The sequence below is a fragment of the Centruroides vittatus genome, unplaced genomic scaffold (assembly GCF_030686945.1).
Source record: "Centruroides vittatus isolate TY-2023 unplaced genomic scaffold, ASM3068694v2 scaffold_944, whole genome shotgun sequence".
Taxonomy (NCBI): Eukaryota; Metazoa; Arthropoda; class Arachnida; order Scorpiones; family Buthidae; genus Centruroides; species Centruroides vittatus.
Genome location: NW_027122722.1, coordinates 1,338,044 through 1,626,401, shown reverse-complemented (window position 1 = coordinate 1,626,401; position 288,358 = coordinate 1,338,044). Strand labels below are relative to the sequence as shown.

The window sequence follows — 288,358 nt, the reverse complement described above, 5'->3', positions numbered from 1 at the left end:
ATTTAAAATTGTATTTCCTCCACTCTTTTAGCATCGTTAATGAGTATTTTGTTATTTTCTACAGCATCGTGTTCTGATATGTTTATACCTCTGTTAGGGAAGTATGACTTTACGCATCTTATCCATTGTGTTTTGTATTGTATTACAAAAGGAAGACGACAGAAACACCTGTTACGTATCGTCTTCAAACTTATGTCAAAATTTAGCGTATAATATTTTCCTTTTATCAATTCAAATTCAATTGTTATACGACTGACTCCGTATCTCTGTTCTCTACATCTATATTGATCTATTGATAATTATTCTCTTGTATTATATGTATTACGCATATTACGGTACATCTAATTTTCAAAAATTTTCACGTCACATCATAAATTTTATAAATCTATTCATGAAATTATATTCGAATAATTATGTAGACTATTTATGAATAAATTATATCATTTTGTTAATAAAATGCCCATTTTAAAATCTGATTTCCTTTAAAATAATTGTTTTAAAGATGTTATCAACTTCTCTTCTACAATATCCACTTAAATTACCCAATCTGAAAAGGAAGACGGTAAAAATGCACTCGATGATAATTATATCCAATTAAATTTTTTGTATTATCCGCGCTTTAAGACGTAGATAATTATCCTCCTACGAGTTATTAACCTTATATTTAATACAGGTTTCAGTCGATAATTTAAGCAAACGGTTAGCAACACTTAGCACCTAAGAGTACCAGAAAGATTCTTTCTGCTAACATTACGTTACACGTTAATCGTTCGCCTAATGGAATATTTCTACAATTTTCCTCACTTTCATTCTACATTTTCTTTAAGTTTATAACCAAAATGGATTAAAAAATGTCACGAGAATTATTTATCGCCGCTTTAATTAGCAATTTCTATGCGAATTTTAGGCCAATGACTCAGTAAATGATGCGAAACGATTATTGTTAGTCAAATTATATTAAGTCTTGCCACATAAAACAGAATTAAGAATAGAAATACGTGTTTTATATCTGTCTAAATTTCTTACAGTTAGTCAGTCCGAATATATAATAGCATTTTTATTGTATTTACTTGCTATTTTCGTTCCAAACACTTCAAAAATACTAATTAACGTCAACGTTCCATAGGCAATTCTCCCAGCAAAGATATCTTTTAAAATTACAAAATTTACAACTATTTTAGTAAGTCGATCCCATAAAACGTTAATTTAGAATAATTATGAATCTAATTAACTTTGATATAAATGAAATCGATATAAGCTATAAATTATAGTGGAATCAAATAATAATTCTCTCTCGTTTAATGTTTTACAAGACACAAATTTATTCGAGTAATTATATTTTACAGATTTTAACAGATTTCCTTTTTGTTTCTTTTGTAAAAAAAATTAATATTAATTCAGAAAAGAATTATTTTCATCTTTTATAGACACGAGAAAACTACGAAGATGCTAATTCTTCTAATAATTCATCGCTTTATAATAGGGATGCAATTCGTATATCGATGTAACTTACCTCTCGAGTGTATAGCTGAATGTATGAATGTATTCTATCCGTGTAATTATCCTTAAAAAGTAATATTTAGACAGTTTAATTACAAGATTACGTTTCAGAAATCAAGAAATTTACTGTGTTAATAAGTGCCCGAAAGGAAAAAAAAAGACTTTTTTATTTAAATTAAGGCATTTAATACGACGCACGAAGATTAAAGGAATAAAGCGCGGAAAATGCGTGTAGTTAATTTTCTTGCCATTATATCTCGGATAAGAATTTCATTTAAATACGTTTAATGGCCGCGATGATACTAATTAAATCGTTTATCTTGTAGATAAATAAATAAATAACTTTCGAGATTGTTAAAGTTAGAATAAATCGAGAATTTTAAACCAATTCCGCGGCAGACAATAAAAATACTTTGCGTGTTTCTCATCGACTTTATTTTACTACCAGCACCGGAATCAAAATTTTCATAACCCAAGAAAATACTTTTACGTAAGCATTTAATAAAATATTCCTGTGCCACCACGGAAGTGAAAATTCCGGTACCAGTTCACATATTTTGGTGTTTGGAGGGTTCATATTTTATCTGACTCGACACTCCGAATTCCATTCGGATGTAAAAACTTTTACATTTAAAACTGCTCTATAACCCGCAAAGACGACTCGAATTTTAAATAATATCGCTTTCAGAAATTCGGGAATTTTTGAGAATTTATCATTTGTGACTCCTCTCAGAGGTGAAGATACGTATTGTTTTTTTTAACGCTTAAAATTTCGATTCGTTGGAAAAATCAGAATGACATGTTTACATATTGCGAATGCTAGCGGCAATTTGAGTCATTACTACGCTTTTATATCGCTAGACTTTAACAGATAAAAAATTTAATGTTTATACGGCAGCAACACTACATCACAATATACAAAACAATGAAAATTTCTGACGGCTACCAACAGGCAGAAGCGAATTTAGAAAACACACACTACGAGTAGAGTATTGAATACGCTGTTATTAAGTTAAATATTTCATATTCAAAACGGTTAATTAAGTAGTTAGAGCCTTTTTTTTATATTAATTTTAACATTGCGTATTCTCCATAAAATAACATAAATATCGTATTATTCGTCTCGACGTATCGAATAGCCACTGACCGCAATAAATCTAAATTAGGGTAGCCGGGTTTGAAATGTTTATGTCGCCTTCGATTATTTACTAGATTCTTAAGTGCGAGCAATAATCTAGAATCTAGATTTATTCCAATTTCCGTAAGAACCTCTGACTTTTTCAGCCGCCCGGTGTTTATTCCAACTCGGATAACACACGAGAAAAGACTTGAACTTTCTCTCAATTAGTTACCATCGCCTTCTTATTAGGCAAAAAGTAAATACTTTCATAGTCGCCGGCGTGTTGGATTGACACCAACTTCGTCATAAAAGTGTAAAAAATTGCGTATTATAATTTATTTACTTTTATGTTGAAATCTTAAATTACTTTTGTATAAATCAGAGAAAGTAGGAGCCGGTGTCAAAAATTATTTCCTCAAAATCTGTTTATAATTTATGCGCCTGTTTTATAATATTTCGGGAAGTAATCGTAGTAATATTTTATAATTTTAATAAAGAAGAGTAATTTGGCCGCTTCTTACTCGTTTGTTTTCTATAGACTTTTCGCTTCGGTCGAATAAAGTCAATAATAAACCATCTGTTAACTCTCGATTATTAATTCTCTGGAAGCTTTTGGAGAATTTTGCCATCCTTTAAGAATTGCTATATCGATAAGGATCAATATTATGTTTAAACCCTTTATTAATTGCTTTACATTTATTTGTTCAATACTCAAAGTTAATTTTCTTTTATGAATTTACTACGTTGGCCAATACACAAAGAGTAAATATTTGATAATATATTAATTACGCTCGATTTTCATTTCATTTGTTTGATCGACTAATCTTATGACGAAAGCATTGCGTCAAGAAAAAGAAACTGCGCTGGTGTTTATAATATGTCGTTTTATCAATGCCAATTCCTCTTCTATAGAAACTAATACATCGAACCTTCGACGAATACTCACTTTACGTCGGTCGTAACCGGAACTACGTATCGTGTGACGTGTAAAAATTTATTCGCGTGATTAATTTTAGTTCGTTCTTCCCGTTTTGTTTCAAAATTTCGCCACCAAACAATCGAATTTTCTATCTGCCAATAAGTTTTAATTAACTGTTACGACGTAATATAATTACAAAACAAATCGGCGACGAATTGATTATCGTTAATATTACAGAAGGTGATAAATTTTATCCAAATAAATCTTATCGGTAATAATTAATTAACCTTCTACTCGTCAGATTGCAGCAGCTTAGACCGGAATATTATGGGTACAATCGAGCGTACAGGAGAAAGAGCGTATTTATAAGTAATAAAAATAAAAGAAGTTTTTATTTACTTACTTATTAGATGTAAACAGAAAATATGTATAATTTATTTATTTTGATTTATTTCTCCTTTTAAAATATAAGTCGGGAGTGGATTATTTACAGAGCAAACAATATTTCCTATTTTTCCTTGTACACAATGGGATATTTGTATTTTAGGAAGGTGATCTGTACACGAAATAATTCAATTACGTTTATTATTGTCTTGTTCGCTTAATTTAGCCTTAATTATAAAATTACAAAACAGGTCCTTATCAAAAACTTTAAGAAGTACACAGAATTTATCTTTCGGTTTTCGGATAGGGGAAGATGACGAATATATTATCTCGAAAATATAAAAAAAAAGAGTTGTCGTTTCGATTTGCTGCGCTTATTTCTTACGTAGTTTATTTATAAGTTATATTTATTTCTGTTACGAATAAACATCAAATATATATAATTAAGTATAAACTATAAGCGGGGATTTCTCGGTAGTAAATTAATCGGTTAATGTTACCCTAGGTATACAAAACGGCGGCTCGTCTCCGATTCCAGCAGTCAGAAGACAGGAAACAATGGGGACGCACGTTCTAACCTAACCTATTCTAATAATTTGGTTGCTAATAATTATAGTAATTTATTAGCAACCAAATTATGATCGGATAACCAATTTGTAATCGGAGACGAGCCGCCATTTTGTATACCTAGGGTAACATTAACCAATCTAATGGCAGTTGTAGTCATTTTGTTTGATTCAAAAGGAAAAACAAATGAATTGTTATGTTAAATAGCTAATTTATCAAATATATGTGGCAATATTTACCGTTTCTTAAACAGAATTTTTATGTCGAATTCTCCGTGTATAAGTTGGACGTTCTTTCTAATTATTTTATATCCTAATCAAATTTTATTTTCCGATATTTAATTTAGACAGCCGATACTTCCATTCGATTTTGCTTAAATAATTTCGAATTTAAATAAGAAAAAAAGTGCTTTGTTTGTTGTAGGAACCGTTCGTTCTTCATTCTAAACCTTGTCTTTATACATTTTCATCTCTCCGTTTTCTTTTTATCTCGGAATTAGTCTGGCATCTTCGTTAATTTGTTGCTTTTCTGTTGTATTCTGTTCTCAAAATAGTTTCATTTGATTATTTCGTAACGAGCAGAATGCATGGTAGATAATGTACTGTACACGGCAATGAATAGATCCCGAGTTTTCTTGTTTCTCTCGAATGAGCTCCATTTATCCAAAGAAAGTACCCACTCTGAATGAAAACACCATTGTTTTTGTGGACTGTACTGGCCAGCGTATCAGATTATCATAGTAAATTTTGATTTTTTTCGATATTTTATGCTTTATTTAAAGTTCGGTGTAACTCGATAGCATTACGAACTTTCATTTTTAATTTTTCAGTCGACTCGCGCCGAATATTTTTAAGAAAAATTCATAATTGCGTCTTTCTCGAGACCTATAAATGTTTGAAAAGCATTTACTGGCGTAAAGCGACACCCACTCGCTTAGTATGAAAGCCTGGAAGAACATATTTTGCTTCCAGATCAGATAAGTGTATTTTGTTGAAGATCTGAATAAAAAATACTTTTTTACCAGGTCAAAGCCCTTGTTAAGCGATAAATATACGTTTTGAATAAAGTGTATAATGTATCGCCATTCTATTTTCATGTCGTCGTTTATTATAATTTTTCACTCCGATGTCCAAGTAGTTTCTAAAAATAACGTTGTAAGGCGGGAAAAAAAACGAATTCCGACAGGAATTCGACAAAGTAGATTTCATTACGTAAGTTAATTTTATTTTTAAGATGTCTGTTCACGTTATATTAGTGTCGACATCTCGAACAGTACGGAGAATAAACAGGAAAGTTCAGAAAGTTGGAAGTATTAGGAGAAATAATACATCCTCCTCGTCAGTAGTTTCGTTAACTACTGACGAGGAGGATCTGTTAAATCTGTTAGTATTATTGTTTCTATTGTTATTCTACTATTGTTTTTAACGTAATCAGAAAATTCTGTGGCAATTTTCTTCACTTTGATAGAAATTAGGCTTCTTTAACCGATTTTTTTTAACGGAACAGTGTGACGTTAGCGCTTTCTCCATCTGTTCCTTTTCTTACGTATACAATTTTTAGACCCGTTGCTATCGTTTATTTTATTATCGATTCTCCATCTACGGCAGATAGATCTACACTTCACTTATCTGTTCTCAACAAGTTAAATCCGATAGGTCGAAGGGCAGATATTTTGGCTTTGCCTGACTTTTTGAAAGGAAGCTTTTCCCTACCGATGCGCCCCGTCTGTGAGGGGGTAGAGGTTTGATATCGCGTATAACGCGCGGGGGAAGCGAAAAAGAGGAACGTGGCTTCGATCTAATTTTTATTCTCGTTTTACTTCAATTTATTAGAAAAATAACGAGTTCTTTTATTATAAATCTACTTCTTTTTATTCTCGAACGTTCTTTTATCCCGCTATTATTTCTCGATTGAGATAGGAACGAGATCGGATGACCCTCGGTTTCCATGGTTACGTCAGTAACAGGTGGTGTCGGAGAAAGACCGAGCCTCTTAATGTACAAAGTCTTATTTTTTCTGATTTTATCATCGTCCCCCTCCCCCCGACAACGGATGCGCTCTTGTAAATTATATTGCCTTCGCGGGTTTTATATTTCTGATCAAATCATACAAATTAATTCTGTCTCTTACGTTTCCTTCCGATTTCTGTAGATAAATAAACAAGTAAATAAAAATCTTTCAAAAATATTTTTTCCTTTCTAAGAATATCGCTTCGTTTAATTCAATTAGACATTGAATTTCCTTTGAGAAACTTTGAAAGCCGAGTGTTTTCGGTGTATTTCCGAACGTTTTCGTCAAAAGCTTCTACAAAAATTGATCTTAAAGGTAGAAAAAAATCATTCGGCATCAATTTTTATCAAAAAGAATGTATATCGACAGAACAATTTCTACTTTCCGGAAGAATAAAGACTTTTTATCTCACCTTTAAAATTTTTACTTGAGACTTTTATTCAAATCTTATTTCTGTTTACATATTACGCCACGTTTCTTTCTGACTTTTTAATATCTAATGCCGCCGACTCGGTTTTAGTGTACCTACAAATTGGAAAACCCACGTGTACCTTATGATTAAGAGATTTTTCCCCATCAAATTTCTAAAGTAGCTTATTATAGTTTCTCTTCAACAAGATCGTATTTTGGAATTTCATAAGAAAAGAACTTTTTACAGAAAATCGAACTCTTCTGGAACTGAAATGGTAGCTGTTCTGGAAATTCGATACGTTTCGCCAGTTTATTCCTGGTTCGAATTTGTGCTCGATAGTATAGAAATTAGTAAAAGTTGCGATTATTATCGAAGGATCGATAGTTTTGAGGAAAAAACCGAAAGAGTATTGGAAAAATCTCATCTTTATCTACTGACAAAATCACTTTTTCTAAGCAGCATAAGGAAAACTCCGGAGCTTAAGTCGAATAATCTGTTCGAGATATATAGCGCTATCGATCTAGGAGTAGGGTTGATTGATATTGTGCCAGATATTCTTTTAGTGATACGTCCGATATTCGTGCCAACTTTACCTGTTAAATTATTCCTCATTCTCGAAATAACACTACTCACCTCTTCGTAATTACTCCGCGATATATGCACACTTGAAAAATTCGGAAAATCTTGTGTAAATCAAGTTAATTTTAGATGAATTTTCAAATAGTTTCGTTTCGAAAATCTTACAATTTCCCTTCGTTCCAGTTAATTTAGAAACAGGAACGAAGGGAGGTGTAGGATTTTCCTCAATTAAAATCATTAAAATGCCTACATTTTACAATCGATAACACAAGGCGCATAAGCCGATTTTAATGGCTTTTAAAATTATAAAATTCTTATTTTTCTTTAATAGTTTCTTGGCATTTTGAATTTAAATTTATGTAAAATGTTGCTTTGTCGGTTATTTGCCTAATATTCTAGAAAATAATTCGGTAAGTTAAACACGTTAATGTTAATTCGTGTTTAAATTTCTGTTAATTCCACAAGCTGATTACATTAATTCTAATTTTAATTGTTAACAATTTTAATATCTACATTAACGAGAACTTTCATTTTTTTTTTTGTTCCATTTCAAGGAAAAAAATAAATCGCCATTTTTCTTTCCGAGAAATGTAATTGTCTTCTACATTTGTTTTTACTTTGCAATGTTAAAGCACTGTCATATAAAATAATTTAAAACTTTCCGAATAATTGTGTGAATTTTTGAATATAATCTTATTTTCTCAAATTTAATTATTTTAAGAAGAAGATTACAAAATATCAAGTTTCTCTTCTACAAAAATCTTACTCGCATTCTGCAATGATTAATTCATTGAAAGAGTTAAAGAACAATGCTTCTTGAATGATTTAAGTCACGATTTTTTTTTTCCAGATAATTTAATGTTTCAATAATCGTCATTCCGAAAAGAAAAATGCATGGGTTACTCGATACGTTTTGCTTCCTATTAAGAATTTAAACTTGGAAATCTTTAAAAAATGTCATGCGAAAGAAAACTTTATAGATTTATTTGTAATAAAAAATAAACTCGACTGGTCTTTAGAAATATAAACTCGAGAAAATTCGGCATTTATACGACATAAAAAAGAAAAAGGATAAGAACGACTTAATTTCCGAATGCCGACTAATATTTGTATTATGAATGATTTAAAGATAGAGAACGAATGAATTACTAAAATATTTTCTTAAAAGAAATGTTTTATTTTTGAAAAATTCCTCGATCATAAATAAATAATTGGACTTTATTTAGCATTTTACATCCTTCGAATGTGCCAAATTTTTATTTTTATTTTTAAAGCCACTTTGAAGTATCTGTTGCGTTTTGAAGCGTTGTAAAATTTTAACTCCTTTTTATTGATGTTTTCTTTTTTCCTTTCTCGTTAAAGTCGAAGTTATTTTTACTTTCGTTCGATAAAATCTGTAGTTTGGCAGGTTTACGTAAATGAAAATAGCTGGAATTGTTTCGTTAAGTTTAGAATGATCGTTTGGAATTCCGAATAACTCGAATATTTCATCTTAAACAGCTTAGCCACTCAAATCTTTGACATTTCTCTAGAGAAATTTGAAAAATCTATCATCATTTTCACCTGTTTTTAATAGCGACATTGAAAAATATCTTGTTTTTAATTCGAGAAATTTATAAAATGGAAAAGATGATAATTCTGGATTTTTTTCTTCAATACGGTGTGATACGTCTCCGGAAACTAATCCAAGGCTCTATTCTATATCTATATGTAATTAATAAGCTAATAAATGAATTTTTTATTAATTAAAATTTTTATTCGTCTATGAACTGATAAGATTAATTTCACAGTTTTTATAAGTTCTAGAGAATCGTAATAGGATGCTGGTCGGTACCAGTTTGTAGAGTTTACATCTATATTAGAATATTTAAATTATAGAACTTGTGTGAAAAAGAAGTGCCAAAATGTTACGATTGATTATTTTATCGGATCATTTATTTTTCCAGAAAATCCAATTTTCTCGCAGTTTTAATTCACAAGACTCGCCATTTTTCTTCGTATTTTACTTCGATAATTTCAGAAAAATAAATAAATTTTAACGAAAAATTTGTTTTCATCCAATCATTTTTTATTATAAGTAATCTGAGATTTTTTTTAAATAATCAAAAGTATTTTATATACAAATTTTAAGAAGTAGAACAATTATTATAGTTTCTTTTATAGTCAACTCTCTCTTTTCTACTTTGTATTGATATATATCTTAAATAAATATTTAAAACAGTAATTTTTTTTATTAGAAGAGTGATAAATAGATATAATACTAACAAAGTGAGTGGAATTATCTAATAAATATTACTTATTGGGCTGCAATTTGAAAAAATTGTAGGTCTATAAATTGGCGACTGTCGTGTCTGTTTGTCTGTCCTTAATCTCGAAAATGGAGTTACATTGATGAAAGTCGGGACCGTATATGGTAAACTTAACTACATACGAACTTCAGATGGAAACCGGAAGTCACGTGATTCAATTCTAAATTTTTCCGCGAAATGAGTTAGATTGATGACTCTATCGTTAAAGGAAAAGTATGATGTACTGTACTGTAGTGTACGGGGACAAGCCAGTACTAATTTGAAGTGGAGAGCATATATTTTAAGTTAAATAAATTTAAAACATGATTAAAAATTGCAGACATTGCGACGATATCACAATAAATAATTATTCGTTTGTGTATTAAATATCTTTACTAATAAATCTTTGGTTGCCGGGTCCTTGCACAATTTCTGTCGTATTTAAAGTTCATTGTCAGGATTATTTTTATAATTATCAAAACTAAGCGAGAGAAATTCCTTCTGTTACCTTGTTTAATGAGCAGTTTTCTTGGCCAAAGATTTAGATTTTATTTTTATCTGCTTTTCTCGACGTGTTTTAGTTTTTACAACATTTTAAATGTATTTTTATCACTTTTTTTTCGATTCTCGCTCAAAAATTTTCTTCAATGTCGTCTGTAAAACGAATAATTTTATTTCCATTTAATTTCATTTTCGAAAAATAGGCACCGAATAAAGATCGATGTTGTTAAATTTTGGTAGTTAGAGGTCGAGGGGTGAGGAGTTAACAAACTAGAAAATTAAAATTAAAACTTTAAATTTCATCGAAAGTTCCAGGATTTTTGTTTAAATATTTGTTATGTTTAATGATTTTATTTTTGATATGTTTGGAAATAATTAAGAAACGGGTTCATTAACCTTAGCAGAATGATTTATGAAAACAAATTCTGCACAAAGAGGAAACGTATTTTATTTTCGAAATTATTTTCTACACGAATACAAATGCGATAGGCGAAGAAACTATTTCCTTACAAGAACAAATAGAATATTTATTAATGCTAAATTACGGGATTTAAATGGCGTTTAAACCACGAAAGCTATTAGGCGAGGGCGTGTTTCCTCTATAAATTACTAATTTTTTTCTTCATTTATTAGTTTGTACATCCGCTATATTTTGCAGACTCCACTTATTACCTCTTAAATATTTTAATTTGATAATATACAGGTTCACTACATCGTTGAAATCAATACAATTCTTAGTGTGACGTGTTGTTTGGTTACCGCATCACCATCTGTTGCATCCGTTTGTTTGTAATTACGGGTGTTATCTTTGAATATATCGACTCTTCACTTCGTAACTTAAATAATATGCATCCGTTTAGAAATTCGTTGTTTTAAAATATGGTAGTGTTAATTTTTCAGGTTTATTTAATCACATTTTACGTTTTAAGTCTGTATATTCGTGTTAAATAAACTTAAATTGAATTCAGATTAGAGTGTGTGGTTTTTAGCCGTAATTAAACGAATGTGGCAGTTGTTTGTAGTTCTGCAACTTCCACCTACGAAATTAATTAAAATTAAATAAAAATCGCTTTGAAATTGTTTCTTATAATTATCTTTACGCAGACAATTCAAAATAAGTTTTTTACTTATTCATTCTGTTGACAGATTTGTTTAATTTAATTGAAATATTACACATAAAAACAACAAAATTAGTCAAGCGAAAGTGAAGTAAAGATGATTTTTTTCCATAAATTTATTTACATTTTTCATTAAAGAAAAAGTTATTTTTAATTTACAATAATTGTTTTATTTAGAAAACAATTTTCTAAATAAATTTTCTTTTGATACATTTTACAACTTTATTTAATTACTGAGTAGAATAAATATTTTATATTAATTAAATTCATTTTTTAAATACTGTAAAAACATTTTTATAGTTGTTTAATACTTGGTTGAATTGAAATTGTGCAATAAATAATACTCAATCTTCTAAAATACCACGTCCTAAAGTAAGAAAATTTCACCGGTTAGTGTTTCGCTACTGTAGTGTATAATATACAAGACGAGACAAAGTATTAATCCCCAATGGAACGAGAAAAAACAAGGCACTAGAAATATAGATGTAACAGGGCCAAACACTTTATTAACTATTCTTTGAGTGTTCTGGTAGTCTATAAACACTTCTTTCTCAAACTTGTAAGAAAAAAGCTGATTGCTCGTTACACCAGCAGTAACTTATGTCAAGTGTTTTTCTATTTGTTCGTTACGCGTAAATTTCAACCAATGGAAATGACTTTAAGTCCATTTTAATTAAACGTTGTGAATTTTTAAGCTTATCGACAAGAAAAGTAATCAGTTTTTAAGCTTCGCTACCAAGAAGTAATGAATTTTTTTTTTTTTAATGTATATATTTGATTTCCTTAGAAATAATAAGATAAAACTAAAACAGGTAATTATATTCTGAGAACAAAATTTCTTTTGTTACAATTAGAAATTTAATTTTTGTTTTGATATTTTTTATTACGCGGGTGATGTATGTTAGTGGCTGTTTCTTATCATCTTTTCACTTTTTTTTTTTTTTTTTAGATTGAAAAGGGACGATTCCATCTTAAAAACTCGTTCGATAATTACAGGAAGTGTTCGAATATTCTCAAGATATCAGGAAAACGAAGATAAGTCTGCAAAATTTCATTCGAGAAGTTTTCCATTTTAAATTTTTAGTATTTAATTTATTTTTTTCATTCGGGAAGAACGATGAAGTGAATAACCGTACGAAGTAAAATACAATTTTGTATACTTTTACAATGTATTTCATTTAATTATAATTTAATTTATTGGAAAAATAATCTGTACTGAATAATTTATTAAATGTAGTGAAATTCAAGGCGGTAATTATAATTGAAAATAAAAAAAATAAAAAAATTTCGAACATAAATCACAAATTTATTTTTATGATAACGTTTTAGACGTTGTAATAAAAGGAGTATTTTAAACATTTTTTTTCTTTTTTTTAATTTTATAATCGCAAGATTTATCAGTTATCCCACGTTATCACATTTAGAATTAATCTTTTCTCGACTTTATTAAAAAATATGAAGTAAAAATTAAACAAAACAGAAATTAAATTATAATAATACTTTTAGTAGAAAATAAATTAAACTTTTACTAAAACATTTCTCTATTGGAATTTATATTTATAACTGAAAAATAAAATTTTACAACACAAAATGTAATAAATAAAATTTGTGTTCTGCAATAAATTAATGAATTCTTGAAGTAAACTTCGAAGCTATTAAACTGTAAACAAAAAGTATTAAAAATTTCTGTTAAATTTACCTATTGTAGTCAAAATGGCGGCTCGTCTCTAATTCCAGCAAACAGAAGAAGGAAACAGAGGGGACGCACGTTCTAACCTAACCTAACCTATTCTAATAATTTGGTTGGTACATAATTATGGTACCAACCAAATTATTAGAATAGGTTAGGTTAGGTTAGAACGTGCGTCCCCTCTGTTTCCTTCTTCTGTTTGCTGGAATTAGAGACGAGCCGCCATTTTGACTACCATAGGTAAATTTAAACCAAAATTTCAATGTATTGAGTAAACTTTTTGAAATATTCTTCATAAATTTTCCTTTAATACGTCATATTTCTGTAAATATGCAACTTTGTAACATTCATCCTTATTATAATTTTTTATTTTGCGGTTCAGTTCAGAGTTTATTAAGAGAATTTAAAAAATGATTTAATTCGAGTTTTGAATTAATCTAAAATACGTATACAAAGTAAAAGTTTTATTAAAGATCCGTTATTTATTCTGTAATGTATTTTTCACCGAGACATGTAAGACAAATTTAATTCTTTTTAACATTAAATCACTGATGTAACGTGTTAGAAATAGTCTTTGAAAAGATGTAAATTTTACAACATACTTGGAGTAAAATTTATAGATTTATTGGTATGTATACACGGATCAGTCTTGTACATCTTCTATAGAATCTCTGTAAAATTGCTCTCATTTGAGTAAGTTTTCCATCTCAAATATTACAGAAGAAACATTTCTTTCTCGAGTTTAATTGCTGCATTTATGCAAATAATCCGAAACTAAATAAGGTAAGAGTTGCAAATGCTCTTTTTTCATACTTTGCTTCCATTTTCTTTTTCATTCCTCCAATTCCTGTTCAAGTAAATGTTATATTCTTTAACTTCAACGTATTTTTAAAATCTTTCATTTATTATTTCTGTTAATCATTATCACTTCAGTATCTGGCGAAGGTTAATTTACTGCATCTTAGCTTAATTGATACGGTTCTAATTTTATCGTTGGCGAAATTTATATAGAAAATGATGATATATACTTTTTACTTATACAAAAGACTTCGTATAGGGAATATTTATTACGCGAGTAAAGAAATGATCATAATTACGATAAAGTTTTGTTAGTGAGGTGCACCAAAAATTAATGAGGTTTTATTTTCTATATTAAGTCTCGCAAAAAATAATAAAAGGAGCTAGTGGACATTGAGAGGATTATATTAAGAGCATGCGGATACGAAGAGGATTTCATTAAGATATCTTAATTGACCTGCACTTTATCATACTAACAAGAGGATACTCCTTTCCAATAAGGGAGAGTTAAGAAGATTTTTGTTTAGTGTGTTGCTCCTTAAAAAAGAGCAAACTATAAATCTAAAGAAGTAAACAAATATATTTACTACGTGGTTGTAAAATAAAGAAAAACCAAAAAAGAAAATATTAATCAATTGAATTACTTGGGTGTAAAAATCACAAAAGAAATGAATTTACGTTTCGGTAATTGTTTTTCATTTGACGAAAGGATTATATAAAGCCACCGAGTCATTCACTCCATAAAATACTTCTTTTCTTTAATGGAAATTCTCGTTTCACTTTATTTGATTTCTTTCACTTCGAACTTCTTTCTATAATGAAATTTTTCTTCCTTTGTGTATTAAAACTTCCGTTAACAGACTTTGCAAAATTTTCTTTTTGATCAAGCAAATTTTTATGATTTTTTTATTTTCTTCCGTGCGATTGCTGCAGGTGATAGAAATTATCTTCTCGATTGTACGTCTCGGCGGTTGTTTTCAAAAATTTATTTATTTACAAATGTTAAAATAATATTTAAAAGTTATAATTCGTGATTATTTTCGACATTTTTACTTCCGAATAAATTTGTGTGCGGAAAGAATATTCTTAATTGAATTTCGTCAATTCCGTTAGGAATAATTTCATCTTAAAGAAGGATTAGTTTCGTTGGCGAGTTATCTGTATAAGTAGAAATTCCTATAAAACTTTCTACACACATATTTGGTGAGAGAGGTAAAAATCGATACGAGTAAACGTGAAATTAAAGCAAGTTTTTAATTTGTGAATGGGTCACTCTTAGAAATTTAATGCCTTAGTTGTGTGGAAATTTCATTTATAGAATTACAGTTACACACTTTTCAAATTGACGTACAGAAATGAAAAGAACACTAATTCACTTTCGGAATAATCGCCGAAAATATGGCCGAAAAGTTGTCATCTATCGAGTATTTAAGTGCATATCTTCGGACGGGAACTTCAATTTATATCTATCGAGAAAATACTCACTTTTATTAATTAAAATGGGAACGTAATACGACTTTAAATTAATTATATTTTTAATGTATTTGGCTTTTATAATTAATTTTATTCGCGATGAAGTATTGATATTTCTAACTCTCTATTTTCTGAAGTCGTTCCATTCGAAATCTCTAAATTTTGAATAAATCTTTAATAGAAGCGGGAATGAAGTTGATGAAGAAACGGGAAGACTCGGATCATTGACATTTATCTAGGAGAAAAGATATCCGAAACGTTTGTTGGAGAAACTGAATTTACAATATAAGTGTCCTCATTTGAATTACAAAGAACAAAACAAATGTGTTTTCCACTTTAAAATCGCTGATTTGAAAGCTTAACGAGATACGAAACTTCTTAAAAGTTATGCAAAGATTCGTAATTATACACGTAATACAACTTTATGTAATGTTTAGATGTACAGTACAAGTTTTTTGTTGTAGCTGACTTTATTTTTCTTTTAATTTTTGTGCTCGTAGGTCTAATTACACTCGGATAACATTAACTTAATGGGCAATAGTTGATTCTTTTTTTAACTGGAAATTGCTATCTAAATAAGTCTAGCATTAATGAAATAGCTATTTTTAGTGTAGTGAATCTCAATTAATTATACACAGATCGGTTGCAGTTCCTTATTCTTAAACTATTGTACTTTAGCTATAATGTGAATTGCCGTTTAAGCAATAATATTATAATCATACGCTCGCGATTAAAATTGTAAATAACTGTACGAAAATCTCGAATGCAATTTACCGAAATAACAGCCGAGAGAAGTTTTCTGTAAGAGATTTAATGATATGTCTTAATAGATACCGCGAGAACCATGGTTACAGATTTCTATCACTACTCCGGGATGCGAAGCGATGCGTAAACGGGTAGCAAAATATATTAAATTTAATCTATTTTGATAAATTACACAAAATTTTAATAATTTTTCTAATTAAGAAACATTTAAATAAATTTATTGCGATTTTCTTTGGGAAAAATCCTGAAAACTCGACATTTTAACCATTTTAAGTAAAGACAATCTGCAATTTTTATCTTGCAAATTCCAATTTAAATATTTTAAAATTATTTTTATGCATTTATTTCTTGTATTATTAAAGTGGAAATTTATTATCAGCTATTTCTTTTTTTACTGTTATATTATTTAAAATTTATAGAAAAAATTTATATACCAGCGGTTCTATAAATTATTTCCTGCGATGTTATTCATTTCATAAATTAGAATTCACTTCGTGATTCGTGGATATTTAAGAATTACGTTTTATTTTATTTTATTATTACTAGAGAATTAAAGCGTTTGTAACGAGAGCTTTTTTGCTTATTGAGTACTTTTAATTATTCATCTATTGTTAAAATTCTCTTATTTAACGAATACCTAACGAATGCTAATAAAGACCCGTTCACTCGTGTGTAGACGAGCAAACTTTACATTTTGATAAAATATTATTTTTCTCATCTCCATCCTCTTTCCACCGGGTAAATGACCCGGCTGATTTTTCCAAGAAAAAACTTCGTACGTCCGTTTTGGCTCGATAAATAGTCGTCGGACAGTCGGTCTCTCTACTCGGACCAGACGTGACGAACGTAACGATCCATCCTACGTGCATATACCGACAAAACTTTCATTTTTCTTGTATCTGTATTGAAATCCTCAGTTGAAACTGTGAAAAACTCGAGCTACCACCGATTTTATGTAATCGTTTATAGATTATTATGATGAGTAACGTTACAAAGAAGACCACGAGTCTCCAAAAATAATAAAACATAAAAGAGATGGCGCAAATGATGAACGTATCCGAGATACATTTCTTTATTTCTCAATCGTGCTCTTTGTCAATTAGGAGACTTACGTGTCTTTGTATTATATATTCATCTGTAAATGTTCTCAAAATACTGGAGGTGTTTTCTAATGTAAATATATACCGAAGACGACAAAACTTCCGACTAAAAACAATTTTTTTTTCCTGCAAGCCATTAAATGTAACGATCATAATTAATAATATTATGATATTGTTACTTTATACTACATTTTACTAAAAATAATGTTTGTTTATACAGTTTATATAATCAAACAATTATAATAATTTTAAAAAATTTACCGGAAGATATATAAACAGTAATAATCTGCCAACAGTTAAAGAAATAAATATTCATCGTTAATATTCCAGCAACGGTAGAGCAATGGGATTTTTATAAATATATAAAGTACTGGCAGAGGATTTCTAGATTTTGGGAAACGTCAAGAAAGATGTTCACATTTTGGAAAATACAGTCCGAATGAGTCCGAAATTATAGAGTCAGGTCAGAACATAAAGAAAGATAACAAACCCAAATAATGGTTGTTGCCATAGAGACATTCTCACAATGAAAAATGATCAACATCGTCCTATCAATAAATAATCCCAGCTATTCACATCGTCCAGAGTTCAAAGCCTTTTATTCTAATGCTAAATCGGTACGTGGAAAATACGCTGGCAAAAATAGAATCTGAGGATTACACACGAACAAGAACAATTGGGAACACACACATTTTTAAACTCCCCGTAATTCTTGTGACAATTATGCAAGTACCTTTTGATCCTTAATTTTTTAGTGTCGTAAGCAATTTCGAGTAAGAAATATTATTATAATTAAAACATTTTTTTTTCGTTATCCGCATTTCTTGAATTTTTAAAATGCATTCCCATAAAAATTCCTCTCATTTTCTCACGTGTGTTTTAGCCGTATTGTAAGCACGGTATAGCTTAAGTGCTTAAGAAAAGAAATTCGTCTGTTCACCTCGTCCACGTAAAAACATTCAGACGTAGTTTAGGGATTTACAACGATAAATACCGTAACTATACATTTAAATTTGATATTGGTATATTTTCATTAAGATGGTAAAACATGGTTTAAAAGCTTCTATTGTAAGGAAGATAAAACGTTTTTCCGCAGGACAACTGTCTGGTAAAGTCAGGCATCCCAGAACAGGTTAAGAAATTGTGTTTTCTGGAAGCCATTTTTAAATCGCCCACAGAAAAGATAAGAACGGTTAAATCAGTGATTCTTAATTTGGATGCAGGCGTGAATCCCGCATTAAGAATCGCTAATTTAACAGAAGTTTTCTCTGTAGATTCGCGAAGAGACGTTTTGTAACATTTCAAATTTTAATCGATATTCATATAAAATTTAAATATTTGACGCCTGACAGGATTTCAAAATCTTCTCCTTTATTTTATTGACAGGAAAACTTAAAATCTCATTTATAAATCCAGAATTTACCATAGTCATCAATTAGCAATATGGATCGATATGACAGAATTTACCAGATTACGCTTTGCGTAAAGAGATTAGCAATCTTCGACTGATAAACGAAGATGTTTCATAAAAATTGCAAAGCTGTTAAAAAAAAAGTAAAGTTTTAATATTTCTTCGCTTCGCGACACGCCAAATAAAGTTATGTACTAAAACAATTTGCTCGATGGTAGAGTTGTGTAGAATTAAGCTACGAGACAGTTCCATCCGTGACTAAGTAACTTAGTAGACTTGGATAGATAAAGCCATTATCGTCGCTGTCAAAATGCGGAAGCTTCAAATTCCGATCGTTGCTCATAAATTTAAACTTGTTTTGATTGGTAGAAATAACATTTGCTTATTTAAGCGGAAGTGCGAAAGTGGATTATCTTACTTTGCAATTGGATTTGAAGAATTTCGCCAAAAGTCACTTTTCCTTACTTTTAATCTGTTCCAGTCGATTTTGATCATTTTGTTACTTTAATTAAAAGCCTAAATGCAATCGTCTGACCATTTTCATACGTAGAACTACACAATTCAAATGTAAATATTTCTGATTCTAATCATTAATGAAGAATATTTCGAAAGATACAGCAGCATTCTCTAGTGCAGATGATGATAATTAATTTTCCATATTTTTCCTGCTTATTTCTGTCAATTATTCTATTTTCTATATAGCAACCAGATGTTACCGAGTGCCTCTCTAAGGAATAATGCACCGTGCGCGACGGAGAGCTTCAAATTTTCTGCCCCAGTAAACGCGCCGATAAAGGCCTTCCTGTGAACTTTTGACCTCTTCGGAACTTATCTGAATACTGACAATATCCATTTCCATATTTTGTACTTTAATACGTGATCGTATACTTTGTTTTCCAGCCTATTGTCCCTTTATTGACAAAATGGGCTCTTTCGCAGTTGTATAGTCTGCATCTATGCTAACAATAATTTCGCTATTGACCGTATAGTAACTCTCAAAAGTTTTTACTTTGTGGTTCTATTTTCTGGGAGGTTAGACAATTGTTTTACCATGGAATAAAACTCTCTTTACGTATTGTTATGTATAAAGAGTAACTATTAATTTTATAAATATTCCTACAAGTAAATGTTCAAAGTAGGAATTAACTTTATCGACGAAAATTAATATAAAGTCGATAATAGCGAATGCGTAAGAAGATAGAGTATTGTAAGATAGAAGGATTATTGTGTTGGAAAGTAACTGGCATGGGTAAAGCATAAACATAAAGAAAGATGTGGAAAAAGGCAAGAGAAAATGGGTGTATCAGAAATGAAACTGCTTCGATGATTTGGGTATAAGGATGGCGGAGACTGGATTTGAGAGAAGCGGTGAAGATAGACGAAGGAGAAGTCGTAAGGACTGCGTACATCTGCACAGGCTGATCCGAAGGAAAAGGGAATGATTAGAGAGAAGACGAACGAAAAAGTAGCGGTGATGATCAACAGGAAATAGCTATCTCGTGTAAGACACGAGTAAAAGCTAAGACAGTCTTTTATATTTCTTATAAGCATAATAACTTATATTCGACGTTTTGTTCGAAAATTTTGTTTAAGTTACTCGAGAAGTGAGTTTTATACTTAATCTTAATATTTTAAAACATATTTTAGATATAGTCTCCATTCAGTCAAATATTTGAAGGTTACTGTAGGGCAAAAATATCAAACACTTTACATAAACTAACGTATCCCGACAAAATTCTTTGAAGGAAAACGTATATGTATGAAGTTTAACTTGTTAAACTCAAAAGCAATTTATTTAAGAAATATAGAATATATTTAATGAATTTTACACTGATATATATAATTTATTTAAAAGAGCAATGCAAAGGAAACATTAAATTGTAACAAAAGAAGTGAGAAACTCATACGTTGTTCAAAATTCAAAGTCACTGGACCAGAATGATTCTAAACTTACGAGAACTCTACCATGATTTTAACATCCACTTCCAATTGATACATCTTCCAATACTTAGTATACAAATTTCCAGAGATGTAGCTTCGAAATCGCTTTCGAATACTCTACTTTGCATAATTGTATTTTTTTAAGAATTGGATTTATTTTGTGAAAACAAACTAAAGAATATCAATGTGTTTCTCCTGTTTTCAAATGATTTTTTCAGTGTGATCAATACATACACTTTAACAGTTGTGCATATCTATACGTGTTGGATACTTGTTAATAACGTTATTTATTAGTCTATGCATACAAATATTCGAAACAGTCGGTAATAAATTAGTAATTTCTCGTAAAATAAATAAGTTTTAATACACACGTACAGTTCGTTTCAATAACGTTTACGAATATTTCAAACAAGTGTAAATAAATTAGCTTTTATTTCACTTTAAAAGCAAAGGAAATAATTTGTTTTGTAGGCAATTAATTAAGGATATCGTGTTGATGTAATTAATTAAAAGATTGTCGACAAAGACGTTTTAACAGATGAGCCACACTAAAAAATTCTCTGTTACATCCATTAGTTAAGTGAAAATAAGTAAAATTCTTGAATTATCGAAAGAATGATTATCGATTCTACAAACATTTTCCAATAAATTATTATTTTTTTAAAGATTGTTATTAAATTAGTTTATCTTTTTAATATAATATTAAATTCGCGTGTTTCTTTTCGACTCAGATTGATAAAGATAGAAAATTTATAGTTTTAATGACACACAAGCTCTGAAAAAGTCACGATATAGAATAAGATAAAATAAGATTTATATATAAAGAAGAATCTCCCTACTGCGGACAGTCCGGAAACTAAAAAATTCCCGTTGTGGAAGATGTACGCTATTAGAAAATGACTGAATATCGTGTTATTAGATGGAAGGCGTAAATAAAATAATCCTTAATTGATCTTTGAATTGCACGGTGCGACTTTAAAAAAACCGACCTGCAATCCGTGCTGAGAGTTCTAACCAATTGTATCATTTTTCTCTTAAAAATTATTTTAATTCTTGAATGTGAACAAATGCTGTACGGAATAAAATTGGTGCAGTTGGTGCGTAATTTACGTTTATGTTGTCGTCATTTCATCTCCATTGCTGTCATTGGTTGTTGGTACAACTGGTGTAATTTCTTTCGTTGACAGAGACATGTCTTCAATCAGGGCGATGTCATCCATAGCTACAAAGTAAGCTGCACTAATGCCTGAAGCGATTTCCTACAATGCTGATTCACTCTCAACTTCCAGACTGCTTTGAATTATAGCTTTTTTTTACTGAAAAAGCCACATTTTGCAAAGCAAGTCTTTACTTATTTTGTTGCACTTTTCTGATCGCTCGAACGGTTCAAATAACTACATCCTGTACTCCAGCTTCATATCTTCTTTTCTGTAAAAACCGTCCACGGCTTCTATAAAATGTTGAACCTGACGTTGTCGGAAAACACTTTAAAGTTTCGAAGAATTCATTGGTCGAGAGGTTGGCACAAAACAGTTCTGTTGGGTAACAAAAAACAAAGAAAAACTTTAGTTTAGAATTCAGTTTTATATTTTCATGTTATATATTTTTTTTTTTATATTTCATCAGTTATATATTTTATGTTGGGATGTGTGGCTGCATTGTCCAAAAAAGGAAGCATTTTTCGTTTTTGACGACCCATACGACGATCGAAGGCCTACAGCCATTGTGACATGATCTCTCATGTCATCCATACACGCCGAGTTGTATCATTCAACCTTTAATTCATTGACATTGATATTTTTAAAACATCAAACTGCCTTGTTTCTCAAATTTCCAACAGTATTTATACAGGAAAAAATAGTCAAACGTTCTTCTGAATATTTATCATCTTTATACACCATACATTCTTGAAACACAAAATTTTTGTAGAAAGGGCTTTAAAAAAGTGCTGTTTCATCACACTTAAAAATGTTCCTCCCCTGATATCCGTTTGGTAACCGTTTAAGTTGTTCATCATCAGTTTCCTGAAGCACATTTGCTGATTCTTCACATATACTTTTAAATGCAATGTTGCGTCGTTTATGAAATTTATCAACAAACCCGCCATGAAATTTTCATACTTAAGATCTTTTGCTAATTCTACTGCGTTTTACCTAAACAATGCCCCGGACACTGGCACATTGTTAGATCTCGCACGACGATCTCGCAGTCTTCAAGCATTTCCTCTTAGTCATTACTAAACACTTGGCAGCTGCTGGCAAAGACGGGACACAAAAAATAAAATGAACAAAGACGATGTGTTGTATTGCACACGTGTATTGTACAAGCGTATTGTACACACGACAGCATTTCCACTTTTATCATTGGTTCAACCGTAGTCTGAATCGTTGGTTCAACTTGATAATCTCTGACTGGTTCAATCAATCAGAAATTATTAAGTTTTTTTCATTTTAGCTTAAGATTATTCGAATTTCGTTATGAAAGTAACATTTTAAAAGAGGTTTTTGTCGTTAAATCACATTTCCGGATGTCCTTACTTATAGTTGGACGTGTTCTCTTTTGGGGGAGAAAAAATGCATTAGAATTGACGGGCTTAATCCTTTACGAAGAGGTTCCGTTAATGGAAGGTGTCCGTTACAGAGATTCTACTGTATTTATATTCCGATAACAATGAAAACATTTTGTTATTTTTGAAATTAAAGAAGAAAATTGTAAGAAATATCATCTTTATAAGGAAAAACTAAACGACTATCCACACAATTGCTATCTTCAGGTATTTCTTTCGTAACGTCAGAATCGAATTTCTTCTTGTTTATTATTATTATTTCCTTCGAAAAACTATTCAATTGTTTTTTCCATTTTTATTTTTGAAATGTTTTTAAAAATTCAAACATTCTACAATTTTTATTTATTTTTATTTTTAGTTTCAACTGTTGTTTATGTAACGGGATTTAAAGAAAAATTTTGCTCCCTACCAATATTTTTGAATGTGTGGTTGTCTGTCCGCCATAGAAAGTAAGAGAAAACTTTAGGAGACTCCAAATGGTCCGTACGTGGAATCTAACGGAGTGGTTGAAAGTCGCGAAAGTGGCGCACTTTCGCGACTAGTGACCGAAATTGCAACTCGTGCTTGTAGATGGCTTTAAAAGATAGCTAGCAAATACCCGCCGTGATATTCCTAGGTGAAAAAGTTATATAAAACCACATTAAAAGTACATCTATTTTTATCCTGGCTAACGGCTATGTTATATAAAAGTAAGCTTAATTCCTTCACTAAAGCAATATACACAACGAGTTTTGTATTATTGATTAGATTTTTACTTAATTTCCAAACCAGAAACGACATAAGAACGATTCGCATTTCCTCATTAATCTTTAATTTGATTCTCATACATCGAACGTATATTAATAAAAATATCTTCTGTCTCTATCTTCTTCATCTATTTTTGCTGTAAAAAATCGATTTTTGAAAATATTTCGTGGATAAAAGGAATGGAGTCTCTTCTTCTTATTATTATTTTTTTCGAAGAAAGGAGAAAAGAAATTATTACTTTCTGATGAGAAGATTTCATTATTGATGTTCGTGTTGAGTTGAAATTTTGCTTAATGAATGAATTATATTATTAATTAAGCAATACGTTCAGTAGCCGGGTCGCATTTTACGGATGATTTATCGTTTTCGACAATCTCATTTAAATAATAACGGGCTTAACGATGAAAGGCATCAATTTTAAATAAGAGCGAATTCCTTATTATGGTGTTTGCGTGTTTCCTATAAAATTTCGATTCAAAATAATTATTTCGTTAAGATGTTGTAAATATTATATTCTTACAAGTATTTATAGCTTAAACCTCGATTTAGCGCTTCTGAAATTGGCGTTAAACCGAAGAAACTCAAACGACGAGGATTGTATTTAGTAACGTGGTGAGTTTGATAGTTTGCGAGTCACTCGATTTCATGATATCAATTCCGTTTGCGATGCAAAATTGTTCATCTAGCAATCCAAAGATATTGAAAATTCGTGTATATAATATTTATGGGAAGATGTGAGCGCTATGAATATTTATCAGCGCTTTACGAGAGTAGCGCTAACTAGAAGAGCGTTATATCGAGATTTAAATTATAATTTAATTAAATTGGTGATTATTTGAAATTAACAATACAATAATTGAAAAAATATTTTGTAAAAGTAATAAATTTTGACTTTTAATATTGGAATTTTATCAATTTTGAATTTTCTAATATCGTCTTTCCTATTATATTTTATCTCTTTCGAGGCTGCTTAAATTCTCTCGTATGTCGGCGATTTTTATTGTTAGTGGTGACTATTGTTCAGATATATACTCGAAACCCCCCTCTTTTCTTTGCGATCAAAATGTATTATCTCAACCTTCTTTATGTAAGGAATTTGGAATCGGATCTACAACAGATTTTTCGATTTTTCATTTAGTACTGGACTTTTTCTTGTAATTCGGGCTTCTGTTAATGGCCATCTTCTGAATCAAAATTTTGTAATATCTTTCAAGGACTTGGAAATTGATTTAGCAGATTTCGACAGAAAAGAAGTAATTGATTTGAAAGACAATGCAAAATAATAAATATTAAGAGAAATTTAAACTCGTTTCATTAGAGTAACGATCTTGGTTAACAGGATTATGAGCCATCCTTTATTATTATTGCGTCTATACCGAAGAATAACGTCTTCGATCCAAGTGACATAATATTTATTCTGTACTTTTTCTTTATTATTGCCTCGTTTTTCTTCCCTGTTGTTGTCTACTTATTGCAAATTGTACATTTTCTGTTGTTAAATTTTTATCTTAGTCGATACAAAGAAGACACGGAGGCGCATCACCCATCGTACTAGATAATTCATTACGCCGTCGATTATTTTAATTTTTTATTTCTCCTTCGATCCTTTCTCTGCTATCTTCTTAATTTTCTTTTCAAATGTTTCTTATGCACACATTTTCTCAATCGAACTTTCTTTAATCTTGCTCCTTCTTGTTCATTTCAAACTTTTTTGATTGATTCTTTTCTTTCGAATTTTTCATCTTTACCTTTCATTTTTACCATTTCCAACTATTTTATTTTACAATTTTTCTCTCGACTGTATAAATTCTGCTTCTCTTTCGTTGATTTCGTTTCTATACCATAGTATTTTAGTGGCATTATCAGAAGACTTCTGCCTGTACTTTGATGTAGATTATAACCCGTAGTGAATGTATCTAAGCAATCTCAATAATGATGAGGAAAGGATAATGGAAGGTTACGTTTATTAGATATATAATCACGAGAAAGAAATGTAACGAATAATTGATATTTCTGTTATTGTTACATGTCTACGGTAACTTCACGTAGACGTTTCGAAATTCGATTGTAATTATTTTTCTTATATTTTATCTGAACAGAACGTTTAAAAATGAATACATTTGATACACATTTTATTTTATTTCTGCTGAAGTTTATATAATAATCATTTTTTATTAATGTATAGTAAAATAACTTAGAAAACTTTCTTAATTTTTTAAAAATACTTCCACGTAAAAGTTCTTGGACTATTTTTAAAATGTTCTTTTACCTTTTCTAAATGTTTAATTTGTAAATGGATGGTTAGATTTCTTCAGAAATGGAAGGTTATCCTTCTTTTCTTTCCTTCTGGTTGATAACTCGGCATTACTGTTTTATAATTTAATATGGGATCGTCTAATGTACATAGTTAAATTCTTCAAGTATTCACTTTATAATGTAAATACTTCTTATCGGTATTAATAAATTTAATGTGTTGCTCTCGACAACTCTACTCTATAAACTTTTCTTTAACATAAATTAGCAGTAACTATCGAATTTTGGAGATTTTCATCTAACGAACTTCTAACATTTGATAAGTTCTGGTGAAGTTTCATAAAAGAAAAAGTAAATTCTGAATGTTTGTGATGTGTAATATAATAAATGTTGTATTTATTTTTGACGATACTTTTATTTTCTTAGTTTTTCAGTTTGTATTGTGTTTCCGTACCATAAACATTCCGAATTTTATTCTTACGAATATACAAATAAATAGTTGTCAAAATCAATATCTGGTCTTTGAGATAAACCTTCAGCTATATGTTTTGCTCGACATTTTATCTTCCTATTTGTCTCCAGTTGTTTCTTGGATTACATTCGTTTTGATTTTAAGACTCCATCCAGCTTGCTCTTCTCTCTTGGATATAAAACTCATATAGAAAGTTCCATTAGTAATTGATTTTCTTTTTTTCTTTCTTTTAAATTCTGTAAGGAGTGGAAGTCGCCTACTGCCAAATTTTTTATTTTACATCATAATGTTTGGGTAATATTTATCATTCTATTACCCGATAACTGCACTTTTTCACTTATTGTTGTTTTTAGATACTTTTATTGTTGTAACCTTTGTTTCTGACTCGAGCCGTTCGATTCTTTTTCTAGAACTTAAATTAATCTAGGAAATCCTTCAATTACCTTTATTTTTCTTGCGTATCTTCTAAAAAAATCTATAAAAAATTACATTTGAGTCAACACGTGACAAAAAAGGCTCGATTTTTTAATTAGAAAAAAGTCGAAAATCCTTGCTGTAAATAGGCAAGGTGTGTAATTTTGGTATATCTGGATGTTACTTCATGGATATTTTTTAATAAAATAAAGATTTAAAAAATCCTTTATTGATTTTTATAATATTAATGAAGTTAATAAATGTAAATAGATTTCCTCTTCTGTAGTAAACGAAGAGAAAATTTTATTAAGAAATCCTCCCGAACTTAATTTTAATTTACGAAGCGTCATTGGCGAAAGGAGAGTTCTTGGACGAAAATATTTTGATAAAAACAAGAAAAAAGAGGAGGAAAACTACTTTATTTAAGTTTGAAGAAGAAAAGAAAGGGACGTACTCGATCGTCCCATTTTAATGGAACTTCATTAATGAAGTAGAAAACTCTTTACTCGAGATTGACGCCTACATTATGCATTTACTTTATAATTTAATATTTTCTAATTGTTTTGAAGTTATTAAATAAATTGAAACTTCGGACGTAAATTAATTACATTTTCCGTTAGTAAATTGCAAATAAGAGATGAAGATGCGTTTCTTCTTTGTGTTTGCTACAGGTAATATAAAATATATTGTTTCCTTCGAACGTAAAAAGGTCCTTTTCGAATTGGTCCTGTATGATACTTAATACAATTTTTATTCGTAATTAACGACTAATAATTCTTTAATTCATCTTCTTTCGCAGGGAAATTTTAAATTACTGATGTTTATAAAATATACATGTAGTTTACAACAGTTCTTAATGAATATTTCTTCAAAATCCATTAGTTACTTTTACTACATCTCTGAAATACACTATCAATTTTATGTCTATTTGGGTTCTACAACAGTACAGTTTTGCGGGTTCTTTTTTAATTACTTAAACTATTGTTGATTTTTGTGAAACCGTGTTGTATTATTCTTCGAAGTATCAAACACAAATTCGTGTTAATAACAACCACTTGGCTTTTTTTCACCTTTATTTAGTTGATACGGTACACGTTTTTCACCTTTATTTAGTTGATACGGTACACGTTTCGGGCATAAGGCCCGAAACGTGTACCGTATCAACTAAATAAAGGTGAACGAAACGTGTACCGTATCAACTAAATAAAGGTGAAAAACGTGTACCGTATCAACTAAATAAAGGTGAAAAAAAGCCAAGTGGTTGTTATTAACACGAATTTGTGTTTGATACTTCGAAGAATAATACAACACGGTTTCACAAAAATCAGCTAAATAAAGGCTGAAGAAAATGGGACGACCCTACCCCTTTAAATAAAAACACTCGAATTTTTCATGGGGGAACAACAGTATTTTAAAAATTTAACAGTAGCAGAAAAGGTTTAAGAAACACTGCTCTAGAACATCCCAACTTACGTTCCTGAGTTAATATTTTCTAATAAGCACTTTTATGAAATAATTTTGGTGCAATTTACTATACCGACATTGCCAAATTAGATTGCATCTTACACAAACAATAGACCCAACAATGAGATTTACAAGAAATTCCTGTAACAAATTTAACTTTTTTTGAATGAAAACTATTGTCTTATTCTTGTTTCCGTTCCTAATCGTGTTCATATCGTTAATTATCATTATTAATGATGCAGACTTTTTAATATATTTTTCGAGTGATAAAACACGAAGAATGTAAACAATTAATTTTTTGTTTTATTTCAACTATTAGCAATGCTTCATTACTGTTATTACGTTTTATATGACTCAAGATTAGTGTCTACCTACTTTATTGATACACAAATCTATTGAAAACAAAGTATTTAATTTAATAAAACATTCTTCGCATTTCTTCACAATTATTTTCTCTATATTAATTCTATTTTTAAATGACAAGAAGTGATAGCGTTTTCCTCCACGTGTAAATCCTAAAAATCGCTGATATAAACAGGATCCTTTGGCCTTTTTTTAAAAAACAAATTAAATAAGTAGAATATTTCTTTAACGATAAAAAGAAGTCTTAAGGATTTTACTTTCTGTTAGTAAAAATAACATTAATTTTATAGGGGTCGGAATCACTAAAAACCCCTAAATTTTCTCCGGGTTTGGGGAAAAATCCCTAGTTCCCCATCTCGACGATGGGTTAAACAGAAGAAACGTGCATTCAAAATCACGAATGTTGTCTATCGAGATTCTAAAAATATTACAAATAAATTTCTATTCTATTATTTTACAAGGAAAATTATTTTATATTCGAATAACAAAATAAAAGACAAGATAAAGAATCGATCTTATAAAATATACATAATTAAAGTGTATTGTTTCAATTATATAATTACATAATGTTTCAAATACATAATTAAAGTGTATTGTATCAATAGTATTAAGTTATATAACTTAATACTATTGATGAAATTCATTCTTTTCTATTGTTATCCTTCAGTAGTTATACTGAAAATTATAGATTTGATACGACACGTACGATTTTCTGTATGAAATCTCCAACAGAAAATGAAAGAAATTACAATTTATAAACAGGTAATCATCAAAGAGTTTTCATTTTAGATAACTGTTAACCAGACTTGAGAACGAATCGGAAAAAATACCATTATTCAAGAACTACCACCTCTCACTATATATACAAATAGAATGCCCTGTGTGTAAGCCGATATACTCCCGAGTAAAATCTGCTGATATCATTCTTCCACTCCAGAATCGATAAATTTTCAAAAATATTACAAAATTTCGAATAATTTACTCATTTAGTCCTGTGAATAATTTAATATGTCAACAGAATCGATATAAAATCTCTGTGTCTTTGTTAAAGTGTCTTCATAAATTCGTCATACTCGAAAATAATGCAGTTTTTTTTTTTTTTTTTTTACTTTTTTCCTTTGAATAACGTCGTGAATGCAGCCATTTATAAAGCAGTTCTCTAAAGAAAACGAATTAAATAAATCATGTATCAACTCTATCGCAAACTCATTTTTAAAAAAGGCAAAGCCATACAATAAGCATCTTCTTTTAATTTTAAAAACTGCGTATTTAATAAATTCGGTTAATTTTTTTTTCTTTTTTAAAATCGATATTTAAAGTATTTTTCAACGGTTCGATGCAGTTAGAGGGGGGGAGATGAAGCATAAATCATAACGGAATTGTACTGTACATGACTTTTTTCTTTGCAGTTGAATGCTGAAAATAAAATCACTTCTGTGACGTCATTTGTAACCGTATTCCATCCAAACCCCCCCTTATTTTTCCTTTCTTTAAACTGGAAATTTCCTGTCGGAAGTGAGGAGGAATGGCAGAGGTTAATAAACAATTGCTGCACGTGTTGAAGGGGGGGGGGTTATTGTCCGGGTTTACCGTTTCGAACACATAGTAATCCGAAGAGATTGCGTTAGAGGAAAAAAAAACACACAGATTGAATGTTGCTCCGGAACGTCGTCTTATCGGATTTAAGCCGCTTCTCATTAATTAAATTCTAAAATTGAAACAAATATTTCCGTTTAATTATTTAAACAATGGAATAATCTTTAGCTAATTTAAGCCAAATTCAATTATTTACTTTTTACTAAATACTTTAATATCAGATGTAGATCTTTTAAAATATATGTTGACTCTTCGATTTTTACATTCGTTGCGCTTCGCTTCGTAACGTCGCGGAGGTCGCGTTATAGCGCGTCGTTCCGTTAAAATAGCGTAACACATTTTTCTAAATGTATAGGCTTAATACAGGCGTTGAACATAACGTACCGTAAAGTATTTCTTCACTATAAAAGTTATAAAACTGCTCCTTACATCCACGTACTACGGGCATTTAAAAGTAGCGACGTCAAAAGCAACAGGTTAATTTATTTGCCTGTTGATTGGTAACATTTTATAACATATTTCTTTTAAAAAACGAAGGTTTATCTGTTATGAAATGTACCGTAATGTAAGAATTTACTGTAATTTTAGTTAAAATCTTTATTAAAGTCATTAATAAGGGGCTCCGTATTTCAAAATAACGTGACTCCTATCGCTCGAAATGAAATTTTGTGACAGGAAGAGCGCAACAAGTAAGAAAAACGGTGTTATCAAACTCCCGCTAATCGAAGCTATTAATAATATTATTAAGAAAATATAAAATTTTTGAGATTTTTGCCTTACAATTTAATCTACTTAACGAGAATAAGCCCTTATTATAAAAAGATAATTAGATTTTCTATCGTTTAATCCTCTCCCCGGCGAGACATCATTTATTCTTTAACACTAGCAATTATTAATCAGTTTTGTAACATTTGCTCGAGGGTTAGAACACGTCTCGATTGCCTTCTACGTTTAATCATTTACATATACCCGGATGATGCGCTTCTCTACGGCAGACAATCTTCAATTATCATAATTTCCAATTATTTTCTCAAATTTGTGATGTTAAAAGTACGACCAAGTCGAAATTTCGTGCAAAATAATCAGCTCAACTTCCTCAAATTGCTACAAAATAATTTCTACGTAACTCCAGTACGTCACGATTTTCCGATTAAGGTTTATTGCCGTTTATAACGATAAAAAAGCGCGTTTTTAAATTACGTAAGTAAAAGACTCACGTAGGTTTTTAGATTTTTTATTATAAGCGATCGCATCAAAAATTAATTCGACGAAATTTAAAGAAACTTCATAAATTGCGTAACTTTCTGGAAGAAAAAATTGCTGTAAAAATATACATTTTCTTGGCAGTTTAAGTAAAAAGGTTATCGACCTCGACAAAATAACTATTAATGTCTTTTCGAATATTTTTCACGTGTATTTTACATAATCTTTATTCTTTTCTTATTCAGAAGGGGTGAAACTAATGACGCAATTTCCAGACAAGTTTCTCCCGATCGTCAATTCGCAATTAATTCTTTGTAACGCTTCGTTAAGGCATGTTGTTTTCTTTTATGATATCTCTTATCTCTATATTTGAACTTCTGACGTGTCTTCATCCTCCCTTACATAATTTGCTTTCGAAGAGTTCCCACTCCCGAAAGAACCGATTGATAATTTGGTATTTTTGTATCAGCGAATTTCCCAATAGACGGGTCGAGAACTTCTATTGTTGTTACAGTAGAGGGGAAGGCGATAACCTTTTACCACTCTCCAGGTGAGTAGTATACTCACAGATATACACGAAACTAATGTCAACACCCTAGAATCTAGATTTCACTCTCGAAAGTTTTTTATTGCTTATCCCAAAACCGGAAACATTGTTCTTGTTCTGGTTATGAAATAGGCAATAAAAATGTCGAGAACTCCACGAGATAGAAAGAAAATTTTTAAAAAATCCTGTAATTTCTCGGGAGCGCTAAATCTTTTTTTCGTATTTTTTCATTAGTTCGAATGTTTTCCTTTCATCTAGAATTATTTATTGTCGTTTCTTACATTTACTCGTTCCACGAAAGAGAGATTGCTTCTACGAAACAGAAAGGAAGTCGTTCGGAAAAATATCGTGAAAAATGAAGCAAATGTACCGTTTAAGAACGATAAATTAATCAATATAGACGTAAAAAGTAAAAGTTTACCGTGTTATAATTTCTATTTTGCTACGCGACACGCTTCGCGTCGCGCACTGCGCGTTATACATGACACGACGAGTGTTCTGTTATAATTGAACTAGATTCAATTTAAATTTATTATGTATAGAAAGGCGCCGGCTTGTTTACGGGAAGTAGAGGTTTTTGCCTGTCCTTTGTAAATCTCTGGAGGTAGTAAACAAAAAGGGGGTGTCGAACGACGCATTTGTTTGTCTATAATGGAGGAGCGGCATTTCCATCTTCTCTAATTATAAAATTTCATTTCTGACGAGACGAATAATTAACTCGATTAATTAACGGTCGTCTTCAAATAAAATATATTAAATATCTAATTTGCATAGACGTCTCTTTACTTTCACTCCTTTTTTTCCTACTTCCCGCTTTGGCTAATTAAAATTTAATATTATTTAAGAATAATTGAGTTATAAACTTTTATAGAATATGTATTGTTGTAATCGTATCGATGCTGTCAATTGTAAACTTGGAAGATACGATAAATAAAGTTGACTGTGGATAATTAAAAAAACAAAATTAATTCTCTCGAAACGGGGGATAATCTACTAAATTGAAGTAAAAACCTCTCATTTAGTAGCTAATCTTCTGTTGATTTTCGACAAACCGCAGAGAGATGTTATATTTGAAGTATGTTAAGTGCTATACTGTACATATAAGTGGAAGATAACAGGGAAGATTCTCTAGAGACAATGTGTGTAATCTATGAATCTATCGAAGACGTCCTCCCTCTAACATTAGTTTCGAAGATTTATTGTCATTTTAAAGTCTGTAGACTTTTTTTTCCGCGCATTCCAAACAATAATTAATAATTTTAGAATACGAAGAAGGAGGATGTTGGAAGCGTAAATTTAATATAGGAAGGTATGAGGGATGTTTGAATGAATCGCGCAGTACCTGTTCCTATTGGAATTTACACAATGAAGTAAGAAATCAATCAAGCGAAAAGGATATTTGAACAAGAAACTAAGTTATATTGCCTCATATTTCGTGTATTTGATGTGGAATGAAATTTATTCCTCGTTTCTTTCGATCGATTCTTGCGGTCTTCGGATTGAATGTCACCCACATGTAGACATTCAACTCCATATTTTCCTTTTATTTACTTAATTTTATTTTCTTTCTTCGGATTTACGTTCATAAATAAGTGAAACCGAATTCGGAAAATTTGTAATACTTTTATTTGCTTTACGATTTTGCCACACAAACGTCGAACAATGGCTTCTCTTTCTGTGTGTGTCGCATCACACGAAGAGTGAAAGAAAGAATATTTTCATTTCGTTTCATCCACTCTATGCATTGTTTAGAGCTTCTGTCGATGGAGAAAGACTCGAATTTTTTTGTTAAATTTGATACCGGAATACTTTATTAACCCCCACTGGCGATAGAAAACACGACTCGTGTATCCTTCTGCCATCTGTCGTTCTAACAAACTACTAATTTTTAAAAGATTTCTCTTGTTGCGGGGTTCAAACGGAAAAAGTTGCCTTTAAACGTTACAATTATTAATTTTTAAATTGTTAAATAAAGTTAGAAAGATGTCGATCGATAGAAGAGAAAAGGGGTTAATGTAGTCTGTCGGAAGAACGTAAGATGGTAGGGAAAATGGCACGCCCTAACTCAGGGGAGATCACCTAAATAACCGGGTAATATATTCCGGTAAATCGTTACGAATATTTTTCTATTTTAATATTAAACAGTCGAGACATATCGACTATGGAGATTAACAGATTTCATACTTTGCTATTTTCTAGCGTTGTTCTCGTGTGCATTCATTCATCTTTTGCTTGGAAAAACCGCATTATTCCATATCGTCGTGCGTAAACACCGTGATATTTTAGACGAAAACAGCAGGATATAATTATTATATATATAAATATAGATCAGAACCTTATGAACTTCACACCCAGATATCGATCTTTTTCTAACTAGTAAGGTCATTTGCCCTATCTACCCAATTGCGAATCTCTATGAAGAGAGGAACTAAAAAACTTCAGATGTGTTTTTTTTCTGACATTTAATTTTAACGCTCCTAACCGAAGAATATTCACCTTTAGTTTTTTAAGCCAGAGACTCGTGTCAGAAACCTTTATTTATCTCCTTAAATTTTGTATGTACGGGACTTATTATTATTATTTTTTTTTAAGAAAACGAAAATTAAGCAATTTTTGCAAAGAGAAAACTCTTTGTTGGCTATTTTCCTGCCTGTCAAAATGGGTGACGGGGTTTTGCTATTGAGGAAAAGTGACGGGTGTCAACCGGAGATGTTTTTTTGTTCCTCCCCTCCAAATAAGATATTTTCTCCGCAGCTTAGAAGGGCAAAAACAACAAAATAAGAAGACACTCGCCCATTTTGCAGCCTCTCTATTTCATCCATCGCAAAATAGATGCGTAATTTATCATCATTAAAGTATAGGTATTTTATTTATTATATATGCCGTGTTATATAATAATTCTTGCTTTATAATTTAATGAGATTGCTAATTTTATTGTATTTTTATTTTAACAATGAATTTTAAAAAAAAATTCATAAAAATATTTTAAATAATTCATTAGCTGTTTTGTTTCTTTTAGAATATTATCATTTAAAATTTAATTATGTTTTGTGCTTGTTAATTATTTTTAAATTTTTTTTAATTAATTAATTAAGCAAACCTCGCTATAACGCTACTCCCTTAAAGTGTCAATAAATACCAACGAATGTATCTCTCTGTTAAATACTAAATTATTGTGAATTACTGTTACGACGTGACTTTTATACTCAAAAGTTGCGTGTAGACTGCATTATTTATAATTCTTATTGTACGAAGTTCTTCAGTTTAGTGTCAAAATCGATTTAATGCCAGTTTGAAGCAAACAAACGGTGGCATTGAATCGGAGATTAACTATACAATATTTATTGTAAAATTATTGGTTAATGTTACCTATGGTTCCAAAATGGCGGCTCTTCTCTGATTCCAGCAAATAGAAGAAAGGAAACAGTAGGGACACACGTTCTAACCTAACCTAACCTATTCTAATAATTTTTTGGTAATAATTATGATAATTTATTAGATTAGGTTAGGTTAGAACGTGCATCCCCACTGTTTCCTTTATTCTATTTGCTGGAATCAGAGACGAACCGCCATTTTGGAACCATAGGTAACATTAACCAAATTATTTGTTCAGTATAAATTTCTGAAACAACAATAGGCCTAAATAATTCGTGTTATCTAAATATTTGAAGAAAAAAACAAAAATTATTTAAATTATAACGAGTTTAATTGCCAGTTTTAGAGATAATACCTACTTTTAGGTAATTTTGTATGCACTTTCCCGATTGCAGACAATTATTCTTAAGATCAATAAAGTTAATAATAACAATTAAACTTCGGTTTTTATTGTCATTAGAAGAAAATATTTATGCAAATTTTGCAAAGGATCATAGAAAAATGAGTCGTTATCTATGTAAAATTGCCATTTATCGCTTCATTTACCGTCTTTAATTATATCTTTTTACAGTATTAATATACATCTTTACGTAAGTGAATATTTTTTTTTCTTTATTAAATCTCGAGTTCAGCGATTTCTTTCTTGAAAAACTTTGAAGATTGTTAAGTAATTGCTCAATTATTATTTTTATTAATTTCCATAAGGATCGTCCACTTTGTAAAATAGGTTATTCGCTTTACTTAATCTTACAAAGTAAACAAATTAAGCTTCGATTGTTCAGAAAACAAACCTCTTCATAACGAATACTTAATATAACTTACTAGTTACGTAATCTAATTGTATCGGTAATTCTCGGTGAATATTCTTTAATTTTATATAACTGTTCCGCCATCTTTCTGATGATACAATTTTCTTAATAGAAGTGTTTAATTAACTCAGATTTGTTGTCGTTTCTTCGTTTATCCGGCGATAAAATGTAAGTTTTCTTTCAAAAACGAAGGGAATATTGAAGTCAAGATTGTGTCTTTCTTCTCTATAGTTGAATTAGGAGACAAACTTCTTACTTTTTCAACTTTTACAGTTCCATTTAATTGTTTTTCCAGTCTAATCGACGTTTGATACTTCTAGTATTAATCTTATTACTAACGTTAATTATTAGAGCAGAAGGGTAATTATAGAGATATATCAGTACTGGATGCACCAAAAATGTTGAAACTTGGCAGGGTTATTTCTATATATGTGTCACGGATGCTATTAAATTTTAGTAGTTAAAGATCAAAGAGGTGAAGAGATAGAGAGGATGACGTGTCATATTTGGAGTGGGGGTCAAACTTGAAAGTTTTACTCCTTATTGATATTTACAATTTCTTTACAAACTCACTCGTAGATTTTAAAATATCTTGTAAGCCATTGTTTAAACTTAAGAATTTTAATTAAAATAACGAATTTTACATACAACTGTAGACTATATTAAGATCCTTATTTTAGCGAGTTTAATGTAATCTAGAAGAGGATTAACATCAAACGACGTAGAAATGACAGTTTGACATTAGAGTTGCAATCTTTCGCCCGGTCTCTTATATAAACTTTCGAAGCATTAACGAGACGAAACATTAATTTGATGGAATATACCCGTGTAAATGTAATCTTCAGGACGGCCGGATGGCCGAGCGGTCAAGGTCACAGAGCCGGGTCCCCCAGAGCCTACCGCTCTGGGGACCCGGGATCGAATCCGAACGGGTCGAATAATCCCCAGGAATTTTTTCGGGGGGTGGTCCGTTCGGATATGTCGGGCCCCGTCCCTCACACCCGGTCGCCCCATTGTGGGCCTGGCCGAACCCATAATGTGCTTTCTAAAAGAGGCCCTCTTAGTGCCCACAGGGCGGAAAGAGTTTAAAAAAAAAAAAAAAAAAAGTAATCTTCAGAATGACCATTATTTTTTTTCCCGTATTTTATTGAATAATTTTCTGGCTTATTTCCTCGAAACTAATCCAACAAGTTACTGAATCCATTTTAAATTTGGGTTAATGTTGCCTATGGTTCCAAAATGGCGGCTCCTCTCTGATTCCAGCAAATAGAAGAAAGGAAACAGTGAGGACGCACGTTCTAACCTAACCTAACCTAATATAATTGCCATAATTATTACCAACAAAATTATTACAATAAGTTAGGTTAGGTTAGAACGTGTGTCCCTACTGTTTCCTTTCTTCTATTTGCTGGAATCGGAGACGAGCCGCCATTTTGGAACCATAGGTAACATTAACCTAAATTTGTATTCCATTAAATTCTCTATCGTAATTTTAGTATCGTTAGCTTATTGTAACGATTGATTCCTCAGTGGAAATTCGTTTTTTATACCGTAAAAGTTCACTCTTTACAGTTTCTTCACTAAATTCTTCACAGCCCATCTAATTATAAATTGTTTGATCAATCGTTATGATGTAATACGAGAATTTCATATTCAGCTTTTTTTATCCTCCCTTCACTTTAAACTTCAAAGAAGTAATTGCTAGTATCCTAATTAACAAGTAAACTTGAAAACTAATTCTGTTTTGTTTAAAGTATCATTGATTGCGTTAATGATACTCCGCGTGGCATTCGGTCGTTTGTTATTGACACCACATAACAAACGATTTAACATCTTTAGCTCCTCCTTCGTTGTCTAAAGATATTTTCGGAAAATATTAGGTAAGGTTTAATATTTATAACTTTTAATCTCATTTAAATTAGAACTCTTGCACATTGTTCTGTAGTAAAGCAATAGATTTCTTAATTTCTAACAGATCAAACAAATGGATCCAACATTACGTTTGATCTTTGTAGGCACTTTTTTGCACCGAATTCGGGACTTTCATACATTCTATCACAAAGTTTTTAAATACAATTTCAGCATATAAACGTTTTACATTTAATGTTTGAAAAAATTTGCGTTCGTTTTCGGTTTTAATTAGGTTTGCAAGTCTCTTATGAAGTCGAGCGTAAATTTCTGGTGCAACAATTAAGAAGAGAATTATCAATAAAAATTTAATGCCAGTGAAACTAATTTTTGGAATACATTTCTTATTCAAACTACAGAAAATTGTCGATCGTGTTTAGTAATGAGTTCCGTGGAAAAAAATCTATTTTTTGCTCGTTGAATTCGTATGAAAAATTCTTCGATTTTATAAAAAGGAAGTGTTTATATTTACTAAATAAAGAATGAACCTTGTCAATCACACAGTCATATTTATATTGAAAATAAATAAATCCTTCGTTTTCAATAAAATAGAATTTAATATTTTCCATTCAGAATATATTTACCTTTTATTTTATCATAAACTAGAATGATTAATGTGGACATTGAAGGTCGGTCTATATTCATTTTTTAAAACAAAGATTTATTATTTAAAGACAAAAGTGGCAATTATTGAAAAGTCGCTAAAGACACTTTATTAATTTTACAAATATTAACAAAATGTAATGAAATCAAATGACTTTTATTAAATTTCTAACGAGATCATTTTCATAAATATACATATTCAGAGCGATCCAAAAGTCGGTTACCTGACGTACAGTACATTTTAAGATCACAATAAAAATATATTTCGATTTACTGTCTTTTGAACCATTATTTTTAAAAGATTAGTCGAAGCAAAAAGAAGAAAATAATTACGTATGTAATTAGAATAGTATCTTGTCTAATATTTTTCTTACGGATTTCTGAAACCCGAGGAAATTTCAAGATGGCAATTTTAATTTTATAGTTGCGTGTTGCGCGAATGATAATCCGTCTTTATTTTCTCCCAATCTTTAACATTTAGTCACAATTTCTTTCTTTCTCGACGACGTTACGAGCCACGAAGGTTCTTAGTCGCCTTGACAACCGATCCTCATCCAGTCTTCTTCTAACGTAAACCATTTCCTCCAATTATCTCCATTGTGCTCCTTCGCGTGTCCTTACCCCATCTTTCCACCGTAATGGCTGTATTCCGTTTGATATTCCTCTTAATACATGATTTATTGTCGGTTCTCTGCTCGTGCTCCATCCTCGACTCGCCTTAATCTTCGCAAGATTTAATCGTCTGTATGGTGTCCTCTTGGCCATATTTGTCTTGATTATGCAGTTTTCTCAATTGACCAGATTTCTTATCTTTCCCTGCTCTACATATTTAGTCACAATATATTAAAACCTTTTCAAAATTAATAATTTGTAAATAAGTTTCAGTATGTACACATAAACTTATGATCTTTGTCGAACCGGTACGAGTGTTCTTTATGCAACTCCTCAGGTGGAATTTCGTCACGCTTCTGTGGGAAATTTCTCATATTCCTCTGTCAACAACAATGAAACGACACGAATTGATACGAAATAGAAAAATGAGTCGTCGTCTCTGTTCTATCGTTTTCCAAATTTCTGTAAAATATATATTTTGCAAAAGTCAATATTTATATAAATACATTTATCAATACAAATATACAGCTTTAGATCTTTATAAATATTGAATTTCCAAAGGAATTTGAGAATATATTTTAAAACAAATTTTAAAGATAAAGTTTTATCTTAGGAAAACTATATAATTTCTAAAATTTCGATTTATTTTCATAGTAAATAATATCCCCGTCTTTTCAAGGGTATAATCTTACGAGGAATTGACTTACAAAAAAAGAATTACTTTTGAAAATAAAAATAAAAGTCTCAAACACTTGAGAAGGATTTAAGATTTTAATTAATCACGTTTTTTTTTTAAAAAAAGTCACAAGTACTTAACGTAGAGAATCGTTCCCAAGTGTTCAGGTTTTCTTTTCGACAGGTTTTACCGTACTAAGGTAGGGAAATTCCATCGGCTCTTACTCTCTCTCCGTGACGATTTACACGATCAAATCAATTGTGCTCGAAATCCCTACCTCTAGATACGCCAATTACAATTAGAGATTTACCACGTAACTTGGAATCGCCATATATAGTAGCTTCGAATACCATTTGGAACGTAAATACGAAAATCTTTTACGTTGTGGTAACTTTTGTATGACGTAAAACACATTAAAAGCAACTTTATTTTTATTTTAAAAATGATTAAGGTTGTATTAAAATATGAAAAAAATACAAGTTTACAATAATTTGAATTACATCCGTTGCAGCATTGCCGAAAAGAAATACAGCGTTTGAAAAACAAGATGTTTACAATTATTCTCAAAAAGATACACAAATTTCGCGATCGACGGTTAACAGTTCGCGAATTTGTCAACGACGCGAAATTACGAAATAAAGCTTTTCGCGATTCAATCAAAACCTTTCGCCAAACACCTGACATTCTGCGACGGATTTCACGAATTAAAAAAAAATTGTTAATAAAATAATACAAAGTATTGTCGCCGTTTCAATGTCGTTATTTCTACTTTTAATTCGACTGTTTCGTTTTTGTTTCATAGTTTTTTTTTCTTATTTTGCGTATTTTTCGGGCGTTATTGTGCCACACTCGATACTACAAATAAAAAAAGAAACGATCGCATGGTCTAATATAGGCTGAAAAGTACTGTTGTTTACGTTTACGGCTATAGTCTCGAGATTCTGAGGAAACCATTACGTACAGATGAAAAGTAATCACCTTTAACGAAGTTAAAATTATTTTCCTGATGTGTAAACCCGCAACGATGGAGCAACTTCTAACTCGCGTTGATCTTATAATCGACAATACGAACAGAAAAGTTGATTTGCACGGGTTTTACGTGCGCCCGAGGGAAATGCTACAAAAAGTATTTAATGGTCTTTATTTGTTGAAACTCGTTACCGTTGAGATTATTCATTTACCTCAGTTCTGTGAAATAATTTGCAGTGCATTTGCTATATTGTACTGTATATACAACGTTAAATATTACGGCATATTACTTTATTAAGAATTCGTATTGTATGTTTTTGTACATCGTAGTATTAAAGTAGGAGTAACAAAAATTCTAAGACCGCTGATTTACACAACGATTGAAAGGAACAGGGCTCTTATTTTCATTTTCGTTTCTTTCCGCTTTGTGAGCTTTTTTCGTGCCCATCGTATAAAAAATGCTCTTAAACTTTTCTATTTTAAATTATTTTAGTGAAGTGAGTTTGTTTTGATGTATTTAATTAGTCAGATTGTCATAATTAAAAAGCATGCAATTTGTTTCTTCCCAATGGACGCTGCGATCAATTCCACCCTTACTTTGGGGTGAAATGAATCGTTTGACAATATATTTTGAAATGTCAATATCGTCACTCCCAATAAACAAACGTATCACTAGTAGTATATGTTTTTACACTGCAGTTTCTGTTATCGGTTTTTACAATAAGTGATTGCTGAGACTGATTCATTTCACCCCACTTACTATATCAATTTAAGGTCTTTTCAAGGATATTTCCAACCTCTAGATCAGTTCTGTATAAATATTTTACATTAATAATTTAACGCTCTCAGCATCGAGCTATTGATGAGACGAGATATAAAAGAAAATATATGATATATTTTACCAAATAGTAGAGCGATAGACTGACGTTTTAACCCACCTCGTCCATCCTAAACGTATTATCTGACATTATAGCTCACTCGGGGAAAGAATAGGAATTGACACATGGATCACAGTAATAAAATTTGAAATAAAAAGTAAAACAATAAAATAATTTATGACGAAGACAGTATAAAATGTTTTTAAAATGTTTCAATACGAAGGCTTTCTCTTTGAAACATTAAGCTACGGGATATGTTGATCGTCTTTAATTGAGTGTGGCGAGGATTATAATGATTTAAATGACGATATAAAAATTTAAAATATTTTATACGAGGACATATTTTTAACACTTGCATTCGCAAAAAAATTGGAACGACAAAGTTCAAGAACCGAACGAGAAAGAGGAAAACGAATTACGTCTCGCACGGATGCTCTTTTAGAAATGAAATTTAATCACTTTTATTGTAACTTCGTTATGCAAAATACGGAGAGAATAATATAATGTAAACCGTAACTCACAAAATAACCTTATTCCAATTAAGAATTCAAAAAAACTTCTTCTTCCTATACAGCCTATGGGGGAAAGTACCGTAGCGTAGATAGACAACACCTTGCTACTAACATATAGCATACATTTATTAATAAGGAGTATTTTCAATCTAATGTAGACTGTTTTCAGGTTTTCTACCATTAGAATAGAATACAATGTCTGTTATACTTATAAAAATCAAAGGGGAAGCCACTGGATACCGTCAAAATAGTAAGTTTTGGAATCCGGTGAGGCTCCTCTGTACGGCCTGGAGCTTTCGGAACCACGCAGAGATAGAATACGAGATAAAATTTGTCCTCATGCAAAGGAGATATGGTGCGCAAAACATTTAAACTAACAAATAATTCACTATCGAATATTCCATTGCCATTGCATTTAATTATTACGTAGCAGAAGTGGAATACATTCATGTGCTGTATACTACATAATTGTCTCTGAAACATCGTAATAAAAATGGTGCAAATATCACGCCATCCATTTCGCACATTACAGTAAAAACCTCAAATCTAGCATAGAGGGCCGTTTCGATCCCAAAATGTTTGATATGGATCCTTTCATAACAACAAATTTATGTTATTATATTAAAAACTAATGAAATATTATTATAAATCCAATAAACGTGTCTTTTCTACGTCTTTATTATGTTGTTATTAACGTCAATAATTATAATTGCAAATTCCTTTTTTCTAAGCAAATCATATTCCATAAAAACAACAATTTGTTTTCGTAGTTTATCATTACATTTTTAAAGAGATAAGTTTTTTATTCTCTAAGATAATTATTAATCTCATCCAAACTCGTCTTCAACTTATTTAAAGGTCGTTATCAACTCCATAATCAAATCATTGATAAAGTTGGCCCCACACACTTATTCTTTCTAAGATAGAAATCTATAAGAACAATGTAACCGCCTCAAGATAAACTTATTTTGTAGATAGGATTGATCCGATCTCTCAGGAATCTCATCCTTTTTTATTTCTTACATTTCTTTAGAATTTATCATACATTTTATTTCTGCTTTCTACAATTATATTGCTTTTACTTCCCTTATAATTATGTCGAATATGATACGATTATAGACCCTGTTTGTTATTATTTATTCCGTTCTATTTATTAGGCCTATGTTCTTTTTTAACCTTTATTTTTTACGAATACTCCGAGGGCCTCAAAAAGGCAAATGACATTTATTTTCCTTGACACTGGAAGGTTATACGTATTCGGATATTACTAAATTTCCTTTTAGCTCCGGGTATTGGACGGCAAATAACAGAAACAAAAATAAGAAAAGGCAAAATGTTGTGTTACTTCTGATTGTTGGCTACGTATCAAATCCAAAACGTAAACAAAACCACGTGTTATTCTAAACAAGGAATTTGTTAGTCGAAAACACGTGGTCGAGATTTGCCCCCTAAGCACAAACTGAAAATTAAATAATTAATGATATCGTTAACACATTTAGCAAGCCTGCTTATACAGTATTATGACTTTATGTATATATTTTATGCATTAAAATGAATATAATTCTTTTATTACCTAATAAATATTAATATATAACATGTTTAAAAATTATAAGCAATCTCTGGAAATACTTCTGTTCAGTATTTTTATTTTGATCCCTGTGGCTACAAAATTATTATATTCGTATAATTTAATATACTAATAATATACAGTAAACAAGTACATAAATTTATGTAAATTTGTTACACAAATAACTTTATTAGTATCAGAGAAATGTTAACAAATTGTAAAGATTATGAAATTGGGTCACGCATTATAAATTATCTTGTCTTATCTTAACGAAAGAAAATGGCGGTTGCTTAACAGTTTTTTTTCCTTTTTTGTTCTAGAATTACTAAACTGTAAGATTTATTTTTATTCTGTTTTGATATCATTTTATGATAGGTTTAACATGATTTATTTCATTTGTTCAGTTTTTGCTGTATTATTTTTAGTCTTATTGCTTTTCCTATTGTGGCGTATAATGATCAACATAGTTCAAATAATTAACTCTGTTAACTTTGATTAAACTCAATTAATATAGTCTTATAAAATTGATAATGAATAGCATTGAAACCCTTGGTCCAGGTTTGTTAATCCAATTAGTATCTTGTAGACCTTTTGGGTCTACATGAAGACCAAGATGTCTGGGTCTTGTGAAACTTCATTTAGAACCGAAAGGAATTTTTGAATTTTGCTAAGTCAATCTTAGAAACCTTTGCAGCTAGAACCCTTTTAGATGAGGCTTTCGGTGGCTGCAGCCTATTGAAAATTAACTCGTGTTATTTAGTAACATCAAGTAAAATTTGACGAGTCAGCCTGGTCGAGTAATGGCATAATTTTGTATTTTCTTAATAAATTCTTCATTTTTGTCGTCAAATTTTGCTGTTATACTTTTTAACTAGTTTGAAAAAAAACAAAAAAATGATTAACTTAAGTTTCCTTTACTACATTATTTATAAACAAATTCCATTTCTTTAATACAAAAAAGATAATATTCTGATAAAATATTCTTTATAATGATATGTTCGTTCATAAAATATTAAATAAATTTATTCTGTGTTAGTTTGAATTTTGGCAATTGTCCACGCAACCTGTTGGACGTTTGCATTAATTTACGAAATGTAAGAAAAATAAAGATGGCCATAAGCTTCCTGAAGAATTGAAAAATGTACAAAAAATATCGATCTGACCTTATAAAAGTATATAATTTATATTCAACTCACGTAAAACTAGTTTTTTTAATACACTTCTGACAAAGTTGATATTGTTTTTAATTAATATCAACCTAAGCTGGCAAGTATCCAGTGCACAAAACATTTTTGAAAGGTCATTACTCTATTTTTTTTATATTTTTTCCTGTTACCTATTCTAGCCGTAATTACCATTTTTTCTGAAAGACTTGTTGCTTCATTCTCTAGCATAAAATTCGAAATTAAGTAATTCAATAATCCAAAGGTCCTGCGCCACTCACTGATAACTCGTGGACAGAATATTAACGTTTGAACATTTATATTCTATTCATGGAATGGGATTGTTTTTGTATATTTATATTCTATCAAAGTGTTAACAACGTCTGGATTAACAGGGTCAAAAAATACAACAGGTCGCTTTTTTGTTTTGATGCTGATGAGATATAAAATTATCAATTTATCTCAGTTCACACCTGTATTACAGGTGTGAACTCAGATAAATGTGAACTCGACAAACCATTAAATCTTGAGTAATATTGTGAAAAATTAGTCAAGATTTAAATAGTCAAGCTCTATTTGCTGTACAAATAAGTGTTTGCATTGTTTTACATTTATGCAAGATAACGTTTATATTTCATTCATAAAAACACGAGACGAGAAATGAAAATATACTTGTAAGCTTTAATACAAAGAAGAAGAAAAGAGTTGGGAATCTCGCGTGACGATGATAAAGTATACACAATAAACAGACAATGGATCATAAATCTATTATGTATATTTTTTTTTACCTATTACGAACTTCTAACGAGAGTCACGACCGGATGTCCCGCTGTGACATTACTATTGTTTTCGTACATCATACTTCAACTTGTAGTAAGTTACAACTTTATAATTCGTATATTAAGTTTAATTAAAAGATCGTCTTTTATTTCGAGAAATTGAGAGAATTTAAATTTCTGAGATGTAACAAGTTGTTAAATATTTGAATGGTAATATCACGAGTATAACTTTATTTAGCCCATCGATAGTTGTTTAGTTGGCAACATTTTCTCAAAATGAATCATCATCATATTGTCTAGATCAAGTCAACTGTGTAATATATACCAGTAATATTCCACAGTTGGCTGCCTGGATCACTTTACTATTGGAATGTGTTATACTTTAACACTACATTTTTCCATATAGCGTGAATTCTGAATTAAAAAGCAACACATTTAAAAAATGTAAACAAATTAATGCAGGAGGAGTAAACATGCGAAACTAAAACCTTCAAGTTAACTTCCAAATATCCAGTACAATGAAAATTAAAATATCCAGTAGGGAATTGCTTAACTTTCCCGGCAACATTTAAAACTGCATATGTGGCGCTATCTGTTAGGATATTTTATTTTTAAAAATCTTTTTATATTTTTAATTGTTATAAAGTGGCAAGAAGCTTAATTTTGAGGGTAGGGACGAGTTTTATAAAAAAATTGTAAATGCCAGTAAAATCATTGTTAAGTCCAACCCTACTGGAGATACGACAAATGAATTACAAATTGCCGAGAAGGTTAAAAGTTATCGTAATAGGCATAAACATCGTGCACTTTCATGTTTTGTAAGCGATGTAAGCGAAACAAAGATAATGTATTCTGATATAATACATTTGTAATATAAAAGGTTCTGCGATGAATTGTGTAAAAATGTAATGCACATTTTAAAATTAATTACTTAATCTCAATTAACTTATAATGAATATATTATCTGTGGAATAAAGTATCAACTTATTTACATTTGTGTAAACTTAAAACCTGTTTTAAAAGATAAATTTGTTGTGAAATTCAAATCGAAATTTATTGTCGTAAATTGTGCCAATGACAGCTTTTCTGTTATTAAATAAAAACACAATTAGAGATTTATCACATAATTTTTTAGTACTATTTTTAATGGAATTTAGGTCTTCGGTTTATTTTCGAAATGTTAAAAAGTGGTTTGGTTTCAAAGTAATTTTTATTATAGCTTATCCGAATACGATGCGATCGCAGATAAAGAATAGCGCTACCATTATGGGTATTTCATGGTTTCAAATATAAGCAGATGCTTCACGGCGAAAATAGATTTTTTAATGATTTCCTAACGTTACATAGCCTTACAATTCAACATAACAAAGTGATTTGTTACGCATATAAAGATATCATCTCGAGCTCTAGTTTGTGTAGCCTACTCAGAAACGTGAGTGTCATTTGAAATATCATGTGGAGTTTTTAGCGCAACGTAATTTTTCCTGTACGTATAAAGTACGAAACAGTAAAGAACACAATAAGATTAATCGTGTATGAAATATGGGCAAAATGAAAATCGGCATTTGCAGTAGTGTGTTATGATGCGGAGTCAAAAATTCAATTTAATTTTGCATAAAAACAGAAGCTATGTGTGTTTTCTTCTACAACGCTTTTAATTCAGAGAGAATAGAAGAAAACCAAGAACGAGAAAGAAGAGAGAAGCCACCCCGCTTGAGAATCACACTTGTTACCATTACAGTGGAAGCCCGACGCGCTTCATTCCATCACTCGCTACACTTCTATTAAACTAATATTTTAAATCTAGAATAATTAATTTTTTTGTATATATTCGCAATACAAAACGATGCTATTTGACATTATTAATTTATAGAGAAAAGATTTTAAAAAAGTTTGTTTCCGAAACTAAATTTGCCATAATGACGCCATACTGATTTGAATAAAATAATAGGCACGACAAATCGATTAATCGGAAATAAATTGTATTTTTATCCTTTAAAATAATACGGATAATGTTAGAAATAATCGAATCAAATTTCGCGTAATTTTTGTAATATAACAACAACGCATAATTACGCCATCTGTCGTATAAAAATGAAACAAAAATTTTTAAAGTAGAAAAAATTGAACATAGACGATAATTTAATCGCTTGTTAGATATTTAATTACAATTGTTGTTACATGTTAGTTATTTTAATTACAATTTGGGGAGACTATCCGATTTTCTTTTGAACAATTGGTTTGAATTGCTGTTTTTTTTCTTTCTAGAAGGGACATTTGCATATGTGGTGTGGCGGACTTACCATTGGATGCATTTCATATTATTGCTGTTTGTTCTCTTTTGTCAAAATTACGTGAGGAGACTTTTGGGGTTCCCAATTTTTCATTTAATCAGTTTAAAAAAGTTATTTCTGATTTTGATTTATTCTTTAAGGCTTAAAGCGAAAGCTGTGCTTATTTATGTAAATTACGTTTTGGGGCGTGGTCTGCCTACTATTTAATCTGTGGCTGCTTGGACTGCTTGGGAGACTATCCGATTTTCTTTTGAACAATTGGTTTGAATTGCTGTTTTTTTTTCTTTCTAGGTAAGTCTAGTTTATAATTATGTCCCAAGCTCGGAAGAGGAAGACCTTTTCTCCAACCGTTTCTGAAAGATCAACAGCTAGGTTTAGGGGTGAGACTTCTTCTGGTGAAGAGGATATTGCGAATTTATTACAGGACTCAAATTTTGATGTGGCAGAGGGAGTTAGGCTTTTATTGCGATTGCATGTTTCGCTGAACGGTAAGGTTGATGAATTTATCAGAAGACTGGATCATCTGACAGAGTGGCTTCAGAATGTAGATGAGGCGTTGATTGACTTCGAGATGAGGTTGGGGGAGGTTGAGTCAAAGGTTGGAGGGGAGGTAACTGGTGTTGAGCATTCGTTGGATATGGATAAAATTTTCACGAAATTTTCTTTTTTTGAGAGAGAACTGGATGTTATGGATAATCAGAGAAGGATGAACAATGTTGTTATCCACGGATTGGAAGAGAGGAAAGAAGAGACTTCTTTGGAAATATTTGACACTGTTAATTCTTTTGCGGTTAATACATTAAATTTATCCTCGCTGCATATTGTAAATGCGTATCGGGTTGGGAAGAGAGTTGGAGATAAACCCAGACCAGTGATTTGCCAATTTGGGTCTTTTAGTGATAAATTGAGGTTTAAAAAGACTGTATTTGAGAATCGGAATCTTAATGTTTCTGTGTATGATGATTTTTCTAAACGTTTGCGAGATATCAGATACAACCTAAGGGTATTTGGGAAGAAAAAAAGGGAAGAAGGAGCAAGAAGTGTTCGGTTAAGTTATGATAAGTTACTGGTAGATGGAGTTCGGTATAAAGTCGATGAAGTATCAGCTAAGGTGGTGCCGATCTCATAGCAACCAGTAATGTCTTCTGTGTTTTCTATTATGGCGTGGAATTGTGCTGGGATTGGTAATAAACCGCGGTCTTTTTGGAGTTATTTATTGAAGTATGATGTGGTCTTTTTATCGGAAACTTGGTTTATTAAGGGTGGGAGCAGATGCTATTGGGAGGAATTAAGAGAATATCATTGTATTGTTGGTGATGCTTTGAGGGCTCACAGTAGGGGTAGACCTATGGCTGGTTGGTTGCTTTGCATTAAATCATCTTTGAAATTTAATATTATTTATAGGGATAGTTACATTGTATTGATTAATATTCTGCTACCATTAGGAGAGTTTAATATTGGTTTTGTTTATATGCAGGAACAAAGGTGGCAAGAAATTTTTGATGTACTGTCCAGGTTTGAGGTCGACGAATCGAATTGGATTTGGTTGGGTGATTTTAATGCACGGACTGGGAACGATAATGTGATTTCGACAAATATATGTGATAGTAGTGGTATTGCTGTTAATAAGAGAAGTAGAGCCTCCAAAGATGTAAATATGAATGTGAGAGGACTGAAAGTTCTTGAGTATTGTGCAGATAATGATCTAATAATCTTAAATGGTCGTGCTTCTGGTGATGAAGCGGGAGAGTTTACTTTTGTTTCCAACCGAGGGTCCTCAGTAATTGATTTGGGAATGGTTACTCCTTCTGTGTGGAACTGTATTAAATGTTTTAGAGTAGAGAGTTGTTTTTGGTCCGATCACTGCCCGATAGTACTTTATTTGGAAGATCGTGCCATAGATTCTTTGGGCGGTTCTGGTACTTGTTACCAGAGGATTTTCTGGGACAGTGGTCAGCTGGAGTCGTTGTCCGCTGATTTGTGGCGTTGCTTGGAGCAGACTCCCAATTTATCTTTGTTGGAGCTAAGTAAGGTGATATTGGATTTTGCCAAAGTGAAAGGATTGACTCAAAGGAAAAAGACTATGGTTGGAATTAATGATTGGTTTGACTTGGATTGTCGATTAATGGTTAGAGCCAGAAATAGAGCTTGGTTAGAGTTCAAGAAAAATGGTTTGCCGGCTCAGAGGAGAGTTTTTGTGTTATACCGAAGTTTGGTAAAAAAATTATGTTTAGCAAAGAAGAAAGAATTTTGTAAAAGGTTACAAAATGTTAAAAATTTTTATAAAAATAATAGATTATTTTGGAATTTATGTAAAGCAAGGGGAAATTATGCTAAGGTTAATATTAGTTTATTTGATTGGTTCAGTTATTTTTTCTCCCTTTATGGCTCTGAAAGTCCATATGATGTTGATTTAGTGGTTTTTAATGATTGTGTGACTTGGTCAAACGAAATATTGGATTCTTACATCTCGGAGGAGGAATTTAGAGTCGTTTTAAGTAAGTCGACTGTTGGCGGTGCTCCGGGAATAGATGGTATTCCTACTGAATTTTGGAAAATTGATAGTGTTTTTCTCTGTTTATTAGATAATTTTAATAAGGTTCTGAGAACTGGTGTTATTCCAGATGAATGGAAGAGTTCTTTATTGGTTCCGGTGCCTAAGGGTGGCTCAAGGTCGGTGCTTACTAATTACAGAGGTATTTCGTTGTTGTGCTGTGTCTCTAAGATTTTTTGTAGAGTTTTGTATTACAGGTTAATAAGTTGGTTGAATTTGAGAGATATTCTGTCAGAGAGTCAGGCTGGTTTCCGTGCAGGTTACTCTACTGTTGATAATATTTTTATTCTGTATACTGTTATCTCTAAGACACTAAGTAGGAAACGGCGTAAGGTTTATGCTTTTTTTATAGATTTAGCATCAGCATTTGATTCTGTTGATAGGGATTTATTATGGAGGAAATTATTAAAGTTTGGATTAAGCTTTAAGTTTGTATCTTTATTGGCAGAGTTATATAGTGGTTCGAATGTTAGGATTAAATGGAGGAATTTTTGTTCTCAGCCTTTCTTTTCTGATAAGGGTGTTAAACAGGGTTGTATCTTAAGCCCTATTCTTTTTAGTTTATTTTTAAATGATTTATTAAATTGTATTGATGATTCCGGCGGAGATGGTATAGTTGTCGGTGGTGTGTCTGTTAAAGTATTAGCGTATGCGGATGATGTGGTAATTGTGGCGGATTCTCCGAGGTCATTACAGAGGTCGATTGACCTTCTGGATAATTATTTAAGCGATAATAGTTTACAATTGAATCTTGCTAAATCAAAAATTGTGGTCTTTCGAAATGGTGGTAAGGCTTCTAAGGCTGACAAATGGTGGTTTCGAGGTGTTCCAATTTCGGTTGTATCTCAATATAAGTATTTAGGTGTAATTTTTAAAAGTAATGGTTATTTTAATACTCATGTGAGGTCTTGTCAAGTTAATGCTGAGATAAAAATGGACAAAGTTATTCATATGTGTCAGTCTGCTAAGTTGTGTAATTTGAAGGATCGGTTAAGGTTATTTAATGCCGTGGTGGGCTCATCTCTCCTTTATGCTTCGGAGGTATGGGGGTTTCAGGCGGAGAGTTTGGATACGGTATTAACTACTTTTGTTAAGAGAATGTACGGGCTTCCAAGGTGTACTCCTAGTTATCTAGTGTCTATGGAATGTTCATTGATTCCTTTGTCTTGTTTGATCCTGAACAAATCTGTTAATTGGATTTTTAGAACGTTGAGTTTAAATGAAGAACGCCTTAGTAAGATTTGTTTGCGTTATGTTGTGAAACATGTTCAGTTGCCTTTGTCGAAGTATTGGTGGGCTAGTTGTTCAAGGAACGGAATCGATTTTGATAATCTGTTACAAGATTTTAATAGTGTTTATTTACTAAAGTTAAATAATTTTGATAATTATATTTTGAAGTTGAATCATGGCATATTATTAAGTTCTTATTGTGAATGGTATAAGAGTTTGAATAAACCTTTTTTTGATTGTTCTATTTATAATAGTAATTTTTCTTCTAATGTTATGGCCGTATTAATGCAAATAAGATGTAATTCATTAAGTTTTTTATGTAATTACAGAAGGGACATTTGCATATGTGGTGTGGCGGACTTACCATTGGATGCATTTCATATTATTGCTGTTTGTTCTCTTTTGTCAAAATTACGTGAGGAGACTTTTGGGGTTCCCAATTTTTCATTTAATCAGTTTAAAAAAGTTATTTCTGATTTTGATTTATTCTTTAAGGTATTTATTTTCATAAAGAGGGTTAAATTGATTATTTCATAATGTTTATTGTATATTTGATTTTCGATTTCTTTTTCATTGTTTTTTTTAGGCTTAAAGCGAAAGCTGTGCTTATTTATGTAAATTACGTTTTGGGGCGTGGTCTGCCTACTATTTAATCTGTGGCTGCTTGGACTGCTTGGGAGACTATCCGATTTTCTTTTGAACAATTGGTTTGAATTGCTGTTTTTTTTTCTTTCTAGGTAAGTTTTAGCTCTGTTGGTTGTTAATTTCTTTCGGATAGTTCTCCCAAGTAGTTCTTTAAGTTTTATTTTCTGATTTGGATTTAGTTTATAAATTTTGCAATTATAATTTTAAATTATTAATGTTATTACAATTGATGAATATATCTGTGAAATATGTTTTGTTATTTTATAAGATTATGTATACTTTGTTTTGTTTTATCCCCGCATCAGGGTCTTTGTACCAGAATGCTTAAAATAAATAAATAAATAAATAAATAAAATAAATAAATTACAATTTATGTTATTTTGTATTAAATATTTGGATATTATTAACATATGAAAGAAAACAATTCGATTAGATTTCTCTACTTTTTCTTCATATTTCTCTCTCACTTTTTACTATTCTTTATATTAGAAAAGATAAAATCATATTTTTAATGAAATACAAACAATTTTAATTATTTTTATTTTAATAAAATTCAGGGGGAAAATAATTGATTAATAACATTTACTTCGATTTAGGTTAGAGGTCGCTGTTTACAAGATGGCAGAAGATCGGGTTCGATCTACTACATTTTAGGTGAGTTTTCGTTATTTGTAAAAATCATATTACTTTGATTTAGGTATACTCACTTTCGTATTAATTAATACGCAATTCCTCTTTCATAAAACAAGGATATTTCTATTGCATATTCTTCGTTTTATTAAATTATTGATTATTCGACTCCATACGTTTGCAAGTAAAGGTAAATATTTGATTGTTACGTATGCACCGGTTCTGTGTGACGTAGTTATGTTTAATGAATGATGTTTTATGTTCTGATGACGTTTCTGCTTGACATATTTCGGTAAAATTACTAAATTTGAAGTAACGCGACTTCTCACTGTCTATCGCGAAGAGTAATAAGTAAATTTAAACATTTTCTGCCGAAATTTCAATGAATCCTTCAGTTTAAGGAGAAAATGGTTGTTTATCAAATATTTGGTGAAAGGTGAATTATATTTTAATATTATGATCTGTGGCATTCAAAAATGATAATTTATCTCAAAATTTATGTTAATAATTGAAATATTTTTACAGTTTACGCGAAAGTAATAAAATAGTGGGCACATTTCTGTTGTTTCTGCAGAAATTTAGAAATTATGACGCTGTTGAATTTTCTAAATTGAGTTTTGGCCAATGAACTTTTCAGCTAACTTTTTATGGAAGATGTTTATAGTTTGCCAAATTGTTCCAAAATAGTTAATTTAGCTAGATAAAAATACGATACGACTGATATTATTATTAATATATAAGAATATTCTTTATTTGTTTCAAAAGATTGCAGTTTTTAATTGTAGAGTAAATTGTGTTAAATTTTAGAAAATAAATACTTACGAAACTTTATTCTACTGGTATTGGTGATGGTGCTATATTTTTTCTTTATCCTATATAATTGAAATATGTTACGTTGTATTAGTAAAACTGAAACAATAATAGCTATGGCAGATTTATCCTTATTATGTTCTTAAATGTGTAGTTTTTAATTTTAATTATAAATATACATACAAAAATGAAAGGCTATTCACTTATATATGTAACTATGTCATTCTTCCAACATTTTTATTTAATAGATACATTTTGATTAAATAAATTATTACTTATCTGGAAATATAAAATATTTATGTTGATAAACATAACTTTGTAACATGATTCTCTTCCAGAAAATTAAATATTCACATTCAGATTGAGTATTGGACTACCGTTCGTTTAATAATTACAGAAGTAATCAATGCGTCTTTTAAAAGTGGACGAAGTTGAAGCGGGCTGTTGAGAGCTTGTATGGGGCCTGGGTAGAACAGACCATTTAAGCCGCTTCAAGGGCACCTTTAACTAGTTTTTTTTTTTTTTAAACAAGTGAAATACATAATGTTTTTTTTTATTAATAAAAATAAATTTTAAAGACGTTATTTTCTGTTAATAGAAATAATGTTAATTTTATAGGAGTAGGAATCACTATCGGCCCCTTAGGTTTTCTTTGGGCCTGGGAAAAAATCCCCAGCTTCTCCTGAGTTGAAGGAGCACTAACATTTTTGACTTGGTTAATAGATCCTTTCCAGTGGATAGACGATAGTGAAATCTTCACTATCAACCATTCATGCCAGATGATGATCTGTTAACTGAGTTAAAAACATTAACATTTCCTCAACTTTACTCACTGTTAAACATGCATTGATTAATTCAACAGAATAACTGTAATGGCTGGTTCATCCTTTTTGATAATTACTATAATTTTTTTCAAATTATACTTTAACTAAAAAATATATAGATAGTGCAAAGTCATTTTTTACTGTAAATAAATATTGTTTTAATTTCTCATAATCAAAATGATAAAATGTAAATCAGTAAATCAGGTATGAAATAAATGGAAGGAAAAGTTTTAATGAAATTTATATCTAAGATTATAAAGATTAGGCAAACGTTAGTTGTCATATTTAATTGCTAATCTTTGAGGAACAGTTTCAATATTCTGCATTCTTAATCAATTCGAAATACAATTGCTGAATATTTATTATAGAATTGAATTTAATGATATTGATTTGATAATATCAATATATAATGTATTATAATAATATATATTATATGTAATATGTTTTAGTAATGATATTGAATTTGTAATGGCTTGTGTCATTTCTTAGATATATCTAATACAATTTTAATACAATGATAAATTTGAAGATGTCTAATATAGATACTATAAAAAATTAAAGTACAAAAATTAAAAAGACATTTTTGATAATTTCCATTTTCTGCTTTGAAAATACAAGAATTATCATATTATTTATTTAAGAACTTTAATTTGTTTATGCATTGATTGAGGATTTGAATAAATATTTAAAAAAAAAAAAACCATCATCTATCAAAATAGTCTAGAAGAAATTTTAAACAATTTTTATTTTTTTTTTTTTTTATTTTATTTCATTAATTTTTTGCAATGAAGCAATAGAATAGTTGTAGTTTTGATTTTAAAATATTGTATAAAGAAAAACATGAAATATCAAATTTACCATAATGTTTCTGTTAATTAAAATTTTTTAAATGGAAAACTTTCTCTAAAAACTAATTTCTGAAAAGAAACATGCAAATTTTTCTCATTTGTTTTTCTATTTCTAAAAATAATGATTATGATGATTCTTTATATTTCTTAGTTGATTGAAAATCCAAGTTGTTTGATGATTAAATTTTTAGCAAATGGATTGGTTAATTGTGTAAAATATCTGAAGGAAGATTAATTAATGAACTTTAAATTTTTCAATTGTTCTGATTACAGAAGTAGATGTAGATATCTATATCATAATTATATTTATAACCTATTTTAATTAATTAAATGATATAGATTATAATAATACACTAAACTGGAGAAAAAGGTTTTTTAAAAAATTTTGAGAAACTAAATCAATCAATTGAAAATTGTTGCAGAAAGAATTCATTTCATTTATAAAATAAATTTTGTTTTTCTGATATTCTTTATTATACAGTATATTCTCAATTATGTGTGGATTATCTCTGCATGCTTACATCTTGATAAAAATCTGTCAGGAATACAAATATTAGCATTAAGATAAAATAATAAAAGTTAACTGTTAATAATTAAAATTGTATGTTGAGTGTCGTTCTGATGCTCAACATACTTCTTCCAGAATGTCAAGGTATAGGTAATTTGGCCTAATAAGTACAATTGATTCGTGAACAAAACAGCTTTGTTTATGTGTATACTGTATTTTTTCATTAAATAAGTTATAAAACTTTTGAAGAAAATATTTTGAATTATTTCTTTATCAATAAATCATTAATATTGCAAAATTAATGACATTTTAGGACAATAGCTAGCTGGCAATCTGTTATTTTTGGTTAATAATGTAAGAAATCGATAGTGATGTTACAAAACACTAGTTCAATAAATTTTTTTGAATTTTCTGTTGAAAGTTTTATTCAATTCTGATCACATATTTTAGTAGAGCTTATTAATTGATTTTCACTCATAAAATGTATTTTATTCTTAATATATATAAACTATGTTAAATTTAATATTAAAATTGACAACTAAATAAAAAAAAATCAATTAGCTTTCATTAAAACAGACTTAGAGTTTGTGTTATACATGCCTCTATTGCTGGCAATTAGCCTGGATAATCTGGAGTATATTGTATATTTATTAATAAAATGTTGAAACTACAGCTTTTTTCTGTTTTTTCTGTATTATTATTTAGTATATCTGCAAAAATTAATATTGTAATTAAATTCAATTTTTTAGGATCAGCTTTAATCAGAAACAAAATTATTCCTTAACAATTCTTTATAATATAATTTTTATATAGTTTATATCTGTGAATTGTATTATTAAATAAATTTTGAGAAATAATTCTGGTTTTTTATTAAATTGAGAAAAATTATTCTTCATGGCTTCATAGTAAGGTGCAATTTATAATTATAGAGGTCTGATTCAAATTCAATCAAATTTCCTTAATCTGTCATAAATAGTGAAAGTCAGGATATCATTTTCTAGTCCTTCATCTCATCTTTTATCAATGTCATTGTGGATAGAATAGAATAGGTGAAATTATGACTGATTATATAAATTTAATGTGCTAAAATCTAGTATTAATCAGTCAATCAATAAATAAATTATTATATCTTGGAAAAATTTTTTAAGGAAAGTTTTTTTTATCTTTTATTATATTTTTTATAAAATTACAAAAATATTGATCATTTGAATGAAGTGTTATTGATAATTTAACTTACTTTATAAATTTATTCTAGATGTGTTCAGTGATAATCTGAATGAAAAAATTAAAGTTTCATCCAAGTTTCCTATAATATTTGATATGATGATTTGAATAGTTTGAAACATTTTGTTTTCTTTATAAAAAAAATTGAAAAAAGTCCTTTTGTCTCAAGATGTTATGGACACCACATTTTTCATTTTCATAAAATATGTTTAATTAAAGAAATATTTAATCTTAGAATAAAGATTAATTTTCAATGTGTATGAATCATTAAATTCTGCTTTGTTAGAATAGGGTTAATGTAAGAGAAGACTTGATCACATGAGAAAATAATGTTTTCGATTGCTTTTAGCAGTCATCAGATTACAGATCATTTGAAAAAAGAGCATATTGTATTTTGAAATATTCTAAATGAATTTTCTAATTGGAAAACACTCAAATTCATGCTTGCTTCACCATCCAATCAGATACCTGTTCCACACTTACATATTTGTACTCAATCTTATATTTTTTCAGACAGCTTATAACTTGATAATTACTAAAAGCAATTGAAAACATTAGTTTCTCATTAAATCATTTTTTTTTTTTGTTTTTAATTGCTTATGTTATACTAAGCTTTAATTAAAATAAGTGTAAAGAAGCTGGTTCAGAAAAGGATGATGATATACTGAACTAAATATAAAACTATAATAAAAAACTGAAAATCAGATAAATTATCATAAAATTTTTTAAAATTTTTACTTTCCTGGCTGTTATATATAATGGAAAAAGTATGGCAATTGGTCATAAAATTTTTACATTTTTGGACTCAGGACCTTGAAACATTGAAAAATGCAAAAAAAACTTTGGGGGGTTTTTTTGTATGTATGGTTGTTAGTGTGTGTGTGGGGGCACGATTTTGTTCATCCTCTTTGAAGCTTAATAACTCCTGTACTTTTTGTTGAAAATTTTGCAGGTATTTATTTGTTAGGAAAATTGATCCTATTAAGTTTTGATGATTAAAGGTCAAGGGGTGGGGAGATGAAGGGGGTCGTGTGTATCTCCAGTAGGGTCAGACTTAATGATGATTTTACTCATTATTAGCATTTACAAGTTTTTATTAAACCTATCGAATCTCAATTAAGCTTTCTGCCATTTTATAATAGTTAATAAAATAAAACATTTTTAAAAAAAAAAGAATATCATAACAGTGGCACCACCACATATTGCCAGGAAAGTTAAGCAATTTGTTGTTGGAATTTTTATGTTTTGTGCCAGACAATTCTTTCCGATGTGCCACTTTTGGCATATGTGCTGTAGGTTCATTATCCCTGTGGTAGTTTTTGACCTATGTTTACTAAGGGTTTTTATTCAGTATGATGTATACCAGGGATGGTGAACTTATGGCATGCATCCCAAAGTGACATGTAGGAAAAATTATCTGGCACATAGTGTATCATATGATTTCTATTTCTCACTTGATCATTTTTTTTCAATCAGCTTTTTTATATTTATTCTAATTAGAGCAAATTTGTTTCATTTTTTCAAATATTGTTACTCCAAATCTAAAACTTTGGCATGCGTAAAGATCTTTAAAGCTAAGTATGCTTACTATATGCATGCAGATTCAAAAAGGTTCACTATCCCTCAACCCAATCCATCATATAAATGCTAAATGTTTTTTTTTTAACATTCTGTATGATAATTACAAATATTTGAAAGTGAAAATTAGATCTAAGGTCTGTATGACAAAGCTGATAGATACCTATCTGGTTCACAAAAGTTACAGGTTTGAAGCCTCCTCTTAATTTTTTTCCAGATGATAGTAAATTAGGTAGTTAAAATTTAAAATTTTTAATGATTAATATTTATATAAGATGATGATGATAGCATCATCTACCTTTTAGATAAAATTATCTTAATAATTTAATTACAAATAACAAATTTACAACCTAGTACACACTAAATTCACTAATAAATATTTTATTTCCGAAAAATCATCATAATTTTTTACTATATTTCAGAATTTATTAATTTGAATTACAAAGAAATTTGATTCATGAACAGTTGTAAAATCAATGAATCAATATTCATTCTTCAAAATTAAATGTGTAAATTTAAATTATTTAAAATAATAGTTATTTTTCTATTATTAAAATAGTAGAGATTTTTCACAAAATCTGTGCATGTATTAAAAGCACCACTGCACATAAATTTAAAAATTAATTTACTTAATTTACAATTTGAAAATTTCAAAACAACTTTAAACAGTTTTTAAAAACGTTGTTTTAATTTCATTGTTTTAATTTTTAATTGATTTTAATTTTAATTAAGTTTAGTTTTGGTGTAAAGGCAAGAGTTTTAATTATTATTTTATTTTTAGGTTTAATTTAATTTAATTTAGTATTAATGTGGTTTTAGTTTTTATAAGTATTTTCAATAATTTTTATTTATTTAATTATGCATTAATTTTGCCTGCATTTTTTTTCAACCCTTAATACAACTTTTTAAAATTAATTACAACTCTTCTTTTCCTATAGAAAAAAAATAGCACGTATCACTCTGTTGGTGTTACAAAAAAATGATTTATTTTGCAAGCACTTTTGACAGTCTAAAACTGTCCTCTTCAGGCAGAATTGTTGTTAGAGATTCCAGAGAACAAAACATTTGAATTCAATAAAAAGAATTTGAACATCAATCAAAGTATTTTCAAAATTGTTTGTCCCGCGCACACACACAAATTTAAATTATACATGTACAGTTTACAAAAATTACACATTAATACAAAATATGATGAAATGGAAAATAAATTAATGGAAAATTTGATTTTCTTTATAAGATTTTAAAATAAAGTATTGATGTCTTGGTCAGATAGTCAAAGCAACAGGCTGATGACTTCTTCATGGCATCTTTGTCCTTATCTAATATTAATAATTGTTATTAGATATAAAAATATTGTTTGAATATTTACTTGTGTGTGCGTGCATTACGATGAATAAAATAAAAATAAACTGTTAAACTACTGTTTCTATTGATTTAAACTTTGAATAAAGAAAATTGTAAAACACAATAATTTTTGTTTTTTTAATTATTGTTGGTTGTTAAATATTTTCAGCTATGTTAAGCAGTTATCAGGTTCAAAAAAATAGTTTGAAAAATGAGTCTTTGAACTGTTTGCTAATAAAAATTAGGATGATGAACCTACAGAAGGAAATATTAGGCTGGCAATGATATCTGTTTTCCTTAACATTTCATTTTTGTTTGTCATTCTCAAAATGTCTTATTATTGACTCATGGCATATCATATTCTATACACAGTCAAATCTCTGTTTTCAAACTTAATTTATTCCTAAAATTGTTTAAAAGTGATTTGTTCTCAGATTGAAACAAATTTTCTCATTAGAAACAATATAAGATGGATTAATTCATTCCCAACCCCTAAAACAAAACAAAGCTTTTTTTTTTTTTTTTTTTGCATAAAAATGCATAAAAATATCTACAAATGCAATATAATATTATATATAATATAATAGTACAGTGGAACCTCGCTTAACGAGCATAATTCGTTCCAGAGTCTTACTCGTAATGCGAAACACTCATTAAGCAAAACAATTTTTCCCATAGAAATTAATGTAAAATACGATAATGTGTTCCATGCCATATTGATTCATTGATTCAAAAAAATGCTCAAATGTTTTATGTATAACGTTTATCCAAAAAAAATTGTATAATATACACTGTTAAGGAGTGTGAATCATCATCATCATCTTTTCTTCTAGCATGAAATGAACCATCCTGGAATGAGAATTCAATTTGCAGAAAAAAAAAATCACAGCTAATGTTTGATAAACACTCCAAATGATATGTCAAATTCTTGGGTTATGTAAAGACTATAATTAAATATTAGAAATTAATTAATTTGACTAGAGGTAGGCAGTTATGTTTCCATCTCGTATTAAATTTAATAGGTATAAATAGTTAATTTTTAATTCAGACATTTCTAAAATTTAATTTGGAATCAGACTTTAAATTTAATGACCCAAGAATTTGGTATATCGTTTGGCATGCTTATTATATAATGGGCTATGGTTGTTGATGTTTTATAAGTAATACGTGTGAACACAAGTTTGGAAAATGTATGTGATCACAAGCGACACTAAGATGCTAGCAGAATGAGTGATAAACACAGACTGATGGAGCATGCCGCATGTGCACAATTCGGGACTTCCCCTCTCCTCATCACTCATTATGCGAAATATCACTCGTTAAGCAGGGAAAAGTTTTACAATTTGTTTTGCTCGTTATGTGATATATTCGTGCGAGGTGCTTGTTAAGTGAGGTTTCACTGTATCTATATCTATATCCATTTTATATATATATATTAAAAGAAAAATGTTCTGTTATTGCAACCAAAACCAATACTTTACAAGAAAGTGCTATAAATAGAATGGATTCTCCCTGGATGAAATCAAAATATATAATTATATAATATATATAATTAATAATAATAATATAACCAAATCAATCAAGATGGACAAAAAGTATTTTATCCACACTTTCCAAAATATTATGTTTCAATTGCTTTGATTTAAATTTAAATTAATTATCAATTAATTTTGATTTTATTTTCAATTTTAGTTTCAGTTTTAGTATAAAATCTAGTGTTTTAATTATTATATTATTTTTAGTTTTAATTAACTGACAACATTAAATATTAATTTTATAATGTATAATATTATATTAATAAATTTTTGTTATTTAATTAAGCACCTTTATACATGGATTTGTGGATGATGTTTATATTAGGCAAATGTCAATTAATGTGGTTTTTATTAATTAATTTGATTTTGATTCAACTGCCACACATACCGAAAAAGAAATAGTATTTTATCTGCATGCACATTGAAATCTAATTTGAATGATAACATTATTGATGGTTTGTCATGATGTCTAATGACATGAGACAATCTTGACACTTCTAACTTCTGAATCGGTAGTTCTGTCAGTGATTGGTCAGACCTTCAACTTTCTTTTACACAGGAAGTATATGTAGTTGACCATCTGTCTGTCTGTAATCTGAAACTGGCTCTTGCCAAGTGGCTTGTTTGGCAACTGAGTTATCATACGGCAATTATATTCAAAATTTTGGCAAATACGGCATTCAAAATTTTGTTTGTAAACCGAATTGTTCGAAAAGCGAGGCATTGAATACCTGAGGTTTGACTCTATTTAATTTTCTCTAGACTGAAAAAGTTTTGTTTATAAAGATATTTTATTAATGTGATATAATTTCATTTTCTCTGTATAAATTCCATAAAAATTGGAGATGATGCATTCACAGGTCTTACTTTTTTCAAATAATCTTAATAATATTTATTCTACTGTTCTATTTGTTGTTCTATTTGTTCTTAACCATGCAGATGTTTTGTAGTTAGCAAGGATCTTTCAGTTAGTCTGACTTTAGATTTGTTACTTTCAACTTGTTTCGCCAGTATCAATTTTTTTTATTTCTCAAGTAATGCAACTTTGGAATATGGTCATTTTTCTAAACAGAAATACTAAAATGAGGATGATTTGTTTTTCACATTTAAATTTTATCTTTTACTTCTTGTTAACAAATTTCTTTATCTCATAATAAATAGTATATTTGTTGATGTCCAAAATTTTGGCAGTCCAAAAAGTAGCATTTATATTCTCCAAATTCAGTTTTAATTTTCCTAGATGTTGCTTTTTTCTGCAGTCTTATTTTTCACTAGTAATAATATGTTATCAAACTTTTAATTAAAATGTCAGAAACAATTTCCAATTACTTGTGTCTTAATTGTTGGCAAGTCATGGATTTTTCTCTGTGACTCATTGTTAATGTCTAGTAGAAAAAAGCAGCATAATAAGAATGTTAAACCTGTCATTGTTTTCAAGTATAAGCTATAATTATGATAAAATGGAAACTATATATTATATATTGTATTTTTATATAATATATCTGTTAACATTTTTGTATAAACATATATTTTTAGGAAAAACATTACATCAGTGCTAAAAATTTGAATAATTTTTTCCCCTCTGTTTGTTTATTAATACTCAAAATTGTATATCATTTCATTTTTCATGCTTTAATCATTTTATGATCATTGTAGAAGACATTTTTTGGTAAAACTGTCTTCTGTGATATGGAAAATATTTTGTAAAAAGTTTTAATTTTATTTTTACATAAATATTTTAATTTTTACATTTACATTTTATTATAATTTTTACAAAAATAAAAAAATTTATATTTATTATTTAGATATTGAGATCTAAATAATGTATCTCTGTGTTCATTTCCTCTGCCTGTAGTAGCAGTCCATATGGGACATTTTTCATGTTTTAAAAAGACTCCGATTTGATATTACCGATTTGATTTGATTTGATATCTGGTTTGATATTACCGGCCGGATTTCTGCTTGCTGTATATCTGTGCATGCTCTAATGACCCATACCATTAGAAAACTGCTGCATTCAGAGCCCTCATTAGGGGGACATACACACATTGTGCTAAATTGGAGGATACAAATGCAGAGCTTAATTGCATTGCAATGGTAACTCAGGAGTATAGTTTTCACAGAAAAGTGATTGAGGAGATAGCTAATAAATACCATTCCCAACATAATAAGCCGCTATCCTAAATAATCACAATGCAAACAACAATGAACGAGGGAGAGCAGACTGTGTAACAGTAAATTACGAATGCCATGTGAATGCAATATTTAAACAGATAGCAAAGCTCAAGGGCACCCATATTACACACAAATGGAAACTCAACCATCTACACAATATATAGGGATGGAAGGACTTCTTAACACCTAGAGAGCCTCAGGAATGTGGGATATCTCAAATGGACAATAAGATCGGGAGAGAGTTAGTATACATAGGCTCCAAAATGAGGTCCCTGAGACAGCAAGAATGGGAACACATACAATATTAATAATTAGAAAACTTTCCACTGCCCTGTCCTCGCCCTTCTGATAATGACATGGAAGCAAAGATACATCAAACAAGTTTGATATGCATAGCCCTATACATTGATTGAAGATGGGATTTGGATGCCCTGGAAAAGCTGACAAAAGGGGAAACTGCATCAACTACATAGGAGAAAGACAAATATTGCACACATGGCAAGTAATGTATGACTACATTACCATTCACTTAACATAATGTACCTGATTGTTACATGGAGATTTATATTTGAATCCAGCCAATGTTATGTAATATTGTAATTTAATTTTAAATTTTGCCAATGTTGTTCTTTAAGTGTTCTTTTCATGAAATGTCTAACCTGAAATAGGATTCAAAGGGAGTCTGAAAACATTCATTAATATTTTAATTCTGTTGCTAGATATGAGGTTTTGTGGTGTGTTCTGTAAAACTAATGTTTTTAATAAAAAATCTCCCAATTCTATAAACATCTGGTTTCCTTGCAAAGATGGTTAAGGCCATCAGTCAATCACCCTGGGGACCTGGGATTGAATCAAAACAGGTTAATATTTAATAATAACTATTTTTATTATAAATTAAATTAAAATTTTACTATTTTTTATAATTATAAAATTCTCGAAAACATCATTTATAATTTTATTTTGAAATGACATTGCTTACCAATGAAATATATTAAATAACCAATTCTACATTGCTTTCTTCAGGAGTAGAGGAAAATTCAAAAATTCCTTAGTACTTTCAAGCTAAACAACTTGTCTTTAGTGGCAGCACAAAAAAAACAACTAATTTTAATGTTTGTGGATGTGTTCAAATCCACAAACATTAAAACACATCCACAAACATTTTTTGTGTTGCTTCTGAAGATGAGTTGTTTAGCTTTAAAGGCTAAGACATTTTTGAATTATTCTACACTCTTCTTGAAGCAGTGTAGAATTGTTTATTTACAAATTCATAGGAATTTTATGAGTCAAATGTATTAATTTTAATATCATATTAGGATAATTTTTAAATTAGGTGTGTTAGATTGGGCTTAATTTTTTAATCTTGCCAAATTTATTAATTGAAACATTCACATAGAGATGGAGTGATGCCATTAAAGAAAATTATAGATACATGGTGGATGGATTGCATACATGTTCCATAACCTTGCAACATTTCTCACTTCAGGACTTTTCACAATCCCATAAAATCACATGGATCAGTTTTTACAACCAGTTTGCAGGCAGATTTTCTACTTTAAGCCACGCTTGAAATCTGGTGGATTTTCAAAAAATTTAGCCAATTAGAGGACAGTAAAATCATAAAGCATTTTGGTAAGCTCTCTTCCAATGACAAATGCCAACTTTAGCTGATCAGTCATTTTATATTTTAACCAATAGGAACACTTTTAAAGCATTTCACAATTGTTGAGAAAGCAGAATCCATGCAATTCAAAAAGCAATATTTTGGTGGAACCATCTACATGATACATGCACAGTTTTTGCTTTCCATTTTTTGTTTCAGAATCAACTAGTGGATTTCTTAGAAATGTATTTATTGGTTAAAATACAATGACCAGTTGGTTAAAATTGATAGTAAAACCGTGTTTTTTATCAGAATTCATTTTACTAGAATGCTTTATGATTTTACTGTCTTCTGATTAGGAGGAATGATTGGCCAGACCTGTTAGATTTTGAGCATGGCTTGAAGTAGAAAATCCACCTGCAAACTGGTTGCAGAAATGATCTATGTCATTTTACACAATTGTGAAACAGATTGCTAGCTGAAGGTTACAAGAAAAACAGAGAATCTTGGAAGTGATATCCATAAGGAGGTAGGATAACATGCAAAAAAAGATAGACCAAAAGAAAAGGGGTTGGTAGGTATAACTAGGATCACTAGGATCACTAACTTCATGTTTCAATGGGAACCCACAAATGGATTAAGAATAGCCTGTTGCTGAGTGTAGAACAACAACCTCAGAATGCAACCTCCTAGGAAATAAAGCCCTTAAAAAGGAATAGATACTACCTGAAAAAAAAAATTGCTGGAATGTGTCACCAGAGTGGAGACTCACTAACAATGTAGTGGTAAGTAAAACAATAAGGATAAATATAAAGAAATTTATATTGGATCAAGTTAGGCAGATGTTCTATGAAAACTACAACTTTTATTTTTAAACCCTACTAGGTAGCCTAATAGTTCAATCAATGTTAACTCGCTTATAATTAAAATTTAAAATTAAAAAAAAACTTTTTTTAAAAGGATGCAACTTTATAAAACAAAAATTAATGAAATTATTAAAAAGATAGTCAAATTTAAATTTATTTTAATCTTTTATGTAAAACAACACTAAAATAATTTCAAATACACCACACTAACCTTATAATGCTTTGCAGTTATTTTGGAACATTTGTGTTACATTCTAAAATTAACTGCAAAGCATTGTAAGGTTTGTGCAGTGTATTTATAAATTAATGCTTTGTTTAGTAGATGGATTTTATTAAAATAATTTTTATAGTTATGTGGCAAAAGAAAAATGGAGTTATATTTGGAAGTGTCATATCCTGCCGCACACACTGCTGAGTGGATAGCTGGAATAGAAACAATAATGTAAATACAACCATGCGCTGTGGAGAAAGTGGCAATGTAGGCACAAAGTCTCAGTCCATAGATGATGATTCTATAGATTCGGTTCCTTTAAAGCCTCTGTGTTGGTAGAGGCTTGTGTGGAAGGCAAGCCTCTACCAACACAGCATCTCAAGTCTAAATCTGATCTCAACACAGAGCATCTCCAAATCCCAAGGAGGTTTGATGTTCTCTGTGGAGGAATTCCCTCTACGGCATTCCAACCAAAAAAGCAGTTAATTAAAAAAGTTGTAATTAAGGATTCAAAAGATTTAGGCAAAATTAAATAAATAAAAATTATTAAAATAATTATAAAAACTAAATTAAAACTTTAAAAAATAACTAAAAACTTTGACCTTGAAACCGAAAATAAAATAAAAATTAATTAGTTAAAATTAAAATCAAATCAATTGAAAATTAAAACAATGTTTTTAAAAACCATTTAAAAATTGTTTTGAAATTTTCAAATTATAAATCAAATTAATTTTTGAATTTACATTATTTGTGTGTGGCGGTGATAGAACATTTTTCTTTTAATATATGTACAGATAATAAAGACCATTCTAATGTATATTATACATATATATATGTATACATTAGGGTATTGTTGCTATAGGGGTTAAAAACAAAAGTTTTAGTTTGCATAGGGGCATCTGTCTAATTTGTTAAAATGTAAATTTTCTTTATTTTAAGCAATATACGAGGTAATACAGTACTAGGCGTTTGAAATTTGTCATTGGTAATTTCCATTTCCATGCTACAATATAACAAGATGACATTGTGCTTCTACTGCTATACTTAGGTAGGATTTCTATTTTAACAATGAGCGGTACTATGCTTAACATTGAGACATATTGCAAGTTTTTAGATTTTGGTAGCTACCACTAAATATTATTCAAACTAACCAAATTTTGCCAAAATTTTTTTTCATAATGGAACAGACTCAAAACATGCACTGTCCAATTTTTCAAAACTTAAAAATAAGGACCATCCTAATGTGTTTATATTTAGGAAGTAATGAACTTATATTTTTAAATAATTAATAATCTATATTTAAACATTTTTTAAAAAATAAAATTTTAAATAATAATTATAATGTTTTGTCTTTGTAAACTTAAATTCTTTTAATAAAAAAACTTAATTTTTTTGTTTTTTTAGCATTTGCAATGTTTCAAAGTAATTCAAACTGGAATAGAAACAATAATGCAAATACAACCATGCGCTGTGGAGAAAGTGGCAATGTAGGCACAAAGTCTCAGTCCATAGATGATGATTCTATAGATTCGGTTCCTTTAACGGAAGGTCATAAGTTATGTGATAATGAACACGAACAACAAATAGATAATTCATCTACAGTTTTAGAAAAAATTGCTGGTCTTTATGCTGAAAGACTCTTGAGTGATATTACTTTAGAAGTTGGTGGAAAGCAGTTTGCAGCACATCGTTTAATACTTTGTGCTTCTAGTGATGTATTTCAGGTATGAAAAATAATTTAATAGTATTCTACAATTCTTATCATACGACTTTATGGTAATGCTGGATTCATTATTGTACTATAACCTAGCTAATTAAATATATAAATAAATTTATATATAAGTATTATGTAATTTGGACTAAAGGTAGGTGATTAAGTTACCATCTCGAATTAAATTTAATGATTAAAATTACATTAACTAATTTAGAATATTGTGGAAGAACAGATTGATTAAGAGTGGGAGTTGAATCAACAACTTTTGTTTACTGTGCAGAGGCATTGATAATTTTGCTGTCCGACCTCTATTTGATCTTTATTTCCAAACCAATTAATTTAGAAGATATAACCATACACGTCACTACCCAAGAATGGCCTGTATGAGTATATCTTTTAAATTATATTTGACTCTTACAACAGCAGCATTCTGTTGTTTTGAAATTTAAAACAGCATTCTGTTCTCTTTCATGAAGATATCTCTACCTCTCGTTGTTCAACAATCTATCAAAAGAACTGTTTTATTGAAGACATGGTGTTTTTATTTGGCTTCTCATGCCTGCTAAACTGGAATCTTTGTTCTAATGTTCTATGCAGGATTCTTCCCCTGCAAAGACCTAGTTTGCTAAAGGGATCAAAAGCAGTAAGAAATCTTAAAATTACACTCATAACATCCTCCAAAATATTAAGAAGATACATAAAAAATCATGAACTAAAAGTCATCAAAGTGCTCAGCTACTCCACAATTTGGTTCAAAATGAAAAAGACATTTCACATTTCAAAATGACAAAAGAATAGTGGGGTATAAAAATTCCAGTCAGAATGAACAAGGAGAAAGCTTGATTGGTACATTTGCAGCATTTATTGCACAGTGAACAGACAGAGGATCTAAGAAAAGGCAGAATGTTCATGGTCCTTGCCAAAAAATTAATCTCCAATAGCAAAGATAAACCTGTTTGTTAAGATACTTTGGTTACATTCAGATATATGCCATGATCAGATGTTTGGATATCTGAAGAACTTATCATTGCAACTTCTGATAATCCGATTTTAAACAAAAGAAAAATCCCAGATCTTGACTCATGGATATGATTAATAAAACTCCATGAAAACTAAGCTTGAACATTTGACAGACCATTTTGATGAAACTACAATCATTTTAGCAAGATATATTCTATTTAAAATGACATGTTTCAGAGACATGGGTTATGTTAATGAAATAAGTGAATTAACATATTCACTTATTTCATTTGTATGTTTTATATTTTGTTACTGTGTTTATATATATTATTTACTTATTGTTTGCTTTTCCTATTTGTCCAAATTTTTAAGTTTAGTTATTCTGGTATTCTACACATTTGTAAGGTTTTCAAATAGTTTCTTGATATTCTACTTTTGAACATGTAGATCTGAAGTTGGGGTGGTTTGATCTGTAAAAACATTTAACACTAGAACGGCAAGACTTTCTGTATACCCGTACTTCAAATAATAATAAAATTAAGGGAAATTTATACCAACAGAATATCTATAACACTTTCCTAAATATGCTTTTTTATGAAATATAATTAAATTCAAAACTGCTTTCAATATAGTTTTATTGTAACATTGATCAGAGGTTATCTATTCTTTTTTCTTCCTTAATTATTTGTTTCTAAACAAGCAATAAAAGTGATTTGTTTTTCTTACATGTGCTATTTGACACTAGCGATGCTTCAAAGATTGACACAAGTCAATCAGTTGTATTGGATAGTAAATCAGTCTCTAAACTAGGTGTCATAATGCAATGTGTTCAGCATATAGTTCCTCACAGATTTTCTGCAGAATCACATGACATTTCATATTATTTTTGGTTACTTGTCTGAAATTAATCCAAGCATTGATTGTGACCAGGCCTATAATATTATAAAAGATGTGGACAGGCCAGCAGTGTGTATCAGCTTGAACGGAATAGTTTCTTGCTATCTGGTCAAGGTCATCAACACTAAATTTCATCACATTGTAACTCAATGGTTCAATGTTACAATAAAACTATATTGAAAGCAGTTTTGAATTTAATTATATTTCATAGAAAATCATGTTTAGGAAAGTGTTATAGATATTCTTTTGGTATAAATTTCCCTTAATTTTATTATTATATGAAGTACGGGTATACAGAAAGTCTTGCCGTTCTAGTGTTAAATGTTTTTACAGATCAAACCACTTGAACTTCAGATCTACATGTTCAAAAGTAGAATATCAAGAAACTATTTGAAAACCTTACAAATGTGTAGAATACCAGAATAACTAAACTTAAAAATTTGGACAAATAGGAAAAGCAAACAATAAGTAAATAAAATATATAAACTCCAAGATAAGAAGACTAGCATAATTGGAACTATGATTCAAGTGAGAAGGGGATTCCATAATCAGTCAGGACATTGAATGCTGAGATCTATTCGATGTTGCTTAGTACAATGCATCCAAGTATCAAAAATTAGAAATGGAATGATTTCTGATTTTTGATACTTGGAAGCCTTGTACTAAGCAACATCGAATAGATCTCAGCATTCAATGTCCTGACTGATTATGGAATCTCCTTCTCACTTGAATCATAGTTCCAGTCATGCTAGTCTTCTTATCTTGAAGTTTCTTGGCAAGTTTCAGCATTGTAAAATAATTGTCAATAGTGATGTTTCTTCCTTTGTTCAGGTAGTGATCAGCTTCATACCAATGTATTCTGGAAGGGACTCATTTGTAGGCCAGAGTCCATCTTGTCCAATGTAAGGGAAAGCATTGCACAGATATTTGGTGTCATCTATCAAAACCAAAAACTTGATCCTAAATTTATCTGATTTGTTGGGCATGTACTAGTTAAATCTATATCTTGTATGTCTAGTAAAGAGCTGCTCATCTCCGATTAGATTTTTCTCAGGTTTGTAGGAAAGGACAATTTTTATGAAAATTGTTCTGTGTAGCAAATGAAGAGAAAATTTATCAGTCCTCAAGCATACATATCTGGTTGATTTTTGATCAAATCTCATGATCTTGCAGAACCTATCTCTTGGCATAGTTTAAAACACTTCTATACACACTATGTGAATAAGTTCAATGAAACTGAAGCAAAAAGTTGTTCTAACAAAAGACACACAAAATGCAAACAAGACTAGTGGAATCATTCACATAGAAGTGTTCATTTTTACAAGTCATAGACACATGAAACAAAAGTAAAAAATAAACAAAAGGTAATAAAATAACAGAATAAATCAGCCCTCAAAATGACTACTATCTGTGGTTGTAAGTGGAGATCTTTATATCTCAGGATCCCTTGATTTTATCAAAATAAAATTCAGTTGTAATGCAAAACATTCAAATTCAGAAAAAGTCAAATTTCAGATTTCTGTGACAAACTTTATTAACCTTTTGCCTGCCGTTTGCCACACTCCCTTATTTTGTAAAACAGCCAAGAGCAAAATAGGTAAATCAGGCAATATTATTTTAAAAATTCACCAAAAATTAAATTATTATTTTATTCATATGAAAAAAATCACGTATATTTATCAATATAGTTAGTTTTAAATACCACATTTTTCAATAAAGTTTGTTTGAAAAATTTATGAGAAAAAAAATAATAATATATGATAACTGACATTAAAACTTGAAAATTTGTTACTTTTTGTCAAAATTAACATTGTCTGGTTACTTCATTCTTATTGTCACTAAGCCAGAACAACGTAGAATATTGTTCTGTACAATTTGATATAACATTTATGCATGTACGTTTATTCGCTGTGAAATTATCGCACATTATATCAAACATTTGTTTGAAATCTGAACTTTATTCTGCTTTCAACTAATATAATGAACTAATATACTTTATTCATTTCATATCAAACAAGATTATATATTTTTGTAATAAACATATGATTACCAGTAGCAATAGATGTAACATTTGCTGATATTTTAGATTTAAAAAAAAATTAAAAATTAAAAAAATATATAAAATATCAGAACTGAAGGTCATAACTTGAATATTTATAATGCATTAACATATTATAGCTGAATAAACTTATTATAGCATTAATGAACTTATTATAGTAATATTATTGCATGAATATGCTAAAAATGAAATAAAAAATTATCAGAAAATAAAAAATTAAGAAAAAAAAACTGATAATTAAAATTTTTTAAGTCAACAAAACACCACCTGGACAAAAATATGTGAGACAGATGATAAACAAGACGATGCCTTCAAGTGCTGACATCTGTTGTCTATAAATTTTATAAAAATTGATTGTTAACAGGGTAACGATCAATCGGTACCCTCACCGTTTTGCTAAACAATTAGGGTAACGATAGATCGGTACCCTGGCTGGGAAAGGGTTAAGTGAGTAAGTAAGTAAAATTCAGTAGCAGTCAAAATGACCACTGTTGCAGTTCTAGTGTTAATGTTAAATAAACCGAACACACTCAAGTATTATGACATTAATGATGATAATCAAGTAACACATAGAATTATTAGATATACTGTATATGTGATTATGTAAAATTTCACTGAAGTATATTATTTATTGGCAATGAAAGTTATTTGCAGTACTTTATTTTATGAGATTTTCAACATTATAGTAAACAATCAGATTACAAGATACAGTAAGACCCCGTTTAATGTGGGGGATACGTTCCTTGAGAACAAAGTGCTAAATGAAACGTTACCCGTGGTCATTTTAACACAGAGTAAACAGGGAAAGCGGGAACACACAACCAAAAATAAACAGATTTTACTTTAAGTTATTTTTATGTTAATTTGCATAATAATATATGTTAAATAACACAAACGTATGCACACAGAAATGTAAAGTTCATTTTTTGTGATGAAAGTTCTGGCTCTTCTGAAATTCTTGATTTTTTTGCAATGAAGTCATCTAATGTTATTTGTTGCTTTTTTCTTTAAGAAAATGTCAGTAGCAAGAGATTGCATCCAAAATGCTTCGTCTTGCTTTTGCACTCCTTTCAAAATTTGGATCATTCGCTACAGTTTGATCAATGATTTTGGTTATCATTACCAAACTTTTACTAAGGAAATCTTTAGAGAAATTCTTTGGGTTCTTTGTTTTCAGAATCACTGTTTTCCAGTTCTACATGAATTTCTTGTTCTGCCAGTTCTTGAAGGCCATTGCTAGTAAGGTTCTCACCAGAAACCTGCAGTAACTCTTCAATATCCTGCTCATCTACTAGTCCTTATTTTGAAACTTGTTGAGTTGTCATATTTATGTTCATGTACATGAATATTTTGCTACGTAATACATTCTTCATTTATAATATAAGCATTTTAAGTCGTGTATAAAGAAAACAGAAAATAAAGCAGTTCTATAGATAACAAGTGATTGTATTATGAAAACAACGCTCATGCTTTCAATAAAGAATCTAGAAAATTTTATTCAAGAGATAACTTTACCTAATGAACAAATGGTAGATGATGAGTTAAAAAGTAAATCTTTAAGCTTGTCAGATTTTTCAGACTCTGAATATAATATGGAACATTTTGTGTCTTTCTTAGAATTGAATTCTTCTGTAATGAATGGTGATTATGTAAACCATAATAGTGATAATGGTGAAGTTTTAAAAATATCTGTAATGAAATCATCAGATAATTTGAATTTTTCAAACGATCATAATGAGAATAAAATATTAAAAATCCCAAATAAAAGAATAAGTGATACACCAGTCTTCAAAAATGGAATTAATTATATTACCAGTACAGCTGATCTAAAAATAAAAGGAGATTCACAAATAAATACAATAGATGATGAAAATGTTTCATTAATTTATGATCATTTTAATGCTGTAAGCATAGTCATAAAAAAGACAAATAATTCAGAAAAATCTGAAAAAATAACAAACTGTAAAAAATCAGTTTTGAAGAAATCCGATTTTATTTCTAGTGCCAATAATTCTGAATTTAAACATTTACACACAAAATCTTATCAAAAGAAATCAGCAGTGAAACCATATAAACATATCAAAGAAAATCATAAAGCAGAAGAAACAAAGCAAATATTTAAAATCAGATCTTTTTGTAAGAAGAATAATTTTCACCAGTCTAAAATAAATGATGAGAAAGAAAACATGAAAAGATTTTCAGTTGGACTGTGTCGTGCTGAATCGAATGTTTTTGATACTAAATTTACTTCTAAAGTATAATTTTCATGTTTTTCTATATTCTTCAATATATTTATTTTGTTTGTACAAAATAAAGAAATAATTTTTAACGATACGATAGCCTCGATTATTATTATAAAAATTTTCGTTAGGCTTAAAATCGACGAAAATTCAACACGAAGCGACACGCAACGGAGAAAAATTTGAACATCGGACAGGTTAATATATTTTTTCGTACATAATCGGAAATTGGAAAAAATCACTACTTGGAACGACCCCAGTCCCCAATTGGTTCCAGTTATCGACGCTCTACTGTATTTAAAATCAGATCTTTTTGTAAGAAGAATAATTTTCATCAGTCTAAAATAATGATGAGAAACAAAACATGAAAAATAATTATGAAGAAATTAAATTATCAAATATTATTGTTGAATCTGTTTTAGAAAATAAGTCATTGATTCAGAAAACAGAAAATAATACATCAACAATAAGTACAGTTAGTGGTGGTAATTATGAAGATCCAATTGTAATTGATTCAGACTGTAGTAATGATGATTATTAGCATTACCCACTGATTTAATTGAAACTTCAGTTGATGATAAAAGTAATAAAGTGATACCTGAAGTGGACATTACAAATCACACAATTTCAGGAAATCTTTCCAAGTGCACACTAAATTTAGATACAATTATTGATGCTAAAAATAAAACCATGAAAGAAGAAGAGTGAATTTATAATTTGTCAAAAGAAGAAATCAATGATAACAAATTTGAAGATACTAATTTGAAACAGTTAATAAAAAATATTAATATAAAAGAAATTCAAAAAGATAGAATAACAGATTTTCCACCAGGATTGGAGATTTTTGATTATAAAAAGTGTTACAGGTATTTTTGTGCCTTTCATGGACTAAATTTAGAAAGCTGTGGCTTTCAAGCAAACAAAGGAAGTGCTGAAGTTTTCAGACAGTTTTTCAATTATAGTAAAATATTTGAATTATCTATTATAATTTAATTATTGCTAATTATTCTTTAGATTGAATTTTAAAATGAAAGTTTAAATTTTTACTATTTGTTTTTATTTCCAGGTTATGTTAATGAACAGAAATTGGAGTGAATCTCATGAAAGCAGAATTACTTTGCATGAGGATCCAGCATGTGTTCTTGTTTTTCCCGACTTTCTAAAATATTTATACACTGGAAAATTACACATCAATCATTTTTTGGTTCTTCCACTTGTCACATTAGCTGATAAATATAATGTTAAAGATTTAATACATTTGTGTGTGGATTATATGTGCCGACATGTTGTATCTGCTACTAAACATAACCAGCTGGTAAGTTTTTCAATTAAATAAAAAAATCTTTTGATTATGAAGGATGTACTGTACAGTACTTTACATCCTGTATAAATTTCAAATTTTTTACATTATATATATGAATAAATAGATTATTTATTATTTCATGCATAACATTTTCTTATTATTCATTTCATATATATATTCTTTAGAAATGTAAGATTTTTGTAAAAAGTGGCACAGTTAAACTTGAATAACTGTGCAAAGACATATAGTATAAAAAAATATTAGAAGAAATAATACAAGTCCAAAAATCAACAAAAAATTTGAAATTTTTTGTTGATTTTTCTATTATGTTGTTGATATTGTAATTGTTGTAATTGTACAATAACAATATAAATTAACTGACAAGGAAAGTAAACCAAATGACTATACGACTTAAATATTTTGTGTTTAAAGTAAAAGTTTAAGTGAAATTAAACTGATACATAATAATAAAAAATTTTCAATCCTAAGCATTTTCAGGTAAAAAGGAACAATTTTAAGCTATATAATTTATACATTCTAGTGCAAACACAGTTATAAGAATGGTTGGTGTAGTGGTTATTTTCTGGTCTATGAGTGCATATTCCCTGGCTGTTCTGGGTTTGAGTCTTGACTTGTTTTTTTTTTTTTTTTTTTTTTTTACGGAAGGTGGGTTGCATTTTACCACTTCTGAATTATTAATGTTTGCTTTTCTACTAGTTTACTTATTAAATAAAAATTAGTAAATTCTGTGCTTACAAGTAAATTTTTTAATGGTTATACACAAACTTTTCAGACACTTGAATTTGTCCAAAGACAAATTGAAACTTGAAATAAGGTATTTATGATTAACCCATACTCAAAACTTAAAAACTGTAAGGTCTATATCTGATTTTCATTTATAAGTTGGTGTAAGTTTTAATACAGCTATGACATCTTTAACTCCCAGCTTAATAGAATATTTTCAGTTTCTTTAATTTATGATTAATGTTTACTTATGCTATTAGAAACTTTGCCGAAATACAATGAAAGTATACTGCAAGTCAAATGAGAGAGCCATAAAGCATCTAAAGCAGGGGTGTCCAACCTTTTTGTTTCTGTAGGCCACATTGGAAGAAGTCATGGAGTTTTGGGCCACAATATACTTGTGGCCCAATCCTTAAATATACAAGTATATTTAAGGATTAACATGTCTAGATTATAGTAAGAAGTATTAAAACTTTATTAAAACTTTATCACAAAAAAAGATATTTAAATTATTCTATAGACACTTTCAATTTTTACTTAGAAATAGATAAATTCATTTATTATAAAGAAGACAAATAAAAATTTATTTGAAAAACACAAATATTTGTTTTATTTGGGTCCCTAATCATTAAAAATGACAAAACACCATTTTAAAGTGCATTTTTATTCAACTAACCTATTTATAAGTAATATGTAGCCCAAAAAGTACCCAATGCGCCAAATGATATTTTTTACGCCAAATTAAAAAATGGGTAGCCAAATTTGGCACATAGTTGCCAAATCTTGCAATGCTGGAAGGAATACTAAATAAAGCTGGAGTTGGGACTCAAAGGATTATAGACCAAATGTGGGGAAAGGAGAGAGAGGTCAAAAGATAAAGAAGTGAGGAAAGTTGAAAAATTGAGAGTCAATATTTGTATAACAGGTCTATTTAACCGTTCTTACTACTTTTTATCTTTGAGCCTTTCTCTCCTTTTTCCAAATTTGGGTCTATAATCCTTTGAGTCCCAACTCCAACTTTATTTAGTATTCCTTTCTCATTCACACATTTCCAAGTAATTTTAAATATTTCCTTTCCGCTCAAAAATAAAGTATGTGTAAAGATTTATGGCTTTGTGAAACTTCTTTTTTGAGTTTATGCTGTTGAAATGAATAAACAAAAATTAAATTAAAAAATCTGTCAGTTTTGTTTACACGTTTTATAGGGCCACGGGTTGGACACCCCTGATCTAAAGCATCTAGAGTAGTGTTCTGTGGAACACCTGTGTTCCACAAACCTACCTTGAGTGTTCCATGAAAGAAAAGAGTTTAAAGTTTTTATTCAAATTTATTCCCATTGCTATATTTATAGACAATTCCATGTTTTTATTTTATTCAATATGTTAAAGTTTATTAGTTTATTGCTTTATTGTTTCCTGAGAATAGTAAACATGGAATTGTTTATAAATTTTTGAATACATTGATGCTAATGCGTGTAATAAAAAGTATACAAATTGTGTTTCATGGCTTCAGAAAGGTTGAGAACCACTGATCTAGAGAATAGAAATGTATGAGTAAATTACTAAAAATAATGCAAAAATAAAGAATTTAGTAGTGGAAAAATGTAACCCACCTTTTCCTCAAAAATAAAAATAAAGGAAATTTTAAAAAATTCTTGAAAAAATTGGATTCAAACCCAGAATAGCAAAAGGATATGCAATTGTAGGCCTGAATGTAACTGCTATGATGTTCCACTCTTATGAATATGTTTGTACTATAGCTTATAAATACAATAGCTTAAAATTAATTTTTTTTTTCTTGACAATGCTTAGGATGAAGGATTTTTGACTATTACATATAGATTTAATTTCACATAAACTTTTATTTTAAAAATGAAATAATTAAGTCATGTAGTCATTTGATTTACTTTTCTTGTCAATTACAAGATTTTCATTATTTTTATTACATTTTCAGGTTTCATGGCTTCAATATACATTAAATTGTGGCCATATTCCTATTTATACTGCTTGTAGCAATTTTATTACTTGGAATTTTGAATTAGTTGCTGACATGGATGATTTTGGGAGTTTAGAGACAAATGTATTAATTAGCTTTCTGAAAAAATCTGATCTTGTAGTTAATGATGAACTTACAGTATTTCAGTGAGTAATTTTATTAAAATTATTATTTTTAATAATGTGTTTTTAAAATATTATTTAATATAAAATAACTTGAATAATTTTCTAAAGATTGGAATACAGTTGTTCTACAGCTTATAATCAATTGATTCAGACTGTTAAATTTTGTTTTCTTGTTGTTATTACTTCATACAAAATTCTAGTATTGATAACAAGCAATTGAAAGCCCTCGCTATTTTTTTTATTTGTTATTGAATTGACTTACAAGATATCTAGAATAGAATTTGATTTTAAATTTATAGAATGACTGAATTGTTGATCTAAAGATCTGTCTCATATTTGAAGTACAGTACATAGATTATGAGACAAGGATATTTGCAATTTTTTTAATTAAAAAACTACTACTATTTTATGTAAGAAAACTAATAAATATTCTATTAACAACATGAATGTTGATATGAAAATTTTAAAATTATTTCACTAAATTTTAGTTATGAGAAGTGGAAAATAAATTTAAAATAATTAGTTACATTGTAACCATAATATTAAAATTGTTTTTCTTAATTTTGTTAAAGTATTCAGATATTGTGCAAAAAATGCAGATGTCTTGCAAATACAAAATCAAAACATTCATATAAAAGATTTGTAAGATCTTGCATCATTATTAAATCTACAATCTTGTTTATCAAAATATATATAATGGATATAAATCATTAAAATTTCAGTGCATAATATATTAGAACTATTTGATTTCACAGACATACTAGAAAGTGTTCATTTTTTAAAAATATATATACAGTAGAGCAGTGGTCCCCAACCCTATGCCCGCGGGCACCATGGCGCCCGCCAATCGTTTTACGTGTGCCCGCCACTGTGCGATCACGATAAAAATAAAAATATTTCGGTTTTCGATAAAATGCTATGTAAAAGTTTTTTCACTCTGAATGATTAACCATTCAAAAGTAGAAATGGCATCCAACACAGATGAAAGCACAAAGCGAAATGCGACCAATCTCTTTTTCCCCTCCGCCAAACCAAATCTGCACTAATTCAATTTCCCATACCTGAAATGAAGTAAAATGGTTCGTTTTGAATACTGTAAAATCAAAGTAGGGAAACGTGTATGGCCTGTAGCTTGGAGTGAACTAGAAATTTCAGCAGTCGTTAACTAAAAAAAAAAAAAAAAAAAAAAAAAGTCAACAGCCATCCGTGTGTCAGAAGTAATCTCCGCCACGATATCTCTCGCACCATCTAGAAATATTCCTGCGTGACACCACGATATCCGCACCGGGTGTTACCCATGCTAATGTCACATTATATAAGATTTGTTTAGAAGCAACTTATTTAAATGGGGCCCCAATATAAATTTTGTCTAGGGCCGCTAGAGGCTTAATCTGGCGCTGTTAACTATGTCCAAATATAAATTCACCTTGAAAAAATAAATGGTGTCCGTCGTCCAGCCGGTATTCTGGAATGTGCTCTTAGGTACAAAAAGGTTGGGGACCCCTGCAGTAGAGCATGGATTATCCGACTCAATTGGGGACTGGGGTTGGTCGGATAACTGAAAAAATGAATAACCGAAAAGTATGATAAAATACATTATTAGTATATTAGTATATCCCATGTAATTTATATATTAGTATATCGCTATTAACCTACTTTGTGTTGAATTTTCATCGATGTTAAGCCTAACAAAATTTTTTTTAAAATAATAATCGTCGCTATTGTATCATTAAAAATGATTTCTTTATTTTCCACAAAATAAAGACAAAATAAAAAATTAAGCATGGTTTAAATACTGGCCTCCCTTTCATGGTTGAGCCAGTGTTTCCAGCTAAAACACGCAAAAATTTAACAAAAATAATATTAAAGTAGCCAAGACATAGCCAAATATTGTAGCGCCACATTACTGGCGGGCATTTGAATTTGCCGACTAGAACGTGGTCGGTTAACTGATGTGACGGTTAATCGGGGGTCGGATAATCGATGCTCTACTGTATATATATTATGGATTGAAATAAAATCAAATGAACAAATATTGATTTTTATCCTTCTAAGTATGACTATTAATTAAACTGCATAATGATGATATTTTATAAAATAGTTTTATTTAATGTACCTAAATTTTATTGTTATTTACCAATTCAAATAACAATTTTGTTTTTTTTTTTTTTTTTTTGTAATTGTAATTTCAAATTATTTATTTCATTTTTAAAAGTAAAATTAATCATTTGATTTATTAGAAAGATATCACATTTATGAATAAACATTCAATTTTTATTAGAAAAATATAATGAAGGCATTTTGAATTAATATAGATCTGATTCTCCAGAGAAATCAATATTTCTTTTATCCAACTTTATTTTCTTGATAATTGCTAAGAAAAGATGTGAAAAAAAAATTGAGGTTGAAATTTCACATTTCTGAATATAAACTAAGAAAATGAATGATATTTCTGAATATCATTTTTCTAGCCTTAAATTTCATAAAGATAACACTTCCAGAGACTATAGAAAAAACTTGATTTCTTCATAAAATTAAATGAGAATGGCATGGATATGACAATTCCCTGGATAATCAAAACTTTTGTTTTGTGAGTGTAATTTATAAAAAGCATCATAATTTTTATGATTCATATTTGAATATACTAATGATATATTCAGTTAGCAGCTAAATTTGTTTAAGATTTTGCAAAATGGATCTTTTTGGAGAATAGCAGAGAGAGAGACTACTTTGAGATTCTTGTATAAATCCAAGAAAGTAGAGATATGAATTACTCCTGTGGACATCTGTGTCCAGGTAATGATCAATAAAATATATTTATAATTAATGTAAATTTACAATCTTTAAATATTCAAGCATTTTCAATTTGTAACATTTTTATTTATAGCTTAAATCACTACTAAAAAGGGACAAAAAATATATATCATGATTTAAAATGCATTTTAAATGTTAAACTGTTCATCCAATGAATCTTTCAGATTATAAGCTCATCATATTTGATTAGAATATAAATTTGAAGTTTTAATTTTTATAACTTTTTTAATGCTTAAATAACTACATTACATTAGCAATTGAAACAATTTTAAAATCAGTAATAAAGCAACTCTCCAGTACTGATTGTAAGGAAGCATGCTTTGTTTATCAGCAGTTAACATTAAAATATTACATAAAATTTATTAAAATATGGAAGTTTTTAATGATAGAAAAAATGTTATATGTATTTACGAAAAAGTCAGTAAAAGAACAGAAAAATATATGAATGTGCTAGAGTAATATATTATTTACTGTAAATAAGAATGTGTATGTTGTAAAGAGAAAATATGAAATTCATTGAAAAACAAAATAATGTAAGATGTGCAATGCAAAAGGAAAACATGTACGTGTGATAACCAATTAAAACAAGTTTAATTTCATGATAGAAATAAATAATTACAAGTTCTTTGCAGATTTCCGCTCTTTTTACAATTCCAATTACTTTGTGTTCACAACGTAACAGTGATCCGGGTAGTTGGATCCCGTCACAACTACCAACCCAACAATAGTACTTATCTAAAGGTCACATGTATCCTTAATCTAACTTAAATCTAAGTGTAAGGTGGATAGATTGAAAGGGGAAGTAAGAAGAGTTTTAGGACAGTGGGGTACCCAATTTCTCAGCAAATAATTCTATGTAGTTCCTCGTTTCGACTTCCAAGTCTTGTAGGTTCTCTTTTTTCATGAATTGGCCTTTTCTGAGGGTTCACCTCCAGGTCTATCTCTCGGATTCGGTTTCTCGTCCATCTCCTCTTGTGTCCGGCCCAAGAATGTCCACCTGAATTCAGATTTTTCCCTCCAGCCTTATCGTAGTCTATTGTTTTAGAATCAATGAGGCAGGTTTCCATCTTAAACCATTTAATAAAATATAAATTTCTTACAACTATTTTATAAGAAGGCATAATGCCTATCCAAAGATGGGAAACACATCTGTACAAAAAGTCCAAATGTTCTGATGATCGTTTCTCTTCTTCCGGCAAAGGTGATATGGAGAGCGATGCCCCCAGAGTGCAGAGCACAACTTGATGAGAATTCTTCCGGTGATTAGATGTATCTAGGCAAATCTTGCCAGGACGGGATGGCGAAGACAAATCCTGGGATGTCAAACTAGCTTTCGGTGTTGAATGACAGCAGAAAAAATCCAGCAGAGGAGCACTCTGAACCAAGAACATCACGTCCTTAATTTGTACGGTTTTATAAGTTTTTCCCCTAAAGCCACCTTTTCATTGGTCTTGATTCGTCACCTGGTAACAATTTGAAACCGATCAGAGGGAGCGAAAGAGGTCAGTTTCACGACTAAATACAACTCCTCTTCAGCAATGCTTCCCTCGACTTTAGTCTTTTCTATTGTTTAAATAATTTACAAAATAAACTTTCATTGTTCAGTCAAGATCTTTATTGTCTCCCCTTCGAGTTATAAAAAGAGATTTATAAGATCTTGTTAATACCTCCATTCGGACCTCCAAGTCCTCACAATAGCATTTTATTAAAAAGTGTGCATACAACCTGTGACCTTCACTTGTAAAAAAAAACTTAATGTTTGTGCACTTTTATAAAAAGGATCTATGATTCTTTCTTAGATCTGTAATGTATTAAGATACCCAGACAGTCGACTGATGAACATTTGTTCAACAGAAATTTTGCTGAGTGGACATCAGATCGAATGGAAATTTGGTCAACAGACATATTACAAAGATAAGGATAATATCATTGCTTGGTTTTAAACAGTTTATTACTCATATACTAAAACTAATGTACAATGTTTGCTTTGTAGAAAATACAATAAAAATTTTTTTAAATATTCAATTTAAAGATTTTGGGCAATTGCTTTCAAAAATGAATTTTGGGATACACCTCACATTTTTTAATGATAGACATCAGCCTTTTGTTTAATATCTGGTACTTTGAATTTCTCAATTCAACTCCTGACATTACCATCTTGATTGTCAACTCCCAATTTGACTGTTCTTTTTATAGTTTTGAAACTAGATGGTAAACAGAAGGATGAGTGATTCTCATTCTATGTTCAAACCCTTTGTGTCATCCTTCTAAAGAGTTAGTAGTTCGTGGAAGACCTTGTGTAATTCTTTCTAATGTGTTCCAAATTCTTGGCTCAAATGCTGGCCTTCATCATCTTCCACGCTGTATAACGCCAATCCACGTTGCTTCAAAGTAGCCTAGAAACTCTGATAGAAATTCATCAGTTTCCTCATCTGATGATGAAACTAATTTAGTGAAGATTTCAGCAACATCACCTATCAGCACAAATGCTAATGCTTGAAAAGGCTTGATGATTGTATTACTTGAATCATTATACCAAATCTGTAGACCTAAGCACTGTATTTCTCTCAACAAGCACTGCCCAAAATGGAAAAAAAGCCAAAAATTTCGCATTTTGGAAACAAGATGTAATGCTGTTAAGAGTCACTCTTTCATAGTCAATGGTGACTGAGACAGGATTGAGATCTAATCTAATCTGCTTGATGGTGCTGAAAATCAAGTCATAAGTCATTTTTATTTGTTTTACATTTGTTGCTGTAATTAATTTTAATTTTTTTACATGTGACATTACTTTTTAAAATTTAAATTGGTACAAAAATAGTTATGACCAGTCAATGAAATGTCCATTTGATTAAATGTGTGTCATTCAAATGCCTGTTCAGAAAATTGTTTGTTGGCCAAATGTCTGTTTGGTGAATTGTCTGTCAGTCAACTGTCTGGACATGTGTATTAAATGTCTGTAAATTAGGGTTTGAATGATATCACTTTAGTAGGATAGTAACAATGAAATCACTATCACTACCATTCAAGATACAAGCCTGTCTTTAATACAGATTTCTTTGGATAAATAAATTGTAAATAACCAGTCAGTCAGAGTTGAAATAACCTGCTCCTAAACAATTTGCTTAATATAGAATGTCTGGGTATGGTACAGTAAAACTTTCATTATCCATCAGTCTCTGTTAGTGTAGCCAGACATCTTTTATTTTAAAGGCCAATTCTTTATTTTAGCCAAATTGCCCCTGATTTTTATTGAACTTAGAAAGGATGCAATTTGTTCTTTAATTTTGTAATGTCTGTGTTTCATAATGGTAGCATGGATTTTCACACAAGCCTATTCTTTATTTATCAATCTGTATCTTCTCCATAGAAAACTATGGTTTAACATTAAATATTTTAAATTCTAAATTAAACAAACATTTGTAAATGTGTATAGTCAATATAAAACTATAACTTTTAAATCAAAATCTAAATAACTAAACATTGTTATATTTTTAACTAAAAAGTCCTTCAAGTTTATTTTTTTGTAGTGGAGTGAAAGTTGAATAGTGGTAGCATTAATCATTTTGAAGTGGTGTTTAATCCATTTGTAGAAATTTTTCAACCCTAGTCTGTTAATCATGTCACTGGAGTGTGCCAACCAGTTGTCTGAAGTTGTGAAATATTAATAGCAGTACATATTCCTCATTATTTTACCTTTAGTTTATAACTAGTTTTCCATTAATTTTAATCAATGGAAAACAGGCTTATAGTTTCAAAAATAGCTAAGGCCATTTTTAAAAAAGTTAATTAACTAAGTACTTGATGATGTGTATTTTTCTGCTTCATTCAATGATGATTGTTATAAATTTCTGAACTAGCCACAAAATAAAGGAATAAAAAGGGTGGTGAAAATTGGAGGCTAGTTTCAAAATTAGCCATTTCACAGCCCTTACATTTCAGATCTAGACAAAGCAGAGCTAGCTATTTTTGAAATTACTGTGAAAGTGAAGAAAAGGAAGTAGGCAGTGGATGCAAAACCATAATTATCTTCAGTGAAGCTGAAATTATTGCTGTCATAGACAATTAAATGATTCAAAATGCAGGAAGTAACAGAGGCAACACAAGTAAAGTTTGTAATGTTGCTTCTATAAAGGTTAATTCACTGAAATAAAAAAATATTACTGATTATTTTAAAAATTAAACTTAAATATACAGTGTGTTTGATCTTGTTTTGTTTTACATATGGTCTTTCCAATATAGATATATAATGATATGCATATATTTAATCTTGTATAAATAAATAATTTTTAGAAAACATTCATGTGAGGGGCTAGCCGGTGATATAGGGTGCGGTTGTGACTCTTATACCATTTAATTGGCTGTCCAGTCGGGAAAACTGGCCCGCAGAGTTAAAGGATGACTTACTAAGACTTTAATGAGAAACAGGAGTCCGTGAGAATCCCCTGTAAGTTGTTTTTCCTGACACCAGCCTAGTTATAGCATTAAGCACGCTAATATTCATTCGCGAGGAATTTTGAGTGGGAGAGTTGCAAGTAAGTGGAAAGGCTGTTTTCTCGGATTTGAGTCAAGAATGAGATCATGTTAGAACAATAACAAGGATTTAATAAAAACAAAACTTAAATGAATTACAAATTAATCTATTCAAGACTTATCTCGCGGAGAGAGAGAGTTTACAATAATCCCGTAGTTATATACTACCTCATCAAAATCTGATGATTATGAAGTATGTTCTTATGGATCTGGAATGACGGAATTTCAGTCGGAGTCTTTAGAGAAATGGTGGATATCTTCAACGGCGGACTGGAGTGACGACTTCTAGTTTCTGAATGGATCTTCTCTTCTTGACGATTAGCGGCAAACTCCCTGATTCAAGTGAGGGATTTGGTATATTTTAGGGATTTTGTCCAATCAAAATGAGGGTTTTTGTATACATCAACAGCATGTGTAGAGGTAATCATAAGGAGTGAATCTTCGGATGACGCTAAAGTTTTATGATAAAGATGGTGATGAGGGATCGGCAGAAAGGAAATTCTACTTCCTTTGCATCGGAAGTGTGACAAAACATCTTCCTTTTTCTCTCAACCGAAAAATGGAAGGTTTTTGGTTCTTTTGTCAATTAATTTACTACAAAATTTATAAACAATATTTTAATACACAGAGGTGTCATATTTTTGCCTTCCTTTACTTTAGAATAAGGAATTTGACTTTAAAAGATGGAAAACAAAAGTTCTATATACTTTTATCGTCAGGACGTTCCACTTGAAACTTTCTTTGAAATAAACGCAAAGTTTTTGAGTGAAAATTTTAAATAATAAAAATGAAATTTATAGGGTGAATCTCACATTCACTTATCTGACAATTTTCAGATTAATGAAGTTTTTAATGTTTTGAATTGGTAGATATTTTGTTAAATGACTGAAATAATATATAAATAACTAATTTCTTTACAGTAAACTTTATATTATTTTTATGTGCATTTTATTTGATTTTTTATTAAAATTACTTACTGTATTTATCTAACAATTTCAAGGATATAATTTAAAATGAAATATCATTGGAAATAGTTTTATTTTAACTTAAAAGGTTATAAATAAATTATAATGTGCTTTATATAAATTAAATTTACTTACCGTATTTTACGGACTATAAGACGCACCTGAATTTTGGAGGCAATTTTTCAAAGAAAAAAGTGCGTCTTATAGTCCGTAAAATACGGTATTTGCAATAAAAAAAATTCAGATTGAGAGCATAATTATTTTATTTATTGTCAGTTATGTAGGTGTTATGTAAATGAAATAAAATATAATCCTGTAAATTGTTTTACTTCATTTATGGTAATTATCTACTTATATGTACAGAACCTATAAATATATAGATGAACATGCTTAATGCCATGTCCACGCTTTCTAGCAAAACGATATTATCATCATCTGGACTGTGGCATTAAACAAGTTTTACTTAATATTACAATTGGTGATATAAACCAAACTTTTTTTATAATTATATAATTACCATAATAGAGAATCTATATTTATGTCTTTATGCAATAAATAATTTTTTAAGATTTCTGCAGCCTTTTGTTGACTGTTGTGCTCCTAAAATGCTCCTAAAGTATGTCGTTTGGCATGCTTTGGGTGCATTTTTTAAAATGTTGTATTGCACTTGTCACTCTAACTGGATGAAATATAATCATTCTTGCTCTTTATTCAATAAAAGATATTTGCAGAATATTTTAACTTTCTAATGCCAGTGCTTGTAAAATTATCATCGTCTTCATTACTATTGCAGTGTGGTGTAGGATAATGGTATCAGATCTGTTTGTTACTGTAGTCAAAATGTTCTCATCTTCATTTAATGATTCAACACATTCAGCATTTTTATTAGTATCCGTGAATTTATCATAATTAGTCAAGTTCATAGTCATTTAAAACAATTATATGTTGCCTTTCCCATTAATTTAACCAACTATTAATTCCAAGGTTCTGAGCATACTTTTCTGCTATTGCATTTAAAATCTCACAATTAATTGCAATATTAGTAGCCATAGCTCCAGAAAACAACCAGCAATGTAATGTTATATCAATATCTGCTTTACTATGACATTGTCTTCTTATTTATCATTGCTTGAAATAGCTATTTCTTGCAGTTTGTTCATTAGATTTGTAAATTTTGCTTACAGTTGATAGATCATCAGAAAATGTTAGTATACTTTTGTTAACTTTTGGAACCTAACCCTATGTTTTGCACTAGTTCTTTGTTACGTATAGTGTGGATTTGCACTGAACTTTTTCAGAACATAACTACCGTGTTATACAAGGAATCCCTGTACTTTTATGATATAAAGATGTTAAGACTGGAAATTAAATGAAATATTATGCTTAAATTTATATTATTTGTATATCTTTCTGTGAAAGACCGATATCTGGCGAATGTTGACATTCTTCAGTGAATGTCAGCATTCACACAGCCATTTTGTGTATGTATGAAATATTTGCTAAATATCATTATTTCTCACTTATGCCAGCAAATGTCGACATTCAGCATGCACTGATGGTGAATTTTGAATAAAAATATTTTTATTACATTAAGACAAAATGCAACTTTTTAATATGTCAAAATAGGAGAAAGCTTAAGTAACAGCACATGTAAATAAACTGCTGAACCTAAAACGAACAGTACATTCTAAATCATTAAAGAAAATAATACAATAATAAACTTACACATAAATTATGTGATTAATGTTATACAATCTTATTTATTGCAACAATTTAAACTGTTATGGCACTTTGAATTGCACAAGAGTCCCTTGCTTTTACAACTGCATTTATTCTTGGAACACTTCTTTTTGCAATGACAGTGTGTATAGCCTTGCCCTCCACTTTTCGAATTAGCTGCAGCTGCTTATCTCAGTGATATTTCTTGAGAAGAAATCTCATCTATGGAAAGTAACTTTTCTTTACAAATTATGAACTGATTATGGGTATAAAACTGCTTGAGGGTACCATTTTTTTTGCTAATTTATAAAAGTCGGAGTCTTCTATTCCAACAACAACTGCCAACACATTTCAGGCATCTGTATGGCCACAGTTGACATCAGAGACTTGTATTCGTACGGTATCACCAATTTGAGCAGAAGGAAATTTTCTTTTTGAGGTTTGTAACATTTTCGTTGGTTCATTTCTTTCTCGTGGCCACTCTTTTTATAGAAATAACTTTGTGTTGTTCAGTCAGGACTTGATATGAAGATGTGGTGGGTTGCAGCTCTTCTTCAATATTTTCCTTTGGAATATGGTATTTGTTATGGTCACTGCTCAAATTTTCTTCAAAAGTATTAACAATTTCTTCGAGCTGTTCTTCGGTTTCAATATTTGCGATTTGTTCGCCAGGCAAAGATGATGATGCTATGCCTCTGTTTGGTTTAACGCCAAACATGGCTTCATAAAGACTTTGGCATATTCCTTTGTGATATGTAGTGTTCTTGGCAAATTGTACAAAGGGCAAACCAACTGACCATTTATTTGTATCGTTATCGTTCATCCATACAGTTAACATATTCTGTATATCTCGATTGGCCCTTTCAACTGAGCCTTGTATTTGACTATGATGAGGCTTTCCATGAACTATCTTAACATCTTTCCACATAGCACATAATTTGGATATGACTTGATTACAGAATTCCCTACCATTATCTGAATGCAATATAGCTGGGGCGTCAAATGTTAAAAATATTTGAAGGTGATATGCTACTTCTTCAGCTGTCTTAGTTTTCAAAGGTCATAGCTGGACAAATTTTGTTAAATGATCTTGATACACCATTATGAACTTATATTTGCCATCCCTGTATGACAGCAGGTCTATCAGATTGACTTGACATCTTGAGTTTAACTCTGAACTGACCATTGGTTTTACAGCAATACTTTTTTTAGGTGTACTATGTACAGGGCTTAAAGTGACTCTCTTTTCTAGCTTTTTTTCATAGCTCCTCTCTTTTTTAGCTTTTTCTGAGAAAAACACTTTTTTAGCTTTTTTCACTTCCCATGTGAAATTTTTTTTTCGTAAATGCGCTCAGGAGTGAAATAGCGACCAGCACGTTCCCATATGCCTTATGGACTGTGCACGACATGATAAGGCACTGTCGTATACACATGTAGTGTACTACATTTATATAAACTAACAAAACGAGGAACTTCCCAAAGCTTGATACTCTGCACATGCTGTAGGAATTTGCACGCGGGTTCTCCTTGCTTGTATCCTTGTGAAATACTGATCTCCGCGGCACTTCGATATAATCACGCTGCATTAAGACATAAGTACACTTCTAGTTCAGCGTTAAGAGTGATTTTTATACAGCATTATTTTTAGCATTTGTATTTATTTAAGTGCAGTGGACAAAAGAAAGAAATAGATTTTATTTAATACTAACAGTAGAAACTCATGTTTTAGCAACGGAAAATCGTATAGAACCCAATACTTTCTGAAGTAAGTTGCTAAGCAAACTTCTTCCCAACCGCCTGCTATTCTTTAGCTTAAATGATGACATTACTCGTTTTTGACTACCGTAGAAAAACCAAAAATAATAATTGTTGAGCAATAATAAATTTGATTTCTACTGTTATTATTAAATAAAACGTTGTAGGACACTCGTTTCAAAGCTTGTATCTTTCTAGCACTCTGTAAAATTAAAGATCGAGCGAATCTCGTGCCAGGAAATACAAGATTTTAAACTAATATCCTAAATATTAATAACTTCTGTAGAGACAATCTTTAGACAAAGACAAAAGTTTGGTTTTAAGTGGGTGCTTATATATTTGGCATGCACCATGGTTTTCTGTATTCTAACGGTGTCCTTCATTTTCCATTTCGACAGAAACTATAAAACTCGTCACGCACGTGCGCATTCGAACAGCTGCGGTCAATCCGGCACCAAATTAAAAAATTAATTTGTAAATATTTAGCGTCGAAAAACCGCTATTTTCACTTTAATCTAGCTTTTCGATATGCTTCTAGTCGAACTCAGTCAAAAAATTAATTTAATTATAATTTATTGAAGATTTTAATTTTTTAATATTAGAAAGTAATTAGCATAAATTACATGGTGTCATGTCTCATCTTCGCTCCCGTTCAAGTTTATTGTCCTATACATGCGCCGATGTTCGTTTTTACTTCTGCTGGGGTTTTATTTCAACTTCGACCGTTTGGTTACGCAAAGTGGGGAGATGGGCGTCACGTGATCGCATACCTGACTTTTTACAAGTTTCCTTACCTCGAAAGAAACTTATATTTTTTCTCGATTTTAATTATTATTAACTAACTTTTTTGATGGATTCTTATATCCTTGTATTATCTAAAGTTGCAGATATCAATGCGTAAAACTTTATTTAAAAAATTGTTTTTCTTATATTTTAAAATTCAAAAATAAATTAAATATCGGAAATGCTAAACTATAAGTACAGTGTGTTTTACATTATCATTGCGAACAGATACAGCCAATTATTTTATAAACGTATTTATTATTTTAATTTTTATAAATTATTTAATTTGATGCAACGTGATCAATTAATTACTGTGGCGCGTTAACATGGGCGTAACCAGGAAGGGGCATGGGTGGGCACGCCCCCCCAGTTAACCTGGTGCCCCTCCCCAGAAAATTCTTCTTCTTCTTATTCAATTTAATATGGAGATTATAGCCTTTGCGGCTCTTTCTCCGACCGACGTTGCCAGTTGCTAAGCGAAACGGCTAGTGAGGCTAATGTAGCGCTCCAGCGCCGCCACGTGTTGACTAGGAGTGATGGAGGCCGGCGGCCAGTAGATAGGTGTCAGCGTGCGCACCAGAGACATGTTTAGGGTCATCGTGTTGCCTAGGTCCTTGTGGGCTATAGTGTATTTGGGGCAATGTAGCCAGTAATGAAGTGTAGTTTCCGCTGCGCCACAATGGGGGCACCCCGGGGAGTCGTGTAGATGCCGTGAGTAAAGGAAAGCATGTAACGGGGCCGTCTCGGTCCGGAGCCGGGCCAAAAGCGTCTCCGCGTGGCGAGATGACGCGCAACTGTACCTCCAGGGGGCGAAAGGGCGTAGGTGGTCCTGGCCTTTGTTGCGGAGCACCGCTGACCAGGAATCCGTCAGGGTGCCGATGGTGGTGTCCTGCAAAGCCCGGGTGAGGTCGCGTGGCGTGAGGGGTTTCCAGATGGAGCCACAGAGCGGGTCCCCAGAAAATTACAGCCTCTAGGCCCCCCATAACAAACTCTGGCTACACCAATGCGCGTTAATTAATATGGAGGCGAGACTCGATTCAATTACTTTTTCATTTCAGACGTTAATTACAGTGTTATTTTAATGTAATTTTATACATAATGTATGTTTATTATAATTAATAAATCTATATAAGAATAATATCTGTGTCTAATAAAACAAAGCGATTATAAAAATAAAAAGCGTGCGTTCCATCTCGATCTTTTGTAAGCGAAATTTTATGATTTTAATTTTTAAAAAATGAGATTTTTATTTATAATTTCTGTAATTTGTTCTATAAGAGCAAAAAACTAAACTTATCAAATATCAACTCTCTGTAAATAATTTCATCATTTACTTATTAACATCAGATTTGTTAAATTTCATGGGATTGTATTATTTTTCAACTTCAGGGTAGTAGAAAGCTTTGTATATTTTCTCCCATAAAAGTAATAGACTCTGCCGGTTCCCCACTGTGAAGGACAACAAACTGCTAAATGTTTAATTACATTGTTTTCATAAACTCTCTTCTCTGTCAGTTGTGGGTCGAATGACTAACAAATTGTTTTATTGTATTCAGGGGAATAGATTTGTGAGACTAGTATTACCAGTAATGAATTCTGTAATTTTATTTTTAATCATTTAAAAAATATTGATAAAATTACCAAATAAATGATTGGGTCACAATTACTAGTGGTATTGCTATATAACAGACATGGGCAAATGCGACTCTGAGAGCCGCATGCGGTCTCGGAGTCACATTTTTGAGTTTTATGTGGCTCTTGCTGAAAGTGTTAATTTCTGCCTTTTATTATTATTTTTACAGTTTTATTTCCACAATTTTGTGAAAATATGTTTATTAAAAAAATTCAATACTTGTTTTATATTATATAATAAAATCAAGGTACAGAACTGCAGTACAGAGTAAAAAAGTACAGAACTGCGGCTCCCATGCATTTTGCAAAACCTACATTTCGGCTCCCACTGAACTTTTGCTTGCCCACCCCTGCTATATAATGAACATGCAACCCACTGATTCTGCCAGAAGTTGTTTTTTTTCTTCTTTAATTACATTTTTTTTATGAAGAAATCAAAAAATGTACCTTGAAATAAATGGCATTTGAAATTTGGCATGTTATATGGAAACACATTCTGGTAGTTATGTTACTATTCCATTTGCTTTGCTGTGTAATGGTGGGAATTCTGTATGGGGCACATGAAAACTTAATGCGGGCCTGTTCTGGCTTAATGCAGTCTTACTGGTCACTTTTCTGGAGTATAAACTCAGCCTAACTATTTTCATATTTAATTTTATCAGTCCACTTAATAATCAATCTAATATCATATGCAATGTTATTGATACAAAATATGTGTGCGTTTGTGTGATTTTTAATAATGCCTGTTTTCGTTCATTTTAAGACTATTAGCTTTTTTAGCTTTTTTCAGTGTGAACTCTCTTTTCTCACTTTTTTTTATTGCCATGACTGCTTTAAGCCCTGTATGTATCATTTGACATTGTTTACATAAATTTAAATAGAACATTACAACTAGGGATTGCAATCCAGCAGTGTTTTGAATCCAGCTGGATTTTTGCTGGATTGAAATCATTCCAGCTGGATCCAGCGCGGATCCAACGTGGATGTATTTTTGGTGCAATAAAATGTTATCTCTATCTATCTATCCTGCAATTTATGTTTTTTTTAATGAAATAAAACATTTAAAAAAATACTTTAAAAGCTTTTATTATTTAGACTGGTCACTATAAATCAGTAAAACTTCTTACACACTTAGGTAGTAAAATTAACTTTGGTTTGGTTTAACATTTGAGATAGATTATAATTATAATGTAAATGTTTAACTAAACATTTAAAGTTAATTATTTCTAAGTTAAATAATAGCAAAGGTAATTCTACTGATTAATTTATATTAATATATTATAATAATGTAAGGACGGATAATCAGTGGCTAAGTGGCTATCAGTCTTACCAGTTTTCATATATAGGCTCTACATATTAGTCTGTAGTTATTTACAGGTATATAAAACTATGTACTGAAGTAGAATAAGTTAAATAAACTACACCTTTATCAATCCAGCAAAATTTAATAAAATAATAACGTTTTCAATCGTTTTTAACGATCTTCCTCGGTTACAAAAAAAATACAACATTAAATATAGAACATAAAATGTGTTCGGAATAAATATGAAAATTAACGGAAAACGCCCAAACGGACAAAATATAGATAAATAAACAAAATAAATAGCGGAAAAAATATATACAGGGTGTTTTTTTTTAACTGACGGTACTCAGAAACATCTGTAGAGCAATCTAGCAGCCGGACTGTCGCCAAATTTGGGAGAGTGACTAAGGACGACATGGAAAAGAGATTCCGCGAAGAAAAAAGTAGTACCTAAATTCGCCGGTAGAGGAGGATTTGGCGCTGTTGTAGCGAAAAAGCTACCAGCACTTCACTGAAGAAAGGGTCATCAGTCGCTTTTTTCCACTTGCATGGCCGCCTCGCTCCCCGGATCTAACCCCATGTTACTTTTTCCTGTGGGGTTACTTAAAGTCCAAGGTCTATCTTAGTAGTGTCCCAAACTTGATGACTTTGAAGGACAACATTTCTCGAACTGTGATGAACATTCCTGCGGACATGTTACGTTCGGCCATAGAGAACACGGTGTTCAGGATGCAATGAGTTGTCCAGCAGGACGGTGATCACATTGAAGAAGGGAGAAGGTTATTTGCTGATTAATTAAACTTTCGTTATTACACTGAAGCCTCTGTCTGATTATTCATTCGTGTGTTTGTTAATTGCAGCTGGATTTTATGCAGATTCTTAGCTGTTTTGCTACAACAGCGCCAAATCCACCCCTACCGAAAAATTTGGGTACTACTTTTTTCTTCGTGGAATCTCTTTCCCATGTCGTCCTTAGTCACTCTCCCAAATTTGGCGACAGTTCGGCTGTTAGATTGCTCTACAGATGTCTCTGAGTACCGTCAGTTTAAAAAAAAACACTCTGTAGCCTATATAAGATCCAATGAAACCAGCATTGTCCGTTAATAACATTAATTAATGTAAAAGGATCTCCACATGGTAGACAATGAGTCCGCATCTCTATGGTTTATACAACCAGTTGTCATGTGCGCCTTGCAGATTTCCAATCTCTCAAGATGTTTGACCATTTGCCTATTCGTCGTCGTTTTTATAATTGTCGCTTGATCCCATTAGACGTTAACATCCTTCTGTCTTGTGTATGATGCCAGCGCAGTGTTGTCAAGGTTCTTACTGATTGTATATTTGTGCTCTTGGGCCTTTGTTTTAAACTGCGCATCGTTGCACCCACATAAACAAGCTTGGAATTGAAACGTTGGTTGTGTAAAGGCACCGAATATATACCCGTTGTTGAATTCCGATCCTCTTTCTTTTTATCGTTTCTTAAAAGTTTGAAAACAGTGGGATTACGTCGGCATACAATACGAAAATTATCAGACCTGGCAGTACATCTATGTATCTCGTTTAAAAAAAATGGGATGTAATTAAGCACTATTCTTTTTATATTTATTCGAAACACATTTTATGTTCTATAGTTAATGTATTTTTTTGTAACTGAGGAAGATCGTTAAAAGCGATTGAGTACGTTATTATTTTATTAAATTTTGCTGGATTGATTAAGGTATAGTTTATTTATAAGTAATTTAATTATTAGTGTTAGTAAAGTAGTGAGTAAGTAATTAGTAGCAGTCTAGTAGTTAGCAAAGCGGCAACGCGACGACGTAGACTTTTTCGCAATTATTTAACAAGTTAATTGAGTATTTGCGGATCCGCAGCGCTGGATCCAGCACCAAGTGCTGGATCCAGCAGGCCGAAGAATGCGCTGGATCCAGCTGGATTGCTGGATGAGGGATCCAGCAATTGCAATCCCTAATTACAACTTCATATGTAATATTTTTGTATTTAACTTTCAATTCTTTAAGCATGTGTGTTCTTCCTCCTTGGCTTGTTCTGCTGTGAGTTTCAGATAATATACTAAACAATTCATCATTGGTAACATAATACTGTTCATTCATTTTTCCTGGTTTTAATGGTACAATTAATTTCTCTTCTTCATTAATTTTTAAAACGTCAAAATGTTTTAATCGTCTGTAATCCAAAGATGTGCTACACTTAGTTTCAGCAGAAATCACTTCAGAAAATATTTGAATACTTTTTTTGAAAAAAATAAAAACAGTTGTCTTCACGTTTACTTGCAATTAATGCATGTAACTTTTCAAAAAAAGTTCTTGGTTCACTGCAGTATCCATTCAATATAAATTAATGTATTGGATGAAAAAATAAAATTTAAGAAAACATTGCACGCATCAGCAAACTTTGCATAAGACTGACAAACAGCAGTGTTTGAGAGTATAACAAATAGATATCACGTGATTTCAATCACAGCAGAACAAAGGTGTAAGATCCGAATCGAGTGTACAACAAATTTTTCCCTTCCCTCATAAACTTTCGATATATCTTAACTAAATTCATCAGCCAATCGTTAAAAATAACATCGCAGGAAAGGAAGATCAAATATCTCATCAATAGCTACAGAAATTTATAATGTTACACGACATAAATTTACAATTGCCTCCGATTTCTTCACTTTATTATGGTTCCGAGAACATCTTTTAACCTTACACTTGCTAAAATAACCTTTACTTCTGACAACAGTCCATCACCTGCCTAACTTTCCCAGGCTGAACCTATATAAGACCGATTCCTCCCCCCTCTGGGGAGTCTCTCACCAACCTGTTGACCAGAGATAAGCCAGACTTTACTGAGGATTTGTAACATCAAACTTTGTTTTGTTAAGTGTGATTCGGACATTTTAGTCATGAACTTATAAATTTGCGACCTTAACCTTGACAAAAAGGAAAGGACATTTGATCCTCCGTGGGAATAATCAAGAGGTATGATATCAAGCATGTAGACTCTCTCTTGGCCCCTTTACTTTGTAATCAAGAAGTAGTTAAATCTCGAACGATATTCGATTGTCGTCATTGTAAACATTTTTTTGTTTCGTTATCCAATAAATATTTGCCTTTTTATCTGTTAATGGTGTCTTTTATTCAGACATCGCCGACGCTTTACCAACGACCCCTCTCATCCTCCACCACTTGACCTGACAAACCGATCCCCACCTCATGGGATGAAAAGAACAAAAATGCCATCCAGTGACAAAGTGGGCAGTTTCCACCAAACCATTGTGAGGAAAAGAGGTATGACCTTGTTCTACCTCTGGCTACCCACAGAGGATTTGGAGACAGACTGTCTGCCTCTCTGTCAACATCAGCTTCTCGGGTGTTGTTTTGTAAGGAACTGAGTCTGAACGTTATTTTTATTTTATTATTATTTCCGTTTTATTATCTTTTGTTTGGGATTTATGTTTATTTAGGACGAAGGTTCCTCACCACACTCTCTTGTTAGTAATGAAAAATGAAGATAAAACAACTCACGGAGAAATAAGCACTGTAGGAAAAATCTTGCGCACTTGCGCTGCCCGGCAGAAGTAACAGTCCGCAGAAAAAAAAAATGGAGGGGGGAGTCCCCACAATCACTAGTAGAGAAATACTTGATGAACCGTCTTAAACATCCCAGAAAATTATGATAAATATTTTGTAAACGGTTTATAAGCTTTGTCGGAAACTTAAAGCTGCCAGAAAAGAAAATTAATGTTAGCAACTAAGTATGTAAATAAGGGGAGTAACCCAGCTCAAGTGTGACGTCACCTCACAGTATAAAACCCGTACGTTAACCGAAGAAGGCGAGGTGATTTCCAAACCGAGGTGAATTCCAAATCGAGGCGACTTTGAGAGCGAGGTTAATTCGAAAGCGAAGTATTTTCTGATAGAAGTCCAGATTGATAATTGGACAATTCAAGGTGTTAAAGAGGAGTTCGATTGACTATTTGATGATATCGAAAGGATTGAGGAAATAGTTTCTTCGTATAGTGAGGTGACGGATAGATGTTTAATTAGTAAGAGATTTTGTTCATAGTTTCTAAGTATTTGATTGTCGAATATTCAAAGGGGAATTAATATTAAGTTAAGCTAAGTAGCTGAGTTTATTGTCAGGTTGACTTGTTGATTTTCGTTAATAAATTTTGTTTGGATTATTGACATTTGTACGTAGTACATTCTAGTTACTAATTAAATATATTTGAACTTTTGATCTGACTTGATATTTATTGTTATTATTACTAATTTTTCGGTGCACGCTTAAAAGCCCAGGCCTGGCAAACTAATCTCGAATCCGCGTAAAGTACCCGTTAGGTTAACGGAAGTTTTACCGACCGCAATTATAGTCGGTTTCCTAAGATACTAAAAATAGTACTTTACAGTTTCGACCTCCACCAAAGCTTATTTGTGCTTGTTGACATATACCAGCAATTGTGTGAATGTGTAATGATATAACCAAATATTCAGTCTTTCACTGACGTATTCGTCGACCAGAGAATATCGACATTCTCTAATTTTGGTCTTTCACAGTAACATATATATTATAAAATGACAATTGGCTTTTTAGTAGTCATGACATTAGACAAGGTAATAATATGTGATTTCAACTGTATTATTCAAATATTAATAGGTACTGTAAAAAAATTAAAATTGTGATAATTGATTTGACTAATGTGAATTTCAAATGTCCTGGTTCTAAATAAAAATTTTTCCCTATGAAAGATTCAATATTGTTCAAATTACTTTTATTAATACCAGATTTATATTAATATTAGATCTTCATTATCACTTATGCCATATTTTCAAATGATATGAATGCTTTTTTTTCTCTGAGAGAATTATTCTAATAACTTAATTTCTAAAATCAGTCTTTATAGTTAACATACAGAATGTGAGATCTGGAATTCCATTAGATTCAAAATTGTAATAATTTTCCCTATTATAAACATCTTCGATAGAAAAAAATTCCTAGCCGAGAAAATATGCATCCCTGGCTGTATAACTGTCAACTATCCATTGTTCTCACTCTGTATACAGATCATCTTGCAACTTAAGTTTATAGTTAACATCCGAATTTGTCATATATTTTTGGTCCAGGAACACCTATGACCCAAATCGCCATCAACCATCGATCACGTGACCGATTTTTCCAGCCTAAAACTATAAAAGCTGCTTCTTTCCCCCCTCCGGGGAGTGTCTTATCATCTGCCGGACCAATGCCATCGCAGGTCGTCACTGCTCTGGACCTTAAGTTTCAGCGTCACCGTGCTCAGTTGTGACTTTATAAAAGTGTGCCATTCCCGGATACCTATATACACTTCTTGGATATCTAAGTGCTAAATCGATAAGGAAATTAACTGTGAGGTATGAACTGAACCTGTAAACTCTCTCTCAAACCCCGACGCGAATTAGGGATATTAGTCTACGTTGTATTTTGTTCTTTGTTTAACTCAAATAAATCTTGTTTTAATTGTTAAATGGTGTCCTCTTTGACTCGAATATCGCTTTTGCCTTATCGTTGTCCCCATCGCAATTGTAAACTTAGCCATCTTGACAAGTGAAAGGTAAACGACCTGTAACCGGAAAGGGAGGTATGACTTCCTCCTACCTTTCTCGGATCTCACACAGTGTAGGAATTTTTGGTTGCAATATCTCATCTATCTCGATCATTTCTTTCAGATTTATATATTGAAGTTAGAAGTATAATATACAGTAAAACTTCTCTAACTCAAAGAAAATGAAGCACTTGATAGGTCTCAATGTAATAGCATAGGAATTTAACATCTCAAACTTGAATTTCTTAACTCAAATTTTCTCCAATTCAAAGTTTTTCATGGTTTCCTGACACCAATTTATTTTACTTTCAACTTTCCCAACATGAATTTTAATATTTATTCTATCTGAAGTGACCCTAATTATTGGATTTCCATGAAATTTTCAGACAGTGTTTCAGTCCAAAGTGAGAGGTTCTCAACAAGATGTACCTGCAAAACTGTTTAATTCGATTAGCTGCATTGAACATTTTGCTGAAAGGTGTTACATGGGCTGTTTAAAACAAAAAAGAAAAAAAACTATCAAAGATTTTTTATATAATGCAAGAGAGGTAAAAGTACAAATAAGTACAAATCTATTCAGAATTGGAATTTTTACTCTATTGTTCTGTAACTCAAAGTTTTTTCCTGCCCTCTGGAGCTTCAAGTTATAGAAGTTTTATTGTATTGTCTAAATGTTGAAACATTCTTATTTCAAAAACAAATCCACAATCAATACAACGCTTGATTTATATTTATTTTTTACAATTTTTATTTCCTTTTAAAATGTTACATATATATATAGTAATACCCCGAACTTACACAATAGGTGGGACCGAGTGATAACCGCATAAGTCAGGGTATAATTTCGCATATAAATACATACAAATTATTTTTAATTGGGGCCGGAGACTAAAGAAAACAATAATTTAGAAAAAAATGTTTAATAAAATCTTAGATAATACATATGTATAACAAATTATATTATTAAAATCGTAAACCAAAGTTATTTTGATGTAGAAGGCTTCATAAAATCTAACAAATTCGTCTGACGGCTCAAAGATTCTTTTTCTCCCACAAAATTTCCTCGTAGCATGCTAATAAATTTTTTATTTCTCATTTTGTAGAAGAAATGCGCTCTTCATTGGAGTCTATATTTTCTAAAATTTGTAACCCCTTTTCAATTGAACTGAGGCGTTCTGTTAAGTTTTCACAGCTTCGAGAAGTTTTTTTAACCTTTTACAATTGTTCTGACTGTCGATTCCAGTAGATCAAACTTCTTTCCAATTCACAAATTTACATTTCAAAGATAAAGTTTTTCTTTTCTTGTTTGATGCAGAAGAATCAGTTCTACTTCGTTTAGATGACATAGTAGTCTCTCTCAAGTCTCTGTAGATATAACAAACACAGAAATAAATAACACACAATAAATTGTAGCTATGCTTCGATTCCACGTGACATGTTTGAACATGTAAGCTGAATAATGGTGTGGGGGGAGCGAGTAATCAAGAGTTGCGTGGCGCTCAAACAAAAGACAAATCGACAAGATTTGAAAATCACGTAACTCCGGGTTCGCGTAAGTCGAGGTATTACTGTATATATAACTCTTTCTGCTCAGTGGGGCACTAAGAGGGTGTTTTTAGCAAGCCCATTATGAGTTTGGCCAGGCCCACAAATGAGGGACAGATGCCCTACTTATCTGAACAGACCAACCCCAAAAAATTCATGGGGTTTTTTGATTCATCTGTATTTGATCCTGTGGTAGACTGCCACCTTAATTGCTTGACCATCTGGCCAACTTTATCATAGATATTATCAGCAGTCATTTAATGTTGTTTATAATTAGCAAACTCCAAAACATAAGTTAAAATATCCTTATTGTGATCAGATTTTGGTTGTAGTCGTCATTTATATTCAGGCAAATAGACAAAAAAAGCTGTCTTTTTTGCACTATTTGACTCAAATCATATATTAATTGTCATTAGTCTTTAATTTTAAACATTATACATTAATTACTTTAATTGTTACTTTTATTAAGTAAGTTTAAATCACTGGCATTTCTCATTTCAGTTATACACTAGCTGTTGTTTAAGATAGTACTACAAAACCCAATGGACAACTGACACAAGATGAATGACTAATAGTAATTCTCTTACAGAAAGAAGGAGAAATTTTTCAAGAGAGATAATTGTCATCATTTTATGTGGAAATAATTAGAAATTTTGTTTATGGGCATTGTTCTTATTTTCATTAGAAAAAAAATTACTTTAGAAAATACTGTAATGTAATCTAATGATTTGATGCCAAAATATTATAATTCAGATCTCTGTTATAAAGTTGTAGTAATTAGATGTTGCTCAAAAAATGTTAAAATAACTAACTTTTCTGGGATTGTTTACATGATTCTGTTACAGCCAGATGGTAAGTGAATGGCTACACGGGTAATTCAAAAGTGCTGAAATCCTAGACATCAGACTTTATTTGTTTCAGTATTTCAACATGCTCAGTATTGGAGTAATTTTGGCCTACTTGCGCATTACATGACAGCTTGCCTTATACCCCCCTTCACAGTAATTTTTAACCTGGCTTGACTAAGTTGGCTTAAGGTATTTAATATGAATGAAAGTATCTTAATGTTAAATGGGTTTAACTACCAACAACTAGCTCAACTTAAATTGCTTTCTCAAACAAGCTTAAATCACTTCAAGCTTCCTCGAGATCCACTACATGTTTAAAAACATGGCACAAGCAGATATCTAAATGTGCGATCAAACGTGAGATATTTTTCTTTATTGATAACTATATAATACATTGCTTTAATTTAAATATTTTGAATAACAGAAACATGCACGTAAGAACAGCCATTATTTTTATAGTTGAAATAACAAAATTAACGTTATGTTACCAACAACAACAATAATAAATAAATGTTGGATAAAATATCTATCTGAAATAATTATTTAAAATTGATATTTTAATCTGAAGTTATGCAAAATAAATTAGTTTGTAATGGTTTATTGAAAATATACAAAATTTTAATTTTATTTAAAATTTAATGCAATTTTTAGTTGCTACGGGGAAAAATGAAAAAGTAGTTTAACATTTCTCAATGTGAAGAAGTAGTTAACCCTGTTAGCAGTAGTTTGACTGAATTTAATGCCGCTTAATTATTAAGCTGGATTAAAAATTACCATGTGAAAGGGGATTAGAGACTGAATTTCACTTGAAAATTGAACATCATCAAAATGTGGACTTTGGCACTTTTTGAATTGATGGATTCAATTGTTTTAACATAAATAAAACTAATTTCCATAAATTGTATTGTTAATGTAAAACTATTTCATCACACCTAGCTCTATGGTTTTTATATTTGACAAATTTTTTATCAGTAATAGATTACTGTATTTCTACATGGTCAGCCACAGATCAATTGTATATTAATAGATTAATAACTGAAATATCCAAAACTCCCACACTTCCAATAAATTATATCATTTGCCATATATATATATATATGCCCTAATCATATATCTTGATCAACTTCTATTTTACAAATATTATAATGTAATTTTTAGTGTGAGTACCAATATTTTTAACCAAAGTAGGTCATGTATCTATCAATCATATAATTGATTGAATCTTTCTCATTATTCCTTCTGTAGGATTCTACCTGTGTTTATCCTATTTAAAATACCTATGCTTAGAACATAAATGACTTCAAAACCATAATAACAAAAAATGCTGTTTATTTATATAGTGGATGATCGGTTAATGAACATAATCTGTTCCAAGACTTTGTTTGCTATCCAAATTGTTTGTTAACCAAGTATCGATTTACCATAAGTTTTTATGGGAATTTGATTAATTCGTTCTGCAGACCCCAAAAAATAATAAAATATATACTTTCTTACTATGTTTATTTATATGTAATAGTAAAAATACATATATACACAGTCTTGCATTTTTATTAGTCATGTTTTTTTCATTTGTGGGGGTTAAAGAATCTGTCTAATGCCGATTGCTTTTCTGTCTTCTTCAGGATTTTTCAGAAGTAATTAATAGCATTGTAATTGTAGAGATCCCTAAGCCTATTAACCTCAACCTGGTTTGGATGCCATTCTAAGACCACTGTTCTGACATCCTCCCACTTCTTTAAAAGATCTTTAATAGCAGATATCGGCATTAATCCTCTTTTGCAGAAGAAAACATATCTCACTGAGTTTCTTGGTGTTCTTCTGTCAACAGATCTGTTTCAGGTTCCATTATAAGCTCTTCAATGTTCTTTATTTCTCAGATGTGATTTTTTTTTTTTTTTTACTCCTTAGGCTGCTTGAGTTTTCTTGATTATACTATATTTTTCTTAGCTAAGATTGAACTGCAGCCTACTGTAGACCTGTTCAAGCCATACTGCCCAGCAACATCAGACATCTTCTGCCCACTCTCTACCATTGCTATTATACTCTCACCTTTCAAAAACAAAAACTGACACAAAACTTAATGAGTGCCTGCCTGACAGTCTTGTGAATACTATAAAAGAATTATTTTTGTCAGAAAAGAATAGGTTGGAATTACAAGGGAGAGTTTCAAAGTTTGGAGGAATACTATATACTGGGTTGAGCATTGATGTCAATGTCTTCCGCACTCCAAAAAGTTTCGAATTGTTGCCTGAAGTCAAGGGAAGACCAATTGGTATTCATTATTTTACATCACTTCTTGTTGTGTTTGTTCTGTGAGTTGTTCGTTGTCTGAACATAAGAATCTTTCCTGAAAGTGTTCGTTATCCGATTTGTTCGTTAACTGATCACCCACCCACTGTATGTATATTATTAATTACAATATAACAAGTATGGAATGTGTAATGCACTGAAAATATTTTCTGGAGGTTTACATTCTCTAATGTAGCCTTAGAAATTTCAAATTTTGTAAAACTGTTCTTGAAATTGATATAACAATGTAGAATTTTATGTAGTATATCAGGAAGTATTGCATATTGTATTGTTTCTGTTAAAAAATAACACTTTTAGCTAGTTCAATAATATGGTTAGTGTTATAATTGATTTTAGTTTTTCTTACATACTTACATATAATCCTTTTAAACCTAGTCTTTAGATTTTTATTATTTAAATAAACAACACACTTCAGAATTTGTTGCTTTAAGTTTTCAATAAATTTTGAAATTACTGTGTTTCTGTGCATGTAACCTGCAGAAAATTGCTAGAAATTTTGTTGTAGCAATTTTGTGTAAGCTGCCTACTGTATTTATCTCCTGCTTATGGGAGTAGTCATTGTTTCATATGTGCAAGTTTGTGATTACATTTTAAAATTAACACACAACCTGATCCCTTCAAATTGACTTTTTAATAGAGATAACTTGTAGGCTGCATCCACAAAATACAGTAAATAACTTTTTTGTTCTGCTTGAAATTTATAAAATTTATTTGATCATAACATGATTGTGTTCTTTACATGTTTTTAGTGTGTTGTCATTTAAGATTAAAAGGAAATAATTACACTCAAACCTGTTTTTGTGCGGTCTATTTTTGTGCGATTTGTTTTGTGTGATTTTTTTTGTGCGGTATATGAATTTCAATGAAATTAGTATACTGCACAAAAATAATTGCTCAAAACACATTGCACGTATAAAAAATCGCACAAAAATAGACCGCACAAAAACAGGTTTGAGTGTATTTATAAATGGAAATTTCTAATGAACTAATTTTCAATATATTTTTTTATTTACATTTCAAAAGTGGATAATTGATTCATTAATAAGTTCTTACTTTTAAATTAATTATAATTCATAATTGCATGTCTATATTTTCTGTTCTTTTATAGAATGATGTACTCTATGTAAAATTATTTTCTTTTAACAATGTGATGATATTTGTCAATAAATTTGTCTTTGTGTTCATTAAATATTGGTTATGCAGGGAATCAAGCCATGCCTTATTTTTATTTTGTTGGGTTTATGGGGGTTGGATTCAGTCAGTGCTTCTGGAAAATTGCTTTATTTTCAACAGAATGAATATTTTGTTTATAAATATCTGAATATAATATCTATAAATTATTATTTGTATTTTTAATTTAGTAGTAACAGTTTATAAAAATATATATGTATATGTATTTTTTTCTAGTTGTGTGGCAAAATGGTTATTCATACAAGAAGTCAGATTGAAAAGCCAGTGTGAGCCAGATGAAGAATTACAGTTTGGTAAACTTGTTACCGACGTCATGTCGTACGTTCGTTTTCCCATGATGTCACCACGTCAGTTAGCTAGTCTTCTCATTCATCCTCTTACAAGTCGTTTTAAGGATTTTTTTGTTGAGCAAATGGTTTTTGCTATGGCTTTCCACTCTAATAAGTGTAATGAAAAAATTCAACAGGCTTTACAGTCGCCTGGTGGTCAGTTGCATTTTACCCCAAGATTATATACGACAGAATTGTGGAGTGCTTCTCTGAGCATAGAAAATTATCCTTCGTTACCCACGTATGGGTTAAGAACACTGGTCTTTACTACACCAGCCAGTTTTGCAGAGTGCATATCAGATCACTCTTACGAATGGACGGTGGACATATATCCAAAAGGAGTTTGGTTTAGAAAATTTTATCTCATCGTATGGCAGGGTACTTTAGAAATGCCAGAATCGGTATCAAAAACGGTTAGACTCTCATTAACTTCTAAAGAAAGCAATGATATGGCAAGAGTTTCTATTGGAATCTTGATCTGCGGAAAACAGGACGGCATGGAGCATATTAGGACAGTCGTGAAACAAAACTTTGTTTTTTCTGACGAGGAACGAATGCTCAATATAAACGACCTAATTCCGTACGACGAATTGAATGATCTCCGAGCGGGAAGATCTCCGTATCTCGTCGGTTCCAACTCTGACGTATTAAAACTTCACATTGTCATCACACCTCTGTTTTGTGGATGATGAGACCAGAGAAAATGAAATAAATTCACTGCCTAATTTATCTTATACATAAATTAAGTATTTGTATTTTTACTTCTTTCTAATCAATTTAAGAAATCTGTGTGATTATCTTATTACAGGTCTGGATTTTATGTACACAGTACACAATGTTAAAATTGGGAATGATGTTTTGAACTATAATATATTGTATAATTAATGAAAGGGAAGATTAAATTTATTTTTTTTTTATTAATTTGGAATTTTTTATTTAATAGTTAAATATTCTTAGATGACAAGAAATACCGTGTATTTGTAATAAAGTAATGAAATACCTTTATATTTTAAGTAATATTCTTTCATTTAAAACCCATAACAATAATTTTTTAATCTTTAGTTTGAAACAGAATTTATGCTTAGTTTTATGATTAATTTCCAAACTGATTTAGAGGTACAGTACAACTCCTATAAGAACTTGGAATATTCAAATAATAGAAATTTGATGACTGGTATTATGAAAGATTCTTGTTGTCAGTCAGAAATACATCTGTATTACTAGAAATTACAAATACCTTTATAGACTATTAAAAAGTTTGCCTCTATTACTAATTTTACAAAATAATAGTTAGCTAGAACAATGCATTTTGGACAAATAGAGTTAAATTCCCTGAGAATGTAATAAGCCTGACTGTCAGTTCTGGTTAACTATTATTTTGTAAAACCTTTATAGACTGATTATATTTAATTTAGTTGTTATTTATACATATTTTATGAAGTAATTTCAGTTTTTCATTATTCTGTAGTGTCTCAATTACCTGATATTTCATTTAATTGGTTGTATGCTTTATTCAATATAACCATTTGATCTGTTATATACAAAGTTGTATTGTGCATGCATATACAGTATATGATTTTACCCACCCACACTGCTTATTTGTCTGTTAATGCATAACACAATGCCATAAACATGCAATGTGTGAAGCACTAGCAGAGAGAGATTTTGCTAGTTCTACTCTGCTAGTGATTTATGTTTGTATTGTACTGTACCTATTGGGATCATTTTTTTAATAAAATGTTGTTGCTTGAGCAATGTGGTAAGTGAAGAGAGAAAATTATTTTTTCAGTTAAAAATATTAATAAATCTTCATTTTATAGTTACACCAGAATTTTCATTAACTTTGTGATTTGTTATTCTCTTCCACTGTTTATCATCTACCAGTTCTATTTATACCAAACAATCAAGATTTTACTGTAATAATTCTAAATTATTTAATGTTGAAAATTACTTAGAGCAGTATTTTGTAAATTTAATATAGTTTAGTTTGTCAGTTGCAGATGATCATTTCTGTTGAAAGATATTCCAATCAGTGGCTAGAAGGCTATGCAATATCTTATATTAAAAAAAGTGGGATCGTGGGCAAAAATGGGCAATTGCCTGGGACTCCAAATCAAAAATTTTATTAAAAAATTTTTCCGAAAGAAAAATGTTTGAAGATGACACTATATGCGAGGTCCCTAATTCAAATTTGCCTGGGACCCAGGAAGCTATAACACGCCACAGTGGGATCTAGTTTAATTCTAATTTAGCATTAGGAAGGTAATAAAACCGAATTGGAATTTTTCTATCCATGATGTTGCTCATTCTTTCGTCCTTGTTGGCTGACTTTACTGGTGCAATTTAATCTAATAGGTTTCATACCAAAATAGAATGACTGTATTATTAACTAGCTTCAAATATTTATCACATTATTTTATAAGGCAACATGGAAACTTACTGTATGTCTACTGTACACAATTATGGTTTTAATGTTAATTGACATTGATTCTAACGATCAATTTCAACTTGAGATGCTTTTAACAATTTTATTAATGAATTCATTTTGCTATTCTGTAATAGAAAGTTTTCAGTATATATTTCAGTTACGGATAAATAATAAAACAATGGGATATTTAAATAAGTATATTATATTGATGTATAAAAACATCATATAAAGATAAACGAGAAAAAAGGCAAGCTATTCAAAAGTATGGTGTAGGTATATGTTCATATATAGACATGAAGCTTGAAATTGTTTTTACGAAATTTTCAGACTGATAGTAAATATTTGTCTTTCAGATACGTAGCAAAATGGCTATTCGTTCAAGAAGAGCATCTGCGCGAAATCTACGAAGAAGAAGAAGCCACGCAGAAATTTGCTACTTTAGTCACTAGCGTTTTATCTCACATAAGGTTCCCGATGATGACACCCAGACAGAGAGCGAGTCTATCGAATCATTCTCTCGCCTGCCGTTTCAGGGACTTCTTTTTGGGTGCCATGATGTTCGCTATGAACATCAACGAACGGCAAACCTCTCCCAATTTAGATCTTTTCGTACCGCGATTGTACACGTGCCCGACTTGGTGCACGCAATTTGTGGTGGAGAATTACCCTATCTTAACGGCCTACAGTTACAGGACATTAACGTTTAGCACACCTTCGAGCATCGCGGAATGGGACAATTGTCATCAGACGAAAATCAATTGGACGATGGATATATATCCCAAAGGCGTGTGGTTTCGTAAATTTTATCTCCTCTTGTGGAGAGGAAGATCGGAAATGCCCGAATACGTCATCAAATCCGTAAGAGTGTCGGTATCTCCCGACATTTCCGACGAAACCATTAGAGCCACTGTGGGTGTCCTGGTATGCGGGAAGGAAGATAGCACGGAGCACATCCAGAGAGTGATTTCCAAAGAGTTTCTGTTTACCAACGAAGATCGAGTGTTAAATCTAGAAGACGTAATTCCGTACGAAGAACTGAATTGTTTCCGATCTTCTTACCTAGTGGGCGAAAAATCCGACACGTTGAGGATCATGGTGGTGGTCCTTCCCACGTTGTCCACTTGCCGCGACACCGGACAGAAGCCAAATATTCCGTCCAAATATATCTGTGATACGATGGTCTGACGACCATTGCGCTAGATTCTACTTTAATGTTTCGTTCGAGTCCGAGTCGGAAAATTTCAAATTACGCACGAAGCGGGTTAGCGGATAAATTCTGGACGACAAGTATTCTGGTAACACTGCCTGCTTAATTTGCATTTACAAACCCCGAACCTTCTGTAAATTTAAGATTGTAAAATTCTACGACTTGATATATGTTTATTGTATTTGTAAACATTTTAAAATATTTGTATAAAAGCTGTACAGAATCGGGAAATAAAATAATATATATCTATATACTGTATGTATATAAATTATAAATGTGACTTTGTTTATATACAGCTTATTACAATTTTTTTTTCAATTTGAGAACCGATCTTAGATTTTCTTTTGTTACGTTAAACTATATTTATTATAAAAGTGACAATTCGCCGTACAGTTTCTTTGCTACTGATTCTTAATAATGTTTTCGATTTATTTTGAATAAAGATTTGCAAAATAATTTATTAATTGTTTGAAGAAAGGTGCATTTGATTTCGCTTTTGATGTATCAAAATCCAAATACTCCAAGCATGGAAGTTTGTAAAACATACTGGAAATACTTAATTCAACTTTTTCCTTGGCAGCATCTTACTAGTATGTGGTTTGAGGTGTTCTCGCTCATTTCATCTTCATATACCATATAAACCATGCGATGTATAGTACGCTACGTGGAATCGAGTGATGAAAAATTCCAATTCCCGTATTAGTCGAATCGAGATTACAAAGTTTATAAACAAATTTATGAAGTAATTATAAGTGCCAAAAGTAATAAATTAGTCTCTACTATAAGCACTCATTTAGATTATTACAGAAAAAACGAGTCTTCATCTTGCATCTAATTGTGGAAAACGCAAATTCATATTCCCAAAAGGAAATGAAATAATTCATTAGTCAAAGTTCATTTCCCAATTTTGTGTGTACATGATTGGATGAAAACCCGTTCTTGGCGATAGAGATGGTTCCGAAACTAGCAAGAATGACAAGTTTCTTCATTTGCTGCTATGTTGATTAATGCATAAAATAACTTTTTATTTCGTATTTTTAGTTTTTACAAGAATCCTGTTCCAAATTACTTTTAAACAATTTACATAATCGTAGGCAAGAAAGTCAAAGAAAAAGTGAACTCTACCAGTAAGAGGACAGAAAATTCATTTTTTTATTTTAAAAAATAACAGATAGATTAAGAATAAAATCCTAAAAATTTACCTCTAGCCAACTTTACCCATAATTTAAAATTGTTCGTACATAACATTTACAACTTAATCGTTGATTCCATTATCAAACGGAGCAAAGATGACCGGAATTAACAATTTTAATTCTTTAAGTACAGTACGTTGGGGCACTTGCCTTTTTTGTCTGTGCTGTCCTTTTCCTAATCCCCAAGGGGATCCAAATACCATTAGGGACTTTCTGAAAATTACTTCCGCATTTTTATTGAAATTTTTACTCCCTCCCCTCTTCGAACGTCCAACAAAACTCGACCCCCCTTAAATCCTTTATCATTTTATGAATGATGTATGTTTCGTTTCTACTTATGGTGTCTAAGAAATTTTGAAATAAATATAATAAAATTCATAAACTGTTTAAAATTTAATGAAATGAATGTCCACCGAAGCTCAACCCCTTCCCCTTGTCAGACTCTCCTCTTTCTTTCAGTGTGGACGTCCTTTATCGACAAACAGAAAATTCGTGACTTCTTTCATATTGTGCAAATATAAAAGAAACTGATGAACGATATTTGCCCATCGTCCCACACAACTTCGTCGTGCGTTAAACACATTCCTTGTTTTCGGGGGCAAGTTAGCCCTCAGTTCAACCAGCGCCACCTTGATCCGATCTTCTCGAATCATAAGCTTGATACTTCTCGCTTAATGTGTGGGCACCGTGCTTACGTGTAATGGTAAACAATTGAACAATTCGAAGTACTTAGAATATTTTTTTCCTTTTCGTCTAAGACGTCAAAAAACGTTACAGCTTTAAGAAAATGTCAAATTCTCACAACCTTCCGACATCGCGGATGGATGTCACCGAATACCTCTCGATTTCGATAAGGATTAAGGATTCAGAAATACTTTTTGGAACTTGGTCGTCTTTTATTTTTGTTGTCGTCTTATCACTGGATGATATTTTCGGATAAGAAAGAATAATACCTACGACATTCTCCACCTGCCACCCCCGGTTTGAAATGTTGCGCGTGCTGTTTCTGAACGGAGAGGGAAGCTCGTTGGAAAATATAAGGTGGAAGAAAACACAAAAGTGGAATTTATCGACTTCGCGGATAAAACGCAGGTAAAACATTTGTTTTTTAATGTAAATTCGTGAATTAAACTACAGTCAAACCTGTTTTTATGCTGTCTTTTTTTGTGCAGTATAGTTGGCGACTAGTCTCGTGCGATTTGTCATGTCTCACGTTGACTTATTATAGCTAAATAAACTTACGATAATAAGTTCATTTATGCTATAATAAGTTTATTGCATGAATATGCGAAAAATGAAATAATTTATTTTTTAAGTCAACAAAACACCACCTGGACAAAAATATGTAAAACAGACGATAGACGAGACGATGCAGTTAAGTGCTGACATCTGTTGTCAATAAATTCTATTTCGTACGGTTTTGAGTTATTTTCTATGTGAGACTTTTTTATGCGGTCCCTATTGACCGCATAGAAAATATATTTTTTAATTGTGTTGCGAAAACTATTTTTTATAGCCACTCGTGAAGTTTCGTGCGATTTTTTTATGCGGTCCCTATCCACCGCATAAAAACAGGTTTGACTGTATTTGTTCTTGTAAAGAAGAAAAATAGTTGTATATGATGCTTTCTCGTTATTGTCTGAACATATAACAATAATAAAAACAACTACTTACTGCATTCAACACATTTATATTGCACTTCTACTCGCTGCAGGAACAGAAGAACAGACAAGTAACTAGTTCGTTTTTTTTTTTTTAAATAGTATTTAAGTATCGCCAATTACCGAGTCACTGAGACAAGTGGCGATGTAACAAGATTAGTAGAAAAAACCAATATTTATTTTTTATAATTGTTTTAATTATTTATTTAATTTAATACTTTAATTCCATTATTTTAAGTAATTTTAATTTAATTATTTAAAAATTTCGAGGCACCCGCTTTGAGAACCACTGATCTAAGCAAAACTTCCGATAGTAGACCTCTAGATGAGAAAAAATACACGAAATATCAATGAGAAGGCGATGCGTGTAAAAATGGTGATTGCGAATTGGATTTCGTTCAATAATTAACAGTTGTTTCGGGAGTAAGGCGTATTTCTGAAATTATCATATAGATGGCAACCCCCGCAGGGAATTATGGTACAAAACGGTTGACACTAGGGGTAGCAGTGGCTGATTAGAACATAGCAGTTTGTAACCTCTGGGATTTATTTTCCACCCTCAGAATCGATTTTACTGTTTGTTAGTACTTCGATTTCTTTGTAATTCCGACGAATCTGGTTGTTTTTAGTTGGCAATCTATGTCAAGTGTCACATGTGATTGATTAAGTCCGGATATTTTGCGTCTTCTGTTAATTTTTATTCCGCGGAGACGATTGGGGATTATTACTTTCCCGGCTGTTATAACAGAGGGAAAGTATGGCAATCGGCAAAAAAATGACCCCCCAGACTTTAACATTTTTGGGCTTAGAACACTTTGAAATGTCGAAAAACGCAAAACAATTGGGGGGTTATTTCTATATGTATGAATGTTAGCGTTGGGGCACGATTTTGTTTATCCTGTTCGAAGCTTAATAACTCCTGTGCTTTTTGTCGAAAATTTCTGAAATTTTACAGGGAGGCTTGTTTATTAGGGAGATCAATGCTAATTAAATTTTGGTGGTTATAGGTCGAGGGGTGGGAGATAATGTGAGTCGTGTGTATCTCCAGTAGGATCGGGCTTAATGACGATTTTACTCGTTATTAGCATTTACAATTTTTGATAAAACCCATCCCTACCCTGAAAATTAGGTTGGTACGTATGGGTTAAGAGGACGCCAGTCGGAAATTGCGAATTTTCCGAATAATGCAAGCTTTTATTTTTCAAATTTAAAACAATTGTTAAATCAAACAATAAATTAAAGATTTACAAAAGGGTTAGTTTTAATATTTAACAAATTTCAAAAACTGCTTCTTACGATTACAGATAATGTTACCTATGGTGCCAAAATGGCGGCTCGTCTCTGATTCCAGCAAACAGAAGAAACAGTGGGGACGCACGTTCTAACCTAACCTAACCTTTTCTAATAAATTACCATAATTATTAGAATAGGTTAGGTTAGAACGTGCGTCTCCACTGTTTCTTCTGTTCGCTGGAATCAGACATGATATCAATAATCATCCTTCTTGCTGTTTTTTTCATTTTTCTTCTTTTTACAGTTAAATTTACTAGTCTATTGTTATTTAGATAATTTCATTCAAAAACGCGATTTTGATCGCAGTTTCCGACTGGCGTCCTCTTAACCCATAAGTACCATTAGGTTTTTGTCATTTTATAATAGTTATAAGTATAAAAAGTTTTTAAAATAAAATATCGTAATAAATATTGCCGGGAAAGTTATGCAAGTCTTTGCTGAATTTTGTATTAGAGAAGTCGAGCCAGACTTTCGAGAAGAACAACCGGAAAGTGACTACAGCCAAAAACTTTATTCTCACCGCTAATGGGTGCTACAAAGAATAAAATTAACGCAGAAGCTCTTCCGGCGTTACAGATTTGTCAACAGACACTTTAGCCCTAATGTATGTGATAGATATTTTGCTAAATGCAAATCGCTTGCGATTAATTCCTTTGTCTTTGGTAACGAAGGAGTGGCCCGCAGCCTCTTGTAGACTAATTCCTCAAATATTTTTGCCACGATTTTCGGTCGATAATTTGTGATCTCTGTTTTACGAATAGGATTTATAACGTTGCCAGGGAAACTGTGTGTAAATACGTCGTCTTCGTGGCGTGCCGTGACATTTGATGACAGGGAAGCTGTGTTTCTGTAAGAAGCCGACTTCCAGGGGCAATCAGTTAATTGCGCATCAATGATGGTCTAGGGCAGTGGTTCTTAACTAATTAGGTTAAGTTATAAATCTAGTCTACTCATGATTCACATAATCGGGCGAGGTCGGCCGAATATCTAGCATGCAGGCGGCTAACAGCCCAGAACCAGTCCGGGATATAAAATTGGACGCTTTACGCGTGTGTTGCTTCTACCAGCTAAACCGTGTGAGGTTGGTGCTCTGTAAAGCGCATGCGCCAATGCCTATAATCTGGCTGCTTGGAAGCTGACCCGGTTTCGACATTCCTTCCACCACTGGATTATTCGAATATACAATAGCAATCTTATCGTTTTTTTCACACGTAGTATAGAAATTTGCAATAAGATACATAATGCAGTTATAATAAAATATTAATTTTAATTAATTCAAAGTACGTTAGAATATGAAAATTTATATTTTAGAAAATACAAGGGAAGGTCATTGGAAGGTGGAAGCGGCGCTTCCATCGCTTCCAATGACGGCACGCCACTGGTTTTTACTGCGTTAAAGAAGAGGAAGCAACATTATTGGGCTGCAATTTGAAAAAAATTGTAGGCCAATAAGTTCTCACTGTCGTCCGCCCGTCCTTCTTGAATCTCGAGAACGGAGTTAGTTAGATGAAAGTTGGGACCAGATAAGGAAAGCTTGGGGGCAGGAGACCCCGATTAACTATATACGAACTTCCGATGCAAACCGGAAGACACGTTATTTCAATTAAACGTTTTTACCCCGAAAGAAGTTAGACAGATGACCGGCACGACTCTATTATTAAAGGAAAAGTAGGATGTACGGGGGTAGGCCACTACTGGAGAGCATATATTTTAAATTAAATAAATTAAAAATATGATTAAAAATTGCAACCCGGCATTGTGACCATGTTACAATAAATAATTGCTCGTTAGGTTTAGAATACTCGACACCGATACTTAATATAAAAACTTATTGTAATAAAGCAATCTTTTAAGTATGTCAAAACTTAAAACACTTTTAAGAAGCCAGCTGAATTAAGTGTTATATAAATCTAAATTTTGGACCAAGTTAAAAGCTATTTGGAATCTTAAGGTTTTGAAAACGAACGTTTGTTTTCATTACGTGCACCAAAAACGGTTGTTAAGAAGTTTCGAAAACTTATTACGGTGTATTTTTTAACCTCTTTTATCATTTAATCAAAGCCGGAGCGTTTAGTTTGTTGCTTTATTAAATGTTTAATAACGTGCCGGTGTCAGACTTTCATAGAGGCAAACGTTAGTCCTTAATAAATTAAAAATGCAAAATAACTAATACAGCGCCCTAATATTATTTCATGTCTTATAATTGATATAAGGAAAGATGCCGTAAAAATGTTTCCGTTTCCATTAAATTTGAAAATGAGAATTTTTAAGTCAACTATTGAAATATTCTCTGATAAACTAATGATATTCTATTAACTACCATATAAATGTCAAAATTAATTAAATTCTTCGGTCGTGGGTACTTCGGCTATTCTTTGTTATTGCCACCTACGGAATCCGAACACGCTGTATTTGTAGAAGTGATTAATAAGTTGTCTACGTCTTAAATAGAAATAATATAAAACTTAAGTAATGTCAAATAAATATAAAATAGCTAGAACTTTTTGTAAAATAATAATAAAATACTGTACTTGAAACGATGGCCATTTTATGATAGAAACGTTATCTGATCTATAATAAATATTATATGATACAATTGACATATTTGAAAGATATACGTAATTGATGTTAGGTCGTCAATACCCATAGATGTGATATATAGCTAATTAATAGATCGGAAGATATGTTGAAATAAAAATTGACAACGCTTCTCTTAAGTATATAGCTTCTATATATGAAAAAAATAGATACGTCAGTGTATTTATTTGGAAAAATGAATATCCTCTAATAAAAGATTAGATTTGATATAAATATAATTTATTGTAACATTTTCAATTAATATATCAAACTGAAAGTGTTGCTAAAACACAAACGTATTCGGAGAGTCTCAGTTTGTTTTGTTCAGTGGTGGCGCCGCTGTCGCCGCAGATCGCCATTTTGAATATCGATGTAATCGTCTCTTCTGGGCGGTAAGTTTCAAATATTAAATTTTATATAAGAATTAGTTGTGTTACTTTCGTCATTAATGCTCGTTCACATCGCATCTTAACCTTATATGGCGCAGTCGACAATTAAAAGAACATTTTATTAAGAAATTTGTCAATATTAAGATTTTACAACTGCATTCCAATACTTCGTTTTGCCTGTCGCCATTAACGACGAATAATAATCAAGAGTTTAGTTTTGTTCGAATGTATCAAACAGAAGATATAAATTCGAAGAAGAAGAGTATTACTAATATTGTAAATGATAAGTAGAAAAAGAATTATCTTTAACGTTAAAATTTGCTCGCTGTTACGTAAGCCTAACACTCTTCAGACGTTTCCCGCCAAGAACGCTAAGTAGATCTCGCCAAGATCGGTCGCCTATCAACACGAGCATTTTGTTATAAATTTGCATTTCCGGTGAAAGTTGAAAACTTCGCTTCAGAATTATGACAACCATAAACGACGAATTGAACTCTAACGCCAGAAGAAATAAAACATTTTACTGTCGCCCAGTTGAAAGCTGATTTACGTTTGCGGAATCTTTCTATTGCTGGAAGCAAAGACTTTATCATCCACAATGCGAGAAATTAATATAAAAAGAAAACAGCAGGGAAATTTAGACGAACTCGCTGTTCTTAGGATGCTATCAAGTGACGAAGATGATAATGCTAAAATAATTCCTGACAGCGCAGAATTATTAAAGCAAATCCAACTATTACAAAAACAAGTTGAAACCCTAAAGAATCGCACCAATACACTACAAATTCCTGCACCTACTTCGCAACTGGATCGTAATATTGCCGCAGTTCTGACCACGCTAATGGAATCTCAAAAACAGTTGATTGAGAGAGAAATAAATTCGCCAAGTACTATTCAAATCACGTCAGCTAATGACCCAGCAAATTCCATTCCGATATTTCGTGGTGATATGATTGATAATGCGCTCGAGTGGTTAAAAGAGGTTGAAGGAATTTCAACATTGGCAAACTGGACTGATGAACTCAAATTGACTAATGGTATCTCACGTCTCGCTGGATCTGCTAGAAATTGGCAATTAACTCAAGATTTACAATAACTTTACAATAATTGTTACAATAATTGCCGTTACAATAATTGGATAGAGTGAAAGTTGCCCTTACATCAAGATTTAAAAGGCGTATTACTATGCAAGAATTTTTACTTTATCAAGCTGATCGGAAACTGAAAAGGAACGAAAGCTTAGTTGATTACATATATGCCAAAGACGCTCTCCTGGAAAAAGCTCCTTTCACTATCCCACAGCCAGATCGAATTTCAATGATCATTGGTGACATTACCGAAGAAAAATGGCAAATTGCTTTAGCTACACAGAACTCTAATACTGTTGAAGAGTTAATTGACAGAGCAACGGCTCTTGATGCAATTCGAAACATGCAGCACGAAAATAAATCATTCCACCCTTACGGATCACGTTCATCACCGAAATTTACACCAAAATCTAATGCGTATAATGAACAGCTTCGTAAATATATCCCTGAAACTGATGTTCGAGATATCACCTGTTGGAGATGTGGAACCAGAGGCCACGCATCGTTCGTGTGCAGTTTACCGCCGCCTCAAAAAGATTCACCAATTGCTCACCCAAAAAATTCACCACGCCGTTTTCAAGAAATTCAGAACCGTCAAACGAACGATTCTTTTCAGCATATCGAAAACACAACCAATTCCAATATTCCTCACCACGTGGCACTACAGGCTCAAATTCTACAGATTTACGTCGCAACACTAATCGAAATTCTGAAACAAGACCACAGCCTAAAAGAACGAATCACTCTAATTCTATAAACTGCATTAAGACCGATATTAAAAAACGTGCTTTAATACCTGCCGCCATTAACAATCAAAGCGAAGTTCAAGCACTTTGTGACCCATGTGCAGATATCACAGTTATTCAACAATCGTGTGTTCCACCTGATTGTGTCATTCATCCGTGGACTGATGGTGAATTCCAAGTTATTGATCACAAAATAAAGCCCATAGGTTGGATATCCTTAAATATCAAGATTGGAAACATTGATTATCTGATGCTAAAAATTTGAATTTGCAAACAACTTCCATTTTTGTTAATCCTAGGATTCGACTTGCAACAACAAGTCCAAGCTAGATTCATTTACGATCCTAACGGCTCATTATGTATCTCTACACCATCTACACTTCATCTGTACGAATGTATTCATGCGTCACAGTATTAGCTGTACTTCTTCAAATGATCTCTCATTATTGCCATTAGATGATGTTACTTTACCATCAGAAGTGCCAAATTGTTTTAGTCCCCAAACGCAATTAATTCCAAAATCCACAGGATTATCAAAGGATCAGCAAAGCCAACTCGACGCCATTATTCGAACATTTTCCGACGTCTTCTATTCTGAAGTTGATAACATTGGATTATATCCATACCTAGAATTCACAGTAGATTTACAACACGACAAACCTATTAGGTGCCGACCGTACCGCCTCACGGAGCCCGATCGCCAGTTTCTTCTTCTTCTTTAATGCTGCCGAATGGCGTTTGCGACTTCATATTGATCTAGTTCTCTGTCTTGCACTGTGTGTAGAATTTGTTCTGTTGTCATGTGAAGCCAGGTGTTGATGTTGTCTAGCCAGGCCATTTTCGGTCTGCCTGGACGTTTCTTGCCTTCAATCCTGCCCTCCAGGATGAGTGGCAGTAGATTGTATTTTTGGTGGTTCCTAGTGATGTGGCCTAGGTATTTGCATTTCCTGCTGATGATGGTTCTGATCAGGTCCCGGTCCGTGTGCATGTTCTGCGGGATCTGTGCGTTGGTTATTTTGGCCGTCCACGGGATTTTCAGCATTCTTCGGTAGAGCCACATTTCGAAGGCCTGTAGCTTTTTTGTAGTGGCTGATGTTAGAGTTTATGTTTCTACACCATAGAGCAGGATTAGCCAGATGTAGCATTTCAATGTGCGTAATTTGAGCATGATGTTCAAGCTTCTGTCGGTAAGGAGTGTTTTCCATTTGGTGAATGCGTGCTTGGCTTGTTCGATTCTGCTCTTGATTTCGGCCTCGTGGTTCAGGTGGTCATCAATGAGTACTCCGAGATACTTGAAGCGGTGTACTTGCTCCAACTTTTCGTTTTTTAATTTGATTGGGATTTCGCTTGGAGTTGATGCTCCACTCACGAATCCATTAGATCTAGAATGTGCTGGGTCATCCACCGTTGTTTCTTTTTCGGTGCCTGATGTCCTAGCAGGGTTTCTGCTGTTTCATTGATGCACTGTTTAAGTGAACGCCCGAATGCTTGCACGTCTGTTGTTGATGCTTCGATCGATTGGATTGTAGTGTTGAGATGAAGCTGTAATCGTTGCCTGATGGTGTTGTTCTTCAGCTTTTCCAGATCGATTCTTTTTGTTGTGCTTGTGCGTTTTGCTGATTGTAGTTTAAGGCGTAGTGTTGCTGTTACTGGGTTCTGGTATGATGATATATCAGCTCCAGGGTATGTTTTTGCCTTGAGGACACTTGATTTATATCTGGTGTTGATTAAGATGTAGTCAATTTGGTTCCTGACTATATTTTATTTTAAATTTTTAAAATATTTTTAACGATTATAAAATGGCAAATAGCTTAATTCTGAGGGAAGGAATGGATTTTATAAAAAAAAAATTGTAAATGCTAATAACCAGTAGAATCGTCAATAAGTCCACCCTACTGGAGATACACGCAACCTTCTTTATCTCCCTGCAGAATTTCGGAAATTTTCGACAAAAAGCAGAGTAGTTATTAAGCTTCAAACAGAGTGAACAAACTCCTGCCCCAAACACACATACGTCCATACATACAGAAAAAAATATCGAAGTATTTTGCGTTTCGCGACGTTACAAGATTCTCTGAGTTCAAAAATGTAAAAATCTTGGGGGGTCACTTTTTGACCGATGGCTATACTTTTCATCTGTCATATATAACAGCCGGGAAAGTAATAGGAAAATATAGTTTTGTGTTTTGTTTGTCTATCGCCAGGGAGAAAGGCAATTTGTCGGAAATTTTGTTAGCATTATTAGGCTAAATGGGATTTAATAAGATTACTTCGACACGATAATGCATTTCTTTGTATACGAAGGATGTAAATTTAAAGAGTACAACATCTAAATTAAATTATAATATGACTGGGTACGAAATAATTGAACGAATAAACAATAGAAACAATTTGTATTATAGAACGGTAATATCTGGCCAATTGTTGGAATTACAAGTCGAAAAATGGCAGAAGAATTTGACAATTTTCATGTGAGATGTGCAATTTGTTTGGAGATTTTTTGAAAGCGCACTTCAGACAGATAAACGAAGGTCCACGAAGACAGATAAACGAAAGTTCTTTTTCTTTTTTTTCATGCGCTTTAACTGTTCGGTGCTATCTTTTCTCGGCACATTGCACATCGAACCAGCGGAGGTTTTTATTGTTTAAATATCAATTTCTTTAAAAAAACTTTTTTTTTCTTAAAAATTAATTGATTTAACTTCACAGTTAGTTTAACCGTTGTTATCTTGTCTGTACCGCATTTTAACGCATCTTAAACGGTTAAACTAACTGTGAAGTTAAATCAATTAATTTTTAAGAAAAAAAAGTTTTTTTTAAAGAAATTGATATTTAAACAATATAAAGAAACCGCATCATTAATATCTAATACTTATAGGAGGTTTTTATGTTGGAATTTTTGGCGGCCTCCTCGCATGGTCTCATGTGTTTATGCAGTTTCGAAACTTGTTTTGTTTTCTCACACGAATGGCAGATGGCGTAATGTGTGACCATGAACGTCCTTATTTCCTTTATTCAATTGTCACTTTTATTAATTCTGCCCATCGGTGAGCGACACATTGGGCAGACATTCATGATGTTTCTGACCCCCTCGATACACGTCTTGCAGTAGAGATGGCCGCAAGGCAGGGACACCGTGCCGTTGTTTATCTCCAAACAAATTGCACATCTCACATGAAAATTGTCAAATTCTTCTGCCATTTTTCGACTTGTAATTCCAACAATTGGCCAGATATTACTGTTCTATAATACAAATTGTTTCTATTGTTTATTCGTTCAATTATTTCGTACCCAGTCATATTATAATTTAATTTAGATGTTGTACTCTTTAAATTTACATCCTTCGTATACAAGAAATGCATTATCGTGTCGAAGTGGTCTTATTAAATCCCGTTTAGCCTAATAATGCTAACAAAATTTCCTACAAATCGCCTTTCTCCCTGGCGATACAGACAAACAAAACACAAAACTATATTTTTCTATTACTTTCCCGGCTGTTATATATGACAGATGGAAAGTATAGCCATCGGTCAAAAAGTGACCCCCCAAGATTTTTACATTTTTGAACTCAGAGAATCTTGTAACGTCGCGAAACGCAAAATACTTCGATATTTTTTTCTGTATGTATGGACGTAAGTGTGTTTGGGGCACGAGTTTGTTCACTCTGTTTTAAGCTTAATAACTACTCTGCTTTTTGTCGAAAATTTCCGAAATTCTGCAGGGAGATAAAGAAGGTTGCGTGCATCTCCAGTAGGGTGGATTTATTGACGATTCTACTGGTTATTAGCATTTACAATTTTTTTTATAAAATCCATTCCTTCCCTCAGAATTAAGCTATTTGCCATTTTATAATTGTTAAAAATATTTTAAAAATTTAGAATAAAATATGATAACAGATGGCGACACCAAATGTCGCCGGAAAAGTTAGACAACTCGTTGCTGAATTTTTAATTAAGTAAAATAATATTCATGTCTGTCCTGACTAGGTTTGGTTTGATGAGATACGCAACGCAACGCAACGAGAATATCTTTAGAGAGGACTTTCTATAGGAAACTGGCTTCTATTTCCGTGTTACTAACGTAGAAGTCTGATTGGGCAACTTGTTATAGAGTGCGAACCCGCCGCGAACTGCCAGAGTTCACTGGCTTTATTCATTGAATCACTGGTGAGAGTTCTGACTAGAACTATTGATCTATATAAATAAAAGTTTTGAATCTCAGAAAAGCTAGTCTTAAATCAGAAATATTTAACACTTTTGCATGAAATAAACGTATATTAGTAGTAGTTGTGTGAAGATTAATATTTAAAAATAAAATCCAAAATAATGAAATAATATCTCGTATTAACCATCTTTTATAGCGGAACAGATTTTGATATTTTATTCGTGGCTACACAATCTATATATATATATTATTAAAGTACTTTTCGGACTGCTAGGTGATAAGCGCGCGCCAACAATTTAGTTAATGTAAAGTTGGAAATGTCTATTGTATTTGACATATTCAAATTTACATTTTGTTGTTTTATTTGTATTAAAAGAAAAAAGAGAGAGAATCTGTGAACAACGAATGTAAATATTTTGTACTTATAAAGAATTGAAAAGCAGACCTGCGCCGTTCTAATAACAAATTGGGTGACGCGATGACCCGAACATCTTTGGTACGTCCCGTCACCCAATACATAAGTCTATATACGAGGGTATATAGACTTACGTTCCTTATAAGACTATTATATCGAATTAAAATATGTGTTTTAAAATGTGTAAAGGTGTCTCTAAATCATCATTTAATTTTTATTGGGGGGTATAAAAGTAGCATTTGCCTAAAGGGATCGCGTACCCTTACGGCGATGCCGAAGAAAATAGATCATTTTTTAGTTTTCATTGCACTATTTAACGATAGTTGTTGTTATGAAAAAGTGTGACCAACGGAAAATTAGGAATATATAATAATACTAATTTCAAAATAGAAGCAATTGAATCTCTAATTTTTCAAATTGAATGGTTAAATATTGGTAATAACTCATACAGTGGGTTGATTTTCTGAAATTTCATTTCAATTAAATACTTGTACGTTCGATTTCTCGTTATTATAATGACTTTTTATTTTTCTCGAGCGGTTATCGAGCAACCATCGATTAATTGCAGCTTAAGTAAAACAAAACCGTAAGGAAACAAAAAATTTTGACGCCAATGACGAAAAAGTTTATTCATATAATTCACATATTTGTCGTTTCTATAAATTAAAATAAATTAATTAAAATAGTAATGGTGACAGTCATTTAATTAATATAAAATTAAATATGCAGCGCTTAGGCACGAGTTATTCGCGTAAACACGCGAATATATCGAGAGAGCTTCGCGCTACGAATTTGTTCAGCTGAAAACACTCGTACCGCCGTTTTTCTTAACATATTCGTTTCACTACAAGGATGATCGAGTCTAAACACTCGGATTCTACTATGTCATTATATATTCTGCAGAAAATTAGACTAAAAATTTCACCAGTCCCGAAAAAAGTTAAGTACAGTAATTGATGTAAATGTATTTACAAACAAGTAGCAAAGCAATTACGAACAAACACCGATGTTTAAAAGACTTTTACGTTACGTCACTACAAACTGAAACGTTTCTGAAACGAACTGTGCCGATATAATTCTGTCAACGTGTTTTTCAGGCCGAACACGTGGCTTATAATCACCACTTTACTGAATACAGTCGACTCCGCATAAGTCGACACCCCAAGGGGAAGTGGAAATGTGTGGAGTTATCCGATGTGACGATCAGTGCCGTAACTAGGGCGGTGTCCAGGCACAGGGCGCAGTTCCTGGGGGGGGGCGTATAAATGACCTGGACCAAGTTTTATATCATAGTTTTGGGGCGTAGTTACAGAAGCTCGCACCGGGCGCATAAAAGACTAGTTACGACTCTGGTGACGACTAAAGCGAAGTTGGAAATAAAACCACAAAACTACAATTAATAAAATACAGTAGTGCGTTATACAGTAGTATAGGCTTACAATACATTGTGTCCTCCATTTACAATTACTCTGTAGGTGAAAACCTGAAAAATTCGTTTAGTGTTTGTTTTGAGCACTTAACTGTCTCGACTTTCTTTTTCAACGATCACGAACGCCTCGAAAACATCATCTTCGCAATTGTCAATCGTTGCCAAGTAACGTCTAAGGATTCTTAATGCTTCTAGCGTGAGAAAATGCAAAATTGAATTCTGGTGTGACGTTGATGTAGATTGTATATTTTCTTTTTGTTTATCTGTTATTATTTTATACATAAAAATAACATGTTAAGGCATTTTTATTATAATGTGTATATATATATATATGTATATTAATAATAATAATATATTATTATATTGTTAAATATATTAATTATATATTAATAAATCGAGACCCCTCCTGAAAAAAATAAGTTCGCATCACACGTGCGGAGTGAATTCATTTTTTCAGGAGGGGTGACAACTTATCGGAGTATAGACGGCCGGATGGCCGAGCGGTCAAGGTGGCAGCCTACCGCTCTGGGGGACCCGGGATCGAATCCGAACGGGTCGAAAATCCCCAGCAATTTTTCGAGGGGTGGTCCGTTCGGATATGTCGGGCCCCGTCCCTCACCACCCGGTCGCCCCATTGTGGGCCTGGCCGAACCCATAATGGGCCTTCTAAAAAGAGGCCCTCTTAGTGCCCACAGGGCGGAAAGAGTTAAAAAAAAAAAAACTTATCGGAGTGTGGCACAGCAAAAGTATGTCGACTTATCCAGTGGTGACGAGTTAACCGGAGTTTTTTAACATTAATGCCTATGTAAGTCGGCCGGGACCACAGAAAACTGACTACTTAACCGATAGGGTCGAGTTATCCGGGTGTCGACTTATGTGAACTCGACTGTATGAAGGTATGTGGTCTGTATTTTGCTTTGTATCTCAAGATCGCAAGGATCAAAAAGTTTGAAATTTGGCGGGAATACTTCTATATATGGGACATTTTGCTGTTACAGTTTGGAGATTATAATTGAGAGGGTTCAGAATTAATTAAACTTTTACTCGCTATTGGCATTACAGTTGTTTATTGTTTTTTAATTCATTTCTACTCTAAAAAGTAAGGCTTTTGCCTTGTTTTAGTTTTGGAAATTATAATTGAAATTATCGGACTTGCTTCCTGGTCCTCTTAACCGTGCAAAATTCGTGCAAGAGCCTTTGTCGGCATTTTTAAAATTATAATGCCAAGAACAGCGTAGAAACAATTTAAATCTTGGTTTTTTCGTAAACGGGATTTAAATCGTGTTGCATATATCCTTCATACGTTTAGGAGTCGAATTAAAGGACTAAACAAATTAGACAATTCTTAAATAGTTCTGATAATTAGAAAAAATAGCAATCTAATATTCGTTTCATAAAATATGGCGTGAAACTCTCAACTTATATGACAATTTGCCGTGCAAGGAATGTTACCATTCTTTGTATGAATATGAACCTATTGCATACGTAACAAGAATAGTTTTGCTACATGTTTTACGATATTAAATAATTATATGCGTTTTAGATAAAATTGTTAATATATGCTGAAATTTTTGAATGTAAAGGTGTGCCTAACTAATGGGTGGAAGAATTAAGAAGGCCGCTGAATTTGATACTAACGAGTAAGAATGTTTGTAGTAGAAGCTCTTCTCACTGAAAAGTGAGTATTTCAGACTTGACGGCCAGAAATCGTAGTTGGTTCGAAGTAATATTGAAAAATCATCCCTTTGATTTTGTTTTATCCCTCGTGATTCTATGTATAGTAGAACGTATTTATAAAATTTGTGGTTCACAAACGTACTTCATTCGCATAGATGTAGTTTTCAATCGAATGTTTTCGAATTGATCGTGAGATATAATTTTCTCATTTAAACTTATATATCTAAAGACTGGGTTCACACTATTCGCTTGTGCCAACGATAGATCTGACACCTAGCGGTATTAGCGCGAACTACATAATGGCGGCTGCTATGGGTATAAAGTAGTTAGGGTGAACACTTTCTATTCTAACAATCTAATATAGGCCATCGTCAGGTTTAATATTATAAATGTTCCAAAATGGAACGTACCGTTTTCGAATATTTTACATATTTAAAATTCAAAAAAAATATAATAATTTAACTATAAAATAAATTGAAAGAAGTGTGTATATTAAATAAATAAATAAACAAAACATAGAAAACAAAGCTAAGTAGAAAGAAATGATTTAAAGGTTTTCAAGTGCCATTCTTTTTTCTATTATATATTTCCACACTGTTGGAAGCGCATTAGCATCCATAGCATTTTGGCAACGGTTTTTCATTTTACTTTTATAAATTTCCACCTTTTCCATCTCCAACGCAATGGACGGATAGTGCACCGTTTAAATGACTTTAGCCTTTTCCCATTTTACAATCGTTCCTTAAGTCTGTGCTATAATTGATAATATTGTGTTGTGTCGTTTATCAACGTTGTATCAAATGCTCTTTTTCTTATAAAAATCGAGAATGATCTATAAAAGAGCACCTAATATCTGTAGCTTGCTACGGAACGATAAAGACAGCGTAAAAAAGGAAGGTAAAGCTGGGGTATATAAAATTCCATTTGAAAATCAACAGTTAGGAATCGAAAAAGATTATGTGGGTGTGACTAGAAGAAACCTGGCGGTACGTCTGCGAGAACACACACAATTTTGACAAAGCGCACAACACTATTAGCAATTACAGCACAGACTAAAGGAGCGATTGTAAAATGGGAAAAGGCTAAAGTCATTTAAACGGTGCACTCTCCATCCATTGCGTTGGAGATGGAAAAAAAGGTGGAAATTTATAAAAGTAAAATGAAAAACCGTTGCCTAAATGCTATGGATGCTAATGCGCTTCCAACAGCGTGGAAATATATAATAGAAAAAAGAATGGCAGTTAAAAACCCTTAAATCATTTCTTTCTACTTAGCTTTGTTTTCTATGTTTTATTTGTTTGTTTATTTATTTAATATACACACTTCTTTCAATTTATTTTAAAGTTAAATTATTTTTTTGAATTTTAAATATGTAAAATATTCGAAAACGGTACGTTCCATTTTGGAACATTTATAATATTAAACCTGACGATGGCCTATATTAGATAGGGTGAAAACATTTGTATAACAGAATTTTAAGCTCAGCAAAATTAGCTGCGGTGAAACTGAAGTGAATTGTTTTCTGAGAAAGAGCTGGATAGATGTGAAGTTATCAGTTTTAGTATTTCCTCTCCTTCTGTAAGACATCTTTTTCGATCAGCCACATATTCTAAAATGTCACAAAGTGTAATCATTGTGACTTAAACAACTACGAAATCAACTAGGATTAATGTCGGATACAAATGCGAATAAAACGTTTTGACTACAGAGAGAAAAGTTATTAAAAAGACAACACACAAGTAACTCTCGTACGTTGTCAAGCACGCTATACCCTTTGTGGCAGCCATTTTGGTTGACTCATACGCCACCTATATTTACTGGCACAAGCGAATACTGTACATATTTGTCTAGCACCACGTTGCAGGAACGTTAGCGACACTCGTATTCTTCTTGGCACTGTTGACGAGATCGTTAGCAAACATTGGAAAAGTATCGCCAAACGCGCCTAGATCCGTTGACGCTTCAGTTAAACAAATTGGCAATTCCCATGGTCGAGAATAACGGCAACATTCTTCAGTTTAAAGTTGACAAAAGCATGGTATATCAATTACGTAACGAGAATTATCTTATTTTTAATAGTTATAAAGATAAAAACAATATGGAGTAAAGTAGTTTCATATTGTACAGTAAGGTATCTTCCTCGCTATCGTCGGATACATCCATATTGTACTGTACAGTACTTGGTGGCGACCACGAGGCGGCGTTTCAACGACATCTCTGTTCGTGAGCATCGTCCACACCAACAATCGTTTTCATTTGCTAACTACCGCGGAGTATCGCAGTCCATCAGCCAATAGGATAACAATGTTAGGAGAACGTCACCAATAAAAGCAACCAACGACACGCGTTACGATATTAATGAATGTTAAAACGACTAAATGAATGCGATGCATTTAAGTCTGACCGTGTGTTAAAAAATAAGATTTTGAATCTGAATACATGAATTTAAAAAATTATTTATTTATTCTACAAGGTGAGAAAGTCACTTAACACCCCTGCTACAAAATATAGAATGCACCCAAAGAACGTACTGTGCAGTACGTTGAGCACATCATGTAATGTGCATAACACGACGTAGGTCAATAAAATTTTTCTGCCATCAATTCCTTGTGAAATTTCAACCCTAAATGATGTATTACATGACCCCCTTTCCCATTTACAGTTTCGGAGTTGCAATCAGGATGGCGGCCGTGCGTGTAACACACATCGATCTGTTTCCCCCGTGGTCTAATGTGTTCCTAACACGAGCGAATTAACTTAGGGTACATTCTATATTCTGTAGCAGGGGTGAATTCCTTTTCAACCGTGTACATTACATTATTCAAAAAATGTCCTATTTCTAAAACTTGTTTCATAGTTTTAATTTCATATATTCTATTAATATTGAAAGATGAATCTATCGTCCTATCTTCTAGTTTTCGCACTCTGCTTAGAGCTACCTATGATACTCTGTCAACGTTTTCTTTTTCTCCTATGTCAGTTAATAGTGCTGCGCGGTGGCACGATTATCATCGATGGTTTCATACGTCGTTTGATCGTGTGATCGTGTTTACGATTGTTTAAAAACATCGATGATCGGTGGTTTTTTAATGGCAAAACAATCAATTAGAGATGTCCCAGAGTTACAGCAAATTATTGGAAAAGTAAAGGCGATTGTTTCTTTCATAAAACTAATAATGCAGCATCCGCTTTACGGTAAAAGCAATCGAAATTGGACAGCAGTGAACTGAAACTGATTCAGGATGTAGAAACAAGATGGAATTTAACTGATTTAATGATAAACATGTTTCTTGATACAAAAGATTCAGTAACCTTAGCATTACAAACTGTTGTGGGTGGTCCTGACGTGCTATCTGGATATGAACTCTATTTGGTTCAGGATGCTGTTAAAATTTTAAAACATTTTTAAGCATTACTAATGAATTTTCTTCAGAAAGCACTACTGTGACCAGTTAGATCATTCTAATTTTGAGTTTGTTGTCTAATGTGTACTCAGTGAAATTTTTCCTGAGACTCAAATTGGAAAATTGTTGATCCAAAGTGTTTATAAAAATTTTGGATTACAGATTTAAATACACTGAAACAAAACTGTCCTACAGTGTGGCAGAAGTTCACGCTGTGTTAGAGATGTAATTTCAATTACTCTTTATATCTATCTATTGGTTACAATAGATAGATATAAAATATAGATGCTGATAACATTGCCTTCCTTCTTGTCATTAATATCTCCCATTCTTGCTGCTTCGGCTTGCCGATTGCAACACTATCTAACATATTTCTGGACAGTTGTCGACTTGTATTTTGCCTCATAGATGTAGTTAATTGAATCGTGTTTTGCAATGCACTAAAAGAAGTTTGTCCTCAAGAAGAAAATATGTCTGTAGAGTTTGCAAAGAGAAGTTTATCTTTCGCAGGAGACAACTGCAGGATATCTCCGAAGTAGTAAACAAACATGCCTTAAAACGTCTGCTTCCCCTTTGCTTCTATTGTGAATTTTCGACATTAGTCTTGACCCGATCATAGAATATTCATCGAAAATTAGGTATTGAATATTATTTAATGCAATCTGAGAGTTCCGAAGCGACTATGCAACTAGTTCTTTAAAAGAACGAATTGGAATGCTTTGAAAACTGTGAATTGTTTTCCCATTCACGTTGATGGCTGCATCACTTATTGGAGCAAGTAGTCGGATTAAGTTTCCCAAGTTTTTGATTACCAATTTTAGTATGGCCTTAATGTGCTTTTTCAAGTTCCTGCTTTTCAAATTACAGCGCAAAATCAGCCTCACTACTACTTGACTACTTTTGTTCTGTTTTTGTTTTTGCTTCAATGCAATGGGGTTTCAGAAATTAAGGAGTTTTTGCTTAACGCTCAGACTATTCTGTTTGGACCGTCTTCCGCTAACGAACATCGTAACTAACGTTCGTCGATGGAGAAAGGTCGAATGCTTATTTTATTACTTTATTTTAATTAATAAAGAATGGATTAATTAAAATTCGACTCGTCTCCGAAGGAAAGATTTATCATCAGATGGTGTGGAGAAACAGTCGAACTTCTGAGTGTTTGTATTAAGTGTTCTTGATGCTCCGAAGTTTCCTTTCGTTTGTTTACTTTTGACGTCGTTAAATGCTTGTACCAACGATTTCCTTCCTGATTATTATAACGTTTCGTCTAGGGAATCCTCCAATCTTCCTGTAAGTCCGTAAACGCTTTGCAATGTCTTTGGACTCGGAGGGTCGTCCACTAGTTCTCCTCGTCGAAACGTAAATTAATATAAATTGTAGTGCTTGGTTCTATGGTTTAATGTCGTATAAAACTCGCCTCCTTTTGGTGCCCGATATTTAGCATGTTTAAGTCATTCCGTGCCTTTGGTACTCGGCCTCCAAATTTTCTATTTACCACATTCTGGTTATTTATTTATCGGGGAACGAGGAGGGTTTAAAAATCGTTTGACGACTAAAATACTGGACACGAAATGCCCGCGAAAGTGGCTCAGCTGTAGTGGATGACGACTATGGAGATTGTGTGTTGAAGAAAAGCGTTATTGTTTAATTAAAGACTTGGACTAGAAGCTGTTGTACATCTACCAAAGTTCTTATCGAAGGTGCAATGTTTTTACGGCGTGTTCCAGAGTCCAAGGGAATCGAAAAATGTCTTATAAATGTGGCCCTTCGAACGCATTCTTTCGGCGCTGGAGGGGTAAAATTCGGACTAGCCAGTCCGAACTTCATTCCTTCACGTTATACCAACCTGGCATAATAAAAGGGTCAATGTTTTTGTATTTAAATGCGATCGTAATCCTTTAAGTCCGTCTCTGAAAAAAACACGCTGGCGTTAAATTATAAGAGAAAGTCGTCACTGGATGGAGAAAGGTCGAATGCTTATTTTATTACTTCGTGAATCGATCTGCGCCTGTATTTACAATTATAATTGTAATTGCTGTTTAATGTTCGATATCGACTCGTAGTTTGTACGTCTGGTTTCCAAGAAATTTATTATTAAACGTTGTTTCTGCGGGCATTAAACATTAAGGAAGGACATTTTCTAAATTTCTCCTAATTTCCAGAACTAAGTTAGAGAAATGAAAATCGAGAGCGATCATGGAAAGTTTTAGGGGCCGAAAGTCCGATTAACTGCTGTATATACGAACTTTCGGTATGGAACGGAACACGTGTTGTTAAAGTTAAAAATACGGTAATTTTTAATCACAACTTAACAATTTGCTTTCTGGTTCTTTACTGGACTCAACATTAATTGGGCATCGGGAGACATTACTCTCGTGTTTATCGGGAACCATACAAGGTGTTTTTTTTATTCTTTCAAATATTCCGAAATTATCGATGCCACCCCCGTTAAAGTATGTGCAAAAATAAAATTTCCCATTTATTGTTGTGGTATTAGATGTCGTTACTCTCACAGGATAAAACAAATCAAAATTTCAACTGTTCATGATTCAAGACGAAACGGCTTCTAATTGTGCTTGCACAAATTTATTTGGTGTGAAAAGAAAGGAACGAAATTATGCCAATAACTTACTGAATATCAAAGACGATTCCCGTTACGATGTTATCGATGCAAATGGAAATCATCTGGTGGAATGCAAAACAATAGACGAACACCAATGTATCTGTTTGTGCTCTGAGAATGTTTGTTTGTTCGCTATATACTCCTACGCTGTTCGACCAATTGCTACGAAACTCAGTAATTACGTTCAAATACTTATAACTTAGATCATGTCGCGCATCCCATCCCAAAATATCGATTGCATATCTATAAATCAATTAATTTTTATTTAATTCTATTTTCTCAGTTACTCGTAGCGCCATCAATTGGCAAAAAAGTTAACAAAATCATTAACTAAATATAATTCTTACAAAAAGGATATAATTTTAAATATATATTATATTCACTGAATTACTGCGACAATGATATAACGCGAAATAGATACGCCATTACTGCGACTGGTAGCAAATAGCATTTGCTTACGTGGTGTAGTAGTGTTTAGCACCTGTAAATCATACTTTTCCGGTTATCAATAGAGTCGTGCCAGTTATGTATCTAACTCCGTTCGAGGGAAGATTTTTGAATTGAAATAATGCGACTTGCGGTACAAGAAGTTTATATACAGGTAATCTGGTCCTTATCTCTTACGATTTCCATGTCTGGTCTCGATTTTCATCTATCTAACTCCGTTTAGGGAAAAATTTTGAATCGAAGTAACGTTACTTCCGTTCTAAACCGGAAGTTCCTATATAGTTAATCTGGGCTTCCTGCCCCTAAGCTTTCTACACCCGGTCTCGACTTTCATCTAACTTCGTTCTCGAGATTAAATTCCCACTGTCGTCTTCCGTTATAGATCTAAAAATTTTTCAAATTGCAGCCCAATAATTTTTCCATAAACGCAATATTACGAGTACTCCCCGCATTGTTTATACAATCTGTTGCCAAAATTTTTAAAAATTTATCATCATATAAAAGTTATTTATTCTAGCATTTTTACAAGATGTTTAAATTAAAAAAAAAAAAAAACAAGTCATACGAAGTCTTTCGGACGTTAAGGTTAGTAACTTTGATCACGTGTGAGGCCATCACATCCCATCCAACACTGATCACTTTTCAAATATTAACAGTAGATCGGTATTAATTAATGAGCAGTCTATGATCATTCTATCTTCCGGGAGGAAGTCAACGACTACTTTTGGTCAACTCCCTTCTGCAACTGTTCCTTCTTTCTATCCGACCAGGGTGTGGTAGCATTCGAATAGGAAAATTACACAATATAAGATTAACTGACAGCACAAAATATGATTAAGGGGTTTTCCAGGGTGCCGAGTTTAAATATTTGGTCCGTTTTTCCGAAATTTGATTCGTTGGCAGATTACCGTTTGTTATTCGGCTTCGAATGGCACAGTTTCTTACAATTAACGTTAGAAGACATCATAATATCTGAAAAATTTAAGATGAATTTTCATTTCCTGTGTACCTGCTTACCTGCCCATTGAATTTGCGCCATTTTGTAACCGTCCGAGTATCGCGATAAACGTTATATTGGTAGGCTGAAATAAACATTAAAACGAAAACCATATAGAGTTTGGTTATTATATTATAGTATTTGATTTATATAACTACAAAGGTTATCTTACGCAAGGATTTATCACACCGAGTGACCAATCTAACACATTTCTTTTTTCTTCTACTGTATAGGCTACAATTTCAGGAATTTTTAAAATAAATTCCTGAAATTGTAGCCTATACAGTAGAAGAAAAAAGAAATGTGTTAGATTGGTCACTCGGTGTGATAAATCCTTGCGTAAGATAACCTTTGTAGTTATATAAATCAAATATAATAGAAGTACGAAATAACCGTAACGTGTTATTATTTTTTGCCCGGGCAACATTGGGGGCTTACTTGCTAGGTTTAAATATAAACGTATTACATAGAACTAGAAAGAAATTATATTTCACTTAGTTTTGAACTTCCAAAATGTTTAGTAATTCCTTTGCATCATACCCAAAGTAGAAACTAGGTTTCTACAATATTTTACCTATTTATTTCGGTTTGCCTGTTGTTCACCGACCGTGTAGTCTAATGCATTATCATCTATTTATGTATCATAATCAGAAATCGACGATGCTAATAGTAATGCCAATTTCATTTTACAGAAAACATTTTTTTTTCAAATAATTTTAAAATTCGAAATCTATTGCTGTAATTTTAAACTAATTTTTTTTTTCTTTTTTTTGCCTCTGGGATTTTATAGATAGATTATTTTCAATAATGTCAAATGGCCCCTATTAAGCTAGTAATTTTGTTTACTAAATTAATTGTTAGCAGAATCAGACGGTGTCAAATATTGTAGTAGTGGCAGTATTTTTTCGGGTCCTGTTAACTTTTATCCAAACGTGTCATTCTTTGTGTTGGCAAACTCTGCAATGGACACCGGAAAAATTGAATTTGAATAGTTTGGGAGCAACGGCACCATTTGGAAGACAATTGATTGCTTTGTTAGTGCAGAACGCCTTCCGTTAAATTAAAAAGCTTGTCTTTTCAAAAAAACCAAGCTCTGAATCCACCTAGATATTCGACCAACGATGATCATTTCTAAGAAAAAAAGACTGATACATTTTTGTACACTCCAGCATTACATTTTCCTGTTGTCCAGTTTTCCAGCTTCAAAAAAAAATTCATAAATGTGTGTTAGTTTCTTTTGGATAAAGAAATGAATCGTATGTTTTAGATTGTTCAAAGTTCTTACGATTATAAATCATAGTTTGCAGCATAATATAATCAAGTGATGACTTGTGGACAAACAAAATACACTGGGTGAACTGTCCAGTTCTATAACTACTTATTCTGTTCCCAGTCTTGAGATGTTAAAGCTAAAAATTTTTAAGACAAATAACTCATTATGCTGAGAAAAGTTTGTAAATGACTTTCTTGCACATGCACAAATATGAATTTATTCTTTTTTAATTAATGAATGGCATGCGTCCATTGTAGAAAGTATTGCTGATAAACTTTATTTTCTTAAAAATTCTTAGTTCTAACACCAGGTAAAAGTTAGAGAGTGTCATTTTGGAATGTCTTATCTGAACTAGATATATATAATCTTAGAATATTTCGAGACTATCGAAGTATGAGAAGTATATCTAATATTTTTATTGAGTATTCCTCGAATACCTTTTGACTATTCAATAATTAGAATATTAGAAAGTTGATTATTGTACATATTATACAGTATATTCTGATAATATACATCTAGTTCGAATGGATCTTATAAATAGATCTAATGTAGCGCGACAAATCCAAAGATTTCTGGAATGTCCGACCGGAGATTGGAATTTTGACTGCTACTTCTCCGATATATATAATTATACTGTACAGTTATACAATACACAAGTTTTGTTTCGTTGTTATAATTAAAAGGCTTCGGTCGCATATCGGAATCCTTAAAATAAGCGATAAATTGTCGGCACGTAATTAAAAACAAAAGGTAGTTATCAGAACCAATAAATGTTTCTTTAATCAATATAATAACTTCATAATATGGTAGCTACTCCTCGCCTTAAACGAAACAGAGTGACACGAATGGAGACGTGCGTCTTTTTGTACAAAAAGGAATATGTTTTCCATGACCTTATCACAAATAATGAGCGTGGGCAAATGCTGTATAAATAGCAAACCAACGTGAAGTAAAGCATTGAGGAATAATATCGTAGAGTGCATTCACATTTGATGAGAACAAAGTTTAAGACATTTACTATGTGCAATTTGAGAATTTTCTCGGCAAAGTATAAAGTCCGACAGAAACGCTTCCGTCTGATCGTCTGCGAAACTAGGGCAGCGTCATGTTCCCTTATTGATATCATCCCGTTTCGGGGATTTTGATTGGTCCGTCAACTAACGAAAACATCACATTAGGGATAACTGGAATGCTGTCGTTTCTCGTCAAATTCGATCCGAATGTGGCAGTGAGATCACCATTGGTAGGTAAAAAAAAGGTCCTCTCCCGGAAACGCAAACTCTTCTCTCTTACAGCATTCTTGTTTCGAGTTCGACAAAATAGGCACCTGGATGCGCAGCAGTTATCTCAACTGCTGTAGGCAAGATTTCAGCTTACTGATGGCGTGCTGCAGATGATACCTTTCTTCGTCCAGTTGGTTTCTGAGTTGCAAAAGGCTCTGCAACGAGTAACAATCGTTAACCTTCGGCCTAGTTAGGCGCGATAAAACTCCAAATCATTGCCTTACCGACATACGCTGACTGATTACTTCTGCCTCTCGATTCAGTTCTTGATGCTGAATTCTTAAGTAATTACATCTCTCGGATAACACTTCTTGCTCTAATTTTTGTTCTAATTATACAGAAGAGAGATTACAATTTATTTTTCAAATCTGTTGTAAAATGTTGACCCAGATTGGTTTGTGTGTAAATATTACTCACCAGAAAGATACCTTTCGTAAGCTTCCATCACAGCTTCTATTCCTGGCCATCGATGTATGTAGTGTTCGTGTTTTCTATCGTAATTCCTCTGCACTTCAGAATCTTTACTTTGATTGATATTTGATGTACTTTGATAACGGGACGAGTAGGCCGAATGATTAAGAGGAGGAGGTTGTAGCACTTGGGGCGTGTGTTGCAATCTGCTATGTTCTGCATCAAAATAAATGTAATTAAAATTACAAAAACGTGATTTCCACTACGAAAATTCTATTCTGCGGTGTAAGTTACGTATTTACCTAATTGTTGCTGTGTAGTTTGAAGTACGGACTCGTGAAATTCTTGAACAAAATCTTTCTTGAACTGGCACGTCTTGTCTTTGGGCAGCGCGTGTGAAAATATGACGACCCTCCTTTGGTTAGAATCTTCACTTTTCTTGTCTTGAGACGATTCACCTTTCGTGGATAGATCAGAAGGCGTAATGGGAGGAACTCTTTGAGAAGGTGCTGACACTAAAGGTGGAGGTGATCCTTTGAAAAAAAATACAAAATCACTTTAGCAGAGTACAAGATAAATCATATAACACGCATAGAAATAAGGGATCTACTAAAAGACCTAATGTTTTTTCCCCCCTTTAATCAATTGTCATTTAATTATTTAAACTATAATAATTCTGCTTGCTTATAGTTGTAAATGTGTTTTTTATGGGAATTTTAAATTCTCCTCAGTAGAGTTAATCTTGTCTAAAACAATGCTGATTTTTGTAAAATGCAAGGAGAAGAAAGAGAACTCATACTGCAGAATAGTATTAGTTTGGCAACTTTGAGCATTAGACTTTTTGCTCACATAACCCAATATATTTGTTTGTAATGGTTCTGCGACACAAATGTTTATAATATAAAATTTGTTAAAAATCCAATATATTGTTTAAGAACTTTACTTCTTGAAAGCCATCTTATGAGAGAATGTAATAATACAGTGGAACCTCACATAATGATCAAAACAAATTGTAAAAATTTGCCTCGTTTAACAAGCGATAAGGAGAGGGGAAGTTCCGAATTGTGCGCATGCGGCATTCTCCGTCAGTATGTGTTTAGCACTCGTTCCGCTAGCATCTTAGTGTCGCTTGTGATCACACAAGTTTGGAAAATGTGTGTTCACACGTATTACTTATAAACATCAACAACCAAAGCCTGTTATATAATAAACACACCAAACAATATGCCAAATTCTTGGGTCATTACATTTGATGACCGATTCCAAATTAAATTTTAGGAATGTCTGAATTAAAAATTAACTATTTATACTTATTAAATTTAATACGAGATGGAAACATAACTGCCTATCTCCAGTCAAATTAATTAATTTCTAATATTTAATTATGCCTTTACATATGCCAAATTCTTGGGTTATCGTTTGGAGTGTTTATCAAACATATTAGCTGTGATTTTTTTTTGTTTCTGCAAATCGAATTCTCATTCCAGGATGGTTCATTTCATGCTAGAAGAAAAGATGATGATGATGATTCACGCTCCTTAATAGTGTATATTGTCTAATTTTTTTTGAATAAACGTTATACATAAAACATTTGAGCATTTTTTCAATGTGGAACGCATTATCGTATTTTACATTAATTTCTATGGGAAAAATTGTTTTGCTTAACGAATATTTCGCATTATGAGTAAGACTGGAACGAATTATGCTTGTTAAGCAAGGTTCCACTGTACTTGCTTATGGACTGAACCCATTTCTTCACAAATTATGTAGTTATTTACTGCAATTTTTCAAATTTGGTTCACTATTTGTACACACTAAAGATTTTGCATGACCTTTAAAATCATTCATATCTTTGTTAGCTAATTGTTTCCAATGAAGAAAATAATAAAATTACTGTATGTCACACTAACCATAATATTTTTTAATGTATCAGGTATAATTACTAAATCTGGGTGAACAATTTTTTTTATGCCTGATACTAAACCCCTATTCTTTCTTGTCATTGCCATAGCCCCATCGGTTCAAATTCTTATACAATATTTATTGATCCACTTGTGCCAAAATATATCCAGTATTTCTTTACCCAACTGTACTATTAACTAGCACACGGAAAAATAATTCTCCTATCCTTTCTGACTTCTGGAAGCTAAAAAATTCCAAGTCACTAATCCATTTACTCAAAATGGATTAGTGACTTGGAATTTTTTAGCTTCCAGAAGTCAGAAAGGATAGGAGAATTATTTTTCCGTGTGCTAGTTAATAGTACAATTGGGTAAAGACTGATTATCTGACTCCATTGGTTTTTTAAATATTTTATTAGGTTTATTGTCATACATATTAAAAGTTTGAATAAACAAGGAAATATTGCAACTTAGAAATTTTATGTAAGGTTGTAGTCATAAAAGCCATTTATTTTTGACAAGGTAAGAGAAATCAATTCCATATACATACATTCTATAATTATTATTGTCATAAAAATCTAAAAATTTTTTAGTGCTTATTGTTCCTAGTTCTTAGAAAATATTTCAGTAATACATATATTTCTGAGAAAGGTAGTGTCATTTTGAAACACATTAAAATTTTAATGCAACCCACTATTGCAGTGTTCCGCAACCTTTTTCTACTCGCAGCACGCCAGTATATATGATATGATACTATTGATAGGTTTATGTCATTATGAAATTCTATTATTATTAGTACGTTGGGTTTTGTGAGTTAGTACACATACTCGGTTGACACTGATGGCTGTCTTGTTTTGAAGTTACTCTGGCATGGCAAAAATTAAATAAGTGTGTCAGTGTGTGTCTGCATTCAGGAATTTCCTAACAATATGACATGTATTCAATATAGTGGCCTTCTGTAGTGTGATGTATGTGTTTCTATTCAATTTTCATGTTCCAGGCTTTTGTGTAGCATGTGTGGTATCACACCTGTAGAGGAGAGAACAACAGGTACAATAAGCACCCTATCCATCCTCCACAGATGCCTTATTTCCTGGGCCAGTTCTGTGTACCTGCTAATTTTTTCAGCGCAAGTGTTTTGCATATTGTGAGTGTTTGAAATGAATATGTCTATAATGTATGTGATTTTATTGTGTTTGTCAATGAGTGTGATGTCTGGTCTGTTGTGGCAAATTGTTTTATCTATGATTATGGCTCGGTCGTAGTACTGTTTGTGGAATGTATTTGTAGTATGGTTTGTGGATGTCTAATAATTTGTGTTTGTTTGCAAGCTCTTGGTGTATTATATTTGCTACTTGATTGTGTCTATGTAAATGATCTCTGTGCCAAGAGCTTGCAACCAGAAGTGACGTGTTGTATAGTTTCTGGCACGATGTGACATTTTCTGCATGTATCATTTGTGATTGTTGTATCTTTGAGTATGTGTTTTCTGCAGTTTTTAGTATTTATGACCTGATCCTGTAAGGCAATCATGAATCCTTCCCTCTCCCCAAAGAGGAGCAAAACAGCTGTTTGACACAGTTTTGTCAACAAAATCCTGGGCCAGGTCATAGGGATGTCTGCCATGGAGTGCCTTTCGCACCCATGATTGCTTAATGGTGTCTATGCTATTTATATGTTGTGAATGTAAATTTAATGGTATATTATTTGAGCCTGCTCGAGTTACTACTTTATGTAACTGTGATGTTTCTTGCTTTTCATAGAAAAACTCTCGCAGTGTCTATATTTATTTGTAGTGGAGGTTAACCACCATAGTTACTTGCATGTAAGACGAGGTTTTTATTCATCCTACACGCACGAGCGAAAGATTCTTTGCATTTTTGCAAATAAATTTTGTGAACTGTGTATTTGCAATTTTTACTGGATGCTTACCCTCTTGTATTTAAAAACATAAGTATTTTATATGGGTCGTTTGAATCATTCTTGTATATTGCTGGGAGTAAAGATGAATAGCAATAGAAAAGCAAAGCTTTTGAATTGAATTCCAGATTGAAATTCCAAAATTACACAGTAGCCTGATATGAGTTTTAATCCCTTCCCACGTGAAAATAGGTGATTATTCAGAAATCAGAATTCGAAGAACTTGAAAGTGTAATTGACGGAGAGTGGAATCGATTGTTAAGAATTGGCAAAAAAGGTTCCCAATTGTGCAGCTTTAAGGAAAAATGTTGTAAAATCGACAACATGATGTACAATGACTGTGATTTCAATATACATTACTTGACGGCTGGATGGCCAAGCGGTCAAGGTGACAGCCTACCTCTCTGAGGGACCTGGGTTTGAATCCAGACAGATCAATAAATCCCTAGGAATCTTTCAGGGGGTGGTCTGTCCTGATATGTCAGGCCCCATTCCTCACCATCCAGCCACCCACATAATGAACTTGCTAAGAGAGGCCCTCCTAGTGCCCACAGGGTGGTGAAGAGAGTTTAAAAAAACCAGTGGGTGGCCAAATTATTATACTCAAAACAAAATTCATCACTATCTGTGAAAGTGGTGGCTGTAATTAATTTATTATTGGAAGAATGTTATTGTTTTTTAATTTACTGATTAGCCACTATATCTGGCAACCCTTTCATTAGTGTGGCAACACATAAATGTTTTTTTTTTCCAAATGGCAGCTGCTGGTGTCAGTGCATGTCAAAAATTTTACTGTGCTGGCTTGTGAGAAGTCTCTGAAAAAAATCTTGGTTTCACTGTTATCGACTTATTATTCGGTAAGTGTTAGAATAATCCTAAATGTAAAAAATCCAATATTTCATCAATACATTGGGGGTCATGTTTTAGGTTAGGTCGGTCAACAACCCCAAAAAAAGAAAAAAAACTAACCTAAAAATGTTTATTAACAGATATGGGGAAGTGTGCTGATCTCACACCAAGGAAAAAAGCACGAACTTTGACAATGTTACGGCATTGTCAATATAACCAGCGTCAGATTGCTGATTTGTGTGATGTATCACAGTCTAGTGTGTGTAATATGAAGCAAAAAGTGGATGCCAAAATACTGATCAAGGCGGATCGAGTTGGTAAATACGGTCGAAAACGCATTACAACACCTCAAACTGAGTGAGAAATATGTCGCATTACACTTGAAAACTGTCGAAAGCCTTGGCTCGTCATTAAGAATTATTTTATGATAACAGAGTACAAATATCGGAGCGGACTCTCAGCTTTGTAGAGATGGGACTGAAATGTTGTCAACCACTAAAAAAACTAAAACTCACTCTTGCCATGAAGGCCAAACATCTGGCCTGGGCCAAGGAGCATCGACACTGGAGCAAGGTTTGTATAACTCTAATACAAGAATACACATGTCTGTATAAATTTATTACAAAAATACTCTAAAAATAATTTCTTGCAGGTTTGTTTCTTGGATGAATTGTCAATACAGATTCTTCAAGATAAAACCGAGTTTGTTCGGCAAAAGACGCATGAAAAATTCAATAAAGACTGAAGCAAGATTTACACGTTCCACAATGCAGTGATGATAAGGTTCGTCATCAGCAGCAAAGGGACTGAAAGGCTGTATATTGTCCAAAGAACTATGCATCAGGATCAGTATAAGAAAGTTCTGGAGGAAAAACTGATCTCACAGACAGCAGAATGGTCCCCTAATAGGAATTTTGTATTCATGCATGACTCTGCCCCCTGTCATAAAGCCAAATCTATCACAGAATACTTAAAAAACAATCAGATTAACACCCTGGACTCCAGGAAACTCGTCCAACTTGAATCCTTTAGAAAATGTATGGGTAGTCCTGAAAACTGAAATTTCAAGGGATAAAATTATAACTGATTGAGAATATCATTAGAGTATGGTACAACACTCCAAAACTCCAAGAAGTAGCCATATCATGCATTGAAAGCATTTGCCGCATTCAAGTCATCATAGAAGCTAAGGGCGGAGTAACCAAATACTGAATAATATGTATTTCTCTTTTAGTACACTATTCAACCTATTTACACATGTTTAATTTTTATTCCTAAATACACTAATTATATATTGTTTTAATACTAGTAACTTATAAAATACAATAGTTATATGGTTTCTAAACTTATACTCAAAACTATTTCTTTGTATTTTGTCAGTTTAATAATTTGCCCACCCACTGTATATATAACTGGCTTATATAGCAAAACAACATAAGCCAAAAGTTTTTATACTGCTAAATTTTTCTGTAAAGTTCAAAAAACTAGTTTTATTGCCCTGAAGATCTTAAGAATAGAGCTTCCCAAACATTGTTTTTATATTATACAATAATAATCCCTTTTCATAATATTAAGCAAATTTGACAATACCTTTATTTGCTCCAATAGAAAGCTGTCGATGAGTTAAAGGTAATACTGCTTCAGAGTTTTTCGAAGTGGATGGAAATTTTAAAGGAGAACTTCCTCCGCTATTCAAGAGAAGACGGTTATGGCTCTTATCATCCGAGTACAACTTTCTTTTTACTCCTTTAGATGAAATATGACCTACAATATATGAAAATAGTTGGTGTTAAGTTATTGTATAATAGTCTGATATAAAATTTATATTTGATTTGTTTTTCTTATAAAAGAGTATGCATTGTCCTATTAATTTTTCTTGTTTGGATGTAACAGATGTGATCCTTTGAAATGACAACTTTAATTGTCATGGATAATTTAAAAACAAAAAAATGTCAAAGATCATATATGACTTATGTGCAATTTGACCTCCACTTGAAAAGTTTGTATGATCCATGTATACTAAAAAATATATATAAACCAGGGTTCACCCTAAACAGCACCAAAATCTCCATGTGGCGATAAAGATTCTAGTCCTCTTATTTCGACATTCGGTGCGAAATTGAATCATAAATGACACTTTGGGAAAAACAGCAAAATGTCAAACTTCCATACACAGGAGTCCCATGCACCACATACTTAGCGATTTCACGACATCACGTGGCAAGTCCGGGAAGTGATGGAAATTTTGGGGAATTTTTGGGATGACTTTTTTCAGTAGACTAAAACAAAATTTTGACATCATAGAACCTGTGAAATACTGTTTAAACATTGTGATTAAATGTGTTATTCACAATTATTCAAAAATGATCCCTATTGCTAACAAGGAGAGGGCCAGACATTTGAGTCTCTAATTTGAATGAATTATGGTGAACAAATAGCTCCTCTTCCAAATAATAGGACCCACTTCTCAAGCTTTACAAAAATTGGGCCACTAAAACTTGAGTGTTTACCATATGTCTTTGGAAGTTTCATGTCTGAGCAGCAATATTATCTATCACTGCTCAGAGAGATGATAAAGTTCAAACCATTGGAATTTTAGTTTAGATTTGTTTTTTTTTTTTTTATGTGTACCAATATTATTTTACCACAGCACTGGTATTATTATTATATCATATTATTCCTGATGTTTGAAGTGTATAAAACAAGAGAGTAAAAATTATGACAATTTTCTGTTTAGCAAAAACAAGTCTCTGTAGATTTAATTCTTTTACCCTGTTAAATAAAAATAAATAAAACTTATTTCTTCACATGTATTTTACATGCCGTCCTCACAAGTGAATAAGCTTAGAATGTTGTCCTTTTTGTCTGTGTGCAGTAATCTGATATGAAAATAGGGTAGCATAGTCCCAGCATTTTACTTTTTGAATTCTTAATATTATAAGCAATTTTCTCACTTGCTCATGTTTGTTACACTTCAAATGTCACAATACGACCATATCTAAAAATAAATATGAAGAAAATTTTAGAAATAATAATACTAACAAGCAATTATTTATTGTAGCATTATCACAATGCAGGGCAGCAATTTTTAATCATATTTTTATTTATTTATTATATTTGAAATATGAAATTGAATATGCTCTGAACCTCAAATTAATAGTGTCTTGCCCTTGTATGACATGCTTTTCCTGTTAGCAAGAGATTCGTGCTGGTCGTCTATCTAACTCATATTGGGAGAAAACTTTTGAATTGAAATAACATGACTTCTGGCTCACATCGGAAATTCATATATAGTTAATCGGGACCTGCTTCCCAGACCCCTTCCAGATTGGTTTTGGCTTTCACATAACTAAGTCAGTTCTCGAGATTGAGGTAGGACAGACAGACAATAGTAGGAATTTATAAGTCTACAATTTTTGAAAATTGTGTGAGGGTCTGGACAAGTCCAAACCATCACTGAAATTTGTGTTAAAATAATTTTTTTTTGGTATGAAAATGCAACATGAACTTACATCCTTCTATTGTTTACAAGTCCTAAGATCAACCATTTCTGGTTGGGGATCGAATTAAACATTGATTTTGACCTCTCCTGCAATCTAAGCTGATATCTCACTACACTTAGTAACAAGTGACTAACAAGTGATCAAATGTTGACTGCATTATCCTGGAGATTGTCATTTGCAAACCAGGGACACTCCTTCATTTGGGACTATCTTGGAAAGGAGAGGAAGACCCAAAGGCCACTGCCGACTTACAAGATTTCCAACATCTTGGAAGTTCTGTCTTGTATCAATCGTACCTGCATGCGACCCTCTCAATCCCTTGTCAGTCCTGACCATCACATCCCCATTGGAGACCATACAAATGCAATCCAATAATAACGAGGTAAAATAATAACATAACAATGTTACACACAAAAACTAAACTAAATTTTGAAGATTCAAACCTACATCACCTAACTCCAGTGCCTAGCATCTCATTCACTCAGTTATCATCATTCTTAAATGCAAAACTTCCAAAGACTTATAAGCTAAACACTAAATTTTCAGATGCCCACATTTTGAAATTGCTTGAGAAATGGGTCCTGTTTATTTGGACAAGATGTTTGTGTTTAAAGCTACATGCTCACCAGATTTCATTAAAATAAGAGACCTGAATGTCTGGTCCTCTTCTTATAAGTGACAGTTTAACATGTTACTTTTGCTTTCCAGATGCCAAACTGATAAGGCTACTGTCACCTGCATTGATTATTTATTGCCACCAGTTTTACTTACTAATTTGAAGTGGTGAAAAAAATTAAAAACTGGCAAAATGGTGGCAATATTTTAAAAGTTTCCAGAGCAACCTCTGATAAACCTATATTCATAGATCATAGGACACCACTGTTCTAACGTATGAATTAAAATCTATCCTTTTATTTTTTTATTGAGGTAATAGTAATAAGGATTGTTGACAATTGTCAAAATATTTCCACAACTATAAGAATGAAAAACACAATTTTCCATTTGAGAAAGTATTAATTCAATGCTATGTAATAGGAGTAGTATTTTTTTTTATCATGACAATAGTAATGTTTGTAATTGATGCTATGTTATGTGCAAAAAATTGACATTTGTGTGTGTGGAAATATAGTTGAATAGTGCTATTAACAGCTAGAGAACATAAAATAGGTATATAATATGAATCAGTGGCATGCCGAGAATGGACTACAGGGACTAGGCCAGTCCCCTAAATTCCATGAAGGTACAATCTAAATATTATTTTTAATGCATTTGTGTTTGGAACCTGTTACTTGAAAACAACTGTTTTTCCCATCTGGCCACCCCTCCTTTATGCTGAGTTCAACTCTTCTATGAGCCAACCTCAACACCCCTCAGATCTCCTTTAGTAAACTTGTCGACAGGACTAGCTTGCAGACACATGTTCCTATCATACTACTGTGTTTTGTGCATGTCAGGCAGTTCTGTAATAAGAGATTTTTAATTTCCTATGCTTATTGAACACAACATTGCATTAGTAATTTTTGTATTTTTAATATCATAAAAGTTTTCATCTAAAGTGTGAATCTACTTAAAAGATGGTATATATGATTAGAAAACTTTGAATTCAACATGGAAGGAGACTTATTAGGAGAAGCAGGTCTCTCACAGCTAATCTAGGTGAAATGTCCCAGCAAAGTGAAGACAATCAATGATTTCTGTGCTATATCCTGGATCGCCTGCTTGAAATGTAGTTTGGAACCTTGAGTTTCCGAGAAAAAAAATTCAGCAATGAATTGCTTAATTTTCCCACAACATTTAAAACTGCATGTGGCACCATCTGTTATGATATTTAATTAAAAATATAAACAATTTTGTTAATGATTGTAAAATGGCAAAAGACTTAATTTTCAGGATAGGGATGAGTTTTATAAAAAATTTTACTCTTTATTAGCATTTACAATTGTCATTAAGTCCGACCTACTCGAGACATGACATATGACCCTCTTTATATCCCCACTGCGTTGACCTTTAACTATGAAAATTTAATAGCATCAATCCTCCTAACACACAAACTGACCTACAAAATTTCAGAAATTTTCAACACAAAGCACAGGAGTTATTAAGTTTCAAAGAAGGTAAACAAAATTTTGCGCCCCCACACACACACAATAATATCCATACATACGTAAAATGACCAGAATTTTTTTTTTTGCATTTCTCAATGTTTCAAGATCCCTTGAATCCAAAAATGAGAGATTATGGGGAGGGGTCATTTTTTAACTGATCGCCATATTTTCCCTCTGTTATATATAATAGAGTTGGGAAAATAACATTAATGTGCCAATAATCTGCAAATAAAATGAGTTTTTTTCCAGGTGTTTTTAATTAACAATTGTTAAAAAAATGTTTACTCGTACCTGGTCCCTTTTGAAAATTGTCACTAAATGTTGCTGATGTGAATACATGTTGTTTTCAAATTTGTGTGGAAATTTTTTAACAAGTGAGATTGCATAAATAACCTAACTGGAGAGAACTGTAGTAGTACAGCCAAAATGCATTTTAGGAAGGTCTAAAAAACTATAACTATAGGTAACCATTCTTCATAACTAGTGATATAATAAATGAGTTAAATAACCTCAATGTGTGATAAACCCTTAAATCTTTCTGAAATTTTGTTACCAAAGTTAGAAGTAAAGTAATGCTGTTGTGTATAAAGAAAACAAAACACTATAATTGCACAGTCCAGCTATGGCTAAAGTGAATTTTATGGCTTATTAGGATAAGTCTTCAAACTCATTGCTCTTTTCAATTACATCACATCTTTAAAACCCTGAAAACTCTCTAAAATGACATCACTGTGTAGATAGGGGAATAATTACTGAAAATTTATCAGCTTTCAAGTAAAAGTGTTTATTCAATCCCTGCTTTAATAGATAATGAATGTGAGGCGAGAGTGTATATACATGTATTTGATTTTGGAAAAAATTGCAATGGCAGAAGAATGTCTGTAGTGCACAAAAGATCTTTCGAGTCTAAAGTCACTAAATGAATATGTATTTGTAATTTAAAACTGACATAAAACCTGCACCCCTTTCAAGCACAGATAACCTTTGTATTTCAATAGAAATATTTCAAATCAAGTAACATTTTTTTATTATAGAAATAAGTTAAAAAATTTACTTGAAGGAGTTTTATGTGGTGGATCACAGATAGGTTTGACAATCCCATTCTTCTGATTACTTTCTTCAGGAACTGTCTTCCAAATTCTCTCTTTTTCTAAATTCAAAAAATAATATTTCATTTTATTACTTTAGTGATACTTTCATATTTGTTTAAAAAAAACAATTACAGAAATCAAATTTTGGTAAACCATTGACAGAACTTCTATTATTAAAACTGTGTAAATATTTATTACTAGTAATTTTAACGTTGGACACAATTTCATTTTCAGTACAACACAAATTAAAACAGGAAAAAAAGTGCTCGTATTATGAATAGTGATCAGTACAAGATAATTATTTCATGTATGGTTTTTAAATTGGAACACTTAATATTGTTAAATACACTATATATTTAATATCAACTTAAGTAATCAAAACTCTTAATCATGATTTTGACAAAATTTACCTTTTTTCTTATCAGGAACTAAAGGCTTTAAATCTAAAAGCCTAAGGACTCGAACCTTTTCTTCATAATCTGCCGACAGTCTTAAACTCTCTGTTACTTCTTTGCTAGGAATGGGAAGAGGTGAAGAGACATCTCTTTTTTCTTGTTCTTCTTCTTCCAGTTCAACTGGAGGACTGATACTACGTCTACCAAGAATCCTTCTACGTTTCATAAATTTTTGAAATTCCAAGTCTAGTAATGGATAAAAATTTATGTCGATAACTAATAAAAATATTAGATTTATATGATATCTGAAAAAAAATATCACCTTTTTTTCTTCTGTTTGTTATTAATCCAAACATATTTAAGAACTTCATTTTCTGTAAGTAAAAGCCAATTTAAATACAATCATACATTTTTAATTTATAAATATTCTTGTTGTATCATAGTAAATATGAATTTGTCATTAATAATTACATATTTTTAATTTCTAATTTTTGTAAGATAAGCTTCTGCTCGAGTATGTTAAATAAGATATGATAAGTTTTTAATATCCAGTAATTGAATTAAATTGAAAGATGTTCTGTTGAGATGTGCTAATTAGAAAATATTTCTGACTGCCTAAATACTTTGTATCTTTTAATTTAAGTCACTTATTTCTCAATTTAGCACTATGGCGGAAACTTGATGGAACCAGAGGTTTTTCGGATAATCCAGAAACTCTCGTGAAACTTCAAAGACAATAATTGCACTGCACATTTAAACGTGAATTAATTTACTCAAAATATTTTATAAGCATTCAATACAGGTTTGCTATTGCTGAACTTAGACCACATATTAAGTTTTTAATAATTATTTTACAAATATACTTTCTAGATTTCAAAACTATATGTAGTGTGAAAGCAGGTTTTGAAAAGTTATCAAGTAAACAACAGCAAGTTTCACATCAAATGAAATACTTGTTTGTTATAATCTTATTGCTTTTTTTTCTTTTCATTCATACAAATTGAAAAAGAACATCTGTTCTAAAGTAATTGGTGAAAATACTGGTCCAGTATGCAAATAAACCACTTCATCAAGAACTAGCAAAACAATTGTTTTTGCTAGTTTTTGGTGTCAGTGAAAAGTGTCTGACCTGATACAAACAAGGTGCTGTAACAAAACAAGTAATTTTTGTCACTCATGTCACCTTCAATATCCTGACGGGTAGCAACATATATTACTGTACCCCTCATTTTCACATTGACTTCCACCCAGGATGATTGAATATTGCATAGGCCTACTTTTATTATATATTTCAAAATATTTGGACACCACTGTTTTAGATTATCAGATCCCCAATTAGTCAATTTTTATCAAACAAAATTCTTGTTTGTTTTAGTATTTTACATTATTAATCCAAATAATTCAGTTGTACAAAGCATAAGGCCTAAAAAATTCTATTGTAGAACAGCTTTAAATATTTCTTTTTTAACACATTATTAGATTAGTCGAAATCAAAATCCTGTTTAAACAAAAATCGATTTCAAAATTTTACATAACAACACTTAATTTTTCACAGATTTCCCCCCTGACAGTGCAAAATGTCATTAATCAGCAGTACCCAATTATTTTATTTCTCATTATCGATCAAACAAAAACTTTCCAGTAAACAGAAATAAGCACATGTTTGCAGTAAAACATTGTCGGTATGCCTGCATGCTGTTTTAGAAACAGTCAAAATATTCCTTGTTTGGAAATTGATTTCAATTCAATCTGAATTAGTATGCGAGGGTCCCATTTAAATTCTTATTAAAAAATTCCTACTGATTTTATGTAGTATGCAGCAAACTTCATATATTGATAACAGAATCACAACAATATGCTTGTCAGAGAGCTTAATGCTGTAAAATAATAATATACTTTTTACATCATCTTTCAGAAAAATAAATTACTGACAGGTCCATTTTAAATGAATAATAAAATTTAGTGTTTACAATAAGAAATTCTATTTAATTTATAATTAAGTCTGAGTTTTCTGTATAATTAATGAAATTATAATGCCCGATTCACCAGGCCGTAATTTGGACTACAGATAGGCTATTAAATTAATTAATTAATTTGGAATTTTGGAAGAAAAGATCAATTTGGTCCTCAAAAGCTTAGTCAGCTGAGTGCCATAGAGGACCAAACTAAGTAATTTAGAACATTCTAAAAGAAAAGATCAATTTTAATATAAGATGGCAAGTTTAATAGCCTATCTGTAGTCCAAATTATGGCCTGATGAATCTGGCATTATCACCTGATTAAATTTCATTAAAGTTTCTTATCAATTAACATACACTATTTTATAATTTCACGTTGAAAATTACTGACAGTTTCAGATTTTAATCATGGAAACAATCAAATCACAATTGAAATAACTCATAACATGATAGAAATAATGGCTAATTAAATAAGTAAAATATCCAACTACTCATCAGTGATTTTTTTAAGGAAAATTTTTGATTGTTTTATTTTAAAGTTAAAATGCAATAAAGAGACAGTAAATCATTGGAATGAGTTGACCTTAATTTATATACAGTAAATTTTGAGTTTATTTTGTTATTTATTTTAGAGAGAATAGCCTGTACCTTTGAAAAATCATTGTATAATCTATAAGAAAATGTATGCTAGTCTAAATCTCTTCCTTCTTTTCTCTTTAGAAATATGAATAATTACCCAGTAAAGAAAATTTTCATTATATTACATCTTCTAATTGTAAACATTTTTTGAACTTTCATCTTTTCTGACAAAATGTTTGAAATAAATGCTAAAGTGCTTTTCATCAGATTTCAAAGACACTGACAGTACATAAAATTATAAAATAAACTATCAAAAAGAAACAATTTGAAACAGAACGATACTTACTTCGGCACTTGTATCCAGTTTTAAAGGTGGCCCTTTTGTAATTATTAACATAGAATTTAATCTATTAAGATCATTTTCTTCCTCTGAATCGGATTCACTTTCGTCACTATTGTATGTACCATTGAGTCTAGCTTTACGAATTTTTTCTTCTTCCAAATCTAATTTGCTAATGACTCTTGGCTGATCTAATGTTGTGATTGCTGAATCCATTGGATTTTTGCCAATAGGAGGTAAAATTACAGTTTCTGGTAGATTCCTTGCTAGAGATTGTCTATTTCCAGTCTGATAATGATACATGGGTCTACTAGAGAGTCCATCATCAATATGATGATTACGATGTAGTCTCTCCCTTGAGAGCCCATGACTCTGATTATCAGAACGAGTCCTTTCCGTTTCAAGCAATCTAGCATGAATTCCTTCGTGCCTAAGATGCGAGGGAGCAGCCCACAAATCAGACATTGGAACTGGATTACTCTTGTTTGGACCGTTTTCGTTTCCTCTAATATCAGTGATTGTCCTGTGATCGTGATTGGAATAGATACTTTTTTGAGATTCTCTGCTATCTGTCAATTGAACAAAGGCAGAATTATGCACATGTTCACTCCTAGGTAGTCCATTCAATTCTGTATTTGGCACCCCTAAAGTATTTCCAGAATGGAGATTATTATCCGATATGCTCATCTTATGTAATTTTGTATCGTAGTTGTTTCTTCCTGAAGAATGCATGGAATGTTTGATTAAATTATCTGCTTCTCTGCTGCTTTCCATGAGGAGTCTCTCTCTTCCAGCTGATGGATGGTGTTGGATCTAATGCAATTAAAAATCTTATTCATCTTATTCACAAATATCAATATTATAATAAATATTTGATGAACTACAATGATTATCCAATAAATATGTAAGTAGTTTTGATTTTATAGTAATGTCATTAAAAATATTTCATAATATCCAGGTTTAATTTTAAGAGCAGGCAAATGTTTTGCTTTTGACTGGTTAGTTGATAAAAATCTTAAGTAACAAATTAAAAAGAAGCATAATAAAATAAATTTAAAATACCTGTTGTAGAAGAAGTGGATGTCTATATCCAATACCTTCCTGTTCCTGAGGTAGATGTACTCTATCTGCCACAGTATCTACTTGACGGGAAGGCCACATATCTTTCTCAACACGTGCGGTATTGGATCTCTGTCCCGACGGTGGATGAACTGCTAAATTTAAAGGAGCCACAACTGATGTCACTGTTGTTACAGATTTCCGGATGACAAAATCTCTTGGAGTACCCTGAGTGATTGAACCTAACCTGCCCACTGTAAAAGTTTTTAATTATATGAATGCTATTTATTTAATGTGTATGTGCATCAGTAATAATAAAAATGAACAATTATAAAAATTTTGAGAACTAAAGCTGACAAACATTTATTTCTGTGCTGATGATGATAAATGATTTTTAGAATTATTAGCGAGGTTGAGACCGAAGTTTTAAACACGAAAATGTGTATGTCAGATGTTCAGCGTCGCTTTCCTGTAAGCCTAGAAGTTTGACAATGGTGTTTGGAATGTCGAACACGATTCCACTGACTATCCAAATACCATTATCAAACTTCTAGACTTAAAGGAAAGTGGCACTGAACGTCTGACGCACATGTTTTCGCGTTTAAAACTTCGGCCTCAACCTTGCTATTAAATAGCTATCTAGTTTCTACTTATACCAAATTTATATAAAACTTTACACATACTTGGTGATTCTGAATTTCTTGAAAGAGCCATGGGTAGTGGACTACATGCTGTCCGTCCTGAATCGTTACCACCCGATACTACATCAACCTCCATCTCGTGATGTTCCCTTTCCCATCTGTTGTCATACTCTCTTCGTTCATGTTCTTCTTCTCTATTCCTTTCAACTTCTTGTTCTTGTATTACCTCTCTTGAATGTTCCTCCTCCTGTTTTTGTCTAAGATATTCAAAAATGATCAAAATTTTGATTTTTTTAAAACTAATATTAAACAATATACAATCTGGTCTCTGTATTAACAGTGGAAATTGCAAAATTTATCATATTAAAAATTTGGGTGATGCTCAATGAATTCACCTCAAGTGTTTATCATCACTCAAAAGTGATAGGACACATGCATCTTAATCTTTTCAGTCAGGTCATTTAATTAAGATGGTTTATGATCTTTTGAGTATTGTGAATGCCATGTTCTTGACTAAGTAATAAAATTTTGACACAGTATTTTCAGAAACACAAGAAAATGCTACTCAATAAAAAGATTTTAAATGTTTATTGTAGGACATAATTAAACATATTTCTGTTAATTGTAAATGGTTGTTGGTTGTATGTAAGTGTTTAGGGATGTGTAGGAAAAAATCTGGGGCTGTTTGGTGACTTGAAATTTGTTTTAGGGAAATATATATATATATAATTATATATAAATTAGTAGATACAATAGTCTTACCTTTCATGATTAAAGACATGCTACTGGGAGAGACTAATCCCATGTGATGCGACAACAGATCAGAGGGAAAACGGCTGTTGGGATAAAAAGGCACACTGGGATGAGGCAACATTCCAGGTGGGGTATGAAGATGCATCATAGGTGCACGTGGCAAATTGTAGCGCTCCAAATAAAGCGAATCCTCTAACCTAATAAATAATAATTTGTCATTTTGTAATAAATAACATTTCATTTTGTTTGAAATTATTTTAACATTTACTTATACAGTCACAGTTAATGTGGTTTAGTTTTCATTTATGTACAAGAAATGTCAAATAACAAATCAAAGTTAATAGCCTAATCCCATTAATTTGCTCTTTTCCAATCCTATACAATAAGCCTTGAGAACACTAAAGAAATATAGCAAAAGAAATCTTGAAAAGAATGGACATTGAAATAGCTGTCAGCTCAATTATCTTCAACCTGAAAAAGAATTAGTGAATATGCAAATTTAGGAACTGAATTATCCCAATACAGTATCACTTTTACATCTTCCCTCATCATACAGTAATGATGATGAAATTTAATATGTTAAGTTTGCTTTTTCACGTTCAATAAAAAGGATGCAAGCATTAAAATAATTTTCATTTTCTATGTTACATCTATTAAAATTATACCATAATTTGCATAAAGCAAAATAAATCTAAACAACAACCAAGTTATTTCATAATAATACAGATTATTATTAAGTTCTCATTAAAAATTTATAGTGTATTTATATATTAAAACTATAATTCAAGAAGCAATTAAATTTTTTCCACTAATTCCCAAGTTGTTTGTCTGTAATGACACATAACCAATTAGTTTATTCATTTCATTTTCAAATACCAGTTGAGGATCATCATTCATTCATACATCTGTAGCATCATTCATTATTATTTAATTTCTCTCTCTCTTGTTTTTTTTGGTAACTTAATTTTATGTACTTAAGAGTAGTTGCTGAATTTAAAAACAACTGATTCTAATACATTTCTCTATAGATGAAACAGTTTCTCCAGTTTTTAAACAAAATGTTTTTGCATATATTGCATTCTAAAATCATTGTTACAACAACAAGAAAAATTGGCTTGGTTTCAAAGCCATCTTGGTGTTTGTCTTCTTGTATGGTACATGTTACTCAACTGATCTTTTCTATTTTACTTATTTTGGAATATTTTTCATGTTTTTTTTTTTAAATGATTGATTTACATTAGTGTTTTCTTCAATTTTTTAATATCGAACTTAAGCAAGGCAAGATAGATGTAAGCACGACGTCTGATTTATGTCACCAGTTCCTTTTTACAAAATTTTTATAATTTTAATTGGAAGTGTTTGTGTGTTTTAAAAGGACCTTTTAATAACCTTCCGGCGACAAGTAACCTAAAAAGGAAGGTCAGTCGCCGAAAGGTGTTTTGTCTTGGAACACAAAAAATAAATGGTGATCCCTTTTGGGCAGATTTGGTCTTTATTTTAATCATAAAAAATTCTCCATCGGACGAAAATTCACTGATCGAACTTAACATAAAAACTCGTAAATCTTGAAAATCTAAATCTTCACTTTACAAAAATATATTATCAACAATTAAAGCTGTTAAATTACATATCTTATAATTTTTTCATATTCTAATATATTAAAGTTCAGATACTGAATTTATATTCACACTATTACATGGATCTATGTCAAGAAATAACACCAACTATTTCTTGATTTATATTTCAAATGTTTTTTTATATGACATAAAAAAATTTGCAAAAATTTTTCTTATTGCATTTTACATTTGCATCTGACAATATTCTTTACATCTCTCTAATACCAAGCATTGTAAGAATACACCACTGCCCAATAAGATTAAGACAATTGCTTATGCTATGTTGCTTTTGTTTTACAACAAATTAATCTAAATATTGTGTATTGAAAATAAAGTTAAAAATCATTTTAAATGAAAAATACTACTATAATATAATATTTTCAATGGAAGATATTTTTATTCTGAATCTAACAAAGCCTACTAATTGACTAATCATTTTCAATTAATGAACAGTTAATTTAACTATGTTTAGTTAGGATCATTTATGATCTACAAAAGATAACCAAAAATCCAAACAATGCTTTGATCCTGTCTGGAATGAGTTACTATTACTAATTGTAGGGAAAATTCTATAATTTATTAGATGAAAATTTGAAAATCAGATTTATAAATCGAGATATAATTTCCATTCAAGTACTTAATTTTTGTTCAGTAATTTTTCTTATCAAATTAATGTAGATTGCAAATTAACTTGCCTTCCTCAATGTGCCATAGCAATTGAATAGAATTGGTCTCCAGAGTACTGACTGGAGATGCAAAGGTTGGGGATCTCCCAATACTCAGCAAGGAGATTAAGAGCTAAACACAAAGTATCTTTCCTTGTTTAACTAGCAAGCAGAAATGACATTGTTTCATCAGTGTCCTATAAGTCAACAGAATTTATCAGAATCAGCCTTAAGAAAATGAAACTTTCCTTCCACACAGAATTACCAATTGAAGACAATGATGATGGTACATTGAACACATTAGAATGTGAATCAATTTACCTCCTTCAATTTCAAAATAATTAACCATGGAAAGTATACATGAGATTCAAGCTACTGAGCAAACTGCTTGTTTTGTTCTGTGCTTGCATAACTTGTTGAAATATGTTTACACTGCTTTGTATATTTTTGATCCTTTATAATTATAATTAATTAAACAAAACAGCATGTCAATTTTTCAGTTATATGGTTTGTTGATTGAATACATTTTACTACAGGTTCATAATTTCAATTTACTATCACTATTTATTTGTTTCTGAAATGGGCACTGAAATGTGTAATTAAACTGTACATTGAACAATAAGAATTATATACAGAAATGAAGTTTGCAGACATGTTTGAGTTTGTAAGTTACATGATTTGACAATAGGAATGCCACTTGCAATGCAAATAACATATTTAGCAATTGAATCTCAGAATTCTTCAGTATATTTAGCATTTAAAATTTATGGAAAAGATATGCTTATAAATATTTGTTGGCACTTTGATATATATCAATAATGGTGTACTCAAAGCTTTACTATATTTTGATTCAACTAGCCACAAACAATATCTAATTTAAATATTTATAAATTCTAAACAATAGAAAAGAATAGAAATATCAGATAATAGATGAATGAAATAAAATTTTTCTGTTAATTAAAAAAGAAAAAGGTGGTTATCTCAAGTAATAGAAGGCATTTTCTAAATTATAAATTACTACCGAAATCAAAATCGACAAATCTCCCACTAATAGCCATTTCATCATTGCAACAGAAAAATTTTAAAATCTGTTTATAGATTTTAGATTTATGTTAGGAGATTAATAACCACATGACAATAGGCTATGTTAAGACAATCTTATCTTTTATTATTAAGTTCCTTAAAGAGAATGATACTTTCCATTACATAGACTCCACTTCTTTATGTCTATAATGTTTATTAATTTTCTCACATAAACAAGTATCTAAATGTTATTTCACTTCATAAATCTTAAAAATTATTTTGAAAACTTTTGGGAATAAGATAACAAAACTACTCTTATTCAAATTTTGGCAACATTACAGGCTTCATACATTCTAATAGTTAATTAGATTTAAATTTAATTGTGACCAAAATTTTGGTTTAACATGACTATTACCAGTTCTCATTTGCAAATATAGTAGTCTTGTTTTACATGGAGTCAGATGTCAGCAGGTATGACATGAAAAGAAATTCCATATAAATTTTATCCTCCACCTTAAATAGTTCCAGATAATTAATTGCCTAGACATTTTATATTTCTGTTAATGTATTTAAATAGAATAATGTTTACGTGATTGTAATAAAATTATTCAGAAAGTACTTTACTTAAGAAAAATTTTCACTACTAAATGCTACTTATTCATTAGTACTCTATGTTTGGAATGTCAGAAGCTGAAGAAGCATGGTTTGTTGACTTAAGAGAACACAATTCAGTATCACTAAGAGTTACTTAGTCTAACTATTTACCATCCACTAAAACACAAATTTGTGTAAATCAGTACTGCATCAAACAAAATACTACTGTATAAGCCTTAGTGTTATTACAGTTATTCATTTCTATTGACAGTTATAAACATTACAAGGCTCGGTCATCAACAGAGTATAAGACATTAAAGAAATTAAAAATTAAATAGAAAAAGGCACTTAAATGCTAAACAAAATATTTTAAGGAGTCACTTTTGCTAAATGTATTTTAAGAATTTATATTAATTTAATAATGAAAGCAACTTGTAATCACATATGCCTTTTCTTTAATGCAAAATTTCATTCATATTTTCAGAAGAATAAAAATATATAATTGTATCATTATCAATGAAATATGCTACTAAAAATCCTAGTATGAATAAAAGACTAAGCGATAATTTATTATACCAAATTGACTCTTTATTGTCAACTACATAGATTCCATTTAAAATAAACAACAATTGTGAAATTCATGTTTACATTTCTAATATTAGACCCTAAAGAATTTTTAACAAGTAAATAATTCAAAACTCATTACTGGAACCATTACAATTAATCTGAAAAAAATTTGGAATTATATATGTTCTGGATGTTAAAATCATTAAAGTTGAATTACATAAAAAATTCAAGATGCATAAATTTTATTTTGGTTGTTTTTTTACATCTGAATCTTTCTTTTGTCAACAAAGATTTAGGTTATTTCTGTAGTGAAGTTGGATCTTGGCCAACTGTGTTTTTGGCAGTATTTGGAGAAAATATCTAAAAGGAAAACATTATTCTTACATTTATAGATTTTCTGTATTCAATTGGTTCAAAAGAATTATTTTTTTTTAACATATTAGTTTTTCCTTAAGTGTAAGTAAACAATTGAATCACCAAAGAAATAAATAAATTATTAGTTGTTGAATGAATTAAAAACAAAGACTGAATTTTTGCAGGTTCATTGAGCACAATCACTTATAATTAACAAATTGTTATTTTTGACTAATTTTAACATATGAGTATAACATCCAAAATTAATAATTTTTACTTTAATCTTACACTATTAATGGAAGCTATCTGAAGTGTAATCTAAGCATGTAATATTATCTATATTGTTACTGCATACTAAAAATTTACTATTTTTATCATATTAGTATAAAATAAAGTTAAAACTTAAAACAATTTTACAATTAATGTCTAGTTTATTCTACGTTAAAGCAAGTGTGATCTCAAAATTGCCTATAATAATTAATAATTTCTGCTGATTTTTTTTAAACAAATAAAAGAACATTGCATGATAAGAGAGTAATTGGCAATTTCGACTCACTTCCTTTAATTGAAATATGCCAAATTTTAAATTATTTTTAATGATAAAAAAGTCAGAGCCTCGTGTTTTTGACCAGTCCTAAGTCTAGATTCAATAACAAATCTGAATCTATCGTTTTGACAACTGTCTTTTTCAGTCTGATCTTAATAAAGAACAAAGCATATTTCAACAAGCAATTATTTATTGTGACATCATCACAATGTTGGGCTGCAAGTTTTAATCATCTGTTAATTTGAAGTCACAAGATTTTTTTCAGTCCAGACCAAAAGTTTGTATATAATTAATCAGAGTCTTTGGCTCCTAAACTTTCTATGTTTGGTCTGAATTTTAGTGGTGTCTTGTCCCTGTACATCATACTTCTCCTTGTAACAATCAAGTCATGCTAGTCATTAATTAACTTGATACTGGACAAAATTTTGAATTGGTATCACATGACTTCAGGTATAGACTAAGTTCATATATAATTAATCAGGGACTCTAGCCCCTAAGCTTTCCAAATTTCATCTCAATTTTCATCTATCTAACTTTGTTCTCAAGATTAAAGACAGACAGACGATAGTAAGAATGTACAGATAGTACAGATTTGCAATTTGAAAATTGCAGCCAATCATTCAAAGCAGTTGGAAGTAAATTCTGTATTATAATGTTAAATTTTGAATAATGTATAAAAAAAAATTAACAAGTGAATTTTTACTTTTCCCGACTGTTATATGAGCCGTTCACAGGCCAAATCGATTAAATTAAGGATTTACAAATGGAGTTAATCGTTATTATTTTCAAATTTTTTGCGTAACTAATTTTATATATCATTATATTAAAACTATGCTTTAATGTAACAGTATATAAAAATACATTCGGCAATGTTTATTTAAATATAAAGTTTATAAATTATTTTTTTAAATTCCTTTTATCATCAATTTTTATACTTTTTGTTTTGTGGAGTTAATCGATTTGGCAAGTGAGTGGCTCATATATAACATTTAAATTTACTAAAGGATTAGAGGGCCTCCACCAATAGGTATAGCCTTGGAAAAGGAATGATAAAGGGTTAAGAAAAAATGAAAGATCATTTTTACATGCATCTAGCCTACTAGTGGGCCGAGAGATAAAATGACTGAATACTGATAGCCGGTTGTGGGTTTGCATCTAATAGACTGGCTAAGTGGAATTTTCCAGGTTTTCCATTATGTGTCTAACACCTATATAGTGGCCAGTTTCCCATAAAAGCCTTGCTGGGAGACATTCCTGACAGATTGACATATCCAAGTAAACCAGCTTTTACATATGTAAAAATATCTTATTATTAGACTTAATCCAAAGTGTTTCCAACTAAAGATGGGAGTATTCAGATGTAAGAATTGAGAACCATTTGATTGAGAAAAGTTCTTACTGTTCCCAAAAACTTTTTCTAGGTATTTGAATACTTCTTGAATATGATATTTATGAGCTTATATGACTGCAAACAAGACAGTTCAAATACCAAAAACTAAATGTTAATCAACTTGTTTTCAAGTACTTAGTACTAATTAGTTACTGAATACCCTGTATAAAACAAATTGGCAGCACAAAATAAGATGTTATCTTATTCGCATTACTTTCAACAAATTATATTTGTTGTTCGTTTTTAAGATCTTTGTTCTTGGAAATTCGTTTGATTCTACTTCTAGTTAATTCCAACAAAGACTAATGGACATAAAATCTTTGTTAATATATGTTATCTTATCAGATGATCTTCATTTCTCTGAGAAGGTTTGAAATCATGCTCTGCAATTACCATTATACCTGGAGATTTTACTTGTCTACAAGTGGAATCTTAATTTTTCACTTTATCCAGGTTATGTTCTTTGTATCTCTTCATGTTCCACTTTGGATAGATTTCCTGCTTATAGTAGGGTTTAATATAGGAAAAAAAAAAATTCACCCTGTTCCACTTAGGCAGATTTCCCTCTTATTAAGGTTTTACTGTAATATATTACATTTTGTGAATTATTAATTCAAAGTACACAAGTACGGTACATTTCCTGTACACAATTTTGAAAAAAAAAAATTAAATAATATGTAATGCGTATTATTTAATGTGTAAACAATGCTCATATATTTATGTTGCATCTGGTATTCTTTAGTCATTAATTAGTACAAATAGTGAACAAATATGAAAGAGTGTAAGGATATTTTCCAAGACCAATTCCTTAAGCTGTTAGAATACTTTAGAAGGGTAATTTATGTTACTTGTTAATGTATACATTTTATTGTAAATATCCAATATAGTAGCTGTTTTATATATTTTCGTAAATGTCTGTCTCTTTAATCCGAATAAAACATAATTTTGGTAGGCTGTGTGATAGTCTACTGAAATTATTTTTTATTCAGATTAGAGACAGACATTTACGGAAATGTATAGATTTTATTAGGATTGAAGCTTCATCTATGGATAGTGTGTTAATAAAAGTGGATAAAAGTTTACTTTGAATTGCAATGAAATCAGTTATGAATATTATATTTAAGTGATATTTTTCATTACTCAATACTCTATTTTTCTGTGCTCTGTGCCTTGGGTTATTGATCCCATCTTCACATTCATGTCTGTTGTTCTATCTGGGCTTCTAATGTACTTGCAGATTTGAATCACACTCCAGGTTGTTATTGTTGTTTCATTTAGGTATTTCTAAAACAATTTAATATACTTAAAAGTTGATTTATATTATTATATGTTGATTAACTTTGGTATATAAATAGGTATATCAACATAATATATATGACATTTAATTTATGGCAGTTAATACTTCCAGTACAGAATATAATTTCTCTCAGCTTCATGGTGGCTAGGAACTCCACTGAAATTCAGTTAAGCTCACCATGTTTTAAAAATACAGTTTACATCATCACAATACAATTATCCAATAGCAATTCATTATTTGATGACATCATATTTGTAATGATCATTGCAGAAAGCATGCATATAAAATGAATGGAAGTTAAACATATCCCAGGAATCATTGTTGTAACCATCATTAACTAATAATAATGTGATGAAGTATTCAGATGACATTGTTAGTCTAACAGCAAGAAACATTAACTGCTGTTAATGAATAGTGTAATAAAATAAAAAAATCATCATCTTAGACTTTCATCAATAGTTTCAATATCACACTAATGTTTTCAGTCAAGTTGATTTGATGTCAATTTAATGTTTTTAAACACTATTAAATCAGCAAAGCTGGAGCAAATAATATCAAATCAATACCTTTCATACTTTTTCCAATGAAGAATTTATTTAAGATTTAAACTGAAAATGTTTTTATACTTATTTCATAAACCTGCTTCAGATTTAGCATTCAACATTTTGAAATTCCAAAAAGTAGTCTTTTGTGTAATTTCTGGAAATGCAGTGTTTTAAAAAGCAAAGGTGGTGTTGTAAAGTTTTATCTTTACACAAAAATAAGCCTCGTGGAAAGAAAATTATCAGAATTGCTATGTACCCACAAGTAATTAATAACAATGTAAAATGATCAATGGATTATTTAATAAACAAATGTTATTATAACACTAACAAGTCCCAACAATAATGGCTATTTGTAAATTCAATAAATTTATTATTAATAATTTTAAAAAATGCAGGAGTAAAATAATCCTAAAAAAAAAAAATACAAAATAACAATTAGCAATAATATATGCATATACACAAAAGCAATCTACAGTTTACATTCCCAGCAGTAGTAGTAATCCTCTCCCCATTTTTGCCACTTTGCAACTGTACATTTATACCTACCAGTATAATGTCACATCTACTACTTATAGGTACACAAGAACATTTAAATGATACATTTTACACGTTTCCTGCTGGTAGAAACTCGTTCTAAAATTTTTGTAAACATTATTTTTATCAGTAAATAAAATATCTTTGTCTTTTATTTTTGATTTCTTTCAAAGTGGCTACTTTTATTCTTCCTTCTGGAAGTAACTATCATGTGACTGACATCCTCAACAACAGACTAAACAGTACAATTAGTTTAATTCACCCTCCTAACTAGAAAATTCAATCACCCTTAACTAAACAACATCTCCAAAGCAAACGTAACTAAACAAGCATAAGTAAATTAGAACAAAAATTCAGATGTTTCATAATAAAATAAAAGTTTTCCAGTTGAATGAGAGATGGTTAATGTATAGTGTTACTGAGGTATTAGGTTACACTCATTTAATACATCTTTCAGCAATATCAAGAAGATTCTAATTAGGATAGTTACAATATAATGAGTTATAGCAAAATCCAGAATTTGACTAATTTAGACTTATAATCAATATTTTTTTCCTTATGAATTATATTTAATTCTTTGAAATAAAGTCATCAAAAGTTTAGTTTCAATTTTTCGATGCTAAGATTTATTTTATTTGGAAAAATTAATGTAACAAAACTTTTACATTGTTTCGTTTTAACATTTCTACATTTTCTAAGAGATAAAATCATCATATTCAAGAATAAAAAATGGCATAACCATATAGTAACAAAGTACAATACAATCTCAGATCCATAATCTGACACTAGTCAACTCTTGCATATTAATATTATTGCTGTCAATTCCTACTAAGATCAAACTCTAGTTCACATGAAATTTGAATATCCCATTAAATGTGGTGTGATATCAATCTTGAATTTAAGCATGATATTAAAGATTACTAGGCTTGACACCTTAAGCTAAAATTTCCCATCAAAATTACTGTATCACCAACTAAATTTGGTGAAAATCCACTAACTTAGCAATCCAATTACCAGTGACAGCAGCATGCTTGGATGACAAAATGACTAAAATAATTTCCAATTGTCTTTTAAATAATTGTATTTTAGAGTTCTGAAATTGCCAGTTATGGTATAATCTATAAATGTTTTTGATTAATACAATGTACTAATATCATTATAATTAAACAAATGCTTTCTTTCCTAATGATTGTCAGATTATTGGGAGTAAGTTAAATTCAATGGTTCAATCTCATTAATCTGATACTGTTCTGGTCTTATATATATATATATTGGATTACCAAGGTTGTACTGTATAACTTTACATAAAGAAGAATTTATAACAAAAGTTTAATTTTTAAAGTTTTAATTTCTTTATTTTTAAAGATCCAGAAAAGCTGATGTAACTTTTTGTATAATAATACAATATTTAGAAAAACTGCTGTAATTATTCCCTGATTACTTAATAAATAATGAAATTATTCAGCACCAAACATACATTCAGAAATGAAAATATATTTTTTAATTTTTACTAACTTTTGTATTGTGGTACCTCATAGTTTAAATGCTAAATTCAAAAAATAATTTGCTTAGGAGTTCAAATGGTCCTTCAAAGTTTGAACTGCACAGGAAGTGAAAAATTGCTTGAAGCATAAATGCAAGCTATTGCGCATTCAAGTTCTCTCTCGCTCTTACATTATTCTTGTATTTTTTCGGTGTTTTTTTTTTTTTTTTTGGTTTTATTTGTGTGTTTTATTCATCAATCTTTAACAATCTCTTCCTGCAATTTTTCTTTGTCAACAGCTTTTTTGTATCCTTTAGTTGAAAATTTTCTGAATAGAATATTTAAACCATATTTGACATGTTTGAAGTGTAGAGCAGCTCCAACAAACACATCACAAATTTTGCTTTACTGTTTGTGTTGCATTGTTTTTTTTCCAAAACTCAAAGCATAATATGCCTGATATGCTTTTTATCTGAAGACATTTCAACTTGATTTTATTCAAACAAAATGTGAAGTACAGAGTTTAAAACAAGCTCCTAAGCAAAGAATACAATCTCAAATTGGCAATAATGTGTCAAATTTCACAACTGTTACAATTAAATCACACATTTATGTTAAGTAATGACAGTTGTTAAAATACACAAAAACTATTCAACCCAATATAACCTTTGCCTATTAACTACAGCATTCCAGAAGTCTGAGGAAGCAACAAAACCTAGGAGAAAGGCTGTAATATCAATGATTGAGATAAAAAAGAAATTCATTGCAAAGCATGAAAGCAGTACACATGTAACAGATCTGGCCTTGTCTAAGATGCCAAAATCGACAGTGTGTGACCAGTAAATGCAATTTTCATTTTATTACACAGTTTACATGTTTTATTTATTATTCTGTTGTTTAATTGTGTGCATTTGCTGTTTTAAGTTTATCAAAATGATATTCACTTTCCATTATTTGTTGTGAAAAATTGATTTGGATTTTGAATGATTCAGTTTGAACTACCTGGAATGAATTAAATCTGAAGTATAAGGCACCACTGTACTTTAATTTTACTTATCTTCAACTGTTTGATCATTGAAACATGATAAATTCTGTTACTTTAATTAATGAGAAAACCTCATATGTTAAGTCATAAATTTATTATAAGCATGGATCAGTTAGGATCAATCATAAATAATAAAACCTTTAAAGAGACTGAAAGACGTTCAGCCTTGTTTAAAGTTTTAAGTTTTTCATTTAATGTACAGTACATAACATTGAACTTCTTTCAGTGTTATTTACACATTAAATGAAAAACTCATTTTTTCTATTTATGATTAATTTCATAAATACAATTTATGATTTAATTTATTATATTGGTTAATAAAATGGAGAAAACACCGAGATTGGCATTATATGTACATTTTCTTATCGCAAGCACTTTTGACAAACCTGTAGTCATCGTCATCAGGCGAATATGAAAAAATATGGAAATTTATTATACAGTATTTGGCATGAAAATCATCCCACTGATCATCATATTGGTTTTATGAAACTAATACTTGCAAGATAAAATTCTATTGAATAATGGAAATTATTTTTTTAAATAGAATTTTTATTGTAATCTCATATATTCTGGTCATTAAGAGTCATTATCAGTAAAACAATTTAAATGTAACTGATTCTCCAAATTTCATCAGTAAATTAACAAGAAGGAATGACTACAAAACAAATAGTAAATATTGTTGAACAAATCTGATATAAAAATTTGTATGAATAAACTATTAATCTTTTTAGATTAAAATACTTTTGTATTACTAATTATTCATGTAGATTTTATAAAGGAGAAAGTTAAATTGTCAAAGTACTTACCTGTATGTTGGATGAGACAGATGACGTGGTGGTAGGAATGCCGAAGAGTATGGATAAGCAGCAATTGTATGATCATATGGTGAAACATGAGAATGAAGAGGATGATGAGTATCATCAATGCTCCGATATGGCTGAAATCCTCTTGAGGAAGAATGAGAATCATCCGAATGGGACGACGTCAGAGGAGGTGGTGGTCTGGAACATCAATGCATTTACGTTAATGACTACAAATTTAAAACAACATAAAGTTAACTTTAGCATAATTAAAAACTCAATGCTTTCTTTCCAATTGATATCATTAAAATAGCTTAAAATTGTTATCTAGAAATTTGTACGTGATCATAATTTGAATTAACACCTTTTAATTTAGAAATTAAAAAGTGTTAAATCTTCTAATTTAGAACTGTAGCCTGGAGATGGCCCATTAACTAGGGCAAAAAATATTAGTTAAAATAAAACAATTTTGCTAGAAATTAGAAAGGGGTTAAGTATTTCATTTTTAAATGTCCAACTGGAACTATTGTTTAAAATCATTTCTATCATCATATTTGGATTATTCAACAAAATCTTTTTATTGTGGAAAAAAATAACATGTAGTGAAATATACTTGAAAACACACACAAAATAGGAAAAAAAAATCATTCTTGAATGTTATGAAGTTTTGATAATACAAGTTTTTCTTGCATGAAATAAGAATTTGATGTGAAGAAAAAGTTTTGAAAAAGCTAACTTTTGATAATGCAATGTTGAATGAGTCAAGAAGAAGAATTTTCAGTGTTAAATCCAATTAATATAAATTTTAAATTTATTAATTTAAAATAATATGTACATAAATTTAATACAATCGATTACATAATCAAAAAGAAATTAACATACACACAACCTCATACTAAATATTTTACAATGCTGTTAAACTTCTCTTGTATAAGAGATTCAAATAAAATTTACAGGCATGAGTATATATACATAATTAAGTTTTAAAATATTACTTTTTATACTTATTTAGTAATTAATCACTATACATTGTTTTGAAAGAAAAAAAATTATTTTTAAATTTTAAATTGCTTTGGTGAAAATGTATGCAAAACTCAATAAATTAAATTAAAAAGTACTAAATTGTATTAATACTTTATTTTTTCCATGGATAAATTTATCTAAGGATTAATGATTGAATTCTTAGCATAAATACTTTGTTAATAATATTCAAATAAAAATACATTTTATTTGCCTCAAAACTGAAAGTAGAAATTTTATGAAGTTTGAAGAAAACATTGATGATTAATTTTCCATCCATTGTATGAATTTATTTTTGCAAAAATATTCTTTAGATTTTAATCTAGTTTCTTTTCTACCAATTTCTCTTTTTCAACTTGAAAAGTTGCTCTCAAATCTCAATTGAAAACACCAAATAATCCTTCCAGAAACATGATTGCATTCTCCATTATAACTTTCAATAAAAATAGCTTTTTAGTATATTTGTGGTTCTTTGAAACAAACAAACAAAAATATCATGCTAACTCCTGTTATTATTATTATTATTAAACATTTAACAAAAAGTAAATGATTACAATTATCCAATACTCTGAATTGTAAAGGATTCTCTTAAAAGATGCAACTTATAAAGCTGAAAAGGTGTTTTTTTCAAACATGTATGACACTAAAAAATCCAAAAAATGCAGTGAGACTGATATGCAAAAGACTAAATAGTTGAGAGACAGTTATTTTATCAAGATGATGTTCTCTCTATTATAGTTTACTACTATTGTTAGTTGTGACAAAAATCTTTAGTAATCCAAATTCAGGTGTTAAAATATATTCATAAGTAAAAATAATTTAGCGTTACTAATTTTTCTGTACATTTTAAAAAGATGGAAAACTAATAAACACCGAGTATATTCTTCCAGATGAATTTTCTTAAGTTACAAATTTTTAATATAAAACATAATATGCAATATCAAAGTTCATTTAATTTTCATAATGTCACTGATAAGAGAACCATGAAAAAATAAATTGTATAAATCATACCCAAAATAGAAAAAGTAAAGTTTTAATTTTTTTTTAATGGCTAATTACATGAATTATGAACGTGACTTCTAGTCGAGGAAAATACAATTCATTATTTTCAATACTGCACGTTAAAGAATATTATTTTATAATCTTAATATCTACCTAGAAATTATAAGAACTAAAATCTTATTAGTACAGATGTTAAAGAAATTTTAAAGTGTTGAGCAGATATCTTCTAAATTTATCTCAGAAAAATCTTAAAATTTTCAGACATGATTTAATTTAATTTGATTCCAAACACCCAGAATATACAAAAAACTGGATAAAACCAGTAAATATTCAGAACTTGCCCAAAAAAATGAAGCAACTGTGAAGAATGGACAGGTGTCTGTACCTGTAGTCATTTCTCGCACAAGTGTCATACCACATGCACATACAAAACTAAAAATATTAAGGCTTCACAACAGCACATACATCACATTACAGAAAGCTGCCATTCTAAACACGTCACAAACAAAATAACAGTCTTTTCTGTAGCTATGCCTTAACCTGGGTCTAAAGCCATATGATCTGCCAAAATATTGGACTAACTTAATAATTAGATATGAAGTAATTGGCATCTGATGGTATTGCATAGTGTAACACTGGGCATCAGTATTAACCAAGTATGATACATTACTAACACCATAATAACAACTGAGTACTCTGTAATTTACAAGAATCACTGAAATAACATAAGAAAATATAACAATAAATTTCTGTCCTAGGTCATTCAACTTGATGTTTTTTCATGAGTGATATCAAATATATAGCATTAAAAAAAACATCTTTAATTAGTTAGAAAGCTAATATTTTTCAAATTTTTTACTATATTATCAGCACGAGTATTAAACTATAATGTATAATTTAAAATAATAAGATGTTTAATTAAACAGGATTTAGCCGAGAATTAAATAGATTTATAATTATTTCAAATAAAACCTTTCATTAATGATAAACAACAACTAACCCGTTATACATAAAGACCAACCACTGCCGAAGAGATGGCGCCTAACGCCTAACTCTAGTACCAAATTATCTTAAATTATTAATATTACTATAGCCATTTGCTAGCCCGATAATTCGGCAGTGGTTGGTCTTTCATTAATGAATTTGTAATGATGATCAAATTATAAATCAACTATTCCAAAATTCCTACAATCTTATTAATATTTTTACCATTGTCTACAAAAAAATATTAAATAGACACCCACAACTGCCGTAATTAATCGGGCTAAAAAAATATTATATAAAAATAACAGATTTTATAAAGAAAATTTTGATAAATTAATATATTGATATTTATAGTTAAATTGATAAATTTTTCTTCTGGGCTTTCCTGTAATTTTATGATTCTTAATCGCATAAAACAATTCAGAAATAAATGAGAGATTTTTTTAAAGTTCATTTAAATATTTTGAAAATTTCTTAAATGGGAAATAGACGTAATTAATGCATAACAACTGCTGTAGTAGTTAAAATGACTTAAATGATAATTAAACTTACATTTATATTTTTATTTTAATCGGTATTGTTTTGTCTTATTACAGCATTAAATAAATTATAGTTCATTGGTATTGTATTTAAAGTTGTAAATGGAGAAAAATGACTAATGATCATTGGTTGTTTGAATTAATTACAGTACTGTCAATTGCTTACATTCCTGTCTTACTGTGCTTCTGAATCTATCTATTAATAATGTTTTCAATCTTAGAAACTTAAATTTAAAATATAGAGAATTTTTAAAACTGATGTACACTTTCAAAAATTCTTTAAATGAATTAGATTTGTTGTTTCTGAAAGAATATTCATATATCTTCTGACATTAGTACTTACAGTATAGTTAGTATCTGCTCAAAAGGTTTCATTAACAAAGTTTTCTGTGTTATTAGAATTTTAATAAACATTCATTTTAATGTTTATTCTACAATAAAAAGTCCAATGAAATTTATAATAAGATTTTTAAAAAATTCATTCTACAAAGCAAAGCAATTTATAATTTGATAAATGGCTTTAGTCAAGTAAAAATACCATAGTTATTTATGTTAGTATATGATGAATTTTATTTATAATTGTAAGATTTCTATTTATGATAAGCTTAAAATCAACAAGAAAGAAAAGAAATCAAAGTTTTTCATGATTTACTTAATTCTTATGATTTTTATTCTTTTAGGAATGAAATAACAGCTTCATAACAAAATAAAGTTTTTTTTTTAACCTTTCAATGGCTGATCCAATTTCCAGTTACTGAAATAATGTTATTTTTTAATGTTAGTTGAAGAGTATGTGATATTGAAAAACAATTCTGAATTATTTTTATCAGAAAAGAAATGAGCAAAATATGAGATTCCACATTTCAATATTTTAATAGTAGTAATTAAAACAAATTTGAGTATAACAAAATGATTAAAAGAAAGGCATCAATAAGTGACGATGAACCAGGCTCTTAGACAGGAGTTTTAAAAGAATGAAATTAAAAAAAATAAACATTTTTCATAATATAGTTTATTAATAAATTTTTACAGCACAGATATATAGAGAAACAACATAGTAGATTAAGGAGGAACTGAACTGGTACAAAATAAATAAGTTATATGTAATATACTGTTTAATTTTTCTTAAATGGGAGAAGTTAAACCCCCAAAATCCGTGTAAACAGCCTTGAGATAAATTTTATATAAAATCTTTTGTTGGTACTAAATTTATTTAAAATTTAAACAAATTCATCTTAACTGACCTATTTTCTACAGTATAACATCCATTTGCATTAATTTTGCATTTCACTGGAATAATAATGTATTTGAAAATATATATATATATATATATATATTTTTTTTTTTTTGAAATATTTCCAATGTTAGAAAGAGATGTAAACAAGTAAAAACCAGATTGGTATATTGGTATTTATATTTTATACAGTACAATCTTGGTAATCTGGCTACTTGCTAGTTAAATACATCCAGTACTCCGAAACCAGTCACCTCTTGGGTATTGAGGAACTAGTGGGGAGCTTGTCTACAACTTGGCACTATTGGCAAGTTGTAGACAAGCTCCCCACTAGTTCAGATTCCAAATTACACTAGATCTGAACATCTTCCCACTATGTATATGATACTGAGTCTGAATTTAGGCACAATATTAAAGTTACAGTATTGTGATATAAGATCAGTTTCCAAAATTCCCACCAAAAATACTGTACTCCCACAATCTCCCATAGTCATTTCAATTTTTCACTAATTTAGTGGGAACAGACTGCCATTGCTGGTAATGTTTTGCCAAGTTTGTGTGCTCAAATGACAAAAAATTGAAAGCTATTTTTATTAATGGTTAATTTAACAACTCAAATACAGTAACACAGGATTGCTCTCCTTTCATATATTCTTGCTACACTATGTTCTTTTGATTAATACAATGTACTAATACAATGGAAATGTTTTATCTGAATAATTAAACCATTGAATCCATCTTACTTCCAATAATCTAATGATTGCCTTAATTTGACACTGTTCCAGTCCCATATATTTGAATTACCAAGATTGTATGGTGTATGTATATATATATATATATATATATATATATATAAACAATAATCATTTGTTAAATAGTGTACATTAATATCCTTCAACCCTTTTAAAGAATTAACTTTTCAATGTACTTTGAATTTCACATTCTTTGACTCAAGTGATCAAACAGATTGTTATTAATAAACAAAAGTTATCTAAAAGACCAAATTTTTTTCTCTCATCTAAATTCAGCTGTCTATCCCATTGAAATGTCAAAATAAACATATTCACTAATAATTTTAATTATTCCAGAATTACAGCTATTTTAAATTCTTTTGAATATCAGAAATGCTCAGTTGTGAAATATCTGGCAAAATGGGTCTCAGTGAATATGCCCGGTTGAGTGAGAATACTTGGATATATGATCATTTGAACATCAGATTGAGTAGAGAAACAGGTTGACTAGATAAACTGGGAAATCTGAGAATTTAAATTCCAGTTTGTGACAAGGAGATATGATTCTTTTAAAACTAAAGTGTTTCAGTAGCAAAATTACAAATTTGTAACAGTCTGATAGAGATAGTAGAGAGAGAGGAAAACTTAATGTTTCTACAACACTTTATTTTAAAAAAAATAAGATACTATTCCATTATATCCCAGCATGTCACATTCCAATGTTGCACCATGCTCTGTCTGATGCAACAGTGCTTATGAAACAATAAAGACTAATTGCATTATGATTTCAAATAAGGAATTTAAGTAAATGTTCTAATGTAACAAAATTAACAAAAGTACTTAATGGTAAGTTTATATAAAAATCATTTTTGGCTAATTATGAAGTAAATTTTGATGTCTTTTAATATAACTTCACTTCATCCAACACCAGAATATAATCAATTACGTACCTCGAAACAGCCTGTTATCGGTGTGTAATTAACATCAAAACAAAAAATTAAATTCCAAAAACGTTTTCAAACCTTCCAAGGTTCTCTACAGGCGGTGACAAATTTTTGTCTAACGGAAATTCGTCACCTCCTGAAGAAGAACCTTGGAAGGTTTGAAAACATTTGTGAAATTTAATTTTTTTGTTTTGATGTTAATTACACACTGGTAACATTCTTTTAATAGTATACTTTAATGTAAATGTGATAAAAACAAGTACTGAATTGTAAGATTTTAGAAAATTTGCTATAGTTCTTTTCAAACAAAATCTGATTTTGAATAACATGCTTTCTTGAATGATGCAATAAGGATCAACATTGAAACACAACAAGCAAGGGTATAACAAAAAGTATCAAAAACGAATTTCATCTGTCATTTAATGTGTTTTGTTTATGTAAAATGTTAAGCAAAATGTACAAATTGATACTCATTTTGTTATATAACTAAATATAATAGAAAAATCTGTGTATCAGCAGAAAGAATTTAATCTTATCCAAGAAAATCAACAAAAACAATTGGCCTTAAACATTGATGACAACCAAGAAAAGCCAACAGAGATTTTAAACAATTATATTACTCTAATATATATTAAATATATGTCAAAAAAACCTTTATATTTTTTAATATATTTATTAAAAAATATTAAATATTCTAATTTGCTTGGTTATTTGTAAGTAGCATTCTTATTATTTCTTTATTACTTAAAAATATACTTTGATCAATTTATACAGTGGGAAGGGAGAAAAAAGATAAAATAGGAAATCATATTCATGAGTAGAATTATATGTATGTACTATAAGTACAGTACAGTACATCTTTCAGAGATTTTATAAAAATATTATGATGCCATAAAATTACAGAAGACAGCTGGAATATAGCCAAAAATCCTAATAATAATAATAATAATAAATTAATTTTATACCCAAACATTTACTAAAATTAACATTTTTTAATAAATGTTAATATTGAATATATTTAATTCGAAAATGTTAAATATTAACTAACAATTTTTTGAAAGCAAATTGCTATTTAAGTATTTAAACTAATAAATTCTTTTTTATGAATACAAATGACACATTGAGTTAAGATCACTACCTTTCTGAGATTTCCAGAAGGCTCCCTCATGTTTATGAATTATTTTCCCTGTATGTATTTTGGAAATATCTGTAATCATAATCCCTAACAAACTTCGTGGTATTAGTATCAAATCATCAAAATCTATTTTTTGTCGGATTATATAAATAAATTTACATGATGTAATTTTTATTTTACTATATATCATTTCTTGTTTTTGAATTTTCCCCCTTTAAAAGTAAGTTTTATAATTTCATAATAAATAGATGTATAAACAAAGATTTTAAACAGCTGTCACAATATTTAATCTAATTAATAATAATTATTCTAATTAGTCTAAGTCAGCAGTTGCCAACTTTTTCCAGTCCACATACTTATTTAAAGATCCACGAAATTTACTATTTTAACATCCATAAATTGAAAATAGTTAAAGAATGTTGTCAAACAATTTTCAATGGTTGTTCCAGTTTCATTGACTTTAAATTGAAAAAATTGCAGATTTAAGATTACATAGGACAACCACCATAAATTGTTTCTTGCATACCCCTGGAAGGGTTTCCCATATCCCAGGGGTTGGAAAGCACTAGTTTAAGTTATTAAACAATAATTAAAACAAATTAATTTGATACTAAAGAAGACTGATTTGTAACTCATGATAACTTGATCATTATAATATATGGAAGTTATGCATTTAAAAAAAGGTTCAGACCCATAATCTCATTTTTCAGGCAAATACATTACTAGTTACATTATCCAAGAACATGTCAAGATAGAACTAATTCAGATTTTTGTAAGTTGTATTTATTCTAATAAAATATCTGCACAAAAATACTGTTTATAACTTATTGCAGTTTCATGCTATGAAAAATAAAAGGAACATGCAGACAAGATCATTGTTAATACTAGTGTTTGGTGAAATTAACAGGAGCAGAATCAAATACTTTTAAAAATCAAATGAGTTTCCAAGTACAAGCAACAAATGTAATTCATGAAAACAACAAGAGTAGGATAACATTGTACAAGGCAAATTGGAAGCACTGAGTAGTTAGTAACCGACTTGTACGGAATATTTAAAAACAATTTGATTAACATGTTGATAATTACAGATACTAAAATAAATGATTAATTAGAGAATTAAAAATTCCTAGAGAAGCAAATCACAGAACTTGGTCTCTGTATCATTGTAATACAGTTAGAATTTAAATTTATTAAAAACTGGTAGAACAAATGCCTTGATCTGCCAATTCTAATTGGAGATCAAGGCATTTGTTTTCAATATTCAAACTATAAGGAGTGCATCTGAGAAGTATTCAAAAGCCTGGCACAAATATTTCCATCTTTAGTTGGAATCACTTTAAATTAAGCCTAGTAATAAAACTTTTTACTATTTAAAAATGATTTTACTATAAAAATGAATGTAACTGTAAAGTTTATCTGATGTGACTTAAAAATAAAAACAACAAAAATATACTACAACCTGTCCAAAACAGAAACCTGCCAAAATGGAAAAAAAATTTGGTACTGTGTGATTTTTGTTTGCACAAGTTTACTGCACTTCACCAAAAAATTCTTAAAGCCTAATCGATGATCATCATGTAAATCATATATGATATAAGCAATAGTCTTCACTAAACTTCATAATTGTGTTTTGTAAAATAAATAATTACTATTACTTTTTCTTTTGAATTTATTTTGGCCTGAGAGAAAAGTGTAGACTAATCTAAAATTATAAACCCAAAAGATTTAAAACTGAAGATTAAATCTTGGAATAAAACTAAATACAAAAAGTGTGTCACGCATTAATTTCTTTATTCAATTTTAAATATCTGCAACTTTTTATTTATTATAACAATAAAAGTACAGAAATGTTTTCCGGTTTACTCTATATTTTTAAATCCTCTTCAATTTATATATAAACAACTCAATCTGATTTTGACTGATTAAGCCGAATGATGTTGCTGAAATTATTAGACTAATTTTGGGCTATGTTAATAATCAATCAATTAATTAATTTGGTTAGAAGTATTAGAAGTAGGTGAATAAGCCACCATCTCATATTAATTTTAATAATTATAATTTATTAATTTAATTTAGAAATTTCTGGAAGAAAAGAAAATGGCCTGGAGCAGGACTCAAACACAACTCCTGTTTATGAGTGGACGCATTGCCAGTTACTCTACCAGGATCTCAGTCTGATCTTTGCTTCTAGACTATTAACTTAGACATATAACCAGCCTCTTGAATTTAATTACTATGACATGGTAATTCTAATTTAAAATTTATTAATTAGAGTTCATTAAAAAATAAAATTATATACAATTGTACAAATCATATATATAGCACCTAAAGTAATTCAATTAATAAACATTGATTAATTTTACAGTATTAATTGATCAGTCAATTTTTATATCAAAAGAATTCAATTATCGTGAATCAGGTTTTCATAAAATCATAGAAATAATATATATTATTTACTGTTTATATGTCATACATCTATGTCTATTTTTTATTTTTAAATATAACTTGTCATACATCTTTACAACTTTCAAAAATCTATTTCAAAGGAATTTGAAGTATACTGTTATTTTTTTAAAAACTTACAAATATTATTCAACGTTTAATAAATTTAATTTAGTATTGTTTGTCTTGTTTTTCAATTAACTAACTAAATTTTTCTAGAATATAAAATTGAATTCTATTAGAAAATTATGGAAAAAATGAAAAATCTATAATACATCACTTAAAAACAGTATTTAAAAAAAAAGCTTAAAAAAGATTTCATGATTATACATATGTTAATCCATTCAAAACATGCACAAATCACAGTGATTTTCTTTTCTCGGTCCAGCATGTTTCACATAACCTGCAAACAAATGATTTTGTACCATGTTCACAAAATTGTACAGATACTTTATAATCATCCCAAAAAAAATTTTTTTTTTGTTTTTAAACTCCACCCTTTAAAGGTCCTGCACACATCTGATACAGGCACTGAATCTTGGTTATTGTTTTCCTTAATATGAAATGAATTGCAACAACCCTTGTCTTGACCATTAACAAATTTTCAAACATATCATTCCAAATCAATTTGACTAAATCAGTTTTCATCCCTTATTACATTTTCTTTTTATCATTCGAATTTTAAACAGAATTTCCTAAACCATTAACTTCATTCTCAGACTTTCTGATATTATTCTACATGTATATAACATAATTTATACGTAAGACAACAAATTTCATATAATTTCTATTTAATTACAAGTTCCTCTTCATTGGTACGAATTATATATTTGCTTGTTATACTTTGTTAGTGAACAAGTACAATAAACATATTCAACATAAAGAAAATTAATATTTAGAATTTTAATTACATATTACATATTTAATTTACTTATAACTTTTATGACGCTGTAAATAAGTACCGTATATTTCTGCAGATATGACGAGGTATAAATTTTCGTCAAACTTTTATAGTTTTAGCATATATCTGTCCTATAAGATGATTCCCAAACTATCAATGGCCTATGAATTTAGTTTAGATCGGCGATCATCATCTGGATAATAGTACTGTATAGCATATACGGAATTATGTCCTATTTGTAATTTTTCAAATGAACAAATTTTATTTTCTGCCTTGCTATTGTTGCAAACGTTTGCACTGATTCGGCATTCGGGTAATGACCTTGACTATTCACAAAAACGTCATATGGGCTATTCTATTTTGTGGACATGCCCTGCTCTCTACTAGTAAATAATTACAGTTTGTCTGTTTTTTACAATGGTTTTAATTTATATAAATTTCAATCTAATTTTTTTGTATCTGTCCTATAAGACGACCCCGGATTTTGGGAGCCTTTTTTTATGATTCGACTATCGTCTTATCCGCGGAAATATACAGTAATTACATTATTTAGATAATATTAATCTTCTAATTTTACACATAGATATACATCTGTTTTAATTACACAATTTTTGATACACTTAATTAGATTAAATTTATTAAAAATTGCTTATGAAATGAAATAGTAGTTTATAAAAATCTGTAAATGGAAAGAAAGGACTTTCGTCATTCTTTCTGTAGTAATTGGAATTTCAACTTGTAGTTTCAAATAAAGTACATCTGATTTTTAAATATATATATATATATATAATCGAGATGAGTTGATAATAATAATAATAATCAACGCAGAGCCTAAACGGTTAGGAGTTGAACGTTGAAATTTGGTACACAGTTAGGGTACGTCATGAGAACGCACACTAAGAAGGGATTTTTCAAAATTCCCCTCCAAGGGGGGAGGGACAGCATTAAGTCTTAACACTTCAATTAACAATGGAAGTGTTAAGTAACAATGGAAATGCTACATAACAATGGAAGTGTCAACAATGGAATAGTTAAGAGAAAGAGACATGCAAGATGCAGATGCAGTTTATTTCATTTTTGCAGAAAATCAAACATATTTTTAGATCCATCTAAAAATTCTCTAATTGGTCTGGAAACAGGGGGACCAAATTCTTGCATTCTGTGAAAATTCTTGCATTCTGTGAAAGAATAATCTTAATCTTCAGTATTGTTACTTTTGCCCGAGCAACGCCGGGCCCATCCGCTAGTTCATATATAATAAGCTTATTTCTGTCAAATGATTTAATGCTTCATATAAGCTTCTAATTAAATTTTATTCTTCTATAACAATTTTAAATAGATTTTTATATACATGAATGACAAGAATATGCATCCAGACAGTTCATTGGTAACAAAAAAGATGTAAGAATTTAAATAAATACCAGCTGTATTCTAATCTATTTGAGAGACTTAAACGTACTCTAAGATGTTAAACTATCTTTTGTCCAATATTGTGGTACATTAAGTGGTTAAACAGCTATTTGAAAAACTTAATTAGGTTAGAAATAGCTTTGTAGGATAAAATGTTCAACTGTTTACATATTAAATTCAACTAAGTATTTAAAATCCTTATCTTATAAAAATCTAGATCAAAACTTCTCTCTCCAATTTTCATTTTGGTGTTATTATACAGTTAATAGGTAATATTCACAAATGAAAATTAAGATTAATGACTGAACTTTTTCTTTAACATCTGCTATTGTTCAAAATTTCATAGAAAAAGTGAAATGAATATTATCTTTTACAATTGTCTATGTAGATGATACGAAATGAATCAACAGAGTTGATTAGAATTTGCAATTCAATTTACATTGAATTAGAAGTTCAATTGTGTAAAAGAAGTTTAATGATGATTATTTTTTTAACTATTTTAATACTTGATCATTCAAAGATGTAAAGGTGAAGTGAGTCGATGATCTATTTATGAAGACGGTTTGAATTTTGAATAATTTTTGAATCAATACTATCTTGTAACTCTCACATCTATATGTTAGAAATTCTTGAAATTCTTTGATATTATTTGGTGACTATGAGGATATTGAAGAGTAACAAGCTTTAGCATTACTTTTCAATATATTCAAACAAACCTTTAGATTAACGTTAACTGTTGATTTTTAAAGCTTTATCAATTATAGTTTTATGAAAATACTTAAATCATTTAGACTAAAAGTTAACTCTTGATTTTAATTATTTTTTGGGGCTAACAACTTAGTTTAAAATTGATAAAAATATAAATGAACATTTATACGGATTTTCAATATTTTCAGAAATATTAAAATGAAAAATCAATCATTTGAGCATTGACACACACACACGATTCAATCTTCTCTCTCACAACAAAAATTAGTTCTCTCTAATTAAATAAATCTGTGTTCCATCACAATAAAACTAGAAACAATTCTTGAAAACATACTTAAATTTTTTGTCATGTGACACTAGAAGTATTTTCATTTTAATCTATCAATAAAATTTGAAAAATTATTATTTACAAAAAGCATTTGCAAATGTTTCTAAGTGTTTTGTATTTTAATATCATCATAATTCACTTTTATTTTTAAGATTAATTTCTTATTAGAAGCTTTTTTTATTTTATTAGACAAAGCTCATGAAATTAATGAAATATAAAAAAAATCTGACTGAGGAAGTTTTCTGGAATTAATCGCTGAATATTTAATACTACTTTATTTGTAGCATATGTCTCCAAAATTATTATTAAGTAAAATAGATAAAAACTGCAAAACAATTTTGATATCATTAATACATATGTGATATATTAGAATTTATCATCATAAATTGAAAATTTATTTACTATAACAATAATAATAAAGCATTAATAAAGATATTCCATTACTTCTAATGCAAATTTTAGGAAAAACCTAATGTATTAACTACCCTAGTAAAAATATCATTTGAAATCATGTTAATAGTATGTTATTTCAAATGATACGACATGACAACCCTTCATACAACGTTGCACTTGACATCGAGTGATATCACTTGTTCTCATCTATTAAAACATTTTGTATGTTTTTCATTTTTGAACCTTTGACGTCAACTAATGTCAATCACAATGTGATTTTACCTGACATCAGTCCAGAAACTTTCGAAAATATATCAAGAAATATTTTATTGTTAATTAAAAATTTCTGACTTCAAAAAACCTACTTCAGACAGTGTACTTAAAACAATGCACTTGATATCATTTAATCAAAAATTATTACATCATTTCATATCTGATATAATTTATATCACTTGTAAACAAGTAATATCATGCCATGTCACATGAAATTGCCCAAAAATCACCTCAAACATGATACTGTAACTAAGGTAATTGTTTAATCATTCATGATTTTGAAATTAAAACTAAGATTCCAGGAATTTCTAGAAATTTTAAATCAATGATCAATGATTAAAAATTCCTTTGTTTCTAAATAAAAAAGATACAAACAAAACTTACAAATACTAAACAAAATTACAAAAATAGGTATTTATATTTTATTTTATGCATCAAAAAAATCTGATTTGATTTGTTGTGTACAATGATTAATAATTGGATTATTATTTGTGATTTAAAAGTTAATTTCAGAAATGATTTTATGCACTAAATGTTATCACTTATTTAATTAAATAATCATCTATCGCAGGGGGTAAATCTATGTCATGTCCAAAAGGAGAAATCATCTGGCATGTAACGTATCATACGATTTTGATTTATCACCTCATCATCCTTTTTTTCAATCAGCATTTTTATATTTATTCTAATTAAAATAAAAGAATTAAACGAATATGCTTTAAAATATTTTGTTATTCAAAGTCTAAAACTTTGGCATGCATAAACATCTTTAAAGCTAAGTATGCTTACTAGATGGCATGCAAGCTCAAAAAGGTTCACCATCCGATCTATAGCCATATAATATAAATTACAAAATCAGTAACTATAGTTTTATTTATTTTCTTCTATACGTTGTGATATGCAACAGTTATGATCTAGAAATACTTCTTAGTTAAATGATCATACTGTTTAATTACATATTATAAAATAACAATTATTATGACTATATTAAACAAGAGATGTTTGTTTTCCTACTTAAGGTTTTTACTTCCTACTTTAAGGTGATACACTACTATGATTAATGTGAGATTATTATAATTGAATTTTTAATCAAAGAATCTTTATACTTCAAAAGTCAAATTTTGGAAAGTTTCCAAACTTTTGACCAAAGTCGAAAACATGACTAGACACAAAAATACTGGTGAGATTTAATTCTCTAGATGATTTTCAGTTGTCTCTGTTTAAGTTCCTCATCTGTATATTAAATTAATTATAAAATTTGAATTTAAAATTCACCAAAACTATAAATTTAAATGTCAACATAAAGATCAATAATTTCTCCACATCAAAATTTGATATTATTCAATATATGTTCAGTTGAATCATTTTTAAAAAATTGTGCATTTAAAATACTAAAACAATTTTAAAATTAAAATAGCAAAGATTACCTTTATATGTCTTCAATCAATTTTTAATTATAATTATCATCATAACTATTTAAATTTCCATAAATTTAAATTTTTAATATTTATAAAAAAGAAGAATTTATTGATATCAGAAAAATACAATAAACAAATTGTCATCTAAAAGTAATAATATTTTATTCCAAAATTATTTTAATAAAAACATTTGCTTCAATTCATTTAAAGTATTTCTTTAACACTAATGTGTAAAATCTGAAGCACTCTAAATTATAAGAATACATCATATTTATATAAAACACTTCCTAATAACGAAATCATTAATTCATAAAATTTATTAGTTTATGCAATGTTACAGTTAATATAATGACTGTCAACAATATTGGCACACACTCAAAATTAGTTTTATTAAAAAATCATTATATAAAGTTTAACTATTTGTTCAGAAACTTACTTTTATGCTATTGTAAAATAATTTTATTCATTTTAAAAAGGACTACTCAATCAATAAAGTAAATATTGCAATTCAAATAACATAAATTATCAATAAATACACTTACAACCTTTTAAACAGCAAAAATAGTATTTAATATTGAACATTTTTGGTCTTATTAAAAGATTGTCGTCAGATTAAGACGAGTTCTATCAAAAGTTGCAAATTCAATAATTAAGAACACAAGAAAAAGAATATAATTAGAGAATGCCAAAACATTTTGCTGCTTGAAAGATTGTGTGTAAAGCAACAAATACACTCACAGTCATCTATTTATCATAAATTATCAACACTTATTGATAACCCTAAGAAAAAAAAATTTAAGATATATTAGAATAGATATTTCTTTTTACATTTAGCATTTAATTATTTTATGTTAATTACAAAGTGCAAATTTTTACACCTAGATAGACAAAATCTAGATAAGTTATAAGCTTCAAACATTATTTAAAGTACTTTAATTTTTTCAAAAATATACAGGATATATTTCAAAGAGAAAAAATAGATGAGAAGATATTATTATTCTGTAGTCAGGAATATTTTAAAATCTCAATCTTCCTTGTTCTAATTTTGCACATGTGTAGTTGTAACTTAGAGTAAAAAAATTTAGAATTAAAGACTCAATTATTATTGTTATGCATATAATTAAAAGAATTATTCTATCTATTTTTTTTTAAATTGAGCAGCATGTTTTTTAAAATGAATTTCAATTAGATAAACAGTTATTTCTTTTATAAACTATAGAAACAACTAACTTTTCTTCTGTATCAGCACTATATAAATAATATGTATATAATGAAAAACTTTTAATAAAGCATCATATTCTCTCAAACAAAAGTATTAATATATCAATATAAAAGAAAGCTGAATAAATTGTAATTCCTATTGAATATAAATGTCTTTGTCAGATGTAAAAAGAACTAAGATATTGCCATTTACTTGGATTATTTTCCGAGTTTAAGGTGTGATAGATATTCTTATATAAAATGCTACATGTAAAACTATAAAACCGAGTATATCAGATGTTTTGCAATGTTGAGAAATTTGCAATTTTGAATTTTAAAACATTCTACAGTTTATATATATTTTTTATTTTGTGATATTTTCAAATAAAAGAGTATATGCGAATGTTTCTGTTTACTGAAATGTTGTTTGTAAAAGTCACAAAGTGCAATGTAATTTTTTTTTATACCAAATGCTTCGTATGATTTTTATGTAAACTATATTTTGATACTATATATTCTATAACACACAAAAACAACAACCAGTCAAATATATATTCTATAGTTATGCAATAGCATTATATTTACATTAATTACATTCAACTCAGATTGTAAATTTAATTTAGATTATTTTTTAATTATTTTAATAAAGTTTTTATAAATTTCTAATTAATCATTATCAACTAAGTAATACAGTCAATCCAGGGCTGTATACAGGATTCTTAAAAGAGTAGGGTTTTAGAAATATACACTATTTTTTCATAATGTACTTTATTAACATTTACAACATAGATACATAACACAGTACAATAGACTAAGAAGAAAATGAACAGCTACAAAGTAAATATACTTTTTATTAACATTGCAACTCAAACAGAAAAATGTTACCAAATGGCAGGGGTTTACCCTGTGAGTACAGCCTTATATCATTCCTTTCATATTTCTTCCAACTAAAAATATTTAAAATTAGAGGGAGAGGGAGATTTTGCAATTTCTGAAAAACTTATCAATGAAATTAAAATGCTCATAGTCAAAATTTTATTTTAATTATTTTATAAAGTGTCTTGCAATGCCAAATCATCTTTGGCTTTCAGTTAACAATGAAATGAATGTTATTTTTCTCAGTGTTAAAATTTTATCAATTTTCTTTGGTTATAAATTCTAACGAGAACGTCTATTTAAGCTTGTTAAAACAAAATTCTTCCAAGTAAAATGGCAGGTTAAAAAGAAAAATTGAATTTTTTGAAATTGTCTTGTCAATTCTTTTGAATTTAATAGATAATAAATGGTTTTTTAAAATGTCAAATTAAAGAATGCAAAAATAGATTCTAAATTATGCTTGTCACTATTACATGAAATTCTGTTCAAAAATTTCTGATAAATGTTCATTTTCTACTTGAGTGTAAAATTATTATAAAACAATAACTTTAAGTTCATAAGCAATGTTTTGTCTCTATTGTCATTAAATATACATCAAATCTTTTATTTCTATAAAATAAATAAAAAAAATATTTTCATATAAATTTATATAATTAGCTGCTAATCTATCAGAAAAATAATTAGAATAGAATTTTGAAGCAAAATCTTATTTAAATTTAATACGCATTTAAATAATAGCTAAATTACAACAAATCTCACAAAAACAGAATGTTGTAAATATATCTAATTTTGTTTTTATTTGAAAATGAGATTTTACATCAACTTTCAAAACAAACTTAATATGAAATTGCACCTTGAGATTTTCTATCAAAATGCTTTTCTTCAGTTTCTAAAATACATTAGAATTGTTATCAATATTCATATATACAAATTATGCATTGAATAAAACTGAAAATTTTGTAATAATTCATTTTAATAATTTTTTTTTTACCAGAAATTCATTTCAAATTATTTATTAAGTTTAAAAAATTTAAATATTATAGTTCAATTCTAACACAGAAATTAGCAATAAGAAAACAAATGCTGTATATCCTAGAAGTGCAGTTACGAAACTGAAGTATTTTATGCAATTTTTCCAAATGAAGTACTAGCTAGCACACCGTAGTGAAAAAAAGATTAATACTTTCTGGATGATTTCCTTAAAAAACTTGATAAATCACCACACTTTCCAGGCTGTTACAGAATTATTAGACATATAATATTCGTATTAGCTACTAATTTGCTACTGTTCTGAAGGACTTAGTTAACTTTTAAATTAAATAATTGTGATTTGATAAGAGACTTCTTTATTAAACCAATATGTACATTTTGGGTTCATTAATAATACCCTTTATCAGTTGGTTTGTTTTTTTTCTCATATACATTTGTACGTTTAAACTGTACTTCCTAGTAGCAAATTAGTGGCTATTAAAAATAATACATAATAAAACAGCACAAGAAGCAAGAATAATAATTATTAGATGTGTTAACATTTAGTAAAAAATAAGTGAGCTAATATATCAAGTTGGTATCTTAAATAAAATACGACTTATTTAATTAAGGATATTTACTAAAAAATATTAGTCAGAATTAAATTTTATTGTAATCTTTGGTGAAGGCTAGAGATTCTGAAAGTATTAAAGTTTTTATTTTAATTGAACCACAAATAACAGCTAAAGAACTGTTGCATTTAAAAATTTCGAACAAGTGACATTGAAATTTCAATTCTTAAAAAGAAGTTTTTTGATTTGCATTTAATGAGATCTCTAATAGAGAGAATTCTTGTCATACAGGCGTTAGATTACAAACAAATATCGCTATATTTACAAGCGCTTTCGACAAGATTATTTTCATCTTCTTCAGGTCGATAAATGCGGTTTGTAATAAATAAATGTTTGTATTCTAACGCCCGTATGACAAGAATTCTCTCATATTAACAGATCGGCATGCTGTCAAATCTTGGTTTACAGTTATCTCTAATAGAAATAATTTATTTCCTGACATTAATTAACTTTAATAAAAATATATTTAAATGCATATTGATAGTTCATTTATGTATTCTATCAAAATTGGTTACCCTTACAAAGAATAAATCAACCTTTAATATCTATCAAGGAAAAAGAATTACAGTATAATGTTCTACTTTGAATAAAAAAACAACGTTCATTTGTAAATTTTTCTCCTCCTACTTATTAAGAGCTGATTATCCTTGTTTAATAATTTTTTATTAGTGTCTTTGACAGCTTATATGTTTTTATATATGTGCGACTCCAAATGTATGAACGCCATTTTATCACTTTAAATCAATAAACACCCAACTTCATTTATTGTCTTAAAAATGAGTGTTTATTGAATTTAATGAAATGTTGTTATTCTTATTATCTTATACAGAATAGCTCAATACATCTGGATAATTGAATAGTAAAGATATTCATATATAAATGCAGCTAGTACCTTTACAAGTATTTATGATATTACTAAATTATCTACAAGACTTAATAAATTTACTAAATATACTTATATATCATAGAAAATAATAATATATGAAAAAATATATAAAGTAAAAAAGAATTACTTCTATTATCTGTATTACAGAAGATATTTAAATAAATTTAATTGCTTTTATTATCAGAAGACAATATTTTGCTTGCTTGCACATAAAATATATTAGTGCTTTTTATTTTTTGAAAAACTGATCATAACATCTCATAATAAAAAAAACCCAAGGAAAATCACAATTGCTTTGTATAAGTCTTATTATTTCAAAGTTGTGTAAATTAATATAATGCATTTTCAAGTTATAACAGTGATGTTATAACTTGAATGATAAAAACTTAATTAAAATTTTAACTCAAGATATCAAGAGAGTTGAATCAAATTGCAATATAATGAAATTAAAAAAAGAAAAACTATACAAGCAATTTTCAGATAAATTTTTACAAAATGTTTTTTCATAGCCAAATGATTGCCTTAAATACTCAGGCTATAAATCTGCTAATTTTAATAATTAATACTAAGTAATTTGCTACTAGAGGTAGACATTCAGCACCATCTCTTATCTAAATTAATAATTATAATTTAAATAATTTATTAAATAATTAAAATCACCTGGAAGAAAATATTGGGCTTCAAATTGTTAATATACTTATAAATTTTTTTCTTATGTTACAAATTTTATCTTATATTTATTTAATTATAAATTTCTTTTAACTTTACTTTATTTGTATAAAATATGTGTTGTAAAACTGTTAAGTTGATATGGTCTATATATACATAAGTATCTAATTATCTCCACATTTTAATGTATTACTATGAAATAATTGGTTTTCATTTACATGAATCTTTCTATACACTAATTTATTTATAGATTGCATTCCTAGAAGGTTCTATTTTATCTTCTAATTTTATAAACAATGAATTTGGTACCTATCTCATTTTTTGTATTGAATTATAGTGTTACAATTTTTCATTTATCCTGCAGAATATGCTTAACGCATGTGTATTCACATAAAAAAATTTAAATATTTCCCGAAACAAAGACTATTTTAGAGAATTTATTTGCATTAATTTTTTTTAACTAACTGGAATAATTTTAATGACTATCTGAAATTCTAAAATACAAACACTAAATAAGGTCCTTTGTTGTTAGTCAGAATTTCATTCTTTAAATCTGTAATTAACAATTAAATGATAAATAATAGGATTTAGGCATATCATATATATTCATTCTGATGAAGACATATCAATTTTTATTTTATTTTATGCTAAACTGTTAAAATAATAAAGTTAGTACCAGTAGTAGATAAACTGATTTGCAACATTAAATCCTCTTAACTTTTATTAATGATGATAAAATTTTCCACATTTTTGATGTGTTAATTACTTGCATCAAAAGCATATCAAGTTTACAATGAATCATTACAACTAAACAAATTGTTTACAATACAAACTGTTTATTTAATTGCAAACAGATAGATTTCAGAGATATAAAAATGTCATTGGCAAACTGTCATTGTCCTACTTTGTACTTTTTATTTTATTTTAAAAATGATAAGACAAACAAATCTGTAAAGAATAAATCAAATTGAAATAAGAATCCTGAATAAAATGTATTTTAATATCTAAAACACTTAAATGAAGTAACTTTTTTGAAAGTATACAACACTTTCTGAAAGAATCTATCCTAGCTAAGCTGAAAACATTATTTAAATATTTATTGAATAATCAAAAAGAAAAATTTCTAAAATTACAAATTCTTATAGTATGAAATTTCAAAAAGGAGAATAAGCAAAGTTCTTGAAAATCAATTATTTTTCAAGTGAAAATGATCATTATGCCTAAAAATGTCTATATAATTTTAGTAAGAAAAATTATTCAGCTTTTGATAAGTTTTAATTGAAATCTTCCTGAAAAATACCTTATACTATAAAAATATAATGCTATACAGAATACCCAAATAAAACAAGATTTGATTTAACAAACTAACATAAATGACTGTAGCTTAGCTATAAATATGAAATGTCTGTTTCTACTTTCAGATAACAGAAAGCTGTCACAGTACACAAAATAAATTATCAGCTGTGTTATACTTATGTAAACATATACTAGAACAGAAATAATTACAAAATTTTTTGCAGAAAGCACAAAACCAAAAATTCATTTTTCTCTCTCACTTTTTTTTAATAAGGAAAAGCAAATAAAAAATATCTAATCAAGTAGTTGCTTTAAAAACAAAGCATTATTGCCAGATAATTCCAGATGTGACAGTTCCACTCTATCTAATAAGTGAAGCAAATAATTTCTATGATTAGAAATATCACCAGAAATAAATTGTAAATTTTTAATTCTACATTTTTGCTAATGTTAGCATTATCATTGAAGAATATCTATGTTTCTGGAAAGATTACAAACTAGACACTAAAAAAACATGCTATTTCTATCATAATGAACAATTAGATATTTGTGAATCAAACAGCATTTCAAAGAACAGAGACAAAGTTTTTTAAATTGAATCATCACTATATAACTAAGTTAGAATATCTTTTACTAATACATTCTATCATCATGTTTTATCAACAGAGAAATTATAGCTGCATATTATTAGGTTGCAATCCTGAAAAGCAACATTTTTATGACTTTTTATCTTCATCTTATCTCATCCTCACTACCATTGTAACTTGTTTTGTGCTCTTTCCACTTTTAAAAAATGCTTTAGAGAAGACCAATCTTTAATATTTGAGTGAAAACCTTTATCTATTTCCTTTTTTTTCTCCCTTCAATCATCATCCCTCATAGAAATAATTTTTGCAGGTTCTCATATCTTACAACATAAAGGAAAGTTATTTTAGTTATCATTTTCAAAGAAATTCTTCTCTCTCCTATTGTATCCAGTAGTGCTTCATTCTTTTTCTTCCTGTTTGGAGAATTTTCAACATCCTTCTTAGCATTCACATTTCAAAAACATTTAGTTTCTTTTTACTTTTTTCTAACCAGGATCTATATCATGTAAGGGAATCAATTACAAATACTATCTACAACGTTTCTGTCTTGCTTTTATGCTTAGTTTATCATTATGATTTTATTATATTCAGTACTGGATACTGTTGGAAATACTGCAAAACATTCAAAATGTGTTAACTGGAAAAAATTACAATTTACACACAGTATGTAATAAATAATTTCACAACTTATAATGGTACATTGTTTAATTCTTCCACATAGTTATTTTTGTCTCTTCAGCCTTCTAAACTATTTCCTACATAATTAGAACTTCATGACAGATAAAGCACTTTGAGTTGCTATCTAAACATGACTGAAGAGAGTTCACAAATCATCTTATACTATTGACGTATCAAAGTTTACAGAAAATAGAATTTATATTGAAGAACAGCAATTATCTGACAGAAACATTATTGTTAAACAGGCTAGTACTTTTCTTACAGAGATACTAATAATTATTTTATTTAGAATAGTTAAAAATCAGAACAATATGGAATAATTTTTATAATATTCATTAAAGCAATTTTTTGGTTTCATCAATGGATACATTTTTTATTTTATATTTGGAAATGTCATTCTTAACTTATAACTAGCAGTTTGAAAATTCAAAATTTTTTAAAAAGAAACTAATACCAAAATTATCTGTATTATATATTGTTTAATATCAAGAAAGTTGTTTTTAATTTGTTTCTTAAAATATGACTTATATCCTTTTGTTTCATTTATTAATTGCTTTTAAAAACATTAATCTGAATTTGATAACTTTTTCTAATCACATCAAACTGTTAATTATTTAAGTTTTCCATGTAAAAATAATTTCAAATATACAGAAAGAAAGAAAAAAAAAAAAACTATTACAGTTTGCAGAAAGTGTCAAATAACAATTATTCATTGAATGATACAACCTATCTAAATGTTAAACCATTTATTATTCTATAAATTTGATTATTTCTGACAATTTCAATATACTCTAAATTCAACCATACAAATTTTATATTTATGTAGTGTTTATCTAATTTTTAAAGACATTTATCATGTATCTATTATAATTAAATTGACAAATTAAATAAAAAAGATGAAGTAAAAACAGTAATAAAAGATAAATTTACTATTACACTATATACATGACATGGCTGTCAGTTACATTGTGACTATCCATATTGCTAATAAGATTAAATAAGAATTTATATTTCTGTAAAAACAAAATAAATATGTAAATACAAGAGAATATAAACTACTACAAACAGTATTACATGTTTCATTTATTTCAGAACATTAAATTTCAAATCATAGTATTTTATTTGTAAAATTAGCTGCTTAAATGTGTTGTTGTTACTCAAGTATGTCCCTTTTTATATAGAATAAACTAATTCCAATCCTTCTCATATTTATTATAAATTTTTTAAGTTCTTAATAAACTTATAATATTAATTCAGATACAAAACAAATAAATAAATTTAAATTAATATTTAGTAACATTTGCATAGAAATAATAACAATTTATGCAGGTTTTTACATCATAATTTTATAATGTCTGGTTAATTTCATTAAACATAGCCTTGTACATACATTTTAAAAACAGATCCTCCCTAAAGAATTTTACTTGAAATTATTATACCAATCATTTTGAAACTGATACAGTTTTAATAAGTCAGCTGGGAATAATTTTATCATCAGACATACATTAAATGTGTATTAAGAGCTTACCTGAGTTGGCCAGGCAAAGAAGATGGTACTGAAAAATCCTTTCCAGTAAGAATGTGGTCATTACGTTTTTCAAAATGAAGTCCCAATGGAGCAGGTTTTGTTGCTTCTAACTTTAGACTGAGTGGCTCAACTAAACGATCATTAGTACCTGCATTGCTGTTTCCTTGCGAGAGGTTTGTTAATTCGATAGCCTATAGGAAAGATAATTTGTTTTGTTGCTTTTGATAAAATTTTTTTCTTTTGCAAAAATTAGTGATAAAACTATAAAAGTAACAAATACTGAACAACAACAAATTTGTTATGTATACTAGCAAGGTTGAGGCCGAAGTTTTAAATGCAAAAACGTGTACGTCGGACGTTTGGCGCCGCTTTCCTGTAAGCCTAGAAGTTTGACAATGGTATTTGGAAAGTCAGTGGAATCATGCTCGACATTCCAAACGCCATTGTCAAACTTCTAGGCTTACAGGAAAGCGGTGCTGAACGTCCAACCTACATGTTTTCGTGTTGAAAACTTTGGCCTCAATCTCGCTATTATCTAGAATGCATAAAAATTATAGAAATAATAATTTGCATTTAAAAATTTTAAAATTAAGATAAATATTTGCCATCAATTTTTATATAAATTTGTTAGCTGCTCCTTCAGCAACAAACTTTTCAATAAGCCATAATAAGAAAGTCCAAAAGTGCATAAATATTTGTCTTCATTATTGCAAATGTTCCATCTGTGAATAACTTTAATTTAAAGAAATTAAATTAAATTCTTGAAATTTAAATTTACATTTAATAATAATAATACCTTTCTACTATCTACAACATGACTAATGTGCTCTTGACTTGGTGCCATTGTAACTATAGGAGGAGAACCCAAAGATATGGTTCCCTGAGAAGTACTGAAATAACTTGATGCAACTGGACGTTTTGTTGAAACTGATTGTTGACTTTGAGTGGGAGAAGAAGTTGGAGTGATTGGTGAAAGTTCTTTCTCTGTTTTTAAAAGAAACAGGTTTTCATAATTATTGAAGGTTTTTGTTTTTATATATCATATTTATACTTCTCAAATTAATTAAAATAATACTCCAAAACATATACAGATTTACATATATATTATATATGTAAGAAATATGAAATTGTGTTTTATAATACAGTCAAAATGTTAACTTGGCACCTAATTATTAAGAGAAGAAAATTATTAAAAACATTACAAACCAATGGCTGGATCGACAGCTTGTTTTGCCAGTTTGCACAGAGCGGCTGCAAAACTAGATGTCCTTGTGGCTGCTAGAGTCGGATTGCTACCTCCGCTGAAAGTGGAGAACACGTTATTTGCATGTGATGGTACTTGAAGGGGCGAAACTGCAGCCATAGTTCTTCCAGGAATCTTTTGAGAATTTCCATAGGGATGATGAACTGTTAATGGTGGCGGCTTAGAGCCATGGGGTAACCCTAGTAAAATTAATATACTTCAAATAAAGTTTTTTATTAGGATATAAGTTTTAATATATAATAGTGTGTGTGTACATATGTAACAAAATGTTCAGTTTATAAAGTTAATTATATAATAATTTATAAATTTATTTATCACACCTTATATATACATTAAAATTTCCTTAACCTACGATATGCAAAATCTGCTTGACTCTGTGCATTATCAAATTCTGCAACTCTTAACAGTACACACAAACTTAAATGTAAAAATAACTTTTAGTTAATGATGCCAACTTAAAAATTTTATTATTAATAGAAGTATAGGTATAATGAATGTTTCTGTTAACTGAAATAAAGTCTTGTGTTCAAGATTGTCTGACTTGAAAGTCAAGCACACTCGAGGTACTTTAAATCTCGTGAAGTAACAAGTGCACTCAACCGAATAACATGCCTGACAACAGGGAGACAAGATATACTTCATTCTCATCATCTCACTTGTTTCATGGACCAGAAATAAAACTTTGAGAATCCATAAGAATGGCTGGCTCTGTGGTTGAGAAGGATACATAAATCTTGATGAACTGCAATTTGATTGACATATCATACTCCAAGATAAAAATACTGCTAATGTATCTACTAGATTACTATATATTGATTCTTCTATCTAAGTCACAAAAAATTTTAAATTCAATTTGTTTTCAGTTCTATTTTATAATAAAGAATTTTCTCATAACTCTATTAAACATTCAATTCTACAATTAAAATATTCATGACATTTAGTTGATGTTATCATTGCACCACAATGGAAATTAAGTTCTGATTATTTTCAAATTAAACAATGGAATTAAATAAATAGTTTAACTTTACATAAATGCATGTAACGTGTCATCAAAACTTATAGTAATATGTATGAAATAAATAAATATAACCAATATATTGTAATTGTTACTTTCCCCAATATTTGTGTAAATGGGTTTAACTAAAACAATCATATTCAACGATTCACTTTGTAAAATAATCTATTTAAAGTATGTTCAAGTTCTAAAATGTTTTCTAGATTTACTTTAAATTTTTTAAAGAATGTTTTCAGTAGTAATTCTTTCAACTTCTAATTTATGCTGATGATCAAAACAAATTTTTGTCTTTCATTTTCAGTACTATAAATTCTATGCAGTAACATTAATATTAAAAAAATTAATTTTGAAAGTAAACTAACACAAAAAAGAATTCAATTATTATTTAATGCGATCAATCATTTAGTTAAAAAAGAAATATTTTATGAAAAATTTTAAATCTTTCAGTTTAAAATAAAATGTGAAATTAAATGCCCTTTTAAGAATCATTTTTTGAAATTAAAAACTGCAAAAACTTTTCTTATAAGTAGTTATTAATTAAAATAGATTTGTTGTGTAGAACTGATGATTATTTAAAACTTTGAAATTATAAACATGGTCTGAAATTTACTGTGAAAAGTTAATGATAAATCGAGCATTCTGTATGCTTTGTGATTATCTTGAAATTAAGTCAGTGGAACAATGAAGCTTACAAAAATCCCATTAAATTTCAAGAAAATATATTAAATATGACAATAATAAAGCTGCTGATTTATTGATTATTTAAAATCCTATAGTTATAAATTATATTTACTTATAGTTCAGTTTTTTTAGAAAATAAAATATTTCGTATTAATATAAAGTAAACAAATCTTCATGTATTTATTAAAATAATTTTTAGTATATTAAAATTTATTTTAAGTAAATGATAATTAAAAATTGCAGCTGCATGCTATTTATGATACAGATTTACAGATGTATACATTTATTAGTAATAAATGCAATTCTAATTTTTATCAGTTTAATTTTAAAGTGAAGCGAGAAATATTATGCCAGTTATTCAGTCTCTCTTATTTCAATATTTCAGTGTTTGAAGTGCAACAGTGATGAATACATTTGAAGCAAGTGGAATGACCCTATCTTAGTCATTTCCACTCATGCTACAGCACTTCAACCACTCTCCCCAAAGCAAATTTACCACATTGGTACTCAGTAAATAGATGAGGATATGTGATATCATTCAGCCTCCAGCTGTTGCCGGCAGCCATTTTAAAATTAGCTCTCCAAACCAGTAGCACAACTGCAGTTAATCTCTCCTCGTACCGTGATCGGAAGCATTACGGCAGCAGGCCACCATCGCACCGAATGCGGAAATATTTCTTATTGTGAGAACTTTAACAATTGCAGAAGACAATTAAATTGAAATTTAATATTGAAAATAATTTATTAAATTTACTCTAAAATATAATTTTAAGATATCTTAAAATTGTTATTAACTTTTGATTGGTTTAAGATGAAATTCAATATACAGAAAAGTTGTAATATAAAGTTATCCTTCATAAACGAAACATTTCTATTTAGAAGCAATAATATTTTAATCCACAACACACCACAAAAAATACTAACAATAATTAAAGTTTTTTGAGAAACAATACATAAGAAACACAACATTTTGTGAATTAAATAATTTCATTATTAATATTAATATTATTGATTTTATGATCTGATAATCAAAGTCTGACCTTGTGAGATACAATAAAATAAAATGAAATATGTGGAAACTATTAGATAAAGGAGGAAAAAACAATACATTATCTAAAACAGCTAGAAATGAAGAAAAATTATTTTTCCTTTATCCATCAAAAGAAAGTAAGTTCTGTTTTTGCAGACTTATTGATAAGAACTTTGAAGATAAATACACAAAAACCTTCATATAACATCCCAAATCTGGATGGTTTTCTTCTATTAATTGTGTAATACCATATTAATATAACTGATGAAAAATCTCAAAGTAGATTCTAATATTTGTGTTTATGAATTAAATAATCTCTAAAATCAGAAATTAAAAAGTTCCAGTTATACCATATTTTGTGAATAATAAACAGTACGCAAATTTATAAATCTATACCTATGCAAATTCATTTTTACCGTCTTAATGTCCATATATAATAAGTATATAGATAAACATATACTGTAAATATAGAAATTGCAATGACAGATTATTATTAGAACTCTCAGACTAAAATTCTAAGAATTTAATTCTTATCATTGCATATTTCAGAATAGTACAAACAAGTAATCTACAAATCCAAATTCTGTCTTATATTTAATAAGTTTGATAGATATATATGATATGAAATTCACCTTAATTAATTTAATAAAAGCCAATTATCTAATTTATTGCAATTCAATTTGCTTTGATAAGTCGACGAATCAGTCTGCCAACATCAAATCAAATCCCTTTATTTCGACTTAGATTATATTCTATTGCAGTGTTATAGTTTTTTTTTTATTCCTTTTTACTTTCTTCCAAAAAAATCCAACAACCTAACTTTTGTTTTCTCAATTTTTATTTTTTAATTCGTAGTCATCTCTATTTTTCTTAAGTTCATTAAGCTCTTCAAAATGGAGACAAAGGAAACACTTTTTTCATGTTCTCCACTGAGGTTGTTTCCCTTTGCAAGATGTACTTTCTAGGAATAAGTGGAGGGGAGGAGGGAGAAGGGAAGAGAAAAGACAGGAGCTAAAAGGGCAGGGGAGTTAATGACTAGATTTTTGTTTCTCTTAGATGTCGTCGTTTAATTTTCCGGGCCGTGTCGAGAGATACGCTGCCCGCTGCGCTGCCCGGAGGCAATCGAGGAGCTGCAACCCATGGAGAAAAAAATTTCCTACGGCATAAAGAGAATAAAAAAAACCCAAGCCATCACAATGAAACAAGCAACCGGTGTCACCAAAACTGTATTCTCCCGATTGTTAATAAAAAGGATGCTAAATTTAATTACTAAAAATTAAATGCCAATTAAATAACTCACCAAAAAAAAAAAATCCACCATAAACACTATCAAGCCTAACTGTACAAAATATTAAAAACTTAACATGTGTACAGATCATTTTTGGTAAAAAATTAATTGTAAATTTGAACCCTAATTTCTTACTGTGTGTACTTTATAATATTTTTAAAAAAGCATTTTAAAAAATGTTACAAGATCATTATCAAACAAAAGAATTTATAAAGGTTAGAATTTTCGTTTATTATAAAGCATATCTAAATCGCATTATATCTATTCAAAACAAAACGACACATAAATTTAATATGCGGTAACTAAGGTCAAAAGCCGTGACACAAGGAGAACAACTAGTCACCGGGAGGTAAGCAGTAATAAAACTTAATTAGCTTCCTTTCAAAATGTAAGCAAACTTCGCGACGTACGTGTCAGCAAGAATCAAGTATCCATTAAAAAAGAAGGTAGATTTTTATACCACTTTTAGAGAAAAAGTGCCGACTGGTACGTCGTAAACGAATCCATCTGTCACCACAGTTGGCACGTAACACTCTTCCGTCACCTTGGACGAGTGAAGACGATGTTAATTAAATCCGTGACGTCATGCACTGATGCGGTTTTAAAATCCGAAAAGAGAAAAGATGTTGGAAAAAGTTCCTCCCGACTAAAGTGTCTATCATCACTTTTTAATACGACGCCTCCGAAGCCAGTTGGTCCTTTCGTACCTCCAACCGATCCCAACTTCTACTGGTACATTTTTTTTATTGTTATGTGGCAATTTTACAGTCGGACGTCGAAAATAAAAGGCATCAGTGTCTTTGCACTGCGACATCAGAGACGTGTAGGAGGAAATGCTTTGCCATAGATTGTTTCCAGTCTAAATAACCTCCAGAGATGTGAAAATAAGCAGCTATAGAATGGTATAAGAGCACAGTTTTCCTTTCCAGTACCTAAAAATCGAACAACATTTGGAAGATCGGCAGTGCGTGATACGGAATGAGTTACACTTTGACTCGCAGTTGCGTCACGTCTATCGCGTGTAGCGTCTCTTAATAATATTAGATTGTCTTTTTCGAACACGAGGAATTTAAAAATGTATTTTAACGAAAACAAAGAAAAATAATAATAATAATATAAACCGCACACACAACGCGTAACGGGCGCATATTGTCTTCCAACCCGCCGGACAGCATAAATCAGATAACAAAGAAAATAGGCCTACTTCAGTACATATACTCTAAGTATATTTTATCGGAGAACTTGAATTTAAACGACTTTAGGATTATTTCTAAATATTCTTCGAAAAATCTAGCAATTTCCTAAAGCAAAATTCCTCTCCCCTGCCTGGAAAAACGTCACTAGAATTTCGACACAACGAGCGTTATGATAAACTTTGGGAACGGCACCATCTGCCTGCCTTCTGGTGGTCATAGAGAAACAAGAGCAGGTGTTCCGAAATCGTTGTGGGAGCGGGAGGAGGACTACAGCCCAAAGCGGTAATCTGTTATTGCTAATCACAACACCTGTGTAAAAGTCTCCCATTTCTAACGTAAATCATGAACAATACACAGAACAGAAAAAGTACGATGTAGGAAGGGTGAACGTTAAGCGATTTCGCAATTACAGTGGTAGTAGTAAATAGTAATCCGCAGTGGGTACGAAAATAAAGCGAATGTACTGTACTTTCCTCGTGCTTGTTACTCCGCTCTTAATTATAAGTGGAGACATAGCCCAGAAAGAAATGCCCGATTCCAAAATGTTAATTCCAGAGAGCAGGTGTTTAGACTGTTATAAAAGCAGCTGCAAGGGAGTTTTACATTCGTCGGGCCGGGTAGTGCCATCGAAACAAGATTGACCTAGCAGCGGCGGCAGCATCGTTCTTAATAACCGGGGGAAGGGGGTCGAGATAGGCGGGGGGCGTCGTATCACCTCACGGGAGTCAGCGGAATATTTCGAGGTCGTCCGTCCCTCTTCCAAGTGGAGGACGCCCTAGAAAAACGTAATACATTCGAAAAAAATATCCAGAAGCACTCGATAAAATCTACTCCAAAACGAATTAGGCATTTCGCACGGAATTATGGATAAAAGAAAGCAAGAGAGGAGGAAACGTAAAACAAAATCGTATATTTTCTTCCCCGCCAGAGAGTGGCGACTTCTCTGAGAGGTTAACACGCACGCACACAAAACACACACAGCGGTCGCCATGGTAATGAAGCGAAGTTTTTTTTAATCCCCGGAACGATTATGGAATTGAAGAAGAGTATTAAACAGCAACCTATGACGAAAACCGACGCGAACAAAAGTCACGTCATTTTTTCTATCCTTTATCCGCAACTGAAAATTCGGGCAAGCGCCTGCTTTTCCAATCAGCCGGAGAACGATAAGGAGAGAAAACCGTTTCATTTTATTATTTTTTTTAATCGGTTAGATCTCTTTCTCTTACCTTCTCTCACTCGACGTTCGTTACGTCGGAGAGAGTTGCACTCATTTAAAACGGTTGCCCCGGTAACGAGCGAGACGTGAAAATTCCAATTGTTCCTACAACGACCTCCTTTCCCCCTCCTCCCCGCATCGCGTAAACGCGTTAAACGTTACGAGAGCAGCCATTTTTAGAGCGCGACATCAGCAAAAAGTTTTTACAAGCGATCGAATTTATAAGAATGCAAATGTAAAAAAGTATCGACAAAAAAAAAAGAAAAATCGATGCAGTTTGCCGGGCCGGACTATTAAACCTGACGGGGCGAAAGTTTCTGCCTTTATGTACCTCCTCTCGGTTTTTCGGGACACCTTTCCGTATCAAACGGTACGTTGCGAAGCACATAATTTGGAAGACGGGGCCGGGCGGTCGGTGACGTCACGGCCAAAAAGACCTGTAAATGACTAAGATAGATGACGGACGACGAAACGAGTCGTCCACGCCTACTCCGCACCGTATCCCGGCAACCGATCCCGAAAACTCCTCCCACGACAGAAATCCAATGGACGAGTGCGAGGAGACGTCACGGCGCGTGCAATTGTCGCCTACTTTAACAGTCGATAGCATTACCGCACGCGCGCGGTTTAATAAGGTGAGGGGAGAAAAGAATTCATCTCCGGAATCCGCGCCAGTGCCGAGACGTGGCGCGTTTTTTGGTGTAGCAATCGGCTAGATGGAAGCTGCCGAATAAGGAAACTCTACCGGAGATGGCGATAAAGCGCCAAGGAACGGTTGGGTTACTCTACGGGGAAAGCGATACACCAGAGACGACGAACGGCCCCCTCACGAATATTCCTCACGTGTGCGTTCGGCGCCGGCCAAACGGAAGGCGATACGTCCCGAAGCCTGCAACCCGGAGCACTTAGGGGAAACGGGAGCCGGTCTCTCGAGAGTGGCTCCCGTTCGAGAGGAAAGATTTACACGGAACAGTAGTAGAGAGGCGGAGGCGGCATCACGCCCCGAAGCGCGGCAGATGCGCCCCGGCGGTCACGAACCCGGTTCGACTACAATACGTTTCGCCAGATTGCCGCCGGCGTTGCAACTGGGCTAGCAGAACTGGGTTAATTCTACCGCCGCGGACCAAACATGGCCGCGGCGGCCGCCCAACGTCTTATCTACGGCCATTGGGCTAAATTTAATATCTTTATCGGCTGGCGTACGTGATGTTTTGCAATAAATAACGGCACCGGAGCAGCTGTGTCAATGTTTGTCGACAATCAAAAGTACAAATCCCCGATGGTGACACGTAGGTTCAACGACACTCGATGGCGTGAGACTCGGCGCGCCGCGTAGCAACTTGTCCGGAGAAGTGGACCGGGAGCGGGACTCTCCTCTTTCATCCGGTTCCGAGAGGGGCGTGGACTCGACCCGACCCGTTCGTTACCCGCACGCGGAAGCGCCCGAATTCCTGTTTCTATCCTCCCGGTCGAGGAAGGGCGCGACGCCGTTCGGCACCGCCGTTCGACGAAGATGGAGGCGCGGCGGAGATTCAATCCGCGCGAAATATTAACCGGACGCCGCATGGCGTTCGAACACGAGCCGCTCCCCGCCGAACCGGTGGCAGAACGTTAAAGGGTAATCCGCGATTAGGCGAACGACACACGTTCCGGCCGGCTGGCTTCTCCATCCGAGGACCTTGACCCGAGCAGTCAGATTCACAAAAGACAGGAAGTGTAAATAACAGCGTAGGAACACATTCTCCCACATATAAGGAGGCTGACGGGTCGTTGGAGAATCTAAGACGTAAGGGAGAGGGAAAGGGAGATAAACAGGTCTTTACCGCGGGGGGTGGCAGCCGAGGTGCCAGCTGTCGGTTACGTCACCACTGCGTCACCGTCCGACCGAGGATTATTGTTAAGATTCCCCTTTTGACAATTCGGTTTGTCGGCTTTCGAGACGGCCCTCATCTTACGTAAATTACGTCGACTTGGGGAAGATCGACACGAGCGGAAGGAACGACCCGGCTTCGCTCCGTTAAGTCGAGTATGAAAAAAAACAAACAAAAAAGTAGTAGACAGAAAGAGACGGAGAACGGAGGAGACAAAGTCTGGCACTCACCTGAGTACAGAAACATGATCTAAATACTAAAAAAAATCACTCCGGGTCTCCTCGGACGAGTAGTCTTAACCCCGACATGACGGTCTCGAGCGCGGGTATGACGGGTATCCTAGCAACCGCCGCACGAAAGAAGAGCGACCGGCTTTTGTGTGGAGCTGCGGCGATATCGTCCGCCTAAAAGCGGTCAATTTGTCAACCCGGGCATCTCACAGACATGGCGTCGGCTTCTCCATCTCGGCGCACACACACACAATACACAACACGTGGTCAAATCGCAACACGCGAAAGCAGCGTTAGTCTCTCCCTCTCTCTCGCTCTCTCCCTCCCCGCCCGTTATCTGCCGTCCGATGATATCGGACGGGTCCATTCTGCCTGCAGCTCGCTCGGGGTGGGAGGGGTGGCGGATGGGACAAACATTAAACTATTGTTCCACGACCTTTTTTCCTTTCTTTTTCTGCAACCCCCGTTTGGCGCACGCAAGTGGATTTAATGGAGTTGTGGCCGCGGATGCTCTATAGGGTCATCCTGGATAGCGTGAGACGAAAAGGAGGCTAGACACGTCAAGTGGTGAGAAAACAATTGGCCGACGATTTTTCCACGCCGTATATAAAAGTTAAAACGGAAAATCTCGACAATCGGCGGAACGGGGTTCGCAACGGATCTCGGACTCCCTCTTTTATTTTTGTGTCGAAATTCGTACGTTGCCGATTACTCGCGCTCGGACCACCCCCACTTCCTCCACGGTTAGGAATCGATCCCTCCGAGCGTGTCGGAAGTGGGGGAGGAAGCTGACTTCCCCCTTTTGGAAGCTACGCCGGAGAGTCGGGATAATAAGAGCGCCAGTCATTTGACCCCCGAGTTCGTTCGGTAAATCACCCATTCCAACGGATAATTAACCCCACCTTCGGCGTTTCGAGAAGCCCCGCGAAAGCAATATAAGGTGGTGTGGAAGTGTAGCAACACGCTACTTTATCCGGGCAGAGCGACGAAGCTAAGGATCGCGGATACACTTCGTTACTCCAACGTTACAATAGCGTAAAGTAAGAAAGAAAACGGCTTTGTTGGCAGGCTTTTCCCCCTCTCCGCGGGAATGGTCGGGTCGAACGACCCCGTACGACCTCGGGCACGCTACCGCGTATCTCGACCGACGGGGACTCTCTTTATTAATTGGCTAGAGTGGCAGACGGACGTAACCCCGCGCTCCCGTCCGACGCGGACCCAACGTTTTGGGCCTACTTCCGCCGCAAAGAAGTCGCGACGGGGAGGGGTGTCGCGGAGTTCGATCGGTAGGGCTCCTTTCCTTTCGGAGCGATGGAAGCGGCAGGCGGACGGGGTAATTAATTTCCTCGAACGCAACCTTACGCGCCGAGTATATTAAGAAGCTATTTAAGCATCGAATTATTCCAAGAGGCGCGGGGCCGAGAGAACACCTGCCGGCGACTTTCCCCCTCCGGCGCGTTAAAGCTATACAATTAAGTATTTTTTTCTGGCAGTTCGACGGTTTTTTCGGCGCCGGCGGCCGGCCCGAAGGGTGGAGGCGCAGATCGACGGGGGACGGACGAGATTTACGATTTCGTCCCTTCGATCCCGTTCGGGGAAGGCAGAAAAAGGAAATTTCCGGCGATGCGATTACCTGCCGAGACGCCTCACCTGCCCTCTCACCTCCCCTGACAGGAAAGACGGGACACGCAACCTCCCGTTTTCCGAAGGATGTGGGCTAAAGGACCACGTGGCACCCGAGCACGCGTGTTTGCCCTCTCTCACGCTACATTGACCAAAAAGTTTAGTTCCGTCGAGCTTAACCGATGCTCGCCGGCCGAGACGTTAAAAAAAATAAATATATATAAAAAAGGAAATGGAAAATGCGCTCGGAAGAAGAATACGCATTTATCGGGTGCGGGGGGAGGCCATCCGAGAGGGTCTCTTTTCTAGAGTCGACCGTAAAGAGCGGCCTTGCGTGAACTCCCACGCCGAGCGGCGAGATCGTAGCATACAAATGACTCTCCCGCAGCCAAACGGAAAGTTTTAAAAGCCCGCTTCGATCCGTTTGGCAAAAACTGCTGATCTCCGCACGCCCTCCGGTTAATGGGGAGCGAGCCGGCCCGAAAAATCTTAACCTCTACAAACGGACGTCGTACTTCCACCTTTAATAACCAAAAGAGAGAGAGAAGGGAAAAGAAAGGGGGAGGAGGGGGATGCGGAGGAGACACACTCGGCAGCATCCCGAAAAACTGGATCGACTTACGCGGGTCCGGATAATTAAATAAAGTAGCATCGATCGAGCGGAAATAATTCATAAGCAGGAGAAAAGCTTTCCATTACAGGAAACGACGACGTCCGAAATTCCCAGAATGCCCGGTTGGAGTATTTACTACGTCGTTACGTGCGGGATGAAAGTCTCTCGTCCCCCCCAAATTCCGTTCCGTTCCGCGGACGGACAGACCCAACGACCGTAAACAAAGGCCAAAGTGGGAATTAAAATGGTGGACGCGTTAAGGAGAAACGGTCGCCTAGAGCCATCTGGCGGCGCCGACAGGTACTAAAATCGTCTGGTCTGGAACGTTTCCAAAACGGCCACCCTCTCGCGAATAACATCGTCCGCGAAATACGTTTAACCGCCGCTTTCCCCCCTCTTCCGGTCCGTTCGACCCCCGGCTTTTTTCTTAAAAGGTTATTTGTAAAGGTATGATTTATCGTCGGGAGCACCTCCGACCGAGAGACTTTTCGCGTGGCGAGAGGATAGAGAGGGGAGAAAGAGATTCTCCGTATCAAAAGACGTCGAAATTAAAGCGGGTCGGACCCTTAGACGTCGTCATGGAAACCGACCGAGTGGCGGCGCCGACCGTCGTCGAGACAACGTCTCGGCCATTAGCTGACGGGGGGTGGAAAGTCGACGAGGCGGGGGAGCCGCCGTTAAAACACTCGACCCCGCGTCGGGAGCGATCTCGTAGCATTTCCGGCGCGTACGAGAAAACTGGGCCCCGTTCTAACCGAAGTCGCCCGCGAATTCCAAAAAGCATATGGAGTTGAACAGGGCGGGAGAGAAAGAGAAAAAAAGACCCGTCAGTCGGTAATTCGTTTTTTACTCGGTAGGGGCGCAAAAATCCAATTTCCGCATCGTCGAACTGCCATTATTTATTCATCGGTTCCTGGGAGCGGGACCTCTCGAAGTCGAAAACTCTTTCCGAGACGAGAGAGAGAGTAACGGCCGATTTTATAATTTTTTTTTAATACTCCGCCCTCTTAACTCCGATGGAAGATAAACAGTAATACTGGTTTAGATTGACATCTTTTATATTTCACTATTCGAGGTGATAGGTTGAATCATCATCTCGCCATCTTGCGACCCGGAGCGAAGCGAAGCAACCGGTCGCGACGCATCGAGCGATAATTTAGCGCGCGATGGCGTCCTGGGGCGGGAAGAAAATGAATCCCGAGAGAGAATCCGGAGCAAAACTTAATAGAGGGGAGCATTACGAGAACGTCTCCGAAGACAATCGACCGTCAGAATCCGTAGGTAAAGGCCATCACCCCGACGAAGCTCATCGGGGCGGAAGAAGTTAAACGACGAGAGGACGGATCCGCACCGTCTTTCCTCCCGCCACAGCGCGGCCGCGGGCGGGGGGAGAGCGCTAAAAAGGATGATTTAGTGGCCGCCGCTCCCGACCATCTGTCGATCGAAGCCGCGGCGGCCGCCGATAACCGCCGAGATCGACCCGGGAGATGCGCGAGATAGAAGCGGGATCCGCTCGCTCGTCCTCCCCTCCTCAGACGAAAGTTGAAGTCTGTCGGAGAGTCGACTCGAAAGTCACGCGCTCGCTCCTCCTCTTCGCCTCCATCTGCTGGAAGTCGAATAGGCGAATTTGGATCCCACCACGTAGAATTTCGGCGTGTCTACGCGTCCGGTGAGGAGTGGGGTGGTGGCCAAACTGGCGTCTTCGCCCCGAAAAAAATAGGCCAAGGATACGTTACCGGAAGCTCGCGGCTTAGTAAGAAAGACTACAAAATGACGTAGTTCCGTTCGCTTTACTCCTATACGCAAATGCCGAAAATTGTCACCTTTCGCCTCCCAAAGGAACCAAATTTATTTTTTCAACAGTCTTCCTCATTTAATTTCCAAATACCGCGTGTAAACTGCCAAAATTTATATGGAAAAATACCCGAAAGGGGCACTTCTTAATCAATTTTCATAAGGGAATAGAGGATGTCGTTTATTTCATTTTTACCGACTTGGAATAAATTATTTATTTATAAATAAGAAAACAAACGAGCGCTTAATTAATTAAACGTACGTTATAGTCGCCAGTTTAGCTTCGACGCCGTACACTTAACATTATAATAAGTTATTTAATTACGAAAACTGGATCGGTTTACGTCGACGGGCGTTCATTTTCGGTCAAGATTTTCGTCACTTCCTGCAGGATTCGGAAGAAGCTTTTCCTATCGGCACGCAAACTGGATTATATTATACAACCGCAAAACCGTATTTAAATCGACGAGAGCGCATTGTGCGTGGTAGAAGAGTGCGCCCGATTTACGCGCTACTTTGGCCGCGACGTCACGTTCTTCATCGTAATTCCGCCGGCGCTTTCGGTTATAAAACAAGATATTTAACGCATCCGACATAAAACATGTTTTATGTTTAAGAGTTAATACTGATGAGCTGTAACAGTAATAAAATATTATTATTATTGTAAACGAGGTAGTGCAAATTGCGCAGTCAACGATCTCTCCGGAGAATAAGGTAATAGTATCTAGTAGTAACCGTAGTATATAATTCGCTAATTTTTATGTTTTCCTAACAAGGTTTTTAATTATACTTAACCGTTACGTCGTAGGGCTATTTACGATAGTAAAATTCCTATTTGAATTAACTCCTGGCGACGGGAACGTAAAACTAACAAAGGATCATCGGGTTTCGTACAGATTATTACTGATATTATAAACCTGTATACTACAAAAAGCTTAGAATTAACTTAAATACAAGAAACAGACGTTCCTCGTCATTGTGGGCCCGACCAAATCTATGATGGGTATAATTTTTAAAAGGGGACCTGTAGGCCGAGAGTAAAAGAAAAAAAAAAATGACGATAAAAATAAAGTATATCGCGCAAAAATAAACGGTTGCGGATTTAAAAGCGGTTTACACGGTGCGATCGCAACTCGATCCAAACAAAACAGATAAAACCAGAAAGGGCCTGGCCGAAATATTTTCCGTTTCAACTATATTTATCAAAACGTCGGATCGGGGAAGGCCTACGCGTTGCTAACGCCTTAGATATTAGCAAGTTTGAGCCCGAAGTTTTCAACGTCGGACATTCAGTGCCGCTTTCCTATAAGCCTAGAAGTTTGACAATGGCGTTTGGAATGTCGAGCATGATTCCACTGACTTTCCATACGCCATTGTCAAACTTCTAGGCTTATAGGAAAGCGGCACTGAATGTCCGACGTACACGTTTTCGCGTTGAAAACTTCGGCCTCAACCACGCTATTTGTATCAGCAATCTAACTTCAACACTATTATTAGAATCGAGAATTTAAACACGAACGTCCCTCCGCTAAAACACCGTACTCCAACTGTTTACGAGATTTTTTACAATAATAAATTTCCCCTAAAATAATCGAATCGAAGCTTTTTAATACAAAAAAAAAATTTTTTTTTTCGTTCCGAAAAATTTTCCGAGTTTTCGAAAGTATTAAAAGAAACATTGCTACGTAGGGATTTTTAATTACGTAAAAAAATAAACTGCCGAAACTTTTTAAAATTATAAAACATTTATTCGGACGAACTGGAGAAAATTTGCATGAAGATCTACGCTTTTGTATTTAGAATGTCGAAGAAAAAGTTGAACGTAGAGACGAGTAATCTAATTAATCATTTCTCGAGATGAAACGAATGGATTTATAACTTAAAAGTAATTTCAAATAGGCGGAATTATATAACAATTCTAAAAGTTAAGCAATAATATTTTGACTAGTAACGATTGTTTGCGCTCGGAAGGGAGACGACAAAAGAAACTTTAACGAGTTTCGTTTCGTGGAGGAGTTACCAACACAAAGTAGCCAAAATGATGCCTCTCGACATTCCAGGGGAAGAAAATCGATAATTTAAACACTCGCCGGCACTAACTAGAAAAGGTGAGCGTAGTTCGGGACGAAAAGGACTTTTAAACACAATTAACGGCGAGAAAAGGTCACGGAATCGCATTTAGGATGCGAACGTAGGTGCACTAACAAACGGGTATTCAATAAATGCAATTGGGCGGTTATCGATATTTTAAAATTAAAAATTTTTTTTCCTATCGTTCGTCCGAATTTTAAAAATAACTAAAGGAACTTTCTTATTGGCCATTACGCGAATGTTTTACGACGTAGGTGGAAAACTACGAAGACGATAAACTTAGCCGGTATTAAAGTCGTTCCATTATAAAATTTAACACCGTTGCCGGCAAAAATTAAAACAAAATGGACATTTTTCTAAACCGTAAACACCAGACATTTTTAGATGCGAGAAGGAATTAAGGTTCCGTCGAGAGAAGGAAGATTTTACAAAACGAAACTTGCTAATTTTACCCATCGTAAGGGAACGGCGTAGGAAAAATTCCATCCCCGAATAAATTGCTCATCCGTAATTTCGAATATGCGCTTGCATCAACACTGACGTGACCAAACGGATGCAAATTTGATTCTTGGCGGGGAGACTAAAATTTGTACTAAGGCACGAGATTCATTGGCATTATTGCGCTCAAAAATGCGATGCGACCTTTTTTAGTTCCGTCTAGCGAAATTCAAACTTAATACGATAATAAATTCTCCCTCATTTGCATAATTAGGTTATTCTAAAATAAATACGCCCGGTTGAAATGCCGACAAATCACTCGGTCGAATAACAACATTAAATTATAAAACACAAGCTCAACTAAGAGAGACTAACGATTTGGGACGAGTTTACAATTGGAACACGTCTAGACGAAACCCGATTTAAGATTGGTCACCCATCAATCATTACGGCTTAAACCTGGACTAAGCCGTAGCTTAAAGTCTAGAAGTTGTATCGCCAAACCAGTTCTAGGAGTGCGGCGTCAAGAATGTTCTATAGGAAGAACGAACCACCGCAACACTAATTATCACAAATGGTTTTTTCGGAAATTAAAAAATCGTAACCGAAAGCGGATGAGTAATAAAAATGAGGCACTCCGACGTTATTTATTTAAACTAACGATACTACCGAGAATTGAGTACAGTCCACTCTCGCTGTCAATTCGATAATGGTCGAGTGTTAGATCCGACGTCCCTCAACACCATCTACTTAAAATCGGGCGGGAGTTTTCCACCTAAGCAAACAGATGACGTTTCAATTGTATTTTTTTCTTCTTCTTTTTTTATTCGATTGTTAGTTAAATAAATATGCAAAAAATAACGACGGTAATCTTCGGTGTCTCGCGTAACAAGTATAAAGCTGATTTCAGTTACACGCGGTGAACTGGGTGCAAATACCGGGATAAGTGGAAGTAACTGAGCGGAAAGGGCGGTATGTAGCGTCACCTTTTTTCCCTTTTCTTCTTCCAGTTAAACTCGAAAGAAGCGATTCGTGGATACAATCGAAAAAAGGAGCGAGACAACACCGGCAAGAAGAAAGCATTTGTAACACCAATAGTGACGCAGCTCTATTACAATACCAGAAATATATACACGTATATAATTGTGTTGAATACCTAGATAACACAGTTTATACTCTCATAATAAACATTACGGCTTACGCACGGTATTTTTACGGATTGATTGACGAGAATTTAAAAAATTACCTAAAATATTACGAGCGTAACGATTTTCCGTAACAATTTAATAGATCCAATCGTGTCTGGTCCTTTAATTACGAAATCGTAACCGCTACAATTTAGTCCTGCAGAAATGATTTCTGTAAGACTAAATTGTAGCGGTTACGATTACGACTTCGGAAACTGTATAATATTCAATCGTCCACATTCAATAAATTTCTTTTTCGGGAATTCGTCTTCAAGAAAAACACAAGCAGCCTATAAATTATTCGAATTATTAATTTCGTCACGTAAGTATTCCAAATTCAGACTAAAGATAAGACGAAATAAGATAGGAAGAGTGACTGAACGTAATCCGGGTTAGAAATTTGGCGGGAAAGACGAGTGACGAGGTCGTCGATACGCGATCGCCTCCATTAATAACAATTAGCGCCGCACGGGCGACAAAGTCGCGGATGTATATCGATCGGCGAGTATCGACACCAGTCTTAGAAGGTCGTAAAGAGGCGACAGTGCCAGAAAAATCTTTCACCCGCACGAAGAAGTTACCTGTTCGTGGCATCGGTGGTTGGCAGAATCCACTTCGGTAACGTCATCTACAACGTATGTTGGCAAGAGACCAAACAGCAACAGAAGAAAACTGGTACAATTAAATTTTTTACATTATTGTTTGCGTAAAAAACGAACCAGAAACTGAAAGAAAAGACTGAGGGAGAGGGGAGAAAATGTGATTAATACGTAACCATTAAAAAAGTTATTGAAATGGGTGACAAATGAAGTGTTTTACTCTCTGTTCCGTCGAAGAGCGGCTAACAAAATGGAACCGAAATAAGAGAGAAAAGTATACGAATATTTATTTAATACTTTGTAGTATAACTAATAAAAAAACACTAATTTTGATCTGTTCTAAGCGCTTTTTCTAAACCGAATTCGACATTAGGCAAGAACGTCACTTAAACGTAGGCGTAGACTAACAGAGATTAATAGTTGTCAAGTAAGAAAAATGCAAAGAGCTTAAGCTAAACTAAGTTATCTTGATATAGAAGAGGAAGAAAAACAATTGCTTGGATTGACAGAAGAAAAGACATCAGAAAAAAAGAAGACATAAATAGAATGTCACAACGCACACATTTCTTATTGTTAGCAGTGTTAATAGTACCATAGGAGCATTGCATATTTGTTATTAATAATAGAATTTCGCTTTGAATTCGCTGGCTTAAAACATAAACCTGAAAAAATGTATTAATAAATTAGGGAGAAAACGATAAAGAAAATTAGTTCTGTTAATAAGAATTGGTTTAATTTATCTTCATTTAGAAATCTGTGAAATAACACACTAACTTGCTATTAATTTAACTGTTTATAACTTTAGTTAAATAGTTTTATGTAACTGAAATCCATCTGCGGGGTTTGAATGATGTTTCCATCTTTGAAAAAATTCGTATATAAATTAAACAAACTTAGATATAGATTTTAAGTAAAACACGAATTTACAAAATAGAATATCAACACAAACAACCATTAATATCCATTCCGTTGCAAATACTTTTCCAGCCCTGTTTTCTCCGTTCTTTTCACTTTGTTTAACATATTTTCTATGTAGCTTCTACATTCCATAGTCCTATAGCTTCGGGGAACACTCGAGCTTTTTTATTTCCCTCTATACGATATGGCCCCGGTTCTAAATCTATAGAGTTATCTAACACGGCAAGAACGTGATCACTCTTTCTCTCACTTTGTACAGTACCTCCTCTCTCAGTTGCTTCTTCCCACAACTTCTTTCTCCTCAGATCTTCCCCTATTTTTAATGATTTCAAATTTTATTTCTAGTACATCCTTTAAGTTTTTAAATAAAAGTTTAAGCAGATAAATATTAATAAGCCTTCGAGTTAGATACAAATATGGCGTGGTTAAAATCTTGATACGACACAAATCGACGTGGCTTAGAATTATAAAAAATGATATAAAAGGCGAACGCATAGATCGTAATCTTGAAAAAAAAATCTCAGCGATTCTTATATTAGTATTGGTATCAACTATGCTGGTGGCATATAAATCCTTAGAAAAAGTTCACGAAAAACAGGTCTGCATGCAGAATTTTCAGACAGACATTAATCGAAGCGGTTCGGTCGTCACGTATCATTTAAACCTTACAAATTGTGGACTGCACTTTTTAAAAAACAAGGAATTCTTTGTAAATAGCAAAGGAGAACGTTTTCGATCATTATTCTATAGAAATAAGGAAAAAGTCTCTCTGCTTAACAGCGGGAGGTGAAAACAATAAAATGGTGGAGAAACATCGACTACAGACGTAACTGGTTAACCCAATTGTCATCTTTCCGCTTGATTCCTGTAGACCTACTCTACCTTAACACAATATTTAACCGACAGTTTTCTTTATTCCATTCACGCACAAGTAAAATTTGAATTTCCGCGAGTTATATTTTATAACTCGCAGAAATCCAAACATCCAGAAAACCTAAAACACGAACAAAATATCCGGTCGCATTCTCTTAACGTTAATCCGGGCAAAGAACAGAAAAACAAATTTTCAAGAGTTTTTCTTTTCTAATTAAATTTTTAAAAAACAGCTTTGATTTTTTTGAAATCGGCAGTTTGGATAACAGCCCCTAGCAATCTCACTTCGCTGCATAGTTTTATGCTGGAAGGAGAAGCCCGACAACCGGCGCAGATTCCCGAAAGAACACGGTACGTCACACAAGCGATTATAATGATCTATCATTTTTAATCCCGTATAACCGAATCTATCGGCTTACTTAGGGGATAAAGAAATATCTTATCCACGCGCCATCCCACGTTCTTCGAGAGAGCCTAAAATAATACATAAACAAGGCGCACTCTGGAAAAAGGAGATAGAAAAGCGACAATACCCATTTTTTCGAATTTCTAAACTGCTTGACGCGCGGTAAGTCACCAAATGCTAAATGTTTACCTATTTCACGTTATAAATATATGAAAAATCGCATACAACGCGAAATAACCCAAAAATAGCTCAAGATAATGTTTAACTCGATTTTTATCTTTAACTGGTAACAAGGACATTCGAAAAGAGTCGATCGATCTTAACCCACTTTCTGATAATTAAGATAACTTTTTAATCAATAGAGAAAAAGGACGGGGGAGAAAATTTGCTTTTCTAACTAGCCAATAGAGCAAAATCGCTTTCGACATATCTTCCTCCCGCAAATTACAAAATGCAACCAAATTGGCATCAACTGAGTAAATATTTAAATATTTTACAAGAACGAAAACTAAATAAAAACACAAACTTGACGCATTAGGCGCGGTATCGTCCCATCTAACAACTGCCACATCGGATTTTGTTAGTTTCGTGCCTAACTCAACCTACACGAAGCATGACGTCTGAGAACATTTCGGGACGCCAAAACAGAGAAAGCAGAATAATAAACTTTTTTTCTTCTAATGCTAGTGCTTAACGTTTCTGGGCGCTCTTTAAAAACGTTAAGCTCCGAAGATTTAATTGTAGCAACGATTTTTTAGCGCGTGGGAAATCGTAACGTTGCTATAAAGACAGTGTGTGGCCTTACAAATCAGCCGCTTAGCAGACTTTGGCGAATAATGTCAGGTGATCGGAAGTCCCGAAAACGTAACGATGATAACGAGAATATTACAAGATAACTCGTAGAATATTTCGGCGCAACTAACGATACGGCACGAATAGTTCCGAGTCGACCGGTTGAAAAGTCAAGAGTAACTGGCGTAACCGGATATCGACGAAGTCGGCGGCGACGTAGGTAACAGAAACTTAGTTTTCGATTTCCATCCCGCGCCAGAGCGGGTCTCGCCGATTATGGGACTAATCTCGAAATTCGAGAACGGTACGACGCGGCGCAACGGGACGCCGTCGCGCGCGAATCTGGAACTCGGCAACGACCGGGAGCTTCCCTCCGTCAGTTTCATCGACCCCCGTTAACAGTAACCGGGATAGAAATCGGAAACTTTCGTTTCGTACGCTCGAGAGAGACGTGGCAAAAGGAAGCAAGGATGACGCATGCACTTCATGCCTCCGGCGCAAAATCGCGCGGGGACGTCGCGACGGCCAACGATGCCGTCTCTTTCCGAAGCGCGGGACCGTCGAAGCGGAAACTGCGTCCGGTAACGAAGTACGAATGGCGGAAAGGTAAGAAGGTGGCGAAACGGATAGAGACAAGTCGAACCGGAAGCGGTCGACCGGAAATGGCGGCGCGTGCCGATCGCGCGCCGACCGGCCGAGACGGCCGGAAGAAAGCACTCACCTGGCAGGGCGAAGCAGTCGGGGAAAGAGTAGGGCCCGACCAGGTATCCTCCGCCGGGGGCCCCGGCGAAGAGGTGGTTGATGGACATCCGGCCGCGTCACTCGGACGGCGCCGCGGCTACCTATCCTCTGAGCGGTTACGTCGCCGACCCGACACGTCCGTCGGGCTCCCGAAGCCACTCCCGCTCCTCCCGTTGGACCCAACGCGGCGCCGCCGATTGCCACCCGTGCCGCAGAGCGGCGCTCCGATCGATGGCGCCTACCACTGCGGCTCGGAGGGAGGGGGCGCACCGCGCGCCTCCTCCGCTCTCGGCGCGCCGACGAGCTCGGCGCCGGTAGGGCGCGGCGCGGAACCGCACTCTCCGGTCCCACTTCCCGCCGCACGGCGAAAGTCGACGCCGAAAGATGGCGGCGGATTCCCGCTTTTTAAACCGTTAAAAGCGACTTTCCGACGGGCAGAGACGATCGATGCGACTTCCGGCAACTCGTTGGTACCTCCGAAATTGGCGGGAAGGCGAAGGAGGTCGCCGGTTCGTTACCAGTTTCGGCGCCAAACCGCCAAACGACGTCGTTCCGTGACGATTTTAAATGTTGTTAAAGCGACTCGCTCCGGTTGCCCGGAAACCGGAAAGGAACTGGCAACGATAAAGACGGGAAGCCAGACGATAAATTAATCTTTTAAGTCGGAGGGGGAATGTTGCAGCCTCTCTCTCTCTCTGCCGGAGAATGGAAGATGGTCGGAACCTTTCTTCCGAATCATCTGCGGAGAGGAACGTGAAAAAAGAGAGGACGTGGAACGAACGGAAAATCTGTTTAATCTCGAGACCGTCCGGTGACAGACTAATTAGTTTTAACGTCTCTCGTCCTTTCCGTTTTATACGATTTACGTAATTTACTCCGTTTAATTCCTGGTGTTTCCGAGCCAAACGTCGACTCGATTCACGTCTCGTCCTCCTTGTTTACTTCTCGTGCGTAGTCTGCTTATTTCTGCGCTAATTGAATTTAATTAAGACGCAATCATTAAGAATGATGATAATAAATTAACCGATGAGACAGACGGGGGAAACGATTCCTTTTCGATTCTCTGCATCTTATCAATTTATTATTACAAAGTTATCCACTTATAAGAGAGTTCGGACACTGACGACCCCCCAAAACGGTTGTACAAGCTTCGTCGATTCCGGGGGTGGATAAAGGGCTTAACCTTTACTTGGGTGGGCGTTTGCGGATTCCCCAACGAGATATTTAACGAAAGCAATTGTTTAACTGAAAAATCCATTAGAGTGATTATCTCGAAACGATCTTCGACACTTTAACACCGCTCGATCCCCCTCGGCGCGGGTAATTTCGGCCACCTGTCCGCCTCCCAAACAGTGGAAACGGTGTAAAGGCAGATTTCTACCTTCGACGGAAAGAGTTAAAGATAAAAAACACGCACACTCCATGTAGGGGTACGATTCTGTAAGGGTGTGGTCCGAACCGCGTCGTGGTCCACTTTTTTTTCTGACGTCGTCTCCGAGCGACCACTAAAGGATATCGACTGGTATTAATCGGATTCGTTTTCTTTTATTGTCCGTGGAAAGAGAATTGATCAAAGGCTACGTGAGTAGAAGCGGAGAAATACAGGGCGCCTCCTACGTAGGAGGAGCGTGGTGCTCCTCCCTCATATAAAAAAGGAAAGATAAAAAAAGGGGGATTCCTACAGTCTCTGCGGGGGGAAGTAACCGAAACTACCACCATTACGTTCCACTCTCTCGTCACGCTGGATAACAGAAAACTACCGAGAAGCCATTTCCCCGGTTACAAAATACGTCCGTGAACTTATCACGGGGTCGGGTGGAGCGGCCGTTACCGATCCTTGCCGTTTGGTAATGGGATATGGCAATCCCTGTTAAGTATTGTAGATGCCTCGACTCGAACACCCCGGTTTCTGCCCGGTTTAACGGTCCTCTTGCCGGTACTTCTTTAGATGATATATCTTGGCACGTGACCCGCTCCATCATTTCTCATAATCCATCTTCAAAACACGGATATATCCCGATTTTAAGCCAGAGATATATTTGTGTTCTGTACGTAACGTCTTGCGCGTAACAATCTTCCGTTCTTTCGGAGAAAGGTTGCAACGTTCCTCTCTCTCCGGGATATACTTACTCTATATGTCGTTGTATGGAATGGAGTATATCTATATGTAATTATTCACTTGTTACATCGAAGTATTCTGTAGCGTAACATCGCTACGTTAACACAAGTCTACACTTCTCAACACATATAGATATTAAGTCATAAACTTGTCTGCGTAAAAGTTTTGCTAATAAATACACATAATATTCGTTAGACGAGCTACAAAAGAAAACACGCACCCGAAATATTATTCAAAAATGACGACAATTAGCATCCTTTTAAATAACCGTAATATTATGTTCGTACAAGTGTATCAATTCCTCTTTCACTCTCCCCAGAAAATCCCATTATCCTCGTTAATAGGCTCGAAGCACGTCACACGACGTTCGCATCGCGCTCTTTACTATACAGAACAGACGGCATTACCCCCAAAAATATCTTAGGAGTTATCATGCCCTGGCGATATTACCCAATGAGGCATATATCCCCACCGTACACCACCCATTTTGATAATTTGTCACGCTACCGTCACGAATGGAAGTCGTTTGTGGACGGAGTCGAAGGTGAAAAACTCGGGCTAACGTCTCGAATACGAAACTAGTGTGTGAAAAGGTATGGCCCGTAGCCGGCGGCAGTCGAAGATAAAAGTATCCTTAATGATTAAACAAGGTATGGAAAAGGGTGTGGCCGTAACCCATCTCCATTTTCCGCTACCAGCGCCTACCCTTATTTACATTTAGAAGATCGCTCTCCCATCAATTAGGGAGATCGTTTCAATACGGAAGATTAATTATCCTTATTCTTTATCGAACGTCGGACATCGACTACACCTCGACAAACAGAATTTTTTACTTTTTTATACGGTGGAAGATACTAGTCAACGTCGAGAACACGAATACCAAACGATTACTCGCCCGGACCATTGTTTTGCTCACCCCTTCGCGGTCATCAGTTATACTTTCTAATTATAAAACTGGCGCAAAACGGGAAAAACAAATGGACATTTTTTTATCGAAATTATCCTGATGTTTGATTTATCGTCGTTAGAGTATTAAGTGGCACGTCACTCGATACCAGGTAACGATAATTTTCGCCCGAGCCGGGCTCAAGGCCGATGGCTCCTCCATCAAAAGTAAGCGCGAAAATCTAGCAAACGGGGTTAAGAGGTTCTGTCGGGCCACTCGAGAGTCGAGAGAAATCCATAATCCGCTCGAATTTCCCGTGGTGGGGGGCGGGAATCGTGCCAAAAACGTTACTTCGGCTCGTCCGCGACCTTCGACAGAAACCACGTGACGAGCGGAAGGCTTTAAAAATAGCCCGAGGGATAAAGGTGGTAATTAGAGAATTAGAGAAAAGAAAATCCCATTTCGATGCGCCTCGGAAACTGGCAGGAACCGCCGAAAACCCTCTCGAAATCTGTAGATTTCTATAACTCGACAATCCAATTTCGAGTGGGCGTCGAAAGTTTAAAGGGCTAAAGAAAAATATCCGTTTGGATACGCAACTTTTTCTACTCGAAGCACGTTTAGTGTACAACATTGCTCTTAATTTGCCTGAAATCTCTATCCCTTTGTAATTTTACCCGATTAAAAGTACATTAAAACATAGAGCCAAAACTCCTTTTAAATCATTCTCGCTTAACCCCCATTAATATATTCTTTCTGGCTCGATATCAAACAGCGAAACGTACCGTACGTCGTATATAGTGCGCTACCTACTAAGTAAATTTTATTTATATCGATGCAACGGTGTGCCACCGCGCTCCATTTGTCATCATAAACAGAGAAAAAGGTACAGTTTCGCATTTCTACACTCGATGAGGACTTAAATATCCTCTCGCAATTTGTTGAGGACCACAAATAACCGGTTTTGTTCCGACGTCACTTTTGTCGCTACCCGTCCTTGGGTTAGCGACAAGGATCGCTTCGTAGAACTGAACAATCCCAGGAAATTTAATTAGAAACAAAAATTAAGTAGATTCTCACGTCTCCATCCTTCGTTACGTACCGTTCGCAGCATCCGTTAATACGAGGGGGTATCTTAGCCATGCAGACCGCAAAGACCCCCTTTCACGTAATGTGGTTAAGATGCTAAAAATGCTACGTAGACAAAAGGCAAAACGTTTCCTGTTTAATTACTATATTTACGCTATAAGTTGGCAATAGTTTAAATATAACTTATTACATTTCCGGGAGCAATTCGTAGGATCGGTATCCTAAACGAAAAACGTCATTTCCGACTTTAAATGCGGTCCATTTGTCTATCGCCGCTGTCGGTATCCAGAAAATACGCTTAACTCTCGTAAAGTACCCAAAATCCAAGTTAAGGATCCGCAGGATCGACCGGATTTAGACCACTTATCCTTTATCGATCGACCGACCAACTCGTCCGTTTGTCGTTCCGGATAAAGGAGAATTTTCCAGATAAAATTATGTCCCGCTTAATTAAACGGGAGGATTATTCGACCGGCTTTAATTCGAAACGGACAATTTTTTCTTTATTCTTGATACAGAAAGCCGATAGCAACAAATAATTGGCCTGGCGATATTCGTCACGGATGATAGAAAGTTTGTACCTTCAACTCCTCTCCCCAACACGACTTGTATATTAAAATTCTGTAGAATAGTGGGCCGTTGTTACGCGTAAAAATCCGACTCATTACCATCATGCAAAGGTGCACGTAGATAATGGGCCTATTTGTCTGTTTAATGGCGGATTAAGTCGAGAGACTCGATACACAAACCATAACGAAACCATTAAGATCGCCCTCTCGGACTGTCAAGACGCTATTACCTACGTCATATCTCGATATTAGAAACCTACCACTACTATTCGTGATGTCGAGAAAGACGAGACAATATTTATAAGTTGGCATGCGTTTCGTCATTACTCTTTTAAGATAAATGACGAAACAATATTCAAATTTGACAGACTGGCGTGGGAAGAGAGGAGCAGGCGACCAAAGGTCACAATAACGAGGAAAATCGGAGGGTGAAATGAAGAAAGAAACCGGAAGCGTCGCCATCTAGTGACGACTCGCATCACTTCAGGACCGGCGGATAGAAAAATATTCCTTCCGCCCGACTCGGACTCCAATGTTAATTTCGGCGTTGCCGTCCCGAAAGGAAAAGGCCAAAGCGGAAGGTGGTCCGGGGTGACGGGTAATTAGTGGTGACGAACGAGACTGCGCTCGATAATGGGCGGACGAAAGGACCGCTTGATAAATAGGCGGAAGAACGACAGAAATGTAATTCGGGCCGCGAAACAGACGAGCCGTTCCCACGCCTAACGGGGCAAAAGGATATCGGAAGTCCTTCCATGTAGAGATTCGCAAAACACCAGAAATGCTTCCCTTTACAAAAGAATTTCCGTCCATTCCAAGACGCCATTTTATCGCGTCTCACAGAGTCATTTTCGGAAAAAGATTACGTCACGGAATAGGCGGGTTTAATCCCCGACCGCATCAAATACCATCAGAAGTCTATCTTACTAAAATAAGATCCATTGTAAACCGCATATTCGTTTCCGTACTTCCATTTTTTTAGTTTCGATCCGAATTTCGGAATATTCCCTCCCCTCTACTCCGCGTAAATTGGAATGGGTCCAAACTGGCGAACCCGAAGAAAGACGAGCGGAAAGAACCGAACCGACGGGTCGGAAGATCACGCGGGCGCACTCTCCCCCAAAAGTCATCTCTACCCCTCCTAAATTAGGGTCACCTTCTTATATAGGTCGAAAATCAGTTCATTCCTTACGTCATAGGGGACGAAAACAGCGTGGACCTTTCTATTCCGAGTGACGTCACCCGGTTTCCTTTAGAGGATGCGAAAACGGAATGATGTCATACGGTTAATGACGATATTGACGTATCCACTTGAGAACCTCCTCTCGCTACGTAATAATAATAATGAAAATTATGCTAATTATCAAAATATTTTTCATTTAATATATTCATTTACTTTTCCTCCAATTCTAAAAAACAAAAAAAATCTAATTTACAACCTGTTTAAAACCGATAAGGAAATCCTAGATCTTTAATCTTCCTACCTACCAATTAATGAATTGTCAGTATAAATAAAATGGCCCGATTAACATAAATTATGCTAATTATATAGTAAAAACGACCTAATTAGCATAGCTTATGTCATTGTCTCGTATGATAATTAGATACGGAGATTTGTACCGAGACATTCTATTTTCGAATCGATAATATGAATTTTTCAACATTAATTAGAAAGAGGAATCTCAAAGTAACAAATAACACTCTTTATTTACAGTGTTATTTATTTGGAACCGTCTTTATTAAAGCACACTCCCGGAGGGGGATACAAGACATCTTTACCGGCAATTATTATTATTATTTTTTTAATTTTAAATCTTTGTTTCTCGACAGAAAACGATAAAAAAAGGGTCCTTTTTTGAAATAAACACTTAGTTAAGTCTTACAATATTAAATTTAATTGTATATTTTTTCTGTTGCAAATCCCTAACCTAGTCATGTTTTTATACGAATGAATTATGCTGAATTTTCTCCTTTGATCGCTTAAAGTTAGGCTAAAACACACACACACACAAAAGGGACAACTCTACCCCTTTAAATTAAAAAGGAATTTTCGGGGGGGTGAAAGATGGCGCGTTTGAAAAATTCGAGGAGTGCGGGCAGCGGAAAGGATTAAAATGCACCGATTCGACGTGTTAAATAAGACACAAATATTAAAATTATTTAATGTAAAAATTTGGGGGTGGGTTCCGAAATAGTTCTTGAAAACCGATAGTTACAACATTATGCTATGACCTGGAAAAAGATTAATTTCATTCAGAGCGAGTAACCTTTTTTTTCTTTAATTTTCGACCTTCCTCGATATGCAAATTACATAATGACTTTATTAACAGAAAATTTGAAACAGGATTTAAATGGTGGAAAAAAAAATTTCTTATTTCCCACGGCGGGAACAAATTACTTTATATGTCGTCAGAGGGAGCTGCCTGGAAAATTCGGATATTTAACGAATACTGTATTTGTTTAGTATAGGAAAATACCTAGCAATTTGTCGTTTTAATTAATAACCAAGTAGTTGTGAAGCGAGGCCGTGCACACGGGAAGGGTTTTGGCGGTTAACCCCTCCCATCTGGGTAGAAAAAAATTAATAACGTACTTTTTAAACCCCACCCTTTTAAAAATCCAGCGCACGGCTGCTGTGAAGCGACACTTAAATGGACCGTCAGTGAGATAGAAACCTTCGTAACGCGAACTTCCTCTTTGTTACTGTAAAATGGAGTAAATACTTTCACTAGTTACGCGATAATTCAACTTTAAAATCGTATAAAAAAGGACACCTGCGTAAAAAGGAACCCGTGCAAAGCGGAAAGGTCTTGGCGGAACTGACTGATAAAGCAGAAAACTCTTTAATTTCTAAGCGCCTTCTTTATAGTTTAAGTAACATCGCACAATAATTAAATTAACATAAATGGGAAAAAAAATTTGATTGATGTGTGACGTCATACAAAACCTCAATTACGTAATAACAGTTACGACTCTACTTAAATTTTTAAAAAAAATCAAAGAATTTCGCGCAATCGGTAACGTCATTCCTCATCGAATACTTTTAAAAAGATTTGTTGCTGCTTCTGTTTTCATCGAAAAAAGAAAGCGCGGGGCTCGTGCCAGGAAAAATAAGCCCATTGTCAAATACTAATGTTTGAAACTTGTAACGGAAAGGATTTAGTCCAAAGAAAAACTAAACTTACCTTTAATATCGGGATTGTCGGTCTTCTCTTGACAATGATTAATCGACGGAGCGTGGGAAAGCTCTAACTCGATACAACTATTATTCCTGGATACCTAAAAGAATTAAAGGGGGAAAAATTAAGTTCCTCTACCTTATCAATCGCTTTATTTGCTCAAGTAACGAGGTTACCATAAAATGGATTAAACTCGAAGGTTATCGACAAAACCGAAGGTCAAAATTCTTCCGAAAACACATCTATTCCCTTTATTTACTCTCTTATTTTAACTGTAATCAACTAATACAACACAATACAATAATGCGGTTACGTTACGACACAGAAGTCAAAATCGATATAACAGATGTACAGTAGGATTTAGCTCTATAAAAAAGGGGGTTTCGCACGGCATCCTCACGGTTGTGATATTATCTCAGAATACGTGAAAGATTAGGATCTTTGGTATTAATTTTTGTAGCACCATTAGCAAATTTTACATTATAAATGACGTTCCCTCTTCGTCTCTAGTATAAAGAATTTTTCTGTTAACGAGAATTATAACTATTGCACGAGCCTTTCACAAAATGTATACAAAAGATTTTAAAAAAAAATAAGTGAAACGAAGACAGAAAAGAAAATACGTTATGCGTTCTTAATTCAAAAGTACTCGCGTGGCACTCGAACGATTGTGCCAATTTTTCAGAGGGACGGGTGAGGTCGAAGACTTCGTTACTCGGTCACGGGGTGACAGAGGATCGAAACACGCACGTGAGCAGTGGCGTTGTAAGACGGGCGTTAAGCATCTCGACACCGTGTCACAGAAAAATGCCAACACAACCGGATCGCACGTCCTCGACGTCGCCACATCATCCCGGGGAGGAGAATTTTAACGACAGATATACGACGTCCGTTCTCTTTCGTCTCCGTCGTTAGCTTCCCCTACAGACTACTAGTGGAGGAAAGAAGAAACACGTGACGACTCACTTCTTTACGAGTTTTATGCGTGACGACAATTACCGGTTAAAAATTTAAGTTATACAAGCGTAAGTAGGAAAAAGAAAAAACAGAATCTCGGAAGGAAACGTGATAAAACGGTTCAGCGTCATTTCTAAACGTAAAATATCGAAGACAAGTCTGTATTTTTTGAACGATGTGGGAAAATTCGTAACACGTCGACTATAATAAAATTACTTTGACAAATACGTTTCGATCAAAGCTAATTTTTTCCGACGTCTAAACACGTGGAATTTTTCGTTCCGCCAACGACCGATAGATGGCGGGACAGGTCCGTGAAATTCGAAATTCGTTTTTCACACTAACTTTCTATTTATAGAACTTCCGTCGCGGATACCCTCCACAGAGAAGCGTTTAACCTCCGGATTTCGCACCTGCTTTGCACACCTGCGCTTCGCAAACTTCGTTACACTAGGAACTGGTGGCGCAATGTGACATAAGCGTCTGTGGAGACAAATTTTAGACCTTTCGCGCACCCTCGGCGAGAATCTAACTGCGCAAATTTCTTGACTAGCAAAGTTTTCAAACGATATTGACAAAACGGTTAGACATCAAAGCATGCAATAATGGATACAGCAGCGAGCGTGTCTGTAGTGGGGTGCGTAAACCCGTATTTTCGAGACTAACTCGACTGTATTCGGAATTTGCGATCGGCGTGCTGTGTACGGCCGATATTATCTGATGTACAGGTATGACGCACGCTTTTTCGCTACTCGCGCTGTCGCCGTCGCGCGAGTTTCTGGAACGGCCGCGTGTTTTCCTAGTAATAAAACGCGAAAAATACGTCAAAATTTTCGGCAGTTAATTCTAAGAAGCGAATTTTGCTGCTAATTTATTGACGTGCTAAACGCGTCGAGTGACGTCACGTGAGAGTGAAAAGTTTGTTTCCTATTTGGTAAAAATCGGCGTCTACGAGGAACAACAAACACGACCCCGAAACGCCGGATTAAAAATAGAACGGCTTCCGACGGCCGTTTAATCGAGTTTTTCGACACAACTTCTTTTGTGGGCACAGACCAATGGGCGACGATACCGGATGCGACGCGCGCGCCCACCGGAGTCACCCGAACCGACGAATGGAACCTTCCTCACGGTCGCGGTTGTCCCGTGACGTAGAGATAATTACGTCACTATTTATTATAACAATGCCGGGCCTGACAAAACTTGCACGCCATTTTTTTAAAGCCACTCCGGGTTTTAAATTTATGCAAAGTTACTTTTTCCTCTCTTCTTTTTATCCGGGGGAGGAGCAAAGTTCGGTTCGACTTTGTTGTCGTTTTCGAACGAAAGTGAAAACGTGCGATGTTTAAGCATCCCCTGTCGACCTTGGGTCGCGTCCAAGAAAGGCAACCCTTGTCGTAACAACGTGCGTGGACGCGTAACGCCCGTCTCCGGTCACCTCTGACCTTTCTAAAACCCAGATCGGCACGAAATGGCGCGTTTAACCCTTTCGGATAACGGAAAAATAAAAAAGTTATAAAGTGGCGTGGCGCGCGCAAAAAGTGGATCTGCACGCTTCTTTCCTGATCGATTTGGATGCGCACCGTCAATCGATTAACATAATCGATTAAGATGCGTAAATTTGGCATCTCGACTCGTTCGGGTAAACGGACCAAATCGGGAAAAGTCCATTCAAAAGGACGAGAAATCGTCGATCATTCGTTATTCGCGTAAGCAAAAGAGGGAAGGAGGAAGGGGAAACGACAAAACCGAGCAGCCACAAGTGTCGCAACACGTGTTTATAAATGTTATCTATACAATCGTTAGGAGCTACGTTCCGTTTCTGCCCAAGGGAAGTAGAAGTAGAGGGGTGAGAAAAACACGATCGGGAAGTGGTGTGCTGGACGACGGCCATCTAAGGAGGAAGAACCGAGTATCGACGGGCCTCCCAAGGGGAACTGACGAAAAAAAGAAAAAAAACCAACCGGGACAACGAGTCGACTCGAGTTAAAGGGGCCTCGTTTATTGCTCAACATTCTTCTTCTAGCGTAGGTTATTTTTACTAAATATGGTGAAGAACGTCGAGGATCGAACGATTTACGAAGACAATACGTAGTTCAGTTTCCTGTTATGCACGAGTGTAAGAGCACCAAAGATCTACAAACTCACTTGATAGTTTACAAACGTCCAAAGTTTGATGATATAAATATGGTGCCTTGTCCGATTTAAATCGAATAAATACTATAAATTATATTTTTCTTTTTTTTGCCACAGGAAGTTATTTTTGAATACTGACAAGAATCTCAAAGTTAATCCGATAAGCCTATAAAAACACTGAATTTATATAGGCAGCTTATCAATATTTATAACAGATATTTTATATTTAACTCTTATCATTAATAATGCAAAAAATATGAAAACAAAGAGAAACGAAGTTCTTTTTCAGACAAAATGCTTAACAAATCTTTCGCTTAATTATAAAAATCGTCCTAAAAATGTAAAATGCATTACATATTGGATATAAACTGTATACACATATAAAGGAACACTATATAATTATTATATATACAATTGTCTCCATTTATGTATAATATGAAGAAGAAAACAGAAGTTTCCATATAAACAAAATAACTCAATAAATTAATATACTATATCAAAGTTTTTCCATTCAAATCATCCCTATAATATAAATGGATTATATAATATTTTATTCTCTAATAATAATAAATGTTTTCTGATATTCATTAATAAACGGATACAAACAGTGGTCAATAAAAATAAATAAATATAAAATTTACCAGACTCATTTAAAATTCAAGTTAATTTAGCAAATTAAAATTTGAAGCAAAGAATTAATAAATATTGAAGTGCATTGAAAATGTACTATTAACTGATAACTAATGTATTATATTGTATTATAAGAAATGATTAAACCTAAAGAAAATGATTAATATGATATTGGATCTATAGAGGTTGGGATGAGCAACAAACTTACTTATTTTTGTTTAAATAAAATATAATTAAAATTTAAAATATAAAACTAAATTTAATAACAAAAATATTACAATAAAAATGTCTGTTACTGAATGACACTTGACTTGTTAAGAATAAAAACTTAACTTTATTATCTTTAAAACTTTTAGGAGTTTGCAGAGGAATCTGGAATATTACTATTTTGTTGCACGAAATGCCAAAAATTACAACCGCTATTATAATGATTACATTATTAAAGCACAAAAAATTATAACAGTATAAAATTATTTTTCATAGACAAAAAAATTACAGAAACAACATGAAAAATTATTTCAAAGTTTAATAAATAAAACAAACATCCAACATTTTCTGACCGGTACAAATAAATAAATCGGTCAGATTTTAATATATATTTTTGGAATGTATCGGATATTCCAAATTTTTCTACTACATTCAAATGTCTAGTGTTTTCCAATTCTTTTGCTATAATATATTAAAAATTATTACCGTAAGAGTTCCATATTATTTTCAAACAAAATGGCTTTAATGGAAATATATGGAAAGCATTTTGGAAAACAGTTGTGTAAATCATTCAAATACTAAATTTCTTTGTTTCTATATCATATTTCAGTTTTAACAAACACAGAATGAAACAAAGACACGCACAAATTATTGATGGTAAAATTTAGTGAACAAATATCAAGAGCAAACATAAGTATTATTAACTACAAACTAGTAAAAAAAAAACAATAATTTGATTGATTACAATTAAAAAAAATAATAATAATTATAAAACTAATTGCTAATGAACAACAACTAATCATATATACATTATTTAGTTTTATACAACATTTCAAATGCTACAAAACACTGTCCTACTAATTATATGAATTTTCCACTTCTTCCTGTCTGATGTTTAAATAATTCTTTTAGAAGAACAATCCAATTTATCTAAATTTTATCATTTCAATTTATTCCAGACATTAATCTAAATTTTAACATACACAATTTTTATAATACAAGACTTCAACTACACAATGAAATTGTCATCACCTTATGAAATATATTTACTACTTTCTGACTAAATTAGAATTTGTAAATATATCCCTATAAAATAATGTTCCATATTTATGATATAAATTAAAAACAAAAATTCTATCATTCTTTAAAACAAAACACATCATTTTTAGATAAGAATCATTAAATACTTATCAATTCCAGTAGCCATAATGCCATATACAATCATATTATAAGAAAGTTAAGTCATATATTCATGTAACTATAAATACTCTATTGATGAGTAAGCGTGTGACAGTATTGAAAGCAGATGTAAAATGACTTCATTTAAATTAGTTGACATTTTTATTTTAGAACTTTATTACCAGTTCAAACTGCAATATTCTTTGTCTCTGTACACACAAAAATAAGATGGCTGTTGATGTTGATAGCAATAAAAATATAAACATGATAAATGTATTACTGTAATTTCCATTTTGTAAGATTTTTAAGTTTATAATAAAACTTATGATATATGAATTGATATAAGCTTATGCTAGTAAAATATACCAAATTTAGACATATAATAGAAAATCTGTAGTTTTAAATACTTCAGAATCTGTCATTCGCATATATTTGCATATGTGGAGTGTTTAAAAATTACCGGAAACTGGTTATTATTCATAAACATAGTGCTATATTTATAATTAATTGATGCGTGCGAAAACATGTCGAGACTTGTTTTATCAGATATCTGTATCTGGCCCCAGAAGACTTGTTTTATTCCCAAATTTAAAAAAAAAGGCATTCTGGTAGTCAATACATCGAGTAAAACATTTTGTAGTGCACAGTGCTAAAATCAAAGAGCATCGATTTCTACCGGAAGGGTTTAGAAAGGTGACAACACTGTGTGGGAAAGTGTTTTAAATTTAATGAAACCTATGTTAAAAAATAAAGCACTAAATTCAATTTGCAGTCTTTTTATTTACATTTTCCAGGAACTTTTTGAATGCCTCTCATATATTCTGTCATTCATATCTGCAAGCCATATAGGTACTTATACTTTTTCTTCTTTTAGTCTAATAACTAAAATCCCACACTTTTAAGATAAATTTTTATTTTCTATAAAAAGTTATCAAACCATTAAAAAGATTACAATATGCAATTTTATAATACAATACCCTCACATAAGACTGTAGATATAACAAACAGAAACTATATTAACCTTTTTTTACACTTCATTAAATTTATAAAAGAAAATTGCTTTACTTTGCAACTTTTTTTTTATATTATTATTGTCAGTGTGAAGGTCAGAGTCCTGTACTTTTATATTTATTTCTTTTAAAGAAGAGAATAATCAATCAAGTAGTTTCAACCTTTTAATAAATAGAATTGGCTTAAGCACAAAAATAGATCAGTCGAGGATGAGGATACTAAAACAAATATATAATTTTATAAGTTGCATGACAAGATTAAAAATGAAGAACAGGAAATATTGATCATTTAGAGGAAGCTTTTTCAAAAAATAACTTAAAATTTATAAAGTTTTATCTATTTATAACAATTTCAAAAAATGCTTAGTAATTTATTGATCAAATTAATTTATTATTTATCCATCAATTGTTTTAGTATTCTGAAATGTTTACTATAAACTTTGAAAATAATTAAGAGTTTAGCAAAACAGGATACTAAGAATTTAACTATGCAAATTTGTAAGCAGAAATATTTGAATGTTATAAAATAGAATATTAACTAGAATATTTTAAATTTAAATGTATGTAAATAGATAAGTTCTTTAGCAAGATAACAATGTTAACAAAAAAGCTCAAAACACTTCTGAAAAAGAATGTTTGTACAAATCTCATTTAGAAATACACATTTTCTTTATAATAAATTAATAAAAAAAAAAATCTGAAACTAACAATTTAAACAAAAGAAAAATAGGTCTACATTTTCTAATAATCCAGCTATATGAAATTCTTAATGATAAGAATGAACAGGATACACAATACAATCATATTTTAAAGTATTTTGTCATTAAATGATATTTATATTTAATAGCAAATCATAGAAATAGTGATTTTTAAATCTAAAAAAAAGGTTGAAAAACACTAAACATAATATCTATAATAAAATTTTTATGATATAAAAACAGAAAAAACTGTTTATGCTTTTCTTAAACAGAGAACAAGCAACATATTATATTTTAATTAAAGATTGATATCATTTTATCATGTATTTATAGTTCATTTTGTAGTTCAAAACTTCAAAAACTGTCCATTATTATAAGATTATGAAGAAAAACAATTACATTTCTCTTTTTTTGTGTATATTATTTTGGCTTCATTACAAAAAAATATGTATTCAGAATGCAAATTCAAATTGAGCATAAAAATTAAAAGCAAACAGAATACAGTTTTCATTTTTTTTTCCTTTTTAAACGAACATAAAGATATAAAAAATTTTTAAATCTTTAATTCTTGTTTTAGATAAACAGAATATAAAATAAGGTTTAAAAGTATTTCTCTTTCCTTTATAGATAAAAAAAATTAATTTGACAAAATTATTTTTGTTACTGGTAGTTTGTTTTTAATAAAATGGATCTTGTCTTGAAAAATTTGTTATTCAAATTGTAATTTTTATTAGTAAAAAAATTTTAAAATGTTTAAATAAATTTCATAATTTAGGTGTTCTTTTAAAAATTATGCATTTTTCTGTTTAGAAATAAAAAAAAATTCTACATAATCCTTTTAGAATGTATTTTAAATTTCATAAATGGAAATTAACAATAATTTATTTTAAGTTGTAAACATTTTCTAAAATACATAACCTCTCCTTTTTAAATTTATTCAGTCTTCTAAATAAATCTCTTGGGAATGTTCATATTGAAATTATCTTGTATTCATTAGAGCAGGGATCGCCAAACTTTTTTGATCATCTACCCACTACAACTTTTCAGAACCTCATATCGACCCCCATCAAAAAGTTTGTATTACAGGCAAAAAAAAACCTCTTACTATTTTAATATACTTTTTTTTTTATTTTACATTTTTTTACATTTATTGTATATATGTTAATAATAACTTTTGTAAGTGACAATCAGTAAGATGGATGAGCTTGACGATCCTTAGCAAGATTAGCAATATTTGGTTCAAAATTTGCACGTTTAGGTCTTTTCCACATTCAACTTATTTCTCTGATTAAAATGAAATTATCATGGCTGAAACCAACTTCGACCATATACGAACTCGGAAATGCCAGCAAAAAAGAATTTTCCATATCACAACGTTTTGGGGTATTTTTATGTTATATTTATACAGAAATTGCTCAAATTTAAATTTTTAAAAAGCGATTTTGCTTCAAGGTCAGCTAATAATTCAATAAGTTCATCTTGCAAGTTGATGTCGGTGTTTTCAATTTGAACAGAAAAAGGTACCATAATCCATTCTGGGATATCAATATTTTCTAAATCTGCAAAATGCTGTACTATTAAATTCATTGAAACAATATTCAAAAACATATTATTATGTATAGTTATATTTGTGATTTTTAGTTTCAATTTTTCCATCAACCCCCAGGGGTCTTTATTGACCACTTTGGTGACCCCTGCTTTAGAGTGAGCATTGAAAAATCATAGTTTCACACAAATCAGTGTTACAATTTCTCCAAGTATAAATATTTAAGAGACTTATATATACATAGGAAATATATAAAAGATTTGATAACAAGAAAGCATCATGTTATGATTATTTAAATCAATAGTTAAACCAAAACATTGAGTGAGATTAGTATAAATACACCCAAAAACCCAACAACGACTTTATGCACCAAGATAGAATTGTCTGATTACTGCAAAACTCGGCATACAACTATGCCTTAGACAAGTATGTAAATGATTACAATTGTGGCTGAATTTTATGTCAGGTAATGCCACCAGAATGCCTTAAAACTGCTACCCCAGTATCCTATATAAAGGCTTGCATTGGGCTTATTGTGTCTACAATTTTCAGTGCACCTGTTGTTCAGAAGTCTTCAAATGTCAGGCATGCCTGATAATATTTGAAAACTTCTGAACAACAGGTACACTGAAAATTGACACAGACATTATTATACATGGCTGACTGAGTTTAGCAAAGGCTTAGTTTGCTTGCTTAGTCTAAGAGCCATCCTGTATAATGGTCATCCCCAATAGTTGTGAGGACATTGACAACACAATGATACATTCAAGAAATGCCACCCCTTTCTGAGTTGCCTTTCATGGCAGGGCTACAAGCAACCATTTTCCAGAAAGATAATGTCCAACTGCAAACAGCTAGGGTTTCCCAAAAATGTCTCTATCACATTGCCACACTTGGCCTATCGTCTTCAAATTTGTTGCCCATCAAGCTTTTGTGGACTAAATATGATGCCAGCTTCAGCTATTTACAAGTGTAAAGTTATACAGTAGAGCATTGATTATCCGACTCAATTGGGAACTGGGGTTGGTCAGATAACTGAAAAAACGGATAACCGAAAAGTATGAAAAAATACATTATTAGTATAGTATATTAGTATATCACTATTAACCTACTTCGTGTTGATTTTTCATCGATGTTAAGCCTAACGAAAAAAAATTTTTTTTTTTAAATAATAATCGTCACTCTTGTATCGTTAAAAATTATTTCTTTATTTTGCACAAAATAAATACAAAAATAAAGCAAAAATAGAAAATTAAGCCTGGTTTAAATACTGGCCTCCCTTTCGTGATCGAGCCAGTGTTGCCAGGTAAAGCACGCAAAAATTTAACAAAAATAATATTAAAGTAGCCAAGATGTAGACAAATATTGTAGCACCACATCACTAGCAGACATTTGAATTTGCCGACTAGAACGCGATTGGTTAACCGATGTGACGGTTGATCGGGGTTCGGATAATTGATGCTCTACTGTATTTACATGTCTTTTTCTTTTTAATCATGTCAGCAACAACAATCAACTTGCCATTCCAGTTATTTGGTAAACTCCCTCTGAACTGTGTACAAGTGCAAGTACAATTAACAGTAAACTAGTTTTGTTTTCTTGGAATCATCATCCAAATATAGTGACAGAAAGATGGAGGTCTGTTGGAATATTGCTTTGGAAGTTTGTTTTATCAAACTGACTGAGCAATATGATTCTTTATAGAATAATTATTTCTATAGATTTTTGTCAAAAATATTTAAAAAAGCAAGGCTTGAAGAGAAAGTAGGAAAAATTTAGGAACTGAGATTAAGTTATATCTTTAAAAAGTTGTTCACTTCACTTCAGATAATGTCTTTGTGTGAACTATACATCACACAAGATCTCTGCAACTGTGAAACACTATTACCTTCTGCAACATGTAACAATAATGTAACAAGAAAGAGCAATCATATAAGCATTGGAGCAGTAGTTACAACAGTGGCATGCCGTCATTGGAAGCGATGGAAGCACCGCTTCCACCTTCCAATGACCTTCCCTTGTATTTTATAAAATATAAATTTTCATATTTTAACGTACATTGAATTAATTAAAATTAATATTTTATTATAACTGCATTATGTATCTTTTAGAAATTTTTATACTACATGTGAAAAAAAAACGATAAGATTGCTATTGTATATTCGAATAATTCGGTGGCGGACGGAATGTCGAAACTGGGTCAGTTTCTAATCAGCCAGATTATATAGGCATTAGCACATGCGGTTTACAGTGTACCAACCTCACCCGGTTTAGCTGGTAGAAGCAACACATGCGTAGAGTCCGACTTTATATCCTGGAGCGGTTGTGGGCTGTTAGCCGCCTGCTAGATATTCGGCCACCCTCGCCCGATTATGTGATTCACGAGTAGACTAGATCAACAACAGGCAACCCCCGGCCCGTGAGCCAGCTACGGCTCGCGAAAAGTTTCTATCCAACCCGTGAGACATCTTTAACACGTTATTAAATAGGAAAAATAACTAATTAATAGTTATTTTTCCAATTCTTTGTAATTTTCGAAAACGATAAGAGAAATAAATATAGTAATTAATTTTTTATTGATTTATTTCATATTTGCAGACTAAAAAAATTACAAGTCACAAGAAGGCGTCAATTGACTACTACGGCCCGCAAAAAAAAAACGTAAAATTTATTCTGGCCCATGTTATAAAAACGGTTGCTCACCCTAGACTAGATTTATAACTTAACCCAACCGATAGGAATTTACTGGCATGTTTTTATGATAGTTCTGTATAGTTGACAGGAGTTTAAAAAAAATCCATTAAAATATTTGATATATTTATTCTGCGTTTATTCCGCTCTCCCATCTTATATTACTTACGGATTTCAATGTTCAACCGGTGATATTACGATTTAGTATGTCCCATCTGTAAGGGGATGCAGAAAAAACATGTACAATTCTATTACAGTGTTAAAAATTAACTGTTACTTTGGCAGCATCATTTACAACCAAATTTAATGAATGAGACGTACAATGATACAAAAAAAGCTCTAAAATTTATTTTCCTTAAATTTACGATTTATATATCCGTTGTCATAAAAATTTGTCTTTCCACTGTTTTCCTAAGATTACAGATATTCAAGTACAAAGTAACTGGTTTCGACTTATTTCTACTTAAGAAGTAGTTAAATAATCAAGCGATTAGGGAATTAGAAACATATATAAAACCCTGATGAAAGAGCCGAAATTTTACTTAAACAGAAGCTTAACCGAACCAATCTCTTGCCGAGTACAGTGGGGTCTGATCTCTTCGTAATATTAGATGTAATAAAGACAGAAATTTTTCCAGTTCAACGAGAGTGACCGAAAAGTTGTAAATTTTGGAAATTTCCGTGAACACTCGGTCCTAAAACGAATTAGTTAGAAAACGAACGACAAACAATCTGTTAAGTTTAACATATTTAGATTTTTTACAGCTATGGTGAAAAACGTTTAAAATCTACAACAACCCCGTCGCGTACTTTGAGATATACTAGTAATGCGACAAAAGAGGCATTTGACATTGACCCGTATCGGCACACTCGGGATTTGGCATGCACACACCTACCAGGACGTCTCCGATTCCATTCATTAGCCACTCGTAGGGAGCTCTTTCACTAAGTAGATTGTTTTAAGATTTAAAAAGTAAAGAATATTTTGTTATTTTTATGTACGTTTCTTCACAAAGTTATATTTAATTATAAAAGTTTCTTTAAAAGTATATTCATACAATTGAAGAATTTTTTTTTACTAAGCATGTATATTCATCACACATTTTGTTTTACTAAGTAAGTTTTTTTTTTATAATTTTAATTTTAGCCCTTATATCGTGGCTAGTGATTCAAAAATTTATTTTAAAAAAGTTTTGGTTCAAGACCATATAATGAAAAAGAAAACATTATTAAAAGAGAAAGACCAATGCCTAAATTAAATATAAATACATCGACAAAAAAATTTCGACATTTTGACGATAAAATTTATGACGAATGACGATTCTTTCGTAAAATTGAAGCAATTTGAAAATCAAAGCGGAATAGAATTTAACTTTGGTAGACAATAAAATAAATATTGAAAATTATAACAAGATAATTACAATTAATAGATATATCTAAATTAATAGAAGTTATATGTTTTTTCTCAAAGCAAGAATTGGCATTTAGAGGGCGTAGGGAATTTATTGAATCTAATAACCGGAGGTAATTATATTGAACTTTCTTATTTATTAAGTATGTCAGATAATCTATTAAAAATACATTTAAAGAAGTATACGGTTTTTACTGGCTTATCGAACAAACGAATACGAACGGGCCCTGACGCTCAATTAATTGTTTGCCCCTGTAAGTCGGCTTCTTACAGAAACACAGCTTCCCTATCATCAAATGTCACGGCATGCCACTGAGTTACAACATTTATGGGCAAATCTGTTGAAAGACAGTAAGTATACTACACCTGTATACCTCCATGCTTGACTGTATTACCATATGTACCCAGACAAGAGAAGTCCTACAAGATACTAAAAGCTTCTTTAAATTGTACCTTTGTGTCACAGGAAATTATTCCTTTATTATGATATTGTAATTCTATAACTTATTACTACTGCCAAAATGGCAGTAGTAATAAGTTGTAGTTATAGTTGTTTGTACTAATAACACTTCATTCAATTCCAATGCCTCCTCCTTGGTGCACAACATTTTTGTCAATGAGTGTATATCAAATTACTTTTAATGATGTGTTTGATAACATTTAATGGAGAATGTATTGCTTGCTCCAAGAAATATTTTTAGGAATGTGAAAAAAAGCTTTCTTATATGATAAAAATAAAAATTTACAAAAATTCAGAGGGATTCATGTCACTAAAACAAAAATTACTAAACTATTAGAATTATAACTGTTATTATAACTATAGCATTGAAAATTACAAACAATTAGTACCTAATTTTTCAAATAAAGAAAGTAGCAGTTTAATGGGCTTGAGTAAACTAAGATATTTTCACATTTTTCTAATTTGAAATAACAGAAATCAGCAAAATAATTCAGATCTAAATTTACTGTAAATCAACATTCCTGCTTATAACCATTTTAGTATTTTGTATTAGGAAACAAATGGTAAAAAAAATCTACTATTTCAATGAAAAAATTTTCAACTGAAACTCTCATTGTCTTTCAAACATTCTAGCATTGATTTTTTTAGATACCTTCAAGAGAGATACGTAATAAAATTATTACATTGTGAATAATAATACATTTTCCCCCATTCCTACAACATGTAGTCCTCTCTTCAAAATATCCAAATAAAGTTATGCAACTATTGTAAAGTTGGCAAACTTCCATATTTTATAACTTCAAGGAAAATTTTGTCAACAAAAAATTTTGCACACTGATTTCACTATCAGTTTCTGAATCACTATAAAAAAAAAGATAATGCATTAAAAACTTCAACTGTTTCTAGCATATACCGTATTTTACGGACTATAAGACGCTACGGACTATAAGACGCACCTGAATTTTGGAAGCAATTTTTCGAAGAAAAAAGTGCATCTTATAGTCCGTAAAATACGGTATGTATAGATTCTGAGGATGTAATTTTTACGAGATTCATTTTCATTCAGAGATTTTTTCAAAGTATGCATTTCTATATTTCTAGTTCAGTCTTTGAACTTCCATTCCTATCATTAACTTATCTCAATACATATTATAACCCCAAAAGTAAATTTATTCTGATACTTTAAAAATATAGAAAGATAAAGTTATGTTTTGCAGTATCACATCTTGATTGTAAAATATGCATCATTTATGTTATTGTGACTGCAGGGTCGGTACCTCCTTGGTACCGACCCTGCAGTCTCCTCGGGCTCACATTATATAACCGTTAAAAAGCCAAAACAGTTCTGTTATTTATTTATAGATTAAAAAGAATAAATAATAATTGAATATTCAACAATCATTATGAAGAATACATAAATTTAAAAATCAAACTTTTATAAAACATTCTTTTACAAAAGTTTATGAACATATTTTGTCAAATTAAAAGCAAGCATTTCTAGTGTTTTAGGTTTTTTATTTTTTAACATTTCCTAAGTTCAGCAAAATTGTAGTAACTATTCGAAATATTACCTATTATATTGTAACTTAATACTCACTGCTGTATGTCAGTATTTTAGATATAAAAAAAAACAGCATGAGATTATTCTAACTTGCTGAATGAGCTTCCAGATGTAAATGAGAAGTCATTTATCAATGATTATTTTTGTATGCCAAAGCTTACAGTACTATTTTTGATATATAAATCTATTGGGAATATTTTTCATGCTAACACATTGATATTTACTTAGTGTGTAAGACAATTTCATATTAAATAGATGATTCTCTTTTATCTTAATAGCAAGTATATAGTACATATTTTGCACATATTTTAGAAACAAAATCACATCATTAAATTTATATTCTTTTTCTCTAAATTAATCATTATCTATAAAATTATTAGGATTAATGTTTAAAAGCCCACCAGTGGCTTGGAGGTTCTGCTCCCTGAACACTGGGAGTTTGGTTGTGTGTTTGTGCCTCGCCAGAATGGGCTGGCCATGTGGAGTTTTCTGGGTTTTGTCAAAGTCTGTAACACCTGAATAAGGGCCAGTTACCCTTAAAAAACTCCTGGATGGCATTATTCCCCACGTATCACCGATTATCCAGAGACGGCAATGGGAAACCACTCTGGTATTTCATTCCTAAGAATAACACGATAACAAAAACAATGATCAACTTGCACCGAGACGATTGCCAATGTCTGGGGACCAGACATGGCACATGCAAGAAGAAGGAATGTTTAAAATGATCTCTAAGTTTCCTTAAATTTTTCTTATGGAGATTATATAGATTTGAATTCATGTATTCTTCAGTAATAAAAATATGACCATATTTCATCATCATTAATTTATGTCCAAGTGTAAAATAAATATTTTTATTCAAAGAATTCACTAATTATGTAGTTTTCATCTGAGTATATATTTAGTATTTTAAACAAAAAACAAAAAATTAAAACTAATATTTTATTTTAGCATAATTAAGACTTTTACATCTGTTGAAACAATCAAAAAAAAAAAAAACATTGTTTCATTTATTATTTCCATATCCTTGCATACTATGAGAGGAAAAAAAATTTATTTATTAAATCGCAAACCGATATTAACAAATTCATCATTCAACTTACATAGTTACAAAGTAATAAATTACAAATTAAAAGCATCAGATTTGGATAATTTTTCAAAATTAAACAAAGACAAAAGAAAAAACTTTTTCATTAAAATACAATTACAAGAAATAGTTATATAGAAAACAAAAAAGCTATACTTTAATCTTGGTACAGAAACAAAAAATAAAAATCAAACAATTAGTTGCTTAACCTTCCCAGCAACATTTAAAACTGCTTGTGTGGCACCATCTATTACACTGTTTTATTAAAAAACTTACTATTTTATAATAATTAAAAATATAAGAAGTTTAATTTTGAAGGTAGGGACGGGTTTTATAAAAAATATTGTAAATGTTAATAATGGACTAAATGATGACCTTATTCTAGATATGACACACAAACCCCTTATATATCCCCACCCCATTGACCTTTAACCACCAAAATTTAGTAGCATCAATCCCTCTAATTTAAACCTCCCTGCAAAATTTCAAAAATTTTTGATGAAAAGCACGATAGTTATTTTCAAAGAAGATGAACAAAATTGTGCCCCATACATCCACACATACATACAGAAGAAACCATCAAAGTTTTTTGCATTTCTTGACACTTTAATGTTCCCAGAGTCCAAAAAAGTAAAAATCACAAGAATTTAAGCAGAAATGAATAAAGAAACTAATTTGTATCCAGATTAATTATTAATGTGTTGTGAGATCATCAAAATATTACTTATTTCCCAAGCTCTTAAGTAGAAATGAATCTTGATTAAAAACTTTAAAATCATTATATACATTAACACTGAAGCAAAACTTATATAAATGATAGAATATCTATATACTTTGATAAATCAAAGTATATAGATATTCTATTTGAAAGAATGACAGTTGCTGTGCTGAAATGTTTTCAATATGAAATAGTAACAAGAAGTCTTCTATAATGAAAACATTTGTTTTCAGTATTTCAAATTTAGTATATATGTTACAGTCAAAACCCGTTTTTAGTTAGAATGTGTTTTAACTAGTTGAAACTAGTTTATACTGGATGTCTTTGTTAAAACCCGTTTTGTCTAGTTAAAACTAGTTTCAACTAGTTAAGACGCGTTCCAACTAAAAACGGGTTTTGACTGTAACATACAGTTGAAACTGATTAATTTTAATTATTGAATACTTATTATTTCCCTTAAAATTCATATTTTAATTAGTATTAATTTAAATATTTACTATAATTTCAAATAATTAATAATATTTCAAATACAAAACTCAATATGAGAAAGTAGCCCATGGTCTAATACTTTACAGAATGCATAACTTTTTTAGATTCCTTGAAATGTGCATGGTCTGTAAACTCCTGGGGCATGGGCAAAATTGACTTGTTTCATACTTTTAGTGAATACAAATCTAAATAGCGAAATTGTTTAGCTATGTTGTCTAAGAATGGAATCTTATCATTCACTTAAAACGTTGGCATGATTTAAGATGTGAAAAAGATTTAATAAAGAGAAAATGTGATACTGCCAAACAATATAAAATTTGCCAAATACTAAAAACTTTCAGAAAACTAGTTATAAATTTCAAAAATAAGAAATTCAAATTATATAATTTGAACTTTTCTTCATTCCCATTGGTGTTCAAATTAAAGAGTCAACTAGACACAGACACACACAATTCATACAACACAATTTCATGAATTATAAAATTTTAAACATTTATATACAGTAGAGCATCGATTATCTGACCCCAGATTAACCAATCGCATTCTAGTCGGCAAATTCAAATGTCCGCTAGTGATGTGGCGCTACAATATTTGGTTATGTCATGGCTACTTTATTATTATTTTTGTTAAATTTTTGCATGTTTTAGCTGGCAGCACTGGCTCGACCATGAAAAGGAGGCTAGTATTTAAACCAGGCCTAATACACTATACTAATAATGTATTTTTTCATACTTTTCGGTTATCCGACTTTTCAGTTATCCGACCAACCCCAGTCCCCAATTAAGTCGGATAATCAATGCTCTACTGTATATAAATTTTAAATAAATTAATCCTTACAGAGATATTTTTGATATCATAATGTTAATTTTGTTCCAAATATTTTTAAACCAATTAAAAGTGGTGAAAATAAAATAATAGAAAGACTTAAACATGCAAATTTTATTTACTCTTTTCCATTTTTATTCATATAGTTTATTTATTTCAAAAGAAACATGAATATTTCTGAAAAAAATTAAAACAAAGAAATTGATAATAATCGCCAATTAGTTATGAAATTATACTGCCCCTGGCAAAGAGCATTCAAACAGAAATAACATACACTGCAATTTCTTTTAAATACATGTTGCTTAATAGTAAAGAAAAAGCTATAATATTAATGAATACCTAATACACATACACACTTTAAAAATGTTTTTTATTTATGAATTCAAAAATGATAAGTTTATGCAAAGAAAAATTAGGCTGAAATGTAAAGTATCTAGGAAAAAGTTTTTGAACACAAAAACCACTGGACAAAATATTAGAACAAGCTATGAAATACTCTGAGATTTGAATCTCATGTAAAATATTGTCTTTGCTTATTCAAGTGATAAATTAAACACTACATACCATGCATACAATCTTCCAGCAAATAATATTTATTTGAAATAGAATCTCTAACATTCTGTAAAGTTTGACGCTTGATGTAGGCGTCTAAAACAGGATGAAAACATTCTGTTTTGTATTTAATTCAAATACATATTATTTGCTGGTAGATTGTATGCATGGTATGTAATGTTTAATTTATCTATGTTCCAGTTGTTATGGACTTTTATGTCAAATGATCAATAATGTATATGAACAGCTTGAAATACACCTATCCCTCGTTTTACACGGTACTTTTTTTACACGTTTTCGCTTTTACACGGTTTAAAAAATATATGTAGAAAATAAACTGGCTATGATCAAAAAGAACAATTTTTAACTCTAATCTACATCTATATTCCAATCCATCTTAATTATATGTTATAGTTGATATTTAGGATACTAGGTGATAGTTTTATTTCAATCCGTCAAATAGTAACCGATAAACCGATATAGGGTACTCCCCCATACGCACGAAGTTGCATTCGTTGCACATAGTTTTAAACCAGAAAATTTTAATTTTTCATATTCATAAGTAACAAACGATTACATTATTTTTAATTACATTTTTTACATTACATTACATTACATTACATTACACAATTACATTACATTTTTATGAATCTTTCAGATTTTATTTTTTGTTCCTTTGTACTTTGTATTTAATTAATAAAAGAATATATTTTTTTGCCTTTCAATATTTTTGTTTGATTTATGTACCTTTAAAAAATTGAAAAAAATTCATAATTAATAAACAACGAAATTATGCGTTTTTTTGCATACTTTTCGATTTACACGATTTTACATTCAAAAAGATACAAATTCGATTTACACGTTTTTCTCAGGAACCTATCTTCCGTGTAAATCGAGGGATAGGTGTATTTTATGAAGATTTCTAACTTGTCAGTATGGCTTGAATTGCAAAATATCAAAAGAAATATCTTAATTACTTGTACATTTTCCAAACTATCAAAACTATTTATTGACTGTATTTATGAGTTATAGCTACGTTTGAAATAATTACTGTTTTTATAGTTAACCTAATTCAGCATCTTCCAATTTGGTTATTAGTTGTAATTTGTGTCTGCTTCAATGTTGTTTCAAAATCAATATCTCGACTACCATCGTCTAGTTCAAACTCACTAACTCTTTTAAAAAAGGATGGTGAGTTTGAACACGAGTTTTCCTAATTACTCTTTGGCTGATGAACTCTCAACTTATAAACTTATTAACAACTTTCCCACATTCAATATTTGACAATATTTATAATTTTATTTCAAAAAATTTTTCTGCAAACCTTGGAATAGAAAAGGCTGTCTGACTCTAGATAATTTTAAAATATAAAATTTTATTATCAATCGTAAAATATTAAAATAGTAGCACAACTTGTGTTTGTGAATCATATAAAATTTTAAACTCCTTATCTGTCATTCTAAACTGCATTACCCTATTCAGTGCAGTACTTCAACATGTATCCCATAATTCAACATAGTTTATTTTTAACAGTACCTTCATTCCCTGGGGTTCATACGAAGACAAGGGTTTAATCAAGAAATATGTATGGTATATGTAGAATTTGAAAGGGCAAAAAAGACAATTAGAACAAGATAACATCCACTTCCACACCACAACTGTCTTGGTTCTTCTTATCTCTGCTTTCCCTTCTAACCTCACACACTTTTTCTTATCCTTGGACCAGGTAGATCCCTGTCAGGAGCTTCCCCCCAATATATATATGTATGTATTTGATTTAGTGTTTGATATACTTTTATGTACTGAAAAGAAAATACAGCTACTTTAAGGAAACTAACAGTTTAAATAGAGGAGAAACATTTTCAGACCTTTATTTAGACCAACTTCAGCACACATCATTTGAAGCAAACACACAAGATAGACTTGATCACCTGTATAAGATACAGAGCAATTTCATGATTCTTGAGTAGTGGTACACCTTACCCAACTGGGACTTTAGAATATTTGACAGCTTGAGAACTAGCTAATCCTGTTAAATTCTTATAAACTGTAAAAAAAAATATGAAGCATTCTGATGGACTTTCTTCAACATTTTGATGGCAAAAATCTACAGAAATAATTTAAATTATCTACTTAATGAAATATTTAATATGAAAAGTTTTAAATTTTAAATATTGAAATTTTCAAAACTACTTCAAATTTTCATTTTATATAAAGTTATGACAGTATCACATAAAAGGTCTCATTTTATATTTATATTATTAATTCAATTACAGTTTTCTTTCAAGTAATTTTAATGTAGATTATAAATAATATATATTTCACATAAGTTAAAATTTATACAATAGTCTATATATATACAATAGTCTATATATAATTGTGATAATATATATATACTGATAATTCTATTTGTATCAAGCATAGAAATTTTACTAATACAATAATAAATTAATATCAATAAATTTTCTATATATGTTACATTTTCTTACAAGAATAATTCCATTTATTCTATTGGTTTATTACTACAATATAATACTTTAAAAGAAAACTAACTATAACTTTCTCAATATAAAATTTTCTAATAATAAATTGAATGCAGTTAAGTTTCTGTTTACAAAGTTTTTGCCAATAGAAACCAAGTTGGAAGGACTACTTAGTTGAAAGTAGAGCAGGAAATTTGATCTAAATCAAAAGAACGTAAACAAAGCAATGTGCTTAATTTTTTGCTAAATCTTCAATATCATTCATTCAAAATGGTTTCTTCTATTAAGTTTAAAATTACATAATATTTATTATTAAAAATAAATTTATATCATTTTAAATTTTTTTTTAATTCTGTAACGAAACCCTTTAAAATTAATATTTAATATAGTAGTAATAATAATAATATTAGTAAAAGTCACAAATATACAGAATCTTTTCAAAATCAAAATTTAAATTTAATAGTACATTTTAAACTTGTAATTTTTCTTTAAAGAATAAATTTTCTTTTTATTATTCAAATGTTTTTGTGAAATTTTAATTCATCAAAACACAAACAAAATGATAAATAATTCTAGTGAACATCTTTCATTTAACATATAGAACACATTAAAATGTATCAGAACAACAACACATTAATAGGTCCAAAAGACAAATGTATAAAACCACTTTCTATTAATAAATTTTATATTTATATTGATAGAAATTGTATTTACAAATGCAAACAAAAGATCTACGGAAATTGTTGCAATATCTAAATTCAACCATCATAAAAATAATTACATGAAACTAAATCTTTTTAATATGAAACCATTTCTTCTATATTTGAGTTAAGACAGATACATTATATCATATTTTGTCTCACATCCTCTCAGTTTTAAACAGTATATAGAAATTGCAAAATGGAAATTTCAATTAAACATTTAATATATTACTTTTGAATTTCAAAAATCAATCTAAAAATTATAATCATATCTAAAATAAAGTTATGACAGTATCACATAAAAGGTCTCATTTTATATTTATATTATTAATACAATTACAGTTTTCTTTCAAGTAATTTTAATGTAGATTATAAATTATATATATTTCACATAAGTTAAAATTTATATAACATATAAGAAATGTTTATAAATTTATAATTTTTGACAAGTTTATATGTAATGCAAGGTAAATACAATGATGTTTGCATATTTACATTGTAAAATATTTAATGCATACATTCAATAAATATTAATAAGTTATTAAGTATTGATTATAACAATTTTAAAACCTTACGTAAGTACAGTGGCAAGTTCAACTTTATTTAATTTAATGAAGCAAGCAATACACCTTTAATTAACAATTTACTCATTGTATTGCTGTTAAAAATGTATTACTTTCTTATATATTGATAGATATTTATTGTAGATCAAATACAGCATTTTATATAAAAGTTACATAAATTATAAAAAAAAAGAACAGATATTCACAAATATATGACAAGAAATATCAAATACAAAAGAGAAATCAAAAAGAATTTGAGAATTACTGAAAACAATCAAGAGTCACGGCAGTGACTCCCCACCAAGTACACAAGTCACTAACTTACTATATGTACTGTACAGTAATCAAAGTTACCAATTTTCAGTGGTCAATTTCTTTGTCCCTAAATGTCTAAATAATTCTAAATATCTTGTTCGAAAGTACAGGCAGTCCTCTACTTACGAACATTCGACTTATGAACTTTCGAAGTTACGAACAAAGCCGACAGATGGCGGGTTAAAGTGCAGTTGGTTATTTTTTATGTATAGTCAAGTTTATTTTTGAAGTTTTACGTTAAAACATTTATAGTACATACATATGTATATTTGTAGTTGTTTTAAATGAGTAATTTTAATAAATAATATACTGTACATGTGATTGATTTGAATTTATAATTCCCTTTAACAACCTTAATTCAACATTATTCAAGTAGCCTAAACATTACATAATTGTAAAAACAACATTGTATTTGAGTTTTTGCGCCAAGCATCGTCTTTTCAAGTTACGAACTTTTTGACATGCAAACAACTGCTACGAATGGATTAAGTTCGTAAGTAGAGGACTTACTGTAACTGTTTTCTTAGGTAGCGTGCAAACTTTCAAGATTTTCTATAAAGCAGCTGCCGAAATATAAGTAATTGAAAAGTGCAAAAAATCGCCAAAAAGGCTGTATTTTCTTCTTCATCATCTAGTACTGCAAACGCTCGTAGAGAAAAATCTACTAGGTCTAGAAAGCTCAAATTTTAAACTTAAGCCTTTCTCATTATCAGTGAGGTGCTGGAGAACTTCCAGGTCAATAGGTCAAAGTTCACAGGGGTTTCCCAAAGAGCTATTTCAGTTTTATGGCTTAATTTTATGCTTGTAAGGACAAAATTGCATCAAAACAAATGAATTTTATTCAAAATGTTATCCAGAATAACAAAAACTCAAATTTATGCAAATTAAAACATTTTATAAAGATTTTTCTAAACAACATATCAAAAGCATTGGTCGGTGGCACTTTCAATTGGCGACACATTAGTTGATGACGCATTTGGTCAAAATGAATATTGAAAACATTTGGTTGGCAGCACATTTGGTCTGAGGCGCAATTGGTTGACAGTACATTGGTCGGCAATGTGTTCGGTTGGCATTCAGCAGTCACCGAATTGTACATCATCATCTTATGTCTTGATGTAATAATACAATTATTAAACAAAAAACAATTGACAATTGATATCCAAACAAAAACATTAGAGATGTGAAAAAATTGCACCAAATGAAAACTTGTGACAATTAAGATGACAATTAAAATTTTTCTTAGCAGTTTTTCTTTGGTAACGATTAGCTTGGCACTTGGAAATGGTACCCAGAAGACTTTTACCCATATTATAATTTTCTACATTTCGCTTTCATGCACCAAGCTTACCTTTACCAAAGAAACATTCCTAAGAAAAATTTTGATTGTTGTCTTAATTGTCACAAGTTTCACTTGGTGCACTTTTTTTACATCTCCGATGTTTCTATTTAGATTTCATTATTTTTCTATAAAATATAATATGGCATTCATATGATACTTAATTACAAATTATTACTAACTTAAGAAATTTTTAATATATTCATGAAATAATTATTTTATATATTTAAGTATTTTTGAAATAAATTTCTTATTTTCTTGCTTTTGTTTCATTTACTACTTATGAATTAAGAATGATATGATATATAATCTTTTGTTAAAAATCTATAAGTTAAAAATTGCAGATAGTAGTATTTTCATGACTTTCTGAATCTTTTATGAAACAGTTATACATATAATTAATGAATCAGAAACTTTTAACAATTAACAAAATTCAAAGTTAAATTTTATAATCAGTTAAACATATAGTAAATAAATTATATGTTTAATTAACAAGTCAATTTTAAGATACAACTATAATTATATTCATTTTATGTTGAAATGTTAGCAATGATTTCTAAAAATGAAAAATAAACATTTTCACATTTAACATTCATATAATTTATTTATTTATTATATAACTAAAAAACCTAAAATCATAAAAATAATTTTAATAGTGTAAGTTTTAATAATGCTTTGCATTAATAAAATCTTTTATTCCATGTTACAATTTGCACATTTAATTATATATTTAATGTCATTTGTAAACAATGCTTTCTTTTCATATCTGTGGTTAGATTTGAATGATAACTAAACCAAACGTATTCAACACAGTTCTATCAATTATTTACAAGTACCGTTTTTATTACAATACATTTGATACTACAACTTATGATAATAAAAATATAAAAATTATAGTAAAGTTAATATTATTGCAATAAAGTTATTACTTTTCTATTATTATTACCAAATGCTTGTAAAAACATACAAAAATAATCTACTTCCATTAACAAACATTGTTACATTTCTTAATAGAAACTGAGAGATGCAACATGATTTGTCCAATGAAAGCTTTAGCAGAATTCTCAAAAAGTTAAAATTTCTTGTGATGGTTCATCTTAAAATATGACCTATAAATCTCTAACTGAATTGAGATCTCTTTTTAAACTTCAATCAAAACTGATACAACTGAAAACATCTTCCTTTTTTACTTTCAAATTCAATGGTTTATGTAATCATAAACAAAGGCCAAAACTCTGCTTGTTACTCCAAGCTGAGAAATAGAGTGCAACTCAGTTGCATTAAGATATGTTCAATATTAAGAAATTCTTTTTGTTCACATAAATAATAAACAAAATTTTTTTTATTTTTCTTGTAACAGTCCATTTCATCTATTCAAAAACCGTCAAAATGCCAAACAGTTCAAGGAATTAATAACTTTTTTGGATTAAAAATTTTTCTTCGTGGATTTGAGGACTAAGCTTACATTGTTTCAAAAAACATTTAATACTTTAAGCCAAATAAACTGCTAACTTCTTCATCTGTTTAGCATTTTAACAGTTTTTACAATTTTTATTTCTATTTTATTACAATTCAATTGCTTGAATATAAATAATTATAATAAAATATATGTCTATTTTGTAAATACAAATGCCACATAAATATCTAAATTTTATTTAAAGTTAAAAAGTTTTGAAAAGTTAAATACTTAGTTTGTAAGAATCAATATTAATTTTGCAATTTTTTTCAAAAATATTTCTTGGAACAAAACAAATATATTGTATACAGTTGGCTCAATGACAGTTAGCATATTTAGCATAAATTTCCTAACTTACGACAAAGATTTTTGCGTTTTTAAACTTAGTTTTTATTACACAAGCCATGGACTTCAAACATCCTTTTTCACAAATCATTGAAAACTTTTAATCATTCATGCTTTTAAAGTACTACAAATAGTCTCTATCTGTAGTTCTGAGATGGCAAAACAACACTACTATTGAAATTGTTTTTTTACTTAAGTTTAATAAAAATATAATTTAATCAAGTACAAAATGACTTAAAATCACAAATCATTCTTTACATATAAAAATATACAAATATATCTATAGTAAGTAAACAGTATATGGCTGGCAAAATAAACCTGATTCCCAGAATCATAAAATTAATTTTAATCATTTTATATTGTAATACTCATAAATAATATGTAATAAAAATGTAATGAATAAGCATTATTGTGTTTACATTATTAGAGTCAAAGTAATCAATAATACTTCTAATATCAAAAAATATATATTTTAAAATATTAGGGTCATTTGTGAATTTCTATCATTGTTCCATAAAATAGCATAGATCAATGTTCACAATTAATAGCATACGCTCTAGAAATATATAAAGAATAATAGCAAATATTAAAATACATTTTAAAACTTCATATAGAGTCAGTAGTTATTGATAAGAAATCAAAATATAACTAAATCTAACTTATAAATAAAATTTTTATTGTTACAGCATATGTAAATAATGTAAGTTACATCTAAATTATATAACTACATAAGTCAATTGCATTATATAATTTGTGTACATAGACATGTAACTGCCCATCATGTAACTAAATTATCCAGGCTTTCCACTTCCACATAAAAGGTAAGGATGAACTGTCATAACATATTTATTTTTCAAATAGTTAATTTCATTTTGATTCACATAAAATGAGAGAACATTTAAATTTCATAATAAATGATTCTTACATGTAGTGAGCCTAGTTTATCAGTGACAAGTTTTCTTGACATTAAATTATTGCTGTTATTGTAGGTATTCTTACTCAAATAACTGTTGGCACCAGTAATGTATTATAAATATTCATGATGTCAACAGACAATATGATTCTTTTTTAACAGTTTGTACAATTCAAAATTGTCAGGGGAATAAAAAAACAAGCATTAGGAGTTTGGCAATACTTTCTTAAAATATTGCCAAACAATAGATTACTTTCCTTTAAACAGATTTTAATTTTATTTTGTGTGTGTGTGTGTGTGTGTGTGTGTGTGTGTATGCATATACACACACACACATATATAATCATTTATAAAATTTTATTTGTAATTCTCTGCAGATGAAGCATAAACTTATAAACTTTTCCAAAGTTTGAATTTGGTAATTATTTACACATGAAGTACAAATGTGTGTCATTTTTGACAGCTGCATTATACAAAATGAGGTCAAAAGTACTATAATGCATATGGTATTCAGGTGATAATCGTATAGAAAGTAATACATATAGCCATATGTTTTAGCTTCCATACATATAAATAGAGGAAATATTAATATTATATTGTTTACAATATACATACATATTTTTTTTTTTCAAATATTTAAAAATGAATTTACATAATAATACCAGCAATCGGAAAGACAAAAACTTAATTTAAAGAAGCTTAGAAATCTCATATTTAATTTGATGTATAAAGTACACTATATATAGTTAATATAGGAATTAATTTCATACAGGTAAAAAATACTTTTTTTCTGCTAAAAATAATTGCTCTTTTTAATCTATTAGCCATAATTCAATGTTTTGCAATTTAAGATTTCAAAATATCAAATTACATATCATTAACTTTTTGTAATATTAATAAAAATTTGAATGGAATATTTTAAAAATTTATTAATAGTGATGATTTAGAATAATTTTTTTTAATCCTAATAAATAGAATTTTGGTACTCCACAGAAAATAAAGTAATAAGAATGATTGGTTTCTGTTTTTCCCCCTCTTTAGATTTTCCTTTTTTGAACATTAATTTCGTCCTTATTAAATATTTATTGTTCTTACAAAACAAAAATACTTTAGTTTTTGCTTATATTTTTGTTAAATTTATTGTTTTGTAACAGAAATAAAATGACTTTTCCTGAATGATCTTTAAAAATTCAAAAGATGTTTAGTTTGTAAAATAAATGTTTGTCTCTATAAATGAAAGTTAAGTGAGCTGTTTCTTTACTATAAATGAGTAATAAAACTTTCTTTTAATTCATTACAAATCCACATCCTACTCTTTAACTTGTACTTATTTGTTTATACTGTTTTTCCAATTTTATATTATGTCTCTTGTTTGTTTATATGCTATCTGAAAAAGGCCAATTGGTCATGATATCGAACTAAAACTTAAAATGAAATTCTAGAAATGTTTTATTAATTCAATCTTGCTAGCTCACAACAGAATAAATGCTATGAAAATGTCAATACAAATAAATTTCCAATTTTTTATTCAAAACAAATCATATTTTACTTATCTCTATTATTATTATTTATTATTTCAAAAACATTTTTGAATGGATTATTATCTACTAAATACACTTATATGATAGCAATTAAAGGTGTTATATTTTCTATTATTGTATACTTATATTTAATTACATATGATAATCATTTGTCTGAGATATTATTTTATCAATAAAGTTAACTTTTACAAAGATTCCAAAATAATTTTAGAATCATTTCACTAGAAAATTTAACAGTTAACAAGAGAAATTTAATATTTATAACTATTACTAACTTTTACAATTCATTAATGGTTAATGTTACCCTAGGTATACAAAATGGCAGCTCATCTCCAATTCCAGCAATCAGAAGACAAGGAACAGTAGGAATGCATGTTCTAACCTAACCTATTCTAATAAATTACCATAATTATTAGCAACCAAATTATTAAAATAGGTTAGGTTAGGTTAGAACGTGCATCCCCACTGTTCCCTGTCTTCTGATTGCTAGAATCGGAGACGAGCTGCCATTTTGTATACCTAGGGTAACATTAACCTAATTAATTATTTAATTAATTCACTAATTTTATCAGAAATTTATAAAACTGATTTAGAATAAGATTTGAATGCATGTGTATTAGCATAAAAATTATTTGTTAAATAAGCTGAGCTAAAGTTTTACAATAAATATTATTTAATATTTATTATAAAACTGTTTTACATGCACACACAAATATATACTATTACTGTGCAGTGCATTAAAATATCATTTTATACCTGATATTTTTATATTCTATAGTTGGATCAAGTGAATAGACCATTATTGTTGTTTTATTTATAAATTTATGAGAGAGTTTTAAAAAAGTCACACACAAACACAATTAAAATTTCCACTGTATGCATTAAAGCTTTATTAAAACTTTAACTTAAATAGCATCAGTCTACAATTAAATGGTATTAATTTCTTATTTACGATGGACAGTTAATATTCAAAGATTAACAAAAACTATAATCTTATAATATTAAGATGTGTGTGTGTGTGTGTGTGTGTGTGTGTGTATATATACACACACACAATTTATTTAATAAAAAAAATTGCTTAAAGCAAAAATTATTTGGTTTCATTACCTAATAACAATAAACTGAACTTATAAAGTTATTTAAAAGTTTCACTTTAAGTATTCTTTCCTTTTAAATAGTCTATGTTGCTTTGTGATAACATCATATAGATTACATTTTGTATTTATCAACAGGTATTTAATTTTAATAACTTGATACATTCAATTAAAAATTATAAAAAAGAAATATTTCTTATATGCATGTTGCTAAAAACTTTAAATATGAATATTTAAAAGTTTTTAGAGATTCTACATCATTATAAAATGAAAAATTTTAACACTAGTTGGAAAAAGATAATACTTTGGACATTAAATAGTTATACAGTACAATCATTTCAACGTTCAATTTTAATTGCTTTTCATATATAAAAATTCAAAATTGAAGTCAGAAGCATATTATTTAGTTTGATACTTTGTTTGGTTCATCAATATATAATTATTAGATGGGATATTATCTAAATCAAGTTTTCAGTCACAGATCATCCTTCAAATTTCATGTATGTAAGATACATCATCATCTTACCTTTTCTATAAAAATTGCAATTCATTCTATATAATTGCTTGTAGCAAAGCAACTTTCTTAAAATTCTTTAAAAAAGACTTTTTTCTTCATGCTCATTATGAGTTTAGCCTGGGGATCAATGGGAGCAGATAGATGATAAGGAGCAGAGAATCTATAATAATTTCTAAGGTTTCAAACTAAGACATGAATTCTAAGTTTTCCAGAATAGTAAGTTCCGATACAGTGCATTCGGTATCAACGCAAACTTTTAAATTATCACATTTTAATTAATGGTGCATTAGTCTTATATTAATATGTCAAATATCTCTAATTCACTCTTAAATATATTTTTTTAAAGAAGTAAAAATACAATGTATTCATAAATTAATAATGATACATTTTCTGGAATTATTTAAATAAGATTAAATCTAATGGGCACTAACTTTTATTATTCAAAGCATCTTCAGACCAAATTCAATGCTAATTTTGTATTAAAGTAAAAATACGTAAGATTGATTTTTTAAAATTCATATTATTATAACAGCTCAATAATAAGGACAATTTCTAATTTCAGGACTCCTCAATTTATAAAATTAGTTTCAAAATTAAAATTGATAGTTCATTAATATTTTTTAAATTTCTTATTTCAGTTTTATAATACTAAAATGAATTTTGTTGAGTTTTCTTTTAGTAATAATATTCATATAAGTTTTTAAAAAAATTTTAATGTATTTTACATATGGTCGTTGAACATGTAACTCCATAATATGACTGATCTCACTGATCTCACATTACCTTTCTGCTTGAACTGAGTTCATAAAAATAAAATCACTAAACTGACTAAGCACTTTCATACTTTTTTGTCCATCCTCAAAGTTTATATTACTCAAAAATGATCTTTTAGAAACTCCCCATTCCTGGTTTATTACAGGAATTATAGGAAGATAGCATTAAAACTTGTCAAGGCAGAATGCAAATTTGAGTTTTTGAAAGAATGTTTGAAAAGCAAGATATTTCCGATGTCGATATATAGGATCAGCATCCCAAAAGAATGTGCTTCATTGAAAGTCAAGTTTTGTCTAATGTGCCTTTATAAATCCATTAGAATTGCTAAGAATAAAAAATATGGTATCTTGCATAAGCTCATCACTATCAAAAGATATTATACACAATGAAGATCTGAAATGTTGGTAGAAATTAACAGAGGTATAGTTGAGCTAACAGATACAGTTTGGATGAATTTAAGAAATAAATATATTAAAAAAATGAAATGGATCCTTAAAAAACAAACATCAAGAGTAGCTAATGGCAGTCCTTCAACATTCATCTTGTGGGATCAAATAGAAGTCCCAATGAATATCAAGGAGATTCTAAAATGGGGACTGAACTTTGTCCCTGAAAATTCATGTTCTTGGGAAACCTCAATTCAAGAAATAGAAAGAGGAATAACTGGGCTAGATTCTTTAGAAAAAGAATACCTCTGATGGAAAACTGTCATTAAAAACCAGACGACTTGGAAGAAAGGATGTGATGCCAGTAAATACATCAAACTTACTAAATGTTGGCTTAGAAAAAACGATTTGGTTACAACAAGAGCAGACAAAAGCAAAACATTGGTTATCATGAAAAGACAGACGTATGATAAAGCATTGGAGGATTATATTAAGAAAACTGAATGCAAGTGTGTTGATGCAAAGATTATCGATAGCGGCGACAGAAGAGTTAAGCAGCTTGAAAAAGCTAGGTTCACTAATGCATTACCTTTCCTTAAAAATTGTCGGAATCCCAGGCCAGGAATGCCGAGATTATTTGCTTTTGCCAAAACTCATAAAGAGGGTAAAGAAGTAAGACCTATAGTGGAAAGATGCAAAGGATCAACTTTTATTCTTGAAAAGAGATTACATAAATTTCTCAGCTCAAGAATAACGTGTGTGGCACAGGATCCCAGAGATGTGGTTAATGAGATATAAAATCTAATTTCAATGGACAACGAGGTCATATCTTGGTCAACTGCTTCATCATGAAATAAAGAATCCGTTCATATTTCATGCTCAGTTTTTCACATTATACAAAGATATTCCACATAATAAATGTACGGTAAAACAATTTTTTAAAACAGAATTTTACAGGATACTTATTGCTTTATTGTGCTTTGACTTTGCCATGACAAACTACACACAAACATCAGTAGATTAAGCTAGAATGATCAAATTCCATAAATATGGACATTGCTTGTTTTATTCTTGTACTGTACAGTCTAGTGAATCATAGTTTATCTTTATTGTCACTTAAGCTGTCACAAAAATTGATTATGTAAAAGTAAAATTCCTATAAGAGGCACAACTCAGATGCCTAAGCTCGCCAGGTAACAGTCCTGATCTCAACTCTACTGAGAACTGCTGGCCTATTATGGGCACAAAATTTGTAAAAAGCAACTGAAGGAGTATATTAGAAGTTTTCTAACACAAGCTTAGTATAAAATACCTGAAGGAACTCATCTTCCCTTTGTTGGTGCATTGCAAAGCAATTATTAAGGTTTAAGGTGGTTCTGTGAAGTATTAAGATATCATTTAACAAGAAATAACTTTTTATGTTATGTTTTTCAGGCCTACTTATGTCATGAAACTTGCTTTTTTGATGTCATTACTGTTTATGGCAAGTTCTTGCAACAGTTGCTGAGGCTAGGAAAAAAATAACACAAAGTTCTATATCACATTATACATAATAAATTTCAATTTTTGGTTTAATCTTCTTAGTTTATTTTCTGTACTGCATATACTATCATTACAAATCTCAATCATAGCTTAAATGCTACTTTATACATCTACTTTTTTTGATTATATATACATATATAAAATCAAAAAGTGTTTAACAGATGTATACCTATATTACATAAAATAAGTGATGCAATTTCCATGGCCATTATATAAAGATATATAGTGGCTATGAGAATTGAAGATTTAAATACAGTAGTGAACCAAAAATCAGAATCAATTGGGGACTGGGGTTGTTCAGATTAGGGATTTGTTCTGATTACGGTTTATGTACGAAAAATATATTAACCTGTCCGATGTTCAAATTTTTCTCCGTTGCGTGTCGCTTCGTGTTGAATTTTCGTCTATTTTAAGCCTAACAAAAATTTTTATAATAATAATCGAGGCTATCGTATCGTTAAAAATTATTTCTGCATTTTGTACAAACAAAATAAATATATTGAAGAATATAAAAACATGAAAATTATACTTTAGAAGTAAATTTAGTATCAAAAACGTTCGATTCAGCACGACACAGTCCGACTGAAAATCGTGCCGATTACCAGTGATTCTGATTACCGGGGTGCCGATTTACGAGCCTCTACTGTATATATATGTATATAAATCTTTCAAATATGCAATTATTATTAGTAAAAATGAGAAAAATAAGATTTGCCATTGTAGACAGTATAATGTAAATTTCCCAGTTAAGTAATTTCACATGAACAATTAATATGGAAATTATAATATTTCCATATCAATTGACTAATAAGTGTCATGTAAAATGATAATTAAAATTGCAATATATACTTGTCTAGAATAAACAACGATAAAAAGCTATTAGCTTTTTTTTGTCATTTGACTATTATATTATTGTTCATTGCAATGTTGCACACACTAACTCTAAAACAGGGGTGGCAAACCTTTCTGAGTCCATGTGCAGTATACTTATGTAGTAAGCATACTTAGCTTTAAAGATCTTTATGTGTGCCAAACTTTTAGACTTTAAATAACAATATTTAAATAAAATAAATGTAAAAAAGCTGATTGTGTGATAAACCGAAAAGATGATTGAAAAAGACAGATGAGAAATCGAAATCATAACAAGTAATAATAATAATAATAAACAAGTGAAATTTTTAAAAGATGACACGTTACGTGCCATTTTGGGCATGCGTCCCTGCTCTAAAACAACAGGCCTAATAAGTTACCCTACTAAAGTTACTTTTACTTAAATGCAAAAATATGATTTCTTATATAATTATTAGATATTAAAATTCATCATCATTTGTTGATATGAATTTTAAATGCTACTTTCAATCTTATAATATGAGAATTTATACACAACAAAATTGATTAAAAAATAATAAATTACTTCTTTATTTTTTCTGATATAAAAGCATATAAAATAAATTAATCTCTTATTTTTACAATACAGTTCAATCTTATAGAAATGTGCCCACACAGACCAGAACTGTCCACCTTCTTGATTACATATAGCTGGCGAAAGTAGTTTTGAAGTCCATAAATATCATTACTGTTATCATTAATTAATATATTAATGATTTCAAAAACACTCAGCAATATTAGTCTTAATCATTAATTTTAAAAATTTATAACAAATTTAACGTGCTATTTTCATAAATATCCATATGGTATGCTTTAATTATTCAAACAGCTGGATTCTTACAGGGCTACATTAAGACTAATGTAAAGAACCAGCTAAACAAACAGCCAACAAGAATCTGGCAATTTATTTGAATAACTAAATTAATTATTGGATGTTTGTATGCACTATTGTTGTTATTTATATGCAAATATCTAATTGCCAATGTTTTAATCCAAGCTTTAGTTAGTAACTAATTATACAAACTATGTAAGTACTGAATTTTTTTTTATGTGTAGACATTATCAGTGCTCATAGATATTTTCTATTTTATATCAGGTATTAGTTTTAAGATACAAGCATTTATTTCATTCTATATGGACAAAAATGTACAGAAAGAATTACAAACTACATTGTTTATATCCATTGATTTTACTACATATATATTCCTTTTAATAAATAAAATTACTTTTCCATAATCTTACAAACATATCTATTATAGCATTGAGTTTATTTTTATGTTAACTAGATTCATTATGAAATATAATTAAACAGATTCAAATACATCAACACCAAGTTATTACAGTATTTTCCATAAATCTTTAACATATTGAAAGTATTCTTTATACATTTAAATTATAGAACTTTAAATGTACATTTAACTTAACATTTATTTCCATTAAAATATTTATCATCATCAAATACTGTATATAGTTTATTGCATTTTATACCTATTAAGAATCACAATTTATTGTTAAAACAATAAATGAAATATTTATGTATTTGAAAAATTTTTTTTAACACATGTTGATTTTAGATCAACTTTTTATATTGTTTCTAGTACAAATTAATAATTAAAATTCTTAAAATACACCTTAAAGATAATTAAACAAAATCAGCAGTAACTATAAATAATTCAGAGTGAAAGAACAAAAAACTTAGCTGTAATTTCTAACATATAATTTGAAACATAAAACATGAGAATTATTAATTGCATAATCATTTGCAAAAATACATAGTCTATTACATACAGGGTGTTCAATAAGTTTGGCCTCATAGGAGTTAGGTTGGTATTAGTTTATTCTTTTAATATTTGAAGCATAGCCCTGAACAAGAAGGAACGAATTCAATTTGTATTGATACTTTGAATCCACAGTCAGCATGAAGTTGCTGAAAAGTTTAAAAGGCTGTATCCAGACTTCCCATCCCATATACAGCAGTCTGGATGTAGACTTTAAACTCTTTGGTAACTTAATGATGACTGAAGGGCCTCATCACCAAAAAAAACTTGAATTCATTCCTTCTTACTCAGCTCCGTGCTTCTCTTCTAAAATAATAGAGAAACAACAACGTAACTCCTATAGGCTAAGACTTGTGGACAACCTGTATACACTGTTATATATATGTATAAGCATATATTATCCATGGAAAGTAAAACAAATTATAAAAGAAATAGAGAAGAATGTCACTTTATATTCATATCCACTTTCAGAAACTTTTGAAAGATAAAATTTTTAAAATTTTGGAAATTTATATTGTCAAAATACTAACAATTTGACTTATGCAAATTTTTCTTTAATTGAGAACTTGTAAATTGAAAAATAAGAAAAAAACATGATCATGATCATGTTTTTTTCTTATTTTTCAATTTACAAGTTCTCAATTAAAGAAAAAAGTTTCAATTTTTCTTATTTTTCAATTTTTTTCTTATTTTATAGATCATGATTGCACAGTTTTCATAACTTGAAAACTGATATTATAAGCAAGATTTATTGTCAATTAAATCAGCGTATATTTTACATAATCATTTGTAATCTATTTTATTGATCCATAATTATTATAGCCAAATTCTTATTTTTACACTTACAAGCATTTTCATTCATGGTTATACACACATTACTTTTTTGAACAATAATGAATGTTAATTGAATACTTTTAAACATTTACATATTATGTTACTTAAATTGTATCACGGAAAAAATTAGAAAAAGTAAGATTTTGGAGATGTTTTCTATTGAGATAACAGTGAATTATTAAGTAAATCAGTGACATTTTCATTGAATATTACATAAATGATATAGATATTTAATATATGTTCCTATGTAAATATTGTAAAGTACGAAACATTTCTACATTAAACGTTCACAATAAATAACTTTAATACTGTACAACTAATATGGAATAAATAGTTTGTGTGTAAATATAGGAATTATACCTATGTTTATACGTACAACAACTTATATTTTAATCTGATCCATTTCATATTCATCCTCACATCTGCACTTCAACAATGACCGAACAAGTTATTTTCTACCAAAATGTTTCTTTTTCTTTTTCTAATTTCTTTTCACGATGCAATTAAAAATTTTAAAAAGACATTCTGAAGATAAAGATAAAATGTTTCTTCATTCAGTAGTATCAATTTTGTTTATTACTGTATATTAAGCGTAGTTTTAAATGTAATAAGAACGTTTCTGAAAACATTCTATTACATGACATTTTTTTCTAGCTTCTATAAAAATATTTAATCTCGAATGAAAATAAGACTTTCTGAAATTCATCAGCTGCTTAATAACAAAATAAATGTTTACAGTTTAAACTGATAGCATTCTTTATTCAAATTTTAATCTGAAAAATTTAATGTTTGAATATTTGATTTCAATGTTTAATTAACTGATTAAAAAATTAGGAATTACCGTATATCTCGGCGGATAAGACGATAGTTGAACCATAAAAAATGGCCCCGAAAATCCGGGGTCGTCTTATAGGACAGATACAAAAAAATTAGATTGAAATTTATATAAATTAAAACCATTATAAAAAGACAGACAAACCGTGATTATTTACTAGAAGAGAGTAGGGTATGTTTTTGTGAATAGTCATGGTCATTACCCGAATGCCTGAATTAGTGCAAATGTTTGCAAAAATCGCCAGATGCAAGAAAATAAAATTTGTTCATTTGAAAAATTACAAATAGGACATAATTCCATATACGCTATACAGTATTATTATTCAGATAATGATTGCCGATCTAAACTAAATTCATAGGCCATTGAAAGTTTGGGGGTCGTCTTATAGGACAGATATCTGCTAAAACTAAAACTTCGACGAAAATTTATACGTCGTCTTATCCACCGAGATATACGGTAATTACAATTTCTCAATCATCTGCTCATTTTTGTAAATACTACAATTTTGAAATCAATTAATTGATGGTTTCATTTTTTATAATTATTTATCCAACCATTAAAATATCTTTATTAAAGTTTAAAATCAGTTAAAAGCATATAACACAAACTAAAATACACTTAACATAAAACGTATAAAAACATATATCGAAACTTATTCTAACTTAAAACAATTTTTTAAACTTTTTGTATTAATTCATTAAATGTTTTAATTAGTCTGCAAGACAATACAATTTTAGTTTTTCATTTATTTCAAATAACTAAATTAAACAATTAAGATAAAATTAAACTGGCGGACAATAAAACATGTAATTTAACATAAAACCAAATAAATATGAATAATAGATAATGAAAAGATTTAAATTTGCAATCAAGCTTTCATTTTATTCAAAATGATATAAACTAATTTCAAGAAAAGTTTTCTATAAGACAAAAAATAATAATTCAACCGTGTGTGAAAAAAATTCAAGATTTTTATCTATTAACAAGGAAAATATTTCGAATAAATTAAAAAACTTAATAGATACACATATATTATAAACTGTTTTAGAAGAACTCAACTGGAAAATAAAATCAGAGAAAGTAATAAATATATAATTTATAATGACAAATACACAGGAGAAAGAAAAATATTTAACGATATTAATAACGACAATAATGAATTTTTCAAAATCATGTATCATTAAGAAATGGAATAGTTAAAATTCTAAAATTAAAGAATGCATATAAAAATGTTGCGTTAATTATAAATACTTTTGCTTTTGTTAATAAAATACATACAATAAGAATCTAAGTATAAAGGAAATCTTAATAATGAATTAAATAGTACAAATTACACATAATTGAAGTTGATAACAATTTAAATTTACAGAGTCAATTTCATAATTTCCTCACAATTTACAAGTTACTAATGAAATTGTACATTATGTTTACTTGAAAATTCTGAAATGTAATTTAAACTGTAATATGCAGGAAAATAATAGGATAACTAATTAAACACATTGAGAGATACAACATCCACCCCTGAAACAGTCTAAAAAGTTACTAAATAATATTTTTTTAACGCTTCTAATTAATTAAAATCAACAGACGATTTTTGATAATTATTAGTACATTATACATAATAGTCTTTCTCTTATACAATTTTCAATATATAATAATTTTATTTCATATTAAGCTATATAGTATTTTCTTCTTCAAATAAATTTTAAAGAAAATTTAAAATAATGTTAATGTTTACATTATTACTTAATACTTACATATTCTAAGTATTTAAGTAATCTATCTAATATTTAACGTATTGATAAATTATAAAACAACTGTGCCTGCAGCCATTAATATTAAATAAAATTAAATTTAATATTCATTACAGTTTGAGGTAGCAAGAAATTTTCTTTATAGTTACATTTAGTTACTCATATTATTTTTTTTTTATTTCAGTTAATCCTAAGTTTTGGGAGTTATTTTATTTAATCTCAGTAATTATCTCAACACTTTCCAGATTACTGGCTCATTTGCACACTTATTACAGTTATTAGAACGATATTCCAGTTTTAATTAATACGTTCATACTTAACTTATTGAAAAAAGAAAATTGCTTTTTAATATGTTTTGCAAATTGTGGATACGATTACGCGAATTAGTACGATGCCGCTAAAGGATATAAAGCTAACTAGTCAACAGAGTAAGATATGAAAATGTGATATAAGTTGTTGAATTGATGACTTCTTTTGCTAAATTATTTTCCTCTAATAATATTCACACTAGGTGCAAAGTTTTGTATTTTGAAACTGTGTTACTCTAATTTTTTGAAGTTTGTAAAGTTCAAAAACTGGCACTTATTATTTTAATAAAGTTTCTTTTACCGAGAACTCGATCACAAGATATTTAATTTTTCGAGATACTTTGGTAATTCCTTACAATATATATTTTTCTATTTATACATTTATTTAAACTTTTGCATGAGATATGTTTAAAACTATTTTATTTTTATATACCATGCATTGGAAATATTTTTTTATGAAACAAAATTAATCTGAAATATAATCTGACGTAGACTAATTCAAATATGAAACTTTCAGAAATTATTTGCTTAATTTTATTCGTTGCACACATCAGATATAAAAGAGAAACAGAAAAAACTTTTCATATAACCTGTATCTATTTGTGAACTGAATAAAAGTTATTTATTTATTATTACTATTTTCATTTTATTTTGAAATATATTGAATCAGCTATCATCAGATTTTTATTATATTATATATTCATTTTAGATTTTTATTTTTTTGTCTATAATAATATATAACTTGAAATTATATAGTGTATGTATCTTATTTTAAATAAAAAAAACTTCTTTTTGCTTTCTAGATATAATTTATAATATAGTCGCAATTTATAAAAAAAAAATTTAATTTATTTTCATTATAAGAGCCAAATTTTTAAATTCTAAATATTTTCAAGGTCATTCTTTCACAGACACTTTACAATTCATTCAAAAATTCTTACAACTTACACCATACACTCCTATATTGTTTGGGTGTTTATGTTCTTTTTTGTTTTATTGAAAATGTTTAAGTTTAATGATAAATACAAATATTGTAATTTTTAACAGAAATTTTCTTATCTCTTACTGTTTATAGATACAACTGTAATATTTGAATACATTTATTTCAGGAAGTATTTACTAATAACCAGCTCTTTAAACTCCATTAATCTCTACTAATAAGCAAATATCTAAAAATAAATATCCAAATTTATATATTTTTGTTTATATTTACACTTTCACTCCTTGCAAAAAAAAAAAATACATACACAAATAGTTTCAGCAATTAAACACATTTAAATCTTGAAATTATATTTAACTATTTAACTTTAACTTAATTTTAATTATTATAATCTTATGATGTTTATCAGTAGAATATTAAAAATCAATTAAATTAAATTTTATTTATCTAGCAATTGATGAAACAACCCTTCCATTTTATTGTTTGTTTATAATATATTGTATATATGATAGTGCGGAACAAATAAGACTTCGGGAAATACTTTAACTGAACTTTCTGGTGCTAACTTTTCTTTAACTTTACTGCATCTTTTTACATTAAATTTTTAAACTGAAATTCTTCATAAACAAATCAGTCACAAAAAAGAAATGGAAAATATCGATGAATAATTCATATTAGCCTAAAGTAAAATCATAAAATAAGTTTTGTAAACAAATCAAATAGGGAATTTCTGACTTATTATAGGAGCCAAGATGATGTTTATATAGTAAATACTGAAGAATGATTGATGGGCATCTACTTATAATTTAGCAAGAATTATTGAAATGCAAATTTTTAAACTGATAATTTACAAATTACATAATCGAGATGATAAAAAAAAAAATAGTGAATTATGTTATTATTTGCATATTTTAAATTTTATCACGGCCTTGAAAATTACAGTAAAATATATGCGCTTATTACTTATAAATAATTCTGAAAGACTTACCGATGTATTCATGTCGGTGACCGTTTCGGGAGGAGGTGGTAGCACGATCCAATTGTATTTTCTCATTTCGACGGGAACTTTCATCCTCTCAAAATCTTTCCATTGTGAAGTGAGCGATTCGAAACAGGTCAGACATGTGACTACACTCTCTCCGTTGTCCAAAGTGAGTGCACCTGGAGGACGGGGATGCTCGACAAGGAAAGGAAAATCTAAAATCGTAATCGACCGAATCCTTTTTCGGTACGTCATGATGCCGCATATGTAACATACGTAATGATGACAATTGTATTTTCTTTGCCAGCAGTTGTCGTCTTCGGGCTGAGCAGACGTTTCGTAAGCCAACCATTGAGCAATTAGAGAATGAAAACAAAAAGTGCAGACCAGAGTGCTACCGTCTTCTGCCAAACATTCGGCTCCCGGAGAAGGAGTGTGTTTTGTAAGAAATGGAAAAAATGGACTTATTCGATGATCGTCGGTAGAAGACGAGGAAGATCTATCCGGAGCAGCTTGCACCCTAAACGTATGCCCGGAAGGAGAATACTCTCCACAAATAAAACAATTTACTGCAACTAGCAAAGGCTGTCCCAAAGAATGATCCAAGGGTCCCGAAATTCGAGGTCTCGTCTGTATGTATATGGGATGCTGATCTTCTAACATTGTTTTCATCGAATGCTGTTTTGATGGCAAATGAGACATATTTTTTGATCTGGGACTTTGATGGCCAATTAAATGTTTCATTAAATGTGAAGTTTCTAAATCCAAAGGTTTACCACTCGATAATGTTGAAAAGTTAGCTTGTTGAGTAGTAATACTATTTAGAGAAAGTGTAGATACCGTAGTTAAAAGGGGTTCGTGATTAGATAAAGGTCTAATATTTTCTATTTGAACTTCGGGCGACGTTACTTGAATGCAGAGAGCAGAATTAGGATTCCTCGACACATCGCCGCCAGGATAAGAAAGAACAGGTTTAGTATCCGATCTTTGCGACTGGACTAACGGCATCGTATATTGTCTCTGAGAGGATGGAATGTGAGCAGATTCGAATGCTTTCCACTGATTTTCGAGAGACATTTGGCACGGCAGACACACTAACACTTTACCATGATGATCCATAGGTCTGGCAAACGACGGCCTCAACAATCCTCTGATAAAAGGAAAGTACATATTTCCGTTCTGCGGTAATGTATCTAAAGGATGTAGTTGATCTATGCTCGTCAAATGTTCGCAGACGTAACACGCAACAGAATCTTGTTTTCTGATCTTTTCATTACCTTTTAAATGTTGCCTCAAAACACTCATTCCTTCCGAATCGACCGCTTCGTTAAGTATTTTATATTTCCTCTCTACTTCTGGAGTCCCGGACATCTGATGGACTTTTAATTGTCTCGAAAGTGACTTATAACACAAAGAACACACTAAAGCTTTACTTTGACTGTTTAACGGAATTGCACCCGGAGGAGGTTTAATCTGTTCCAGAAACGAAAAATAAGAATCTCCGTCCGCCTCGGGACGGGCACTCAACACCCTCTGAACGGACACGGGGTTTTCCATACCGCAAGTAAAACAGACAAAAGTGGCGTCCCGAGAAGAGGAATTCGTTCGAGCAGACGTAAACTGCTTACCGCCGTTCCTGTTCAGTACGTAAGTTCGATCGGGATGAGGAACGTTCTGCCTCTGATAACAGTCCCACTGCTGGAGAAGAAATCTATGACACAATTCGCACACCTGCACTCTACCCGACCGATCCAGGGATTTGGCGTTGGAAGGCTTGGGATGCCAGGCCAAATTCGGAAAGAACGGACAGTTGGAAACGGGCCTGGCGTAGACGTTCAACAGGGCACCCGCAGACTCCTCGGAACACAGAAAGCAGACGTCCGCAGGCGGCGGAAGAGGGGACGGCACCACCGCGGACGATCCAGAGGAAGCCCTGCTCGGCATGCTAAGGTCCAGGGCATCGCCGCCACTCCCCTCCGCCGGGTCGACGACTGGAACACGGTCAGAACGGCCGCGCCCGCCGCTCCCAGCCGACTCTCCAGAGTCAGGACGGTCCAGCCCGAACCGGGACCGGGAAGACTCCGGACGGCGGTCGGAGTGGTGGCCGCCGAAATCAAAGGCATTGGACTCGTAATCCGCCTGGGTCTTGACGTCCATGCCCGCGTAGGGTCCGTCATCCACTCTCTTCAACCAGTACAGTCTCTTGCCCAGAGGGGTCTTCTCCCTTTCAAAAGTCTCCCACTGCTGGGTCAGAAAAGAGTAGCAGACCAGGCAGGCAGCCACCACGCCGTCCGCTCCAGGTTTCTCCGCATCGTCGGGACAGTGGTGACGTTCGAGAAAAGGGAAGTAGGGACCACTGTACCTAGATTTGGAGTGGAGTTGGTACTCCGCGCCGACGCTACCACACACAAAACAAACGCACGACGAGATACCCTGCTGGTCCCTGGTGCGGTGCGCCGACATTGTCACCGCCGTACCGGTTAAGAGTCGACGAGTACTTTAGTCGTACGGAAGGCAAAAGTTGTCTATCGAGGTTAGCGGGGGTCTTTCCACCGTTTCCGTTTGTTCTAGCTGATGAACTTCGGGCTTTCAAGGACGACGCCGCTCAACAGTGACTCGTGACACACAAATGCTTCTGCCCGTCTCTTTTGACGTAATCGCGACGGGTCCAAGAAGTGACGAACCGACGCACTGACACGCATTTCCATCGCGGACACCATTTCCGTCACCGAATACGTCGACACCAATAACTTAAACAAAGAGGGAAAGCCGAAGTTTCTCCGTAAAACGCTATATGACACCTACGGCACTGGCACGTCGGCCATCTTGAGATGCTTTACCCGTGGTGCCTTGCGCCATCCTATCTGTTGAGCGGCCAACGGCCACGAACTCGGAACACACAAAAGCCTTCTCTTTTTTATTTTTTATTTTATTTTCTCTTCTCCTTCCCCTCCTCTCCCCGTTCTAAACTATTCGATAAACCATTTTCTTTTCTTCGCCCCATTCCGTCCCATCTTCGACAGCTCAAAATATGTCAACAAAACATTGGCCGCTTGCAAAATATATTCACTCCAAGCGCAAAAAAAAATATTTTCTTCCATAACTAAAACTAATTACAAAATATATTTTAAAATATCGTGTTTAAACTTTATTTATTTATTTTTAATATTTTTCTTTAAAAAAATAATAATAATTTCGAAATCCCGTCACGTGACACGACTACCTACTTTAAAAAAATTACGTAATCTTTTTAATTGCAAAAAAGTCTCTAACTTCGGTTACATAACCAACTTTTGTAACATTAATTTCAACTTAGTAATTATCGGCATTTATTTTAATTAATTATATATTCCTTAGCTCCATCTGATGGCGAACGTCGAAACTAAAACACGCGCCACTTTCTCCTTCTATTTATACATACGTAAATATAATAATTACTTAAAGTTGGATCGCTGCCTTTTCGAGTTTTAAAAAATTTAAACGCGTCATAAAATATTCATTCCGCTTTGGGGAGAATCATTAATTAATAATCTTCTGAGTGGCTAATAACCTACTTTTACATCAATAACGCTAATGGCAGGGCGACCGCCGTTCGACGGGATTAAAAAAAAAAAAAAAATAATGACAATAAATAAAATTCAGAAGTTTTGTACATTTTTTATGACATCAAAGAAATATTTTATATTAAAAACTAAATATATTATTTTTGTGCGAGTTAAGAATGGTTATTAATATTTTAAAAGAAAAATTGTTCCACTCGAATGATTGAATCGCCATTTTGGCCGCTATTTTGGAGGTGTTTTACTTCAATTCTGCATTTGAATAATTTATTTTGTGCTTAATTAAGTGGCGTAGGACGGTTTAAAAAGAAAGGAAAATTAACTTTTGCTTCGTTATCGATTGAAGATAAACAGGAGACAAAATTTAAAAAAAAAAACAAAAAAAAAGTAATTCAACTCGGGTTCAATATACTGTGCTTAACAGAATTTTAGCGAGTTTTATTTTTGATTAAAGTAAAAAATGTCCTACTGAAAAATATCTAACTAATAAAATTTAAAAATAATTTAGTGTTTATTTTATTTTATTTATTTTTTTCAAATTTCTATCGTTGTAACTGAATTGTTTCGAGGATAATTCTTCCTTCTATCCATTAAAACGAAAAATATTTATATGAAAACGTTTAATTCATAAAAATACCTTTTCATCAAATTATAAATTATAGCAGCTAAAAACTAAATATTTAAAAATTACTGCAAATAAATACAGGAGTATTTGTTTATATACTTATATTTTTTAATCATTATTTTTCTAGTGTCGCCATCTAATGTTGTATTCATGTATCACAGCTTTTTTAACTATTTTGAAACGAAAACTAAATAAGAATAAAATATTTTAAAATTTATGAATTGATAAGAATTTTTTAATATTTTATTTAAATAATAACGTTATATAATTTATATTTTGAATATATTCAATTACATTCATTTTTATTTAGCAATATGAAGTGTCGCCATCTGTTGAACAATAACTTTACAAGAAAATTTTTTAAAAACATTAAAAATATAAGTCGAATTAATTGACGTAATAAAATCTTTATTATTATTACACAAACTTTGTAAAAAAAAAAAAAAACAAGTTAAGGCTTAAAAATCAGAAATCGAGAAAAATCGAGAATATCTATTTTAAATGTTTATTTTCTATATTTAATCTTGTTTTATCAAATTTATGTAATTATTTAATTTATTAAATTGCTAACAGATAGCATTATCATCGAAAGGTACTAATATATTTAAATATTGATAATACGAATATTATCAATATTTTATTAAATATTAATAATTAGATAATTATTTTTAATGAATAATAAATAATCCTGTATAATAATATTTAACTCTTTAATAATAAAATATTCAAAGTTTTGTGTTGTTTAACTGGTAGCAAATTATTTCAATTATAAGCCTATGAAAGTAGCCCTAATTTCTCCCAGATTATCTAAATGTAAAACAAAAATTTTTAGTTTATGAGAGAAAAATCCGATTTTAAATTGATCTTTCATATCGTTTAATTTTTGAAATGAATGATCTGTAGACTGAAAGCCATAATGCTACAGTATAAGATATTCGGAAACGATTTAACAATTACATCATTCTCATTATCATAAATTTAATTGAGATGATCGAGAAACGTCTGATATTAGCGAGGTTGAGGCCGAAGTTTCAAACGCGAAACGTGTACGTCGGACGTTCATTGCCGCTTTCCTGTAAGCCTAGAAGTTTGACAATGGCGTTTGGAATGTCGAGCACGATTCCACTGACGTTCCAAACGCCATTATCAAACTTCTAGGCTTACAGGAAAGCGGCGCTGAACGTCTGACGTACACGTTTCGCGTTTAAAACTTCGGCCTCAACCTCGCTAATTTCTCAGAAAGTTTTGATTATCCCAGTTGGCTACATTTTTCGAATTTCTTTTTAGAATATTTAATTTTTAAATTAATTATTGAGTGTTTGTTAATTCTTCTTTCTAATTACGATAAAGAAAAAAGCTTTAAATTGATTTAAAATTTCACTCTTAAAATATTTTTATCGTAATATGATATATATTTTGTATATTATATGTATATTTATTGTATATTGAAAAAATACAACAAACATACATAAATACAGTGGATTAACGAACATAGTCCGTTCCAAGGTTGTGTTCGCTATCCGAATAGTTCGTTAACCGATTATTGATTTATCCATAGATTTTCATGGGAATTTGATTAATTCGTTCGGGAGACCTAGTTAATTCGTTCTGAAAAAATAAAAAAAACTTATATATTTTCTTACTATGTTTATTTACATGTAATAATAAAAATACATATATACATAATCTTGCATTTTTATCTGTCATGTTGTTTTTCCGATTGTGGGATGTTAAAGAATCTATTAAATGTCGTTTGCTTTTCTCTCTTCTTCAGGATTTTTCGGAAGTAATTAATAGCATTGTCGTCGTAGAGATCTCCAAGCCTAATAACCTCAATCTGGTTAGGATGCCATTCTAAGACCATTGTCCTCACATCCTCCCACTTCTTCTAAAGATCTTTAATAGCAGATGTCGGCATTGATCCTCTTTCGTCTTCTTCTTTTTCAGAGGAAAACACATCTCACTGAGTTTCTTGGTGTTCTTCATTCAAGCGTTCTTGGAGTTCTTTTGTTGTCAGATCAGTTTCAGATTCCATTGTGAGCTTTTCAACGTCATCTTCATTTACCTCCAATTCCAGATCTCTAGCAGTTGTCACAGTTTCATCCATAATTTCAGGGACGTCATCTCTCTCCCTGAATGCAGGAGGGATACAGCTTTTGCCAAGCATAATTCAACTGTCGTTGAGTGATTTATGACCATTCCTTTTGAATGAGCCGTATGGCTTCAAGAATATCAAATTTTTCTTTCCAAATTTTTATTGTCATCGTTGAGGATAACTGGCATGCTTCGAAACACCAACGAAACAGTGCTCGAATGTACAATTTCTTGAAACCTGCAATTTCTTGATCCATTGGTTGAATCAACGAATTGGTATTCGGAGACAGAAACTGAACTGTCAGCAAGGGAAAGTCTTCCAGCAAATTATCTTCAAGGTCTTTTGGGTGTCCTGGTGCATTACCCAATAGTAACAGTGCTTTTAATGGCAATTCATTGGTCTGAAGGTAATCCTTGATGCTTGGAGCACAAACTTCAAACAGCCATTCTTTGAAAAGAGCCTGCGAGACCCATGCCCTTTTATTCGATCTCCACATCACTGACAGTCTTTCTTTAATTATGGAATTTTTTTGAATGCTCTAGGGTTCTCAGAGTGATAGACAAGAAGCGGATAAGTTTCATATCACTTCTAGCATTAGCTCTCAAAAGTAATGTCAATCGGTCTTTCATGGGTTTATGCCCAGGAATATTTTTGTCGTCTTTCGTGATGGAGTTACGGTTCGGCATATACTTGCAAAATAAATCAGTTTCATCATAATTGAATATATGTGTGGACATTATACTTCTTTTTTCTTAATAAATTCTTCAAATTTGAGACAGAACTTCTCAGCTTTTTCTTTATCTGCACTAGCAGACTCGCTGCCGTGAATTACCACATGTTTAATGCCAGATCTCCTTCTAACTTTGCAAATCATCCAGTGGTAGCTTTGAATTCTATCTCTTCATGAGGCGAATGTGGAGTTTGTTTCTTCAGTTCTTCAAAAATTTCTCTATCTTTGTCTTGAATGATACTTATACTAGTTACATCTTTTTTCATTTCTCTTTCTTTTATCCAAATTAAAATCAATCTCTCCATTTTTTCATGGGTGGCATATCTTTGTTTCTGAGATGTGATTTTCGTTACTCCTTTACCTCTTTGAGTCTTCTTGATTCTTATCTTTCTTAGCTAAGATCGTGCCTGCTGTAGACCTGTTCAAGCCATACTGCCTACAGTATAAGATATTCGGAAACGATTTAACAATTACATCATTCTCATTATCATAAATTTAATTGAGATGATCGAGAAACGTCTGATATTAGCGAGGTTGAGGCCGAAGTTTCAAACGCGAAACGTGTACGTCGGACGTTCATTGCCGCTTTCCTGTAAGCCTAGAAGTTTGACAATGGCGTTTGGAATGTCGAGCACGAATCCACTGACGTTCCAAACGCCATTGTCAAACTTCTAGGCTTACAGGAAAGCAACATCAGACATCTTCTGCCCACTCTCTACCTTGACTATTATTTCTTGCTTGGTTTCTGTGGTGAACACAATTCTTGACACTCCACTCTTTTTAGGCTCTTTTTTTTTAATCAATTTCTTTTTGAAAAAATAAGTTCAGAAAAGCACTCACAAAAATTTAGAAAACAGAAATCAACTAGCGCACGAAAGAATTATGTAAATGTGAGGTCCGAACGAAATTCGAAATTTTCGTGTTAAAACGTTAACGAATATCCGATAGGACAGTTAAACTCTCACCTTTAGAAAATAAAAACCTAGTTCGGGGAAATACTATCCGATTAATATCGGGTTGAGCGTCGATGTTGACGTCTCCCGCTCTCTGAAAGGTTTCGAATTGTAACCTCATGACAATGGAAAATCAATCGGTATTCGTTATTTTATGTCGCTTCTTTTTATGTTTGTTCTGCGAAGTGTTCGTAAACCGAACATGTGTTTGTTGTCCGAACATAAAAATCTTTCGCGAGTGTTCGTTAACCGATTTGTTCGCTATCCGAACTGTTTGTTAACCAATCACCCACTGTACTTGTCAACAAGGATTAAGTCTTTTTCAGTAGCCCTTTAGGCAACAAAAAAAAAAAAGAAAAAGAAAACGAATATGGCTTCATATTTGTAAATTGCTCATCAGTGGCCAACTGGATAATGCCGCTAAACACTTGTAGTTGGCCGCGGGTTTGCGCTTGCCACGTGGAGTTTTCCGAAGTTTTCTTCACGTGTATGACACCAAAACAGCGGCCAATTATCCATTAGGGTTATTCTTCGCTAATATTCGCAAAAGATTCACGAATATGTCTGTATCAGTGGCGTGCCGTGACATTTGATGATAGGGAAGCTGTATTTCTGTAAGAAGTAGACTTTCAGGAGCAATCAATTAATTGCGCATCAGGGCCCGTTCGTATTCGTTTGTTCGATAAGCCAGTAAAAACCGTATACTTCTTTAAATGTATTTTTAATAGATAATCCGACGTACTTAATAAATAAGAAAGTTCAATATAATTACCTCCGTTATTAGATTCAATAAATTCCCTACGCCCTCTAAATGCCAATTCTTGCTTTGAGAAAAAACATATAACATCTATTAATTTAAATATATCTATTAATCGTAATTATCTCGTTATAATTTTCAATATTTATTTTATATTGTCTACCAATGTTAAATTCTATTCCTCTTTGATTTCCAAATTGCTTCAATTTTACGAAAGAATCGTCATTCGTCATAAATTTTATCGTCAAAATGTCGAAATTTTTTGTTGACGTATTTATATTTAATTTAGGCATTGGTCTTTCTCTTTTAATAATGTTTACTTTTTCGTTATACGGTCTTGAGCCAAAACTGTTTTAAAATAAATTTTTGAATCACTAGCCACGATATAAAAACTAAAATTAAAATTATAAAAAAAAACTTACTTGGTAAAACAAACTATGTGACGAATATACATACCTAGTACAAAAAATTCTTCAATTGTATGAATATACTTTTAAAGAAACTTATAATTAAATATTCTTTGTGAAGAAACGTACATAAAAATAACAAAATATTCTTTACTTTTTAAATCTTAAAACAATCCACTTAGTGAAAGAGCTCCCTACGAGTGGCTAATGAATGGAATCGGAGACGTCCTGGTAGGTGTGTGTGTGCCAAATCTCGAGGGTGCCGATACCGGTCAATGTCAAATGCCTCTTTTGTCGCATTACTAGTATATATCAGAGGACGCGACAAAGTTGTTGTAGATTTTAAACGTTTCTTACGATAGCTGTAAAAATCTAAATATGTTAAACTTAACAGATTGTCTGTCCTTCCTTTTCTAACTAATTCGTTTTAGGACCAAGTGTTCACGGAAATTTCCAAAATTTACAACTTTTTGGTCACTCTCATTGAACTGGAAAAATTTCTGTCTTTATTACATCTAATATTATGAAGAGAACACTGACTCGGCAAGAGATTGGTTCGGTTAAGCTTCTGTTTAAGTAAAATTTCGGCTCTTCCATCAGGGTTTTATTAATGTTTCTAATTCCCTAATCGCTTAATTATTTAACTACTTCTTAAGTAGAAATAAGTCGAAACCGGTTACTTTGTACTTGGATATCTGTAGTCTTGGGAAAGAAGTGGAAAGAAATTTTTATGACAACCGATACATAAATCGTAAATTTAAGAAAAATAAATTCTAGATCTTTTTCTGTACCATTGTACGTCTCATTCATTAAATTTGGTTGTAAATGATGCTGCCAAAGTAACAATTAATTTTTTAACACTGTACTAGAATTGTACACGTTTTTAACGCATCCCCTTACAGCTGAGACGTACTATAATCGTAATATCACCGGTTTAACATTGAAATCCGTAAGTAATATAAGATGGAAAAGCGGAATAAACGCAGAATAAATATATCAAATATTTTAATGGATTTTTTTAAAACTCCTGTCAACTATACAGAACTATCATAAAAACATGCCAGTAAATTCCTATCGGTTGTGTTAAGTTATAAATCTAGTCTATGGTGGGAACCTTTTTTATAACGTGGGCCAAAATAAATTTTACATTCTTTCCGCGGGCCGTAGTAGATAAATGACGCCTTCTTGTGACTTGTAATTTTTTTTAGTCTGCAAATATGAAATAAATAAATAAAAAGTTAATTACTACATTTATTTCTCTTATCGTTTTCGAAAATTACAAAGAATTGGAAAAATAACTATTAATTAGTTGTTTTTTCAATTTAATAATCTATTAAAGATCTCGCGGGCCGGATAGAAACTTTTCGCGAGCCGTAGCTGGGTTGCCCGCCGTTGATCTAGTCTACTCGTGATTCACATAATCGGGCGAGGACGGCCGAATATCTAGCAGGCAGGCGGCTAACAGTTCAGAACCGGTCCGGGATATAAAATTAGATGCTTTACGCGTGTGTTGCTTCTACCAGCTAAACCGGGTGAGGTTGGTGCTCTGTAAACCGCATGTGCCAATGCCTGTATAATCTGGCTGATTGGAAACACCTGGTTTCGACATTCTTTCCGCTACTGAATTATTCGAATATACAATAGCAATCTTATCGTTTTTTTCACATGTAGTATAGAAATTTGTAAAAGATATATAATGCAGTTATAATAAAACATTAATTTTAATTAATGCAAAGTACGTTAAAATATGAAAATTTATATTTTATAAAATACAAGGGAAGGTCATTGGAGGGTGGAATCGGCGCTTCCATCGCTTCCAATGATGGCACGCCACTGGTCTGTATTACGTGTTATTCCCACCAAAAGAGGTCAGTGTTCCTTTGCTGTTGATAAATACTGGAGTTTGAGTATTCAATAAATAGCCTTTGAGAATTTTATCGTTTTAGTATTAATTAGTTAATTTTTGCGTCAATTTTAATTTTGAAATTTAAACACAGTAATGTTAGGCGTTATTTTTTTCAAAAAAGTCAAGTTTGGTAAATTGATGTCCTGTACAAATTGGAATGTTACGCTGAAATTTTCCGATATTATATCAACTACATGTAACCCTCGTATAACACGGCACTTCTATAGCACGGGTTCACTCTAACACTGTTCGAGAATTGGGACCATCCCCGTCTAACACGTTACTTTTATAGCACGGATTCACTCTGACACGGTTAGAGAATTGGGTAAATCCTTCGTATAACATGAAATGTAATAAATTTTTACATACTTAAGTACTAATAGTTCACGAAAATGATTATTTTCGTGAACTATTAGTACTTAAGTATGTAAATTTTCTTTTCCCGCTTTCTGTCGATACACATTGTCCTTCTCGAAACTTGTTTCAATGTTGCCAGATCTCGACGCTTCTGCTTTTGTTTTCAGATGTTTTTCGCTTATTCCATACTTGCTTTATTCTTCAATAGTGCTTATCACGATATAAGGAAATTTATAAAGATGTTTTAACTAAAAGCAGGCAATCTAAAATTACATACGTTTTGCAAAAGGTAAAGCATGGATCTGAAGATAATGCAGAAAAATGCTCAGAGGATAAGGATAACTTGCCAAAAAAAAACGCCCTCGGTTAATAGTGCTTAGTGATGACGAAGAAAACATTATTTAATTTATATTAATATGTATCACTTAAGAAAATTTTAATAAAGATATTTATCTTAATTATGAAAATATAATAGCGTGTTTTTTAATTTTTGGAACCTAACCCCCTTTTTCGTACTAGTTCTTTGTTTCGTATAACACGGATTCGCATAACACGGCAAATTTTTGGAACGTAATTCCCGTGTTATACAGGGGTTACCTGTATGTACAATTATTATAGATCCAAACATACTTGCGAGGTCGAAGCTGAAGTTTTAAAGCAAAGACGTGTACGTCTGACGTTCATTACCGCTTTCCTGTAAGCCTAGAAGTTTGACAATGGCGTTTGGAAGGTCATGACGTACACGTTTTCGCGTTTAAAACTTCGGCCTCAACCTCGCTACTTTACTGTACACCAAAATAGTATATGGCCAGATGGCCGAGTGATTAAGGTGGCAGCCTAATGGCAGCTTCCCATTATGTGTTACAATTAAAGAATTCCTGACAGAGGATCTTTCTTTTAATTGCAAGTTTAGTTCCTCTAAGTACTCTAGATGACACTGACTGAGTGCAAATTAAAATTATGACGTTTATTGCGTATAATGTTAATTAAACACTTACGTTAGAAAATGTCAAATCAGATGTCCTAACTAAAACGTTTATTCATTACAAAGATTAATTTACATAATTAAGAGATTGAATCTTTGTAATGAAATAAACATGAAGTATTTTAATAAACATTGCATTACTTATAATACAAGTAAATACAGTACATATCAAGTTCATTTTCTGAATATAATTGTTGCATTTTTTTAAAAAAGAAAAAGTACATTAGACTTAAATTTTAATTATAATTTTAAAACGTTTTATTTGTATTTCATTTCTACTTTATTACTAGTGAATATCGGAAACGTAATTGATTTTTTTTATAGTTTCAGTTGAGGATATTTCACATCCACAATTGAAATGAAAACAATGGATTATTGTGCCCGCGTGAAATTTGTTTTTAAAAAATTAAGTTACAACTGGATTTTAAACCGTTATCAAATACTCAATTTATCTTCCAGCTAATTTGTTTAACATAACGTTTCCGATCGCACATGCAGTTAATACATAAGACGTAACGTCTTAACTTAATCACTCAATCGCGAAAATACTAATTACTCATCACAATACATCAAAAATAAATTTATTGGCATAATTAGTAAATGTATAATAATTACATAATTAAGAGCTTTCTGGTACTTTAAAAACAGGTCTTAGGGATTCTCGCGAATCCCCTAATACTGTAATATATTTACACGGACGGCCGAGTGGCCGAGTGGTTAAGGTGACAGCATACCACTCTGGGGAACCCGGAATCGAATCTGGACGGGTCGAAAATCCCCAGGAATTTTTCAGGGGGTGGTCTGTCCTGATATCTTGGGCCCCGTCCTTCACCATCCAGCCGCTCCATTGTGGGCCTGGTGGAAACCATAATGGGCTTGCTAAAAGAGACTTTCTTAGAGCCCATAGGGCGGAAAGAGTTTAAAAATAAAACTACATTTACACGAGGAAAGTTAACCCCGATTAAGACTTTGAATCCGATTAACTTTTTTCATTTGAACAGAACGGAATCGGCTGATCCCGATCAATATTCTAACAACTGGGTAAATTCTGTGGTAAATCTGAAGTGCAAGAAAAGCTAACGAAATTGTTATTACTATTATTATCACGACGAAAGAAATAGTGAAAGTAAATTTCTTTATTGATATTTTTCTTAGAAAACACTATATTTTCGATACTTTTGATTTCATTTGTATTTGTGATATGATAGCAGATCTTGTTAGATAAAATAAGGTATACCAAAATACAATACAGTATTTTAAGATGTATTTTGGTTTCAGTCCAACTGATGATATGAAAGAATTTCGTTAACAATTTAAGAGTGATTTATAAAAATGATATGCGCCGTAGATGTTAACCGTTTTGATGATAAATTAGATATATATTTTTTTTTTCAAAGGAAGAAAACGGCAAAAACTGTACTGCAAATAATGTTTATAAACATGCGTAAGATCTGAAGTCTACTGTTACAAATATACTGTACAGTACAAATTATTGGATTGGATGGATGGCTTAAGATAACGTAACACATGAACGACTGCCGAAGGGGATGTCTCCAGAGAAAGACTTTCTCTGGGAAACTGCTCTGTTTGGGTGTTAAACAAGTGAAGAAACCCGGAAAATTCTTCATGGGCTGCCTGATGGTAAGGCGCGAAATCCGCAACCAACTACAGTGTTCAGTGGCTTTATTCACTCGACTATTGATGGGCTCGTCTCCAGAATTGGCGCCCACATCTGAACAACAGCCATATTTCCGGTATGCGAGTCCAAGCTATGGGATACAACCTTTCTTCCCAAAGAGACAAATTTAAAGATACAGTCTGCCATTTTGAGGCTAGGACAGTTTTTGTTTATTATGGCAACGCCTAGAGGGGGTGCCTTCCGGAAGGTCTTTTTAAGGGTAACTGGCCTCTATTTAGGCGTTACAAACGTGGAGAAAACCCGGAAAACTCCAGGTGGCCAGCTCGTCCGAGCGAGGCGCAAACCCACGACTGAACTCCCAGTGTTCAGGAAACAAAGACCACTTGGTCACTGGTGGGCCAACTAGGACAGAATTTAGACATTTATTATTAGGGCCATAGAGGCTATTTTTTCAACTAATACCTGTGACTGATACTTATACTGATAGCTCATATAAAGTGCCAGTCGAGAAGGCTGACTCTCTTCACTCATTCTCTTTATCCCTTACGACCAATCTTAATACTTCTGTATTTCTCTTAATTCCGAAAAAAGTAAAATATATATACAGGGTGGGCCAACGAAAACGAAACGGCAGAGTGTTCGTGTTCGTCCAAGCAAATCGCTTGGACATGTCGATTTTATTCTCGAGGGGACATCTTATGCAATAGTTTTTGCGATTCTGTATATTAACTAAACTGTGGTCTGAAGACCACGTGTTCTGTTGCCTAACCGGTTCGTAACCAACCCCTTGGGTGGTTCACGGTGTAAAGGAGGGACAGGCCCTCATAGCGTAAAAGCTTCTTGTTGTAAAAGTTAATGGGAGAAGGGGAGATATGTGGTCCAAAGATCACGTGTTCTATTGCGCGATTCTTGGGTGGGCCGCAGGGTAAAGAAAAGATGGGCCGCGTTTCCGAAAAAAAAGGAGAGAGAGAGGAGATCGCGCATGCTCAACGGAAGAAGAGGTCTTTTTTAGGGAAAAAGAATGGAGAGAGGACGTGTAGACGATAGAGTCGCGAGATTGTTTTTTTTTTGTGTGTGTGTTGTTTCTTTTGTTTTAGTGTCTGTTATAGCGAAGGGACAGAGTAGTGATTGGAAGGACTAAAATAAACTTGAAGTTCCTTGCATTGGAGTCATAGAGCGTGTGATTTATTGCTTTGAAGTTTCTTTTTGTTTTGTTCCTGCACGGGGAATACTCTAAAGATCGAGTACTTCCCCACAAAACAAACATTTTTTTCGAAATAAATGTTTATTTAGTTAATACAAAATAAATGAGTTTTTAAAATTTTTTGTTGTCTGTTGTATTTAGAATCGCAAAAACGTTATTGCAAAAGATGTCCCCTCGAAAATAAAATTGACCTGTCTGAGCGATTTGCTTCGACGAACACGAACACTCTGCTGTTTCGTTTTCGGTGGCCCACCCTGTATATATATATATTATGGCTTTTTGCAGTGTGAAAGATATAATCTGATGATGGCCACAAATGAAACCGAAAACGTTAGTTAATTATTAAAGAGATTCGTTAGCAGATAATTCGATAAGATATTTAATTTCATTTTTGGAAAAGTAATTTATATGAAATGCTTCCTGTGTTGAACAGATAGCGGTAATTCATACAAACGTAAAGTTAAAATGCGTGCGTCAATGACAGGCTTATCTGTCACATGATATTTTCAAGGTCAAGAGAGACAATTGGTGGAAACAGCCCTCAATGATGATCCACTTTTCGTCAACGTCTTATCTAACGGATACATGAGCCTATAAAAGTGAATGCAAGCAGACAACAAAATCACGTACTGTACATAAACGCTTCGTAAAGAATTTTTACCAGTAAGTTTTTAAATTTTCTATTATTATAGTTATTAATACAAAGATCAATTGAATCGAGGAGAACAGTAAAAGCCCACAAATCCTTATTTTGAGACAGTATTTGGCTTAGTTTGGGTTGGATATGGTAACGCAACACGTAGATGATCTACTCTCAAAAAAATTTTCGATGGGAAACTGACCCCCATTTAGATGTTGCACACATAAAGAAAACTCCGCGTAGTCGGCCCCGTTGGTGAGGCATGAACCTCCCACCAACTACCAGTGATCGACGGTTCTATCCATTTGGCCATTGATTGAGATAGTGAAAGAATAGCTTTAGTTTTCGGGTATCGTCAATGCCGTTGAATTTTTTTCTTTTTGTCAAATTTAAAACCTTATGCTAATCCACATGAATGTTCACATATGCTTATGATTAAAAGTTTGGAAAAATTTAAAATAAAACCACTGGGGTTGTCTTTTACTTTAAACAACTTTAATTTGGTTTTCATTTGGTCTAGTAACGTTTTTTTAAAACTCTTTTTGCCTTGTGGGCACGAAGAGGGCCTCTTTTAGCCTTTTAGCGAGCCTATTATGGGATCTATGGGATCGGCCAGGCCCACAATGGGGTGGCCGGTTGGTGAGAGAGGGGCCCGACATATTCGGACAGATCACCACCTGAAAAATCCCTGGTGATTTTTGGACTCGTCCGGGTTCGACCCTGGGTCCTCCAGAGCGGTAGGCTGCCACCTTGACCGCTCAGCGAACATGTGACTTTCACCCAGAATATCCGAGTTCGATTTCCGAAATAGGAACATTTTCATGGCGGAGGCGGTCAAGTCGTCAGTTACTGTTTATGAGAATCCAGGCGATCGGAAAACCAGAGGAATTTTTCGTGGGCGATCTGTCCCGGATATGTCCGGCCCAGTCCCTTATTACATAACATGAAGTATTGCTGTACTGTACGTATTCAGAGTAGGGACGTTTCGATACCACTCGAGTATCCATATCGATACATGGTATCCTGCGAGTATACTAGCGAGTATACAGACTGAAAAAGATTTTTAGAAACTTTTCCACATAAAAACATGGCAAACTGATCGAAAGATTCGTCAGTATCGAAATAAATTCTCGGTATTATTTAAAATGAAATCGGAAAAAAATTTTTTTAACTACCGTTTGACGGTCTAATTTGCCCGAGAAACAATTTGCAGGTTTTGTGATTCCAGGCACTACAGTATATATCTTATAAAATGAGGTTTTACTGTTATAAACAAATGAAATGTGAAAAAACTTTAATAGACAAGCGAAAGCTATATCTTGTTTAAGTGAACAGATCTTACATTAGAAACAAAGATGCTGTGAAGTCATAGGCCCCATGACTTCACAGCAACAGCACAATAATTTCATAACATTTGTTTGACTTCAGAACTTCAGACTGGTAAAACCATGAAGTGACTGAACTTCGATTTTTTCTTGAAACATTTAATTAAAAACGTAATGCATTTGTGTACTAAGATAAGTGAATGAGTGAAACTCTGAATAAAAAAGCATATTTTATAAACTTATTTCTTCTTATTTCATTTCATTTCATTTCCTATCGGTGTGAATTCTGCAGATGCCATTATTTATACATGCATAAGGTTTGTGAATTCTTTTCTATAATTCAAACGGAAATGACTTCCAAAATGTGCTCCTATTTTGACTATTTTGTCTTAATTTTAGACATTAATGGCTTTAAAGATTTTTCATTGAATTTTAAATTTTTTCAGCTACTTGAACTCTACTTAAGCTTCGGAAGATGAATAGTATAAACATGCACGAATAAATCTGATTTATAGTTTATTACTTACGCAGTTCTGTTATATATAACAAAGGAAAAGTATGTCTATCGGTCAAAACATTACCCCCCTCCAAGAATTTTACATTTTTGAGCTCAAGGGCCTTGAAACGTTTAAAAATGCAAAAATTTGTGGTTTTTTTCTGTTTGTATGGATGTTAGTGTGAAGGGCACGATTTTATTCACCCTGTTTGAAGCTTAATAACTCCTGTGCTTTTTGTCGAAAATTTTTGAAGTTTGGCAGGGAAGTTTGTTTATTAGGGGGATCGACGTTATTAAATTTTGGTGGTTAAAAATCAACGGGATGAAGGAATAAAGTAGGTTGTGTGTCATATCTAAAGTAGGGTCGAACTTAATGACGATTTTTACTCGTTTAGCATTTACAAAACATAATATAAAAGCCGTCGAATCTCTCTCTCTCTCTCTCTCTCTCTCTCTCTCTCTCTCTCTCTGTGTGTGTGTGTGTGTGTGTGTGTGTGTGTGTGTGTGTGCGCGCGCGCGCGCGCGCGCGCCTTGAACTCTTGCAATTTTTGCCAATCCAGATAAAAATTTTAATTACATTTATGTTCCGAGGAAAGTATAAACTACTTATTTTGAGGAAATATTAGCTATAGAACATCCATTACTTAACCTTTAATTCTGGTAACATAGCGTTTAATACATTATCGAACTAACGCTTTCGACTTACCCTATGTTACTGGAATTAAAGCAGTGGCGTGCCGTCATTGGAAGCGATGGAAGCGCCGATTCCACCTTCTAATGACCTTCCCTTGTATTTTATAAAATATAAATTTTCATATTTTAACCGTACTTTGCATTAATTAAAATTAATATTTTATTATAACTGCATTATGTATCTTTTACAAATTTCTATACTATGTGTGAAAAAAACGATAAGATCGCTATTGTATATTCGAATAATTCGGTGGCAGAAGGAGTGTCGAAACCGGGTCAATTTCCAATCAGCCAGATTATATAGGCATTGTCACATGCGGTTTACAGAGCACCAACCTCACCGGTTTAGCTGGTAGAAGCAACACACGCATAAAGCATCTAATTTTATATTCCGGATTGGTTCTGAGCTGTTAGCCGCCTGTCAGTCAACTTCCAAGCAGCCAGATTATAGGCATTGGCGCATGCGCTTTACAGAGCACCAACCTCACCCGGTTTAGCTGGTAGAAGCAACACACGCATAAAGCGTCCAATTATATATCCCGGACCGGTTGTGGGCTGTTAGCCGCCTGCCTGCTATATATTTGGCCGCCCTCGCCCGATTATGTGAATCGTGAGTAGACTAGATCAACTGCGGGCAACCCCCGGCCCGCGGGCCAGCTATGGCTCGCGAAAAGTTTCTATCCGGCCCGAGAGATCCTTAATAGATTATTAAATTGGAAAAATTTTTCCAATTCTTTGTAATTTTCGAAAACGATAAGAGAAATAAATGTAGTAATTAACTTTTTATTTATTTATTTCATATTTGCAGACTAAAAAAAATTACAAGTCACAAGAAAGCGTCAATTAACTACTACGGCCCGCTGAAAAAATGTAAAATTTATTTTGGCCCACGTTATAAAAAAGGTTTCCCACCCTAGACTAGATTTATAACTTACCCAACCGATAGGAATTTACTGGCATGTTTTTATGATAGTTCTGTATAGTTGACAGGAGTTTAAAAAAAACCCATTAAAATATTTGATATATTTATTCTGCGTTTATTCCGCTCTCTTATCTTATATTACTTACGGATTTCAATGTTAAACCGATGATATTACGATTTAGTACGTCCCATCTGTAAGTGGATGCAGAAAAAACGTGTACAATTCTAGTACAGTGTTAAAAAATTAATTGTTACTTTGGCCGCATCATTTACAACCAAATTTAATGAATGAGACGTACAATGGTACAAAAAAAGCTCTAGAATTTATTTTCCTTAAATTTACGATTTATCGGTTGTCATAAAAATTTCTTTCCACTTCTTTCCCAAGACTACAGATATCCAAGTACAAAGTAATTGGTTTCGACTTATTTCTACTTAAGAAGTAGTTAAATAATTACGCGATTATGGAATTAAAAACATTAATAAAACCCTGATGAAAGAGCCGAAATTTTACTTAAACAGAAGCTTAACCGAACCAATCTCTTGCCGAGTACAGTGGGGTCTGTTCTCTTCATAAAATCAGAAGTAATAAAGACAAAAATTTTTCCAGTTTAATGAGAGTAACCGAAAAGTTGTAAATTTTGGAAATTTCCGTGGACACTCGGTCCGAAAACGAATTAGTTAGAAAACGAACGACAGACAATCTGTTAAGTTTAACATATTTAGATTTTTACAGCTATGGTGAAGAAACGTTTAAAATCTACAACAACCCCGTCGCGTCCTTTGAGATATACTAGTAATGCGACAAAAGAGGCATTTGACATTGACCGGTATCGGCACCCTCGGGATTTGGCACGCACACACTCTACCTGGACAGTCTCTGATTCCATTCATTAGCCACTCGTATGGAGCTATTTCACTGAGTGGATTGTTTTAAGATTTAAAAAGTAATGAATATTTTGTTATTTTTATGTACGCTTCTTCACAAAGTTATATTTCATTATAAAGTTTTTATAAAAGTATATTCATACAATTGAAGAATTTTTTGTACTAGGTACATTTTGTTTTACCAAGTAAGTTTTTCTGATAATTTTAATTTTAGCCCTTATATCGTGGCTAGTGATTCAAAAATTTAATTTAAAAAAGTTTTGGCTTAAGACCATATAATGAAAAAGTAAACATTATTAAAAGAGAAAGACCAATGCCTAAATTAAATATAAATACGTCAACAAAAAATTTCGACATTTTGACGATAAAATTTATGACGAATGACGATTCTTTCGTAAAATTGAAGCAATTTGGAAATCAAAGAGGAATAGAATTTAACATTGGTAGACAATATAAAATAAATATTGAAAATTATAACGAGATAATTACGATTAATAGATATATCTAAATTAATAGATGTTACATGTTTTTTATCAAAGCAAGAATTGGCATTTAGAGGGCATAGGGAATTTATTGAATCTAATAACGGAGGTAATTATATTGAACTTTCTTATTTATTAAGTACGTCAGATAATCTATTAAAAATACATTTAAAGAAGTATACGGTTTTTACTGGCTTATCGAACAAACGAATACGAACGGGCCCTGATGCGCAATTAATTGATTGCTCCTGAAAGTCTACTTCTTACAGAAACATAGCTTCCCTATCATTACTGGTATTACTTTATTATTTATGTTTATACGTTTTATTTTATTTATGAAAATATTTTTTAAATTTAAATACTATCTTAACGAGAAATAAAATGTGAGATAACAATCGAAATAAAAATTTTTACCACGGAAAAAAATATCGTCTGCTTACAAAATAGCAAAACTGAGCATGCGCGAAGCGACAGTATCGTCTGGTAGAGTAAATACGAGTAAGATATTACAATGAACACACTCAGCAAAATGTAATATCTCACTCGTATATCTTTTGTTCCATTTTGTTTGCATTCGAATATGTTTAGCCTGATGATGGCCAACAGGTTTGGCTGAAAACGTTTGCAGCGTTGTTTATTAAATTTTTTCTCAGCAACATAAGGTGTTTTGTTTTTTTCTAATTTACATTTTGCTAAGTGTGTTCATTGTAATATTAATATGGCGGCACCGGTGGAATATTACAAGAAATATAGGAAGATTACGTTAAGACTTGACAAGGCAGAATGCAAATTTGAATTTTTGTAAGAATGTTTGAAAAGCAGGGTATTTCCGATGTCGATATTTAGAATCAGCATTTCTAAGAAATGTGCTTCGTTAAAATTCAAGTTTTGTCTAATGTGCCTTCGTAAATCCATTAGAATTGCAAAGAACAAAAAGTATGGTATCTTGCATGAGCTCATCACTCTAGAGGATATTATATACAATGAAGATCCTGAAATGTTGGTAGAAATTAACCGAGGCATAGTTAAGTTAACGGATACGGTACATATGAATTTAAAGAATAAGTACATTGAGAAAATGAAATGGATCCTTAAAAAACAAGCATCAAGAGTAGCTAAGGGTAATCCTTCGACATTCATATTATGGGACCAGGTAGAAGTCTCGGTTAAGATCAGGAAATTTCTAAAATGGGGACCGAACTTTGTCCCTGAAAATTCAAAATCTTGGGAAACGTCAATTCAAGAAATAGAAAGAAGAATATCTGGGCTAGATTCTTTAGAAAAAGAATATCTCCGATGGAAAACTGTCATTAAAGACCAGACGGCTTGGAAAAAAGGATGTGATGCCAGTAAATACATCAAACTTACTAAAGGTTGGCTTAGAAAAAACAATTTGATCACTACTAGAGCAGACAAGAGCAAAGCATTAGTCATCATGAAAAGACAAACGTATAATAACGCATTGGAGGAATATATTCAGAAAACCGAATGCGAGCGGGTTGACGAAAAGATTATCGATAGCGTCGACAGAAGAGTTAAGAAGCTTGAAAAAGCTAAACTCACTAATTTATTACCTTTCCTCAAAAATTGTCGGAATCCTAGGCCAGGTATGCCGAGATTATTTGCGTTTGCCAAAACCCATAAAGAGGGCAAGGAAGTAAGACCCATAGTTGAAAGATGCAGAGGACCAACCTTTTTTCTTGAAAAGAGATTACACAAGTTTCTCACCTCTCAACTCGAAAATAACATATATGTGGCACAGGATCCCAGGGATGTGGTTAATGAGATACAGGATCTAATTTTAATGGAGGATGAGGTTGGAACTGTAATGGACTACGAGAGCTTATACCCCTCTATAAAAATTGAGTCATGCAAAGTAGCGCTTTTAGATTTCATGCATAGCAAGAGCCCAGATTTGGCAAATTACAGTAGTGATTTGATAGAGCTAGCTAACCTTGTCTGCTATGAATCTTTTTTCGCCTTTAATGGCCGTCAATACAAACAAAAAAGAGGAGTCCCAATGGGAAGTCCTATGTCAGGATTGTTGTATGAACTTGTATTGAGAAGGTTGGAAAAAAGTGTTCTTTGTGGCTTCATGAATGACATTGTATATTTTAAAAGGTACGTGGACGATGTCCTGGTAATATGGAAGAATGACCAAAAGGTCGAGGAATTTATTAATAAGATCAACAACAACGATGACGGCCTCAAGCTAAAGATTGAACAGACGTGTTCCTCACGGATACATTTTTTAGACATTGACATTAAATTCAAAGAAGGACATTTTGTCACCAAAGTGTACGTAAAACCGACGCATAGCCCTCTGTACATTCCGTCACGTTCTAACGATCCTTACCAATACAAAATGGCTGCTTTCCGTGCCCTCATTCACAGGGCTTTTCTCTATTGCAGTAGTGTGGTTGATAGACAAAAAGAAATCTACAGAATATCACATATCGCTAGAACTCTAGGGTACAGGGCGGATATGGTAACAGCACTAATCAAAAACTACAAGATTAACAAAACAAAAGCTCAGAGAGGGGATTTCGGCAAATTCACAAAGTTCACGTATGACAGAAAGAAAGAAGCTATCATGAAGGAAATATCAGCCCGCAAAAATTCAAAATTAATTTTCAAGAGGGCTCCCAACCCGTACAAGTTATTAAGAAACGACAAAGACAACATTGATAAAGAAAGAATGGCTGGAGTGTACAAAATTCCTTATGAAAACCAAGAACTAGGCATTTATAAAAACTACATTGGGGTCACTAATAGTAACCTAGGGATTAGATTAAGGGAACACAGGTACAACATCAGCAAAAGATCTAACGCCACAGTTCTATCTCAGATAACGCAGGTTGAAGAACTCGATAGTCAAATGGGGCGAAGCAGGCATTATTAAACCTGTACATTCCCCGACTTTAGCGTTTAGCGCCGAGAAAATTGAAATATTTTAAAGGAGATTGCATAATACCTGCATTAATGCCAGGGATGCTGAAAAGTTGCCCTCAGCCTGGAAGTATTTAATTAAAAGATTTGAGAGCTCTTAATTTAATGCCTTGATTTTGTTATCATTGCATATCTTGCATTTATTAGAATTTCATGTAATTTATTATTATGTAATGGCTTAATATTTATTTATTTAACCTATACATATTTTTATATTTCATTGTTATTTATTGTTATTTTCATTCGTTATTTTATCGGTATTTATATTTTTATATTTCTTTGTTATTTATTATTATTTTTTTATTATATGTATATTTTATCCGTTATTTTATTTGTATTTAAATTTTTGTTCCATTTTGTGTGCATTCGAATATGTTTAGCCTGATGATAGCCAACAGGTTTGGCTGAAAACGTTTGCAGCGTTGTTTATTAAATTTTTTCTCAGCAACATAAGGTGTTTTGTTTTTTTCTAATACGAGTAAGTTCAAACTTTTATATTTATTTATTCGGAAAATAATAATAAATGTAGCCGTTGTGATAAACGGGCACACTTTTCTTGTGCCCATATTGAAGAAAACGACAGTTTAATCATTTTAATTTGTCCTTGTTGTGTATAAAAATAATACCCCCGTCTTACCCCATGAGTGGGGCAAGATGGTGCATTTACATATAATTTTAAAATATTAAATTATCTTGTTTTCAAAAACGTTTTACAAAAATTAAATTTTGTATTATATATTACCAAATGTTGTAGTTGCTGATAAAAAAAAATATTGTTCTCATTAAAGTGGTTGCCATTTTATCGCTTTTCAAACCTTAACGTCCTCACCCTGCCCCACCTTCCTCTATTTACTTAAGACATTTAGGCATATGTTTAAATTTGTTCTATTCTACAAAAAAACAATTTTAATGTATTTAAAAAAAAACTTTACATTGGTCATGTTTTTCGAAGTTGGGATACGGGATGCAAATTTAGAAAACAAGTTATTGAGGTTAAATAGTGTCTAATCTATATATATAATCGAGACGAGTTGATAATAATAATATTAATAATAATAATAATAATCAGCGCAGAGCCCAAATCGTTAGGAGTTGAACGTTGAAATTTGGTACGCAGTTAGGGTATGTTAAGAGAACGCACACTAAGAAGCGATTTTTCGAAATTCCTCTCCCACCGGGGAGGGGGACAGGATTAAGTCTTAACACTTCCATCAACAATGGAAGTGTTAAGTAACAATGGAAGTGTGAAGCAACAATGGAAGTGTGAAGTAATAATGGAAGTGTCAACAATGGAAGTGTTACGTAACAATGGAAATGTTAAGAGCCCAAACGGTTAAGAGTTAAAAGTTGACATTTGGTACATAGTTACGGTTCATAGTTACGGTCACAAAAACGCACACTAAGAAGGGATTTTTCGAAAGAGGGACAGGATTAAAGCTTAACACTTCCATCAACAATGGAAGTGTTAAGTATCAATAAAAGTGTTAAGTAACAATGGAGAACAAGAGAAAGCGACGTGCAAGATTCACGGGCGCTAGAAAGAGAGAGAAAAAAAAGAGTAATATGTTAGAACATATTTGATTTTCAAATTTAAACAGATTGATTCGGTTTTTCTCGACCCTTCTTCTTTAGAACATTCGATGAAAATCGAACGATATAATCAGAACACGTCGTGAAAATCGAACAATATTACAATATTCGATTTTCAAATTCGACCTTTCATTAGAAATATTTAGTTTGTTGATGAAATTACTCTTTTTCTTTTGTGACTATAACGTAATAATCTTAATCTTCTCTATCATTACTTTTGCCCGAGCAACGCCGGGCATATCTGCTAGTTTTAAAATAAATTTCACTGTTAATTTGTGAAAGATTATTGTCTCGATATAACAAACGCAGATAAAGACACACATTGTAAATAATATAAATGTGGAGTTTTAGAAATGTTTGTTCTCGTTATCAGCTGATTATTAGTGCTATATTTAAGAAACTAACCAAAGTTCAGACAGATTGTATACTATATTTGTATGTTTTTACATCCCGTAATAACAGTTACAAAACTACATTTCTTCAGTTCTGAACAGTTAAAACAATTTTTAAAATTATTAATCACATTCATTTTTACACAAATAAAAGTTGTAAACAATATATTAGAGTTTATACACGAGCAACCATTTTTAAAAATTTGATTACAGTAAAATTCTATCATTGAAAATTACTATATAATAAACTAATTTAGTTAATGATGGCTTAAATATTTGGTTGCTTGTGTATGATAAGCCCTAATATATTGTTTTGTTTACGTAAAAATGAATGTGATAAGTAATATTAATGTAAGGGAAAAAAGCAGAGTTAATAATAGTTTAATAATTCGTTTGAAAGAGATTATTGAGATTTAACGAATTCTGACATTTATATTAAAATTTACGAGTTCGTAGTTTATAAAATATCTAATTATTAAATCTGTCTTACAACAGTCTATTGTAGGACAAATCTAAAACGTTTTTGATTCTCCTTCAATATTAATAACTTTATTTTCCAAATTGTCTCTATTAAACCCGTTTTGTAATAACGCTGAATTAAGGCGAATGTCACCTCTGTTCTCTTCAAACTATAAAATTAAATGTGTACTTTGAATTTATGTTGCTATTTCGTTTAATATAATATTAGATACATAAAAAATTTTTGTAACTCATTGCATACCAGTAAGCATTACACTTCTAATCATAGCTCTGAAGGTGAGGCTTATCAGCACGAAACTGATATTTATTATCTATAACATATTAAAGCCAACGAGTAAAACATATTTTTCTTAATATAAATCACTTTGTTTAGATATCTATATAATAATACTTTAAAAAGAAGTCAATTTACATTTATTAGACTATATATCTGTTACAGCTAGCTTCAAATTATTTTTGCATAATTTATTTTTAATCTTTATTTATAACTCGAAAAATAATAACTTTTGTATAACAAAAGAAGTACAAGTTGTAAAATTTGCCATGCCCTTTAGCAAATTTTGACTTTCTGAAGTCCTGATTGAGAGAATCCAATTAAGAAAAAGAAAAATTAACGGAACGGGATAATTGAATTTGTGATGATTATTTTGAATGTTTCTCTGATAGAGAGCTGGATATAAATTCAAATAAAACATTGTTATTGCAACTATTTTACTTTTTATTTGCATAAACATTTTCTTAACAAAAAGAGATAATTAAAAAACATTTATAATATATAAAATTATCTAATTATAAAA

General features: G+C 31.5%; 2 protein-coding genes and 1 long non-coding RNA gene across 5 annotated transcripts; 2 read left to right on the top strand and 1 right to left on the bottom strand.

The window, feature by feature from the left end:
• The first annotated feature begins 47,407 nt into the window (after positions 1-47,407).
• Positions 47,408-110,172, top strand: LOC136990482 (BTB/POZ domain-containing protein 17-like). Of its 3 annotated transcripts, none has more exons than XM_067288866.1 (6): positions 47,408-47,484; positions 53,372-53,429; positions 68,336-68,655; positions 75,868-76,116; positions 78,802-78,989; positions 109,070-110,172. In XM_067288866.1, exons 3-6 carry the CDS (start codon positions 68,344-68,346, stop codon positions 109,899-109,901), a joined length of 1,581 nt encoding a protein of 526 aa, XP_067144967.1. In that variant the 5' UTR covers positions 47,408-47,484; positions 53,372-53,429; positions 68,336-68,343; the 3' UTR covers positions 109,902-110,172. The 3 variants fall into 3 exon arrangements, with proteins under 3 accessions (XP_067144967.1, XP_067144969.1, XP_067144968.1); XM_067288868.1 differs by lacking the exon at positions 109,070-110,172 and adding an exon at positions 106,176-107,202; XM_067288867.1 differs by lacking the exons at positions 47,408-47,484; positions 53,372-53,429 and adding an exon at positions 53,440-53,595.
• A 25,881-nt stretch (positions 110,173-136,053) lies between these two features.
• LOC136990533 (genetic suppressor element 1-like) lies at positions 136,054-264,466 on the bottom strand. The gene is made up of 18 exons (XM_067288936.1): positions 261,493-264,466; positions 221,048-221,141; positions 192,537-192,773; positions 192,127-192,314; positions 191,331-191,521; positions 166,554-166,748; positions 154,097-154,284; positions 153,377-153,682; positions 152,697-152,947; positions 151,641-152,447; positions 149,080-149,131; positions 148,773-149,003; positions 148,326-148,421; positions 143,254-143,427; positions 137,296-137,526; positions 137,000-137,209; positions 136,807-136,910; positions 136,054-136,737 (listed from the first exon to the last, which is right to left on the bottom strand). Exons 1-18 carry the CDS (start codon positions 263,947-263,949, stop codon positions 136,642-136,644), a joined length of 6,108 nt encoding a protein of 2,035 aa, XP_067145037.1. The 5' UTR covers positions 263,950-264,466; the 3' UTR covers positions 136,054-136,641.
• On the top strand, positions 222,567-224,228 carry LOC136990490 (uncharacterized). Its single transcript, XR_010883068.1, has 2 exons — positions 222,567-222,726; positions 223,805-224,228. It is a non-coding gene; the product is annotated as an uncharacterized lncRNA (long non-coding RNA).
• Positions 264,467-288,358: the final 23,892 nt, after the last annotated feature.

Excerpts from the sequence above, each read along its gene's own strand:
- LOC136990533 (XM_067288936.1), bottom strand. The coding sequence starts at position 263,949 with ATGTCGGCGCACCGCACCAGGGACCAGCAGGGTATCTCGTCGTGCGTT. Across the intron at positions 148,422-148,772 it reads AGTTCCTGATAAGAAAAAAG|AAAAAGAGAGAATTTGGAAG; the intron begins GTAAATTTTGTC and ends TTTTGAATTTAG. Across the intron at positions 137,210-137,295 it reads AACTACACAGCAACAATTAG|AACATAGCAGATTGCAACAC; the intron begins GTAAATACGTAA and ends ATTTTGATGCAG.
- LOC136990482 (XM_067288866.1), top strand. The coding sequence starts at position 68,344 with ATGTTTCAAAGTAATTCAAACTGGAATAGAAACAATAATGCAAATACA. Across the intron at positions 76,117-78,801 it reads CTACTAAACATAACCAGCTG|GTTTCATGGCTTCAATATAC; the intron begins GTAAGTTTTTCA and ends TTACATTTTCAG. Across the intron at positions 78,990-109,069 it reads GATGAACTTACAGTATTTCA|ATACGTAGCAAAATGGCTAT; the intron begins GTGAGTAATTTT and ends TTTGTCTTTCAG.